Genomic DNA, 280982 nt, shown 5'->3' with positions numbered 1-280982 from the left:
GACCTTGGACAAGTTCCTCAATCACCCCTGACTTCTCATCTGTAAACAGGGATGATAATAACGTCTACCTCTCAGCATTGTTGAGAGGTTTAAATGAGATGATAATGAACTTAGCACCATGCCTGGACATACAAATATCTGCTAACACTGTTTATTAATCAGAGCCCTGAGCTGGGGGCTGGGGAAGGTAAGGACAGGAAGCCAACTAACCACATCCCCAGGCAGAGGAGGCAGGTCGTGTGAAGCTTCCAGAAGGGAAAGAGTTCTCATTTTAGCCTCAAGGAGGTCTATGAGCCTTGGAGAGTGGCTGCAACCATGAACAGGAGGAGGGGTGGAAGTGGGGAGTGGGCACGGCCCCCTCCGAGGCCAGCATTTCTCATCTTAGTCCCCACGCCACTGCATCAGAACCACCTGAGAGTGACATATGCTGAACTGGAATCTGCAGGTGGCCCAGCAATCTGAATGGTATTTTAACCAGCTTCCAAGCTGATGGCCTCACACTGCAAATTTGGGAACGTCTCTCCCCTCCTGGCTGTGGGGTGTGTCCTGTGACAGCCCACGTCAGCCGGCTTAGTCAAGGTAGGTCCAGGAGGCCAGGGACAATCCACAGGCACAGGAAGTCAACCCCAAACCTCATCTGCCCATCATACTTCCAATCATTAGACAAAAACAAAAAACCATGGGGCATATGCAGGGGTGAGGAGTAACAAGTGGCACAGTGCAGACACTGACTGATTTCAGGAGATGACCAATGAGGGTGGCCACCAACCAATCAGAACAGAGGTCTGACCAATCAGAACAGCCAAATAGGGCCGTCGGCTGCATGCACCCCCGGAGAGAGTTCATACTGGACAGGGGCCACTGTTGGGGACGGGAATGCTTGGTGGGTAGGGCTCTGGCCCACCCTAGCCCTTACCACACTCAACCCCGCTCATCTGTCTTATCTGCTGAGTTCCCACAAGCCACATTATTTGAAAACAGGATCGCCTTACTTTAAAAACACCACTGGTGAAAAGTGTTGATCCGTGAGTGCTTCTCCACAGGGGCTCTGCCGGCCTTTGCGGCAGGACAACTCTTGGTCGTGCAGGGCTGGGCTGGACGATGCAGGAATTTAGTATCCTTGGCCCCTGCCCAGTAAATGCCAGCAGCAGCCCCAGTGGTCCTGATGACCAAACCCAGGCAGGGGCGGCCTATCCGTCCAGCTGAGAAGCACTTCTAGCCCAACTCCCCCTGCTTTACAGCTGAAACAATTGAGAGCCAAGACATCGAGTGACCATCCAAGGCCACAGCACAGCGGGTGAGTGGGGAACTGGAGAGCCAAAAGAAGTGGGCTGAGCCCAGGTCTCAGACAAACCTAACCGGGGCCTCAGTTTCCCAGAAGTGGGCAGGACGGAAGCAGGGGCCCCTTCCAGAGAGCCTTGTGTGGGCACCCATGCCCTGAACCGCCTCCAGCTAGAAGAAAAAGGACCAGGTAGCCCCACTAGAGCCGGAGCCCTCAGCGTCCGAGCACAGAAGACCCATTCTGGGGCCAGGCAAAGAAGCTGTGACCACCTCGGTGGCCCTCGGGGCAAGCGCCCAGCAGTTCCCAGGCCAAGGCCCCAGCTCCCTCACAGCAGAGGACAATTGCTCCATTGGCTAGAGTGGGGGAGAGGAGATTCACTGGCCGTGGCCCTGCCCGGCTTCTCCCCACCATTACCCTCTCCTTAATGAGGCCATTGTTTGCCCAGGGTTCCCCCAACAGCCGGCCCTCACCCCAACCACTCCTGCCCTGGGTTTCCCCTCCACAGCCTGCCCTCCAGGACCTCCTGGGGGCTTCCTGACTTCCTCCCTTGCACTTGGAACACAAAGGTCCCTGGGGCCTCTTTGACCTATAGTTCTCCTTACAGGGCCACTCACTTCCCTCTCCCAGCCTCTGGTTTTTAAATTAATCAAAGAGGCATGGACTGCCAATTGACTTCTGTTCAGCGTGAGAGGAGTTCCATCCTGAGAGTGTGTAATTCCAGTCAAAAGCAAAGAAATCTGCTCTTTTATTTATGGGCAAATGCACCATTCTATGTTGATTTGGGGAAACATGGCAAATAGCTTATGAAGCTTTAGTAACTCCTTCCCAGACCCTGGGTGGTCAGGAACCAGCAGAATAGAGAATAGCTTTCAGCTGAAACATTTTATAAATCTGGGGTCCCAAGGGCCCCATGCAGCCACAGCCAGGGTTGAGAGGGTGGGGGCCATGCACCACCTACCTCCTGTGATTGCACAAAACTCTTTCAGCACTTACACTAGAGCCGTTTTACGCATCTTCAGGTACTTATTTAATCTTACCAACAAATCTACAAAAGGAAAGTCCCCATTTTGCAGATGGGGAAACTGAGGCACCGGGAGTTGTGTCTTACCCAAGTTCCCACATAAGCAGTAAAGGAAAAAGCCTAATCATAGGTGCCTTTGACTCTGCGTCCAGTGCTCATTCTCTTCTCCACCGAGAGGCTTTGGGGCACCTCTCCACCCACCCCCCCCAACTAGGAACCCACTCTAGTTGTGATTAGAAGATACTTGTGTGTTTGTTCATCGGCTGGCTGCCCCTCTAGACCTCATACTCCCTGAGGGCAGTGGCCCAGCCAACCAGGGCCAAACCCGCTGCAGCCTCATTACCTGAGTCCCACTGAAGTTTCTGCTCTGGCCCCAGGGCTCCCCCTCCCCTGCAAGGCAGTTTGGGTCAGTGCTAGACAGGGTAGAACTCCCTCCAGACATTCTCACATGCGGACAGGAATCCACAAGCCACAGGGGGAAATCCTGGGTTCAAGTCCTGGCTCTGCTTTTTGGCTGTGTGACTCTGGGCAAGTTACTAAACTTCTCTGAGTCTCAATTTTCTCATATTAAATGAGGATGATAATGCCTCCCTCACAGTGCTATTGGAATAATTAAATGAGGTAACGTATGGGAAAGCACAGAGCATTATGCCAGGCACCTAGGATGCCCTAAACAAGCGTTCAAGAGAGTAGGGGGAAGGAGGGAGCAGGGGAAGTCTACATGAGCTTAGGGGGCTTGTCCATCACCCCAAGTCCCTCAGCAAGCATCTCATGCTACTCAACTTACTCCACTCAGTCCTCACCGGCTCTCCCCTCAGTCACCCTATAGCCCTCCTGATCTTCCCTGGGCCTCCCAAGAATTCCAACAGAGACCAAGAAAGGTTAAAGGAAGCTGGCTCCCACCTGAGCCCATCTGGCTCCTAAGACTCCTTTCTTCTGCCGCCTCCTTCCACCAAGCATTCATCTGTCCAGTCAGTCATTCACTCATGCAACATGTATTGTGCATCTACTACGTGACTGGCAGTATGCTAGGAGCCAGAGGAACGGAGATGCACAAGACAGGTCTTGCCTCTGTGGAACCCTCAGCCTACTGGGAAGCCAGAAATTGAAAAAAATCAACCTAGTGAGATGATGAGCAGGAGATGAGGGCTGCATAGGGAGGTCTGGGGTTCTACGAGGGCGCCCAGCCAGAAGGCCTGGCCTACCTGGAGCCTTGGGAGGAACTTTATGCTAAGAGCAATCAGAGCAACTGAGGGTCTCGAGCTGAAGGGTGAGGTTACCATGTTTGCAGTTTGAGATGATTCGCTCCTGCAGAGTGGAAAACAAGACCAGAGGGCAGCCCCAAGCAGTGAGGAAGGACAGTATTGAGGAGGAGCAGTGAGAAAGGGACAGCACAGGTGTATTTACGAGAAATTTAGGAGCAAGGAGCCACAGAATCTGGTGACAGTCTCTAAAGACCATTGTCATGCCAATGTTCCATAGTTTTAACTAACAATTATATAGAAAGCTCTCCTCTGTGCACCATTCTAAGCAATTTTTAAATGAACTCTAATCCTCCCAATAACCCTATAAGGCACTATTGTTATTATCCTCATTTTACAGATGAGGAAACTGAAGCACAGACAGGTTAAATAACTCGCCCAAGGTCAAGTAGCATTGATGAAATTAGAATCCAGTCTTGCTCCAGAGTTCGTGGTCTTTTTTTTCTTCTTCTTCCTCTTTTTTTTTAAATATTTGGCCATGCCGACAGCATCCGGGATCTTAGTTCCCCAACCAGGGATCGAACCTGTGTCCCCTGCGGTGGAAGCGCGACGTCTTAACCACTGGACTGCCAGAGAAGTCCCCAGAGTTTGTGGTCTTAACCCAAACATTTGGCTGCGTCTCTGATGTGCTTCTAGCTGGGCTGCCCACCAGCCACAGCTCGGGGCTCTCCCAGGTGTGCTGGGGACCCAGAGAGAAGAGGAGAGCATTACTCAGCCTTCTCTCCATCCCAGCCCTGTCCAGAGACTACCAGCCGTGCCCACCCTCCACCCCACTTCCTTTTGTACTTCAGACAGTCATTCTTAGACTAGACCAAGACCCAGGCCCAAGACAAGACTGGCCTCTGCTTTTTTTGCAGAGCCACATGAGATCCAGGACAAATGGAGAGCCTGCTGGTGTCCAGGCTCATAGAAGGGAGGACTACGTCACCTCCCTGGCCACTCGATTCAGTGACAGTGAGCCCAGCCCCTCCAGGACCAGGCCCCCACTGCCACCAGGGCACCCAGAGATCCTGAACAGGCCTTCTTGAACTGCTGCCCACAGCACAGGTTGTGCAGCAGGAAGGCTCGGCGCAGCTGGGGGCCTATGGGACAGATGCTGACTTTGCAATCGACAAAACTAAAATGCTGGAAAGTAAAGCAGTGCTGTAGGTGTGGTAGGAAGAGCACTGGACTGGAAGTCAGGAATGTCAAGTTCTAGTTTCCTCTTATAGAAAGTGGTGGGGGATGGGAGGATGCTGGGGGACAATAGAAATGGGTCCCTGCTAGCACTAATAGTTCTCTTAACTTCACAGACCACTCACCCTGGGCTTTTTGCTGAGCACTCAGCAGCAGCTGCTACGAAAACAGGTGTCCCAGCAGAGGAACACTGAGACTGTAAAAGGCAGATAACTCCAGGAGGCTCTGGAATAAGGACAAGATTCTTTCTCACCTCTTCGGGCATCCCAGCCCTCCAGGAGGCAGGCAAGCCTGTGCTAGCAGGACCTCCTCACAACCAGGGATAGAAGAGGTCCCACCTCAAGCCAAGGCTTCTCACAGCCTCACCTCCATCATCATCCCAGCTCCCTTCCTTTTCATTATCCTCAAGACAGCCCCATGGAGAATGCAGGGCAGAGATGCATTCCTCCTCGTGTCCGCAGATGAGTAAACTGAGACTCAGGGTGTGGGAAGGACTTGCTATTAAGTTGAAAACATACAACTCAGATCTTCAGAATCCAAGCATGGTGCACTCCCCACTGCTACACACTGCCTCTCCCAGAGGCTTTGTAGAGGCACGAATGGGGCAGATCTCTTGGCTCCTGGCTCTGTTATAGCTCTGATCACAGAGCTACTGGACGCCAGGCACTCTGCCAGGTGCTTCTCTCATCCTTTATCTAGTAAATCTTCACTACCACCCAGTAAATAAACGTTACTAACCACATTTTACAAATGAATAAACACAGGTCTAAAGTTCAATAGACATATGTCCAAAGACACACAACTAGGATGTGGTCAGAATTCACCACCAGTCAGTCTGACTCAAAGCCCTGGCTCCTCCTGCTACACTTCACTGCCTTCGTGTGTCTACATCCTCCACATGGGCTGGGACTGAGACTCTTACTTGTGTATGCCTGGCCCATAGCAGGCATTAGCTAAATGTTAGTTCATGGAATCATTTTTCCCAAGACTAAAGATTAAAAGGAACAAGGAAGGCTATTTCATACGGATAAAAATTACAATCCAACCAGAACATACAATAATCACAAAACTTCATGCTCCAGGGACTTCCCTGGTAGAGCAGTGGTTAAGAATCTGCCTGCCAATGTAGGGGACACGGGTTTGATCTCTGGTCCGAGAAGATCCCACATGCTGCGGAACAACTAAGTCCGTGTGCCACAACTACTGAAGCCCACACACCTAGAGCCTGTGCTCTGCAACAAGAGAAGCCACCGCAGTGAGAAGCCTGCGCACCACAACAAAGCGTAGCCAAGTAGCGCCCGTTCACGGCAACTAGAGAAAGCCCACAAGCAGCAACGAAGACCCAATGCAGCCAAAAATAAATAAATAAATAAATAATTTTTTTTAAAAAAAAAGAAACTTTATGCTCCTAACAACACAGCTTCAAAGTATATAAAGCAAAATTGAATCAAAAGAAAAAAAAAAAAAAAGGAAAAGTTAGCAAACCTCACAAAGTAGATTTTATACACCTCTATCAGAAATGAACAGAGGAAGTAAGCCAGTGGTTCTTAAACTTTTTGGTCTCAGGACCTCTATACACCCTTAAAAATTATTGAGGTTTTAGATTAAATCAAAGAACTTTTGTTTATATAGATATCTACCATTTATATCAACATCTACAATGGTTAAAATGAAAACTGAGAAAAAATTTATATATTAATTCATTTCAAATAACTGTAATAATCCCATTATATGTCAACATAAATAACAAATTTTTGTGAAAAGTAATTACATTTTACAAAACAAAAAAATTTAGTGAAAAAAAAAATTTAGTGAGAAGAGTGGCACTGTTTCACCTTTTTTTTTTGGCTGCGTTGGATCTTCATTGCTGCACAGGCTTTCTCTAGTTGCGGTGTGCGGGCTTCTCACTGTGGTGGCTTCTCTTGCTGTGGAGCACAGGCTCTAGGCACGCGGGCTTCAGTAGTTGTGGCACATGGGCTCAGTAGTTGTGGCTCACAGGCTCTAGAGCGCAGGCTCAGTAGTTGTGGCGCACGGATTTAGATGCTCTGCAGCATGTGGGATCTTCCCGGACCAGGGCTCGAACCCATGTCCCCTGCACTGGCAGGTGGATTCTTAACCACTGCGCCACCAGGGAAGCCCTGTTTTACACTTTTGCAATCTCTTTCATGTCTAGTTTAATAGAAGACAGTCAGATTCTTATATCTCCTGCATTCCATCTGTTGTTACATGTTGTTCTGGTTGACATGTATGGAGAAAATTTGGCTTTACAGAGAAATGTAATTGGAAAAGAGAGTATTTTAATAGCCTTTTTAGATATTATGGCTATCAAACTGATACTACAAAAAAATTGACAGGTGACAATTCCTTAAATGTTGGTTGTAATGTAGAATCTGAATCCACATCAATAAACTTTTCTTACTCAACAGAGTAAAATCCTTAAAATCCATTGGTCTATCTTGTACCTTGAGTGGATCTTCAAATTACGTACAATTTTGACCTTGTGGACTCCCTGAAAGCCACTTGGGGACCCTCAAGGGAACACTGACCACAAGGAGAACCACTGAAGTAGGCACTAAAGAAGTAGAAAAATGTAGGATTTGATAACATAATTAGCAATTTTTTTTTTTTTTTGGCCGCACCGCATGGCTTGCGGGATCTTAGCACGGAGTCCTAACCACTGGACTGCCAGGGAATTCCCAATAAGTAGCAAGTTTAATCTAAGAGTTCTCTGTGTAGAACTTTGCTCACAACAAACCATGAATACACATTTTGAACAAGTGGTTCCCTCCATCAGCTGGGGGAAACGTGTGCCTGGACAGACAGCAGACGCTCCAAGATGGACAGATGCCCAGCATGTCAGGTGTCCCACCCAGCTGCCTAGGCCCTGGGACAGCCTCATCAGAAAGGGATACGACATCAGAGCGCAGCTTCCTCCTTTCTCTGGCCACAGGGGGAGAGCGTCCCTGAACAGCTACCCCAGGGTGCAGCCCCCCCACCTGGGTTCCTTTCCTGTGAAGGGCTTCCCTCCTCAATCTCATCATGGGCCCCATGTCAGGGCGCCTCGTGGGTCCCCAAGGCAGAGTTGCCGGGTAAAGCCTACCCATCCTCCTCTTCCAGGAAGTTTCTAGCCTGGCCCCTCTGCTCTTCGGAGCCCCTGGAACTGCCAGGTACAGACTCCCCCAGCTCTCAGACCATGTGTAGTTCTTACATAAGCAGCAGCAGGAACAATGCCTCACTCTGTCCAGGCCAGGCACTGGGATGCCAAGAACAGCACAGGAGACCAGCTACGCAGGGAGCCAGCACCTTGTACAACCATCTGGGAGCTCCAACACCCCCTGCCAGGGACCGAAACCACACCTCCCCTGGAGTGCAGAAGCCCTGCCAAGCGCAGAGGGGGTGGTGAGGGGTAGGCTGGAGTGCAGGGAACGGAACTGCTGCTCTGAGTCCCAAACCAGAGCCAGGGCCAAGGTGTCCGAGGGAGCTTTCAGAACACACACATTTATACCCTAAAGTCACACATCCCTTGGCAATCTAACATTCCTAGGTATCTACTATGTGCTGGCATTGTGCAGGAGGCTTTCTTTCCATGCACCATCTTGTTTGCCCCTCACAATAACTGCTGAGGCGGTTCTATTTTACAAACAAAGAAATGAAGGGTCAGAATGGCTAAGTATTTGCCCAAGGTCACTCAGAGAGTATACACTTGGATTTGAACCTGGCTCTTTCCGTCTGCAGAGTCCAGGCTCTTGCACCATTACTACACTGTCTGGCCCTGCAGGGAGTGGTCCTTCACCTTCTGAGTGGTCATCCCCAGAACCTCTTCACGCTGGGGTTGGGAGAGGGAGAAGGGGCAGGAAAGCTTGTTCTCCCCAGACCCAACTAGGTCATCCTGGACATCAAAAGAACATCCTGTCCCACCCTAGGGCTCTGTCTGCTTAATTTTCTTCTGCCTCCTCTGCCTTGCCTTGTGTCTTTTTCTCACAACTGGATCAGATGAAGCAGGGACTATGTCTTTTGTATTTCTGTAGCCCCATCTGTGGGATACACACCTCGAGCCTTGCACACAGTAAGTGCTTCCCGTGTGTCTGCTGAATATTAAGAGAAGTGATCCTTCACCCCTCTCCACTACCACTGCAAGGATAGATCCATGGGAAGATGGGAGCCTTGGAAACATTCAGGAGGATGGGGATGGGGAGGATGTTAGGGCAAGAGTGGAGGGGGCAAGTGCCCCAGAACTCCTGCCCCCCATAGCGCCCCAAACCCTCCTACAAGATACCTCCCCAGGGTAACCTCCCCACCAAAGGCTGGGGGGTCAGTTCTCCAGCTAGGTTCTCAGGAAGGAGCCCCCCACCCCACCCCCAAGCCTCTTGTCCAAAGCTCCTCCCACAGGAAAGCCAATGAAAGGCAGGGTCCAGACAAGGAAAAGACCCCAGACATGGGGTTCCTGAAAGCTGCCTCCTCTCTGATGTCCCCCTGGATATCCTCCTCAATTCCTTCCTTCTCTGGGCTCCCAGAGGAGGTACAGTCTCCTCCCTTAGCGCTTCCTACCCTAGGCTGGAATTTATCTTAGGGCAGAGTAGTTAAACCCTGGCCTTTGGAACCCAACACCTGGACTCAAATCATGGCTCCTTCATCTATTAGCAATGTGACCAAGGGCCAGTTACTTCACCTCTCTGAGCACCCCACCACCATAGTCATTAAGCCTGCAGACTCAGAATCCAGACCTCCTGGTCATATCTGGGCTCTGACTCTGGAATCAGACTTCCTGGGTTCAAGTCCTGGCACCAATCGTTACTTAACCTTTTTGTCTCAGTGCCTTTATCTGTAAAGTGAGGATAGTAATAGTATCTGCCCACCTTATAGCATTATTATGAGAATTAAATGAGGTAGTTTATGCAATATGCTCAGAACAGACTTGACACATAGGAAGCACCCAATAAGTGTTAGCTATCACTGGAAATGGTTGATAAGGTTGTGAAGTGCTGTGCAGCGTCTGAAGCACTTAATAAGCGCTCACTAAATAGTAGGTATGATTATCTTTGCCCCCACTAAGCTGTGATGTCCCAGAGGTGGGTTCTGGATCATATCCCTCCCTGATTCCCCAGCAGTCAGCACGCTGCCCGGCACCAAGCAGGAGCTCAATAAATGCGTGAGGACTGGGAGTGAAGAACTTGCCTGCCTGGACCAGGAGGGTGTGGGAAGCCAGGAGCCTCCTGCCGAGAGAAGGGAGAACCGAGGTGTCAGGCAAGAGAAAACAGAGCAGAGTGGTAAGGGCCGAGACGGAGAGATAACCAAGTGAAGTGAGTGAGAAAAGGAACAGGAGAGGCTGTGGCGGAGAGAGATAAGGAGGAAGGATGGAGAAGGCGAGGGGCGAGGAAAAAGCCTAGGGAAGTGAGGGAGCCCCGGGGAGAGGCGCAAGGCGAGGCTGGGTCAGTGGCAGGGGAGTGGGCGAGCGGGAGAGGGGCGCACGAGCCGGCGCTGAGCGGGACGCGCAGGCCCCGGGGCAGGAGGGGCAGGGGGGGCGCCACCCTGCCTCCCCGCCTTGGGGCGGGGGCCGGGCGGCCGGAGATTGGCTGGGGCGCGCGGCGAGGCCAGGGCTGGAGCTTCAAGGTGGGAGGCGCCAGGATCACTCTGTGCGCGCGGGCGCGGGACGAGGCTGCCACCCACTTGGGCGACCTCAGCGGCAGGGGAGCATCGGGGACCTGTGCAGCCATGCGGGCGGCGGCGGGGGGCGCGCGGGCGGCCGCGCTGGCGCTGCTGCTGGGGGCGCTGCACGGGGCGCCGGGGCGCGGCGAAGAGTACGACTACTATGGCTGGCAGACCGAGCCGCTGCACGGGCGCTCGTACTCCAAGCCGCCCCAGTGCCTCGACATCCCCGCCGACCTGCCGCTCTGCCACACCGTGGGCTACAAGCGCATGCGGCTGCCCAACCTGCTGGAGCACGAGAGCCTGGCCGAGGTGAAGCAGCAGGCGAGCAGCTGGCTGCCGCTGCTGGCCAAGCGCTGCCACTCGGACACGCAGGTCTTCCTCTGCTCGCTCTTCGCGCCCGTCTGCCTCGACCGGCCCATCTACCCTTGCCGCTCGCTGTGCGAGGCCGTGCGCGCCGGCTGTGCGCCGCTCATGGAGGCCTATGGCTTTCCCTGGCCCGAGATGCTGCACTGCCACAAGTTCCCCCTGGACAACGACCTCTGCATCGCTGTGCAGTTCGGGCACTTGCCCGCCACCGCGCCTCCAGGTAGCGCTGCCGCCGCCGCCATCGCCTCCCTACCCCCAGCCCCCAGCGCCCCGCGCGCTCCGACGGGATAGATGCTGCTTAGCAACCCCTTAGCACAGCTCTTCAAGCCCCCAGAGGTGCCACACACACGTCTTTGCTCAGCCCTGCATGTCGCCCCGAAGCCTACCAGCCTTCCCACCTGCGGCTGTGGACATTCCCACTGGTTCTCCCCCATTCCAACTCCGTTCCTGAAACCTCCCCCACTTCCCTCGCAGCTCCCACCTTCCCAAGCTTCTGGAATCCCTGGGGGAGCCCAATGCTATCCCCCCATCCTGAGGCCTCCAATAAATGCCTTATCACCTCTCTCAGCCCACAAATGCCCAGGATTGCTAAGCACACTCTGGGCTATGATTTCCACCCTGTCCCCATTTTCTGTACCTGGGAACCCTAAATTCTCCCACTCTTTCCCCAGTCCCCCAGGTTGGGAGAACTTTGGGTAAGGCTCAGTGCAGAAGAGTGAGCAGATTGCCAGGCTCGGCCCCTGACAAGGAGCCCTTGGGCAAGTTGCTCAACTTTGAGCCTTGGTTTCCTCATCTGTAAAATAGGAAGCAAACCCAGGTTCCCAAAATGTATGAGATCCTAAGTGCCACCTCCCACCCACCGCCCCCAATCCCATTACCCCTAATTCCTCTCTGGTCTCAGCCTCCCCTTCACTGTGCACCCCCTCACCCTTCCCCCCACTGTCTGCCAAACTCCTTCCAGGCAGAGTAAGCCCAGGCTGGGCACCAGACAAGAGGATAAACAGTGGCACCAAGCAGGGCAGCTTTGCCTGGGTGGCTAATACCCAGAATCTAGGGAGCCCCTGGCTCTGGGACTCTCCCAAGGGGCAGCACCACTCCCCCATTTTCCATTTGACCCGGCCCCCCAGAAACAACTGGACTCCACCACACCCCACCCACCCCTCAAAGCTAACCTCACCCATGCAGTCCCCAGTCCTACACGCCCACACAGGACCTGACAGTTGCGGCTGGGTGGGGGTCCTGTGACCAAAGAGTGTTGAGAGAAGAGAAACCCCCTATTCTCAGGTTAGTAATGGAACCAGGAAGCAGGGGAGAAAGACCCAGCTCAAGCAGAGACAGCATAGTCCCCAGCAGGGATCCTAGCATGGCTCCTTTATTCTGGTTTTCTTGGAGCCTGAACATTAACAGCCTGGAAAGCAGGGAAATCCCAGGCTTGGATTCCCACCTGGCTCTGCCCTCCCACTCTCACCCGCTTTGGGCCCCTCTCTCCCCCATGATGGGGCGCCCACCAGGAGGCAGAGACAGAGAGCGAGGTCAGGTGCTGTGTGGTAGGACCAGAGGCAGCCCGAGGTATCTGTGTGGCCAACAGACAAAACTGAGAATATTTCATACGAAAAGAGTTTTGGCTTCCCTTGAAAAATCGGAAGTTCTGGTAATGCTAAACTGGGTGCTCCTCAGTTTATCTCAGTCCCTGCCCTGCCGGCGTCACTCATTTACCCACCTGTCTGGAGCCTGGGTTCCTAGAAAGACCCCGCAAACATCCCCACCCTAGCACTAATCTAGGAGTCACAAATCCTGAGTTCTAAGCTCAGTTCTCACTAGCTTTGTAGACTTGGGTAGCCACTTTGGACCTCGGTTTCCTTTTCTTTAAAAGAGGAATAATGATACCTACTTCATAGGCTGAGGACTAAATGAGACAAAATTTAGAAAAAGACAGTGCACATCATGGTCACAGCTGCCAGGGTCATGGGGCAATCGTGCCCACCTGGTCAGTTTTGTCCCTTCACGACCTTTTGAACTTCACAGCCACTCAGTGAGCATTATCATTATCATCATCCTGTTTCCTGATGAGGAAGTGGAGGCTTGGCAGGGGGAGGTGGTGGGTCAGTGGGGGAGCCTGAAACCTAAGTGGCTCTATGGACTCTGATCCCCTCTCCCCACCCCTGCTTCTCTCTTCAGTGACCAAGATCTGCGCCCAGTGTGAGATGGAGCACAGCGCTGATGGCCTCATGGAGCAGATGTGTTCCAGTGACTTCGGTGAGTGTAGAGTCCACGTGGCCACTGCCCTCTCCCCAGAGAAATGTACCTCTTTTTTGCAGGTCATCCCAGGGACTTCAAAAGCCCCTCAAGGCCATGGTCCATCCCTGGCCAGGGCTCTGGCAGCCATCCCTTGACACTGTCTACAGAGGGGCCTCCAGGGCTGGATTCTCTTTAGGGGAAGCAGGCTTGGCCCAGAGATGGATGAGGGCAGCAGAGGGGAGAGATGGGCTCCAGGATGGAAGTGCAGCCCCCTCGTCCCTGGGCACCTCTGCCTAGTACCTGATGCACCTTTGGCCAGGGGAGCTGTGGTCACCCGTCCCACAGCTTCATCCTGGAGCCTCCCCATTCCTGGGGCAGTCAGGACTTGGCTCCTGTGCGGACCACGCAGCCCAGCATGTGGTCTTGGCCAGGTCGGCTCCCCTTTTGTGTCTTAGCCTCCTCTGTCTATGAAAAAGAGAAAGCAATGAAATCCTTCCTGCAGCAGGTCTTTGATGTCATCAGTCTGTTTGGAAAGAGGACACTACTACTGCAAGGTGTGTGCGTGTCCGAGAGAGAAAGAGGGGGTGGGGGAGAAGGAAAGAGATTTTATAACACTGTCCTTCCCTGGGCGGCCAAAGTTATTCTCTGGCTTCTCCCTGGCTGCTCCCGGAGATGGGGACCCAGAGGCCTGCAGAAGGAGGACGCTGGCCTAAGTGACCGCCACCAACTCCATTAGGCTCTCTGGCCTTCAACCACCTCCTCCACTACCCCACATACTCACACTCCTACACACACCACAGACATTCTCTCACACACAAAAACACCCAGCACCACACTCCCCACTCCCACCCACACTACACAGTCGCACACAGATTACAGCGGTGGGTTCGCTCAGCAAGAGCTGGTTGTATGCGGCACTTCCCAACCCTGTGCTCCGTGACTCAGGGGTCACGGTGGGAGTGCTTACCCATGGAAATCAACACATGCGACAGAGAAGGGCACCCCGCCCAGAGCCGGCTGTCTAGCATTTAGACCCACCACTGCTCCAAACACCACCCCCTGCTCCAAACACCACCCCCTGCAACACACACACACACACACACACACACACACACACACACGCACACACGCACGCACGCAGCCAGAAATCCCGTTTGGAAGCATCCCCAGAGATCATGAAATCCAGCCTTCCTCCGTCACAAGGACCACCCCTCCACCAAACCCTCCCTCCAACTGGTCAGCTCCACCCCCAATATTTCCCTTCCCCGGGGAGCCCACACCCAGCTCCACTCGCCACGGAGAGCTCTCCACCCTGCACCTGGTGTCATGGAAAGGCACAGGCCAGACCTCAGTTCAACCCAGGCTCTAGAATTCAGGCACATCACCACCTCTCCAAACCTCATTTCCCCACCATACCTCAAGGATGAAACATGATAATGCCCGTGCAAGTCCAGCACATGATGGGAGCTTCATAAATATTAGCGTGTACACGCAGAAGCTCCATCTCCCCAAGCCCCAGGCCTGGAGCTTCAGGCAGAGCACCAAGCATGGGGCCACCAGCGTCCTGAGCAAACGTGACGGTTCTCAGGCCATCCCTCTGTCCACCCCGACACACAGTGGTCAAAATGCGCATCAGAGAGATCAAGATAGAGAACGCGGACCGGAAGCTGATTGGAGCCCAGAAAAAGAAGAAGCTGCTCAAGCCGGGCCCCCTGAAGCGCAAGGACACCAAGAGGCTGGTGCTGCACATGAAGAACGGCGCTGGCTGCCCCTGCCCACAGCTGGAGAGCCTGGCTGGCAGCTTCCTGGTCATGGGCCGCAAAGTGGACGGACAGCTGCTGCTCATGGCCGTCTACCGCTGGGACAAGAAGAACAAGGAGATGAAGTTCGCGGTCAAGTTCATGTTCTCCTACCCCTGCTCCCTCTACTACCCCTTCTTCTATGGGGCCGCGGAGCCCCACTGAAGGGCACTCCTCCCTGCCCCACCCAGCCAGCTGTGCCTTGTCTTCTGTCTCCGCCCCTGGGGCGTACTCTCTCCTCCTGCCCACCTGGCCTCCCCTTACTCCCAGGCTGACCCAGCCCCTGCCGGAGGGTGGTTCATGCAGAGCTGCTACCAGCCCAGGCACTAAGGGATGGACATGGAGCCAGGCTGTCCTTGACCGAGGGGTTCTGGGGTCCTTGAAGGTTTCCTCCCATAGGAGCAGAGGTTTCTCAGTTGGGAGAAAGTAGGCAGAGAGAAGACAGAGCTCTAAGCAGCCTGAGGAGGTGGTTTCCAGAATAGCCGGTGGTGTCAGCTCCCCTCTGTTGGCGGTGGGGCCTCGCCTGGGAGAGGGAAGTCTTGGTATTAGGCTGAGCTACTTGAGGGACAGTTCTTGGCCCCCAGGGCCCCTTCACGTGTCCTCACTGTAGCCCTCCCGAAAGGAAAGGGTCACAGTGCCCTCCAGCCACGCCTCCCCACCTTCCCAGTCTCTGCCTGTTTCCCTTCCCGCTGGGCCGGAGAGAAGCCCAGCCCAGCCCCGCTCCCAGACGCTCACTCCTCAGCCTCCGCATGTCCCTTTTATCCTGATGACTGCTACTGCGGCGAGGCCATAGATACTAGACTGATGCAGGTAGGGTTTGGTTTTCTATTTTTTTTTAAGTTTTTAATTAAATCAAAGAAAACAAACTGGTTTTAACCAGGTGATTTCTTTATCAGCTGGTTCCTCGGTGGGGTGTTCAGAAAGGACTTCGCGAAAGAGGCCTTTTTGTAACCCACGGACTGTCCACACAGACATACTTGGAATGCCTAAAAAGAGCGATTCCCACGTTTTCACATGATCCCCCGAGAACACATAGAGAGGGTCACCCTTCTCATCCTCACGACGAGACTAACTCAGCAATGGAGATGACTGTCCTTTTGTCTCAGAGGAAGGACAGAGACGCCAAGTTCCCCAGCCTTCTCCCACCATCAGAAGGCTCCCACAGTCCTGCAGCATCTCCCTGACATGGGCAGTGCCTGCTCTGAGGAGCCCCCAAAAGGCCGGGCCACAGGGAACTACTCTGAAGAGCCAGAGTCCTAAATGTGTCACTCCTACCCCTAGAGCTCAAACACCCCTGGGCACTGGACGTGTAGGAGATGACGGTGTGGACAGGTGCTACTCCAAGCTGGTCCCTGGACCAGAGCATCAGTATCACCTCAGAGCTGGTGAGAACCACAGAAGCTCAGGCCCCACCCCAGACCTGCATTTTAATACATAAACCTTCGAATCATCTAGGGAGCTTTTACAAAATACTGGGCTCTACTCTAAATCAATTAAATCTGAACCTCTGGAGGGTGGTCCAAAATCAGCATTTCTAGATGCCCACTGGGGCAGTGTGCAGCCAGGGCTGAGAACCTCCATCCGGATAAGCCAACAGCTACGGCAGGAGGGCGAGGGGCTGAGGTTACCTCAGGCTGGAAGGGTCCTGGTCCTGCATGCGGGGAGGGGACCAGCTATAATGCCTCAGGGGGCTTCTTCAGCGAGCTCAGTGCAGATGGAGGCTGCTACCTTGAGCTGGACGGGGAAGCGAGGGGAGAAGGCTTGAAACGGAGGCGACAGGCTGCTGTCAGTAACACGTCCAGAATTTGGGAGGGGTGGTGCCTGGAAAGAGTCCTGAGGGGACTGTCAGCAGATGCTGAGGGACAGGGCAGACGTACCCAGAGCAGGGGGCTGGGGACACCCCCAGGAGGCTTTCCTCACCAACTGGGGTACAGCTGGGATGCCGAGTCCAGTCAAGGCCTGCTGATCCTCCAAAACAATGGAGCCACGTTCTCTTGAGGTGAGGAAAACCCTGGCTTGCTTCCGCAGCTCTCAGAGGAGCACGCTGCCACAGAGAAACAAGGGGCCAGTGTGGGCTAACAGGTGGTCTGACAGCCTGCCCATAAATCACCTCCCTGGCAGTCAGGTGCCCCACACAGGTCAGGGGCGGCCGAGGCCTGCTTGTTTCTCCTCACCTCTGAGGAAGCCGCTGCCTCCCACGCTCGCCCAAAGCCTGCCCAGCCCACCTGGCTCCCTGAAACCGCCCCTTGTCTCCCAGCCTCCTACCCTGACCAAATATTTACGGGCACTTCTAGGGTCAACCAAGACCAGGGATTATTTCTTCACTGAATACACAGGACTCAGGCTGCTTCTGGCCGGAGCACAATACTGACCTCTGTCAGGTGCTGGCAGCCCATGAGAGGGAGCGGGCGGGGAGGGGCTCCCTTAGCCCATCCTGCGAGGCCCCAGCAAGGCGCTCCTCACCCACCGCCACGAAGGAGTCAGGCCCTGCTCTGCACCTTGGCTCTGTCCCCAGCACCTGCCGTCAGAGCCCCCGGCAGTCTCTTCCCTGGGACCAAAGACCAGGGAGGCCCTGCAAGGCCTGAGCGCTCCCTGCATTCAGTTCAGTCACAGAACACTGTCTCCTGGCCAGCCTGAGACAGGCGGCGGGTGTTGCCCAGCGAGCATCTGCGCTGCGCATCAGTGAATGATGGCATCCGACTGCGTGGAGCAGAAACCTCCAGAAACAGCGGGACTTCCCCCCTCAGGAGGTCTGGAGGTGGGAGGTCCATGTCCCAGGCTCATTCTGCCTTCCTGCTCTGCCAGGGGGTGGTGCCTCCTTCTCCCAACTTCTCAGCCACATTCCAGGGAGCAAGGCGGGAAAGGGCTAAGAGCAAAAGCGGCGCATCAGCTGCCTCTGGCCCTTTTGATCAGGAAAATAGTAATTTCCCAACAAGTCCCACCTGGTAGATTTCCACTTCTCGCTCACCAGCCAGAACTAAGTCACATGGCCGGTCCTAGTTGCAAGGGGGCAGAGGAAGTGTTTCAGCTGGGTACAAAATGAGAGTTCTGATAGAGAACAGAAGGGATTTGTGGTAGGCCCATGACACTCAGGATCGGGTGAGAAGAGGCCAGTTCTGGGTTCCAATGCTGTGACTTAATGACCATGTGACATTGGGGACATGTCCTAGCTGGAAAATGGAGTGATCATGTCTACTTCACAGGGTGGCTGAGTGTTAAGCAGGGAAATGTATGAAAAATACCTGGAAACAATGCCCAGCATTTAGAAGATGCTCATTAAATTGTAATTAGTATTTTTATTAACCAAAGGCCTTGACCTAGCACAGTGCCTGCACAAAATAAGTGCTTATTAAATTCCTAATTGATTTGTTAATCAACTAAGAAATGCTACTGGCAGGAAGGCAAGGAAAAGACAGGAACATCTTATCTAAAGGCCACAATTGTTACTTCCAGAAGAGGGAGAGAATTCACATTTGTGGTTTTGCATCAGAAAATACATTCCCAGGTAGTATGTAGGGCAATAGAAGAGAGAAGACATATAATACCATAGTAGCATTCAGTATATATCAAGCCCATTAATATATAAATATTCAAGCACTTTGGCATTTTAATTTAAGCCTCCTGAGGTAGGTACTATTATTATGCCCATTTTAATGGTGAGGAGACTGAGGTTCAGAAAGGTTAATGAACTCGTTGAAGGACATACAGCTGTACTTACTGGTGCGGTTAGGATTTGACCCCGTGCTCTTAACCCCTGTACTACTGCCTGCAGGGGGCAAAGCCGAGGACAGGTGGGCAGGATTGTGTACAAGCAGCCACGCATCTGCTACCCTGCCTCACAGGAAGATTTCTGGGGACCCTGCTCAGATCTCACTCCAAGGGCCCTGAGAGCAGCAGAAGAGCCATCCTTGAACCACGGCTTTTCTCCCGAATCCCAGGGCAGCCCACCCCTTCGCCCCTCCTCCTCTCTCAGCCCCATCAGCATCCAGCCTCTCGGGTCCCACAAAGGAAGCTCACATCCCACAACTGTTTAGTCGGCTGTAATCCTGGCTAAAGTTCACTCCTTGGGAAATCCAACGTGGGGGGTGGTTGCTGCTGGAATGTGTGTGGCTGGGACCCAGTGTCCCAGCCCAGACAGCAGGCTCTGCTGGGGCCAGGGGAATCCAGAACCTCCAGCCCCAAGCTGTGCCAGAGAATGGAATGTGCTACTCTAGGGTGTTGAAACAGACCCAGCCAAGGAGATGGGGCTGTGCTGGGAGCTGGGGGAGCTCCTGCCACAAGGCTGCCTCTGTTCCCCTGGAGGCTGAGCCCACTTCACTAGGGCTGGTGGTGGGCAGGCCCTCCTGTTAGCTCAATGGCTCAGAACCTCCTGGAGCTAGTGGGAACAAGGCAGAACAGAAGGGAGGTGACAGCCAGGACGGCTATGGTGACCAGTTTCTCTGAGGCATCGACAAGCACCTGTGGCACAGCTCACGTTGCGGCTCCATGGCTTACTAGCTGTGTGACCTGGGGCAGGTTACTTAACCTCCCTAGGCCTCCACTTACTCATCGGTGAAATGGAGTTAATAATAGAACCTAGCTTTGGGGACTGTCACGAGGTTTAAATGAGATGACACACTCGGCATACTGCCCAGTACAAGTGCTCAATAAACGTAGGTATTATGATCTTAGAGCCACCAGCTGCAGGATAGATGCTGGAGCCAGGGCCTCGAAGGTTCCATGGAGACAAAGGGATGAAAACGGCACTTCATTTGGCTTCAGCTCTGAGAGCCAGGTGACCAACGACCTCAAATCCCGAAGACCCCACAAACCACGGCCAGTTCAAGGTCTGCCAAGGCTCACTGGAGGCTGCTCCCCACCACTAGCAACCCATAAAAAGATGGCCAGAACCCTCAACCCAAGCCAGGCTGTGGGAGCTGGCCATCCATCCAGGTCTGCCCAGCAGGTCCCAGGGCTGTCGCAGACCTGGCTACTGTCCCCTCACTGGGTCCCTGAGAACAAACTGGAAAGCATCTTTTAAACCAGGCATCCAATTCTACAATGGACAATCTGCTTTCCAGGCCATCCCACCTTTGGTCCTCTCCAGGCTGTGGACCCCAGGCAGCGGGAAGGCACAATCTACTCCTAGTAAAACCCTCCATGGCTCCATTTTCCCAGTGGCACCTGCACTTTGAAGATGTCCATCACTGGCATGCTCTGAGGCCCTCACACGCACCTCAAGGGGACAAGGAGGTGGCTTTCCTTCTATGAGGCCACTGACTCCAGATGATGAAAACCATGTTTCTCACACCCTGAATCCCATGTCCTAAAAGCTACTCGTGCTATAGTCTGTATTTCACCATTAGACATTGTTTTCATTTTCCCAACATAAAATATTGACTCTGCTTTTTCAAACTATACTCTGGCTTCATTCTTTCCTGAAAATAATCTATGATTATTCTCTAGTTTAAAAAAAAATTGCTGTTCTAAGCCATGCAGGGCAGAGTTGTTTTGATATTCCTAAAGATGGCCAGAATGAGAGAAATGAGTTAGTGTTTATTGAGCATTCACTATGTGCCAGGCACCTCGCTTCCCACCTGGAGTGGACTATCTCATTTAATCCTCACAGCAGCCACACGAGATAGAAATCACTATCTACCCACTTTACAGACGAGGAAAGTAGCACAGAAAGGCTTGGGGGCAAGGCCCCTGCAGCAACTCCAGTGTGGCTGCAGCCAATGGTAGAACAGGGCCAAGTGTGGAGCCGGTCCATCGCAGCACCCGCCTCTACTGTCACCGGGATGCTCTCTGGCTAGTGCAGGCTGCTCCTGCTCTAAGGGAAGTCCCTTCTGGTTCCATCCTCACATGCTGTGGGGAACCCGCATCTTCAAATGGGTATGGTGTGGCTCCCACAGTGAGGGGCTGGACTGGATTATCTCTGAGCATCCCTCCAACTGACCTACTGTGACACAGGCCCTCCACGAGAAGAACAGCCTTCCTGGGCCTGTGCTACCACTGCTGTCCCCTTTTGCTCAAAGGCCCTATTTTCCACTCCTCCAGCATCTCTACTGTTCCTCTGGACTACCCGGCTACTGAGGTCGCTTTGGTACTTTTATTTGCCACTTTGGTACTTTTTAAAGTGAACATGCTCTTCTGTAAAAACTGCTAGGACAAGGTTCTGGCTGCGTCCCTGTCTCTTGGGGCCCCCTGCTGGGGCTCCCTCGTCCTAGGGGAAGTTACCAGACCGAGGCCTCAGTGTGCTGTGAGGACCCCTCAGGCACCGCAGTCTGAGTTGCACGTGCATGGGGTCATGAGGATGTGGCTGCAACCTGACCTCGACTCCAAGGCAGAGTCTCTCCACCCGCCTTTACTGCCTCAGGCCCAAGGTCTTGAAGACACCGCTCAAGTCCAGCTGTGTGTGGTCTGCAAAGTGCCATGCCAAGCCTCTTGCAGCCACTGCTCAACTTCCCTGGGCCTCAATTTCCTCCCCTGTAAAATGGGAAGAAAAAGTGCCTACCTCTTAGGGCCGTCTTGAGGATTAAATGAAATAATGTGTGTAAAGCACGTATCACAGCGCCTGGCACCCAGTAAACACGCCCCAAACCCCAGCTCCCAGAGAACTGCTTCTACTTCCCATCTCACAGCCAATCCTGTTTCCGGCTGGTTCTCAGCCTCCCCCAGGGCTGATCCTTTTCTGCTTTCTCAGAGGGATTAGCTAAAATCTTTCCATTCTAAAGCCTGCATTGCTTAGTATTTACCAAGTTCTGGTCCCCAGCCCAACCCCCAGCCCTCACAATGTGGTCACAGTCACAAGACGCCGCCTCAAGTCAATCCAACAGGCATCTCGCTGAGCCCCTCCTGCACAAGGCACAGCTTTCCTCCCCCAACCCCAGGTCACACCCCAACTTCAGCCTCCGCAGCCCCTCCGCCCCGTCTTGCAGACACAGCCCAGGCCTGCAAACTCAGCCAGTGCTGGGGGGCACCTGGCTCTCCAGCCTCAGGGAGAGGGGGCATGCAAGGACCAGGACGAAAACATAGGAAGCTTGAGGCCTTTTTATTGACAATTCTCCATATACACAGACATCCTTTTAGTTCCTCTCCAGTGTAAATAAAGCACAAGCACTTAACTCTCATATCTCCACAGGACAAAGGAGCCCAAGGAAGGGGGTCTACCAAGGCCTGCCTGGTTCCCCAGGGACTTGCCCCCACTTGGCCTGGAGAAGTCCCCTGGCTCCTAGACTGGTTGGCATGGAGAGAAAGCTGGCCTAGGATGATCCTTGTCTCCCCAGCCTGCCACCTTGTGTCCCTGCTTAGGGTATAGAAACGTCTCCGCCTCCCAGGGTTCTGAGTCCCTGGCAGCCCATGAGTTCAGGGAAGCATCCTAGGGTAGGAGAAGCCCCCATCCTCTTTATCCCATTCCTTGTGCCACATGTTCCCGGGAACCATGCAATAAATAAATAAATACTTCAAAAAGGCAGGGAAGCTCCTGGGGAAGGAAGGGTGCCCGAGCCTGCTCATGGCTTAGGGAGAGACACTGTGCCCCTAAGAGCCCAGAGTGAACATGAAATTGTTGGAGAGGGGATAGGGACCCCAAGTGGCCTTATCCCATAACTGCTGTCCTGCTGGAGAACAGCCCTGGAATCTGAGACCCAGCCCAGCGAGATCCTACACTTCTCAGGCCCCCAGAGGTTGAGGGCTTCAGGACCTCTGCTCTGCTTCCTGGTCTCACACTCCAAGGGACAAGGGGCCAGGGAGGGGAACTGTAGCTCTAGGCCAGAGAAGCGGTGCCCAAGGCTCTGAACACGGGAAGCAGGAGTGATCTGAGTGCCCAGCATCTACCCGGCAGAGCTGAAAACACCAGAATAATATGTGGGCTGAGATTCTGTAAGTCAAGGTCCCTGCAAGGTGGGGCTGAGGCCCTCTGAGCTGCTGGGGTGCCCGTTTTGCTCTGCTTAACACTGAAGGATTCTGCCAGGCCCTCCCAGACATGTCCTCCTCTGGGGGAATTTGGGAACTTCAACCCTGTTTCTAGAAGTACTTTTGGTCTTGACAGCCCTCGCCACACCCTCTGGTGGGGAAAGGATGAGGTCCTGATGCCTGAAGGGACATTAGAACAGAATTGGGACACGTGCAAGCCCTTCTGCAGGCTCTCAAAGGGCAAGGGCTTGGCCCAATACCCAGCAGGGGAAGAATCTCTTTTCCCAATCTCTGACCTCCAGGCTTCTAGAATTCCCAGGCCTGCAGGGACACCCTGATCCCAGGCGAGACCAGGCCTGGCTCACTGCTGCCCTCTAACTTATATTCCCTGCCCAGCCCTGAGTCCACTAACAGCCCAGAGCAGAGCAGGGCAAACACTCCAGTCCTTGTTTGAGAGCAACCACTACTGGCCATCCGTAGGAGTAGAGAACAGCTCCAGAACCCGGCTGGAGTCAGCGAGGGCAGGAAGGGGAAGCCTACGTAGCATTCAGGCCACATTTGCCCAGCACATGCCACATGGGGCTAAGGGTGGGGAGAGCGGGGTCTACTGCTGGCCCCAGGGACAGGCGCCCGCTTGGACCCTGGGCCCTCTTCTCACTTGCTCAAAGTCTGGTTACACGAGGCACACACAAACACAGTCTCTCTCTGGGCTTCAGGGGCTGAAAAGGAGGAAGAACTTGGTGAGATGCTTCCTCGTGCCCTCTGGCTCATGGCCCCAAATACTAGAACCGCCTCCCCACCCCCCGAAGCCCCACACAGACCACCCATCACCCAGCCTACAAGCTCGCTGTCCCAGCTCACTAGCCTGCCCTCAGAGAATTCTCTTTCCATGGGAACTGGGGGCTTTGGGGGTGACCATACCAACAGCAGGCCTCACCCAGATGTTCTATGCATTAGAAATTATTTTAGCACCGAAAGAATACCTTTAAAAATGTTTTTTAAATAAAATACCAGAAGAAAATTTTCCAGAATGTTTTAACAGTGGTTATTATCTCTGGGTGGTAAGACTACAAGATTATTTTTCTCTTCCTTCTTCTTCTGTAATTTCCAAATCTTCTAGAATAAGCATATGTTACTAGCATGACCAGAAGAATGAAAAAAAGACACTCAATTTAACATTGTAACGTAGTACAAAGCAGTATGTAATACATGCTCCCATTTTTTTCTAGAACATGCATATGTATTTATCCCATGTGCGACGGCATTAATGACCGGGAAGGGTCCACGCCTAACAGTTCTCTCTGGGAGAGATTAGGAATGTTTTCCTTTCTTTGGCTTTTTGTTTTGTTTTGTTTACAATGAGTAGGTATAGCTTTTATAGAAGGAAAAGAAATTATTTTTTTTATTTAGTTAAAAGCATTACCAAGGCAATGAGAAAGAGAATGGAATTTAGGACAGTGGTCTCCCTGGGGACGGCAGGCGTGGCACTGGGGAGCCTTGGTGGTGCCGCTCATGCTCTATTTTCTAGCTTTAGTGAGCGCTCAGAGGTATTCATTACTGCGCTTCACGATTCAGATGCGTTATATATATACTCCTGTCCGTGCATCAAATGTTTTCGTTTTTCTTTTGTTAAAGGGAGATGGAGGACATCCCCAGTTCCCTGGACCTCTCGCTGACCCCTGGCTCCCTGCCCACACACAGCAGCCCCCAGAGGAGGTGGGAGGCAGGCGCGCCCTCCCGCTGCCCGGACCCCCAGCCTGCACCACTCACCTGTGGCCCCCATGGAGGACCTGGGTACCTTGAAGGAGCAGCACCGAGAGCAGAAGCTGTTTCCACAGTTACTGCAGTTCCGCTGCAGACAAGAGCCAGGGTCAGTCTTGGATCGCCTGCCCCCGGGCACCTGGAGCTCCTTTCCACCAGCTGGCCCCACCCAGAGAACCTGGGACAACTATGGGAGTGGGGAGGTGCCCTAGCGGGGCAGGACTGAGACCAGATGGGACATCCCACGAGAAGGCTGGTGAAGCCATGGGCACAGGGGCAAGCGGAGACCCACTCATTTGAGCAAACCTCAGACCAGACCCCAGGCCCAATGTGGCCCAAGCAGTCAGACTTCATCTGTGACCTCGAGCTACTCCCCTACATCTCGTCCCAAGTCCCCAGCAAACACACCCTCGAGAAGACTTACCCTCTTCTTCAGCACTGAGAAGGTGGCCGAGCAGCCCGTACAGCTCCCTGAGAAACAGAGGCAGCAGCTCAGCTTTGACCCAGCCCAGGTCTTGCAACTCTCGCCTTCTCCTGACTCTTCTAAATGGGGACACTCAGGGCACCAGCCCAGCCCAGACTCCTTGGCTGGGAGCAGAGTGCAAAGTCCAGATCCAGAGCCAGAAGGAGGGATTCAAACTAAGAAGGAAAAACCGATGGCCACCGAGAATCGATGTCCCGGACTATACACAGCTGCTGTCCCTGCTCCCACCTGGGGCTTAGAGACCCTCCACCTGTAGGTCCAGCCCAAATCGAAGAGCATCCAGCAGAATCTACCCCCTGGAAATCACACCAAGTTGGCAGGGACTTGACAACAGGCATCCCTCAGAGAAGGTGGCTCCAACGATCTCTAATGAAACCTGCCTGACACAACCCCTTCCAAAGTGTCTCCTTACAAGTACTCTGCCCACAGCTAAAGAGAGAAATGCCTCCTAAAACACCAGACTCCTGCTTTCTGTCATCTGAAGATTCCAGGAGAGAAGCTCAGAGCCAGGCACCTTCCAAAAAGACGCACAGGGCAAGAGGTGCAGGCACTAAGAGTGGTGGGCGGACGGCGCGACATACAGCCGGGAAAGAGATCCTGCCTAAACCACCAGACACAATGAGTCAACAAGGTTTCAGACACGGTTTCAAGCAGAGAAGTCAGTAGCAGCTTAGAAAACAGCTGGGAGGAGGCAAGGGAGGTGTAAGAAGAGATGAAAGATGGGGAAGAGAGGACCGATCTTTTTTTTTTTTTTTTCTTTTCTGGCCACGCCACGCAGCATGCAGGATCCTAGTTCCCCGAACAGGGATCAAACCTGTGCCCCCTGCAGTGGAAGTGCGGAACCCTAACCACTGAACCACCAAGGAATTCCCCCGACCATTCTTTTCGAGGCGACATCAAGGCAAAGGGGCTTAATAGAAGCTGTGCTCACCACCCACCCATGCTTCCAGGAAAATTAAAGAAGGAAAAGGTGGGCTGCAACAAGGACACAGTCTGATGAAGGGGGCACATGCAGGTGAGTGAAAAAAATCAAAAGGATGGAGAAGGAGAGGAAAAGCCACACTGGGCCCTTATGACTTCAGTGAGCTCCAGAAGCAGAAGCAAAAACTTATGAGAACAAGGAAAGTTGCAAGGGCTGCCGCCAAGAATACTGACTATAATTCAACACAGAAATCTCCATGCAGATGGGGGGTACTGAGCCAGGGGAGAAAAGGCAGGGGTCCATACTAGGCAGGAGGGTGGCTCACAAAAGGGGACCAGAGAGGCCAACCAAGGGCTGTGGGCCCAGAAGAGAGCCGGCTAGGGTCCCAGAAAAACCTGAGAGGGGACAAGATTACTGAAGGAGGTTTCCAGACTTGGGGCCCAAAGGCCTCCTGTGATCTAACCAGAGGAATTATCAGCTTCAGGGCGCACTGCTGGGCCTCTTGGACCACCTGTCTGGCCACGTACACAGCACCAGGCCTCACCTTCACACAAAGGCCCAAAACGATGTGGTCCCTTTCTCTGTCCACCCAGAATCCCCTGCAGCTCTTGCTAAAGGACACGCCCTGCATTCAAGGAGAGGGGACCCTAGCTAGAGCAGGAGAAATCTGACACCAATGGGCTTAAGGTAGACGCTGTTGCTGTTGCTGTCTGTCAGCCCGTGACCCTGGCAGAGGAAAAGAGAGAAGAGCATAGCGCCCCGCTGGCTGGTAATGCCAACCCAGGAAACAGGCTGCTCCAAGACTCTGTCCCCCACACTACGAATTAGGTCAAGGCCGCCCACCTCTGGCTCTCCTTAGCAAGGGGCACGGGACAGGGGAAAGGAGCTGCTCAAAGACTGACACTCTGGCCCCTCTCAACTGGATGGAGTACCAGGGCCAACCGCCCCAAGGCAGCCACGTGGTCTAGTGAAACAGCCCCGTACCACGCACAGATCTGGAGCCAGGGAGGGCTCTGTGTGCCGACGCCAGCTCAGGCAGGCATGTGGAGGAGGAGGGCACCCCGATCCCTTCCGACACCGACCAACTCTTCTTGCCCCTATTTTCAGCCAAGGTCCTGACTCACCATGTGAGGATGCCACGGGGGCAGAGAGAACAGGAAGGAGCCTAAGACCACACAGACCTGCCAAGGCAATGGTCACGGAGCCTCCAGGATAGAGGGGGCCCTTCCCACTAGGACTCCCCCACTCGGAGTTCACGGAGAAGCTCGTGCGCAGCCTGCCCTCATTCCTCCCGTGCATCCCCTTCATCCACTCGCAGCCAGAATGGAATGGCCCCCAAAGCAGCTCACTCACCCCGGCCTGTGGGAGGCAGACCCAAGACAGAGCTGCTACACTTGCCCTCACGGCCCAGAGCTTAAGAATATCTCAAGGGAGGGACAGCAAGCAGTCTTGAAGAATGGAGGGCTAAGGGGGACTTAGGAAAAGAAGCATTTTCTGCCTTTGCCATCCTCGTGGGAACCTGACAAGCCTTCACCCATCCTGGTTGGGATTATCTGAACCAAAAGCCAAATATAGAAACCGGATAGGCATAAAACCAGGGCACTTCAGACACCAGGGCAAAGGGAGGATGATGAGTTAGAAAGAACATGGGGACTTCCTTGGTGGCCCAGTGGCTAAGAATCTGCCTGCCAATGCACAGGACACGGGTTCGAGCCCTGGTCTGGGAAGATCCCACATGCCGCGGAGCAACTAAGCCCGTGCGCCACAACTACTAAAGCCCATGCGCCTAGAGCCCATGCTCCGCAACAAGAGAAGCCACCGCAATGAGAAGCACGTGCACTGCAATGAAGAGTAGCCCCCGCTCGCCGCAACTAGAGAAAGCCCGCGTGCAGCAACGAAGACCCAACGCAGCCAAAAATAAATAAATAAAATAAATTAAAAAAAGAAAGAACATGGGAGTCAAATCAGATGACCTGGATTTGAGTCACAGCTCGACCATGTACTGGCTGAAGACTCTGGGCAAATCACTCTTTTCAACCTCAGGTTACTCACCCACCAAATGGGAATATCTAAGGGGCTTTACTTAAAATTCATAGATATAAAAGTATAATTTGCCAGAACAAGAGTATTAAGTCTTGTGTAATGTCACTTGGGACTTCCGGAACCTGGCTGCTTCTAAGGACTAAATAGACAGTGTACAAGAAAGCGCACTGAACACAGAGCGCTCGGCAGCAGTCAGCGATCATCACAAATAAAAGGAAGGGATCTTGAATGACTGGGGACATTCACAGAGCAGAAAGAAACAGCATGTCCAGGAGGTCTAACGCTCAGGAAACAAGTGCCCTGGTTGCTGCAGGGGCAGGAAGGTAGGCCCTGAGCGCCCGGGGTCAAATACCTCAAGATAAACCCCAGGGGCTTCTCCCAGGGCACAGCACCCTGAACTCACTCCCACCAGAGCTGTCAGAGCAGCCAGCCCATCCTCCTCCTGTCAGCTGACAGCAAGCAGAAGCAAGGTTCTGCTTCAGGACCAGGGTGACTCCCAAGTCACCGGCTCTCCAGGCTTCAGCTATAACTTCATCAAAATGGCTCGGCTCGACTCCCACTCTCCTGATCGGAGCCAGGTCTCCGAGCTGTGCTAACAGTCAAGTCCACCCTTCTCCAAAGCTACCTTCCTGGGTGCACCTCCGTGCCCAGTAAAATAAGGACTAGCCAATCTACCAGCTTGGCTGGGGAGAAGAAACAGCAGGGCTCCATCATCCCCAGGGGAAGACACTGTTTCCTTCAACTTGCTTCCAATCGGACTGGAAAGATCCAGACAGGCTCCTAGGCACCTGCGGGATGGACCAGGGCCTTTCATGTTAACAGCGCCCCTTACAAAGCACTTACTGTGAACGTGCCAGCACTTAATGAGCATTATCTCGTTTGAGACCTACAACAACCCTGTGAGGTAAGAACTTGTATTATCCACCTTTTACAAAGGGGAAACTGAGGCACGGGGAAGTTAAATAATTTGCTCAAGGACATCCAGCAGCGCTGGAGTTTGCACCAGGCGCTCAGACTCCACACTCAGTTCCCAGCCATAATGCTCCACTGCCCACCGCAGCTCTGCCTGCCTCAGGACCACACCTCTCTGCAGTCCCGGAGTGGCGCTTCTGGAACTGAATTCCTCATCTTCCCGCAAGATTTAATAAGGACAGAGACACAAGAAGGAACCCACGTTCCCTCCCTCTCAGTCCCTCTGTGCATGTGCTACCTCCCCAGGGTCCTGTGGACACAGCTTTACTCCTTGCTCTCCTCATAACCCAGCACCTCTGGCCCCATGGCCGGGGCGCCCCCCAGCCAGCCCTCCCCTGGGCCGTACCGAAGTTGTTGGTCGGGTACCGCTTGCGGAGCCGCTCTGTGAGCCTCGACACCTTGTTGCGCAGCACCTCGTTCTTGCTCAGGAACCCGTTGTCCTGCAGGACCAGCTCATCCTCTGCCGGGCACGGGGCCCCCTCGTCATCCTCCTGTGGGAAAAGCTGCTTCCAGTTCTGCCCACCTCGTGGCAGGGCTCCGGGATCTGCGTGCATGGCGGACCCTGAGAGGCGTGGCGACCACCGGCTCGGCCACCCTTCCCCCCATCCCGCCAGCCCCTGCCCACCTCACCAAGGCTGCTACTTACCAGCACCACCAAGTGGGTCTCCTGCCTCCCAAGGTGCGGGGGAGAAGGAGAGAAAACAGAGAGAAGATAGCAAGAAGGAAGCTGCAGGGAGGGGGGCCCCCAAAGGAAAGGAAGCACAGAAGTGCTACGCTGAGTTCATCTGAGCACGTCCCAAAGGGTGACGCTAACAGAGGCCCCTGTAAAAGGACCCCAACATCAAATAAGCTTGGGGGAAGCTGTGTATTACTGTTTTTCAAACTGGGTGAAATTAATTTGGTCATTATCTTAATAGAACAGAATTGAACAGGAAAGAAAATATCCCTTACAATGTATTTTTCAGGAAACTTTTGTTTCATTTAAGTTTTTCATATTTCACAGACGTAAGTGTGAACTGGGTCAAGATGTAAAATGTGTTCCTTACTGTAGGTCATGAACAAACCTGCTTGAAAGCCCCTGCTATATATATTCCCTACCATCACCACCAAGACTCAGAGTCCACAGCCGCTTCAAGTCTTAGAGAAATCTCAGCAGTTGAAAATGTAAATGCCCACATGGACGAGGCTAATGTAATAGTAAAGCGGGCTGGGTGTAAATCATAGGCCTGGTGAAAACTCACAAAACCGCCATTTCTTGTATCCCCCACTTTACAGAGAGACATAAAGAGAAGTGATTTCCTACTATAAGAAAAGCCATAGGGCTTCCCTGGTGTCACAGTGGTTGGGAGTCCGCCTGCCAACGCAGGGGACACGGGTTCAAGCCCTGGTCCGGGAGGATCCCACATGCCGCGGAGCAACTGAGCCCGTGCGCCACAACTACTGAGCCTGCGCACCTAGAGCCCGCGAGCCACAACTGCTGAGCCCACGTGCCGCAACTGCTGGGGGCCGCGCGCCTAGAGCCAATGCTCCGCAACGGGAGAGGCCACCGCAGTGAGAGGTCCGTGCACCGTGGTGAGGAATGGCCCCCGCTTGCCTCGGCTGGAGAGGGCCCACGCGCAGCGGCGAGGACCCAATACAGCCAAAAAAAAAAAAAAGAATAAAATAAAATTTTTTAAATATATATTTAAAAAAAAAAGAAACGCCATAGTGCAAACGTGACAAAAATGGCAACTGCCACTAGGACTCCGTGACCAGGGACGACAGGAAGTGGTGAGGACTATGTGACTTCTCTAAAGGAGACAGTCACTCCTCGGCTACATTGACTGCTACAGACTCAGGGCTCCCAGAGCTTCTGAGTTTTTAGAAAAACTGAATATCTAGAGTTTCCACTGCAATCTCTCCATTTTTAAATATTGGCTCAAAAAATTAATTTAAAGCTTTGCATGCCAAATAAAACACTTCTGCAAACTATCAGTGTGAACCACTATCCTAAAACCAGGAAGACTGTCTAACTCTCTCTGACTTAGCACTTGGCCATGCAACTGCTTTCTCCAACCTCCCATCCTCACCCGTCAAAGGGACATCTTACGGACCTCATCCTTCAGAAGAGCAGGCAGAGACCCCAGCAGTGCCCTCCTCCAAATCTGCCTTCCCCACATCTAAGGCACCAAGCCCACAGTCTCCAGCCAAGGCAGTAAATGACCCACCTCCCCCAGCAGGGCGTTTTCCAGAGGCTTCCAGAGCCATTCCTGCCCTGGGCACCCAGGACAGATGCCTAGGTCAGCAAAAGGATGGGTGGAGGTTCAGTGGCACCCTTTGAACCAGTGAGTTTTAGCTCAGAGCAAGTTTCAGCTTCTCACTTGGACATAAGAGAACTTTAAAAACCCAGACTTGGAATGTGAGAAGCCACATGGCTCCAGGACCACCCGACTTCTGACCTGGTCAGCTGAGGGTGCCGGGGAAGGCCACCCACCTCGATTGCATCTTTAAACTCCTCATCAGGCTCGGCCTCCTCAGCCTCCTCCACACTGCCTGGCGTGAGGTCCTGGGGAGAGAGACTCTATTACAGTCAGAGAGATGGTAGCCCTGCCCCCAAGGTAGAGGCCACCTCCCCGGAGCCAGCATCCAGATTTCTCAAAACAATGGTTCAAGGAACTTCCCTGATGGCGTAGTGGTTAAGAATCCACCTGCCAATGCAGGGCCACAACTACTGAGCCTGCGCTCTAGAGCCCGCGAGCCACAACTACTCAGCCTGCGCGCCTAGAGCCCGTGCTCTGCAACAAGAAGCCACCGCAATGAGAAGCCCGCACACCGCAACAAAGAGTAGCCCCTGCTCACCGCAAGTAGAGAAAGCCTGCGCACAGCAACGAAGACCCAACACAGCCAAAAATTAAAAAAAAAAAAAAAATTATTAAAAAAAAAAAAAGAGGGACTTCCCTGGTGGCGCAGTGGTTAGGAATCCGCCTGCCAATTCAGGGAACACGGGTTCGAGCCCTGGTCCGGGAAGATCCCACATGCCGTGGAGCAACTAAGCCCGTGTGCCACAACTGCTGAGCCTGCACTCTAGAGCCCGTGTGCCATAACTACTGAGCCTGCATGCCACAACTACTGCAGCCCGTGTGCCTGGAGCCTGTGCTTTGCTACAAAGAGAAGCCACCGCGATGAGAAGCCCACGCACCGCAACGGAGAGTGGCCCCTGCTCGCCGCAACTAGAGAAAGCCCGCGCACAGCAATGAAGACCCAACGCAGCCAGAAAATAAATTACCTAATTAATTTTTAAAAAAAAAGAAGAAAAGAAAAACAACGGTTCACGCCTCAGAGGAAATGGCACAACTGCCAGAACGGAAGAAGTCAGGGGAAAGAGAGCAGTCTCTAACCTAGCAGGACAGGGAGATGAGACCAAGGCCACAAAAGGACATACAGTGGCTGGAGAGCACTGTGGTTGAGAGCACAGGCTCTAGAACCACAGGGCATGGATCTGAGTCCTGGGCCCACTGCCCCTGGACAACCACTCTGTGCCTCAGCCTTCTCTTCTACAAAGGAGAATAATCTCATTCTCAGAAATAACCTACACCTCCTGGGGTTAACGTCTATAAAGTACTTGGAACAGCAGAGTAAACACTCAATAAAGCACAGCGTAGCTCTTGCTACTAGTTAACTGTAGTCATTACCATTAAGCACTTCAGAGGAGATGGGCCTGGGAAGGCGCAGGAACTACAGAGGCCAGCCCAGGAGTTATTTGGTATGAACAAGCTGGTAACAGGGTGGCTGGGCAGCCTGCCCGCAGCAGGCTCTGCCCGGGTGGTTAGGGGCGCTCACCTCTGTGGGCGTGGGTGCAGGTGCAGGTGTGCAGTCCGGCAGAGCGCCCTTCCCCCCGGCATCAGACGGTGGCGGGCTCTCAAAGGCACTCTCTTCCTGCTTGGGGTTCATCCGCCGCTGCAGAGATGCCCTATACTCAGACACCACTACCCAGAGCAAGAAGAACAGGGTGGGAGGCAGAATCAGGATGGAATGAGCAGTGCTCTGGGGGTACCCACTACTGCAGCCAGCTGGCCGCCTCCTCCAGCACCCACTCTCGGCAGCAGGAAACAGTCGCCCTCCTAACTCTGAACAAGTCACCTAACTCAAGCTTCATAAACAAGACAGATGTACCAATACCTACCCCATGAGATTGTTAAAAAGAGATTAAATGTAGTAAGTGCCCGATAAATCATGGCTTCTATAATTAATTTCCAACCACAGGGAGGAAAACAAGTATAGCAATCACCCCAACATATGTACAGGCCCAGGCTTCTACGGCTCAAGGCCTCTCCAGACTGTTTCAGTGCTTTAGAAGCCAGACGGCAGACAGGTACTCTGGGATCACACAGAGATGAGGCAGCAATTCCTGGGGGGCTGCATCCTGGGAGGCGGATGGCAACACTGGGAAAACATCCCTCCCTCATCTCCCAGAAGCCACCATATCATGTGAGCAGTGATTCATCTGTCTGGGGAAGGGAAAGGGACCCCTAGTAGCAGCCTCCCCTGTATCCCACTGAACATCTGAGAGGCAGAGCCCACCACTCTCCAAGGGAGGACCCTAGTGTGGTGCTGCCCCCTTGTGGAAGGCACAGAAAACAGACGATCAGCCGTAGAGATACCGGGGAGCCCAACCAGCCCTCAGAGCCAGGTCCCATCTCTGTCAGGCTGTCTGGGGCTTACCTCGGAAGAACTCCACATTTCCCAGAAAGAGTGTGCTGTTTAAAAGGGCAAGGACCCAGCACAGCGGCAGCAGATACAGCATGCAAACCGTGCCCAGAAGAGCCCCATAGAACCTGGATCGACAGAGAGGAACCACAGGATCAGAAATTCGTAAGATCAGAAGGAAACTGGTTTAGGGCACACCCACATGGGGGTCTGGGCAAGAAACAGCTATGGGAACAGTTAATAAGCTGACAAGATCTGCTAATCAAACAAGTGGAAAGTAAAGTGAGGAGGAAGGATTTACAACCACCAACAGGTCACAACGGACACGGGCGGGGCCGCCTAAACTGGTCCAACACACATCTCTCCTCAGGACCTAGACTCTGAAGTCCAGAATAAGACAGACTTGGATCTGAATCCCACGCTGCCACTTCTTGCTGTGTGACCTTATGCAAGTCCCTTGGCTCTCTGAGTGTTACTTCCTTCACATGTAAAATGAGGACTAAGTCTTCCCTGGTGATCCAGTAGTTGAGAATACGCGCTTCCAACGCAGGGGGCATGGGTTCGATTCCTGGTCGGGAAACTAAGATCCCCCATGTGGAGTGGTGCGGCCAAAAAAAAAAAAAAAAAAAAAAAAATGAGGACTGAAATAGCACCTTCCTCATAGGGTTACTACCAAGAGTGAGACAGTACCATGGAAAGCCTTGAGCACAGTGCCTGGCACCAGGGGAAGGCTAAAGAAGTATTAGTTGTCATTATTATTCACATACAAAGAACCTTAAAAACATTCATTTCATTTGATTCAATAGTTCCATCCTAGTAGTCTAAGAAAAAAAAAAATTTCAAAAGATTAAAGCTATACCCATAAAAATGTGCACTACAGGGTTAGTAATAAAAGTAGAAACTGACTAAATATATCACAGAATGGTTCCATAAATTATAGTACAATCACCATCTATATTAATATGGTATTACAAGTAATTCCAAAAGCTATGTAGCAACATGGAAAACCAGTTACATGATAACAATAAGTGAAAAAAAAAGGGTTCTCACATACACTATGAGCTATAGAGAGCATGTGCATGTGACAAACTCTACAAGGCAATCCAAACATGAGACTGGCTGCTATATCAGGGTGGGAGATTACATGGTGAGTTATTTTTCTATTTTTAAAATATTATGACCACACCTAAAAGAACGTGTCTAAACAAAAGCAGCGCATTCAAGCCCACAAGCCTACGTACAGGTCTGCACACAAGAGCCTAGTGGGCCCTTTTCCCCTGAGCTAGGGCAACAGGAGCCCTCTCGAGGCAGCTGGCTTTGCCTGGGGTCCTCAGGGCAGCGGTGGTGGGAGCGGACGGGCACTCACTGTGAGGAGACGGTGGGGTTCTCCCAGTGCAGCACGCGGTAGGCAGCTTCACAAGTGCAGCACAGGCGGCTCAGGAAGGCCTCCAGCTGGATCAAGCTGCAGACACAACATAGGGGGCTTGTGCAAGCTATACGCCCTGCCTCACCGGGAGGGGTCGGAGAGTTTGGGGAAACTTCGTACACTTCAGCCCCCTTTTTTGAACCCTTGCCAAGGTCCCTGCTTTGGTCTCTTCCTAGATGTTGATGTTGGGCTGGCTACTTAACTTTTCCAAGGATGCAGTTTTCCTCTATAATATGAGGAGCAGGGTACCCACCTCCCAGATGCACTGGAGCTGTGAGGATAAATGTCAGGATGTAGAGCAATGTGTCTCCACCTGGGATGTAAGGTAGACTGACCTGAAGAGTTCTTTTAAATGGATGCCCCCCAAAAGCAAAGAGCACATGCTTGTGAAATGAGAACCCAGATCTTGGCTTCTGAAGCGCTCCTCGGAGAAATGGCTGATTCTAGAACAGGGCAGGGAATGTGCAAGATGAATTTAAACATTCTGTTATACCACAGAATAAGGAAGCACTCAAAAATGATGGGGACATATTGAAAGAACACAGGGGCCAGTTCAAAAGAGCTCCATTGCCAAATCTAGGACTGAGATCAAAATTAACAATGACAATAATAAATTATAACCCATTGAATAAAATTTAAAACTCCTACGTTCATACTGATAATAAGGAAAAGCTCTTTCTTATAGAATGTCAGGTAATAATGACAATTAGAAAATCACCTTTGCAAAAAAAAAAAAAAAAAGGAAAACAAAAAGAAAATCACCTTTGCAACCATCATAGTAATAAATTGATGAAAGTAAGACCTATCAATGGATTTCAGTGTAGTGGGTGTATATTTGATGAGGAACAAGATATTTACAAAGTCTCAAAGTATCCCCCCTCAGATTACTAACTCCAGAGGGTAAAATGAATGGTCACTGTACAGTGGAGAAACCTGCACCAAGGTGACCAAAGTTAGTATCTCCCATAACAGACAGTGACATCATGTACCTCTTGATATGATACAATGACGTCACTTGTCACATTCCTGCCAAAAATGCAAAACCTGAATCTAATCATGAGGAACCAAACTACCACAAATGCAGAGAAATTCTACAAAATAATAAACATGTTCTATTTTAAAATGTCAAGTCATGAGAAACAAAGACCAAGGAACTATTCCAGGTCACAGGAGACTAAAGAGACATAAAAACTGAATGTCATGCACGAGTCTGGATTGGAGCCTAGATCAGGAGAAATTTATATAATAGACCTTATTAATACAAATGGCAAAATTTGATCATGAACAATTATTAGATAATAGTACTAATGCTAATGTTATCAATGTTAAATTTCCTAATTTTGATTACAGGACTTTGGAAATAGAAGAGAATGTCCTTGTTCTTAGAAAATGCATGCTGAAGTATTTGGGGTAAATAGGCAAGATGTTTGTAACTTACTTTCAAATGGTTCAGAAAGAAAAAAAATAATGTCTTAGTGTAGAGGGATAGATGAAGCCAACGTGGCAAAATGTTAATAATTGTTCTATCTGGGTAAAGGGCATGTGGGAGTTCTTTGTAATACTCTTGGAAATCTTCTGTAAGTTTAAAATCATCTCAAAGTGAAAAGGTTTTCTGAAAAACTGCAGATACCCAGGCCCCACTCCAGATAACTGACTCAGAATTTCTGGGGTGGGGCCCAGCCCTCCACTGGTTTATAAGTTTCCTTTGGAGCTCCACAGAGGCCTTTGCTGCCCAGGAAGGGATGAGAACCGCTGCTGTACGTCAAGAGAGCCACTGAAGTTGTTACGGTTAATGTTATCCAACAGTCTTAAGATGCTTCCTCAGAAGTACCAGCTCTGTCACATTTAGGGAAGTTCCTCCACAGCGTAGTGATGATGACTAATACTTACTGAACACTTCCTGGGTACCAGACACTCATGTAATTTTCACAACCACCTGTGAGGGAGGCCTATAATTATCCCATTTAACAGATGAGGAACCTGAGTAACTTGCCCAATGTCACAGCGATTAAATGGCAGAACTGAGATTTGAACCCAGGCAGTGGCTCGTGTGTGTGTGTGTGTCTGTGTGTGTGTGCTCAGTCAAGACCCTAAACTAGAAATCAGCTAGATCTGGATTCCCATCCCAGCTTGGTCAATTGCCTTTTTCCTCATCCATAAATGGAGGACAATCATAGTAGCTACCTCCCAGAACTGTTAAAAAGATGAAAGGAAATAACATCCATGGTTTGCCCACTACGATGTCTGGTGCTCAGCAAGCACTCGGTGTGGTGGCAGCTGGTACTGTCCCTGTCCCTCATCTCCCCGGCCCCTTCCATACTCACAAGCTCTTCACCTCAGCTACGGCCTCAGGGCGAGACAGGCGAACTCTCTGCAGGTCCTCCTGCCTCACGCTGTGATACTTCCTCCGCATCAGCTCAGACTCGGGCAGCCGTGCCCGGCAGACCTCCTGAAGGTAGCCCAGCAGGGCGGGCACTGAAATCATCAGGGCACCCACTGAGTACCATGCACCTATGGGAGCAACAAGACTGCAGATAAGCAGAGAGCAGGACCAGGAGCCTCTGCCTGCCCAGATGTCCACGTGCTCGCTCCCTCACCTGCTCCGGGTCTCTGCCCAAAAGACCTCCCCCAACCACTCGGTATGAAACAGAACCTCCCCACCCGGCCTCCAGCCCCTTAACCCAGCTTTGGTTTTCCTCATAGAACTTATCACCGCATGGCAGATTACAGATACGGTCGTTGGCTTCTCCGTGAATGTAGGCTCCTAAGAGCTGGGACTTTCCCCCATCTGGTCACTGCTGTAGCCCCAGACCCTTTTTTTAAAATATTAAAAATCTCTACACTAGCACACAGCACACAGCAGGTGGCTCGTGCCCTCCCTTCAGAGATGAGGAAAATTAGGCCTTAATGGACAGGTTAAAGAACTTCCGAGGTCACACCAGTGGCCCAGCCAGGATTCTAGCCCAGGGTGGGTCTCTCAGGAGCCTGTGTTCTGACATCGAGCAGACACAGAGGGAGGCCAACTCCATGGCGAGACAGGCGGCTCCCTCACATGGGCCGCTTCTCAGAACTCCTCCCCACATTCATTCACAAAAAACCCCCGGCCCCTGGTTCTTACCCTCATTCAAGGTGAGGAACAAGATGTTGAGGCCCAGGCAGGTCAACAAGGAACACAATGGTGTCTGCCACCTACAACACAGAGAGTCCTGGTTACTGAAGACAGCTGCCCTTCCAGCCGGGAAGGGGAGATGGGCACACAGGTGGGTCTTCAAAACCAGGAGCAAGAGGAGGCCCTGGAGCTCAGAGGGTCAGGGAAAAATGAAAAGTGGGTCTCTCACTTGGACAGGCGACCGGGAGAGGAGCTGAGGTCACAGCTTAGGCCCCGGGGTGAGAAAGGGCATCCTCTCAGAACCAGAGGACCCGTAGAACCTTTTCCCAGGAGGAGGAAGAATTTATGAAATTATCTGTTAATGTTATAACCCTGTTTAACCTGTGTTTTGTAAGGTTCTATTCTCTTTAAGAAGTGCCGATGACATTCTTCTTTAAGAGTTTTCCTTTATTCTTTGTATTTATTGAGACAGAGTTGATATGTAACATATTCTTTTTTTACAATTTCGTAAGAACACATGCTTACTGCACAAGACCCATCTAATACGGAAATTGAGAGAACAAAATGTAAAGGATTTCTTTGACCTTATTTGCGACTTTCTCTTATTTCTGTGACTTTGAGAGTTTGTTTTAAACATACATTAATTCCAAAGGAAAGAAAATAATAAAGATTTCATTTCAACATATAAAAAATGAAGACAAAACCAGGGTTGGCATTCCCTCAGCAAACACGCCCAAAGTGAACTGGAACTTTTAGAAGAAAACACAGACCCAGCTCCGACCACCACCAAATGGCAACGCAGAAGCCCCCAAAGACGGAGGAAAGAAAATCAGAGACAGGTTGCTGAGGACGAGCAACGCTGCTGGCTTAGTCCTTAATAAAGGACATTTAACAGGGCAAAGGGAGCACAGACGTAATCACGAAGCCACTGACACCTACATTCTAAAGAGCAGTGTCAGTGGATATAAGGTGGGCCCTCAGAGGAGAGAGTCAAATAGAAAAATCAACAGGTAAGTTGAAATGTATTCAGAACTTCAATGCATTTTCTTTTGCTCTAATTGGGATATTTCACAGTTACTAAATGAGGTTAACTAACTTATGGGGTGCTTTTTTTTAAGAAGAGTTATGAGTAAGGGAGTGAAATGACCTCTCTCTGCCTTTGTCTTAAAATTCCATACACTCCAACTACACCACCCTAATTAGGCCTCAGACCCATCTAGTGGCTGCTACCAGGGTAAAAGCAAATTAAAAGTCAGGTCTAAGGCCAATCCCATCTCAGAAATAAAAATATCACACAGCCACTGAGATGGCTTTCATTTTAAAGCCTCTCTCTCTCTCTTTTTTTTTTTTAAAGATCTGTTTATTTTTTGGCCATGCCACGTGGCATGCGGGATCTTAGTTCCCTGACCGGGGATCGAACCTGCACCTCCTACAGTAGAAGCGCAGAGTCCTAACCACTGGACCGCGAGGGAATTCCCAGCCTCTCCCATTCTATCTGATGTCTTTACCGACACCTTGGTCATGGAGGCCCACCTACTGGAGTAGCTGATCCCAAAAGAGAGAAGTCTTTCAAAAATCTACCGTAGCTCCAGGCTTCAGACCTCATAGGAGCTCAAGATTAGGGGCTTCCCTGGTGGCACAGTGGTTAAGAATCTGCCTGCCAATGCAGGGGACACGGGTTCGAGCCCTGGTCTGGGAAGATCCCACATGCCGCGGAGCAACTAAGCCTGTGCGCCACAACTACTGAGCCTGTGCTCTACAGCCCGCGAGCCACAACTGCTGAACCCCGTGAGCCTGTAGCCTGAGGACGAAGAGCAGACCCGCTCACCGCAACTAGAGAAAGCCCGCACGCGGCAACAAAGACCCAACGCGGCCAAAAATAAATAAAAATTTAAAAAAAAAAAAAAGAAGCTCAAGATTAGATCCCTCTGCAAAGTCAAATCCTCTTTACTAAGAAAAGAACAACCAAACACACAAACTAATCTGACAGCCGCTTTCACAGACCAGTGCTCCATCTCCCAGCGGCTCAGAGACCATGAGCTCCTGGGGGCTTTTGAGTCCCGATGCTCCTCCTCCGTCCAGCTTCCTCAATCCCACCACATCCTCAGATTTCTAATTTCATAAAATGGAAAAATCCTAATACATTAGTGCAAGAAGCACTAAGAGACCAGTGCTGGAAAAGGAGAAGGGCAGGATATATTTAACTTTTGTGCTTTGCCACGAAAAGGCAAAACACACATACATACATACACACGTATATACATACACACATACATCTGCACGCACAGGTGCATGCGTGCGTGCGCGCACACACACGCACACACAGTAGAAAACGCCAGAGAGCACAGCCCCATGCTTTCCAGAGCCCACACGCTCCCCTAAGGAAGACCACAATTCATTTCAGCTAGTTGGTCTGGTGGGATTACAAAGCGAGCCCCTCCTTACACCATCTCCCTACCCCTTACATCAACAGCATAGTCATCTAAATGTAGAGAACACTGCTCTGGAGCACAGACCAGCTCACCTCTCGGGATAATGCCATCAATTAAAGGGGTTCTGGGGTGAACAAGAAAAACTCAGGGCCTTCGTCAGAGTTAAAAATAAACCTCCCACTATTTCCAGACTGAGGTAAGAATGAATACTCCAGAGCACCCTGAGAGGTTAACCCAACCCTACCCGCCCTCGTCTCCTATCTGTGTCTCTCAGGCATCTGAGATGGTTGAAGGCCTTTAAAAGAATCTGATGAAAACTAGAAGCTTCTCCCTAAAAATACACACACGTGTGCCCACACAGCTTTACATGCAGGTTCAGGAGATTCACTGACCCCGAGAGCCCCACCCACAGGCTCTAGATGAAGAACATCTGCTCTTTAGGACAAGCTGGTTTTATGTGACTCCCGTTACAATGCAGTATTAGGAACACATAACCTTTGCACAAAAAAAAAAAAAAAATTTTTTTTTTACTCAAATCAAATCCAACCTTTAAGTTTAACTTCCAGTCTGTACCAGGAAGAAGCAGCTACCAGACAAATCTAGGTAGGAAATTCTCCAGCAAGTCAGTGTCGTGAAAGAGACCATTTGATTGAGAAAGACCTAAGAGACATAATAACCACACAGAATGCGTGGTGCTGGATAGGAGCCTGATTTGACCAAAACAATGGTAAATGACATTCTTGGGACAACTGAGAAAATCTGAGTATGAACTGGGTATAGGGTGACATCAAGGAATCATTGTTAATTGTGTTAGGTATGATGTTACCTTATTTTTTTTAAAAAAGTCATTATTATATAGAGACAAACTAAATAAATAATGTGTTTAGGGAGCAGAATGGTATGTATCTATAATTTTAAATACTTTAGCATAAGAAATAAAGTGAGCTGAAAGGAGAAAAAAGAAAATTACCAAGGATGAAAATCAAAGCAGAACAGGAACAAAAAAATTTGAGAGCCATAATCCTAAAGGATTAGTGAAAATAGTACCTGCTTATTCATAGTTATTTGCATCCTAATTTTAATATGAATTATGCTAATGTTGGGAGAGAAGGTAAAAAAAGCCTGCTCCGGATATAGAAGGCCCAATGGTCAAGGCTAGCTAGCAGTCCTGAGGTATGAGCTTATTCAGCCACAAAGAAGAAACCCTGGTGAAAGGCCAGATGGTTCCCAGTGCCTGCCTCTCCTGGGCTGGGCCTGAGACACAGGGTCTAGAATAAGCCCAGAGGCCCAAAGGACCTCCCAGAATTGCTCCTCACCAGCGCAGAAAGGATAACCCAGCCACTGCCTAAGTGGCCAGCGCAACTACAAAGCAGGAAGGCAGAAGGCCCAGCAGGTTAGAGCAAACCTAAATAAAATCTGTACCTGAGCAAATACCGGACACCATCACCTGCATCCTTCAGAGGTTCCAGGTAGATCTCCAGCCTCTTGTAGGAAAGAACCAAGTTGAAAAGATCAAACGCCGGGGACTTGGCAGGAGCAGTTGGAGACTCCAGGGGAGCTTCGGGGACCATGCTGGGGCTCACCTCTGGCCCACACCCCTCTCGCTCTGAGGTCTGCATCCTGTAACCATAAGAATTCCTGACATTTGCATTGCACTTCCAATGCCCAACACACTTCTACTTGCATTACTTCATGTGGTGCCATAATAAACCTGTGAGGTAGGCAGGGTTACAGGTGGAAAGCCTATTTCACAGAGGAAGACACATTCAGCAAGGTGAAGTGAATGACCCAGATAGAGCTGACCCTTGAACAACATGGGTTTGAACTTCACAGTCCCACTTATATGCAGATTTTTTCCAACAGTAAATACTACAGTTCTACACAATCTGCAGTTGGTTGAATCCTCGGATGCCCAACGGCGGATACGGAGGAACCGCGTGGAGGGAGGGTGTACTCTAAGTCATACTCTAATTTTTGACTTCACAGAGAGCGCTCCTAACCCCTGCGCTGTTCAAGGGTCAACTGTATAAAATCCTGCTCTTCTGACTCACCATCTAATGTTCTTTTCCCCACAGACCCATCAAGAGTATAAACCATAAAAACCAAGCACACATGGTTGCTGGTGAGAGGCAGCCTGGGGTCTCAAGTAAAACGATGTCCTGAAATATTTTTCTCCCACTCTTTACTTAGTTAATTCCTACTCATCATTCAGGTATCGGCTTAAACACCACTCCTTTGCTCTGAGAAGTCTTTGCCAACACCTCCAGTCTGGACTGGGAGAGCCTCCCAATGCTCCCAAAGGATCATGTACTCACCCTAACAGCATTTATCACACCAAAGCAAAACCCCCTTCTTTCTTGCCAGTCTGCCCCTCTTAACTTTGAGTTCCAGCAGGTCAAAGACTACATCTTCCATTCACCACTGTTTCCGCACACAATGGGAATGTAATAAATGCTCGCTGAGTGAGTGAATTAATTGCCCACCCTCCAGGACCTCAGAGCTTTCTTCCACCCTGCTGCATCCTCTAACCTTTCCTTCTCCCTTCTGTTCTCAACAACCTCCTGAAGCATGCCTGCCCATTACCCGCCCCTTTTCCCCCTTGAACCCAACGGGGCAGTCACCACCTTCCATAAAACCCCATTCCCTTCTCTCTTCTCTGATGGGGATAGACACAGAACTCTCACCGTCTCTCCTAATTTCAAAGTCTGACCCAAACGCTAAGCAGTAAATAAAGAGGCAGACCCTTGGCCCACAGCAACAAAAGCCAGTTCCAGGCAAGGGGCTGCGATCTGGGACGACGGGGGCAGGAGGGTGTTTGAAGGGGAGGGTAACAAAGGGGCCACCAGGAACCAGAGACCCCCTCAGGCGGAGCTAGGACTTAAGGACCCAAGGCGGGCGCGAGGTAAGAGCCCAGGAAGGGGTGAAGCAGGTCTGCGCCGGCAGAGGCCGGACCATCACCTCTGCAGCCCAGGGAGCCGGACGGGGCCCTGAGACCCAAACCACAGAAGGCCACACCCAAGGTCGCTGGGCCAGCAGGTGGCGGCCCCCGCGGCGTTCTGGCGCCCAACTCCGCACAGTCGGCAGACACACCAGGGTGGTGGGGGCGTGGGGGGGTGGCACCTCACCTACGCTGTCGCTGCGATGGTGGGGAAGGGGCGGGGACGGCCAGGAGGCACTGATAGGGCCACTGGACCCCGGCGCGTTTCCTCAGGCCCGCCCCACCACGACGTGCCTCTTCCCAAGGCCGCTCTGAAGTCGCAGTACTGAGAACCTCCGCCGCCTCCCCGGCCGCCGCTTCCGGGACGCGACTGCTCGGCGGCGGCGTGCCGTTGACGTCATCGCTCCCGCCCCGCCTCCGGCCGGACTCCCGGGTTTAGCTCCGCCCGCTCTAGGACAGGTGAGCGCCCTCGTCCGCACTGCGCCTGCGCGCCTTTTCTTTCTCAGCCAGGATCCTGGGCTCAACTGTAGTCCTGCCCGACGGCGGTTCGCTAAACCCTGGGAGCTCAGGGAACCCCACCCCTCGCTGCCCCCGCGTCGTTTTGGATTCCGGCAGGGAACAGTTGGAGAGAAGCTAATCTGAAGAATTTACGTCTGCATCCTCCCCCCACCAAATTTGGCACTTACCTCACCCCCTGGGGACCATGAGCTTACAAAAGGCAGAAACCATATCCCTGCATGCCCGATGCCTAGCAGAGAATGCAATTCCGTTCAGCGTTTCCTGAGTAGCTACTGTGTACAGGGTCCTGGGCAAGCCCTTCCCAATTCAACCCACTTCTCACTGTGTTGCCCGGTTAATCGCCCTTAAAGCATGCATCCGATGCCTTTGCATTAATAATAATAACACTAACATTTATTTACGGAGGGCTTACCAGGCGCCAGACACTGGACTAAGCTCTCTGTAGGCATTATCTTAGCTAGTCCTCCTCCAACAACGCTATCAGGGTTATCGCCATTTCACAGATGAGGAATCTGAGATTTGTCAGGGAACTTCAGTGTCTGTCAGCTAGTATGCAACTGTGAGCTGGGATTTTAACCTCGTGTGTCATCCGACCCTGGTTCCCCCAACCATACCATCACCACCTTAGTCTGCATTTACTGGCCTCATCCCCTGCTACTCCCCTACAGGAGCCTCTTAACTTCAGCCAACTGAACTCCTCCATTGTTACCTTCAAGTGCCCCTTGCATTCTGGTCTCCTTACATTGCTTGTGCTGTGAGCTCCGGGAGGAATGCCCTTCTCCCACTTGTGCTTGGGTCCAAATCCAACCCATTCATCTAGGCAGGAGTCAAATGTCTGCACTTCTTCCCTGATTGCCCCAGCCAGAAGTAATCACTTCCCCCTCCAAACAGCCAGAAGGTAGACAGATACAAATCAGCCACTCACCACTAAACCATATTCAGAAATCCCCTTGCTTTTTAGAGGAATAGGCCTGGCTTTGTGGCTGGGCCAGGCTTGTCTGATGGACTCTGCCTCTCCTTTAAGATGAGGCTAGGAGAAGCAGAGAAAGAAGAATGTTTTTTCTTCAGTATCTTTACCTGTAATTCCACCTTCAGTAATTTACTCCAAAGGTAGATTTCACTTTCTTTGCAATCCCTCCTTCTTAGGTCTGCCTGGACCATTGGCCTCAGGCTGACTGTAGCTAGTAGTTTTATTGGTTCTCTTTCCTGGCAGCTATAGAATTGAGGGATATCATTCCAGAACTCCTAGACATTATTTGAGGAAAACACTGGAGGATACAAAAAGGCTCTAAAGACCAGAAAGGGACAACAGTCATGGCCCATCGATGAACAAAGGCTTCTCCTGGTAACTAGAGACTGGTCAACTGGAGTCTGCTTTCTGGGACCTGACTCTGATTTTTCATAATCAAGTTCTCCTGGTTCCTCCTTTCCCTTCTCCAGCATTCTGAGTCTTCACTTCTTGCCTCAGATCCTGGTGCCACTGATGTTTTCCCCTGGATAGCTGATAGGTGGGAGAGACAAGGGAGAAAATAAAATAGAAAAAGAGGATAATTAATACCTTAACATGACATTTTTCGGAGGTTAGTCTTTGAATCTATAAGCAAGGGTGTATATGGCCCACATAATTGAATTTCACTGGGGCTCTTGGAGAAATATTAGCAAGAAATGTTAGGTAGAACAAGCTGGAAAAATATGAGCAGGAAGAGAAGGGAATGTCTAAGCACAGCTTTCTCCACCAGATGGCGCTCTCACCCACTCTTACACAGACTTGTTCAGAAGCCTCTCTAAACTTGGGGTTTCCGGCGGTGGTCTCTCATGCCACCATTTCTTGCATATACCAGCTCTTCTCATGCTTCCAGCTGCATTAGTTATCTCTTGCTGTGTAACAATTATTTCAAAACTTAGTGGCTTATCAGAACTGCAAAAAAACAAAAACAAAAAACTTAGTGGCTGAAAACAATAATAAATATGTATTATTTGGCTTTTGGGTGGTTTTTGCAGGAAACTGCAAGCAGCTTGGTGGGTGGTTTTGGCCCAGGGGCTTTTGTGAGGTTGTCCTCAGATGCTGGCCAGGGCTGCTGTCATCTGAAGGCTTGATGGGGCTGGAGGACTGGCTTCCTCACATAGCAGACCGGTTGGTGCTGGCTCTTGTGCTGACAGGCTGGCAAGGGGTTTCGGTTCCTCTCCACCTGGGACTCTCCAGAAGGCATCTTGAGTGTCCTCGCGACATGGAGGCTGACTTCCCCAGAGCGGGAGATCCAAGAGGGAGCAAGGCAGGAAGCTACAAGGTCTTCTATGCCATATCCGCAGAAGTCACACACTGTCACTTTCACAATATCCTGTTGGTTTTACGGGTCCGAACTAGTCAACATTCCAACGCATAATGGGAAGATTATACAACAGCATAACTACCAGGAGGTGAGAATTACCGGGGCCATCCTGGAAGCTATCTTGGAGGCTGGCTGCTATGTGCTGCTCTGTCGGCTTAGATTACCCTTCCTTCCACCTCATCTCCCCCTGCTCACCTTTTAACATCCAGCTTGAATATCAGGTTCTTTGTAAAGACTTCCCCAAATAATTCCTCACTTCCTCCTCCGTGTTTACACAGAACTCTTTCATCTCTATTAAGCACCTATCACCTTGCATTTCTTTTTACTTTCTTTCTTTCTTTCTTTCTTTCTTTTTTTTTTTTTGCCTCGCAGCATGCAGGATCTTAGTTCCTATGCCCCCCTGCAGTGGAAACCCGGAGTCTTAACCACTGGACCGCCAGGGAAGTCCCTCACCTTGCATTTCAATCTTTCTCTTTTTTTTTTTAAATTGAAGTGAAGTATAGTGATTTTTTTTTTAATTTATTTATTTATTTTTGGCTATGTTGGGTCTTCGTTTCTGTGCGAGGGCTTTCTCTAGTTGCGGCAAGCGGGGGCCACTCTTCATCGCGGTGTGCGGGCCTCTCACTATCGCGGCCTCTCTTGTTGTGGAGCACAGGCTCCAGACGCGTAGGCTCAGTAGTTGTGGCTCACGGGCCTAGTTGCTCCGCAGCATGTGGGATCTTCCCAGACCAGGGCTCGAACCCGTGTCCCCTGCATTGGCAGGCAGATTCTCAACCACTGCGCCACCAGGGAAGCCCCTCAATCTTTCTCTTGAACATGACTATTTCCCTCATTGTGTCCTGAATTCCTGAGAGCGGGGGACTGTGACTTAACATCTTGCCAGTCCCAGTTTCTGCCAAGTATATAGCACAGCGCTGGCATAGTAGGTACTCAATGAATGCTTGTTTTAAAATAAATGAGTAAAACAGAAAATAACAAGTGTTGGTGAGGATGTGGAGAAACAAGAACCTTGTGTGCTGTTGGTGGGAATGTAAATGGTGCACACTCTATGGAAAACAATATGGCAGTTCCTAAAAAAATTAAACAGAATCACCATATGATCCAGCAATGCCACTTCTGGGCATATACCCAAAAGACTTGAAAGCAGGGTCTCGAAGAGATATTTGTATACCCATGTTCACAGCAGTTTTAATCACAAAAGGTGGAAGCAACCCAAGTGTCCATTAATGATGATGAATGGATAAACAAAATGTGGTGTATACATACACAATGGGCTATTTTTACTTAAAAAATAAGGAAATTCTGGCACATGCTACAACATGAATGAACCTTGAGGACATTGATGCTGAGTGAAATAAGCCAGTCACAAAAAGACAAATACTGTATGATTACACTTATATGAGGTATCTAGAGCAGTCAAATTCATAGAGACAGAAAGTATTGAATAGTGGTTGTCAGGGGCTGGAGGGAGGGGGAATGGGGATTTATCATTTAATGAGTACAGACTTTCAGTTTTGCAAGATGAGAAGAGTTCTGAAGATGGTTGCCCAACAGCGTGAACATATTTAATACCAATGAACTGTACATTTAAAAAATGGTTAAGATGGGGACTTACCTGGTGGTGCAGTGGTTAAGAATCTGCCTGCCAATGCAGGGGACACAGGTTTGATCCCTGGTCCAGGAAGATCCCACATGCTGTGGAGCAATGAAGCCCGTGCGCCACAACTACTGAGCCTGAGCTCTAGAGCCTACGAGCCACAACTACTGAGCCCGCGAGCCACAACTACCGAAGGCCACGCGCCTAGAGCCCATGCTCCACAACAAGAGAAGCCACCACAATGAGAAGCCAGGGCACTGCAACGGAGAGTAGCCTCTGCTTGCTGCAACTAGAGAAAGCCTGCGTGCAGCAACGAAGACTCAATGCAGCCTAAATAAATAACTAAATAAACTTATTTTTTTAAATGGTTAAGATGGTAAATTTTATGTTATGTGTATTTTGCCACAATTTTTAAAAATTTTAAACGGAGGAATGATGGATAAAGAAAGTGTGATATATCCATTCAGTGGAATATTAATTTTTATCATAAAAAGGAACGAAGTATTGATACATGCTACAACATAGATGAACCTTGAAAACATTATGCTATGTAGACACAAAAGACCACATATTGTATGATTCCATTTACACTAAATGTCCAGAATAGGCGAGTCCATAGAGACAGAAAGTAGATTGATTAGTGGCTGCCAGGGACTGTGGGGAGGAAGGAATTGGGAGTGACTAATAGGTACAGCGTTTCTTTTTGGGGTGATGGAAACATTCTGGAATTGGATAGTGGTGATAGTTGCACAACTCTGTGAATATACTAAAACCACTGAATTGTATACTCTAAAACGGAGAATTTCTGCGTGAAATTTTATCTTACAGGAACTGTTTCAATTTTTTTAAATGAATGAATAAATGAAAGAAACATTTGACTGATATGTATTTTTAGATTCTCTTTAATATTTGGGTTTACTCTAGTATTTAAACTTAATATTTGGGTATATTTTTGGATTAATAACTCACTGCCATTGGTCTGAAAAGTGTTCAGTAAATAACATCTTTATGTTTTTGTACCTGGGAAAGAAGTCCTCATGAGTAATGAGTTTTCCAGCTGTGACACAGTGAGCTGTTGGACAAACACAGCAAGGAAATGAATGTCTGCTGTTATACTCTTACTCAACAGCTCTTGGCAGCCATGAAAACAACCATTCATCAAACACAGGGGCAAAAAATGTCTCAAAGAGCAAGGCAATGAAAACCTCAGCAATAAAACCTGTGGCCTCCCAGGAAAGAAGCAGTTAACTGTCCACCCAAAAGTCCTTTTCCCTCTTCCAGGGTATAGAGTTGTAGCCGGGCAGCCATTGCCCCACCATGGACTACACCTTCCAGCCTCCTTGCATGTAGATTTTTCGGTCATGTGACTCCCCAAAAGAAGTGAGTGACGACAGTCACTTCTAGTCCAAGGCATTTAAATGTTGGAAATCTACTCCTCCCGCTTTTCTCCCAAATGCCAGCTCAAAGCAGAGGGGATGGCCGGGCCACAAAGTGGGAGGAGCCTAAGTCCCTGAATCATCACATCGTGGAAACCTCCCACTGACCTGGAATATCCACAATGGACAACTATGTGAGGCAGAAATAGATTTGTATGTGAACAATAGACTTTTGTTATATTAAGCCGCTGAAATGTTGAGGTGTGTTTGTTACAGCAGCTAAACCCCAATATTCATTCATTCCACCAAATAACTACTTATTATGTGCCTTTCATGGAAATATAGAGAAGAATAGCCTGGAATTCTTCCCTCAAAAAGTTCTCATTCTAAATTGGAGAATTAGATGAGAGAATTAATGGGAGACACAACTTGAATAAAAATGCCACAAATGGAAAGGCAGTAGGTGAGCCACAAAAAACCCTGCATAGACCAATTACCATTAACGAAACTGAGAGAATTAACCAAAAAACTTCCTAAAAGGGAGTTCCCTTGTGGCCTAGTGGTTAGGACTCCAGGCTTTCACTTCCATGGCCCCGGTTCAATCCCTCATCGGGGAACTGAGATCCCACAAGGTGCACAGCTTGCCTAAAAACAAACCAATAAAACAAAGAAAGCTTCCTAAAAGGCATCAGGACCAGGTTATTTTGTAGACAATTTTATTAAACCCATCAGTAAAATGATATAGTTAAACTATTCCAGAGAACAGAACAAGATGGAAAACTTTCCAATTTATTCTGAGTCCAAAATTACCATCCATGATACAAATGTCAGGCAAGAGCACACACACAAATAAACAAATTTCATCTGGAACATAGCCAATAAAACTAGCAAAAGAATACACCTACCACACAGCTAAGCCACTCCACTGCTAGGTATTTAACAAAGAGAAATGAAAGTGTATGTCCACACAAATATTTGTGCATGAATGTTCACAGCAGCTTTATTTGCAGGAACCAAAAAGTTGAAACAACACAAATGTCCATCAACAGGTGAATGGATAAACAAATTATAGTATATCCATACTATGGAATAATACTCAGCGATAGATAAAAATGAATGAACTATTGGTACAACAACAACATGAGTGACTCTCAAAATTATTGAGTAAAAGAGGCCAGACACTGCCCCCTCTGATGGGGGTGAAAAAAAACCCACATACTGTACATTCCACTTACATAAACTAATCTATAGTCATGGGAAGCATCAGTAGTTGCCTGGGGTGGGGAGATGGAAAAGGGAAAAAGAGATTACAAGGGGGCACAAAAAAGCATTGGGGCACAATGGATATGTCCACAGTCTTAATTGTGATGGCTTCACAAGTGTACACATACGTCAAAACTCATCAAAGTGTACATTTTTTTTTTTTTTTTTTGGTTGTGTCCTGTGGCATGCGGGACCTTTGTTCCCCGACCAGGAATCGAACCCATCCCCCCTGCAGTGGGAGCACAGAGCCTTAACCAATGGACCGCCAGGGAAGTCCCCAAAGTGTACATTTAAACCATGTGTGGTTTAACATAGAAGTATACCCTAATAAATCTTTGTGTGTGTATATGTATAAATATAGATAGATAGATAGATACATAGATAGATAGGCAAACACTTCACCTCTCTGAGCCTCATCTACAAAATGTGGTTATTATCTATGCTGTTTATCTTTTCATATAAGGATGAGATGAAATAAGGAATGTAAAAATATTTTTGCAAGCTGTGAGTACAAGAGATTGGGACATGTGTAATCTTTATTAGTATTAATGCCATTATCAACAATAATATCATCATTTTTATCATCACTATCACAGTCGCTACACAAAGACCCCATCACCTCAGCCTTCTGGCCCACTAGGTTAAGCTCACTGAGGTAGTTCACCAATTTAACTTAAAAGGAAAAACAAACTCAGCAAGTTCACTAGTTCCTAGGGATGGCTGGGAGAAGATGCTGAGAAGCTGAAAAATACAACAGAGTTTACCAGGATGTGAGGAAAGACATGTTGTGAAATGCCCAGATATGAAACAGCTAGGGAAGCCGAGCAAGTAACTGTTCCTGGCAACGCCCCGTGTTCCTGGAATAATTTTGACTTGAATGAAATCATGGAAGATCTTGCAAACACATAAAGAGGGGAGTCTGTGAACGTCCCACTACTGACACCTGAAAACTCATGGTCAGTTCGTCTCTCCAGATGGACTGGAACCCCAGGAAACAAGATGAGAACAGTGAGTCCTTTCAGGTTGAAAGGAGGCAGAACTTCTTGGAGCACAGAGGCACAGCCCGGGAACTGCCACAGGGAATAAAAAGGAGAGCAAAGATGGACCTCAGATTCCGTAGGGAAGAAGGAGGTCCTGACCTTCAGGAAAGTGACAATAATTTTTAACACCTCTGTGCATCTTTTCAAGAAAACTCAAATGTGGACACAAGAAAGACCAATAGAGGCTTCATTCCATGGCTGGTGAGATTGTCATTCCAACACAGAATCAGGGCAAGATTGCAAAAGACAGAGTTCAGTATCCAAAAGTTCAGAGTCAGATCAGACGGCCACACCTATGGCACTGGGTCTCAAGAGGGAGAAGGGCAGGGTGGAGGAGCAGTTTCACAAATGCTTCTTACATCCGGCAGACAGAGGGACTGTCTCTAGGGAGCAGGAGAGTGACCTCAGCACAGTGAGCTGATCAAACCTGAAGGTAATTATCCAACTTCTTTTTAAACCAGGAAGAAAGAAGCTGAGATAATTCAGATCTGTAATAATATAATAAACTTTCCTTCCTGCCTTAGCTTAAGATATAATTATTACAAAATCTAGCGTAGATCTGGCTGAAGTCTTTGGATGGCTGGAAGAAACAGTCTTCTGGGAAATCCTCTGAAACAGCAGAGCATGGTAGCTTAGACCTGAGTTTGAATCTTGTTTCTGCTACTTAGTCAAGTGCCCTGGGGAAATCAGTTTACCCTTCTGAACCTGTCTCCATGTCTGTTAAATAGGGGTTTATGCACGGGCTTGTGAGAATGATAAGGACGTTACATAAGGCATCCATCATATTCTTGGCTCATTACCAACACTTCCAAATATTTGTTCCCTTTCCCCCCTCTTCCCAACTTTGTCTCAGAAGTACTTTACCTGTGGCAGCAGAGAGCCCCCTTCAGGACTCCTGGAGATGGCAGCAAGGACAGCCTGCCTCCCACCCCCAGGGAGATGCAGCTATCAAGCTGCAGAGGGACTGCCTCTGGGAGCTGGACCTCACCTCAGTGCTGGGGAAGGAACACCACAGCCTTGGTGCCTACCAGATCCCAAATAGCCACCCAGTTCAAAAGGAATGGGGTCATACATATATACACTAATATGTATAAAATGATGAGAACCTGCTGTATAGCACAGGGAACTCCACTTCGCTGTACAGTAGAAACTGACACAACATTGTAAAACAATGACACCCCGATAAAAATAAATATATAAATAAATAAATAATGGGGAAAACCCAAAAAGGAATGGGGTCATGGAACAGGGAGGGCAAAAGGGCTTTCAGATTAAGAGCCCAGCTGGAATTTCCACAGGCTGATGAGGTTGGTGTGGTGGCCCTTGCCCTCCTGCTGGCTATGCCCAGGTGCCCTCTTTGGGTTCTGGCCACCTCCCCAGCATACCTCTCCTTTGCTCCACAGGGTCCAGAGAGTGTCAGGCTCTCCTCACCTCTCTCCAGCTGCCCCCACTAACCCTAGTCCCTGGTGCTCCTCTCCCCAAGACTGGCTGTGATGCCAGATACAGCCGCCCCTCTGCTCCCTCCCCTCCTTGCTACTCTTGGCACTCTGTGGGTAGAAGGAGCACAGACCCCGGAGCACCACTCCCCATCCTAAGCCTCTATTCCTCATCTGTAAAAAAAGGGCCAGTTTTTACTATGATCTCTATAGAAAGCAAGCAAGGGAGTTAGCCAAAGTGAGAAAGTTATAAAGGCTCCAGAAGGCCCACAAAATTCTTGCAGTCTCTGACTGTTTATATGAACATTTAAACAGGGCTAGAGGGACTTCCCTGGTGGTGCAGTGGTTAAGCATCCACCTGCCAATGCAGGGGACATGGGTTCGATCCCTGGTCCGGGAAGATCCCACATGCCGTGGAGAAACTAAGCCCGTGCGCCACAACTACTGAAGCCCACACGCCTAAAGCCCGTGTAAGCCACCGCAATGAGAAGCTGGCGCACCGCGACAAAGAGAAGAGTAGCCCCTGCTCTCTGCAACTAGAGAAAGCCCGCGAGCAGCAGCAAAGACCCAACGCAGCCAAAAATAAATAAATAAAATACATAAATTTTTTAAAAATAATAAAATAAAATAAAAATTCCCACTGTGGTAGTGGAACTCTTTCTCCAAAAAAATAAAAAAATAATAAAATAAAATAAAAAGGACTAGAGCTATATTATTATATTATAGAACATTAGAAAGTGTTTAGAACTATATTATTGCTAAATTCTAAAAGAAAGTTGTAGAAGAGTCTGAATGTATATGTGTGTATGTGGGTGAGCATCCAGATATTTCATTAGTTATAAAAACTAAGGAAGAAGGCTTAATAGTGAACAATGGCTTATTGCTCAGGTGTGAGGTTAGGATGATCGAATGACTTCTCTTTTTACTTTGTACACTTCTGTACAGGTAAAAAATTTTAATGGGTATATGTTGCTATTTTATTCTACAAATAACAATTGTAACAAACAAAAACAATAAAAATATAAATAGTGCTAACGAGACCTTTCTCCCATATCCCTGCCCTTTCCTTTTTATGCCTGAAAAGGAATTCTTAATTCTCCTTCCTCACCATTGACCATCCCACTCCCATCCCTAGAAAAGCAGGAAAAGTAATAGATAGAAATGAACAAATCCCTCGGATTCCCCAGACCCAAATGGGCTCAGTTATGTCCCCAAGGAGCAGTGTCTTATTTCAAAGTGCCCCCAGCATTAAACAGGAAATGTCAGATTAGACCATTCCTGAACACCTGGTCTCTAGGAGGGAAAACCAAACTCCACCTCTACCTCAGAGCCTGCCCAGAGGCCCACAGGGCTTAGCAACTGGCTGCTGAGGATAGTAAGAGAACATCTACTTTCCAGGCCCAGTCCTGCCACTTGCCAGCTCTGTGACCATGGATAAGGCCTTCTCCTCTCTGGGGCTCTATTTCTTCTATTGAATGGGGGTGACAATGCCAACCTCTAAGACTGGTGACAAGATCAAATAAGATAATGCAAGTAAAAGCACATTTTCAATTGCAAATGTTCCACCGAGCTAAAGTAGAGCAGGTGACTTATCAGCCTTTGCATAAAGACCACTTTTTATTTCGTGTGATATTCACTAATTGACACAGAGGGAAGAGGGGAGAAAGGGAGGATCTTGGGCAGCTGGTGGCATTCTCCTCCACCCTGGAAATGCAAACCATGAAGAGGAGGTTGAGAGAGAGAGAGTTTGTGCTGTATTTGAGGAGGCTGCTTTGAAGAGAGTGGGTGTGGAGCACATACAGCATCAGATCCCTGCCTGGAGCCGTTCTAGGTGGGTTTTGAGATCTGCCAGTAGAAATCTATGTCCTGGCTGTGGACTTCAGGCCCAGGTCACAGGAGGGAGGAGCCGACAAGAAGCCTGTTAACTGCCCTCCAGCCCTTTCCAGGGTACCTCAGTCAGCAGGCTGAGGCTGGAAGGCAGAGAGGGGGGGACCAGATTGGGTGTGTCTAGAAGGCAACACCAGAACAATGATCTGCAGGAAAGAACCAGAGCCTGGGCTCCAGGAGACCCCACTCTGGCCCCAGTCAGCTCTGTGACATTAAGCAAGTTGCCACTCCACCCTGGTGTTCATTACCCCTTCTGTAATATGATGGGCTTGGACCAGAACAGGACCCTCTGGCTCCGTGACCACAGTCATTCTGTGCCTGCCCATCAGGCAGTGGAACTTCCCAAACAGAGGGCCCATTGAGAGCCGGGGTGGGAGCTTCTGGAATTCCCTCCAGCCTCAGTCAGGGACAGACACAGGCAGTTTTCTTCCTGATTCCTGTGTCCTGCCCTAACTGTACTGGAAATCTATGACCTCATTTTTCTTTCCCTCCCAGAAAGAAGGGGAAGCCGGGGAGGCATACAAGTGTGGCAAAATGAGAAGATGGAGGGAGGCTAGGGGACCTGACACAGAGGGTTACTGCAGGGGGCAGGAGAGAAGACACATGCACCGAGATCAGACAAACAAACTTTATTCAGAAAAGCATATTAGTAATCACCACTAAACTACTGAATGAGGCACATCGGTCCCCTCTCCCTACCCTCCCTCACCCTCCCATGCACACTCTCTCTTTGGCCTTTGTAGAATACTGGAGAAGTCCTCTCCTGGGCCCACAAGTGGTCCCAGACTTTTGGGCTGGGGGCAGCCCACAGCAGTGTCAGGTTGGATCGAGTCCTGGAGTCCAAAGAGGGAGGCCAAGGAGACTGCCTCCAGTATCCAAAAGTTCCGGGCCAGCTCAGGTAGCCACTCCCATGGCACAGAGCCCCGAGGGGGAGGAGAGGATGGGTGTGGGAGCCATCTTCATGTCCTTCTCACATCTGGAGAAGCCGCGGGAGGCCAAGTGGGAAGGCACATCTAGACGAGCCAGTGAGCTCTGGAATGTTTCAGGCACATGTGGCTGTATAAGGTACCATGAAGGCCAAGGAGACGTCTGCTCCTGAGTAAGGTCAGCTAACCACAGACAAAGCACTGTGGGCTGGGGGCTAAGAAGAGGTCCTCAAAGGGCTGGATCTGAGCTGAGGATGCAGCTTATGTGATGATCTAAAAAAGAGAAAAGAAGACATGCTGGAGCTCAAAAGCCATTGTTTAGGGTTCAGGGGTGCACGGCTCAGTTCCAGGTATCTGGAAGCTTGTGCCCAAGTCATAACGCAAGCAGAATAGGAACTTCTCTATGTCAAGGCAAAATGAACCTTCACCATCTTGGCTCTTCCACTGAATGATGTGGAAAAGGAGCTGCTGGGCAAAGATTGTTCCCTCTCCCCACCTCCCTGTATGGCCAGTGAAGACACTGAAACCCTCTGCTGGCCCAGGGAAGTGGGCCCTGGGAGAGGTCAGAATGACTGGCTCTGGGAGTCTCCATGGCCTCAGCAGCATGGAAACCTGCAACAGAAGAACCAAAGTTGCTGGGCTTCCAAGACACCCCCAGTATCCCAGCAAAGACCACCCCCAGGCTCTGGCTGGCACCAGCGGTGGGCGCTGAGGAAACAGGTACCCTGCCTGGAGCATGGCAGCAGGACCCCAGCCTAACTGAGACGCTGAAGGGCTCAGTGTTCTAGGATTTCCCGGAGGACAGAAAACAATAGCAACAACAATAACACAAATAACCACAATTTTAATGGATACAGAGTTTCAGTTTTGCAAGATGAAAAAGTTCTGGAGATGGATGGTGCTGATCGCTGTACAGCAATGTGAATGTATTTAATGCCATTGAACTGTGCGCTTTAAAGACAGTTTCGATGGTCAATTGTATGTTATGAATATTTTACCACAATTAAAAAAATTTTTTTTTCCAAAGATAACCATGGGGATTCCCTGGCGGTCCAGTGGTTAGGACTCCATGCTTTCACTGCCAAGGGTGTGGGTTCGATCCCTGGTCGGGGAACTAAGATCCCACAAGCCACGTGGTGTGGCCAAAAATATGAAAATAAATAAATAAATAAAGATAACCATGTTAACAGTATCTAACATGTATTGACCCCCTACTGTATATAGCACAGCCTGGTTCTGAAGAGGTCAGACTGCCAGGGTTCAAATCCGAGCTCCACCACTCACCACTCACCAGCTGGGAGACTCTAGGTAAGTCACTTAACCTCTCTGTGACTCATTTTCCTCATACAGAATATGGAAATAATATAGAACCCAGCTCAATAGGGTTGTTGAGAGAATGAAATGAATACATAAGTGCTTTGAGCAGTGCCGCGCACAAAGATGCAAAGATGGTGACTATGTAAAACTCACAAAAGCGCTCCACATCCCCACCCAGATCTTCACCACTACAACAGAGAAACCTAAGACTTTTCCTACTAAACTCTACAAACACGCTCACAAAAACGTATTCTGGCCTCCCCTATTCTAGTTTCTAATCCAGAGAGGGTTGAACTTTTTCAAAGAGCAGACTTGTGAAGGATTTAGCAAAAAGGTTGAATTGTTGTCATAACCCTTTGGACAGTGTGGTTATTACTGTCACCCCTTCAACTTGCTCCTGAATAAAAACCTTTAACTTTTAGAAAAGGAGCGGGCTCTGGGTTTTTTTATTCAAAGGCCTATGACCTCTCCAGAAAGCCAAGAGGCATCTTACCTTACCGAGGCTGGGCCAGCTGTTCATCCCAGATCCCGAGTTTTCTTCTCTGTTTGGTGCGACCCACCCCTGCCAGTAGCTCATGGTCAATGCCAGCATCTCTTACAGGTGATGTTCCTTTTGACTGGGAAACCAGGAAACCATCAGGATAACCTTGGCTTCATTTCCCAAACAATGTAAAGGAATGTTCAATCCACAGTTTCCCCAGGCTCTCGCTGGCCTGGCAGGGCCGGCTATCTTCTCTTTAATGAAGGGGGTGCGGGGCCTCCTTCTGCTATAGAAATTCCCTGGGAAAGAGAAGGAGTGCCCCTTGTCTTCAAACAGACCACAGCCAATGGGTCGGGACCCTTGGTGATAAATGAGAGCCAGGACGACACACGGCTGCTTGGAACCTTAGGTGGAAAAAACTGGTCCAGGTCCAGAGGCAGTTAACACTGTAAACTGAGTTACTTGGCCTTCTTTTAGAGCAGGACTTCTCAGAGCCTTTCATATGCTAATGACCATTGTGAATCTTCAAGAAGGGGAGAAAGCACCTTAGACAAACCCTTTTGGCCTTGAAACCCTCTATTAGAGGGTAGCTCCAGAGTCCGGATTCCTGGGAACAACCAATGCTTTAAAGTAAACAACGCTAGACTGGGAGTCCAAAGACCGGGTTCTAATCTTTTTCTGGCTGTTCGCAAGAGCAAGCTCTGAGTCTCCATCTGCAAAAAGAAGGGGGTGGGGTTCGCCTAACATTCCTTGACGCTGGTGTGGTATCCCTAATGCAAAAAAGATATTGGGAGGTGGGGACGGAACAGAAACCTGTGAGAGGAAGGCTGGGAAGGCGAGGCTAGGGAAGCTAGTGGGCGTTAGGAACTGGCCTCCGTGAACCGCGAGGACAAAGGCGGAACAGGAGGAGGAGAAAGAAGACTCCAAAGGTGCAAGGGTACAGCCCCCATCCCTCATCTTTGCAGGTGGGCCCCAGCGCAAGACATCAAAGCACCGAGGGATGGCCCGGAAGGACTGCGCAGGATGCCCGCACAATCCCGAACTAAAACCACACCCGTCGCTCATCCCAGGACCAGTGGAGGCCCGTCCCCAGCTACGCCCGCGGCGTCATGCCTGCCTTTTTCAGCACTCGGGGCTGGAAGAGGGGCCAGGGCAAGGGGGTGCTCTTCCGAACGCGGAGCGGGAGGGAGGGGGCAGTGGCGCCGCCAGTAGACTGGTTCCAATTTGGGAGCCTCCCCCGGATCTACGCGGCGCCTGTCCACGTCTCGCTCTCGGCCGGGAAGGGGAAGAGGAACAGCGAGGCTTCGCCTCGGGGCGGCCCGACTGAAAGAGTGCGTCCGCCCCTCGGATGCGGCCCTGCTCTGGTCCCAGGAGACGGCGCAGCTGTCCGGACTCTGGACGGCGGCGAAGCCGTCGGACGGGAACTGCGATCCGGGCGCCGGGGCTCTGGCGGCGGCGGGAACGCAGGGCGAGGGGAGGGAGCCGGGGCGCACGGGCGCGGGGCGGCGGCGGCAGGAAGGACGGGTCCCCCGCCCCGCGGCGCAGCGACCTCACGCCACCTCCTGCTCGCCCTGGTAGTGGCGGCAGCAGCCGTAGAGCGCCGAGAGCAGGTAGAGGCCGAGGCAGAGGCCGCCGCAGACGGCGGCCGCCAGGAAGGCGTGGTAGGCGCAGGACATCTGGTAATCCTTGAGGTTGCAGTAGCTGTGGCTCTGCGTCTGGCTGATCATGATGCCCATCGCGGCGCCGTAGAGCGCGGCCGCCAGCAGGTCGTGCGCCACGTTGACAACCAGCCAGCGCGAGCCCAGCACGGGCACCAGCTCGTGCTTGCCCAGCAGCGTGAGGAAGTAGAGGCCCAGGGTCAGCAGCCAGAAGAGCACGGACACGAAGAGCGCGAAGTGCACCGGGCCCTGGTACCTGCTTGTGGCGATAGTGATCCAGAAGGCGGCGCCGGCCAGCAGCTGCAGCAGCCGCAGCACGCCCAGCGGGCCGCGCAGAAAGGCCCGCTGCAGGCTCACCGCGCCGCGGGCCGCCCGCGCTTGGGGCGGCGGCTGGCGCGGGGGCGGCGGGAGCATGGCCCCCGGGCGCGGTGGCGGCGGCGGCGGCGCCCCGAGCAGCGGAATGGCGACGTCTGGCTCGCTGGGGTGGCCCGGCCGACGTGCCCCTGAGCCCCCCGCGGCCTCCTCGCTCCCCTCCGAGTCCTCCTCTCTTCCTCTCCCCTTCTCCCCACTCTACTTCCCCTCTCTCCTCCCCTCTCTCCTCCCCGCAGCCCTCCTCTCTTTCTCCGTTTCTCTCTCTCCACCCCTCCTGCCCGCCCTCTCCCTTCCCCTCCTCCTTCTCCACCCCCACTCGCTCCTCCAGGCTTCCTGCCTTCTCTCTTTGGGCCTCGCTCACCACCCTGGTGCCCCCCTTCCCGTCGGCGCCAAACTCCCAGCTCAGATTCCTTCCCCCTCGGGGCAGGGCGGAGGGCACCCCAGCCGGCCGCGGGTCTTCCGCTCCGTCCGACTGGGCCAAGTTTACCACATCTGCCCGCCCTGCCTGCCCTGGCTCCCTGGCTCCGGTCCAGCCTCGAAGCTGAGAGCGGTCTTCTGGAGGTGGAGCGTCCCCTCAGTCTTAGGCTGGGCCTTTTTCTTTCTCCTCCCTCCTGTCCTAATAGTTCTCTGGGGCCTCCCGGCCCTTCCTTGGCCCTGGAGGAGAGCAGTGCCAGGCTTAAGCTGCCATCTCTTCTCACCTGGACATCCGAATATCATATCCTGCCAGGGCCCACCCCAAACTTATTCTGTCCAAAGCTGGGCTCAGACTTTGTCTCAGCCATCTGAGTTCTCCTGTCAGTGAAAGGGACCATCACCTGCTCCAGGCCCCACTGCCCCTCCCGTGCCACAAAGTGAAGTCCTATTAGTTCAATCTCTTTTTCCCAAACTTCTTTGCCATCGAGCATACTAAAAATAGGCTTCCCAGCATGACCAGGACACAAACCCAGCTCTAAGAGACAGCAAAGCCCAACAGTGCTTTACATTATTGCTATTACTGTGCTTTGCAGGAATTCTCATTAAAGCCTCAAAGAACCCCCGAGATACATACAATTATTTTCCTCATCTTGCGGAGGAGAAAAACGGAGCCTAGAGAGGTTAAGACCACGAAACTGGTAACTGCTGCTGGTCTCTCTTCCCTCCCCTTCTGATCCAACCTTTGTGCACTGTGGCATCTTTCTAAAACACAGACCTGGTTGTATATACACTGCTTCCCCTACTGACCACAGAATAGGGTTCTATCTCTTCTATGGGGATGTTTCACAATCTGGCCCCAACCGACTTCCAATTTCCTGGTTTTCCACTTCCTTTTCTTACCCATGCTTGCACCCAGCATGCCAACCCCACCAAACCTCTTAAGGTTGCCAAATAGGCTCAGAATGCCCTTCATTCCCAGACCCCATTCGTCTGGCAAATTCCTACTTATCCTTCAATGCCCAGTTTAAATGCTCCTCCCCCTTGGTTTAGCCTCCCAGGCTGTTGACTGCTGGCTCTTCTAGGCCCCCCTTGGAGGTTCCCTCTGTAGTAGTTGAGTCAGCTACATCATAACCATTGGTTATCAAGTCTTATCCATCTTTGCCTGTGCCTGGCACGTAAGAGACTCAGTAAATGTCTGTGGAGTGGAAGACTGGGTGGCTGCAGGGACAGCAGCGGAAGTGAGAGGACCCCTCTTGTCCTGGGGACTGTGCATGCATCAGACCCCCAGCTTATCCTACCCTACGGAGCTCCTTTCTCGTATCTTGGTCATGGGATGAGGCAGCTGGCCCCTGGCTCCCCTTGAGGGAGGAAAAACTACGTGGCTTCTCAGGGAGCTAATGCCTCCCACTGCCAACTCAGCCCCACCTATGGGTACCCGAGAAAACTCTGAATGCATATTTTAAGTGAACAAATGGTGGTGTATACCACCCGCATTTTTTGGTAAGACAGCACGGCGTAAAGGCTCAGGGTGTAAACCCTGGAGGCAGACTGCCTGGCTACTTCTCACTGCTTCGCCACTCCCTGGTGCTGGGACCTGGGGGGGTCTGTACCTCAGTTTCCTCGTCTGTGAAATCTTTTCATTCAGCAAATAGATATTAAGCACCTAGGAAGTGCTAGGCACCATTTGAGGGGCTAAGAATACATAATATATATGTGATTATTATGAATTGAATGCTTACTATACACTTTATATAAAGTGAGCACTTTATTGTTCTACCTAATCCTTATACCAACTCTTTAAAATAACTGGTATTAACTCTGATTCACTGATGGGGAAACCAAGGCTTAGAGGGGTAAGGAAGTGGACCATGCTCACAGAGCTGGTGGGTGACAGTTTAAATAGGAGCCTGGGTGTGGCTGACTCCAGGTCCACATTCAATACGCTTCTATATACTTTCGCATATTGAATTCTCAGCTACTCTCACAGGGACCCAGAAAGGTTACATGACTTGCCCAAAGAAGCACAGCTACTAAGTGTCAGTGTGGGGACTCAAACCTAGGTCTTCCGATCCCAATTTCAGGGCTGTTCCTTCAGCATCCCTGAGCAACCCCTGGAGAGACATCCTCAATGTCTTCAGGGTGCCAGTCTCGAGTGTGGTTGGGGCTAGGATGCGCAGCTGGGCGCTGAATCTGGGTGCTGCACTGATGACAGGGAATTATGCCACACAAACTACCTCTGTAGGTGGGGGACCTAAGCCAACAAACATTTAGAGGCAGACAAAAGAATCCTTCCCCCTTCTAAAAAGGCACCTGGGGCTTCCCTGGTGGCACAGTGGTTAAGAATCTGCCTGCCAATGCAGGGGACACGGGTTCGAGCCCTGATCCGGGAAGATCCCACATGCCGCGGAGCAGCTAAGCCCGTGTGCCACAACTACTGAGCCTGTGCTCTACAGCCCGCCAGCCGCAACTACTGAGCCCATGTGCCACAACTACTGAAGCCCGCACACCTAGAGCCCGTGCTCCGCAGCAAGAGAAGCCACCGCAATGAGAACCCCGCACACCGCAACGAAGAGTAGCCCCTGCTCGCCGCAACTAGAGAAAGCCCGTGCAGCAACGAAAGCCCAACGCAGCCAAAAATAAATAAATTAAATAAATAAAGAATAAAGAATAAATAAATAAATAAGGCATCAGGAGAGTTGGGGTGGGGCGCCACCTGGTGGACACAAACTTTTGGCTTCACAAGGCAAATCCTACTCCTTATAAGGAAGCGCCCTTGGCGGCTTTGAGGAGATATTTTTAGCCTCTGGAATCTTGAAGACATTCCAAAAGATGGTCCACAGACTCCGCAAAAGCATAACCATGCACAAAGATCTTGATACCTCCAACTCAACAAGTATGGTCTAAGCACCTGCTGGATGCAATCTGGGTGTGGAATGCAGGAATGAAGAGGACCAGTGCTTGCCCTCAAAGTGTTTGCACTCTGCTGGTAGGGGAGGGACAGTTGTGGACACAAAAAAGAGGCATGGATGAGAATTATAAGGAAAATACAAAAGGGAAAGAGTATTGTGATAGGAGGGCTGAGGAAAGATTCAAAAACGAAGTGTCATTTGAGGATGGATAGGGTTTTGACAAGCAGAGGTGGGGGATAGGTGTCTTGGACGAGGCAGTCCCCCATCAGGCAGGTCCTGAGCATCCCTGGATGTTATCACTGAGTATGCCAAGAATGCAAGGCCATGACCGTTCTTTCCGCAACCATTTCTCAGTGTTCTGTTTGCAGCCAGCAACTTTGAGGGATGAGGGAACATCTTCTCCCAGACACAGAGCAGACTCACTTATTGCTTATGATAAAAGTGGTGAGGTAGGAGGGGACTGTGGTGGGTTTTCCAAGGTCAGTGCTCCGCAGCTGTGACGCAAACCTGCTGCATGTGTAACATCCACCTGGGCCCCTCTGTGGTGTCCCCGTGAAACTTGAGAACAAGGGAGAGAGGTGTAACAATGGTGCTAATGCTGCTTGCTGAGCCAACAGCGGTCAATCCTTTGTCTCTGACTCAGGAATCCTGTGTCTTCTGCCAGCATTTATGAAACGACAGCTGGCTAGCTTTTTAGCTTATAAGTGGGGTAAATCCCAGCCCCTGACAGGTGTTCTAGGCAGAGGGAACAGTGTGAGCAAAAACGGGGTTAGATTGTTTAGGGAACAAGTAGTGGCACTAGATAGATACTGTGAGCCCCAATGCAATGACATTCGATATGCCCAGAGGGGGAGGCAACCTGTAATGAGGAGGAAGGTGTAGCCCACCCTGAGATCCCACGATCAGCTCTTACTGTTCACAGTCAGATTCTATTCTGTTCTCAGTGTCTGGGCTACTGTAAACATACTGCATATATAGACTCAACTCACAGTGGTTTAACACCTTTTATGTCCCAAGCCCTGAGCTGGCACTTGACCCAAATCAGCTAACAGCAAAGGCAAAATGCACAGTAAGAAAATAGATGGGTACGGGGACCTGGAGAATCCTGCCTTGAATCTTATAGTTAAATTACTAGAAAACATTTCCTGAACACCTACTATGTACCTGGCATTATGCTACAAAAGCATGCCTAAGCTGGAAGAGGCCTTAACGAGTATTCGCTTGAGGCTTCTCATTTTATGGAGGGGGTAACAGAGGCCCAGAGAGGGTATGTGACTTGCCTTAGGTCACACAGCTGGTTGACGATATGATTGCCAAGTTTAGAACTTAGGTGTCCTGACTCACAATCCAGTCAGTGTTCACTTTGTGACACCATTGGGATGGCACCCAGACTCCTGTCCCCTGCAGCTGCAGGGCAGGGGGCTCTACAGGAGCTCTGTGAGCCAGGCCAGGACACGCACTCTCACCCGTGGGCCTCCAGGCTTGCTCCCAATGTGGCTCCTGCCAGACTGTGGGAACAGGGGCTACCGGAGTAGTGGGTGGGGTCCCCTCTGAATGGAGCTAGGCGGGACGCTGGGGGGCTTTGAACTTGTTAATCCAGCTCCCAAGGAGTGCCTAGGCCTTTGCAGGAGACATGAGGCAGTGAGGCAGCCTGAGCTCTGGGCACCTTTGGGCAGAGGCAGAGGCAAGGGGCCACGGGCGGCGCCTGGACCAGTAGTGAAGGCGTTTGACTCTGACGAAGCTCAGCCCTCCTCCCCAGTGGAAGCTGGCCAGGACCAGATCCGGAATCAGAGGTACCCCTGAGGCCAATCTTTGTGTGAAGCCACCCAGGACGCTGACTGGCAAGGCTGCGCCCCTAAGGCTAAGTGACTGTGGGTGCCCAAGGGAGGTGGCCCTGAGACCACACCCTCGAGGGGCTGCCTCCTGCTGGGACCTGTGGTGGGGATGTGCAGACCCCAGCGGACCACGTTCCCAGGGGAAAGAAGGGGCCTCACCTGTGAGGATGGACACCCGAGCCAGGATGGCTTGAGTCAGTTCCACCACTGCCTGTCAGCCTCGGATAAAAGTGGAAGTGGCCCAACAGGAATCACACCTGGAGAGCACTCCCCATGGGCCAGGCGCGCTACTCGTCTCATTTACTCTTCCCCAACAGCCCTGTGAGGTCGGAGCTGTTAAACCACCTCTGCTTGAAAATGAGGAAACGGAGGTACAGGGAGGTTATGTGACTTATCCAGTGTCAAGCAACTAGTGGACAATGGAATTCAGATATTTGATTTCTAGATCCAGGCTTTTACCTACTATGTAAATCTGGACTTCAGTCTTGGTCTGGGAGGCGGCAGGACCTCAGAAGACTGCCCCTGAATGGCGGCAAAGAGAATGGTCCCAATCTGGTGGCAATGGTCAGAGGTTGGGGCCAGGCAAGAGGTCCCGAGAGTGGGGGGGTTGTCACAGGCCCCCAGTTCTGAACTTGGGGAGCCTGTGTACGTTGTTTCCATTTCTCACCCAGCTATGCAAAGAGGCCCCAGGAAAGGGCCCCCACCATCTCTCCACTCCACCCACAGCGGGAGCTTTAAAGCAAGAGGAGTAGACGCCAAGGGCTGGCCTGGGCACTGGGTCCCCATCAGATGATGTTCTGTGCTGAGTGTCCAACCTGAATCATCTCCTTAGCCCTCAAAACCTTGTGAGACAAGTCATTTATTAGCTCCACTTGACAGTTGAAGAAAATGAGATTCAGACACATTAAGCTAGGAACTAAATTTAGATTTCCAGACCGTTAGAAATGCTACAGCTGCCTTAAAGTCCCCGAATCCACTTTAACTGTGAACTTTCCCCTTAGGTCTCTACTTTAACCGTGAACTTTCCCCAGTGTCACAAAAGACTCTTTACAAGACCTGACCCACTCAAACCGCACAGCAAAAAAAGCAAATGTGGTCTCCCCTCCACTACTATTTGGGTCTCTAACCTCCCATTACCACTGGGGCCTCTTAAGGATGTGGTGAATCATGGAGATTTTCCCCAACTCTGGTTCTTTCTCTGCTGCCATGGCCCAGAAAGATCAAAGTTCACAGGAGCCACTAGAGAGCCAAGAGGACCTTCCCCTGACCCATCAGGAAAGATGCCAAAATAGCCAACATCATGGTATCCGGAGATCAAGAGGAGCAACAAGAATCTTCAGTGGAGTTGAAATGCTTTGGGAGCCTGCCTCTCCGGCGGCAGTCTTCTCTTACAACAGCACCGTAACTAAGCAAGTCGGGTTTGAGCCTAACTGCCGGGCTCTGAGTCCTAAGTTCTCTTCTATGGTGGTTTTTAAAAAACGGCTGCAAATTCTTTGATTCTCCTGTCATCAAGAGAGTCCCCTTCCCTTGACTCCGGGCAGGCTTGTGAGCTGATCGTAACTAAGGGAGTGGCAGAAATGATACTGTGACTTCTAAGTTATGTCAACAAAGACAATGCAGCTTCTTCCTTGTTCACCAGAACTCAGGCAGCCCTGAGCCATCAGGAAAGAAGGCTGGCTGTTCTGAGGCCACCATGCTCCAGGTCATTTTGGGAAGCCACTGAAGCACTCCAATCAGCAGTTCTAGCCTTACAGTTTTCCCAGCCTAGGCGCCAGACATATCGGAAACAAAAATCTAAGAAATATAACAGTTGGACTTCCCTGGTGGCACAGTGATTAAGAATCTGCCTGCCAACACAGGGGACACAGGTTCGAGCTCTGGTCTGGGAAGATCCCACATGCCACAGAGCAACTAAGCCCATGCGCCACAACTCCTGAGCCTGTGCTCTAGAGCCCACAAGCCACAACTGCTGAGCCCACATGGCACAACTACTAAAGCCCATGCGCCTAGAGCCCGTGCTCTGCAACAAGAGAAGCCACTGCAATGAGAAGCCCATGCACCACCACGAAGTGTAGCCCCCGCTCGCTGCAACTAGAGAAAGCCCACACGCAGCAACGAAGACCCAATGCAGTCAAAAATAAATTAATTAATTAATTTAAAAAATAAAAAATATAATAGGGACTTCCCTGGTGGCACAGTAGTTAAGACTCCAATGCAGGGGGCCCGGGTTAGATCCTACATGCATGCTGCAACTTAAAGTTCGCATGCCACAACTAAGAAGCCCACGTGCCGCAACTAAGACCCAGAGCAACCAAATAAATAAATAAAAATATTAATAAATAAATACTTCTCAGATTTTGCAGTAGTCCAAAAAATATACTGCTACATAAAGACTAAATTGTAAGATTAACTTCCGACAACTTAAATAAAAGCTTACCTATAAAATGAAAATGGAAAGAGGAAAAAAAAAGGTTAGTATGTACAGACACCATATATACACAACAGAGGGAAAATATGCAAAACTACTACAGTCCTTGTTTTTGTAACTGCCACAGGGCTGTTTTAGTAGCCATTAGTGATTTTCTAACTGCATCGTTCCTTCTACATTTATTAGCTGGCATCCTAATATAAGGAAGGGTTTTCTCTTCTCCTCTGTTTATTTATTAATTCATTTATTTATATTACTATAAACTTATATATCTTATTTTACTCATTGGGTTATAATCTGTTACTGTCCTATTTTATTTTCATGCTCCACATTTGGCTAATGGGAGCCCTTACAAACTGACTTCTAGTCCTTTTGACACATCTCCATCATTCTTTGAGTACTTACTTACTTTCTTGCACAAGATGTTCTAGGATCATCTTGAACTTTCTCAGCCCCAGTGGTAGAATTAATCATTTCTCCAAGGAGCCGTGGTTCCCTTTGTACAGCATGGTATTGAGAAATCAATAACTGGTGCTAAGTGTGCTTATTCCTCTTGGAGTGTCATTGCTTCTAGGCCCTCTCAGCAGACATGGCTGGGGAATGTGTATGTTTGCATGTGTTCATGGGTATACATACACATGCATACATGTACACATATATTTATAGCAATATTTATTTCTGTATCTACTTATCTGTATTTTTTAAACCATGAGTTCATACTTACTATGGACTGAATTGTGTCCCCCGAAATTCATATGTTGAAGCTCTAACCTCCGATGTGACTGCGTTTGGAGAAAGGACGTCATTAAGGTTAAATGAGAGTGTCCGTAAGAGTGGAGCCTGATCTGATAAGATTAGAGTCCTTATAAGAAGAGACACCAGAGAGGTCTCTTTCTCTCTCTCTCTCTCCACCAGGTGAGGACACAGTGAGCAGGCACTGTCTGCAAGCCAGGAAGAGAGCTCTCACCAGAAACCGAGTCAGCCAGAACCTTGATCTTGGACTTCCCAGCCTCCAGAATTATGAGAAAATAAATTTCTGTTGTTAAGCCACCCAGACTGTGGTATTTTGTTATGGCAGCCCAAACAGACTAATACAATACTGACCTTGAATTCTAATCTACATGAACGGTGTATTTTTTTTTTTATATAAATTTATTTATTTATTTTTCACTGTGTTGGGTCTTTGCTACTGTGCGCGGGGGTTACTCTTCATTGCGGTGCACGGGCTTCTCGTTGCGGTGGCTTCTCTTGTTGCAGAGCACAGGCTCTAGAGCGCAGGCTCAGTAGTTGTGGCGCGCAGGCTCAGTAGTTGTGGCTCGTGGGCTCTAGAGTGCAGGCTCAGTAGTTGTGGTGCACAGGCTTAGTTGTTTGGCGGCACGTGGGATCTTCCCGGGCCAGGGCTCGAACCCGTGTCCTCTGCATTGGCAGGCGGATTCTTAACCACTGCGCCAACAGGGAAGCCCCTGAACGGTGTATTTTTTTTAAGTGTTTCTATAATGCACCATTGCCTGTAGGACTTTGTTTTCAGCCTGTTCAATTTGTAAGTTCACAGAAGAGGGTTGTTGTAAGTTGCTTTTTGTAACGTCCTAAGCAGAAGGGTGCTTTTTAAAAAGTTTAGAATGATCAGATCATTTATCAAGAAAAACGGAGTTGACTCAAGAGTCTCACTGTTGCTTGTCGGGTGAGTGTGGAAGTTCTCTCTGTTCTCCCCAGAACAGAACATTCAGCAAAAACAAACCCATGGGAACAAGTCTCAGCCTCACTAGGGGACCATTTGTGACTGTCCAGCTGCTTGAACAATTCCTGCAGCATAGAGAGGGAAGGAGTCGAATGCTGCTTTAGTGTCTGTAGCAAGGTTTATATTATGCACTGTGCCTATAGCACCTTACTTCATCCTCACAGCAACGCTCAGAGGTGGGTATGATTATTCCCATTTTATAAATGAGAAAATAGAGAAGCAGAGAGGTTAAGTCATTTGCCTAAGGTTAAATAGCTAGAACCCTTTTCCTAGACTCTACTCCCCTAAAAACTAGCACCTTGCTGAGCCATATTGGAACCTAGGGCGAAAGGAAAAATGTGCGCCCCTATGTGCACTTATCAAAACATCCTCTCATATTTTGAACCAAATGGAAAAAGTGGATAAAAGCTCTACGATCAAAAAACGCAACCATATATAAAGCCCTGTGTCGCCCAATCTGTTCGCACAATATTGTCAACACTCACAAAGCCAACTGGCAGGAGACACAATGGCGGCCTTCCTGGGAACCGCGAGCTGATTGGAAATGACTGTTCCCATTGCAAAATGATACAGTGTCATAAAACAAACAACAGCCTGTCTTTATGTTAAATGTCAATACTTTGTTCATGGATATTTTGCATTAATTTTGATTTTTAAAGATATTGCATTAAAATATTTATCCTAATTATGGAGTTTTTTGTTGGCCCCTCAAATATTGCACCCAAGGAGTGTTCCACTTGCCTCACCTTAATCTGATCCCTGGTAAAGCCAGGTCTTGGCCTGAATTACCCCAGGGCTCCATTCCCCAGGGTAGGCCTTCACTAAACAGGGCCCTGTTGGGGAGTGGATCCCAGATCCCCCACTCCTGCATGGCCTCACGGAAGTGCCTCATCTTCTCATCAGAAATATTGAATCACAAAGCTGTAGCAATAGAAATGGTTCCATTGTGTGGTGAGCACATAATGGTCACATGCCTGCAAAGATGTCTGGAGACACCAGATATTCTCCACCCAGCCTTAGTCACATCTGACCCAGAAGCCACAAGTCCCCAGTTCCTACCCTGGTATGCTCAGCGGAGCTCATGGCATCAGAATTCTTAGCCTCTCCAAGCACTGGTATCCCAAGAGTTTGGCTTTCCTATTGTGGAGAATGGAGTAGAAGGAGTTCCTGATTCAGAAGCCCAGATTCCTGGTTTAACTGTCTGCACAGTACCCTCCTTAGCCAAGCAGTTGGATGAAAGGCTTTGCAGCAATACTTTCTATTGGAGATGAACATTGCTGATTTCTTCATTCTTTTCAGTATTTCCACAGGGCTTCAGGAGAGCAAAGAGAAGCCACTGTTAAAACCCTTTAAGCTACAATAAAGCACTTGCTGATATTATTTTGTGCAGGACACAGAGAGGAATTAGAGACCGTGGGATAAGGAAAAACAGCTCCCAAACATACCCTCCACCTTGCCAAAAGGGACCCACAATCCCAGTGTGCTGGCTCTTACTCTTCCCCCCTGGGAACTTTTACAGAAGAGAACTCAAATGACCACAAAGGTCAGCTTTGAAGTGAAAAAGAAGTCAGGGAGACTCAGCTGCCTATTCCCAGGTGCCCTTTGTGACCATTTTTAAACCAGTGCACAAACAACCCCTCATCTTCCAACGAAGCAAACGAGCACTTATCAAGGGCCTACTGGACACGCTGCATCCACTCCTGTCCCCTTAAGTTTCAAGCTGCAGCCAAAGTGAATTTCTAAAAACACAAATTTGTCATGAGGATGAAATGAGCTACTATTTGTAAAGTGCTGACTGGCATTACTGGCACATAGTAAGTGCTATAATGTATCTATTAAATAAACACATACAATGCTATTCCCCTCAGAGGACCAAATGGAAACTTCTTCACTACCTGCCTCTGCCTTCTGCTTCCCCACCTCTCTCTCCCTTGCTGACCTTACTCCAGGCCTCATTTCAAGTCCTCCTGAGTCAAGCTGCCTCCTGGCCTTAGCATGTGCCTTTCTCTCTGCCCAGACCCACTCCTCTTAATTTGATCAATTTCAACTCCTCGTTCACAACTCAACTGAAATGTTACCTCTGCCTTCTAGGACCTCCCCAAGGGAGCTTAGGTTCCTTCATGTTTATCACAATTGTAATCACAACTAAATGTTTTAAGTTTTTAAATATCTGCCTCCCTTACTAAGCTGTAAATTCCCCCAGGGCAAGGCTTATTAAAGGTGTCTCCAGTTCGATGCTGGTCAAGGAACTCGGACAGGGTGAGTCCCTAATGGACCATTGTCGAAGGAATGAATGAAACCTTTTTAATAGTGTCTCATTAGGAGGTTGGCCCAAGATTGCACAGCTGATTCAAGATTCGAACCCACGACATTCTGGCTCTGAAACCAAAGGTCTGACCACCACCCGGACTGTCCCTTCCTCACCCGCAAAGCTGCAGCCAGAAGACAAGTGGTCTGGGAGTTGAGTTTAAGGAGCTGTCTAAGTCTATTTGCAGAGGGCCACATGCTGCAAGGAACTCGGCGCCGTGCGCAAAGGCCTCGGGCCCAGGGGAGGGGGGCATCCGTCACGTGTAACCAGCAGGGCCAGCCGTCGCCGCACCCCGGGGCAGGAATGCGGCCCCGCCCCCGCTCCCGAGCCAGCAAAACCGCGCTCTCCCCGAGGACTGACGTCAATGAAGGGGGCACCTCCGGGCGCGGCGCGAGGGCTGCCTGGGGCGGAGGTAAAGGGCCAGGGAGGACACGCCCCCCTCTGCTGCTCCGCCGCTGATTGGACCTGGGGCCTCTTCGCACTCGGATTTCGAGGCCTTCGGAGAGAAGGGGTCTAGGCGGGACACGCCCCTCGCCCCTGTGCCGCCGCCGATTGGTTCACGGAGTCTCCGCGTTCGGTTTTGGAAGGCTCGCGGGGCGCTCACACCAAAGGTCGGCAGAGGATTGGCTGTTCCCGGGCCAGGGAGCGTTTTCTCCGGGGAGCCGCGGCTGTGACCGAGGTGGCCTGCCTCAGGCGGCCAGGTACGTAGGTTCGGCATCTTGGCTTGAGCTGCGGTGGAAGCGAGTGGGCGGGCCGTCAGAGCAGGGGTGTCGCCGGGACCCGAACTCCCAGGTCCACTTAGAGCCCGTCGTTGTGCGAAGCGGCCACGTCTGAGCCCCGGGGGCGGACCCGTGCTGGGGATATCGCCGTGTGACCTCGACCAGGATACCCGCTCCCAAGGTCTTGTCCTGTTGATGAACGCCGTCCGGTCCCTGTAAGCACCGTCGAGGCAGGAAGCCCAGAGCTGCGCCCGCCCTTTCGAAAGCCGTGGAAGGGGTTGGGGTGGGTGCATCTTAGCTGACCCCATCCCGATTTGAGGTCTGTCGGCTCTGCCCTTCAGCGTGGTGAGTAATCACTCTAACTCCCCGCGGGGTGGTGGAGTGTCGAGGGCACAGAGGCTGGCTTGGGAGACCCGACTTCCGATCCCTGCGCCTTCCAAAACCCGCAGAAGCAGATAGCCCGTTTCAGAGCCTCCTGGATCCTTCCTCCCCCAGACGACCTCGTCAGCCATCTGGCAGGAACAAAAATAGCAGTGGTTGAGCGCGTGGGCGCTGGGATCAGACTAGGGTTCCTATCCCAGCGTCGTCACCTACCACCTGTGTGACTTTGGGAAGTTACTTAACCTTTCTGGGCTCAGCTTTCTCATCTGTAAAATGGGTGTAACAATAATAGTGCCTCCTCATAGGGGTGTTGTGAGGATTAAAGATATTACTCCTCAGAAAGTGCTCTTCTGCACTTGACAGGGAGCAAGCTGCCTCAATGGCAGCTATGATTTAAAAGTCCCCAGATGAATCCATCTCCCTTTACTCTCTTCTCCCAAGAGTGAAGGTCCCTTTTGAGGGAGTTTCATGACAGTAGTGAGGATGAAAATGGCAATGATTCTATAGTCCCTGGTGGTTAAACAGCCTCTCTCCCTTGCATCATTCATTCACGATGTAATGTACTAGGATAGATGCTTTCGCATACTTTATCTCCCTATCCCCTAAGGGTTATTTATTCTCACCATTTTGATGATGAGCAAATTGAGGCAGGGGAAAACCGAGGCCTGCCAAGGTACCCAGTTATCAGGGGCAGAGCCAGAATTCAGGGTTCTTGAACTCTTGAAAAGAGTTATTCCTAGATCTAGCAGGGTTTACTTCCAGGTCATATCTGAGAATTGATCTGGGGGAAGGATCCATTTCCTTTCTTTACCTCCTGGGACACAGAACTGGAGACCAACCTGTGTCCAGTTCTCTCCTGGCTGAGCTAGGCCCACAAGGCCATTTGGACTGAGCCTCCTGCTTGAAGGAGCCACTGATTTTGGCTGCTGTCCAGTGGCATGTCTGTGCAGGGAAGCAGGCCAAGGCCACAGGTGTTGATTTGGGCCCTCGGCCAGAGCCTCCAGTTCTTTTTCTGAAGAGGCCCTTGGCCTCTGATTACAGATTATTACCATCACCAGCATTATCTGAAGGGGGTGAGTGAGGGCCCAGTTGCCACCCAGGTCATACAAGTGTGTTGTGCCTGTCATAGTTCCCTGTACCTCCCTGAGACTACAGAGGGAATGGCTGTCTGAACTGAGCTTCATACATGACAAAGAACGCTCAGTTGGGCACCGTATTTATGTACTGCAAATTCAGTGCATGGTGAGTCACTTTTTAAATATATTTCTTTGTAAGAGCCCTACAGTCCATTTATTGCCTGTTTCAAAACAAGTTGAACTTCATTTTCAACATTTGATATTTACTTTGGGAGTTCACTTCTAAGCTAGTTTGGATCAAATTGAAGTATTTCACAATTAGTCTTTACGCATTTGCTCACAGACCCATACCTATTTTTTATGTCAGCTCTGAAATGAAAGATCCATTTATAATCTTTTAATAGACCCGTGGTTTCATTTCCCGGTTTAAAAAACTGCCATTGTTCAAGTACACACTGACTTCCCTGGATTCAGGTCTTGTCCAGGAAATTCGTGGGAAAGTAACACATTGAATAAGACAGGAAATTTTGTTCTGATAATAAAAGTGTTCCGATTCAGTTTTCTCAAAGTTTACCAGATAGTCCTACATGAAATCCACTGATTTTTATTCCCAGCCTCACTCTGCTTTCTGAATCCCAGAGTGGGAGGCAGACCAGGAGTGAGGGGCCTCAAAATCTGGAGGTGCCAAGGCCTCTCGAGGTTCATGGAGGCTGTGGTTGAGGCTGGAGGCTCAGACTCTCCCAGGTGGTTCCTTGTTGGTGTGTTTGTAACTCACTGTAACTCTGTAACTGGCCTCTGGAGGCTAGAGGCTGGAGGCTAGAGGCTAGAGGCAGGAGGCCGGGCCTTGCAGGGCCTTGCAGCCCTGGCAGAGGTGGCTGGACCATCTGGGAGGTCAGGCTCCGAGCCACATCCTCCCTGAGGCAGACGCTGCTACTTGATCCCATTGCCATTCTCTCTGAAGGGAGGGTGAGATTGCCTGAGTCTAAGAGAAGGACTGTCACCCCTTCTCCCACCACCGAGGTCAGTCTGGGAGTCTGCTCCAGGCTTGGCCATAGCCAGCCTAGGTCACTAGAATGCTTTAGAGCAGTGAGTTCTCTGTCTTCTACCAGACCCTAACCCCACAGCCCACAGCAGCACAGCAGGGTCTGGCCTCCAGGGAAGACTGAGGAGGGAAGAAAAGGGGAGCTACTGGTGGGGAGTTCCCTGGCATTTAATGAGCCAGACCTGTCCACACGTGTTGCTCCTGGACCCTGGCAGACAAGCAAACCCACCTCTGCTTCCCTATGGACCTAGCCTTGTCATGGAATCATTGACTCTCAACACCAGCACATACCCTTGGAGACCACAAGCATCAGCCTGTCCTTTCAGATGTAAGAGGGAAACAGGCCCACAGAGGCCACGTGAAGTGCCTGAGGCCTTTGAGCCCGTGAGTGGCAGAACTAGGGCTCGAACCTCGTCCTCTGACTCATAAGCCAGTGCTCTGTGCACTGGACCGCGTTGCAGTTCCAGATTTCTTTTGTGGAGGCTGGGGATCTTCCTCTTCAGAGTGCCACAGGTTCATGGCTTCAAGGCTGGGGCAGCCTGTCACCTGGTAAAGAGCTCTGGTGCTAGTGAAGATTAAAATAAATTCTACAACCCCACTCCTGCCTGGCATGTGGGACATTCACTGTTCTTCCCTTTCCACTGGCAAGTTTCCCCGCTTTGTGAATTGGATAAGAATAGTGAAATAGTCCTCACAGAAATGATGGGAAGAACTGTGCTTTGAGCTGCCTGGCTATGAGGGCAACTTGGTGGTTTAAAAGCTCGGGCTGCAGTCATTAAGATGAGGTTCTGGCCTCGGCTGAGCCAAAGATATGTATTTCAGCTACTCTTTAGTCCCCTTTGAATGGCGATGAGGATAACAGTGCCTGATTCCTAAGAACTGTTTTGAGGATGAAATGATATCATGCATGTCACTGATTCGGAATAAACACCCCAAAGTTAGCTTTTATTTCTCTTTATCAGCCTGAAAGTGTTACTTGGTGACTGTTGTTGTCTGGTCACAGTATATTTATATCATCCAGCGCTGGGGGTTTAATTACCACACATATTAGGTCCTAACTGGATTCCCATAATTGTGCCTATGGAGAGGCAGATTTTAAAATTCCCATTTTCCAGATAACAAGTACATATTTTTTTTAACTTTTTTTTTTTGGCCACACCGCGCAGCATGCGAGATCTTAGTTCCCTGACCAGGGATCGAACCCACGCCCCCTGCAGTGGAAGCGCAGAGTCTTAACCTCTGGACCACCAGGGAAGTCCCCCAAAAGGCACAATTTTTTTTTTTTTTAAGAGCTATTCTTTTTTTTTTTTTTTAATTAATTTATTTATTTTTTGGTTGAGTTGGGTCTTCGTTTCTGTGCGAGGGCTTTCTCTAGTTGTGGCGAGCGGGGGCCACTCTTCATCGCGGTGCGTGGGCCTCTATCGTGGCCTCTCTTGTTGCGGAGCACAGGCTCCAGACGCGCAGGCTCAGTTGTTGTGGCTCATGGGCCCAGTTGCTCCGCGGCATGTGGGATCTTCCCAGACCAGGGCTCGAACCCGTGTCCCCTGCATTAGCAGGCAGATTCTCAACCACTGCACCACCAGGGAAGCCCAGCACAATTTTTATGAAGTTAATTTATCAGTCTTCTGAAGGTTTATTTTAGTTATTAAATCTTTTTAAAAGAGAGTGGGGTTCTTATGATAGAAGGCCTAGAAACTGGGACAGGGTGAGTGTGGAAATTACTGGAAGGAGGATGGCTACTGGGATGAGGAGGAGGGATGGCCAGGGCAAGGAGGGGGACAGTCATATCTGAGGAGTGTGAATGAGAGAGAGAGAGATGGCTCAAATTCTCAAGAGCATAAAAAGCAGGTGGGAGTAAGGGTTACTTTGGCAGGTGGGCTGAGGATGGATAGGAAACTGGTAATGCTCTTATTTATATGATTCTGTTTTGTTTTTTTTTAATAAATTTATTTTATTTATTTATTTTTGGCTGCGTTGGGTCTTTGTTGCTGTGTGCGGGCTTTCTCTAGTTGCGGCGAGCAGGGGCCACTCTTCGTTGCGGTGCCCGGGCTTCTCATTGTGGTGGCTTCTCTCGTTGCGGAGCACAGGCTCTAGGTGCGTGGGCTTAGTTGCTCTGCGGCATGTGGGATCTTCCCGGACCAGGGCTTGAACACGTGTCCTCTGCATTGGCAGGCGGATTCTTAACCACTGCGCCACCAGGGAAGTCCCTGATTCTGTTCTTTTGCACTTTTTACAGTGGGCGTGTACATTTTTAATTTAAATATATTTTAAATTTGTAAGCCGGTTGCTGTTTGACAGGTATCTCTATAGCTGGCTGTGGAATGAGGTCGACTTAGCAACCAGGCCTTCCTTGTTAGGCCCGGGACTGTGAAGGGTGAAGGGAGCACAGGCAGGCCTTCTGCTGGCTCAGGCCAGGCTGCTCAGAGGAAAAGGAGCGTCTACATTACACCCCTGACCCAAGTAACAAAGTCAAGGAAGCCAAGAAGAGGGGCATTTGCATTTATTTAGCTCCCACTGGGGACCTGATACCACACTAGACCCATTTAATCCTCACAATAATCCTGAAAATTGATTATTAGCCCCATTTTACAGTTAAGCAAACAGGCTCAGAGAGGTTGAGTAACTTGCCTAAGGTCACAGCCAGGAAGGTGGCAGAGCTGGGATTCAAACCCAATTCTGTGTAATGCCAAAGTCCTTGGTGTTCCTGGTCTCCAGTCTATTTTCCAATCCCATAGCTTTTTCAGGCTGTAGTGAAGATAAGGATAAGGTGGGTGAGCCTCTTATCCCTTTATCATTCAAAAACAACTATCTAGAACTGAGGGAATTCAAGTTTCATTTCTTGCATATGAGGAGGCAGGGGCATTGACCGGAGCCTAACTTTTATTGAACTTAGTATCAATTTCTGCCTCTGCCCTGACAGGATATTCTAACCCTGTAGCCCCTTCTTCTGCCCCTACCTTTGTCTCTGTGGTCCTTTGGACTGTGGTTAGATATGATTGGTCTATTTCATACCGTGTTTACTAAATTATATGGACTAGGTTCATCCCCAGGGTCTTGAAAATAGAAAATGGGATGGCTGTTCTCAGTGTTGTAGATGGAAAAGCAAATGAGTGGTCTTAATGCTTTATGTGTCTTCACTCAGTCCTCACAGGAGCTCTACGAAGTAGGTACTAGTATGGCTAAGTTACACAGGAAGCAGATGAGGTGTGGAGGGTCACCCAGCCAGTAAGTGGTGCAGGCGGCCAGAAGCCGGATTCCCACCTGGGGAGCCCAAGTCCACAGCCCCTCTCTTACTTCTGTGCCACAGAGCTTAGGTCTCAGCATCAGAGTATTCTGGATTGTTCTTCAGTTTCCTCATCTGTGACATGAGGAGGTTAAAAAGTACCTACCTCATAGGCTGTTATGTTCATATTTCAACGATGTTATGTGAATACAGACAGCCCTTACAGTGATGCCTGATACCTAAGTGCTTAACACGTTTCAGCTGCCGCTGCTACGGGCGTTATCACTAGGACCCGGGGTCTGCGTGGACTCCAGAGCCAGACAGACTTGGGTTCTACTTCTGGCTCTGCACTTACACATGGCTTTGTGCCTGCAAGAAAGTCATTTAACATCTGGGGTGCGCTTCTTCATCTGTGAAGTGGAGATAAACAATCCTCACCTTCTGTGACCCTTAAGTTAATACATACGTCAGGCACATAAGCACTTTATAGTAAAGTTTGACTGCCATCATCATTATTATTTCCTCAAGGTGCCCTGGGAAATTAGAGTGATTTTAAGTCAAGACTTCCTCCACTTCGGCTCCTGGAGAATAGAAACACCAGAAGCCCTTGCGTTAGTCAGGACCCCAGGGCTTGGGAAGGGCCCGCTGAGCTGCTGACGACCCTCCCTGTTCCTTCCTCGGCACCCAGGATGGGTACCCCCGCCTCTGTGGTGAGCGAGCCACCCCCCTGGCAGGCCCCGACGGAAGCCCGGGGCCGCAAGCAGGCCTCGGCCAACATCTTCCAGGACGCTGAGCTGCTGCAGATCCAGGGCCTGTTTCACCGCAGCGGGGACCAGCTGGCCGAGGAACGAGCGCAGGTCGTCTGGGAGTATGCAGGGGACCACCGTGTGGCGGAGGCCTTGAAGAGGCTGCGCAGGAAGAGGCCGCCTCGGCAGAAGCCCCTGGGCCCCTCGCTACACCACTGCAGCCGGCTCAGGTAGGCCCGTGGGGCTGGAGGGCCGCGGGGAGGAGAGCTCTAACACGCCCACTCTACCCTTTCCCGGCTCTGGGGCCTGGAGCTGCTAACCTGGCCTCACCTCGAAGTACCTACCTTTGGGGTTGTTGTGAGGTCTACACAGCGCTTACTTACCACATGGTTGACACTTAGAGGTTGCTGTTACTACTGGAATCGTCTATGACCCTAACCCTACTCCCATGGGAGGGGGTGCCTGGGTCCTCTCAGTGCCACCTCATTTCGCAGTGATTCTCCACCAGGTGCGAGGGACTATGGTCTGGAAGAAAAAAACAATCCTGTTTACCTGTTGCTGAACAGGTAACATTCAAAAGTAAGCCTGGTGAAAACCTTGGCTGTGGGATTACTAAGAAACTAGCGTAAGAGAGTACTGTAGAGACATCAAGGGTTAAAAACGGTTGAGAAACTTTACCTTAAACTTTCCCTAGTCCTCCACCTCTTTGCTTATTAGGTCACTGCCAGCTCAGGAACAGCAAGCCCCAAGAGATCGAGTTGAACCACACGGCCTAACCAATCACTATGGGTTACACGCTGGGCCCACAGTCAGAATATCAGATCTGAGCAGGCCTTCTGAGATCATCAGGTCCAGGGGCAGCAAATCAGCTTCATTGCTCATATTAGTTCCAACTGATTAGTAATCCCTACTGAAATCATCTTAAGATGGATACTTGCCCTCTGGTCTTGCATCAGGACAGATTAATGATGTCTGCCATGAGTACAGGATGAGGAAGATGAAGAAATGCTGAGTGTCACACCCCCTGATCTAGCCCCACTCTCTTTACAGAAGAGCAGTCTGAAAGCTTTGCCTTGTCATGCAGCTCTTTGGGCAGAGATGAGACCAGAGCCCTGGTCTCATTTGGCCCTGAACAATGTTTTTTGTTTGTTTTGTTTTTTAATATTTATTTATTTGGCTGCGTCGGGTCTTAGTTGCGGCATGTGGGATATCTTTTAGTTGCGGTATGCGGGATCTTTTTTAGTTGCGGCATGCGGGACCTTTAGTTGTGGCATGTGGGATCTAGTTCCCTGACCAGGGATCGAACCCAGACCCCCTGCATTGGGAGTGTGGAGTCTTAGCCACTGGACCACCAGGGAAGTCCCCCTGAACAATGTGTTTTAATAGTTCACCATGACCAAAATCTCTTCAGTCCCTGTACTGTCCTTCCTATTGATGTTGGCTTAAAACACACTTGTTCCCTGCAGAATCACAGAGCCCCGCGCTCCACCGGCCGACCCACAGAGCAGTGCCACGGAGATGGCTTCCAGCGAGCAGTATCTGAACTCCAGGAGGACCAATGCCAGGATCCGCCGGAACTGGAGGAAGCCAGGTCCCACAAGCTACCTTCATCAGATCAGACACTGATCCGGGGAAGGGGCTGGGAACAGCTGTATCTTCCCCAGGATTCATAGGGACTTTTGCCAAAGGGTCTGGGGAGGCGAAGAAGGAAGAGAGCTGAGGCAGACAGCCCCACTGCTGCCACTGGCCTGCTCGAGTCAGAACAGGCCCGAAGGCTTCCACTGAGCTGTTATATGGGACCCATTCCTCACCAGATTGAGGAGAAACAGTGACCGTTCCTGCCTCAGCCCTTCTCAATTTAACACTATACCTGGGCTGCATGATATTCCCCTGGGAGTCAAGGACAGGCACTCAGACTCAGCATCTCACCACTCCTGCTACTGACCCTCCTACTACTACTGTAACCCGTGGTCCAGCAGCTTGTCCCACACCCCTGCCCCTTCAGGCCAGCACAAGGAAACCATAGTTTAAGTGGCAAAATAAGACCGTTCGCATCAAGAGCTTTGTGAGTCTGTCACAGAAGGGGAAGATCCAGACTGGACACTCTGGAGCTGGGGGTGAGGCACTGGGCTCGCTGCAGGGAGGGAAGGAAGGAGAAAATAGGGCTGGCCTCCTTTACCAGAGGCTGTCAGAGTGGGAGGCGAGATGGAAGCCTCTCCATAGGCAGTCCTGGTCCAAGGGGAGGAGAGAGGGTCCTTGGCCCCTAGCCAGCTCTGGAACGGGAGACTATTACAGTCAGCCCTGCATAGTGGGCAGTGACCCTAGGCCAGATGAGTCTGCCGTCAGTGTAGTGGGCACCAGCTCCTCAGCTGGCTTCTGCATCCCTGTGGACCAACCATCCTGAGGCAGCTCGACAGCTGCACCGATCATGCCTTTTGCGTTACTGAGGTTTCCTGTAGCCTGAAAACCCTTGAGGTGAGGATTTTTGACTACTGTTCTGGCTTTGGCTCAAAAGAAGCCTACTACATGTTCATTAGCATTCAGCTCCCCTCACGCCCATCCTATCTGCTTGATAATCAACGTCACTTAAAGGAGCCAGGGTTCACATTGCTCCAAGTGGGCAGTGATGCACACAGAGAGCAGAGCTGCCCTCTTACGGCCAAAAAGAGAAGCCAGTCCACATTCCTTACCCCAAACCTTTGGGAGAGATGATTTTGTGATTTAGAATTTTTTTGGCTTTTAGAAAGGAGTCATTGCAAAAACTGTATAATCCCTATTGGGGGAACATCTCGTAACAGAACACTAATATTTCTGCAACAAATATTCACAGTAAAAGGGATACATGATGATTACAAATAGCTTTGCATCTGTGTCGGTGCAGGTCAGGTGTTGGTGTCAAATGAGTTATGAAAATATTTTGGGAAATGAGGACCTGTACCTTGCTCTGCTAGAGGAAAAGAGACTCAGGAGCCATATCTCAGTAACTCCATGGCAACACAGGGTTCTTTGTCCTTAAAATTGCATCCTACCTTGTCTTCCTTCCACCAAAGAAAACTAGACAAAAAAGGTCAGAATTGGACTTGTTATTCTTACATCTGCATTGATTTAAATACATTACATACAATTTCTACAGTGCATTAGAACAATACAGAGGCAGCAGCACTCTACAGCCCAGCCTCTACTCCCTGACGCTGGGAGACAGGGCCTGTGGCTGGCAGAGGGCCGGGCGGTTCCACGAGTGCCGCCCAGAAACCTGCCTCGGCACTCTGGGCCCTAGCTCTCCCAAAGTCCACATTCAAGGCAACCTGAGTACAGGCTTCAAGGAGAACGGATGTGGGCCAGGAAAGGATGCCCCATACTCTTTGGCCTGCCAGGACCGGGACCAGCTCCCTCTTAACGTAGGACCCAATTTCCTTCTCATCCCAGAGCTGGTCTGCCTGAGGACAATGTGCAGATCTGCTCAGTGAGGGAAGCAGCCGGGCTCTTTAGACTGCTCGGGCCCTCTCAGGACCCAGGTGGGGCGCTTCACCAACACGTTTGTACACAGATGTCTGGAGAGCTACACACATCTGGGTCCCCTCCGGCCTCTGGGAGCCCTGCTGCTCCCATGTTCTCACAAACGTGGTCCCCAAGGCCAGAGTCGGGGTCGGCTCAATGGGATTGTCAGGGCTGGGGCCGGCGGGGAGCTGTGCCTTGTCCACAGGGCATGCGTACCCAGATCCAGAGACTCTTCCTGTCAGCGGGGTGGAAGCCCAGGATAAGCTGGCTCCTGGGGGCCGGACTGGAAGGGGCCCAGCCTGGCGCAGCTGACGAGAGAGCTGCACACCTCCTGCATGGCGGGAGCTAGGCAAGCAGAGGGAACACAGCCATAGTCCTTGCTCTCTTTCTTTGGTTGTTCTTCAAACCTTCAAGATAGTCTCTTTCCAAGGCTGATTGACCAATCGCAGGACGCCGGAAACTTGAAACGTCCAGTAGCACAGGGCTGCCCCATAGCCACAGGTGGCACCCTCTTTACTCCCCACTGAGGCCATTCTTTGCTTTGGTGTAGAAAGGGCTCGGACAGCTGGTAAGGGGGACGGACAGCTGAGGGAAGAGAGACATGGAAGCAGGAAGATGCACACTGGGCTGGGCAGCCACCGGGGGGCAGTGTGAAGGCCTCTCTCCTTAGGGCCCTGCCTTTCTCAAGAAGCCGTGGAAAAACTGGCCTGGAACAAGAAGTCGGGGAGCAAAGGGAAGCTGCCAACCAGGAGGCGGAACACAAGTCCTGTTACCTCCAGCAAGCAGAAGTGGTAGCAGAAAAAGAAGTCCAAGGACCTAATATCCTGTCCTCTTATGTGCTGAGACCTCCCCCAGAACCCTCACCAAGAGCCACTCCAGAACCGAGAACTGAAGCACTAACTCAAGAGTTGAGAACAAAACATCTAAAACAACAGGAACAAATTAGCAGACTGGGAGAGTTTGTTACCTTTGGCTACGGCCAAGGACTAAGGAAGCAAGGCTCGGATAACTTCACCCATAGACCATTACAGTTCCCAGCATATACCTAGGTGGTATGGATCACATTTGCATGCTGGGGAGTCAACTTACTCCCTCCTGCCTTTGCCTGAGTGACAAGCAACCTACAGGCCTGGACTAGAGGGGTTGGGTCCCCAGCAGGGGAGGGAGCAGAGGTGATCTATACCATCACTGTAAAACTGCTGGGAGTTCTAGAGCAAACATCTCCCCACTGTGAGAATCGTGTCTGGAGTCAGCCTATTGCACCGGTGGGAGGAGAAGGGGAAGAAGACTTGGCAGAAAACCAAAAGGAAGTGTGGCTTCTGTCTGTCCCAGCACTGCGAGTCACCTAGCTGCCTTGGTCCGTGGGGGTAAAGAACTGTGAGACACCTGGATGTCTGGGCCCATGCAAATTTAGGTCTGGATCAGAGGTTTTCTGCTGCAAGAGGTTCTGGGATTCTGCCTGGGTTTTATATTTAAATTTGTATTTGTTTTTTTCTGATGCAGAATATAATGAGGAATAGCTACAGAGCAGGGTGTCAGGAAGGGAAGGGAGTTTCCCAGCCTTCCCCCAGGAGATGCTGGAAGGGAGATGCTCCTTCCCGGGCATCTGGACTACTTGGCACGGAGCGCCAGCCACACCCCGCCCTCCCCCCCCCCCCCCCCACGCCAGCTCTCAGAAGGGCCCAACAGCACACACTGTCCTTCTGATTGTGCTTCTCCCTGTGCTTGGGAAAGCTCTGAGGGGGTGGTGAGCAGAGAGGGAGGGCTCTTAAGGGCACTGATCTCCGCCGGCTTCTCTGGCTCTTCCTGCAACCTGCTCCCCAGGCTTTCTCCCAAGCCAAGTCTCAGACAATGTGCCTTTGTCTGCCTCTGGGGCTACCACCATGAAAAGAAGGGCTTCCGACTCTGAAAGCTCTGTGTGTAGGACTCGCTAGCAGATCGCTGGTGGGAACGGGCCGTCTCGACAATCACGGGTGGCATCTGGACGAGGTGCAGGGGACTCTTGTTGTCTTTCAGGGCCTGGGTCAGATTTAGGATCTGCAGTGGGGAAAATGAGATCAGTGAGGGCAAGGCCTAGGCATTCTGGTCTGCCTCTGAAGGGAGACCTGCAGATAGAGTGCTCCTATAAATCAAAACAAAAATAAACAATCCACTAATGGAAAATTGTACCAACAGGCTATTTACTAAAGTAAGAATATAAGTGGGCAATATACAGAAAATGGAAACCTCTCTACTCGTTGAAAAAATACAAATGAAAACAAATACCTCCTATTGTTTTGCCCTTCTAGCTAGTAAAGATACAGAAGACTACGATGACGACTCAGCTGGGGAAGAGTTCAGAGACGTGGCTGTGGGACTGGATCGTGGGACAGTTTTCCAGAAAGGCAAGTGGAACATAAAGGCTTAAAAGTGAACAGGCCCTCTGACTCAGCAACTCCATTTTTAAGGACTAAGGGAACAATCACTGACATGCACAAAACACTTAGTTTCAATCAATACAGTGCAGTATTGTTTGTAACAGTGAAAATGATACAAATACCTGAGAGTATGGGATCAGCTAATAACTTAAGGGATTAGAAACAAGCAGTTAAAAAATGTATTCTCTTGGCATGGAAAACTGATCACAATGTCTTAGATGGAAAAGAAAGGAGATAAGGAACCAGTATTATAGTGTGGCCCCTCCTTTATTTTCTTATCTACTTATCTACAGAGAAAAAAAGTCTAGAAGTGATTGGCAGTAATTATCTCTGGGTCAAGGAAGGTGACCTAGAGATAGGGTGATTTTTGTTTATCCTTATTTTCTGATTTTCCTACAAAGACCATGTATTAAACAAAAAAAAGCCATTTCAGTTGAATTGTCCCTCTCATGCTGTCTTTTCATCATCTTTTTTTTAAATAAAATTTTTACTTTGGAATAATTTTATACTTACAGAAAAGTTACAAAGATAGTACAGGCAGTTTCTATGCACCATTTACCCAATTTCTCCTAATTTTATCATCTTATATAACCGTGGTACATTTACCAAAACTAGGAAATCAACATTGGAACATTAGTATTAACCACACTCCAGGCTTAATTCAGATTTCATTAGCTTTTCCAGTACTGTTCTTTTTCTGTTCCAAGATGCCACAGTGCATTCAGCTCCTTTCCAATTTTTGTCTGTATTTCACATATATTTCAGATATGTGTCCGAAGGAACACATTTTCTTCCCCTTGTCAAAATCATAGTCACCACCATTTATCTTCTCTGGTAGGACAGTACAAAAGCTGAAGTTGTCCTATGACAGCCTTCTTTAAACCACTGGATGTTGAAGATTTTCACAGCCAGGCCAGACACATGGGACGGGAAGCTAGGCGGCACCCCCAAATCACACAGGCCTCAAGCCATAAATATCCTTGGCCTACAAGTGCTGCCCCAAAAGAGGCAGAGATTCAACCTGGAACAGAGGTCAGAAGAGAGAAGTCGATCCTACCAGTAATTAATTTCTTTTTTACTTCATTGTTTTGGTATTGCCAGCACCCTACACTGCTTCGAAGAGTCTTGAGTACAAGATCAGGCCAGAGAACTAAAAGGAGGTCCAAATGGAATTAGAGTGAATTGTGCAGGAGACCGCCCAACTTAAGAGACGGGAGTTTACACCTGCCCCGGCTGGGCCTCCCTGTGCTTTCTTTGGTTCTCCGGGTTAGAAGCCACCTTTCCAGCATGTTTAAGTCTTTGGGGTAAAATGTCAAACTGTCTACAACTTACTTTCAAAAGATTTGGCCAAAAACAAACAAACAAAATCTATCTATCTAGGGAGAGAGACAAATTATATAGATATATTAAAGAGAGGAATTATATAGATATATAGAGATAGATACTATTCAGATAGATAATATTTAGAGAAATAAGATAAAGCAAATGTGGCTAACTAAATGTAACAATTGGTGAGTCTAGAAGACCCCACTCACTCTTTCAGTTTTACTGAGGTTTGAAATGTTTCAAATTAAAAAGTTGAAGAAAAATTTATAGCAGGCACATAATGCCAAAAAAGAAATACTGTCTTTGAAAATGTTATCTGAAGAAGCTTTCCCTCAGACCCTGCATTCTTTATCTAACTCCTGGTTAGAAGCCTTTATGGTGAGGAACAACTTCTATCACCCAACTCCATCTCTCTAGGGGCTCCTCATTCTTCACCTTTGACTCTGGGCCATTGTACAGCCCACTCTGTGATTACAGCTCAGGTAGGTAGAAGGTGGTGCCTTCCTTTCACCTGCATGCTAGGAGGAGGAGCTGGACTCTCATGGAACCTTATGGTTTCAGAGGGAGGCACTCTAGGTTGTAAGATGCCACAGGCCCTCAAAGGACATTAAGAGCACCAAGTTGGAAAGAAAGCTAAGATTGCACTCTCTCAATCCACCCCCCCAACCCTGCCTTTTGCTACTCTAGATAATGGTCCTAACTAAATATCATGAGAGGAAGATTGCTATGATGTTGGCAAGAGACTGGAGCTGGGAAGGGATTAGAGAAGAAACTACAATAGGGACAGAGGTACAGCCTACATAAACTTGAGAAGTTTGTGCCTTTATGCCGAGTTCCATAATACCAGACTACATCACGTGGCTTTTAAGGTTTCTAAAAATTCTGCCAGCCTAACTGGGCCCTTACATTATTTAGGAAATGTAGGAAGACCATGTTACAGTATTCAGGCAGCTATAATAACTGCAGCTCTTAAAACCTGTCTGTCCCATTTCTAGAGAAGATGGGCTCGGTAAGCTCAAGAGTTGCTCTCACCAGAAGCCTTTTGCTAAATGGAAGAAAGAGGTAAATGTATAATTATGACTGAGAAAACCCTCTTGTCCTTCAAAGATGTGAGAAGCTGTATACAAAATCATAATCAAAAGAGCTAACCCATATTGAGTACTTCAGTACACCAGCACTACTCCAACTGTTTTCAATGATTTATCTCATAATAATCCTGCGAGGTAGGTGCTGTTATTAATCCCATGTTACAGATGGAGAAACTAAAAGAAGGAGAGATTAAGTAACTCGACCAAGACCTCATAGCTAGTAAATGGCAGAGCCAGGATTCAAACCAGGCACTCTGACCAGTTTGTGCCCTAACCACTAAGCCATCCCAGCTATCTTTAAGACTTCAAAGTGATAAGCAGAATGTCAGTGTCCTACAGAGTTTTTAGACAATTTTCAAGCTATTCTTTACTATGCTTTGGAAGGTCAACAACACCCTGGGGGTTTCCTTGGTTCTCTTTGAAGGTGAAGTGGAGAAAAAAGAAATAATATGGCTTGTAACTATAACAACAAAAATTATAACCATGACCAGCATCTGAGTGCTTACCATGTGCCAGGCATTGTTTTTACTAAACACTTGATACACATTATCTTATGTAATCCTCGGGCCAACTATGCAAACTATGATTACTGTCCCATTTTATAAACAAGGAAGCAGAGACTCCTGCCCAAGGCCATAGTGCTGGGAATGGTGAAGCAGCAGGCTGACTCCGGAGCCTAGCTCTTAACCACCACGGCATGTGGCTGCCTTGCGCAACTTGAGGACACAGACCACCAGGTAAATTTACCAGTGAACTATCCAGCAAGTGGCACAGAGCTAAGCACATAGTAAGTGCTTCACCAAGCACCAGATACCATGGAAGAGGTGGGAGATTTGGGACGGCTACTTTTCCTCTCAGGTGTTAACGGAGAGTTACAAATATGTATGGCATAGACTAAAATGGGTTTAAAATACAAGCTTTACACATTTACTCAACATGAGCATAAAACCCTGTCAGAGAGATCCCAGGGATGACACCAGGAGGATGTTCCAGGCTTACCTGTCCCCGCATGACAGCGATCTGCTTATGGAACTGGCCCCTATCGAAACCAGGATCTTTCTGCAAAAGAAGGGCAGAAGGAGATGGAACCTGCATGAATCCCTCAGAAGAACCTGTTTTCCTCCCCCAGTTAGAAACTTCCTAATAAAGACAACCTACATGAAGCTTCGGAGACTTAGTGAAATTAACCACCACCCCAGGAACTCCCTGTTTCACACATGGGGAAATAGAGAACAAGTAACTATTTTGTCCTCAGTCTCATCATTAAGTCTAGAGAACTCCAGGTGCTAGTGCTCCATTTGAAAAGGAAAGCTCTGCAGAGACACTGCAGCCTCATGACACACGGGACACAAACCAGTGTGATTCATCACAGCTGCCAATCTGTTTCAGACCAACTCAAACCAGGTCTTGCTGTCCGCAGGGGGGAATCTTGCTCTTCATTGGCTAACACAAGCCAGAAGGGTGTTGCCATTCTCTTTTGGCTTGTGTCAGGACCAATTAGAAAAACCACTGGAATTCTTGCTTCTATATGGTTATAAGGCTGAGGTTCCCAGGGCTAACCTTGAAGAGTTCATATAGGTCCTCCTCCAAGTCCTTGACGAAGTTAGGGTCTGATATCTTTGGAAGAATCAGATCTTTGATCTCCTGAGAGAATGGGACTTTTGCCTGGGGCAACCAGGCCCAGTAAAAAGGATCTGAAAAGAGGAGAAGTCAAAAGAAAGCTGGTGTTGAAAAAATCCCTGCCCATCTATGTCCTCCACCTGTCAGAGCACTGGCGAAGGTAGGATACCGCTCTTATTTGAAACACAACAGAAAATAAAAGTTATAGGGGCTGTTAACCCTAAAGGTTACACAGTAAGTGGAGAAACTGGGCTTCAAACCCAGGTCTGCCCAATACCTTAGCCTGTGCTCTTTCCCAGACATTATATGACTCTCCAAGATGTACGCCTATCTACAAGCAGTTACTTGTCACCGAAACATTGAGATGCTCCTTCTGAAAAGACAGACAAGTACTGCAAAGGGACTAGTGACCCTCTACTTGTATCTTTCCCTTTCCAAAAGTTTCTCAGTTATAATGGGGCAGGGGCTGGCTTCTAGAATGTCAACATGGAAGACAGAACACTGACAGCAGCTTGTATTTAGAAACACAAATAGAATAAATTATGATAAGACAGTCCTCAGAAAGAATAAGAAAAATGCAAAGCAGAGATGCGAAAACTCAACTCTGTGCTTCAAATGGGAATAATGTAAGGTAAAAATTATAATAATAGCTTACATTATGGAGTAGTTGCCATGTGCCAGCCATTGTGCTCAAGTGCATGAGCTGCATTATTTCATTAATTCTTAGAACAATCCTGTGATAGAGGAATTATTATCTTCATTGCACACATAAGAAAACTGAGACTGAGCAAGAAAAGAGCCAGACCACAGCCGTCTTGAGACTTACACGCCCTCCAGGAGTCAGGATGTTTCAGGGGGAAAGCCAGCCCATTGTCTATGGCAGCCACCTTGATAACAGGCTCCTTCACCACCACCCAGTCTGTGTCCTGAAGAGCAAGAGAAGACTAAATATTTATAGAGTCCCATCTGCCCCAGGCCCTTTAAAGTAGTAGCAAAGCATCCCATCTCAACCTCCTCAGGCATCAGTCCTTACTCAACCTCTGAACTGGTTTCCATATTGTTACCTGACTTAATACATTCATGGCACTTTGATTTGGCTAATTCAAGGTCCTCAGAGTCCCTTTCTTATCTTAGAAAAGGTGCCCTTCCCCAAGAGTTGCCACAGTCCTTGGTAACATGGGAAATGACAATAACAAAAGATAACTATAAGCCATTCCTCCTAGGGAAAGGCAGTGAGAATCCTGCGAGTATAAAAAAAAAAGAAAAGTCAATTATCACTCAGCCAAGGTTCTTTCGTGTGGACCTTGACTCAGATGCCACTTCAGTGGTGGTGACCACATTTTCCAGTGAGATAACGGATCCGTGGAAGATAACAGCTGGCTGCTCTTGCATAAGGGAGTCTGTTCCCCTGCTTCCGTGATACATTAAAAGGAAAAGGACGAGAGCTGAGTGCAGAGAGAGTGGAGCAGACTGCCTGTGACAGCAGCCCATGTCAGACATTCCCATGACTGTCTACTTGGCTCCATGTTCAGGTTAACTAGTGCCACCACAGGAACAGGGCATGTGGGTCCAGGATACCTGCATCAGAATCCTCTGGGACACCTTATTTAAGGTGTGAAATCCTCAGTTTACCCCAGACCTAATGGAGGAAAGGCTTGTACTGATCTTACGGAAAAACCCGAGTGAACTTTTTGGCCAATCCAATAAAATCTGTACTTTTTTTTTTTGGGCCACTCTGCACAGTGTGTAGTATCTTAGTTCCCCAACCAGGGAGTGAACCCGCACCCCCTGCACTGGAAGCACAGAGTCCTAACCACTGGACCGCCAGGGAAGTCCCCCGAATCTGTACTATTTTTAGTAAGCTCTTCAGGTGATTCTGATGTACAGAATTTGAGAACCACTATTACAAAAGGAGGTAAAAACACTATGAGGATGTGTTAACTAACCTTATTGTGGTAAACATTTTGCAATATATACATCAAATCATCACATTGTACATCTTAAACTTGCACAATATTATATGTCAATCATATCTCAATAAAGCTGGAAGAAAAAAAAACACTATAAAGAATAAAAGCCAACCTCACTCTCCTTCTCCAGGTAGCCTTCCTGCTAATTTTGTTAAATGTGCAGATTGAACAGGGATGGGGAAGTGTGGTGGAGTATAAAAGCAATGAGAGGGTAAAGAAAGTTGCAGGAAGCAGCTTTTTCTAAACTGATGTTCTGTGGAATTGTATTCTTGTGAGAAAAGTATTCCATGGTCAAAAGGTTTAGAAATCACCGAGCCAAACAAAATCACACAGGTGCACTAATGCACTATTTCTCAGACCTCTACTGTGCTACTATGCAATGTGAATCTCAAAAAAAGGCACAAAGTATGTAATATGTTCCAAACTTATTTGTACTTTTCTTCATTCTATCCCTATCATTAGCAGGATATTCCTTAAAAGACAAATTGAGAAAAGCTCTTCCAAATATTAACCTATCAATTTTAAAGACATGTGCTGTCCTGATTCCTCTGAACTTATGTGACCTAAATATCACCCCACTACATGCTTTCATATTATGCATATACTACACCTCATCCTCTCCTTCAAGATATAGATCAACCGCTTACCCGAGAGCTAGCACTATCCATTGGACAGTCATATTTAATCAGCCAGTTGTCATTGCCTCGATCTGTGAACAGAAATATGAAGTTAGTAGAAAAAACTGGGGTGATTTTCACTTTCAGCAATGATGAACTAGATATTCTGGACACTTGGGGACCAATCATCCTACTAAGAACAACTACAAAAAACAGATAAAATATTTTTATTCTTATTTATTTATTTATTTATTGGCCACACCGCACGGGATCTTAGTTCCCTGACCAGGGATTGAACCCACTCCCCCTGCAGTGGAAGCGTGGTCTTAACCACTGGACCGCCAGGGAAGTCCCTGGATAAAATATTTTTAAATCTCTTGAAGGCACTGGAGATTTTACAAGACCCTTAAGAGTTAAAGTGTCATGATCTGGGAGAAACAGGTAATCCAGAGAGGGGAGTCCAGCATTCGTGACTTCTTTTCTCTTACAGCACCTGCTGATTTGGGAGGAGGTGGCTACGAGGTGGCTAGAGGTAGAGCAGTGTTCTAATAGCGCTGGGGACCTAGGGAGACAAAGTTGTAGCCTGGTGACGGATAAGGTGGGGGAACCCTGGTAAATCATCCAAGCTTTTGGTTGAAACCTGAAAGGCTACAACCCTGGAAGTAAGCAGAATTTCCCCGCAATACCTGAAGTTAAAGTGATCCTGGGTTGCTGATGACCCTAGCTGCTTGCCAAAAGCAAACATCTCCTTCCAGACAAGATTTATACCAACATCCTAGGCCTCCAAATGTTTCTATAATTTCTGATATACGATATCTGACAATTAAAAATAACGAGGTATACAAAGAGACAACATGACACAAATAAAAACAAGAAAAACAAAAGAAAATTAAAACAAATCTACAGGGGCCCCAAATAATGAACATATAGACTCTGAAATGTTCAAGGTAAAATCATTAATATGTTTAAGAAGATAAAAGGCAAGATTAAGAACATCAGCAGAAAACAGGAATCTATAAAAAGAATCAAAAATTCAAAAAATTAAAAACACAGTTACCAAAATTAAGAACTCAATAGATAAGTTCAATAGCAGATTGTGCTAAAGAAAGTAGTGATTTGAAAGACAGACCACAAGAAATAAACCAGAATAAAGCACCCAGGAAAAAAAGATATATACATGAATGTACATCTAACAACATATAATTTGGAGTCCCAGAAGGAACAGAGAGAAAAATGAGCAGAAGTAATATTTAAAGAGACAATAGCTGAGAATTTTCCAAAAGTGACAAAACATATCAAACTATAGATTCAAGGAAGCCTGTATATACAAAGGAAAATATACCTAGGTATATCACGGTAAAAATGTTGAAAACCAAACACAGAGTAAATCTCAAAAGAATCTAGAGAAAAAGACAGATTACATTCGAAAAGGCAACAATAATATGGACGACTTACTTCTCCACAGAAACCATGGGAGCAAGAAGATAACGGAATGTTTTTTAAATACTGCTAAAAGGAAATAATTGCCAATCCCAAATTCTATACCCAGCAAAAATATTCCTCAAAAATGAAGCTGAAATAAAGATATTTTCAGACAAAAATAGGAACTTAATCACCAGCAGACTAGTACCTCAAAATAATAAAAGTCATACATGAAAAACCCACAGCAAACATCATACTCAGTGGTGAAAAGACCAAAAGCTCTTCTTCTAAGATCCTGAACAAAGCAAAAATGCCCACTTTTACCATTTCTATTCAACATAGTACTGAAAAACCAGAGCATTATGCAAGAAAAAGAAATAAAAGGCATCCAAACCGGAAATAAAAAGGTAAAGTTATCTGTTTGTAGATGATATGATCTTATATGTAGAAAACCCTAAAGATTCCACAAAAAACTGTTAGAACCAATAAATAAACTCAGCAAATGTATCAGGATACCAAGTAGACCACAAAAATCAGTTGCATTTCTATTCAATAACAATGAACAATCCAAAAAAGGAAATTAAGAAACAAATCCAGGGACTTCCCTGGTAGCGCAGTGGTTAAGAATCCACCTGCCAATGCAGGGAACACAGGTTCAAGTCCGGGTCCGGGAAGATCCCACATGCCACAGAGCAACTAAGCCCGTGCGCCACAACTACTGAGCCTGCGCTCTAGAGCCCGCGAGCCACAACTACCAAGCCCACGCACCGCAACTACTGAAGCCTGCATGCCTAGAGCCTGTGCTCCGCAACAAGAGGAGCCGCTGCAATGAAAAGGACGCATACCGCAATGAAGAATAGCCGCCACTCGCCGCAACTAGAGAAAGCCTGTGTGCAGCAATGAAGACCCAATGCAGCCAAAAACAAAAAAAGAAAAAAAGACTCTGTGCTCCCAACGCAGGGGGCCCAGGTTCGATCTCTGGTCAGGGAACTAGATCCCGCACGCTGCAACTAAAAGATCCCACATGCCGCAACAAAGATCCCATGTGCCACAACTAAGAGCAACAAAGATCCCATGTGCCACAACTAAGACCCAGAGCAGCCAAAAAATAAATATTTTTAAAAAAGAAAGAAAGAAATCCATTTACAATAGCATCAAAAAGAATAAAATACTTAGAAATTAGTTTACCAAGGAGGTGAAAGACTTGCATAATGAACACTACAAAACATTGCTGAAAGAAATTAAAGAAGACATAAATAAATGGAAAGACACCCCATGTTCATAGAATGGAAGACTTAATATTGTTAAGATATCAATACCACTTGAAGTGAAGCAACCTAGAAATTTAATGCAAGTCTATAAAAATCCCAATGATCTTTTTTGCAGAAATAGAAAAACTCACCCTAAAATTCATATTGAATCTCAAGGGACCCTGAATAGCCAAAACAATCCAGAAAAGGAACAAAGTTGGAGGATTCACATTTCCTCCAAAACTTTCAAACTTACTACAAAACTTACTACGAAGCTATAGTAATCAAAACAGTGTGGTACTGGCATAAAGACAGACCAATGGACTAGAATAGAGACTCTAGAAATAAACCTTTGCATTTATGATCAAACAATTTTTGACAAGGGTAGGAAGACCATTCAATAGGGAAAAGACTGTGTTTTCAACAAATGGTGCTGGGAAAACTGGATATCTACATATACAAGAATGAAGTTGGATCCTTACCTAACACCATAAACAAAAATTAACTCAAAATGGATCCATGACCTAAATCTAAGACCTAAAACTATAAAATTCATAGAAGAAAACATAGGGCAAAGCTTCACGACATTGGATTTGGCAGTGATTTCTTAGATATGACACGAAAGGTATAGATTAAAAAAAGGAAAAAAAATACTTCATGAAAAATTTTAAATTAATTGCATCAAAAGACACTATCAACAGAATAAAAAGGCAACCCACAGAATGGGAGGAAATAGTTGCAAGTCATGTATCTGATAAGGGATTAATATCCAAAATATATAAAGAACTCCTACAACTCAACAAAAATAAAACAACCCAATTCAAAGATGGGCAAAAGACTTGAACAGACATTTCTCCGAAGAAGAAATGCAAATGGCCAAAAAGCACATGAAAAGATGTTCAAGATCACTATCATTAGGGAAATGCAAATCAAAACTACAATGAGATACCACCTCATACCTATTAGGATGGCTACTATCAAAAAATCAGAAAATAACAAGTGATGGTGAAGATGTGGACAAATTGGAACTCTTGTGCACTGCTGATGGGAATGTAAAATGGTGCACCTGCTATGGAAAACAGTATGGCGGTTCCTAAAAAAATTCTCAACATAGAATTACCATATGATACAGCAATTCCACTTCTGGGTATACACTCAAAAGAACAGAAAGCAGGGTTTCAAAGATATTTGTACACCCACGTTCATAGCAGAATTATTCACAATAGCTAAAACGTGGAAGCAACCATGAAGCAAGTTTCTGTAGACAGATTAATGGATGAGTGAAATGTGGTATATACACACAATGGACTACTATTCAGCCTTAAACAGGAAAGAAATTCTGACACAGCCTACAATATGAATGAACTTTGAGGACATTATGCTAAGTGAATAAGCCAGTCAGAGAATGAAAATGCTGTATAAGTCCACTTAGATGAGGTATTTAAAGACAAAACTGTCCTGTGATAGGCCGGGCTACCATGAATGACTAGAGATCAAGGATAAGAGGACTCTTTGCGTTGCTTTGGAAGAGCCAAAGTGTCTTCTGTCTGGGACCGGGAAAGAGGCAAAGATAAAACGTAAATACTCACCACTTCTGATAACTACACATGATGTGCCTGAACAAGGCTTGTCTAGGAAAAGTATTTTCAAGACCCTCTCCAAATGTGCATAACCCTTATGTATTAGACTAAACTCATCCTGATAGGGTACTCTGATACTAAGCTCTGCAAGCCTCCAGGTCTCCCCCGTGCCTCATCACAGTCTGGCACAGGGCACAGGACCACCCACAGCTGCTCACCAGTGTTGCGGATGATGTAATCCAGCACCACCAACCGTTCAAACTGCAGCAGTAGTTGCCGGTTAGTGTTCTCGGGGAGAGGTTCTGCTTCAAAACGACGTAGCCAGTAGTCTGCATCTTTGTACCCTTCAACAAAGAGCTGGAATGAACCAACCTGCAACCAAAAAGGAAGAATAAAGGTATTTCCCTACAGCCCAAGTGCAAAGATCCCAGGAGTAAGCCAGGTACCCACTAAGGCCCTGTGGAGTTTATATCAGGAAAGGGTTGTGACAGTAATTGCTCATCCAAATTCAGGAAGCCCAGCTAAATGGTCCAGAGGAGTAAAGTGAGAAAGTTAGGGTCTCTTTGGAGAATTATTCCTCAAACCTTAGGCCCTTAACAGAAATGAGCAAGACAGAAGCCTCCGGGCAGGCTATTCAAGTGTCCATAGGTAAGTCTGTAGACACCTTGCTTCATCACTTGGATGATTATGCCACTATAAATCATCACCTTTGGTAAGCCACCGAGGCGCAGTCTATACCTTTGGCGGTAGCCCGATGCGGTTAAACCGCTGCCCAACTTTTGGCACTTTTTCCAGCGCAAGCCGCTTGCCCCTGGACTTCACGCGGTCAATGGCACTATAGTTGAAGGTCTCACTGGCCAGGTATACTACCTACAGTGGAAACAGAAGAGACACCTAGGTTAAAGTCAAATTTAAGGAACTATACCACTATGGCAGAGAATAGCTAGATGCTCACCAATACTGTTCCTCTTCCGCACGTAGAAGGAATGCATTTCTCAGCCTTTCTAGCTTCCAGGATAGAGTATATGACTAGTTCAGGTCAACAGAATGTTGACAAAGTGATGTATGCCCGTTACTTCCAGGCCTGGCCCCTAAAATCTCCCATGATCTTTAGTTCACGTTCCCCAATCTGTGCAGCTGGAAATGAAGGGCTCTGAGATGGCAAAACCACATCATGGAAGGATCCTAGATCTCTTGCCGCTACCTGGAGTGACATGGGATCTAGGAGAGCTGCCTAACTGGCATGGGTCTTGATGTGAGCAAGAACTCCTACTGTGTTAAACCACTGCAATGCAGGGGTTGTTACAGCAGCTAGCATGAATTACCCTGACCACTACAGCTACCTCCTGGGTTAGGAGAAGATGGCCCAGTGCCTATTTTCTCTCCAAATAAAAACAAATTGCAATTTACTCTATACTCTTTTATTTCCTGTTGAATTCTGTACTATGTACAATTATTTACATTCAAAAATTAAACAAATATTAAAATTGGTTTTAATTTTTAGTGAGTTGCTATATATTTACATAGACTGTATCTAGAATATTACACAAGAAACTAGTAATAACAGCTGCCTCTGAGGAAGGAAACCAAGTGGCTGGAAGACAGGGGTGGGAGAGAGACTGAATTACTCTTCTTTGTTTACTCTACTGTGCCTTCTAATTTTTGCACTAGATGCATGCATTACCTATTCAAAAAAAATTTTTAATAGGCCACCAATATTACACTTGATTGTCAAACTGCAGTGATATCACTGTAATCCATAATCCATATGTGTGTCCATTATCACACTTATCACATTGTCTCGTGATTATCCATTTGTATATCTAACTTGTTTCTTAAGAATAAAGAAATGTGGGGTGGATGAGAACATCTTATTTACATTAGCATCCCTAGTACCTAACACAGTGCCTGGCCCATGCTCATTTATTAAGTGAATGAATGAATGAGTTACGAGCTTCTTTCAGAGATAGCTATAAGTGAGTTTTACCATATAAATACCTAAAATCAAATTTATAAGAAAATTCTTTTTCTAAGCCTTGCAAAATTCATTACAAATAACTAATTATTTTGCCCCCGAAATCTCAAAGACAGCGTAAAATAATTCCCTTCCTCCCATCCATCCATCCATCCAGTTTTAACAGAGTACCTAAAACGGATGTGCAAAGTACTGTAGGTTAGCACTCTCTGCCTTACAAATCTGGAAACACAGGCACAGGAATAAAGGGGAAAAAAGGCTTTCCTAAGACTACCTTGCCAGTTTCCATGGTGAAAACACTGGCTCTCAAGCCATAAACCACCCTTTCCCCCCATCAGATTTATTTTTGATCAATTTTTGTAACAAACCACTCTTTCCCTATGACTAATGAAACTATCACAACCTGAAACCTTGCAGGAACAGAGAGCAGAGATAGCGATCGAGTGAGAATTACAGCCTTACTGTTTGAAGCTCCATCTCAAGTGAGCCCCGTTTCCATAGTGACAGATGCTCTGATCAACTGGATAGAATCCTGTCACAAGGGTGGGGAGGGAGGGAGGGGAGAGATTTCCTCTTACTATTGTCCAACAGCTGTAATGTAAAGCTTGCAAATATATGTGGGGTTTTTTTGGCTTGTTTGTTTTGTTTTAGCATTATTTATTTATTTATTTTTGGCTGCGTTGGGTCTTCGTTGCTGTGCATGGACTTGCTCTAGTTGCGGTGAGCGGGGGCTACTCTTCATCGTGGTGCATGGGCTTCTCTTGTTGCGGCTTCTCTTGCTGCGGAGCACAGGCTCTAGGAGCGCAGGCTTCAGTAGCTGTGGTGCACAGGCTCAGTAGTTGTAGCTCGCGGGCTCTAGAGCGCAGGCTCAGTAGTTGTGGCGCACGGGCTTAGCTGCTCCACAGCATGTGGGATCTTCCTGGACCAGGGCTCGAACCTGTGTCCCCTGCATTGGCAGGCAGATTCTTAACCACTGCGCCACCAGGCACAAGTCCCACAAATGTATGTTAAGCTTGCAAAGTTCTGTCTCATCTCAGTCTCATGGAAGACAAGTGTTTTTGTTGTTGATTTTTTGATGTAAAAGATCCTCAGGCCTTATTAAAGTTCTCTAACAGGGAAAGAGAAAGCCCAGAGATAGGGAAGAAAGGGATTGTGTGACATTAATTATTAGAATAGTCATAAAAATACCACAGGTGAAGATGTATGGAGTGTTTACACTGTGCCAGCTGCTGGGCTACATGTTCAACATGGATTAACTTGTGCAATCTTCATAGCCACTCTCTAAAGTAGGACCTCTTTATGTCCCTATTTTTATAGTGAGGAGACTGAATGGGCAGGGGATATGGGGGTGACTTGCCCAAGGGTCACCCAGTAAAGAGCTGCAGCACCAGAATTTGGACTCAAGCCCTCTGATTCTTAGGCACTGCACTTGAGAAGCACAGGCAAAGCAGACAGGCACAGGGCATGGGTGGTCTGCTATTTACCTAGCAAAGAAAGGAAATTACAGTGATGAGCACGGAGTACTTAGAAGCATTTCTAGAGTCTAGGAGGGGCCTAGCAGGAGGATTTCAGGTTAGGCAGGAGATCTTAGGATCTTTAATTATCATACAAGATGTTCAATGTGCCGTTTAACTATACGCACACAGAGAGAACTAAGTATAAAGGGAAGGAATGAGCTGCACAAGGCAAGGCAGTGACTTAGGTGTCAGATGGGAGCTACAAGCCCGGAACTACAATCAAACATTCTCTCCATTGGCCTGAGGTTGGGGGATCTCTGTTACTGTTTTTTCATGGTTTGGTATCTATCCACTGATTCAGCTGGTACTTAAGAAATGCTTACTATAAGTATAGTACTTTGCTAGGTGCTGAGAATGAGAGAAGGAAATTTCAAGAAGTGGTCCCTGACTTCTACAACCTTAACAAATTAGTTGGCTTATTTGAAGTTTGGTGGCAAAGGAGCAGACACAGTTAAACATCCACAACAATCACATTTTCTTCTAACATACCCTGGGAAAACAGAAAAAACAGATTTGAAGGGAAGCTCCTGTCTGCTGATCAGGCTCTTTGCCCCCAGCCTGCTATCTAAACCGGCAAAGAAAACCTCAAGCAGGGGTTTTTAATCTAGATCCTATGGGTCAAAGGGTGGACTTCAACTTGTCTATGAACCATCCTCCTGAAATTATATGCAATAATTGCAAATATATGTATTTTTTGTGGGAACAAGATTTATAGCTTTTATCAGATTTTCAAAGAGGATTAAGACCCAGAGATACAAAGATGCCCCTGCAGCCTTAAAGCATCAGATCAGAGTTTCACCTTAAGTTATTACTAAATCTCAGGGAGCCACATACTAAATGAGTGACGACGTGTCCTTAGATGTTCATATGCTGACCAGCAGATTTCTTCCCCTCAGAACCCTTGGAAGGTCTCATGAGACACCCTGTAGTACAGGGGTTCTTAACCTAGTGTCAGTAAACTTCCTGAAACTGTATGCAATAAATTCTATATTAAAGCATGTTTTTGCAAGGGGCAAGGGGGCGGGGGCCGCGTATGGTCCAGACCCTTCAATAGAACCTCAGCTAAGTCTGTAACACATACAAGGTATGTACAAATCCATTCTAAGTGTGGAATTGCCTGGATCTGGGAACCCGATTTTGTTATGTTCAGACAAGTACCAGAATTCCATAGCATAAAGATGGGTGAGGAGAATTCCATGTCAGTTCCCTGTAGGTGTTCAGGCCAGACCTTTACTCTAACCCTCAGCCAATCCTAGAGTCCTCCTTGGCAGACCTTGCATTAGTGCTTAGCTGACATCAGCTAGTCCATTCTAGACTGTATCTAAATCCTGGAATAGCTCAGAAATCTAACAGAGTAAGCTACAAAAGTAGCTAGGTTTCTAACCAGCTTGGGGTTACCTGGGATCCAAAGACCCAGGGAGCCCATACATGTGCATCAGGTCAGTGAACTTCCTGAAACTGTGTGCAGAAAATTTATGTGTATCCTTCTCAGGATAGCTTTCATCACATGATCAAACCATGAGCTTAAACCTACCACCCCCACCAAAAAAAAGGGCTGAGAACCCTAGACTCAGGGCACAAATAGCCCTCACTGGATCTAGCAGTCCCACTAACACGTAGCAGGGCTTAGGTCCAGGAAAACTCTGGCCAGGCAGTAAGGCTTCCTGGAGACTAACCTTTGTACGGGGTACAATGTTCAGTTCCAGTTTTTGGTCCACCAGGCTGGCCCCTGCCTCTGAGAGATAGCCCTGGTTGAGGACAAGGCAGTCACGGCCAAAGCAGCAGGGACAGCACAGCTTTTGTAGCCACTTGGTCCACTTAGGATTAAGATGCCCATATGGCTCTTCATTCTTGGGTTTGAAAACAGCAATGATTTTCTACAGAGACAAAAGAAAAAGAGGATGTTAAAGGCAAGTTGATTAAAGTAGCTCACAGACCAAGTCAGCAGGAATCTAGAAAGAAATGAGAGGGCATAGGCAGACAATCCCTACGTACAGTTAGACACTGGCTTCTCCCCCAGCTTGTAAGGGGAAGACACCAGCTCACATGAGCAGCTGAGAGACCCCCTGCCAGAAAGGGCTGTGGCCAGAGAAGGTGCCAAGGCTGATATATACGGTACAACAGATTCTAACACCATCAAACCCCAACTTCTAAGGTACACTCATACATGCTGTTGCTCTGCATCAATTATGGAAAGACTCAAAAAAGTATTAACTGAAAGGAAATTAGTAAGGTCTTATAGAATGAGGTTAAGAAAATTCTTTCATCAATGGTAGTTTCCTCTATTGGCCTTACTATTCCACACCCACCCCCTCCGCGTGTTAACAAACCTTAAAAAAGTTTAGGAATGACAAACTAAGAAAGCAATGGAAGAGAAAAATCACAGCAGGAAAAAGGATCTGCTATCTGGTTAGAATGGGGTTCTTTGAAGTAATTCTGATAGGCAAGCGATCAGGACATGAGAGGCCACAAAGATTAAGATCCATCTTCTCTAGCAGACAGTAACTTAATCCTCAAAGATCCTTGGACATATGGGCTGCTGCTGCAATCTAGAAACTAAGGCCTTCCCTCCTGAAGGTTTCTTCCCCAAGCCAGTCAGCCCTCTGAGGTTGTTTTATATTTATGTCATTCCTTCCAGTCCCCAAGCTGGTACTTTCAAAGGAAGAAAAGTAAAGTAAATATGCTATTCAAGTGATTCATCTTTATATCATATGACTCTCCCTCTCCCCTCACCCCACAGCCAACTCAAGATAGTCTAGGTCATAAGACATTTTCCTGTGGGTGTCACTTCCTGAATAGCTGGTCACAGCAAAAAACACAAATCCACCTGCCTGCGTTAAGTACTCATATTAGGAACTGGCTAGGCACATGTCTAAAACAATAACTGGTCAATCTTGAGGACAGTCCCTTCAAGAAGCCTTGCAAGGATTTGAGAGGGCAAGAGAAATACAGAACTTTCCTCCTCCAAAAGAATCAATTTATTCTTAACGATAAACAAACTTACTTATTCACCGGAAAAAGTCAAATGCATATATTCATATTATAAGTCTTCAGAATTACATTCTTATCTAAAGTGGCTAGGAAGAGGCCTATTTTAGCAATCTTCCTCTCTGTCTCTGTACCCCTGGAACCCTGGGCTCTGAATCACACAGCAGCAGTAGTAAGTGGCTTACCATACAGAGAATGACTGATGACTCCACTGTAACTCTCTGGAACCTGGGCAGTGAAACCACAGTACAACTTGAGGCCCATCCCAGAACCCACCAGTCAGTTCAACTGAGGCATAATGTGGAGTTCTGCAAGCTGGTCCCCAGTGAAAGGGAAACCAAGACATTCCTACTATTAGTAAGGCTGAAAAATAACAGGGCTGAGGCTTAAATACTTCCACTTAAAGAAAGCAGAACTTGGGAATTCCCTGGCAATCCAGTGGTTAGGACTCTGCACTTCCACTGCAGGGGGCACAGGTCTGATCCCTGGTCGGGGAACTAAGATCCCGAAAGCCACACGGTGCAGCCGGAAAAAAAAAAAGAAAAGAAAAGAAAGCAGAACCTGAAGGCCAACATTGCAGCCAAGCATCTTTTATAGACTGACCTCTCAAACTTCTCAATTTCCTTCCACCATAAGGAGAATCAGAAAGCATTTTGTTGACTCTAAAAGCATTAGTAATCGTGGTTCTCTCAGTATTACAAGGGTTTCATTAAATAATAATGCCTGGAATGGACAAACAGGGGAATGGTAGGGTGGGAAGGATGGAGGAACAGAAGGACATTAAGACAGAAGGGGAGACAAGTGCCTTTCAGGACTAAGTGTTGCCTCAGTTCAATTCAATTCTGCCAACATTTGCTCAGTACCTAGTTCTTATAAGACAGTGCATCAGCACTCTGTGGTTTTCCTAGATAGACACATAAAGCAGCCTCTGGCCTACTTTCCAAAGCTAGTGTTAACGTCACATAATCAACTGTGTTACAGAATACTCAAGAATATTCTTCTAATTCATAGAAAACAAACTCTAAAGCCACCCACCAATATTTGGTTGAGAAAGAAAATAACTACTGCCTAATTTGTTTCACCAACCTTTCTCTTCTTTAATATACTTTCAATTCCTTTATTACATTTAGGAGAAAGCTTCAGGTTGATGTCAATATTTTAAAAACACCCTCCCTTAACACCCACTTACTAAAACCCCTTTTAATAAAGGGGTTAAGGTGCAGGTAGCTCAAGCAGCAGCAATCCATGAACTTGGGGATAAAAACAGCACTGCACAAGGAAGCAAGGGGCCACTCACTGGCTGGTGCCAGACCCACAACCAGTTACTGAAACCTGGAACCCAAAGGGTTTCCTGTATCTATGCGGCAGCCCCACGGAGGAGGGTACTATGCTGTGCTAAAATCTAACACAGTTCAAGCACATCACTCATACTATGCAGTGAAATATGCAAAAATAACGCATAATAAACAGGGGTTTTTTTAAGTTTGGTCAACACAAAGTGGACGGTTCTCAAACTTTTTGGTTTCAAGGTCCCTTTAAACTCTTAAAAACTATTGAAGACCCCAAAAGCTTTTATATACATGGGTAAAATCTATATTTGCTGTACTAGAAATTAAAACTAAAATGTTAAAACTATTTATTAATTCACCTAATCATAAAAATAAGCCTATTACATGTTAACATAAGTGACATGTTTTTATGAAAAATAACTATATTTTAAAAAACATTTAGTGAGAAGACTGGCATTGTTTTACATTTTGCAAATCTCTAATGTTTGGCTCAATAAAAGACAACTGTATTCTCACATCTTCTTTAAAATTCAATCTGTTTCAATATCATACATCATGCAACCTCTGGAAATCTCTGCTGTACACTCATAAGGAAATGAGAGTGAAAAAGGCAAGTCTGTATTCTGTTGGAGGTTGGATGGAAACAGCATTCTTTGACTTAGCTATTTAGGTAGAGAAGCCTTATTTACATATAACTTTTACAAAAGAGAGGGATGGACTACTCCAAATATATGAGACCCTGAAAGAATATGGGATCTAAGTAGAATGTAATAAAAAAGATTCAGCCTGTATTTATTTTCCTATCCACTGCTGTCGACCCAACCTGCCTCATCCATTACAACTTGTGGCCTGGGACAGCTCCCTGTAACAGATGGTAGATGATGCTTAAAAATCTCCAGAACTACACCTATATATGGTATACAAACATGAATGTGTCTTAACATTTTAGTAATAAAAAAGTTACTCTGTTTGAGATCTCTATTCTTTATTTGGCTATTAGTGTCATTCTCAACCAAATGTTAGGACATCAAAATTTCCTGGAGGGCACAGGTGGTTAGAAGAAACACATTCAATATTACAACATAATTTTATATTTGAAAAATGGAAAATAATACTGTACTGTTTTCATGACAAACTCTCGGTGAATAAAGTATTTTTAAAAGGTTGAAAATTACTGATACAAGGCCAAGCTCCTAGAACATGTGAGCAGTATCTGTAGAATTGTGTCGCAAACACCAATGAGCATTATCTAATGAATTACTGTTCTCAATATGAAAGGATCATCTCAGAATTATACTACTTTTGCTTTATTCAGTGCCACGTATCCAAGAAAGCCTAATCCAGAGGTCAGTGGGCATGTAACTTAAAAACGAAACAAAACACTCTGAACTCCTGCTAAGCACCAGGAATTAGGCCAGGGGCTTTCATGTGTGGTATCTCATTTACTCCTCCCAATAAACTAGTCAGTCACATGCTGTTCTATGTTTTGGCAACATGAACACCTAGAATTACTAGCCTCTCAAAACAGAAAATGCTCAGAAAATACTTTCGTAGATGACTGAGCATGAGACCTGAAGCACAAGGATGTATGCAGGTGAGGAGGGTAATATGAACACGCTACCATGACTCCTGATCTAGCATTTTCCATCTTACTGTTCCAGGTCCCTACTTGCTCATCCCGAGAAAGAAACCACCCTAAAATGGGAAATGGAATCAGGGCTGTTATCTTTAAGAACCTTTCAGACTGTCCAGCTCCAAAGTACCTGTGGCAGAAACTGCTGATTCCCCCAATCTCTGTTCCCTCTTCTTCCTTGGACACAGGTCCCTGATTTTTAGCTGGGCAAAATAAAGACTACAGTTCCCAGCCACTACTGCAGCTAAGTTCTGGACGATGGGATGTAAGCAGAAGAGTCTGGTGCAACTTCTAGGAAACGTCCTACAGGGAAAGGGCATCCTCTCCCTCTTCCTCTCCCTCTCCTTCTTCCAACTGGCTGAAAAGCAGGCAAGATGTCTGCAGTTTGAGCAGCCATCTTGGATCACGAAGTGGAAGCCACGTGCTAGGGATGGCTGACCAGCCGGGCGGTCGGATGCATATTGTTCATACTGCATCCATGATAAAGGAAAATGCCATCCCAGCTCTGAGCAGTCTGCAGACTTCTTTTATGAGAGTCAAATGTAGTTTTATTCAAGTTATTATTATTTTAAATTTTCTGTCACACACAGCCAAATTTAGTCTTAACCAATATGGTAGCTGAAAAGAGAAACCAGAGATTCAGATGACTAACTCTGAGGCAGCAGGACATAGTAGTTAGGAGCATGAACTCTGGAGCCAGTCTGCCTGGGTCCGAATCCTGCCTCCTACTTAATAGCTGTGAGACCCTGGGCAAATTAGGTATACTGTGTGCCTCGGTGTCATCGTCTGTGGGGGCAATAATAGTACCTACCTCTGAAGGTGTTATGAGTATTAAGTGAATTATTATTTGTAAAGCATTTTAAATAGTACCTGGCATACAGTAAATGCTATCTACGTATTTTTAAATAAAATAGTTAAACACATTTGCAGCAGGGCCAAAGATGACAAAACTAACTACAGTGAGTCTGTGGTCCAGTATAACCCACCATAGCAGTTAGGAAGTGATCCTCTGCCCTGAACCACATTTTCCTCAGTGTGAACAGGATGGTTACACTAATAAGTTTTATCCAGTCATATGTGTCTTGACTTCCCCTCTAAGAAAGGACAGTGGCCAGGAAATTTGAGAGACTAAGATCCTGCAAATCACCAAGAAGCATACCCATAGTCTGTCATTCTCTGTGCCCTATGTACTGAGGTGGTAGTACTTTACCTGCCAGGTAGAATTGAGAGATCATATTACTTCCACCTGTCAGAGCACCAGAACACTTCTCTGCTGACCTGACACACTTCCAGTGTTACAGTGGAGCTCTAACAGTGTCATGAAAGAAAAACAAGAACCTTCCTCCTGCTTCTGTACCTAACAAAGATAATCTTAGCCCCTTCTTACATCAGCCAACAAGCAAACAACTACAAAATAAAATAAAATCCATTCATGTCTTAGATCTCACTCTGGTTCCTAAATAAAAAAGATGAAAACATCTTGCTAACCTTTAAACCTCAGGACACCCACCTTTCTTTCTTTTCTTCTAGAAGTGATGGTTCCTGTTTGAGCTTTCGATTTAACTCACTGCTCCCTTATTTGAAAGACTTACTACTCTCGAAGCTTTCCCCCGTCTCAGTTTATGTTAACTGATTTGATGGCAGAATTGCTCTCTGGTTCTTGGTGATAATTCAGGGACAACAACGTCCTCCCAAAAGAACACACCACCCATCTCAAGAGTTCACACAAGAGAGATGCAGAGAAAATGTGAGGGAGCTCTGATACCCATCATTTTAATAAGCATAACAATAATACATTTTTCCAACAAACCATTCTAGTCCATCTGAGAACTTTAACAGGGAAGATTTGATTTTTTTTTTTGACTCATTGATATTCCAAAGATACCTCTAGTTTGATCTAAATGCCTTAAATCCTCCTATGGTTATCAAAAGAATAAAGGTCACTTTACAGCCGCCCTGGTCACTCCATGCCCCATCCCATCCCCCTTTAAACACATACAAGGGACAAAATAAAGGTCAAACAAACACTCCGCCTTTGTTAAAAAAGCAAACTGCTGACAGTCCTGGGAGAGAAATGAAAGGAAAAGGTAGCTGACAGTCCCATGTTTCTCAAACTTCACATTCTAAACTGAGGAGCCACAAGAAGGATTTGAAGAATTTCCCAAAAGTGAGCAATAACCAGGACAAATGAAACTGATGAGTCCACCCACTCTTACAACAAACGTCTGCCAATAAGGGGCCTGGGTCGGTGGCAGGAGACGTCCCCACAACAGAGAAGGCTGGGAATGAACCCTCAGAGCCTCTGATGGGTCACCCGTCCTCCTCAATGAACAGCGACAACACTGGTTCGGTCCAAAAAGAGAGGACGGGCTCAAAGCTCAAAACAGTACGTCAGTGGCCGAATAAAGAATCTACTAGAAAGCAGCATCTCCCCGCGCGTCTCTGTCCAGAGGCCGATTGGCCCATCACACCGCTGGGGCCCTCGCCTGTATCTGGTCAATTTCCTCTTTTCATTCTCCGCTCACGCCTCCCCTACCAAATAACTTCTGAGTTATTTCTTCATTCCGGACAGCTTCTCCGTCTCCAGTCCTCAGTGGAATTCCAAAGTCCTGCCAAGGGGCTCTGCACTATGAAGTTTCTCCCTTTCTCAGCCTTTCAAACCCCCGTTCTCCCTCTGGCTGTGCGAACCCTCAAACTTCCCCGGACAGGCCCACCCTCCCCGATGCCGGCGGCCGCGGTCCCCAGCCCGCTCTCACCCCCTGAGGGTCCTTGACGAAGTAGCTTCCGCTGGAGCCCTGGTAGATGCGCTCGGGGAAGATGCAACGCTCGATGGCCACCTCGGCCTGCCGCACCACCGCCTCGAACTCGGGGTCCTCCGGGAACTCGTTCCGCTCGCGGTGGGCCTGCGCGGCGTGCGCAGCCGCCGCGGCCTGGGCGGCCAGGGCTTGGGCCTGCGCCGCCATGGTTTGGGTTTGACACTGGGCCACCGCGCCCCGGGCCCGATCCAGCAGTGGCTGCCGCTCCCGGTCGTGGCCTGGCGAGCCCTGCGGAGAGGGGGCCGGGCCGGCCACCGCCGCCACGCGGACCGCGCCTCCCGGCACCTGCGGAAAGTGAACGGCCGAGGCGGACGGAAAGGTGTAGTCCGGAGGTTGGGCCCGCTCAGGGGACACGAGTGGGCTAGTCTCGTCCATCCCTCAGGTCGCGGGCTCCAGGACCCGGTGCGCTTCACACAGCTGAGATCCCGGCTGGGACCAATCCGCGAAACCCCCAACCCTCCCCGGGCCAACCAGGTCCCGACGCCTCTTTGGCCCCGCCCCTACCTTCCCTGTTTACTTGGCGAAGAGTAGACACGACCCCTCGCGGGTGAACGGTAGCCAATCAGAAACAATGCCTACGCAATCGCGTCCTCTACACTTTTCGCCGGTCACTTTCTGTGAAGACTGCGCATGCTCCAGGAGCCAGCCCCCGGTCAGACACGCCTTCTGCTCTTACCAGCCCCGCCCCGCCCTTAGATTCCGATTGCTGGCCCTTGTTTGGAAGTTTACAATAAAGCAGCCTAGCTCCTCAGTCACACATTCTAGTCGTGTATATATGTCATTCCTAATCTCCCAATCGTCCCACCGTCTCCTTCTCCCCCTGTGTCCTCATGTCCATTCTCTACGTCTGCGTCTCTGTTCCTGCCCTGCAAATAGGTTTATCTGTACCATTTTTCTAGATTCCACATATACGCGTTAATATATGATATTTGTTTTTCTCTTTCTGGCTTACGAAAGCACGGAGTCTTAAACTCTGGACCGCCAGAGAGGTCCTACATCATTGATCTTATAGGACTATATATTTGGTCAATCATTTCAAGTCAGCTAATCATCATTAATTTTATCAGAGGCTCAGTCACACATTTGGTAATGTGAGAAACAATAATCCTGTAAAACAGGCAGAATACAAGTAATATGGCTAGTAACATTAATAAAGTCATAAGTATTTATGCTAAGAACTTCTCTTATGTGCAGGCTAGTATCTCCCCAGGTCGTCTAATCAGTCTGTTCTTCACTAATCGCTATCTTTAAGGGAAATGATATATTGGAATTGTACATAAAGTTCACCAAATATGTCTGTACACACAAGGATTGAGAAAGGAATGTTATTTTCTAAGGAGTTATATGGTTGGCACCAGAAGAAAAATTGATCTTTATGGTTGAGCAGGTGTTTCTGCCATTGGGGAGGTCTGGTTAATGCATAATGCAGATGCACAATGCACACTAGAGAGGAAGAAAGCCCAAACTGGCAGAGAAATTTTTTAAGTTTTTCTTGTCTTGCCTTAAAATGTGAATGTTTATTTCATCATTGGGAAAAGAGTGAATCAAAGACATTTGAGTTTGAACTCCAGCTCCACACTTATTATTTTGTATGTTACTTAACTCTCTAAGCCTCAGTGTCTTCCTCTATAAAATGAGAATAATCATCCCTTCCTCAACTGGTTAAATAAGAATCAAGATAATGTACATTAAAAACTTAGCATAGTGTTTAGTACATTAAAAGCACTCAGTGAATGGTAGCTTTTTATCACTGCTCAGGTTATTGGGTTTTTTTTTAATATTTATTTATTTATTTTTGACTGCGTTGGGTCTTAGTTGCGGCACGTGGGATCCTTCATTGGGGCGTGTGGCCTTCTCTCTAGTTGTGGCACGCGGGCTCCAGAGCACGTGGGCTCTGTAGTTGCAGCACTCAGGCTTAGTTGCCCCTCAGCATGTGGGATCTTAGTTCCTCGACCAGGGATCGAACCCGAGTCCCCTGCATTGGAAGGCTGATTCTTAACCATTGGACCTGAGGTTATTGTTGATGTTGTTTTTGTTTTTATGTTTAAAGTAACCAACAGACTAGAGGCATGGGTTTTCTCAAAAGATGACCAGACCCCTAGTAACCAATATTTAAAAATCATTCTTTCTTGAATCTAATTATTGCCACAACTAAGTAGAAGTACTAAACTGAAAGAATTGTTTAATTGTACGTATGGTGTTAAAAAACAAAATTCAACTGGATAAATTTTAAAGATCTTACGGGCTTTATTCAATGATTCATGAATTGGGCAGCATCCCACGTAGCAGATAGAAAGGAGCTCTGAGGAGCTGTACAATGTGAAAGACCTCTATAGGCAGCGGGCCAAGGAAGTTATAGCTGAAAGCAGATTGGTTGTGGCAACGTTCACCTTCCTTTCGGGCCGGGATGCAGGGGTCTATCAGAAAGATTACCTCACTAGTGCTGACCAGGTGAGTCCAGATTGCCTCGTTTAAGAATCCATGTCTGGGAGAGGCTGAAACTGTAATTAAGTAAAGTGTTAAGTTTGGGTTTAGTGACATAGGGCTTAGCATAAGTGACTCCCTTTGGGGCCTGTTGTCTTGTTTTTAACAATGGGAATATCTTTAACTTTTTTTTACCAAATAAACCATTCTAGGCGAAGGTCCATACAGATGGTTCAATTTCCCCTTTCAGTTACAAGACATGTTATTTCCTTTTCCTAACAAGACATCAAATAATTAACTAATACTTGCCTCTTATGTCCCAGGGGCCATAGCCACAGAGATGACCTCTTAGTATTATTCGTCTCATTTAGCCCTTAAGCTTCAAATTGTGGTCAAGGAAAGCTCCAAGATTCAGAGTTCTCCCTTGAATTCTGAGTTTTCTCTAAGGAAAACCCTCAGAAATTATTTCTGTATTTACTTCTTAGAACTTGATTTTCCTTTTACTGAAAAGTGTCAATACATTCTCTATTGCCTTTTTTTTAAGTTTTTAAAATTAATTATTTATTTATTTTTGGCTGTGTTGGGTCTTCGTTTCTGTGCGAGGGCTTCCTCCAGCTGCGGCAAGCGGGGGCCACTCTTCATCGCGGTGGTACGCGGGCCTCTCACTATCGCGGCCTCTCTTGTTGCGGAACACAGGCTCCGGACGCGTAGGCTCAGTAGTTGTGGCTCACGGGCCCAGTTGCTCCGCGGTATGTGGGATCCTCCCAGACCAGGGCTCGAACCCGTGTCTCCTGCATTGGCAGGCAGATTCTCAACCACTGCGCCACCAAGGAAGCCCCTCTCTATTGCCTTTTAAGAGCTAGCACCTACCAAATGCTAAGCATGTGGCAAATATTGTTTTTTGTCCACTACACAGATTAAGCCCCGTAACCGGCATTACAGACCCTATGATGTTGGAAACTGAGTAAAGTAACTTGCTTGTGGTCATGCAGCTGGTAAGTGGCAGAACTGGATCAAAATCCAGGCAGACTAGCTCCATGCTTTTAACACTATATTGCTTCTTATTAATTTTTTCTGCGAAATGTGTCTCATGTTTACCCCTTTCTTTCCATCCTCACTGATACCGCATTAGTTCTGAGACTCTCAGGATGTCTTAGCTACATTATTGCAATAGCTTCTGAGTTTCTCTGCTTCCAATCTCTCTGATCATCTCTGGGTATCACTGCCAGGTTAATTTTCTTAAAACACTGGTTTTATTGTGTCACTGCTCTGATCAAGAAACTACATTTTTTTATTGTGGTAAAATATATGTAGTATTTATCATTTTAACCATTCATAAGTGTCCAATTCAGTGACATTAAATACATTCACAATGTTGTGTAACCATCACCACTATCTATACCCAAAGCTTTTTCATCATCCCAACAAAAACTCTGTACCTGTTAAACAATAACATCCTCTTCCCCTGGCTCTTGGTAACCTCTAGTCTACTTTCTGTGTGTACAAATTTACAGATTCAAGAAACTACATTTTGCAAACCGTTATCTTCTACTTTTTCAGGTCTATCCATAATTTGACCACAATCTATTTAACCTTATTTCTTCATATTTTCTAAATACACATTCTCCAATCTAATATCTGTTTTCTTGACACTCCGTTCTCTCAACTATTGTAATTATATCCGTAGTTAACACCACACAGTTTAGCATGTTGAACCAGTGAGTTAGAGCTGGATTGACTCTTATAGGTTTGCTAGTGCAATCTCATTTCACAGGCTAGAGAGCTTACCAACTTGCTTGAAGTCACACACAGTTGGTGGCAGAGATGGGATTTGAACACAGAATCCAAATCTTTTAAAACTACAGTTTATTGAGCACTTACAATGTCAGACACAGTACTGAGCATTTTACATTGTATTTTCATACAAGTCTTGGGGAGACTTTATCATTATTACTATTATCATCCTTTTCTACAGATTAGGAAATCCAAATTCAGAGAAGAAATTTGCTTACTCTCGTCATTCTCCTGCCTTCTCTTAATAATTAAGTATATAATAATTAAATATAGACTTGGATTTTTCCATGTACATGAACCTTTTCTTCTCCACAACGAGGCCGTAAATCCTATGAGAGCAGTGATCATGTCTATTCTAGCCTGGCAGAACCTAGCATCATGCTGTATTCACATTGTTCGGTAAATAAACATATGGATAAACCAGTTGGTGTGCATGGTATTTGGGAGGATTTGTTCCAATCTTGGCACTATATTTTAAATACAAAGGATATGAGTCATGACAACGGCAACGCAAATCCGTATAATGAATGCAAAAGTGTCCTGATATCATCACAATGCTGGCACAGGGCTGACACTCATGAAACTGCAGTTGCCCCATCCTGCGCTTCACAATTTACAAAGCCGCACCTCAAAAGTCAGTTTTGGGTTCTGTCCTTCAGCTCCGCGTCGGTGCCATTGACAACTGCGGAGATCGGAGCAGGATCGGAGCCGCTTGTGTAGGTGGTGACTGTTGCTTCTGACGCAGGTTTGGGTTTTGTTTGGTTTGGAGTTGACATTTCAGCTAGGCTACCTCTTGGTAGGCGAGACCTGAGTTCTCTGGGTGGCTGAGGTGGCACCGTGGGTCAGCCCCACCCCTCTTTCTGGTATTTGGCCCAGGGTTCCCGCAACACTCAGCCCCGCACAAAGATGGCGTAGAGACCAGGCTGGGCCAATGGGGAGTGGCGTTGCTCCCGGTTGCCTACGTAACAGCCAATGGGCTGCGGGAATTGTGCCCAGCGCGGCTGCCCGGGATGGCGGCGTCAAGTGCGGCAGGCACTGGAGGTGGTGGCGGAGAGGCAGGTGGCAGGGGCGAGCCCGGCGGAGCGGAGGTCCGCCCCGCGTCAGGGCGAGACGGTCATCCCGGAAGGCCGAGCCCAGGTTGGCTGGCAGCGCGGGTGGGAGGGGGCCGGGAGAGTGTGGTCTGGGAGGAAGGGACTGAGGAGCCCAGCCCGAAATGACAGGGACTGCGGGAGCGCGGCTCCATACCGAAGGTTGCTGCCCCGGAGGTCCTAAACCCGGGCCTCCCGTCTCTACCGCGGGGTCCAAGGCCCGAGCCCATGGCCTCCGGGATAGAGATCGGGGTACGTGGGCGCTGTGTGCAGAGGAGATCGCAGATCAGTGTGAGCAGAAGACCCCTCCCGCCCGGGAGAGCGGACCCGGGGTGAGGGAAGTAGCGGTGCTGGAAAGCCAGAACCGGGTGGGAGAAGGAATGGGGAGGTCGACGAGTAAGTGTTGCCTTGTTGCTGTCTAGGGCTTTGTTTGCTCTGCGTCCGCCTCTATCATACTCTGGTGGAGAGACGTCCCCCACATACATCCTTGGGAAGTAGGATGCTTAAATTAGTTGATGGTGGCATCCCTACTGTCTAGCATCTCCAAACTGCTTAGGTACCGCCGGGAGTCACTCGGTTGTAATAGAACCCAGTCCAGGACTTTTACTTTCTCATGAAATAGAATAGTATCCTGGCAGTCCCCATCACCCCAAGGCGTCTGGGGTTTTTCTGTTTGTTTTGTTTTGTTTTGACCTTCTTTCTGGTGTCAGGATTTTCTTCCCACTTTCTTCAATCTAGCTGTCCCACAGTCTTCCTAAATAAGACCTTTATCTAGTAGTGGTATATTTGTTTACTTTTCCAGTGGAAGGAAGAATTATAGTGAAAGAGACTTACAGACTTAAAACAAAGACAGTTATTTTAAGCTCACTTAAAATACTTTGAAAAGAACATTTGACTTTTTGTTCTAGGTCCATTACAAGCCTGATTTTTGTTCATCAAAGCCTTCATTTTCTTCTCTTTAGGATTCTAAATGCCTAAGAGCTGCTTTCTTTATAACTGAAAGAACTTTGACAAGACTGTCATACCCTGGGGAGGGTGGCTTTAGGGGGACAATGTGAAGCTATATGTAGATAGTTAAGGTGGATGCCTCCAAAAAATATTCTTAAACTGAAAATCTATTCTCTTTTATGTTAGTGGTTTTTTTTTTTAATCTTCTGGATTTGGACACAGGTTACTGTGGATGCATAAATATTTTTTAACCAGTTTGATTTCTGAAATTAAAAAAAAAAAGGACAAATGGAATGGAAACAAAAGTTCTCATTCCTGTCTTCGAGTTCTATTTGGAAATGGCTGGGGCAGGAGAAAATAAAGATAGCAAGGATATAGTCTATTGTGCAGACTAATAGTGTGTTGGTTTATAGGCACAAAATAGTCATTTTCTTTTAGATAAATGTTTAGATTGATCCTTTGCAACCCATCCATCAAGAGAGAGAAAGGGTGGGCATCTGTTAAGAAGCATGAATCATCTTGGCTTTGTAACTACATTCCACATGTAAATCTGAAGCCTAAACTCCTAGGCCATCTGTTCTCTTTAAAAAGATTTTTTGAATAGCTGATACAAATACTGATTTGCATTCCTTTAAAGTATTGGTTTTTTTAGTCTGCATCAGCACTGGCTATACTTTATTAAACTAGATTTGTCTCAAGGACCATGGTTACTGATAGAGTTCTTTTTGGGGTCAGTGGCTATACAGCTATTAATTAGCATGGCTAACTACAGAAGTCATGAATGAAAACCCTGATTCTGCCTCAGGCAGTGACAATATCAATTATCTGGACACATGTAGAAGTTTCAAGTCAAGTGTGTTCAACCATGGCCTGAGACACATGGAGTGTACATGTGTTTCCTTTAATTAGCACTTCTAATTGTGTTCTTGGGAATGGACATCATTTTGACAAGCAGCTATTGAAGTTTGCTATATCTCCCTAGAACAAAAAGGAATGGGAATTTCTAATATGTGCTTTTGAAAACAAATGGGAGAGGATGGTGGCAGGGATAGGTTGAGGGACGATGTTCCCATTACAATTGCTGTATAACCAATTACCCCAAACTTAGCTGCTTAAAACAACCATAGGATGCTCACAGATTCTGTGAGTCAGGAATTGGGAGATGATCTCTCTCTGCTCCATGATACATCAGCTGGGATGTGGGCTCAGTGGCTGGGGACTGGAATCATCCTGAAGGCTCCTTCACTCACTCCTGGTGCCTGGGCTAGGATGATTCAGAGATGAGGACTGCCAACTGGAAGCACCAGCATATGTGACTTTTTATGTGGCTCGGCCTCCGCTGAGCATGGTAGCCTCAGGATAATCAGACTACTTATGTGGTGGCTCAGGTCTCCAAGCTCAAGTTTACCAGTTAGCAAGATGGAAATTGCATTACCGTGTATGATCTAACCTCAGAACACACCATCGCTTCCATCACGTTCTATTGGTTGAAGCAATCACATGCCTAGCCAGATTCATAAATGAGGAGTTAGACACTACTTTTTGATGGGGCACTGGCAAGGTCAAATTGTAGAAGAATGTATAAGACAGGAGATATGATCGTGAATATCTTTGGAAAATACAGTCCACTCTATTTGGTAATGAGAAGCTACTCTTTCAAGTTTCATTGGCTTCTTTGCAATATTTAGGATATATTGCCCAAGAGCTAACAGCATACCAAAAGAGTGGCTAGGTTTACAGTTGGAGGGGCTGGGTAGTACTTGGTCCCTAGATAATCCTCAAACTGGAGAAGAACTGTTCCCTTCCTTTCAAGTTCCTTCTACTGGTGGGATGCCACTGTTTGGAAGTTTCACATAGCCTTGAGAAAAAGTAAACACACAAGAGGCTGAGCCCCTGTGTAGTCAGTCTGGCTCCTCAAATTGCACTGAAATAACTCCTTCCAAAACTTCGAGTACTGCTGAACATTGAAAGGAAATGTCCTTAGCTTATCATCTTCCTGTAGAAATAATGATTTTGCGTTTATGTGTCAGAACGGTTGTTTAGTTTTAAGATTTAGTAGAAGATGTAACCATTCATATTCTGACTTGTTTTGAAGGAATTAAACAGCTCAGATTTGTGCCATAAGCTGACTTTTAGTTCTCTGATGTAGTTAGTTCTCAGAAGAGCTGATGGTGACCTCTAGCTATCAACATGCCTATCTGGACTGGAAAGCGTTTTTCTCTGTACTTTCGATGGAAAACTGCTTCTCTTCCTCTCATTAATGTTGTATTTGCAATGCAGTCATGTTGACCTCTACCCCAGGCATACTCTGATGCTGGGCTGATGATAAGAGGCTCGTGAGCCTGAAATTAGATGCTGACCTTGTGGAACATTGATGGGACAGAGATGGCACACCAGGTGCCAGCCACTGAGAAAATAGCCCCCCAGAGGTACTGAGGGGCATTAAGACTAGAAAATGATCCTTGTCTTGGGATACCTTCTACAATGTGAGGGACCCTGAACATGGAGCTTTTGAGTAACTAGAAAAGTGATAAAATCCCAGTTGTACCTATGGGAGTGACTCCAAACATCACCAAAAGAGCTTCCACAAAGCTGGCCTTCATTATGGGGGTAGAAATGAATGTCTCTCCATATTTTGGTGAGAGCACAGGGCTTCTGCTCTGTTCAGGCCAGGCTGTCTTCACATCAGACCATTTCTGAGCTTTCAGCATCTGCATCAAAATCATTATGACATAGACCAAAATTAGAATATCCCATAGGGTGCTGATAAAGAACAGATGAGTGGCTATAATTTACTTTTCCCCTACTTAGTACTTACCTCATTAGTCAAAATTGCTGATATTTTTTCAAAATGTCATTTGAATTTGTAAGGAAACACAAAAGATCCTGAATAGCCAAAGCAACCTTGAGAAAGAACAACAAAGCTGGAAGTATCACGCTCCCTGATTTCAAACTATACTACAAAGCTCCAGAAATCAAAATAGTATGGTACTGGCACAAAAACAGGCACATAGATCAATGGAATAGAATAGAGAGCCCAGAAATGAACCCACACTTATATGGGCAATTAGTCTACCACAGAGGAGGCAAGAATATACAGTAAGGAAAACACACTCTCCAATAAATGGTGTTGGGAAAACTAGACAGCTACACGCAAAAGAATCAAATTTGACTACTTTCTCACACCATACACAAACAAACAAACCAACCCTCAAAATGGAGTAAAGATTTAAATGTAAGTCATGACACCATAAAACTCCTAGAAGAAAACGTAGGCAGTATGCTCTTTGACATCGGTCTTAGCAATATTTTTATGGATATGTCTCCTCAGGCAATGGAAACAAAAATAAAAATAAACAAATGGGACTTAGTCAAACTAAAAAGCTTTTGCACAGTGGAGGAAACTATCAACAAAATGAAAAGGCCATCTACTAAATGGAAGAAGATATTTGCAAACAGTGTATTTGATAAGGGGTTAATATCCAAAATATACAAAGAACTCGTAAAACTCAACATCAAAGAATCAAACAGCCTGATTTAAAAATGGGCAGAGGTCCTGAATAGACATTTTTCCAAAGAAGACATACAGATGGCCAAGAGGCACATGAAAAGATGTTCAACATCACTAACCATCAGGGAAATGCAAATCAAAACCACAATGAGATATCACCTCACACCTCTCAGAATGGCTGTTATCAAAAAGACAACAAATTACAGGTGTTGGGGAGGATGTGGAGAAAAGGGAACCCTCGTGCACTGTTGGTGGGGATGTAAATTGGTGCAGCCACTGTGGAAAATAGTATGGTGGTTCCTCAAAAAATTAAAAACAGAACTACCATATGAGTGGAAGTGGAGCACTTCCACTCCTGGGTATTTATCTGAAAAAAATGAAAACAGTACTTAGAAAAGATACATGCACCCCTATATTCATTGCAGCATTGTTTACAGTAGCCAAAATATGGAAGCAATCTAAGTGCCCATCAATAAATGAATGGGTAAAGAAGATACGGTATGTGTGTATATATTCCATATATATATATATACACACACACACACACACAATGGATATACATATATATATATATATATATGAATACTACTCAGCCATAAAAAAGAAAAAGAATGAAATCTTGCCATTTGTGACAATATGGGTGGACATAGAGGGTACTATGCTAAATGAAATAAATCAGAGAAAGACAAATGCCATATGATTTCACCTATACGTGGAATCTAAAAAACAAAAAAAATGAATAAACATAACAAAACAAACAGAGTCATAGATACAGAGAACAAACAGGTGTTTGCCAGAGGGGAGGGGGTGGAGAGATCAGAGAAATAAGTGAGGGAGATTAGGAGGTACAAACTTCCAATTACCAAAAAAAAAAATGGAAAGACAGAGAAATAGGGATTGCATTTTAAAAAATACGTCAAATGATTCTGTTTGTCTCTGTTTATATTTATTGGTGTTTTGGGTATCTTAACTCCCTTCTTATAGAATATCCTTGAGTATAAATATTCTTTTACCACTCATATGAAGCTATACCTAGCCAGTCTCCAAATGTTACCGGGTTGTTTTTGTTTATCCTATGATATATCTGTGATAATCATTCCTGCTCCCATTACCCTGTTATCTCCCTAGTTCAGGCTTTATGATCTCATACCTGGGTATATCAGTTAGCTTTTGCTAGGTGTGTTATTACACACCATCCCCAAAACATAGTGGCTACAACAACCATTTCTTTAGTCCGTGATTCTGTGGGTCGGTAATTTCGGGCTGGGCTCAGGAGGGCAGCTCTTCTAGTCTTGCCTGAGCTCACCCATGCATCTGTGGTCAGCTGGGACAGCTGCTCCCCGTGGCCTCTCACCATCTGGCAGACTAGCCTGGGCTCATTCATGTGGAGGCAGAACAGTTCCAAGTGCAGTAAGAGAGCAAGCCCAACAAACAAGTGCTTTTCAAAACTCTGCTACATCACCTTTGCTAATGTTCCATTAGCGAAAGCAAGTCAGATAACCCACCCAAATCCAACAGGCAGAGGAATAAATAAGCTGCCTCTTAATGGAGGATCTGCAATGTCTGCAAGGGCATGGATGGAGGGAGAACACTTTGTGCCCATTTGTACAATCGACTAAATGATCACATCTCCTGCCTTGCAGCTTTTCTGGCTGTAGGCTTTTGCTGTTCCAACCCATCCTGCTTCCTTCTGCCACATTCATTTTCCTTAGACTCTGCTTTCATATTTCGTATTATAACCCCCAGAGGTTTCTTCTTTTCCATACCTTATCAGCTATCAACCCTTCTGCCTAGCTTTCAAAGGTCTCCTTAAGCTGGCCTGACCCTAAAAGCAGAGCACATGGTACAGGGGAAAAAGAACTAGCAGCAGTCAGGGGAGGCATGGGCACCAGTTCCATCATCATCATTGTTCACTAACTAGTTTTTAACCTCTTGGGGTCTTCTGTTTTCTCCGAATGTTTCTCCCTCCAAAATGAGGGAGTTTGGATTAAATCTGAGAGGTTCTTTTCAGATTTAAGATTTAGGTTGGGTGTACGTAGGTGAATTTGTTTCCTGTTACTCCCTAAATAAACCTTCAACTCGAATAAGACCCAGCTTCTTAATTCCCACCGCACATGTCGTGTTTACATTGCTTTGTGCTTTCATTCCCCATGTTTTCTCAGTCTGGCATTGCCCTTTGCGTTCTTCACTGCTTGTTTTAAATTCTGCCCATCCCTTGTCTTTGTAATCTCTGCCATCCAGTTTGGCACTTAATTATATTATCTCTCGTATTATTCAGTGTTTCAGTTGTTAGTCTTATCAGCTAGATTATAAACTCATCGAGGAACGAGACTATATTTTATACATTGACTAAGCACATGGTAGGTATCAAGCAAATATTTACAGATTAATCCTAAATTTCCATCCCAGGTCTTAGAAAATTGGAACCGGCTGAAGACCTTTAAGACAAGTAGGAGGATAAGACTGCTTGGGCAGAGGTGGCGATGATGGTGGTGGTGGTTGGAGAGGGGGGGATTTTTGTTAAATGTACTCAAGGTAGTTTACACTTACCAGGCTGGTAGCCTTTAGAAGGTATCTATAAAATTGCTTTACAGACCTTTCCTCCAGCCATCCTATGACACTGGTTCTCCTCTGCTTATTTCTTGCAGTTTTCATCCTTCTGTAAGCTGTCACCATGACCCTGACAAAAGGTTCCTTCACCTACTCCAGTGGGGAGGAATATCGTGGCGAGTGGAAGGAGGGTGAGAGGACCCGTGGGGAACATCCAGTGATGAACACTTCATTTGGCTGAAGGACAAATACATCAGGATATATAAGACAACTTTATGAGTCTTCATTTCTAACTTCTAAAGCCAAATAGTGCCTTTCCTTTATTTGATTTTAGGATTATAAATAAAGGAATTGGAAAATGCTATTGTTACTCCAATCCCCAGAAATAAGTTAAATCTTCCCACTTCTAAATTTAAAGTGTTTTAACACTCTTTTTTTTTTTTTTTTTTTGCCATGCCTCGTGGCTTGCAGGATCTTAGTTCCCCGACCAGGGATTGAACCTGGGCCTATGTCAGTGAAAGTGCCGAGTCCTAACCACTGGCCTGCCAGGAAACCCCCCAACACTCTTTTATCCTTTAGTGGTATTACTTGGGAATTGTTTTTATAAATGCTAACGTACTCAGCAGAGCAAAATGAATTATTTTTAGGGCCCATAAATTGCAAAGTACAGATTCATTGTAATGACTTGATTCTAGTGAATCTTAAGGAAGAAATTAGGGCAGACACTCAAGAGCAGATGACATTCATTGCCTTGAATTTCCTGTGACAGCTCATTACATTTGGAAGTATCTATTCACAGGAAGGGCAGAATTCCTCCGAGCCTGAGGCTATACAGGAAGCACTTTAATGATGTTCAGTTTGGAAACAGTCTGGCCACTTAAAAGTCTCATGGGTCCAATCCTAGCAAACCCGGAACTGCCCCGAGGAGACTTGACTCTTTATAGTTGTGCCAACGAAGAGCAGTTCACACTGTTTCCAGATGTGTCATTCTTTTCATTGTAGATCCCTGCAGCTGATGAATTTTTGAGCCTTGAGAGGAGAAATTGTGCACATGGGATATGACCTTGCCTCCGTACATCCCCAGCCTTTTCTCCTGCCTCCCAAATACCTACTGTCCCCTTTAACGTGACCTTTTAGAGGAGAGTCTTCTTGAGGCTCTGCCGGGCAGTCTCTATCCACCAAAAGAACGCCCTTGTACTGGAATGGCATTGCTGCTTCTCCAGTATCTTGCTCTGTTCTCTGGTCAGTTCAGTGGGTAAGCACAGCCCTATTGATGGAGCAAAGCTCAAACTAGTGTTGCCAGTCAGGCTGTTAGGTTTGCCCAGCAGCTTCATGGTGTCGGAGGGTACTTTAATTTTTTCTCAGAGTGTCAAGGCAGTTAAGTGTTGAGGGCTCCAGAGTCAGTCTGCCAGCTGCATTTGCTGTCTTGCTGTACCACTTAGTTGCTCTGTGATCTTGAGTAAGTTTTTTTATCTTCTCCTTGCCTTGGTTTCTGCATCTGTTAATGGGAATAATAATAGTATTGGGCCTACCTCCTAAGGTTGTTGTGAGGATTAAATAAGATGATAAATACAAAGTGCTTAGAAGAGTGACTGGCACATAGTGAAGGCCCTGTAAAGTTAGCTACTGTGATTTTTATTTAAATTTTTTTTAAGCTACTGTGATTTTTCAGTGCTCTCTTATCTTCATACTTGGAGAGACCTGCTCCAAATCTGTTGGTTGTGACTTAAGAAGGGAAGATCTTAGTAGCCAGGTTATTACTCTGGGTAACAGTTCTCTGCCCTGCTAATGTCACTCCTTCTCGTCTTTCCTTTGTGGATGGGGTGATGCAAGGCAAGGGATGTTGGACTGTGAGAGGGGACCCTGAAGCTGCCCCATCCCAACCTGACACCTGTCTTCTCTTTGCTCAGGCCGCAGACATGGTTTTGGTCAACTGATGTTTGCAGATGGTGGCACCTACCTGGGCCATTTTGAGAATGGGCTCTTTAATGGCTTCGGGGTACTAACCTTCTCAGATGGCTCGAGGTGGGTACTGGGTCATCATTCCTTTCTCAGCCTTAAACTAGGGGAGGGAAGTTCTGTTCTAAAAGGGATAGTGAGAAACATCTGGTCAAACCTGAGCTTGTCCCGGGCCCTCTGAAAACAGGCAAGGAGTAGCGTTCGTTCTTTTATTGGTTACTTTATAAATGCATCTGAAATTTGAAATGGCAAGGAGGTCAGTGACCTCCCACCCCACCACTGCCCTCTTAGGTTATTTCCTTGTGATTAGAGCCTCGTATCATACACACTGTCTGACCCTTCTCTGCTGGGTGGGTGGGTGGGAGCTCTGGAAGAGTGGAATCAGCTTTGCTCCTTGGCGTTGATAAACCCCACATTTGGTGTCGGCAGCTGCCTGACTCAGTTATCCTGAAGGCTGACATCTCGTGTTTCTGCAGGTATGAGGGGGAGTTTGCCCAGGGCAAGTTCAACGGCGTCGGAGTCTTCATTCGACATGACAACATGACCTTTGAGGGGGAATTTAAAAACGGCAGAGTGGATGGTTTGGGTAAGTTGCGGCCCAGCAGGACAGGTGACTGAGGCGAGCATAAATGGGTGGAAGGGCACCTTTGCAGCTTTAATCCTCCTGTGGATGCCCAGCAATGCATAGTGACCAGGCGCCGATGCCGGGTCATTGGACTCACCAACAGAGTACCCAAGGGCTGCAAACTTTTCTCTCCCTCGGCCTCTACGTAGCAAGCAGACCTCCCAGCCACTAATGCCACCGTCACACCCATATTTTCTCTGTCCCCCTCAAAGGCCTGCTGACTTTCCCTGATGGTTCTCACGGAATACCCCGCAACGAAGGTCTGTTCGAGAACAACAAGCTTCTGCGGCGCGAGAAGTGCTCGGCGGTGGTTCAGCGGGCCCAGAGCGCCTCCAAGTCAGCCCGGAGCCTCACCGCCTGACGCGGCGCTGCGCCCAGCTGACAGCAACGCCCCGCCACCCGCTGGGGGTGAACAAAAGAATCCGATGCGAGAGGAGATGAGAACGACCATGGAGCAGAAGTCCCGGGAGGGGACCCTCCCCTGCCAGGCAGGGCTTCGGTCACGAAAGGTCTGAGGCTCGGGCCGCTGGCCTTGCAGCAGTGGTACCCGGTGTGCCCTGCCCTTCTCTCACTCATTGGTACTCTCTGTCCCTAACACCGTGGGTCACCCGGTGCAGACCTGCTGCTGCCTTCTACTTCATTTTCTGCCAAGTGATACAGAGTCTCTTCCTTCTGCCTCTATTTGGGGCAGATGATCCCCGCCCCAGATTAGGGCCAGTGCTCTGTGCTGCCCTGGAGAAATAAGGAAAACGATAGGAGTGGCTTAGACAGTACAGCGGTCCTGTGAAAGTCAAGGCCAGAGCTTTTCTGTATGTTACCCCTGCATTCGCTTCTGGTTGGCATCATGGCCCCAGGCCTTCCACTGTGTCTGACCAGACTGGTCCTAGTGTCTGCTTATTGCTCCTGTGAAGGGTTCAGTGAATGCTATTTCCCTCTCCCTTGACTTTACAAGCAGATAATTTGTGCTCCTCTCTCCTTCCTTAGACATGGGAAAGGATCGCTTTAGTCAGAAAGAAACCGATATAAACAGTCATCTTATAACTTGTATTTATAACTTAGTCCAGGGCAAGGGCAGATATCTGTGGGTCCCATCCGGCCCTGTCATGGAGTGAACTAAATCCTTAAGGATGGCTTGGGCTGACACAGCTTCTTCCCAGTGGACCAGTAGGTCAGACCCACCTCAACCCCTTGGGGTTCAGGTAGAATTGGACCCATCTTGGGATGGCAGTGAGCTAAAAGAGCATTTGTTTCACTGTAACTCTTCCACCATGAGCCTTGGCCATCAGGCCTAGGGATCAGATCTTGATCGACTGGATCCCTGCACAGTTCATCACAGAGGCCTCCAGTTACCCTGTGACCCAAACATGCACCCCCCAGCCCCTTATCCTCACACTGAATGTCTCCTCAACAGCAGATTGTGGTGGAAATTAGAGCCGTGTGCCTCTATTTATTCTCTGAATTGTACTGTAGAAACAAGTGTTTATGAGGAATAAACAAATCACCAGAACTGCCTATACTTAGTTTTCTTGACTCTCTTGCTGTACACCCTTATGAATATTGACCCATTTGCTGTTTCTAAAAGTTAATTATAGATGGGGGCTTGAAACTGACACTGCACACTTTACTACATAATATCATCTAATTCTGCAAGGTAGGAACATTAAAAAAAACACACACAAAACAAAGCCAGGCAGGCTCAGGTTGCCCAAACTAGTAAGTGGCAGAGCTGGGTGGGATTTGTATCTGGGACTTTTTGACTCCAAAGCACTTTCCACTGAACTCCTCATCACCTTGAACATCAGGGTGCCCAAGTCCTGAGACCATTTATTGTCACACCTGCTGGATTACCTCAGGCAAGTCTTTCTCTGAACATTCACCTTCCATGCTAACCCATTCACTTGCATGATCTTATAAGCCCTGAGAGGAAGGTACCGTTATTATCCCTGTATTATGCCCTGAGGTTCAGGGCAGTTAAATAGTTTTCCAAGGTCTTGCAGACACTAAGGCACAAATCCAAGAATGGAAACCCCAGAGACTGAGCTCTTCACCGGTATACTAGGCTGCCTCCCTAGCCCTAACTTTTTGCCCCATCCCTAAACCTGATTCTCCTCTGAGCCCAGATCTTCCAGAAGTTGCCTGTGAGAAGAGCCCAGGTGCTAAGCCCCAAACTTCAGTGCCAACCAGATGCCCAGTTTCTGCTGAAGACTGATACCTTTTATGTTCTCTCCTTTAGCCCTTGCCCTAAACAACAATATGTTTACCTTTCTTTTAAACGAGAGTAGTTTTTTAAAAATTCATCTCAGGTTTTCTGCCACTAGTCATATCACTGAAAAAGGTTAAATTTTTTTTTTTTTTTTTTTGCTGCGTTGCTTGTGGGATCTTAATTCCCTGACTAGGGATTGAACGCAGGCCCTCGGAAGTGAGAGCGTGGATTGCTACCACTGGACCACCAGGGAATTCCCAAGGTTGAACATTTTAGAGAAAGCAGCCTTTTAAATGAATGTGCTATGTGTTTCTAAATATCTCACTTGAACCTTTTTGCCTCTTACCTCTCCCATTTAAAACTTCAATAACTTTTTCCCTAGGCCTCCAATAATCTAATGGTTATGTTTGCTCGGTATTCTTAGGGCCTCTCTCAGAGCTGGGAAAACGCAGACCTTGGGAGCTAAATTGCCTCTGGGAAGGTTCTTGACATCTGGGCCGGAAACCTAAGATCTGCATAGCAGTGGAGTGTTAATCTGTACATAGCCACACTAATTTAACTTATTCAACTTTATTGCAGTAACAAAGTAATTGTTCCTAACAATAAAAGCAGAGTGTGTATAGGCAAGAGGATGGTCCTATCTCAGGCCAAGTCCCCTTTCCTAATGTTTCAGACCTGGGTTGGCTAGAATAGCCTTCTAGAATGTAACATTTATCCACCAGGTGTCATTATTTACCAGTTCTGGCAAGCCACTGGACTGTCTCACTGGTGCACATGATGGTTGGGATCAAGGCTAGAGACAATATGAGATCAATCAAAATAGATTTAGGAAAGGATTAGAATGCAGCTTGGGGGGGGGGGCGGTGGGGGCGGCGGGGAGGGTGTCTTTGAAAGACCAGTGACACATTTCTGATCAGGTTTCCCAACCTATTGCTTCCCCTGGAAGGAGTCAGAACTTGGGTTCTCAGGAGTCACCCTGGCTTCCTGCTGCACTGTGCTGGACTCAGGTTTGTACCCCCAAGTCTAAGCAGTCTTCCTTTCAGTAAAACATGGCCTTTCTGTGCCCAACTGCCCCCCTGGCTTTCCCCTCTGGCTCCTGGTTCACGTGTCTCAGGGGATAGAAAAGCACAGTAGAGAGACAAGTAAGTCATTGCTCCTTCCCAGACTGAAGGTCTCTAGAGACCCAGAGTTCAGGATACAAATGCGAGGTCATGGGGCCGGGAGAACAGGAAACGAGCGTGCATGGCAGCGCCTGGAGAGAGGCTACCTGGAGGACTGAAGTAAGAAGAGGTGCCTTGAACCCTCGTACCCCGCGTTCCTCTTTAGGCTGCTGCCGCAAGGCAGGAGGCTGAGATGGGCGCGGTCCGGCGGTCCCCTCCTCACGCTCAGAGCCAGCCGTTGCTGGTGAAATCCAGGCGCAGCGCCTCCTCCTGGTCGGCGCTCAGCTCCCGCAAGGGGGCGCGGCAGGGGCCTCCGTAGTAGCCAAACCAGTCCATGGTTTTCTTCAGCCCCGGGATCCCGAAGCGCCGGGTCACCTGAGGAGCAGGGCCTGTTAGAAGAGACTGGGGAGTCCCCTGCACACACACATCTGGGACCCAGACATGTGTCACTTTCAGAAAGTTAGGGTTCCCACCCTTCCCTCCCGGTAAACTAACTACCAAATCTATGACACCCAGGGTAGACTGGGAATCCAGAAGGCAGGTCCGCAGTAGAGAACACAATGCCAAAACCTAGAATGAAGGAAGGCACCTGCTTTGGTTTTAGGAGAGAAATCTGCCCCATCGGGGAGGAGAGTGGCATTCGGTCCTCAAACTGGGATGGGAGAAGGCAGCAGCGCTGTGGGTCTGGGCGCTAGAGCCTCACTGGTCTGCAGCCCAGTCCTCTGGAACCTGACCCAGGGCACACCAGGAGTGGGGAGTCGGAACAGCCCAGACCTCTACTGCCCCCGCAGCAGGGTCTCTCCCCATGCACCCATAGCTCCTCCCTGACCCCAGCTCCAAATGCTCTCACAGGGAAAACAATGCATCGTTGTCCGAAGAAGTTTCACTCTGTAACCTTGTATCATTAACTTATCTCTGAGCAAGTTCACTTGCCTAAAACACGAGGGGGCCAGATAACATGATCTGTAAAGTCTTCTCCATTGTAGTGGGAGATCTAATTTAAAATCATGCACGGAGTTTTACAGAAAATGAAGAATCAAGTTTCTTTGTGTTTAGCATAGCAACGGGTTGTTTCATGCTGATGGGAAGTGTTAGATTAATCTTTGACTACCTAAAAACTAAGAAAGTAATTATTACTTAATAAAGTTTCATTTTGAGGGAAGTAAAACCTTAGAAATATGGGCTTCAAGAAGGGTAAAACTAATAAAAGAGGTTGTTTGGGGTAAAAAGGTTGAGAACCACTGATGAATGACTGACTAATAACTATTCACCACTAGAGGCCAGTAGACTTTAGCAAGCCTCCTCCCAGGCCTGGCCCCCGTCATGTTCTAATAACCTGAGCATTTCACCCAAAACCTGAGTAGGGTGGGAAAGACGATGGAAACAAGAAGTACCTAGAGGAAAGCTTTCTTCCACATAAGGGTCTGAAGATCTCTGATTTGCCCCTCTTCAGATGCTGAGAAAGGGTTGAACGCTTTGGAGGGAAAAACCAGGGAAAATCCTAAATATAGCCGGGGCAGGAGGCCGGCTGGGTGGGAGGGCAGTGGACGCACATTGTGTTCAAGCAGTGCAGGGCAATAAGGTGACATCAAGCTGCTCTTGGGGTGGCTGAGCCTACAGCCCGGGCAGCAGAAAGGTGTTCCAGGCATTCCTGAGTGTGTGCCCAGAGTTGGCACAGGACGGGGTGCAGAGTGAAGGGTAAGGCAGGATGGCATGCCAAGGACTAGGAAGGCAGCAAGTATCCTCTCTTCCCAAGGGACAGCCCAAGCTGCTTCATCTATCAAATTAGGAGGTAACAACATCTACCCCATGTCACAAGAATTGGATGAGAAAAATACCACTATTAGGCCAGACCTCAAGCGGCCTGGAAGTTCCTCCTCTTCCTATCCGGGTGGTATGCAGGTTCTGGGACCTGCTCTCTCACAGGCGGATGGCAGTGGGAGAGCAGAGGTCCCGCCCCAGTGGAATGTCAGAATGTATAGTACAGCCTGGGCCCTGATGGGGCTCAGCTGAAAGGCCCTCATTTCTGCAATTCTTACACTCTACCTGTAGCCCATCCTATCCCAGGAGAACCTTCACATCCAGGGAAACTCGTGCTTGCCTCCTCAGCTGTCCTTTCTCTAAATCTGAGTTAATCTGTCCTTTTGAGGTAAAGATATAACCTGTGAGGGAAATCGAGAGCCTGCCCACCACTTTACCAAAGAAAACATTGCCAAGATCGGTCTGGGACTATTGCCTCAGAGGCAAAACTCAGTCACAAGACAAATATTTAATGCAATATTAAAAAAAAAAAATCCATGATGAACAAAGTGTCAAAGCTTTAAATAAAGACAAGATCCAACAGAGCCATGCCCTGTCATATTGTAGCCTGAGGCAGACTAATTATGTGTGCCCCTATATACATGTCTTGCATATTTTGAATGGTTAATTTTTTTCTAGAAGTAGATTTGGGAAAAAAATTATGTTGATGTGTTTGCTTCCATTCAAGCCAGGGAAGAAAAATTCTAATAAGTTATGTTTTTGGTATAGATAAAATATATATATTTTTTTTTTAAAGAATTTTTTTTTTTAACAAATTTATTTATTTATTTATTTTTGGCTGTGTTGGGTCTTTAGTTGTGGTGCACGGGCTTCGTTGCTCCGTGGCATGTGGGATCTTCCCGGCCCAGGGCTCGAACTCTTGTCCCCTGCATTGGCAGGCAGATTCTTAAACACTGCACCACCAGGGAAGCCTTAGATAAAATATTTTAAATGAAAAAATATGCTGTGAATTTTAATGTGCCTACTTTTAAATTTTTCAATATTTTTTCCAACTACTTTAATGTTCTAGGAGGGAAAAAAAAAATCACCATTTAGAAAACTGCTTAGAGCTTCCACTTCCAGGAAGATGGAATAGGTGTACTTTTCCTTATTCCTCCCAGTAAGTAGAACTAAAAAAACCCAGGACATTATATAAAAACCAATGTAAAATTCTGAAAGGCAGAGAGAAGGAAGACCAACTAGGAACCCTGGGACCCAAGGAACAACACGGTGCTGAGTTCCCCGGTCCAGACTTGGAGCTAAAGGAACAGTGACCCTGAAATGCCAATGAGCAGAGACAAGAAAAGCCCCACAAACGTCTGTTCTCTCCGGCAGCTGAGCAAGATGGAGAACTTGTAGACAGTATTCACTCTACACCAGCCAAACCCCACAGGAGAAAACTGTGGCTCCACCCCACCCAGGCCAGCAAAGGCTGAATTGGAAGCCAGAACTTCTACCCCACACTCAGCCATAAAGAGTGCTCCTCCGCATCCGTGAGGGATGTCTCAGAAGAGGCCTAATGAGGAGAGACAGAACTTTGACCACTGCCCACCCTTAAGGAGGCCACCCCACCAGACACACTCAAGATGTCAGTGGAGGCCACACGGGTAGCAATAAGAAGGCACTTCTACCCCTTCCAGCTAGGGAGGTATCCATAGAGGCCTAGTGTGGAGCCATTATTATTTCTAAACTCCCAAAAAAGAAATCTCCAGGCCCAGATGGTTTCACTGGAGAATTGTTTTTTAATGTTTAAAGAAGACTTAACACCAATTCTCACAGTCTCTTCCAGAAAACAGAAGAGGAGGGAACACTTCCCAAACAATTAACGAAGCTATTTTTATCCTGATACCAAAATCAGACAAAGACAGGAAAGAAAAGAAAGAAAGAAAGAAAGAAAGGGAGGAAGGAAGGAAGGGAGAAAGAAAGGGGTGGGGGGAGGAAGGAAGGAAGGAAGGAAGAAAGAAAAAGGACTACATACCAATATCTCTCATGAATATAGGCAGGAAAAACCCTTAATAAAATATTAGCAAATGGAATTCGGCAATATATAAAAAGAGTTATACACCATGTGCAAGTGGGGTTTATCCCAGGGATACAAGTCTGGTTCAATATTTGAAAATTATTAATGTAACTCACCATATTAACAGGCTAAAGAGGAAAAAAAAATCACATGATCAAATCAATCAATGCAGAAAAAAATCTGACAAAAATTCAACATCCATTCATGATTTTTAAATACTCTCTGAAAACTAGAATGAGGGAGAACTTCCTCAACTTGAAAAAGAGCATCTACAGAAACCTACAGCTAACATTGTACTTAATGGTGAAAGGCTGAATGCTTTTCTTTAAGATCAGAAACAAGGCAAGGATGTCCACTCTCCCTACGCTTATTCAACATAGTGCAGGAAGTTCTAGCCAGTGCAGTAAGGCAAGAAAGGAAATAAAAGGTATGCAGATCAGAAAGGAAGAAATAAAACATTCCCTATGTGTAGATGATATGATTGTCTATGTAGAAAATCCCAAGGAATATAGAAAAAATCTCATAGAACCCATAAGTGAGTTCAGCAAAGTCATATGATACAACATAAAGAAGCAAAAATCAACTGTGTTCCTATACATACTAGCAATGAACATATGAATAGTGAAATTAAAAATACAATATCATTTATAATCACTCAAAAAATATGAGCCACTTAGGTGTAAATCTCTCAAAACTTGTATAGGACTGGTTTGCCAAAAACTGCAAAATGCTGATGAAATAAATCAAAGAAGGTCTACATAAATGGAGACATACCATATTCAAGGATTTGAAGACAACACAGTAAAAATGTCAATTGTTCCCAAATTGGTGTACAGGTTTAACACAATTCCTATCAAAATTCCAGCAAGTATTTGTAGACATACACAATATTTTTCTAAAATTTATATGGAAAGACAAAGGATTTAGATTAGTTAAAACAATTTTTGGGGGAAAAAAAGAACAAAGTGGGAGGAATCAGTCTAGCTTAAAATCTTAAAATCTGATTTTAAGATTTATTACACACCTACAATAATCAAGTCTGTATGGTACTGCAGAGGGATAGATCAATGGAGAGAATAGAGAATCCAGAAATAGACCCACACAAATACACCCAACTGATTTTTGACAAAAGTGCAAAAGTAATTCAGTAAAGGAAAGATCCATCTTTTCAGCAGATGGTGCTGGAGCAAGTGGATATCTACAGGCCAAAAAAGAACAGAAAAAAAATGAACCTTGATCTAAGTCTCATACGTTTTACAAAAATTAACTCAAAATGGGTCACAGGCTTGTAAAATATAAAACTTTTAGGAAAAAAATAGAAAAACTTTACAATCTAGTGCTAGGCAAAGAGTTCTTAGACTTGCGTCAAAAGCATAAACATAAAAGAAAATATTGATAAATTGGACTTCCTCAAAATTAAAAACTTTTGCTCTGCAAAAGATCTGTTAAGAGAATGACGAGACAAGCTACAGACTGGGAGAAAATATTTGCAAACCACATTTTTGACAAAAGACTAGTATCTAAAAGGTATAAAGAACTTCCAAAACTCAACAGTAAAAAAAAAAAAAAAAAATCCAGTTGGAAAATGGGCAAGAGACATAAACAGACATTTCTTCTAAGAGGATATATAGATGGCAAATAAATACATGACAAGATGTTCAATAGCATTAGCCATCAGAAAAATGTAAATTAAAACCGCTATGAGATGTCACAACATGCCTATCAGAATGGCAAAAAAAAAAAAAAAAAGTCACAACACCAAATGCTGATGAGGATGCAGAGAAACTGGGTCACGCATACATTTACATTGATGTAAATACAATATGGTACACTCACTCTGGAAAACAGTTTCTTAAAACACTAAACTTGCAAACAACATACGACCCACCAATTGTGTATTTATCCCAGAAAAATGAAAACTTATGGTCACACAAAAACCTGTTCATAAATGTACATAGCAGCTTTACAACCAGCTTTCCTTCACCAAGTGAATGGTTAAACAAGCTGTTTATGGCCACACCGTGAACTACTATTCAGCAATAAAAAGGAACTATTGCTTACATGTGCCTGAATGAATCTCCAGAAAATTATGCTGAGTGAAAAAAGCAAATCTCAAAAGTTTACAGACTAAAAAAAAAAAGATTTGTTCATAGAGGAAATAAAAAGGTTATAGGCTATCTGATTCCATTTATATAACAGTCTTGAACTGATAAAATTATAAAAATGAACATATTTGTGATTGCCAGGGGTTAAGGAGGGGGTGGGGGCAGGAGGTGAGTAGGTGTGGCTCTAAAAGGATAACACGAGGGATCCTCACAGTGCTGGAAATAGTCTGTATCTTGACTGTATACATGTCAAAATCCTGGCTGTAATTTCATGCTATAGTTTTTTAAGATGTTACCGTTGGGGGAAACAGGGTAATGGGTACATGGGATCTCCCTGTATTGTTTCTTATAATTTCATGTGAATCTACAATTATCCTAAAATTAAAAGTTTAATTTAAAATATGAATAAAAACATGTCTCCAGGGACACACGTTTTTCTTTTTGCCTCAGACTCCAATATGGCTCAGCACAACACTGCCTGCAATTGACAAGCATTCCATCTTGCCTCTTCTCCTTGACTTACCCAGCACAGAGTTGAGGTACACAGTCTGACTACAGAATGGATTATTTGAAGACAGGACTTTCCTGGGAAAGCTGCACTCTGAATACCTCCAGCCTTCCCACTCCTTTATTACTCTCAATCATTCTATTTTTCAGGATCTGGCCCCTTATAAAGCTGACATAAAGGCCCATGGTTCCCCCTCTTTAGGCAGTGCATCTCTAAGTAAGGTTCCAGGATTCCTGATGTCACAATCACCGAGGATGCTTGTCTCAATGACTGTTCCTGAGCCTAAAGGAGCAGAATTTTAACCAGCTCCCTAAATGAATTCTAATGCACACGTAAGTTTGAGAACCAATGTGGCTCGACTTTGTTCCTGAAGTCAAGATTTTCTGGGGAGGCACAAAGAGTTCCCACCCTGATGGATGTTCTCTAAAAGGACTTTCTGAAAGGGAAGAGACCAAGTGGGGACCCCTGTGCCAGCACTGGCTCCTGTTCCAATGAGGACACAGACCACCCCCACTCTGGGTCCACTGGCTGGGAACTCACCGCCGTGTTTGGCTCGATGAGGCGGTGCTGCAGCTTCTGGGCGTCTTCCCATTGCCCTGTGAGGCAGAGTCGCTCCAGCTGGCACACCTGAGCCCCCAGGACATTGGCCAGGGCACACACGCCCCCCACAGCCCCTGCCACAGAGTAAGATGCAGAATACCAACCAGAGCCTCTGCCTGCAGAGAATTCCAAATCCTGGTCCCCAGCACCTCTTTGTTCTGGGCAGACAGGCTGTGCATTTCTAGGCCACTGGCTAGCCACATCTGAGACATGCTCTGTGAGTTCACAGAGTACAGATTTCCAGAGAGAACATTTCCAGCATATTCAAAATAGACTCCCACAGGCTGAGGGGCAGGGAGCAGAGCCTGAAGGCTAACTCAAGGACAGTTCCTTCCCTGCACACCCCTCCCCCCCCTCCCCCCACAGAGTAAAGTCCCACCTGCCAGTTGACACCTCCACGATCCTCCAATAGCCCCTTGACTCATCAGCCCTGGAAGGGGATGGAGTGGATGGGAAGCCTTTGCTCTACTGAAATTTTATTCCCCCCAGTGAATTCAGCCTGGGACAGCAGTGAGGGAGAGGTTAGGGGAGGGGAAAGAGCACTAGACATAGTCAGGAGACCCGGCATTTCCTCCCACTGGCTGCATGAACTTGGACAAGTCTTCAACCCTCTCTGGTTCTCTTTGTTCTCATATGGGCAATGAAAACGGGCTGGCTGTGATCTCAGAGGTTCCTGCCACTTCTGCAAGCCTGTGAGTGTGACTCCAAAGCTAGTTAGGAGTGACTCAAAGCAGAGTGGCCTCAAGACTGGAGAGAGAGTAGGCATTTCAAGCCAATGCTAATATAGCTCGAATGAGCTAATACAGATGCCATTTATTGAAAACCTACTATGTGCCGAGCACTATGGCAGACATAGGGCCAATGCTCTCTAATCCTCATAACACCTCCCTGCTTTGCAGAGTAGAAACTCAGGCCCAGAAAGGTCATGTACCTTGCCCTGTTGGTTCTCAGTGAATAAATGGCAGAGCTCAGATTCTAGCTCAGATCCCCAACTTCCAGAGCCTGTGATATTTCCATCTACCACACTTTCAGGAATGAAGCATAAATGGGTCCCTTCTACTCTCCCCTTTAGAGACTGTGACAAGGCAGAGGGGAGCTACGCAGGACCTATACTACAAGTCAAAGTCTGCAGAGACAAGAGAGAATAGGAACCAGCATTTTCCCCTGAATTGTTGGAAAAGTAACTCAAATCTACACTCACTGGGGCTTCAGCTGAAGGGAGCAGATGCTTCCCTCCCCTCCATGGCTCAAATCCAGTCTGAACCCAAGGACATTGACCCCAAGCAGATAAGAGCAGTTGGTCTAATGGTGACATTCCTAGGATCCTGGACTGGAACAGAGTCTGATCAGGCAGCTGAAGATCCCCAGCCCAACCCCGCAGGCCTGACAATTCATTCTGGCCTGGAGCCACAGAGAGAGGAAAATGCACTCCCAGACTAGTGCGAAGGGCCCCAAGGCCTCTTCCCTCAGAGAATGATTTACAAGGTGAGATTAAAGGAGCTAAATTTGTCACCTAAGCAGGGAGCTTGGGACTTAGAGCAAACTGTAGGCATCCCCCCTACAGGCCAGGGATTGTACTCGGCCACCCTCCTCTGCCCAACAAGGTCACTCACAAGCACCCACTATTCAGATAAGTAAGCAGTGTGCCAGACCTCTGAGGTTTCCAAGCAGGCAGGCTGGCAAAGGCCCTCTCTACACCCAGTCCTGGCCCTCACCATCTCTCCCAGCAGAACCCAGCTGCCTGTGTATATCTTGGTCACTCATCACAGTTTGAGAGCAGTGAGAGGCCTACCCACGGCATAGCTGGCCAGCAGGAAGCCGGCTGATCCAGCCAACACCTGGAAATCCTGCCTCCTGGTCTTGTGAACAATCAGCCCGATCCTGGTCACCTGTAACGGCAAACCTGGTGTGAGAGCTGGGCCCACAGGCTCTGCCACCAGCCTGGATGGGGGCTGGGCAAGTGTGGGAGAATGAGAGCCTAGGTCTCAGAGAGATGCCTCAGAGTTCAGACGAACCCCAGAGAGCCCACAGGACAGAGGGAACCCACACAGGAGCCCGGGACTGAAGCGGGTCCCAGAGCTGCCCAGAAGTTGATAGCAAAAGAGAAGAGGAGGAGGGCGCCCCAGCCGAGAGCTGCTGCCACTCACATCACCACCGCTGTCCTTGATGCCCACGATATTCGGGTGCTGGGAAAGCGTGACCACCGCATCCACAGGCAGGTCCAGCCCCGTGTTGGCTGGGACACTGTAGAGCACCACAGGAATTGGAGACAGGTCAGCAACCTGAGGGGCACAGGGAAGAGAGGAGAGGGCAGCTGCCCCAGGCCTGAGGCAGTCCGGGCTCGGGTCTCTGCAGGGCTACCTGGACTGGCCCACCTGCTGGGCTAGAAGTCACAGTGCTATGCACCCTGATTGCAAGCACTAGTCCTGGCTAATACTTAGGAGTGCTTTCTGTGCGCCAGGCACAGTTCTAAGTCCTTTATCCTTTATGTTTTGATTGAATTTAGTCCTCACAACCACGCTGGAGGAAGGTTCCATTATTCCTCCTGTTTGGGAGGGGAGGAAACAGCAATACAGCTTGGTTAGGTCAGTCACCCACTGTCACACAGCTGGTACCTGGTGGCATCCCTCTCCTTTCCCAAAGCCGCCATTCATGGGAAGTAGGCTCATCACTCTGCTCCCAGCTTCTCTCATCTCCCCTCCCCTCCCCAGGCAGCATCTCTGCCTCACCCAGCTTCCTCTTGGCCCCAGACCTCAAGCCCACACCCACCCCTCACACCCACCTTGGTGTAGTGGTGAATGAGGGCGGCACTGTTCATGCGGCCGTGATAGTAGCAAGGGGTCACCACCATGGCGGCGTCAGCCCCGACCTGGGCCATGCTCACCGTCATCTCCACCGTGGCCTGAGTGGCTGCAGGAGGAAGGAGGAAGTCTTCCTTACAGGCCCCGGTGGGCGAGGGCAGGAGGCAGAGGACTGGGCTAGGACCCTGGGGCAAGCAAGGGGCATAGCGCAGAAGAGACAGAGCAAGCGCTAGACCGGACCCAGCCCCAGGTCAGGGAGCTTGCCCCCGCCCCCAGCAGCTACCGCCAGGGCCGGGGCATTAAGGCCTCACACTCGCAGCCCGAGCCGGCTAGCAGGAGCTTGTCCCTGGGCAGGGCCTGGCGCACGCGGGTCACCACCTCCAGGCGCTCACTGCTGGTCAGGAAGGGGAACTCGCCGTTGGAGCCCTGGACCACGAAGCCTGCAAGAGAGGCGACACTTTCCCACGTGCTCGTGAAAAAGCGGATGTTGGACTTATGCTCACCCAGACTCCTACCTCCCCGACACCACAGTTTATCACACATTTCCTTCCCATCTTTGTCCTGATGCAGGCAGAGTGTGCTACCCAGTCGCGGTGACAGTGTTCACACCATTTTTCTTTCTTTTAATGAGATATTTTAGGCATGCCAAAAAGAATAGTTAATAATAGAATCCACAGCCGTGTACCCAGCACCCACGACACCCACCCCCCACCCCGTCACCCTCCTCTTCCTCATCTCTGGCGTGTCTCAAGTGGTTATTGTTCCCATTCATGTCTTTATACCCTTAAAACATACATCTGGACCCATAAACAATATATAAGATGGGTTTTGCCATTTAAACCTTTATAGAAATGGAATCACACTTACATAACATTCTGCAGTTTGCCATTTTTGCTCACCATTGTGTTTTGCACCTTGGCCACAGCAGTACAGGGAGCTCTGATTCATTCATTTTCATTGCTGTATAATATTCCCTTGTGAAGTTAGACCACAATTTACTTTTCATTCTCCCTTTGATGACATTTAGAATACATCCTAATTTTGCTATTACAGACAATGCTGAAACAAACACGTTTAAAAGTTTCTCTCAGTTTAGATACTTAGGTGTGTAAAGGCTGAGTCGCATGTAAATGCATCTTCACGTGCCAAAATTCCAATTAGCCAGTTCATAGCCCAGCAGCACACAGAAAAAACTGTTAGTGCTCAGCCATGCCAATACTGAGTATTGTCAGAACTAATTTTTGCCAATTTTCTGGGTGGAAAATGACATCTCATTATTTTATTTTGCATTTTCCTTTTTTAGCCATCATCTGTGAGATTTCTAACTTTACCAGTTAAAGGTGTCAACGCTTTCATATCCATGAGAGACCAGTAGAATTGATGCTCTTCAACTGAATCTAAACGGAATGTTAAACCATTTTCCTCTCAGCTTTTTTTGTTTTACTTTCTCTTTCCTGTTCTTTCTCCTCTCCATTCCATTCCAAATTTTTTTTCTTAAATACAGCATACAGTAAACAAAGATTATTAATAAATAGAAGACCGTTTGGGAGGAAGGAAAGAAAAGAAAGCCAGGGGCAATGTTAGTATACAAAATCCCTGCCATACAGTTCTGATGGGCCAGAAATTTGATTTGGAGCTTCCCGACAGTCAAAGCTAAAAGGGAAACGTGGTCAGCTGACAGGTATGTAGAAATCAAGATAAAGCAAAGCAGCTGCCCTGGAGAAACACAGAGTTTCCTGGCACTGGGACAAAGAGAGATTGTTCCTGTGAGTCATCCTTAAGGGGACACAGTGTGATGGGGAGACAGCTTTACACCACAAACCTTTCTCTGTGCTGTTCACTATACCGTTAAAGTCCACTGAGTGGGTTGCCGGAAGAGCTCACAGGATACTTAGCATATTTCCCCCAGTTTTTTGCCTTGGTGACACTGCAGGGAACATCTTGAGGCAAATAGATTTTGGCTTCTGTTGGATTGCCTCCTCAGGATCAATTCCTCCGTGTCAGGCTAGGGGCCTATGGTGGGAGCCTCCTTCTGTCTTGCTCCGTAAGGCCACAGTGATTTCCCAGTGCATCATCCCACTTGCAGAGTTGCCAACCCCAGAGAGGGCTCCAATCCAGCCACGATTGGACCAGCACCCTTTGGCTAAGAATTTAGAGATCAAGCTTTTGCCACGGCCTCCGCAACATTTCCTGCCAGCCCCCTTGAAGGGGGCTTCTTGCTTCAGACATGTCTCTAGACACAGTCACTCACTCCCAAGTCCCCTTTCATTCTGGTGGTCAGTTCCAGAAGCCTCCAGTCCCCACAGTTGGACTTGGCCTAAACAGCAGGACAGCTGGGTCTTGAGCTGTCCTGGGTGGGTGAAGCAGGCCCCTGTGCTCAAGACTCCTAGTGGGGGGCTTCCCTGGTGGCGCAGTGGTTAGGAATCCACCTGCCAGTGCAGGGGACACGGGTTCGAGCCCTGGTCCGGGAAGATCCCACATGCCGCCGAGCAACTAAGCCTGTGCACCACAACTACTGAGCCTGCATGCCACAAATACTGAGCCTGCATGCTGCTCAACTGCTGAAGCCCAAGCGCCTGGAGCCCATGCTCCGCAACGAGAGGTCACTGCAGTGAGAGGCCCACGCACCACAATGAAGAGTAGCCCCCGCTCACCACAACTAGAGAAAGCCCGCGCACAGCAATGAAGACCCAACGCAGCCAAAAATAAATAAATTAAGAAAAAAAAAAAAAAAAAAAGACTCCTAGTGGCTTCTCCTCATTTCATTTAAGGGAGCATCCGACCCGGGCCTGACTCCCAAGAAGGAAGAGATGCCAGGCTGGGGAAGAGGAAGTGTGATAGAGTCAGGCAAGCGCTGGACTCCAGTCCCTCTGGCTACGGGGCAAGTCACATCGCTGAGACCCCATTTCCTTTTCTTTGGGACGACAATAAAGTCACTTCAATCCTACCTGATAGGGCTGTCTTAAAGGCTCAAATGAGAAAATGTACGAGAAAGAAAGCACTTTGAAGTCTGTGAACTGATACTGCCAAGAGCCCCCTCCTTCTCCTTGACCAGATGTCCAGTTTCAGGCCTAATGTGCCACTGTGGTGTAGAGGTGGGGCTAAAGGAGAGGAAAAGGCCAGGGTTCCAGATGGGTGGGGAGTGAGGAAAGTGAGCGGTGGGGAAGCAGGGAGCAGCACAGTCGGGTTGTCAGAGCCGGGGTTTTACTCCCAATGTGGCCCCTCGCCAGCTCTGAGCCCGTGGGCAAATGGTTTAACCAAACCTCAGCTTCCCCAACTGAAAAATGGGGGTAATATTGGTGCCCTTTTTCAAGACTTGTGAAGTTTCAATGAGATACTATTTGTAAAGTGCTTGGAATAGCTAGAACCTGGCATTCAATATGTTAGCTGTAATCATTATATTAGTCAGAGAAGTGCTCAAGCCTTAAATCAGGAGGGTGGCCACTTTCAGTCTGAGGAGGGGGAGGATGGCTGGTGTGGGATGGGAGGCTGCACTCAGGAACCTCTCAGGCCCCCTCCAGTTCTAAGAGGAAATAGGCTCATTTCAGAAGCTTCTCTCCCTTGCCCCCACGGTTATTCTGGCTGCTCCGGGGAGCCAGAAAGGCTTGGTAAGGGGAGTAGGTGGGGGCTGAGGACACACAACCAACAGGGTGATTTACTGTAGCCAAAAGGAATCACAGTCTCTTTGATGTAAGGAGTATCCCCAGTCAGTGTTATGCCCCTTGGCCCATCATCATTGCCACCTCCTCCGAGAAGTCTTCCTGGGATCAAGCCTTCACTGGACATCTCTCCTCTGAACTTCCATTACCTATTCCTTGTCCTTCCCTACTGCCTACTCAAAAATGCACAGAGATCCTCAGAACCCTTCAATCTGCCCAACCCCCACCTGTTGGGACTTGGCAAAATTTCTCAAACTGGCCTCTGCTGTGAAATGAGGAAATTGGATGGGACAGTCTCCTAAGTTCTCCTTGCCTTGAGGCTTTGGAGTCACTTTTCGGGCTTTTCCTCCTCCCTTTTGCCTACCTCTAAATGTTCCCCTCCAGCCAAACTGACTGTCAGAGTCCCCAGACACACTGCCATCATCCTGCCTCTACACGTTTGCTCCTGCACCTTTCTCTCTGCCCAGAACACCTCCCTAGTTGCAGCCCCTCAAATTCTGCAAGAACCACGAAGCCTTTCCTTAATCCCCCTCTCCCTTGTGCTCCATAGCATTTTGTCCTTGCCCAGCACTTGCCCTATCTTGTCTAGAAGCATCAAGATCAAAGATGGTGTCCTCCTCATTTTGGCCTCCTTCGTGACACCCAGCACACTGCCTGTTGACATGTGCGTTGATAATTTGTTGTATAAAAGAAAAATTGTCCCAAACCTGGTCTAGGGCAGAACTTTTTTGCATGATGTAATTCATAACCTCTCACTAAGAAGAAATGAAAGTTCCTGATGAAATGTTTAAGCAATTTCCTAATGAGCTTTAATGGAATTAAGCCTTGATCTGGGAAACCAGCCACTCTCCCACTGGACTCTCAGACAAGAGTCTAGTGACTGTTAACCTCTCTTCTTTCTATCTAGTCTAACAATGATTTAACCATTCTCTTTTCTTATAAAAATATCCTTACCAAGAGTATATACTTGAGTTGGCTGCTTAGAAGCTATTTTCCCTGCAGCACAACTGTAATAAAACTTTGATATCACTCTTAACTAAATTATCTGAAAACTTTTTTGACTTTTAATTTGAACTACTTTCCAATTTACAGGAAAGTTGCAAAAATGGTACAGGGCATTTCCATACATCCCTCCCCCAGCCCCCACTAATGACAACATCTTACCTAACTAGAGTACAATGATCAGAACCAGAGACTTAAACATTGGTACAATACTAACTACAGACTTTATTTGAATTTTGCCAGTTTGAAACTTTTTAAAAGTTAAGATTCCAAAGTCATAATTAGCTAATCTGAAATTTTATGTAATAAGTTTTTAATAAGGGATTTAAGGTCTTCCAGATAAATGCACGCATTTTATGCATTTTAACAATCACTTGCAGAAGCCAAACCTCACTGCTCTTGCTTTCCGTCTAATTAGCAGCTTCCAACATTTTCCAGTGTGATTGACCCCATTTTTTTCCAATTTAGATTTTTATTATGAAGTACTTTATTTTTCCTTTTTTTTGGCTGCGCTCTGCGGCATGGGGTATCCTAGTTCCCCAACCAGGGATCTTACCTGCGCCCCCTGCAGTAGAAGCGTGGAGTCTCAACCACTGGACCGCCAGGGAAGTCCCTATTGTGAAGTACTTTAAATACACACACACACACACACACACACACACACACACACTCACAGACACACGTATCAACATTTATATAAAGTCACTTATTAGTAATGTCAAAAATATTCAAATACTCCCAACTATGCTCCATAAAATCAATTGACAACATTTAGGGTGTTTATAGATTTACCCATCCTTTGCAATGATTCTGGGCACCTTCTCCCTGGAGTTGGAGGCCCACAGGTTGGGAACCACTGGTAAATCCATAATAGATGCAAATGGTAAGAAATTTCTATGTAAAGGAGACACTGGAGGTTAGACAGTACCATGTAGCTGACTTCTCTCAAGTTTCATGGGGGAGACAGCTGCCTCCCGTTAACTGCCTAACTGGGGATCACTGCTTGCCCCAGAAATGGCTTCGTGAAACCCAGGAAGAGGAGGCAAGGAGAGTCCCAGGCTTGCTGGATGACACAGCAAGTGTCGGGACGTGTGGGAAGAGGACAGGGATAAGTATAAGAGAGATAGACCTATTGGGGGATGGTGGCCATCGGACTCAGGGGCAGCACAGGGTAGGGATTCGGGGTACGGGCTTTGGAGTCAGGCCAAGCTGGGCTCTGACCCCAGCAACATCACTTACTGTCTAGGCCGTCTGAGGAAAATTACATCTTTGAGCCTCACCAACAAAATGGAGATAACATAATACCTTCCTCATGGGGCTGTGCCGTAACACAACACAGAGCATGGCATATACTAAACACTCAAATAAAGGCGGGCGGAGCTACTGGTAGTACTAATCCTACTACAGTTTAGCAGTACTGCAGCAGAGGCAGCCCCAGCAAGAGTAGCATGAACAAGAAGAGAGAGCATATCGCACAGTAGCTCTGAAGGTAGGTGGTGGGGAGGCACCAACACGGATCCCAGTGCGGGCAGGGAGAGAGCGGCAGTGCACAGGGTGACCTACATCCCACCCCTGCTTACTTCCTGGCTTCTCAAAGCCTGTCTCTCCCCACTCCCCCCAACACCCGGTTGCTCCCTCCTTCCTTGGCAGCAGCAGGTCGGTGGCGGTTGAGCCCCCTGGAGATTCCCCACGCCCAGAAACTGAGACCCGGGAGGCCGATTTATGGAGTCTCGAATCAGTCCACACGAAGAGGACTGTGGGAGGAGGAACCCTCTCCCCAGAGGCCCGCCCAGACCTGGGGCTGGCCACAAAGCCCTCAGATTCAGAGTGAGGGTATACAAGGCTTTATTGGCTCACTTCCAGGCAGCTGGCATCAGCGTGGTGCTCTCGGCTACTCCTGGGATCTGCCTCGTGCATCTTCTCTTGGTGGGTCTTCCGTGGCCTGTGAGTCTGTCTCAGCTGCTTCAATTCCCCCCAGCTCTCCCTCCGTCAGAGGCCATCAGTGGCAGACCCTGCTCACAGAATCCAAGGGGCCCGGGACCCCTGTGAGGGCCTGACAAAGAAGGGGTTTGAGCAGCATCTGGACCACATAGTTTGCCCCATCGGAGAGATGGACCACATAGGATGCCTGTGATTTTGTGCCAGCCCTGTGGGGGGAAGGGGCATCTCCATCTGTGGTTAGGTGGCTTTAAAGTGCTGGTAGGCCTGGTGGCTGCGGTTCGGCAGGCTGTGGCACGGGTGGCTCGGGTGGCTTGGATAACCCTCGTGGCCATGGTGGCAATGGCTATGGAAGGTGTGCGTGTGGTTGGCACCAGCTGTGGTGGTTTCCTGCTGGGTGAGGAAATTCCCTTTCAGCTTCATCTCCACCTCCTCGAGGGCCTTCAGCTCCTCCTGGCTGATGTCCTTGGACTCCAGGTGGCCTGAGTTCTGGCAAGCCGTGGCACGCTGCAACATGGAGGCAGCCAGCTGCTGCCCCTTGGTGTCAATCTCCTTGGTACAGGCAGCCACGGCGGCCCACGTGGCCTCATCCGTGGACGAGGATTTCCCAGACTCCTTGTGGGTCTCTTTGGTCACTGAGGTCCCAGACATCCTCTGCTTGCTGGTCAAGGGCTCCTGGTGAAGAGCCATGCCCTCTTCTCCTTGCCTCGTGGTGAAGGTCTCCACGCGAATCGTGGTGCTGGCCTCCCTGCTGCCACTCTCAGGCTGGGGAGTGGCCCTGGCGCTGTGGCTGCAGGTGGAGTTGCTGCCGGCAGCCAGCTTCTCTTCGGAAAGACAGCTAAAGTGCGATTTGATCCAGCTCTCATTCCTGGCTTTTTCGCTTTCTGGTGGCTCTTGCTCGTCTTCTGCAGTCTCAGAATCTGTCTTCCTTCTCCTCTTCCTCTGCATCCACAACATGAGGCCTCCACCTCCGAGTAAGAGGGCGGTCCCCAGCACCACCCTGCATGATGGTTGCTGGATGAGCTCCAAGAAGGTCTCCAGGACCCCACGCCAGGCGGGCAGAGCTAAGAGCACACTGAGAGTGGGGGAGCCCAGATGGTATGGCTCATGCTTGAAAGGACAGGCTCCCTGAGGTTGTCTGGCAGGCAGGCCCCCCGCTGTGCCCTCCCTAGAATGCCCCTCCCACCTCAGCAATGAACCCCATTGTGAGGAAGCTGGTTGAGGGGCGGGGCGGGGAAAGGCCACAGGATCTTTTATGTCTAGTCTGACAGGCATGGGCTGAGGCCTGGGACCTTTCTCCCACCCTGACAGCTGTCCCCAAGGTCAGTGGAAGGGTAGCTTCCCCAGTTCTGAGTCCCTTCTGCCTCCTGCTTGTGACCTATTCTGCAACTCAGGCCTTCTTATCCTCCAGTCTTTGGTTTCTCTTCCTCCCCATCTGATGGTGCCCAAGGGGCAGAGGCTGCTGGGTCAAGCTGGCCATGGTTGAAAGACCCCCTTGGCTGGGCTGGCATCCATTCCTGGCTGCCTAAGGCTAGTGTCTCCCTCCGTGAAGGGCCTAGCCCCACTGCCAGCTCAGTGCATTCCATCCCCACTTACAGCCCCCAGCCCCATAACAGAGAGGGTCCAGAAGCCAAAGGGGTCCAGAAAGGAGCTCATTCTGGAATAACATGAGGTCACAATTGGGAGGAAGACAAGCAGTAGGCTGAGAAGGCAGAATACACAGGACAGGAGGCTTCAGCCCGTCCCAGATCCCTGGGGCCATTTCAGGATGGGGGCTGCTACCTCTTGCCTTAGTGATGCACCTGCAAACCCAGAATTTGCCCCCAACTCCCCTGTAAGTGGGCACAGTTCAGGTTATGAGTGGGTGGGCCAGCTGGCCAGGCTCTCTGTAGGTACAGACGGCTGAGAGTCTGACTGTCAAACCCAAGTTATACCCAGGACCTCTCAGGGTAGAAACAGGCCTGGGCCACTCCCAGAGGCATATAACACATTTTTCAATGCCAAATAGGGTTATAAAAATTGTGATATTTTAAACAAAATATTTTATTTAACAAACTAATGGCTTTAATATACACAAAATATTATACCTTATCACAAGAAACCATAGTCTTTCCTTCATAATAAGGGGATAAGACAGAAGCTTAAGGTTTTCTGGGAATCATCATCTCCCTGATCCTGCTGGAGTAACTCTGGGGTCATCCACTAACCTCATTTGGAAATAACAGTTCAAAGTTCATCTCTGAGGTTGTTTGTGGGTGTGAGTTCAGGGAGCAATGGCCCTTCTGCAAAAACCCTTCCCTCTGGTCTCCGGTCATAAGTTTTATTTTAAAAGAATACTCTTTATTCAAATAATTAGTACAAATTAACTATGCTGAAAAAAATAAGTAAATAGAGCTGCACAGTTTCAGGCAATGCCTTTCCGAAGAATCTCTTAACTCTTCACTGATTCATCAAGGGCAGGTTCCCATCTCCTCTTTGGAGGACCTTTAACTCATTGCAGGAGGCCCTGGCAATGTGATATGTGATGGTTCCCTCCCCTGCCCCTGAGTTTGGGCTGCAAAAGGGAGTGAGGATCCAGCAAGAGAGACACAGATTTTCGCGCTAGAGTGGCTCACTGCTCCCTTCCCGGGCATCCTGGCTGCATCCTGCGAGCTGTGACTGGGCCCTATGGCCCGATGTTGTCTGTGCCGGGGCCTCGGGTTTGGGTTCCTTGGGAGGACTATGTTGAATGCTGTGGCCCAGTTCCCATTCTAAAATGAGGAAGCCGGATCAGAGAGGTTCAGTGATTTTTCCAAGGTCGCCGTAACTGGCAGAACTAGAACTCCGACAGGTCTTCTAACTCCGGGTGTTGGGCTCTTCTACACAGTGCCCCGCTCCCCCACGTGCGGGGGTAAGAGAGAGCTGAGGTGGGAGCTGCTGCCTTGTAGTTTACCAGTGGCCAGCCTGCCAAACCCTCTGCAGCCTGTGCTCCTAGGCACCCCTGTCCCCACTGCAGCAGTGAGTTGGGGGGAGGGGGAAGGAAGGGTCCAGAGAAGAGCCTGGGGCGCAGGCAGACACTGGATGCAAAGTCTACCCTCCCCACGCCCTGCACTAGGGTGTCCTTGAACCTGGGAGGTGAAGCAGAGTCTTCGCTTAGAGATTCAAGGAGCTTCTCACTTTGCTTCAAGAGATCTGGGCCTCAGCCCAAACCTTCAGGCTCCGATGAGCTGAGCCCCAGCAGAAGTGTACTTAGAGTTTGTGTCACTGCTCAGTGTGGACATCCACAGGGCATTCACTGTCCGCTAGGGAAGGGTCACATCGCCGCAGCACTGAGATACGAATGGGGTCTCAGTCAGGCCAGCGGGCACTGTCACAACGCGGCTCTGCCCGCTGTGGTAATCGTCCTGTCATTCTAATCATCGTTATCATTGGAATCCACACCTTCTAATGTACATCGCCCTTCACAATTTACAGCATGTTTTCACTTGCATTCTCTCAGATTCTTCTCCCAACCCTCCTGTGATGTGGCCATTATTACTCCCACGTGTCAGATGGGGAAACTGAGGTTCAGAGAGATTTATCTCACAGCTAAGTCAGTGGCCGAGCTGTGGTTTGAATCGAGAGTGCGTGTTCCGAACTGCTCCACTGCATCACCCCAGTCGGAACCACTCCATTCCCAAGTTGGTGCCCATCAGGGTCTATTTATTAGAATCTGGCCTAGCGACTCATCAGTCAGTGCAGTGGAGTGAAAACGAGCATGGCTGTGCAGTCAGACCTGAGTTCAAATCCCAGCTCAGCCATTTATTAGCTGAGTGACCTTGGGCAAGTGATCTCGTCACTCTGAGCCCCAGCTTCCCGTCTGTGAAATGGGGCTATTGAGAGCACTGCCTCAGGGAACTGTCACGGGTGATGGATGAGGGTGGGCAGGGCAGGATGGGCGGAATTTGCCGCTTCTTTTATCTTCATTTATCGTGCCTGTGGCTGTGTTGTATGTTGAGTGTCACAAATATGATCTGGTCCCTGATCTCAGAGAGGGGAGGCCCATGTGTAACGGGGGAAATGAGTCAGAAGATCCAGGACAGGAATTAATTTGGCCGAGGGAGGCTTTGCCCAGAAGAGAGTGTGCAAACAAGGCTTTGAGGGAGATGAGCCCGCTGGCGGCGCTGCCACATGACACCCCGCTACCCTCACACCTGCACAGAGTGGCTGGTTGACAAAGGCTTTCACACCCATTATCTAGTTTGATCCTCACAATAACGCTGGGCTAAGAACTTCAACAGTTTACAGCTGGAGAAACTGAGGCAGACGAGATTCAATCCAAGATCACAGGTCAGCAGTTAGCTTCCTGCCTGTCTCCTGACTCCAGACCAACGCCCCCTGTTCCTCTCCCGTAATAAATGACTCCCAGGGTACCCGACTGACCAAGAGCAGCTCGAAAGAGCCTGTGTACCCTCCTCTGGTTGCTGGCTGAGGAGACCAGGGTCATTCACATCTCCCCAACTCCCACAGCGGACAGACCCCACTTACCTCGGAAGGGAAAGGTGCCCAGTTTGTGCAGATTCTCCTCCAGTTTCCCATAGTCCACCTCGGCCGTGGCAGTGAAGGGGGTGGTCACAGGGGGGTAGATGCCTGAGATGTCCACCTTCCTCCCCTCCCTTGAGGCCCAGCCCCCCACGGTGCTGGACAAGGCCCTGCTCAGCCCCTGCCTCACAGAGGACCAGACTCGGGGGCCCAGCATCTCCACAGGAGGCTCAAAGCCCAGCTGGCCTCTGCCCCCGAGGGATGCTGAGTTTGGACTCCTTCCTACCCCAGTTAATGATCAACGTGTCTTGTTAAAAATTTGCTGCACCCTGACTTGTTGGCCCTCAGGCAGGCCTGGGCTGGGTGTTTCCAGGGTCAGAGGCTAGGCCTGTTGGTTCCAGGGAGATCTTCCCTCCCCCTGGGGAGCAGCTGGAGAAATGCCACAACCCAGTGTCCCTGTGGCCAGACAGAGGACTGGTTCCTGGGGTCCTTACACAAAAGGGTGCCTCCAGTGGGGCCCGGCCTGCCTCCCACAATTCCCAGCCCCAAAGCCAGGAGCCAGGCTGGCTTCCCGGCTTCCGCGTTGCGAGCTGGGCGGAGCCGATTGGCTGAGCCGGCCCTTCCCTGTGGGAGGCGAGGCTGGCTGGATGAGGAGCTGCCTGTGATCTGCCGCCCCTCAACTGCCCCACTCCCCTGCCAAGCTCCTCCCACCAAGCCTGCCACGTGACAGGCCCGTGCTGGTCACACACAGCCCCACAGGTCAGCTGTCACCAGGAGGGGACCCCAGGACAAGTGCCCTGGGAAGCTGATCCACGCTGGGACTTGGGAAGTGGGGTGGCAGGAAAGAAGCAAAAAGAGGCCTTGTTAGGAAAAGCAGCAGGGCTGGCTCAGGGGGGCCAAAGGGCTCCAAGTTCCCCTCTTGCCTGAGCCCACCCTTGCTCCCAGTCTTCCTTCATTCCTAAATATTTCAGGCACAAATAGAAATGAACATCACACACAGCAAAAATGACTTTTTTTTTAATTGCGGTAGTTTGTGGGTGCTCCCGGGGCGTACACAGAGGAATGGTGTGGTCCTCAGCTCTGGGGGCCATTCTTATGACCCTCCGGCTGTACGCAGGGGACAGGCCAGGTGCCTGGCTGGGCTGGGAGAGTCGTTTACTGGGCTGGCACAGGCTGCGGGGTCTCCCGCCCACTCTTGGCAGACCCCTCCAGCCCGTTCTGCTCTGACCCCGGCTCCGGGTGCTCCAGAGCGTGCCGGGTGTCAGCCTGCCACAGCTGCACCAGGTCCGTGGGGGTCTTTCCTTTCTGGGGGAAACAAGAGGATATCTAGTCACCATTCAGAAGTCTGTACGAAGAGATGCCCTCATCTACGCCAGTCGTTCCCAACTGGGAGCAACTGGCAATGTCTGGAGACATTTTTGGTTATGACACCGGAGGAGGGGTTGCTACTGGCATCTTGAGTAGAGGCCAGGGATGCCGCTCAAACATCCGATAATGCACAGGACAGTCCCCCCCCACGACAAAGAATTATCCCGCCCAAAACGTGTGAGGTTGAGAAGCCCTCATTTACACCTTCCCCTTACCTTCCTAACTTTCCCATTATCTCCTCAGCCTCTCTTTTTCCTTTCATATAGCTAGCTTTTTTTAAAAAATTGAAGTATAGTTGATGTACAATATTATATAAGTTACAGGTGCACAATACAGTGATTCACAATTTTTAAAGGTTATACTCCACTTATAGTTATTATACAATATTTGCTATATTCCGTGTTGTACAATATATCCTTGTAGCTTATATCATACATAACAGTTTGTACCTCTTAATCCCCTACCCCTATATTGCACCCCCCAGCCTTTCTTGAGTCAAGGTCCTCCCTTACCCAATTCTCCTCTCTTCTGTGATTGCTCTGGGCCCCAAAGAAGAGCTTGGACGGGGGGACATAGGTTCCTAAAGGAACTGGAGGATCACAGGAGCCAACACAGGGTGCTGGGAACAATCGTGCTGACTGAGTGCTTAGCTTCCTTCTGGCTCTGTCCCTCCACGATTTTGGCCTCCCTGAGCCTGGACATTAGGACCCCCTGTGGTCTACTTGGGGGCCTTTGGGAAATCCTCCTCCTGTCCCTCCTGGCTGTTTTCTCCACTTAGATTTTCTGGATGTAGAGAAGCATAGAGAGAGTTGGGAAGCTCGGTGGGCCCCCAATCTCCTGGGGCCCAGAGAAACCCTCCACTGTGAGACTGCCCCAAGGGCAGGCCGGCCGAGTCTTGCTCAGTTCTGTATGTCTTCCAAGTGCCCAGCACAGGGCCTAGGAGAGCAGTGCACATTGTTTACTGAATCAGGAAAGGAGTGAACTTACCAGGTTCTTGCTCATCATGTCAGCCCCGTGCAGGAGCAGCAGTTTGATGATTTTGTAGCGATTGAGCCTCACGGCGTCATGCAGGGCGCTGTCCCCTTCCTAGAGCCAGTGAGACATTCAGCATGGCCCACGGGGGCATGTGGGAGCCCGCAGGGGGCATAGGGAGCCCCCTATGGTGGGGCTGGCCATGAAGGAACCCAGACACTCACTCTGTCTTTGGCATTGATGTCCAGGCCCAGGGATAGAAAGTGTTCCACGATCTCCACGTGCCCCGTCCGGACTGCCACATGCAGGGGGGTGCTCAGCAGCTGGGTGGGGAGGAATCAGGAAATGCTGGCTGAAGGGACCCGGACTGTGATGCTTCTGGGAGGGGGGGCTGTCTTAACTCTAGCCTAATCCTTCTCCCAAGGAGGGGCAGGGAACGCTGTAATTTCCCATCATCCTATCTGATGATCAGCTCTAAGGCATTACATGCCACCTCCTCGGGGAAGTCTTCTATGATTCCCCTCTCACCCGGATGTGAGCAACTGCTCACTCCTCTGCCCTTTTAAAATAATTATAATAGATGCCATTTATTGAGAGATGACTATGCGATGAGCACAGCAAAAGCTTACAAAACATTAGCCTTATGTTGAATAAATAATTAATTTATATACATTTTCCCATCCAATCTATACAAGAACTCTGCAAGGCATTTTATAGATGAGCAACAGAGGCTCACAGGCTGTCACTTGTTCAAGGTTATATACAAAGGATTGGGTGAATTAAAAATGGTGGATGAATAAATAAGTGAACAGATGAATAAATGAATGGATGGATGGATAGACAGAAGGATGATGAACGATTGCATGGGTGAACAAATCCATCTTTGGGGGGGTCCCAAAGCCACCCAGATAGTGGATCTCTTCTCCTCCCCTCTCCTCTGATCTTCCTGCTCCCATTCCCAGATGGTGGTCTCCAAGGGGCTGCAGTTGATGGCAAGGACCCATCCCTGGGCTCTGCAGCCACTCCAGAAACCAGACTAGCTCACTACCTTCCTGCTCTCTGCTTTTCTACCCTCTGCTTCTCTCCCCGCCACCCCTCCACCCTGCTACCCCAACATCTGTGAGAATTAAGGCCTCACCTTATCCCTCACATTGGTGTCTGCTCCCCGGCTTTGCAGAAGCTTCACCACCTCCAAGTGGCCCCCACGGCAGGCCCAATGCATGGCTGTGCAGTCCAGCTAGAAAGGAAGGGTGGAGCCTAATTGCAGAGCTTCAGGGAAGAAAGTGCCCTGGGGGAAAGGACCCCAGCCAAGAGGGCAGGGAGATATCCAGGGCAAAGGTCCAGGGACGGATAGGACCACTCCAGTGACTGAGCAATGGATGGAGTGGAGCCGAAGAACCCTCGGGGTCCATCTCGTCCAAGCCAGATTTACAGAGGAGGCTCAGGGAGGAGATGGGGCCCCACCAAAGTCATACAACATACTAGAGGTGGAGCCTGGCCCCCAAGGCAGCTTGTTTATGTCCCAGGTTGGAGGTTTGCAGGGACAGGGAGTCTATGAGTGCTGGACCCACCTCCTGCCCCTCACCCAATACCTGCCCTCTTGCTCACCCGATCCTGGAAGTCCACAGTGACCCCACTCTCTAGAAGCTTCTCCAGGATCTCCATGTGGCCCTCCAGGGAAGCTCGGTGCAGTGCTGTCCGGTGGAACTGTCCCCAGAGAAACTGTCAGGGCCTAGACTCTGGCCCCAGGCCTGAGCCCATCGTCCACCCAAGTTGAGCCCAGGCCTTATCCCAGCCCGATTCTGACCCCTGTGCCAGGTCCCCATATCTTCCATGTTCTGCCAGCTCCCTCATGCTCTATCTGGACCAGCCTTGGAGGCCTCCTATGCACTGGGGACTCTGACCTTCTCACTGCCCCCTAAACACACAAGCTGTTGCCTGTGCCCAAATGCCCATTTTGCCCATACTCCCTGTGAGTGCTTGATGAATTCTTGTAACTCCATGAAGATGCAGCTCAAGTGTCATCGACTTCTTGAAACCTCTAGGCCATAGCTGTCCCAGGGGTCCAGACAACCCTCCACTGTGATAGACAGTCAAAGGCAAGCTGAGTCTTACTTGACTATTTCCCCTGAGTGCCTTGCCCAGGGCCAGGATGGGCAGGTGCACCCTGATTACTGATTCAAGGAGGGAATGAACTTCCTTTCCAATGCAGTCAGCTTTCTGCTTTGGTCTCTTGAAACACTCAGGCCAGAGGGCATATCTTTCCATATTCTAATGATCCAGTTGTGCATCAGTCTCCCAGCTACTGTCAACCCTGGTCTTTTTGGTTTTCTGCTCCTAACACCTAGCACAACGCGCAGAGGTAGGAGATGCTTAGATAGACCAAGAGGATTAAAACTCTGGAATCTAAAAAGTGGAAAGGACGTGTAGGCTAAGCCTGCAATAATGCAGGCTGAAGGGGGTGACCATTAATTTGCTCAATCCCAGGATATGATCTCGAGAGAGCATCCTACAAAGTATGAAAGAGGCAGTTTCAGGGAAAACAAAAAGAAGTATGACGGGTGATGGAAACGTTTGGAAAATCGTGGGGATGGGTGCACAACATTATAAATGTAATTAATGTTACTGAGTTGTACACTTAAAATTTATTTGGCATGTCTCATGTTTTATATATATATATTTTAACCATAAGATAAAAATAATTGTTAAAAGTATGATGATATACAATGCAACACAAAATATCATATCCAAGCATGTGCTTTAATAGTTTTTTCATTCGATAAATATGTATTGAAGCACTAATATTCTATTTGATCCCCATAACATGCTCTGAGGGGAGGAGCCAGTTTTACAAAGGAGGAAACAGGCACAGAGAGGTGACAGGCCCAGCCACAGGTCACAGAACTAGGGAGCGGTACAGGTGGGATTTGAGTCCAAATCTCCTGGTCTTGGACTCTGTATTTGATTCCATTCCATTTTTTCCCCTAAAAATCCAGGTGTTTATTACTCTGGAGGTGGTTCAAGTTGGAAAGGGTCTAAGGATTTAGAAAAACTCCTGTGTGGGGAAGAGGACATCCCACATCTTCTGAGGGGCCCCCTCCCAAAGGACACCCACGCTTGTTCTCAAAGAATCCACAAGCGGGCGGGGTGGGTGTGTCAGCTCTGAAAGGGAGGCCGGCACAGGTGCAGGGCCCGATGGGAACATCACCTGATCGCAGGTGTTGGGGGAACCCCCGTCTGCCAGGAACTTCTCAATGACCTTCATTTGCCCCTGCACTGCCGCTTTCAGGAATGTCTCCGCGTCCACAGGGCCGGTCTGGAGAGAGCGAATGCAGTCCTTGGAGGCCGCTCCGCTGTGATCTGAGCCATTCCCCCCTCCCCCGGCTCCCCCTGCCCACACAGGTGTCCTCCCCAGGACCCTTACGATCTCCTCCGGCTCTGGAGGTGGCTCCTGGGAGGCTGCCAGGGCTTCCCGCTTCTTCTGCTTGCGTTTTTTCCGCAGGTGGATGAGGTTCTGGATCCCACCCACGTCGATGATCTCCCTCCGCAGGTCTAGGGATGTTTTACGCACGCGCTCTTGACCCTGCGTGGTGATAGCCAATCAAGCCCCGCACAGAATGTGGGGCTTGGGGACCTCTGAGCTAGGCTGGAGGTGGAGGACAGGGAGAGCCTCTCAAGGGAGAAAGAATCCAGGTCTAGCTCTGCCGCCTAGGACTAGGTGAAGCCAAAGAGACTGAGACACAGAGGCACGGGGGGCTTGAGGGGGCTGCCTGGGAGCTGCCCAGCTTCAACGCTCCACATAGGGTGGGGAGTTGATGAGGAATTCTCAAGGGCAGTTCTTAGCCCAGGCCTCCAGAACAGGGTACGAATTCTCATCTCTCCATTCAATTCTCTCTCTGTCCCTCCCTCCGTCCCTCCCTGCCTCTCTCTCTCTCTCTCTCTCTCTCTCTCTCTCTCTCTCTCTCTGGCCATAAATGTAATACAGAAACATAAAAGCTCTGAAGAGAAAGCCCTTCTCTCCCAGAGGAACTTCTATCATAGCTCCGTTGATGCCCTTTCAGACATGCATCCACGCAGTGGTCTGGAAACTCTGCTTTTCTCTTATCAGCGTGGAGATGTCTCCTGTCAGCACACACAGCCTCCCCCAGCCTATTAACACCTGCATCATGCCCTGTTGTATGGCTGCCCCATCACTGTCGCTTCCAAAATGAGTCCCCTGGGATCTTGTACACATGCAGATTCTGACTTAGCCGGCGTGGGGAGGAAAACTTCCCCCCTCTTCACTTCTAAGTTCTTTGGCTGGTCTAATAATTAAATTGATGTAAGACTGATTAATAGGAGAAAACCAAATTTAATTTCATATGTATGGTAGTCCATAAAAATATGAGACTCAAAGAAGTGACCAAAGCAGGCAGCTTTTACACATTTTAGACAAAGAAACAATAAATTTGTGTCGTATTGAAAAGGCAAAGGAGTTTGTTTTTGGAGGAACTAATTAGTGAAGAAACAAGTTTTGTTTATGTAGCCTTCTCAGCCCTGAATTCCTGATACCTAGTGATAAGGAAGCATTCTACTTTCCTGATATAAGGAGGGTAACTTCCCATGGCAGATTTATTTCCTACTTTCAGGGGAACAAAGGAGGGTCAGAGTGTCCTTCTTGCACTGGCTTTTTCTCAGGTAACTTTAATTAAAAATAATCAGTATGCCAAAGTGGTATATTTGGGGGTGGCATATTCTGCTCTCCTTCACAAGTATGGGGTGGGGCCGAGATGCTGCATCGCTACAATCTCCCAGGGGGCGCTGAGCTGCCGCAGGAGCGAGGCCGTAACTGCCCGGTCTGTCTCCTGAGAGCGCAGATACTGGGTTCTCCTAGCACTTACCTTAACCTTTTGTAAGGATGGACTCTGAGGCCTGTGCTGCTTCTCATCCTCCAACACCAGCATCTCCATGGGCAGCTTCTGATGGGTGGTTCCTCGGAGTTTCTGGTGAGCCAAGGACAAGACGGGTTCCGGGCCTGCCTGCAGTGCCTGGGGGGCCAGAGAGCCTCGCCCACAACGAATTCAAGGACCCCAAGGACCTCCTCCTGTGTGACCTCCCAGCCCTTCATCTGCCCCACTCCTGTCTGGTCCAGGAGGCCCCAGGTCAGAGCCGGGCTCCCCGGCCCCAACCCCAGTTCAAACACCTGTGTACTGACTGCCCTGGGTCCCCAGCAAAACAGGATCAAGGGCTACTGGAATGAGTTTTCATGAAATTAAACATACTAACTTTTTTCAAGCACTGAGGTTTTGCTTTGTTTTTCTTTTTGGCGTTTAAAATTCACTTTGATGAAATACTTGAGGTGAGATGATAGTTCGTTTTTTGTTGTTTTTTTTTTTTTAGTGGGCTTACTTGACAATACAAAAATCTGGCAACTCTGTCAGTTACCAACTTCTTTCCCTCAGATTTTATTGATCCGTGAAATCCTAGAGCATGGGAACTGTTGCTCTCAGGGAACCTGAGGGGTGGGACCCGCAGCTCCCCAGCTCTCAGCTTGGTGTGAACTCTAAGTATTAACCTTATTCTCGTTTTAATAATATGGGGGAAACTCTGTCCAAGTCTCCTCCCCACTTGTAGCTCCAACTTGGCTGGACTACTTCCTCATGGCCGCCTCCTCTCTTCTAAAGGAAAACACTCTTTGTTAAGTGCTGGCGCCCCTATCTCTGAAGTCCCCATGTACCGGGAACATTCGTCCAGGCTGGAGGGTGCTGAGTCCAGGTGGCAGCTGGGGAGGAATGATCTCCCTTACAGAGCTCTCAGCTGCCTTTGTCATTCGCCACCAAGCTCCAGTGTTATACTCTTCAAGTGTCAGTTGAGAGCTGATTTTCCAGGCCTTTATTTCGAATGTTCTGTTGTCCACTGGCATCTCCCTTCCATGTCAGGCTTACATCATTTGAGGTCTCCCCAGTGCCGGCCTCGCCTGAAACGCTGCATCCTCACCCCGGGACAAGATCACCTAGGGCCTCAGCTACTACTGCATGTGGGACCCTGGCTGGGCTCCTGGAGCATCTAGAGTGGGCTTGGTCTTGATCATCTTGGCATCCCCAGCACCGATGACAAGAGCTAGCACATAGTAGGTGCTCAGCAAATGTTTGGAGAATAAATGAATGAATGAGTTTGCGGATGGTGGCAGGCGGGCTCAGCAGCTCTGCACACCTCCAAGTCCTCAGTGATGACCTAGCCCAGTAAGGCCCCTGCAAGAGAGCCTCAGCCCCTGGGCTGGTCTCCAAGACCCTCCTTCCCCACCCACCCCATGAAGGGGGTGCAGGCTGAACAGAGGTTCTCCTCTAAGAATGCTGCTGGGCTGGGGCCTGGTGGGAACAACTGGGGACTCTAACGCCTGCCCACGCCTTACCCAGACTCCATAGCCCCTCGCTTCAGATTTGTCTCTGTAGGTTGGCATACAGTAGGTGCTCAAGAAATGTTTATTGAATTGGGTGTTTGTCGGTGAAACACAACCCAACAAAACTTCCACCTTACTTCATAGATGGTTGCACAGAGGAAATGAGAGCATGCCTGTCCAATGCGTAGCACAGTGCCTGGCATGCAGGAGGCACCAGTGGTGAGGCTGGCTCTGTGGGCACCTGGGGCCTTGACAGCCCTGCCTCTATATTTGTTGGATGAATGAATGGATAAGGACTGCTCCGTGTCCCCTTGCTGAAGGTCTCTGTGTCCAGTGGCAGCACTCCAGAAATGGCCCAGCAACATGACTCACCTGCCTGGCCCTGGTGCACATGCCCTGGGGGGAGTGAGAAATGGCATTCCTGGAGATCCAGGGATGCGCTGGCGGGGACGCAGCAGGCTCAGTCCAGGTCCTTCCCAGCCAAACCTCCCCTCCCTTCCCTAGTCCTCATCTCTTCTTCCACCAGAGTCCTGATCCTTCCCTCTTCCTCACCTCCATTCAGTCACTCTTCCTTTTTTGAATGGAGTCTACTTCTACACTGATTTATCTCCTCCCTCCCATTCCTGTTAGGGCCAGTCTTTCCCCCTCCAAGTCCTTCTCAGGGCTGTCAGAGCTGCCTTCCCGAAACAGGTCAGGTGGCACCACTGTGCCTCACTCAACAACATGCAGTGGCTCCCCACTGCCCACAGAATAAGTATCTTTCACGTGGCCCTCACTGTCTGGTTTGTGCCCTGCCTCCCTTCCCAGCCTCAGCCCCTCCTGCCAGACTTTCTCCGACAGTCATGCATCCACTCACCCCAACGACAGGCACCTGTTGTTTCCTTAGCCTGGAATACTCTCCCCCCTCCTGGCCTCCATCATTCAAGGGCCATCCTTGAAGGCCTGGCTCAAATGCCCTCCTGTCCACAGAGAGGTCCTCGAGGGCCCACAGTCGGCATGCCTCACCCTCCCTTCGTGCTCCCTCACTTCTGAGTTACACCTCTATTTCACCCTTTTCCACTCTGCCTTGTTTCTTAGTTGACCGTGCACCTGACAGATGTCGGCTAAAATGAACGCAGAGCTGGTAAAGAGGAGGCAGGGGCTGACCTTCCCGAGCCTCTCATTCCTCCCAGCACTGGGCTCTTGGAAGAGTAGACTCTAGGTCAAGTATTCGTTTCCATAAAATGAAGAGTAGGACCAGCCCGCACCCTCCTCCCCGACTTCTTTATTCCAGAGAAAATGCAATTGCCCAGAGCCCCACGCTCAGATGCTTCCCCGGGTGTGGCTGGTGGTCCTAGAGAACCCATGCTTCCTTTGCCAGCATCCCTTTCTCACTCTGCTCCCGGTCTTTCTCCTTCCTCAGGGACCAGACACTGGAGTTTCTCCTGTCCCAGCCTTCCAGCCGGCAGCTGGGGGACCTCAGGGCCCCAACCCGCAGGCAGCATCCCAGCTGTCTGCTCTGTGCAGCTCAGCCTGTCTCCTTGAGGCCCAGGTGGGGGGACAGGGTCTCGGGGAACCCAGCTTGGCTCGTCCACTCCACTGTCTCTCAGATTTGGGGGCTGAAGCCTCGGTCTCCCACTGCCAGCAGCCCCCTCTCAGGAGCACCCTGCAGGAGAGCCAGCTGGGCCCCTGGGGACACCTGTCCTCCTTCCTGCCAGGTACGGCGGCCAGGCTCTTCCTTCCCTTGACAGCAGAGCTGGGTCTCCTCAGAGCCCCCTTGGGCCCCACACCCCGCCCTACCTCATTCTCCTCCTCCTGCGCCAGCCGCTCCTCGATGAGTGCTGTGGCCTTCTGCACCTCCTCGGAGCCCGCCATGGTACCGTGCGCAACCCGCCCCTGCAGGCCCCGGGGCCCCACGGGCTTTATATGCCAGGGCACCCACCCCCGCCCCGCTAGGTGCCTTTGCCATGAGCTCACCGGCCCAATTCTCCAGCTGCCTCCCTGACCTGTCACCTTCACCCCAGGCAGCCCCAAGGAGCAGGAGGAGGCAGGGACAGTTGCCGCCCCGCAACCCCTGGCCTATTGGAGCCGGAGGGCCCAGTGCCCCGAGAGCAGGGACTGCGGGAAGGAGCCTGCCCAGCCTCTGTCCTGAGCGCTGAGGCCCAGATGGGCCGGGCAGCCGCGCTGCACACAGGATCGCCGGCTGCTCTTAGCCCTGATGGCAGTGCCACCTGCTGGACGCCTGGAAACCCTGCCCAGCCAGTGCCAGTGAGGGAGCCTAAAGGCCAAATGTGGGGACCCAGGATAAGCCCGCATCCCCAGGCTGTCCCGTGAACAGGCCCTGTGTGCTCTGGGAAGGGGCAAGACTCTGTCTCATCTGGGCTGGAGTGCCAGGCGGTGGGTGGAGGTAAGGGCAGCCGCCTCCCTCTTTGACCGCAGCTCGCGCAGGCCTTTGCCTCTCTGGGGTCCCACAGTGCCCCCTAGTGAAGCACCGCTGCATTTGGCTGCAAGTCCACTTGTCCCTGACAAACCTCACCCATCAGTCTGTCGCAGGGGGCCTCTGTGGGACTTACAGGGTCTTGCTTCAAGGAGCCACTGGAAGGGCTGGAACGCAGTGCCAAACCCCGCTGATGAAGACACCAGCTCTGACTGATCACCCTTCCCTCCCCGGATTCCCAGTCAGGCCACCCTGGCCGGTGGTCGTGCTCACTGAGAAACGAAAATACTCTCAACTGGAGAAGCAGCAGAACTGTACTGCTCAGTTCCACACCTGGAACTGTGGGAGCGAGCCCTGGGTCACCACGACCCACGCTGAACCTGCCAGGGAACCACAGACACCACAGCCCTGTGGTTCTGTGACACTCACGTGGCCTGCCCTTAGCTAAACCACCTTATCTAAGGTCCCCCTCTCTGCTTACGTGCACATTTTCCCCTAAGGAAGCACAAGACCCGGCTCCTTCTTCCCTCTGGTTCCCTTGCTGGCAAGCCGACACAGGCTCATCATCGAAATTCATCAGAGATTTTGCTTTCACGTCACCAGGGGTGCATGCAGCATCTGCAGGACATCCGCACACATCTCAGTCCTGAGGGTCCGGCTCGAGGGGCTGGAGCGGGAAGCCAGCACCCTCGTGCCGCAGGAGCAGAGCAGCAGGTAACTAACGCCGCCTACCCGAGGTGCTGCCATCGCTTTCAAAGCGAGTTCACATCTATTATCCCATTTAATCCTGCCAGCAACTGAGAGGGGAGGCAGGGCAGGCGGCATCACCTCCACTTTAAAGACAAGCAACGCGGGTTCAGAGGTTAAGGGGCTTTTCCGGAGGACCCACGAGAACACAGGCCCGCATACTGGCAGTTCACGGCTCGCTCCACCGTACTCCCTGCGGTGGAGGGTACGGAGCAGTAACTGCTCTACCCAGAGCAGCTGGGGAGGCCGTGCACCTACCTGCTCCCACCCCAGAACTGGCTCCAGGGCTCCAGAGAGCTACAGGAGAACCCAAAGTCAAAGCCAGGCAAGAGAGAAGGAAGGAGCAAAAGGCTTTATTGATAAATATGCAGACGTGTCTGCACACAGGGACCTGCTGCGGGGCCGTGAGCGGGCTGCAGAACCCCCACTGCCGGGGTTACAGCCAGGAGATGGCCCTGTGCAGGCCTCTGCCACGACAGCCCAGCCATCGGCCACCACCTCATCTCTGCCAGCTGTGCTGGGGGCTGGGAGAGGCAGAGGCCGGCCTCGGGCTCCCCACCCCCGGGGCTCACGAGTGGTCCCCTCCCCTCTGGGGGGCTGGCACTGGGCCCAGGGCAGAGTCAGGGGGTAGGGGCAAGGGAGGGAGACAGCAGCTGCTTCAGACCCTGAGCAGAAAACCGGAGTGAGCACAGCCGGCAGCACCAGATGACAGATCTGGGCTCCAGGGGCCTCCGGGCTGGCCCTCGTGGCTTGAACCTGCCGCGGGAGAGAGGCAGGGTGGAGGACCCTGGTTTGCCTTTACTCTGACAAGGTTGGCAAGGCCTGTGTGTGGCAGCACACTGTTTCCTGGGTGCTGGGCACTGGTGGCCCATGGAGTCCCTGGGAAGCAGGGTCCCCTCAGGGCTCGCCCGGCAGCCATACACGGGAGGCTCCCCTGGAGAAAAGAACGGCTCTCAAAGGCAGCGGCAGGGTGGGGGTGACTAGTGCTCCAGCCGGGAGGCCTCTCAGCCCTGCAGAGGCCTTCCCTGGTCTCTCTGCCCAGGGGTCCGTGGGCTCCTCAGTCCTGGGGCAGCGGGGGCTGGTTAATGATGACCTGGATGACAAAATCTTTCTGGATCTTGGTTTCCTGGAGCCGCGTGCGATCCGTGAGCAGCTTTCCAGAGAAGAACCATCGCTGCCAGGATGGCTCGATGCCCTCCTGGGTGTGCAGCTGCCTCTTGAGCTGCCCCACTGTGTCAGGCAGGCTGGCGCTGAGCCTCACGTCCTTGCCCGTGGAGAGGCGTACCTTCAGCGGGAACTCTCGGCGCACACTGGGGGTGGGCTCGGGGGGCTCCAGGCTCTCCTCCTCAGTGTGCTCAAGAAGCAGGTTCACGGGTGGCGACAGGCAGTAGATGGGCAGCTGGTAGCGATTGCCCAGCTCATCGTAGCATTCACAGAGGGTGCCTGCGGGAAAGGCAGGGTGGTCAGAGTCAGCTTGGGGACCAACTGATATGGATTAACTTGTGTCCCCTCCACCAATTTCATGTATTGAAGCCCTAACCCCACCCACCCCAGTGTCACTGTATTTGGAGATAGGGGCCTATATGGGAGTAATTAAGGTTAAATGAGGTCATATAGGTGGGGCCCTGATCCGGTAAGGGTTAGTGCCCTTACAAGAAGAGACACCAGAAAGCTCAAGCTCTCTCTCTTCTCCCACAATGAGGACATAGAGAGAAGGTGGCCATCTACAAGCCAGGAAGAGAGCTCTCACCAAAAACCAAATCAGCTGCCAACTTGATTTTGGGCTTCTCAGACTCCAGAACTAAATTTCTGTTGTTTAATAAGCTACCCAGTCTGCAGTATTTTGCTATAGCAGCCTGAGCAGACTGATACACCTGTCATGGTCATCCCACAGTCCTCAAACCCACCCTACAGGCAGGTCTTCCTGGGACAGCTGGTGGGAGCTCGAGGTAGAGGCAGGAAGACCTGGGCTGACGTTCTGGCTCCACCAGGTACTGGCTCATTCAACCCTAGAAAATTACTTAACTTTTCATTTGTTCATTCAACAACTCCTTCCTGAGCATATGTGCTGGGTGCTGGGGTTACAAGGATGAATGAAATAGCATAGGCCCTGCTTTTCATGACTTATACCCAGTGGGCCTCAACCTTCTTACTTGTACAATGTATTACATGTAGTAATATATTGATATCTACTGTATCTTGAGCACCTACTAAGTGCTGGGACTGGACTAAATGATGTTATGTGTATCTTGTTAAATCCTAACAGCCATCCTATGAGGTTGGTATCACCACTTTATAATTGTTTAGTCACTGAGGCTTTAAATTCAAGACGCTCACGGTCACATAGCTAGGAAAGAGACACTCGGTTAAAACCCAGTCTCTGACTCTATAGAGTTTCCACTGTTGCCCTCTGCTTTACATAGTCCCAGGGGCCATTATGAAATTAAATGAGATAATGCAGTAGAAGCTTCTAGCTCGGTGCCCAGCACATAATAATACTCAACAGAAGGTTGTTACCTGAGATGTGCTGGGATCTCAAAGGGCCCTGAGCAATCTTTAGCTTGCTCTCATCACACTGCCTTGAGGTTTGCTGGTGTCTTTCCACGCCCTCGTTAGGCAAACGGGGACTGTGTCTCATTTTTCTTGGTGTCCCACTCCTGGACCATGTTCATGAGGGCTGCTTGAATGAACAAGCGACTAGCCACACCTGTCACCCACCAGCCTGGATGGAAGCTCCTGACATGGGGCTGGCCACTGGCTCTCCTCCACCCTGACGGCCCCCTCGCTCCGGTGAGCAAAGCCCCCGCCCTGCCCGCTCACCATGAGGCAAGGTGATGCTGGCTCCGTCCAGGATGGCCTGAGCCAGCTCGTGGTCGTTGGCCTCGGCTGCGTAGGCGGCAGCCTTGAGGGCGTCCCAGATCTCCTTGCGGCCCTCGAAGGCGGGCGCTGTGTCCCAGAACTCATCCCTCTTGCTCCGCAGCTGCCCGTCGGTCATTGGGTAGTCGCTCTTCCACTTCAGCCGCTCCTTCTTCAGGGGCTCGTTGCGTCCTGGGCAGGACAGAAGGGAGAAGCTCAGCATCTAGAAAGCCAGGGCTGTGGTCCACCCTCTCCCAGCCCTGCCTCCCTGGCCCTCACTGCAGTGGCTCCTGAGCATTCGGGTCTCCAGGCCCTTTCCTGGAGTCAGAGAAGAGTCTGGAAATTGCACACACCCAACCTGGGGGTGTAAACCACTTCTGTTAGCAAACGCAGCATATACTGCCTTTGTTGTTGTTGCTGCTGCTGTTTAAGTCTTAATTTTACTCTCTTTCTTTGATAATAAAGTAGGACGTGTTCAGTATTTTTAAAATCTGTAAAGAATATAAAAAATTAAAAATCTGAAAAAAATAACTGCCACTGTTTACGGAGCCAGCTTGTGCCAGATCACAGACTAGGCATTTTAGCCTCAAAATGACCCGGCAGATGGGGAAACTAAGACCCAAAGAGCTTGTCATTGGTCTAAAGCCACACAGGTACCAATTTAATGCTGGGCTTTCTGACTCAGAAGGTCACCCTCTGACCACTGTCTGTACCGTGCTGCCATTGGGGAAAACTTACTTAAGAATTCCACCATTCAGAAGTAACCACTGCTGACACTTAGACATATTTCCTTCCAGCTTTCTTTCCCCCATTTTTCTCAGTAGAGTTGGGCTCATATCATACAATTTATTTTTAAAATATTCCTTGTTATAAAGAGGATTTAAAATGTTTTCATGCCAATATACAACTTTCTGTTTATTTCACACTTATATTACTGTCCATGTATATTCCCATGACTAAAACTTATAAACATTTTTAATGTCTTGTTATTAATGTTCCACTATAAAGTTACAAAGAATATTTTTAGAACCATAACCAACCAACCAAAAAATCCCTGCAGCCTCTGAGGAAGAAAAGAATTCTGTTAAATGTCATCATTCTTGTTACCCAGCTCCAAGACAACTCCAGACCTCAGTCAAGATTGAGGGAAGAAGCATCTCTCAAAGGCTTTAGGAAGCTCAGTCACCTCAAAGCTGAAGGCAGAAGGAGCCACAGGAGTGAGGTCTAAAGTACTTGGCTCCCGCTATAGCTCAGATCCCGGGTGAGATGAGGAACTAAAGCTGAGGACTGCCCCCATGGGCTGGGGCAGGAGTGGCGGCTCCTCAGGGGAAGAGAAGGACATTCACTGTCTACCAACTGTGTGAAAGAAAACTGTGTAAGCACTTTATACTTATATATATCATCCCATTTCACCCTTCCAATGGCTTTAGGTGGTAGGTGTTATTATTACTACTTCACAGATGATGGGACAGGCAAAGAGATTAAATGACTTGCCCGAGGTCACACAGTAAGTGACAGAGTGAGAGTTCCACCTCAGGTCAGACTGAATCCACAAACGGCCCTCCTGTGGGTTTGCCGTTACCAGTGCAGACAGAAAACTCTCAAGCCAGACATTTAATCTGAAGTGTTCCTGGGTTAGCCGAAGGAAATGCAAATCCTCTTTGTAGGAAAATAACTTCAAACCAGGCCTCAAAGAATTCCTGAAATGAAGTTCCAAGAAAAATAAATAATAAGGTCATAGTTTTTTTGTTTTTGTTTTTTAATCACAGCATACAAAGAAACAAGGCAAGATGAGTCTGAGCCAGCAAAAACAACAGGCAAAAGAATCAGACTCACAAAGACTTCAGATATGGGATTTATCAGACACAGATTACAAAATAACTGAGTTTAAGAAATGAGAGCCTTGGGCTTCCCTGGTGGCGCAGTGGTTGGGAGTCCGCCTGCCAATGCAGGGGACACGGGTTCGAGCCCTGGTCTGGGAGGATCCCACAGGCCGCGGAGCAACTAGGCCCGTGAGCCACAACTACTGAGCCTGCGCGTCTGGAGCCTGTGCTCCGCAATAAGAGAGGCCGCGATAGTGAGAGGCCCGCGCACCGCAATGAAGAGTGGCCCCTGCTTGCCGCAACTAGAGAAAGCCCTCGCACAGAAACAAAGACCCAACGTAGCCAAAAATAAATAAATAAATATTAAAAAATAATAATAATAATAATCTGCCTGCCAATGCAGGGGACATGGGTTCGAGGCCTGGTCCGGGAAGATCCCACATGCCGTGGAGCAACTAAGCCCGTGCGCCACAACTACTGAGCCTGTGCTCTAGAGCCCACGAGCCACAACTACTGAGCCCGCGTGCTGCAACTCCTGAAGCCCGCGTGCCTAGAGCCCATGCTATGCAACAAGAGAAGCCACCGCAATGAGAAGCCCGCGCACCTCAACGAAGAGTAGCCCCAGTTCACCGCAACCAGAGAAAGCCCGCACGCGGCAATGAAGACCCAACACAGCCAAAAATAAATTTAAAAAAAGAAAAAGAAAAAGAAAAAAAAGCCAGATGGCTCAAAGGCTTAAGTGTGAACGACAGAAAGGAGGCAGAAAGGCAGCACAGAAAATGACAGTATTGTCCACGTGCTTTTTTGAAAAGGTTTGGCCTGGAGGTGTTTCTGCCTGGATCAATCAAGTAGCTCTGCATCATGATTTCTGACCCCCTTTCTCTTTGGTCCTTTAGCATTGATGACTCCCTGACAAGAGCTCTGATCCATCAGGACTCACAGGCATTATGCAGTGACACCCTCGGGACCTCTGGGGTGCGGCATTTCTGCCCCTCCACTCAAGGACCCAGACCTGGTCAGGGCTTTTTAACTTCTTGAGCTGTTTTCTAAAGTTTTCCTTTCTCCTTCCTCTTTGCCAGATGTCACTTCTTACTGGTCTCCATCCAACTGCTGCTCCTATTGGGTAGAGGTCAGGCCCAGCTAATGGGCCACTCCTAATCTGCTGAGAGTTGAGAAAGCCTTGTCAGCACTGTCAAAATTGAGAGCATACGGCTCTAGGAAAGAGGCTTCCTAAAGAAGAAAGAGACTAGGCTTCGGGACATGTGTTGTTCCTGCTCAGATGCCCCACCACCCCCTTACTTAAATGGTCAGGTTTTGGTTCTGTCCCTGACAATCAAGGTTGCTGGACTGGTGACCTCAGGACACCTGACGTGTAACTGTGTATGCATGCATCTCACTCTTTCTTTCATGTGAACACAGCCCCATGGTGTCACATTTCAAAGCTGTCACCTCAGGAGGCCCCCAGTACCTGAGGGATGCTTTGCTCGAATACCTGGCCTTCAGAGTCCCCCCCCCCTCCACATGGAGAACAGCATGCTTTCCTGTCTGCACTGTCAGAGACACACTTCTCACCCCAGGATGGACACGATGCCGGAGAGCCTCCCCAAGTATTAACTGCATCTCCATCACCCAAGACACAAGGGCTTAAAAGTTCTTCGCCCTGCACGCTGGTCCTTTCAGGATGAAAATATGAGAAAATATTAGAATGGGGTGGGGGTGGGGGTGGGAAGGGGGACGGTTGATGTAAGAAAAGGGCAGCAGGAGCCCAGCCGTCTCAGCTGTCACTGCACCTCTTCGCCAGCAGGGGGCAGGCGCAGCACCTCTGGGCCAGGGGCTGGCTCCTTTCACAGGGAGTCAAACACAGCATAAAAATATCCAGCAAAGTTCCCCAGGGCCAAGGCAAGCATGCAAAAGAGACATGCCAAAATGTCCAGATCCCTACGCACTAATGCTTACAATTTTAGGCACAGATATAGACAAAACAGAAAAGGAAGTTTTTACTCCAAACATAAAAAAAAGCAAATTGATGATGAGTATTTTAAATTTCATTTACTTAAAAAAAAGTGATGTTTTATAGTTAGTTGAGTCAAAAAATATTGGGCAGTGGAAGGGGTGTGAACACTTTTATATGCTGTACAGATTGCTACAAACTTTCTGGAGGGTATTTGCTATGATACCAAAAAACTTAAAAGTGTGCATCCCTTTGGCTCACCGATTTGGTTTCTAAGAAAGTATTCTGAGAAAATAATCACAAGCGTGTGGGGAAAGTTCATCTACAAAGCTATTTAGCTCAGCCAGGTTTTCTAGAAATAAACAAACGCACAGGAGAAAGGCTACATTAACATCTGTGCATCCCTAGCAGCCATTCTGTGATGGGGCAGAAGGAGGCTGAGTAACATGGGGAAATGTCCATTATACAGTGAAAAAAAAGGTTAGAGAACAGCCAGTGCACTGTGCTCCAGTTTTTATTTCTAAAAAACGTATGTAATATTATATATATTAAAAAGACTGGAAGGATTTACACCAAGATGTTAACAGTGGTTATATCTGATTGGCAGTTACCAATGATTTTATTTTGCTTTTATTTTCCACGTTTCCAACAATAAGCATTAATTACTTTAGTAATAAGAATAATACAATGAAAGTTGTTGACAAGTAAAAAGGGTACATAAAGTTCTGAGGAGCAATCACAGAAAAGGAGGAAGAGTCTGGGGAGCTGAGGGGTGGGGTTTGAGGGTGGTGGTGAACTGAGAGCCCAAGGCCCACAGCCTCTAGGATTTCAGTTGCTGGCAGCTCTGGGTGACTCTGTTCAGGGCCAGGCAGGCTCTGTTGGTTTCAGCAGCAGCAGTAGCAGCATCTAGTGGCCTCTACTTATGTCTCCACCTGTCCTAGATAAGCTCCAGGTCAAAAACAGAGAAACAGAAATGGTCCTTATCCCCAGTGAAGTTGACAAAAGAGAGATTTGAAAAACAAAATAAAAGATCAAGGTACACACCTGTATGGGGAGGGACAAAACGCCCATGACAATCATGGGTCTCTGTGATTGTGGTGGGAAGGGAACTGAGCAGAGAATGTATGTTTCTGAGTAGACGCAAAAGCTGGGGTCTTGAGGGTTGCCTGAAACACCACTTGTGTTAGGACCTGCTGAGGTGCTGGTTAAAAAGGCAGCTTTGGACTTCCCTGGTAGAGCAGTGGTTAAGAATCCGCCTGCCAATGCAGGGGAAATGGGTTCGATCCCTGGTCCGGGAAGATCCCACGTGCCGCGGAGCAACTAAGCCTGTGCGCCGCAACTACTGAGCCTGCGCTCTAGAGCCCACGAGCCACAACTACTGAGCCCATGTGCTGCAACTACTGAAGCCCGTGCGCTCTAGGGCCCGTGTGCCGCAACTACTGAGCCTGCATGCCACAACTACTGAAGCCCATGCGCCTAGAGCCCGTGCTCCGCAACAAGAGATGCCACCGCAATGAGAAGCCTGTGTACCACAATGAAGAGTAGCCCCCGCTTGCTGCAACTAGAGAAAGCCTGCGTGCAGCAACAAAGACCCAACGCAGCCAAAAAAAACCAAAAAACAAAAACAGAAAGGCAGCTTCCCAGGGCCCACCTCAGACCCACTGAGCCTGAGTTGCAGGGCTAGGCTGGAGTACGTACTCGATTCTGACTGAAGAACGCCACTTGTGAGCACAGCAAACTAAGTGGAAATGGCCCGCTCATCCACATGTTAACATCAGCTAGTTCAATGGATTGCCTCCAAAGTTGCTGCTGAGAGCAGATTCGGAGGGTAAAGGGGGAAGAGAGCGAGAGGGCACGATGTCTGGGCTGGGGGAGGATAATGATGGTGGACGCTGTGGTTTGGCCTGGATAATGAATGCTGTCTGGCAATACCACCCCCAAGGGACGGTGGTGAAAGGAGAGTGAGAGAGAGAACACTAAAGATCCTTTCCAATTTTTATAGAGCTGGGGTGCATCTATGAGCGTGTGTGCATATGTGTGTGATTCACACTGCTTAACTCAGAATAACTACACAAGAGGGGATTCTCAAGAACGCACGAAAGGACAGCGGGCCTGGCTGCTTCCCTCTGAATATCCCTGGCCCAGTGCAGGTCCTCAGCAAGTGTCTGCTGAGTTGAAAATGGAACTGACAAATGCACAGTGAACGGTGTGGGAGCATGGTGGAGGAATCACAGCTGAGAGCAGCAGTGGGCAGGCAGGGGAAAGCGGGAGAAGGGTCTGCCGTGAGGGAAAAGTCAGGCAGTCCCTTTGCTTGTTGATCTCAGACCCCAAGAGATCCTTATTGTGGCACATCTGAGTCACTGGGAAGTGACACCAAGTCTGAGACCAGCCAAGGGAACCAGAGATTTCCCAGGAGAGTCAGTCCACCCAAGCCAGGAGACGGCCCTATTTATACCTGTGGCAATCCCCAAGCTCTATTTCCACACTCGGTTACCAAGTTGCATACCCAGGTCCCTGCTCCAGGGATGGGGCCAGCCATGTTCTCCCCAGAAGTACTGATTATGTGACAAGCCTGGGCTTGCTCTGGCTGGTGGGAGAGATGAGGCTTCAGGCAGAAGAAGGGACAAGGGCCTCCCCATCCCAACAGCCTGGGCTGCAATGGCCCTTTGACCAGGATGCAGACTCCAATCTCTCCTCCCCTCCCCTTCCGCTCTGGCAGTCACAGCTGGGCTGCAGGGGGCTGGAGAGATGCGGCTGAAGTATGGCACCTGGCAGAGGGGATAAGAGATTCAAGAGAACAGCAGGCCCAGAAAAGGATCAGCCCAGCCAAGGAGGGTGCAGGCAGGGGAAGCAGTGCCCAGGTAATCCCTTCAGGAAGCACAGTATTTATAGTTAGACTTAGCCCAGGATGACCCTCAGAGCCTGGGTAACCTTCGAAAGGAAAGTGCTGGCCCAGCTCTGCTCAGCTGGGGCCTCCCCACCTGGCCTCTTTACAGCCTGGGCCCATCTTCCCCATTCATTCCCTCGGGCCCAGCTCTAGGGTTCAGGGAGGGAAAGGGGTGGAGTCAGTTGCTAAGTGACAGCCCAGGTTTCCTAAACTGCATCCCTTCCTAGGGCACTTTGGGTCCCAGGGGTCCTGGGCAGGGTTGAAGGACTCGAGGCTCCTCTGGGAGCCCTGAACTCAGCTCTGTGATGGCGTCCAGCCTGGGGCAACTGCAGTTCCCTGAAATGGTCCAGTTTGTCCCCCTGAGGCTGGGACCACCTCCAGTTCATCACTCGCATCCTGGGGACAGGCCCCAGTCTGGCACACAGCAGGTCTCAACCACCGTTTGCCCAATGAATGAGTGAATGAAGTGAACGAGCCATCTGGGGAAAGTGGGAGGAGCTGGAGAGGGCAGAGGCCAGATCAGAGACGGGGAGCAGAAGAAATCTGCTGGAAGAAATCCCAGCAAGGGAGAGAGGCAAAAGACAGGGGGTGGCAGAAGTGGCAGTCCAGGACGGACAAAACCAGTTCCGGAGGTGTACAGTGAGTGAGGAAACCTGCCGGAGAATGAGGGCCTGGGTGTCAGAAACCACGCCCAGGGAGGGCCTGGAAGCTTCGTGGCAACGGGAGAGACGAAAGTGCAGCCAAGAAAAATAACCCTACCCAGAGCCCCCCTGCTTGGGCGGCTGTGAGTGTGGACAAGGGGGCACACAGAACCGTGGAGACAGTGTGTGCTTTCACTGTGCTTGCACACAACGCACACATTTACTGGGGCGGACTCGGCGGAGCAGGCCTTTTATCTGCTCTCTGCTCTGTGCCCCCAGCCCGGGGCCCCCGGCTGAGAGGCCAGGCAGGGCGAAAGGTGGCATCCCAGGCTGGGCTCTGACCAACTCTCCTGGTTAACCCAAGCTGACTTCCCCCAGCCGTCCCCCATGTCCCATTTCCTGAGGGAAAACTGGAAAACTGGCCTTTCTGATCTCTACAAACAGAACCCCCAAATCCCCAGGGCCTACTCTGGGATCCAGCCTGCTATACAATCAACAGCTCCTTTTCTGGGGCTGGCTGGGAAAGAATGATGTATTTCATAAGCAGAGTTATAAAACATCAGGTGTTTGGGAAATGACAGTGATTCTTCTTGTTTTAAGTTCATATGAATTTAAAAAAAACCCAAAAACCCAGCCTGTTCCTTTCTTGTAGTGAATATATTCCCATCTTCTTCATGTGCTGATTTTTGTTTCCAGGTGTAACAAAGTCCTGGCCTGAATGTGAACAGTTCCAGGACTACCAGCTCTAGAAAGAACCTAGATTACAGATTACTATGACTTGAGACACATTAGCATAGGCTCTCTCTCCAATCTGGCTACTCACTTATGCATGGGCTTCAGAGATGGATGGGTTGGGCGTGGGGGCTGCTTTGGCTACTGACCACCTGTGTGAGTGCAGGGGCCCAACTCATCATTCCAAGCCTCAGTGTTCCCATCTGTAAAGAGGACGTAACTCCCACCTCATGGGACTGCTGTAAGGATTACAGAGACCACTCTAGCCAGTACTTAAAAGACGGCAGCTATTATAATTAGTGATCAAGCCAAGTCAATCGTGCTCATTATCATTACGCAATTAACAGAATGAAAGTTTACCATCTTTTTTTCCTTTTCCATAAAGTTGCTGTGATTTTGAAAACTGTGAAAACCCCTGCTGTAGTGAACTCTTGATCTCTACCTCCCCCAGTGCAGTAGGATGCAGGGGTTAAATGAGGTTAAGTTTGACAGGGACAAAGAGCGGGCTTGATGGTTGCCCGCTTCCCTGTTCGGCTGCACAGCGTAGGGTCAGCACTTTTCCTGGGCCAGAAGAGTGAGGATGGCGGCTAATAAGTAAAACAGGAACTCCCCAGAGGTTGCTAGAAAGGTCTCCGCTATCTAGCCAGCTCCCCTTGCTACCTCAGGACTCTAGGGAGGAGAGACAGATCATCTCTACCACTGCTTTCTACAGCCCTGCTGTCAAGGAGGGCCCCCGCAGGGAGGATCCAGACCAGCACCAACTTGGCAGCCAGGTGCCTACAGGCCTGACTTCTGACACCGAAGACTCTGTCCCCCTGGGTGTCAAGTGCCACCTGTGCTTCACTCAGACATGCGTCACTTCATCAGGGCAGGTCCCCAAGAGCATGGCAGAATCCTGAAGCCAGGAGTGACCTTAAAGTCATTTACTCTAGCCCCTTCATTTTACAGATGAGGAAACCGAGGCTCTGAGAAGTGATGTGACCTGTCCCAAAACCCACAGCTTTTGCCCGTGTGTGTGTCGGGGTGGGGCGATGGTAAATTGTTTCTATCAAACCACTCCACTGCCAGTGAAAGCTCAATTATAACTAGAACATTAAAACGATAGGCCTTTGACCCGAAGATGATGAATACACCAACAGGAAAAGCAGTAAGCAGAACACGCTTCAGGAGCAAGAGTGGAAGAGTTACAAGTCAGTCTGTTCCCACTAGGAAAGAACGAAATCTAAGAGCGGGGACTGCCCAGGACTCCAGGGCCTGACTGTGCATCCAGGTCTCCTGTGGCCTAGACAGAAACAGAGACCCAGGCACTAGCCCAAGACTCTACTTCCGCATGGCTGGTTTGGGGCTCAGCGATGGAGACCAACCTCCCACCTGTATGACACTCCTGCAGGGGGCAATTCAGCCTCTGTGGGCACTTCTGGAGACACTCACTATGCCAGGAGAAAACCTATCCCATTGTTGGATGGATCAAATGGTTAGAAAGTTAAGTGTTATAGTCACCCTTCACTGAGCACTAACTATGTAGCAGGCAGTAGGACAGAGAAACACAGAGACCAAAGGTCCAGATTTTGGAGTCAGACAGACCAGGGTTTTAACATCAGCCCCATCATAAATTAGCTAAGTGACCTTGGGTAAATGTCTTAAGCTTTCTAGTCTCCTCTTCTGAGAAGCAGGGAGTTAGTAACGGCCCACTTCTTAGGGAGGTTGGGAGGATTGAAAATCTACACATATATATTACATTAGCTAATAGGATCAAGAAGATTATATATAATAAATCAACTCACCTAACACCCCACACCCTATGTGCAGTCTCCCTAGCACCATAGCTCTTGTTTCCTCAACCTGAAGACAGACAGACAGACACACACACACACACACACACACCCCAGCACCGTACTTGCTACAGAGGAGGCACTATTATTGTCACTGAAATTGTTTTTGCCATTATTAAGATTATTATTTTGACCTGGAATCCACTGGCTCTGCTCTCTGGAATGACGCAGAACAAGTCACCACGACTGTCACAGGGTGACATCTTGCTCTTCTCCAGACTGAAGATCCCTGTTCCCTCTACTGTTACTCCAGCTTCTTTACCATCCCGTCCACCCTCCTCTCAACTAACCAACTCACCTAACAGCCCACGTGAGATCTGCCCAGTACCAAGCCTCCCTGGGCTCTGGCTTCCTCTGCCTGAGCGCCAGCCCCTCTGCCTCCACAGCAAACACGACAGCGAGTCTGCCCAGCACTGCTGGGGCTAGAAAAGACCCCACAACTCTTCCCCTGGCTGTGCCTCTATACTCTCTCTGGCCTGGTGTTAATTTACAGTCCACACCTTGTCTTTCTTTCTGGCCTGTCTTAAGTGGGTGAACTTGGAGTGAGAAGGCCTGAGTCTGTTTCCATCGCGGCCTGTGCCAGGTGACCTGGGGCATGGCCCTTCACTCTCCAAACACATCTGCCCAATTCTGTGTACCTCAGGGACGCTGAAATACTCCAGGGAGCTTCTGTGAGAAGTGCCTTGGTCAAGTGTGAGGTGTACACAGATGCCTGACATCCCTGAGATCTGGAACCCCACCTTTTTTAGGCTCACCCACTTCTTCACATGCCACAGCTCAGAGCCTGCAACATTCTGTTTGTGGATCAACAGAGGACTCCTCGCCTGAGCACGTTCATTCTCCTCCAAAGCCAGGCTCGGGCCTTGCAGGCAGCTAGCTGTGCCTGACTCATTCTTTCCCCTTCTTCCTCCACAGCCCGTGAATCACTGGCCCTGTCAGGCCAGCATCCTCCTTGTTTCCTTCCCATGCTTTGCCTGGTCCTGACCTCCATCCATCAGGATGCAGGCCAGAAGCCTCCTCCCTCCGGGACCCACATGTATCTCACCCCTGGCCCTGTGGGGTGTGACTGTCCCACACTGCCCTGAGTCACATGCTGACGTGTGTGCATGTCCCCTGCGCATTGTGCTGTCCCTTCAACTTGACCGTCAGCTCTCGAGAGGCAATACAGTGTGTTGCATCAAAAACACGGCTGCCTGGGACCCAGCCCCAGGGATTCCGATTTAATTGCTCTGGGGTATGGCCTGAGCATCAGAGGGGTTTAAAAGCTCTCCAGATGATTCTAATATGTGGCCAGGACTGACAAGCACTGATCTGGAACTAGGCTGGCTGCTTTGACTGTTTAATGAGGCCTCTGAGAGGGCCTGGCAGTGGGGTACTCAGGGAGAACCCCAGGCATGCGTGAGGCTGACCATCTGGACAGTCCTCTCAAGGCTCGCAGCCAGACTGGTCATAAGGCAAGGAGTGGATAGCTCAGGGGACCCTGTGCCTTGGGAAACCCGGCTGCACTGTCCAGAGGATACAGGGCTAGGGCCCTCTTTGCAGATAGCAGTGGGTAAGCCAAAACGAGAGGCCAAGAGCAGAGCTTTGGAGTCAGACAGCCCTGGACTAGCTACCTTACTCTCCTTACTAACAAGGAGGGCCCCTTCTCTCTCCACTCTTCTCAGCCCGGGGCCTGCTCTCTCGAGCCTGTGCGGCCAGCACCCAGATACCCTTTTCTGTAGGGACACAGGCTGAGCCACAGACTTTTGGAGAGAAAATATGTAGCTCCAAGGCATTGGGGGACAGTGGAGAGCAGAGGGAGGGAGGTCCTGTTTCCTAACAAAACCCCCACCCTCTCCCCAGCTGCTCTGGGCAAGGAGAAGGGAAAAACCTGACTCATCAGTGCTGTGTGACTCATAGGCCAACAAAACTTACTTGCCAGACCGGCAGGGAGGACAGCCTACTGCTCCCACCACAACCGGGGGCCGTGGGCAGGTAAAGCCCATCCCTCCATCCCTGCCCACCACCAGCTGCCAGCCCTGAGTGGCGGCCTGGCAGGAGTGCCTTGCTCAGCTTGGCCCCCTGGACAGCCACACCCTCCCGTGGCTGGTTCAGTAACTTACCAGCAACGGGTGGCGCGGGGCTGGGAAGGAGAGAGAACTCAGAAGGTCTGGAACATAGAGAGGTGGCTTAGGGATCAGAGAGGACCTGGGTCTGATTCTCATGTCCACCCCCCTCACAGGTGTGAGCCCAGGCAGCTGAGCCTCTGGACCTCAGTTTCCACATCCATAAAATGGGAGCAATGATATCCACCTTAAAGAACTAGTGTAAGGATTAAACAAGGTACTGGCGCTTCCCTGGTGGCGCAGTGGTTAAGAATCCGCCTGCCAATGCAGGGGACACGGATTCGAGCCCTGGTCCGGGAAGATCCCACATGCTGCGGAACAGCTAAGCCCGTGCGCCACAACTACTGAAGCCCTCATGCCTGGAGCCCGTGCTCTGCAACAAGAGAAGCCACCGCAATAAGAAGCCCGCACACCGCAACGAAGAGTAGCCCCCGCTCGCCACAACTAGAGAAAGCCCATGTGTAGCGACGAAGACCCAACACAGCCAAAAAAAATAAAAAAATAAAATAAAGTAAATTAATTAAAAAAAAAACAAAAACAAGGTACTGTGTGTAGTCTAGTATTGTGTGAGGCACCAAGCAGGGGCTCAAAAACGGTAGTGATTATTATTAGTCATGTAAGTACTAGACTTAGAATTATAGAGAGGTTTTTTTACATCATTTCACTTAATCCTTACAACAACCCTGTTTGGCAAATAATGTTACTCCCATCTTACAGATGAGGACGCTGAGGTTCAGGGACCCTGGAACAGTGGCAGGAATCCAGTGAGTGGTTTCAGATCCTCTCACTCTCAGCCCTCTCAGTGCTTGTCCCAGACCCTGTCCTGCATGACACCTCCCCAGGGCAGTGAGAAGAACGCCCTGGCTGGGGCTGGGAGGGGGTGGGAGAGGAGGTGACCCCCTCTCCCCTCCGACACACACAGGTTTTTTTTTTGTTTTTTTTTTAACATCTTTATTGGAGTATAATTGCTTTACAATGGCGTGTTAGTTTCTGCTTTATGACACACACAGTTGACAGGCACAGAAGCAGTTCTGCCTCTAGCCCAAAAGGGGAGGCCTAGCTGGAGGCACCACTGACCAGTCCTGTGTGTAGTGCAGCATTGCTGTGAGTCCTGCCCTGCCTCTCACTCAGCCTGGCTTGCCTCTAACCCATGTGGTGCCTCCGGAAATTCACTCAGTGATGCCTATGTGTGTGTTGGCCTCCACGCCAGGCGATGAGCTCTTCAAGGCAGCACCTGGTCTCGTTAGTGTTGGCACCTGAATGCCTAGCCCCTAGCCTGGGGCCAGCTAAGCAGCTCAGTCGGGCTGCCAAAAGCCTCAGACTCCAGGACTGAGATGGAACCCTGGCTCTGCCACTTACTTGCATGACTTGGGCATGTTATTTAACCTTTGAGAATCTCAGTTTCCTCATCTGGAAAATGGGAATAATAACCGTCACTACCTTACAGGGTTACGATGAGCACTATGGCAAATACCAGGACATTAATAATCATGGCTAACATGTATTAAGTTCTTATATGTCAGACACTGTTCTAAGCCCTTTACATGTATTAAGTCACCTAATCCAAAGGTCACACAACTAGGTGGAGGGCTGGCTCTGAAACCCCCATAAGATACGGCCTCTTGGACTTCCCTAGTGGTCCGGTGGTTAAGACTCTGCACTCCCAATGCGGGGGGGCCTGGGTTGGATCCCTGGTCAGGGAACTGCGTTCCGGCATGCCGCAACTAAGACCTGGTGCAGCCAAATAATAAATGTTAAAAAAAAAAAAAAAAAAGATATGGCCTCTCCTGAGTGTCAAGTGCTTGGAAGGTCATGAATGCTCATCACATGGGAGCTAGTCTAGCAAATACTCGGAAAGCATTTCTGAGCCGAATCAATGCATGAACCTCCTTGGGTCTAATTTCCTTTCCACCAGCAAGCATTTATCACTGAGTCCTATTTTGTGTACAGGCGAACTGAGTTATTTGAAGTTCCTGTGAAATATAAAGCAAAAAAAGAAAAACAAGTTTTTTAAAAAGCAAGGCCTCCTCACCCCTCTCAGGAGGGTAATGGGATCCAGATTGCTGGAGCGAGAGGCAGGGATCCCAACCCGGGAAGTTCCCCAGGTCCCTCCCCCTGCCTCAGAGAACATTCCAGATGGAAGTCGCCAGCCCCTCAGGAGGAGAGGGGACAGAAATGCCCAAAGGTGCTGGCTGTGGTGGCCCTCCAGGGTGCCTCTGAGGAAGGGCCTCTGGGCGCCCAGGCACCTCGTGCTGTTTGTTTGGGCAACGCCTGAGGAGGCGGTGGGTTGGGAGGGCAGGGAGCTCACAGGGGCTGAGTGGCCTCCAGGAGTGGGCCTGGCGTCTGTATGGAGCGCAGGGCCCCGTCCTGCCACCAGCCAGGCCGCAAGGGCAGGTCCCCAAGCTAAACAAGGGGAGGTCTCCCCAGCCAGCCCCAGGGCAGCTCTTCACCAAGCAGCAAAACCCTTGTTTCAGAGAAAAGAGGGAACGGTTTTCAGAGAAGCCCACTTACCATGGGAGGCAGGTAAAGTGGACCCGATCAGGGAAGGCAGGGAGAACACAGACACAACACACTGCCCACCCCTCCTGACACCTCCCCAGTGGCCCCCAGAAACCCCAGGCTCCTGAGGCACAAGTGAGCTTCAGCTCCCCCCAGCACTGCCCACCGGGCCTCTCGGGGACACACCCCTTCTTCACCTCCAGGGCAGCTCCCGACTCAGCTCTGAAGGCTGCACACTTCAGCCCCAGGACCACCTGGTTCATTCAGCCCCTGTGACCTGGGGCAGGTCATCTCCCTGCATGCCCTCTTCTGGGCCCCCATCTGGTAAACGAGGTGGTTGGACTAAGAGATCCAGGGCCCCTTCTGGCTCTAAGACTCAACTCAAATCTACTTGTGGAGAGAACTGTGCGGGGCCAGTGAGGGGCACAAAGACAACTAAAGCAAGATCTCTTCCTTCAAAAACTCAGGGGTCCCGCCCAAAACCACAAGGCAAACCATACATGTGATCTTGCGTGCACGCAAAGAGCTACGACATTCTGTGCACAAAAATGCTGCAAGACTGGCAAGAGAGAGAGACTCTCAAGCACCCATGGGATCCCTGCTGAAGTGGAAATGGCTCGGATCTCACACAGCCATCCACCAGCACCAGGCACTGTGCAACCCAGGAGAACATGACACGTCCCAACCAGATGAGCTTCTAACGTCGCCCGGGCCGGGGCTGAATCGCGCAAGTGATGCATGGTGATCCTTTCTGGTTTTGTGATACATTATGTTCATGCTCCCTATACTTGAATGCATAATTTAGGAAACCCTTGTAGTGTGTTACTCTGCAGCACATTTTAAAAAAATAAACAAATGCATAATAAGTAAATGATACGCCCCCCACACAAGCAGGCAAACTGCCGCGTGCTAGAGCAGAGGTACCTGGAAAGCATATCGGGAACCACACCCTGACAACCAGGCCTCATTTACGCATCTGTCAAGGGTGTGGGCAGGAGCTGGGTTAGAGCATCTCCACAGCCGGCAGCTTCCACCTACGACCCTGTGTGACAAGGACTCTGGAAATAAGCAGGCTCCAGTGGGCTGGGAGGGCAGGCTGGAGGAAGCCTCCCCCTCATCCTTGCATTTCAGACTTCCCATTTCTCCTTCCCCAGCACAGTGACCCACTCTGGCCTCTGCTGCTGCTAGAGGAAGAGGCAGCTTCCGAGCTCTGGGCCTCAGTTTCCCTCTGGGGTTAGGGGGGTGGCAGAGGAGGGGAAGCGACCCTGAGGGAGGATCCAGATGCAAGAGACCCAGTCACATGTAGAGCCTCCAGGCTGTCTGGAAGTCGTCAGCCCCTGTTCATGCTCTCCCTCTCTCTCCTGCCCCTGATGCTGCCGGGCTTGGCCTGGGAGCAGCCTTGCTGGCCCACACCCAAGTTCACAGGACCCTGCCACCCCACCCCCAAAGTAACCCAATTCTTCTTGGTCAAATGACAGCTGGAGGTGGGGCCAGGGAGCCCTATGGCAGGAGAGGGCTACGGTTACTGGCTCCCAGGGTGCTGACGCCCAGACAAAAGGGTCATGGCCTAGATTCATTTCAACACAATTCTGAACACCCACTGTGTTCAAGATCTTACCAGGCACTCAAGGGGCCTGAGACTGTGAGGATGTCATTTTAATTACCTTAAGGTTTAAACAGCACCTGCTCAGAGAGGCTTTCCCTGCTGACCTAACTAAGGTGGGCTTCCCGTTCCCCATCCCAGCCCCTTTCCTCCTAGGTAGTGTCGATCCCAATTCTGCTGTGGTTAGTTTACTCATTTTTCTGTCTGTCTCCCCATCAGAATGCCAGCTGCTCATAGGCAGGGCCCTGGTGTCTCCTTCACAGTGGCACCTGGCACCCTACACAGAGTAGGCCCTCAGTATTAGTTGAATGAATGAATGAATGAATGGACAAATGAATGAATGACTACAGCACCAGACAAGCCAGAAGTGACACAAAAGAGATTCAGAAGGCTGTGGGGGAACAAATGAGGGAGTGAGCACATCTGTGAGGCTCCACGGAGGAGGTATAACATTGTGAACTTGGCCTTGAAGTGGGTGACGGAGGAGGCGTTCCAGGTGGAAGGTACAGAAGCAGCAAAGGCCTGGAGTCAGGCTGGGACAGTGAGTGCCGGGCAGCAAGATGGGCTGAAGTTTGATGAGTCCGCCCGGGCCCTGACGGGTGCCCTTTCTCCGGCCCACTGGCCTCCTACTCAACATTGCTCTTCACTCTTCGTTGACAAGGTCAGGACTACAGAACTATCTGAACAAAAGTCTGCAGTGTGGTGAGCAGGGGTCATTTCTAAATCAAACTCTCGCTGTGGCATCCAGGCTGTGCCCCGCTTTCTTCTTTTCTAGTGTCCATCCCTGGCTGACTGGCTCTGGTTCTACACAGCTATGCCACCACTGGCGGACGGCGGGGCAACACCCAACCTGGTCGTGACAAAGACCTTTTATTACCCTCCCCCCACAAGTCTCGAAAGAATTTCTCTCCAACTACATTTAGATTATAATTTTTCTAATGGAAATGCTAAGACATCTGTCAACTAAAGCTTCTGATCAGCATATGGAAACCAGTGGCTCACAGAGCTCATAGAATTCCAGCCCAGAAAAGATGCTTTGGTCAATTCTGGAAGGTTGTGATGCTTCTGTGACTCAAATGCTTGAGGTCAGGAGATGGGGGAAGCACAAAGGAGGTGAGAGACATGGTCAGAAGGAGGAGGAATGGGCAGACAAACCCAGAGGTCCCACTTCTAGATCCAGGTGGGATCTCCCCACTGCCCACACACTCCTCTTCAAGGGAAGAGGAGTCTGGGGTGCAAGCGGGGAAGGGGAGGTTGGCAAATGAAATTCTAGCCAATCAAAGGCTTTCACCACAGAGCTTTAGATCCTGACTTGGTGCAAACTGGGGAGGGTGGGGGGAGGGAGCAAGGAGGACTGTGCGCTTGACGCCATTTTTCTGGGTAGAGGTCTAGGGCTGGAGTAACTGCCAGGGGTAGGTGGTGGCCCTTGGAGGCTGTGTGCTTCCCAAGAAAACAGGCAGCTCCAAATGAGCCCAAGTTTATAAAGACAGCGTTAGCATCATCGAGCAAAAAAATCTGGGGGATACACACCAGTCTTTCCACTGGAGGGGTGTAGTGATGGGCCTTTAACTTTCTAGAATATATATTTGTGTATGTATTGACTTCTTAAAAAAATAAGGTCTCGTGTGTGTGTGTGTGTGTGTGTGTGTGTGTTAAGCTTTTGTTTAAGTGTGGTTTGGTAGAAAACTTTATAAGCCTTACGGGGAAAGGCAATAAAAGATCCTTGTCATGACAAGGTGTAAACAGCTCAGTCAGGACTTTGGGTGCCTTCTGCCCACAAGGCACCTCTAAGGAAAGATTCTCTCTCACTGTCCTGGATCTGATAAAACTCCCATTTAAGCCACTCTGTAGGAGCTGCAGCGCAAACAAACTGTAAGGGCAGGGCTGGGCCTTACCCATCTCAGGAGCTCCAGGGCTCAGGCCAGTGCCTGGCACACAACAGGTGCTCAATAAAGGCTGAGAGAAGGATCGAGGGAGAGGATCACATGGTGGGGTGGTGAGAGCCCAGGTCTCCTGGGCAGAGATGAGGGTGAGAGTGGGAAAGGGGACAACGGAGGGGAAAACACCTGACCTCCTGGTGGAGCCGCCCTCAGGCCTTTGTCTCAGGGGAAGGCAGCCGGCTGTGTGGCTAGGAAAGGCGCAGCTGGCCCTGCCTGTGGGGCTTCCCAGGGTAGAAGGCTGCAGGGCCCGGCCCGTCTCGGGCAGCTGGGCCGTGGCCCACATCACCTGCCCTCCCTGAGACGGTCTGACGAGGACTGAAGATCCGTGTCGAGCAAGAGCTGAGTCAGACTTGAGGGGACGGGTCAGGCGTCGTCCTCTCCGGTGTGCCCCACCAGCCCGAGGCCAGGCAGAAGCAGCCTCCCCAGCCGCCCCTCAATCCACCTCGGGGGCAGAGGAGAAAGGCGGGCTGCCGGGGTGCTAAAACCCAGGAGAACGCAAGGCCCTGGGAAGGCACCCTGGCAGACAGGATGCAGCCGGTAGCTGTGTGCTAGGAGACCACCTGTTTTGCCCCAACCCTCCTCCCCGCCACGGACTGTGTAGACAGGCTCTGGCAGTGGGGAGAAGGAGGCGGCAAATGGCAAACCCCGGGCAGCAGGAGGTATCTGTTTTCAGCACAGCCACTAAAGGGACAGGGAGGGAGCCCTGTGGGCTGGGCTCTCGGCTGCTGGAAAAGGCATCCTCTCAGTTTCAACTCAGCTGGGGTCAAGAACTGCTGAGGCCGGCAGCCCTGCATGGGGGATGCTATTTGCTTGCGCGTGAGCACCCTGTCGCCGTGGCGACCCTGTGAAGCACCAGGCAGGAGCCAGCCACAAGGCCAGGAGCAGAGCCCTCCCTGCCGTAGCCCCGGCCTTGACCTATCCAGCTATGAAAGCAGGTTCGAAGCACTCCTCCACCTTCCCTGGACCCGACCACGGCCTGTGTGGACCGCAAAGATTCATGAGACTTCATCCTGCCCTCAGGAGGGCCCAAGACACGCCCAGAAACAAGAACATAAAATCAGAAAGTGACGAAGGCCGTAAGAGGCATGAACAAGGACCATCGGGTCTTTAAAGGAAAGAAAGAGCTCACCTTGATGGGGGACATAAAGGGAAAAAGACTCAAAAAGGCTGCTGGGAGGAAGACGGCATTAGCTAACAAGAAAACACACCCCACCCCCACCCCGTGGACCATCCCAGCTGCCTGGTTAGCTCCAGAGCCAAGAGACTACACACCAAGAGCCCCTTGGTTCAGGGCTGCTCCCTCCAGTGGGCTGCTTTCCTCGACCCAGTCAGTCCCCTGCTACCTGCTCCCCAACCGTCCCACTTTTCCAACCCTCAGTGTCCCACTTGGCTGCCCCTGCCCTTCCTCATACCTGTCAGGTGGCTCTCTACCCAGCCCCCAGTATCACAGTGAACCTACTGGTCTTGGCCCCCAGATCCGGGCCCCACCCCCATCCCATCCCAGCTCAGCTTTTCTGTTCTGGACCCATTTGGAGACTACCTTGGGGTGGCAAATTCTTACCAAATTCCCACCACATTCCTCACCTGGAGACCTGAAATGACAAGGCAGCCTGCTTCGGACCTAGGAATCATCTACGGCAGTTTCCAAGGTCCCTGGTCACCGGGCAGTTTCTCGGAGTACCAGGATGCTGGCGCTCAGAAAGGGTAAATAAAGGGTCGGGTTCTAGACCCAATGCCGGAATCAGTCGCAGGAGCCAGTGAAAGGCTGTGGCCCAGGGCTGATCCCAGGACCCGCCATGCCAAGCACGATCAGGACTCCTCTGTCTGACTGCCCTTCTTTTCGTTTTTTTGTGTTGTTTAAAAGGTGACATATACTAAATAGAGAAAAAGTACACAATAAAACACAAAAAGAAAAAAAATTAAAGTCACCCAAATCCTGACACCCAACAATAACCAGCAATAACATGTTGAGCAATTGTCTTTCTGTTCCTCTCAAGGCATGCATGTATTGCTGGGATCACACAGTGTGTACAATCCAAACTCCCACTGTTAGTATGTCCTCAATCCTGCTTTTATTTTAATCTGCTAAGCCAGTGATTTGCAGCCCTTGCTGCGCATCAGATTCACCTGTGGGAGCTCTGTAAAAATGCAGATGCCCAGGTTGCACCCCAAAAGGTCAACTCAGGAAATAAAGGAAATCCAGAATAAATAAGACACTTCCAAAAAATCCTGTTGTTTTTTGCCTCACATAGAATCATTCAATAAATATTTACTGGGTACTTACTACATGTTTAGCACTGTACAGGATGTACTTTTTCATAACAAAAAGCTTACATCATTCTCCATTCATTCATTCACTCATTCAAGAAAATGTATTGAGCTTCTCCTATGTACCAGACCCCATGCTGGGGAACAGAGACACAAAGCCAGTAAGACAGGCTCTCAAGGTCAGAGCTGGTAAGGGAGACAGACACATAAGGAGATGGTAGAAAACAACGTACAAACGCAAGGACTGCGATCACACAGGATCACGGGAACACAGGAGACGGGGTCTCACTCAGTCTGTGAGAGGTCCTGAAGTCTGCTCCGAGTCTAGGGATGAGCAGGGGTTAGCCAGGCAGTGGAAAGAAGGGGAGCAAGGGCCTGGAGGTGAGCAGGGGAAGCACAAGCAGTGCTGCCAGAGTGTGACATGCAAGGCAGGAGGCGGCTGGAAACTAAGCCAAAGCAGAGGTGAGAGCAGGCTATGGAAGGTGTGAGGTCAGTGTGGACATTACTCCCAAGAGCTGGAAGAACCCAGAATAGATGCTGCAGAAGAGGGACATGTTTTTTTTTTTAATAAATTTATTTATTTTTTATTTATTTTTGGCTGCGTTCGGTCTTCGTGGCTGCGCACGGGCTTTCTCGAGTTGCAGCGAGCGGGGGCTACTCTTCATTGCGGTGCACGGGCTTCTCATTGCGGTGGCTTCTCTTATTGCGGAGCACGGGTTCTAGGCGCGTGGGCTTCAGTAGTTGTGGCACACAGGCTCAGTAGTCGTGGCTCGTGGGCTCTAGAGCACAGGCTCAGTAGCTGTGGCACATGGGCTTAGTTGCTCCACGGCATGTGGGATCTTCCCGGACCAGGGCTCAAACCCGAAGGACACGCATTTTTGATCATTCATTCTGGAATCCATGCATAGGGTGGGTTTGAGGGGACTAGACTGGCACAAGGAAGAGCAGTTAGGAGGCTGCTGCGTTAGCTCAGGAGAGGAAACAAGGGCCCGGACTCCAACTGTATTGAGCGCCTATCATGTGGCAGGCAGAGTTTTAGTGGGATGGAGATGAGAGATACTTGAGTCACACATTTAGGTAATTTCTAATTTTTCACACTGCACATACTTTGGCTTACTTTCCTATGACAGAGTCCTCGTGGAATTTCCAGGTTAAAGGTATCTTTAACAATATCTTTAAGGTACTTGGTTACCTTTTGCCAAACTGCTTTCCAGAAAGACTGTATCAATTTTCACTTTCAACAGTGAAGTGCACAAGAGCGGCTGTAAGACCTTCTTTGGCCTCCAAAAAGAAAAGCAGAGGTCAGCTTACATCCACCCCACTGCTAGGAATGAAGACTTGCCAGAGACTGAATCTCTGCTCGGCCCCGAACAAAATGACCGTGCCCACGAAAAGGTTTCCAGGCTGCACAAACGGGGCACTAGGCTGAAGGGTATATTGCTGCGGAGATGGGGTAGGACCAGGGAAGGGGCACTTTCTCGCTGCTCCAACCCATCTTCCTGCTGCCAATAACCTTCCCTACAGTGATTGTGTCACTCTCCTGCTCAAAAACTTTCCGTGGCTTCCCACTGCCTACAAAATAAAAGCCCAACTTTTTTTTTTTTTTTTTAATTTATTTTTGGCTGTGTTGGGTCTTTGGTGCTGTGCGCAGGCTTTCTCTAGTTGCGGCAAGCGGGAGCTACTCTTTGTTGTGGTGCGCAGGTTTCTCGTTGCGGTGGCTTCTCTTGTTGCGGAGCACGGGCTCTTGGTGCACAGGCTTCAGTAGTTGTGGCACGTGGGCTCAGCAGTTGTGGCTTGCGGGCTCTAGAGCACAGGCTCAGTAGTTGCGGCGCACAGGCTTAGTTGCTCTGCGGCATGTGGGATCTTCCCGGGCCAGGGCTTGAACCCATGTCCCTTGCATTGGCAGGCAGATTCTTAACCACTGCGCCACCAGGGAAGCCCAAAGCCCAACTCTTTAGCATGGAAATCAAGGTTTTCCAAGAACATGATCTTCAACACACATTTCTATTCATTCATTTATTCATTCAACAAACATCTGAGTACCTGCTATTTGCCAGGTACTGTACAAAACAATCCTTGCTCTCATGGAACTTACACTCTAATGGGAGAGACAGATGATGCACAGGTCAATATAGATGTGCCAGGTATTTATAGGTGTTATGCTCAAAATAAAGCAGAAAAATAAAGTCATGAGAGGGGGCACAATTGTAGAAAAGGTGGCCAGGGAAGGCAGGTGCAAGGAGCAGGTGCAGAGGCCAGAATGGAGCAAGGAATGAGCCACACAGACATCTGGACTCCCTCCCACTATGCTCAGACCACACCTGGGCCGGCAACCCTGCACGGGTTTGCAAGTCTGCACGCCTTCGCTGTTGGTCTTCTCTCCTGAAGATTCCCTCCTCCACCTGTTGAAACTGAACGCTTCTGTGCCCGGCTCCAATGTCACCTCTTCTGTGAAGCCTTCCTCATTCCCCAAGCCAGCCCTGCTCCCAGCACTTCACTTCCATCTCCTAGTCCACACGACTGCGCGCATATGGAGGCCATGTGAGGTCCTTTAGTTCTGTATCTGCAGTGCCTCGCACACAAGAACAAGAGAATCTCTGTGTTGGCACTTACAGACTCTCTGGCCTCCACACTTGCCCTCTCCAGACCACACTGAGTTGCTAAAAGGCAGGAATTGCCTTACTCAGCTTCTGGTTCACCCAGTTTGTGCAGCATTGAGTCTGATGCACAGATGTTTGCCAAGGAGGGAGGCATGTGTGCAAGTTATCAAAGAGAGCGGGCACATTACAGGCAGGGAAACATTCTTCATATCAGCACATGCAAAGGAAAATACTCTCCATCTTTTGTGCTAAGACTGGCAGTTGTCTACCCATCTCCATTCTCCCTTCCTTCTTGGCAAGCGGCAGCCCAGCTGGACCACATTTCCCAGCCTCCCTTGCAGTCAGCGAAGTCCCTGTAATTACATTCTTGCCAATGGAATGTGAGCTGTAGGGACGTGAGTCACAGAGGACCTGGGCCTAAGGACAACAGGCTTGCCCCCTCCACCTCCTCTTTTCCCTTCCCCTGGTTGGAATCCAAGCTTCAGCCATGTGGACAATGATGTCCCATGAGGGAGCAGCACTTCCAAAGGAAGTGGATCCCAGAATGACCACAAGCAGCAGAGGTGCCCCTCTCACCCGGTCTGTTCACATCAGGGAGAATCAGGGCCACTACATGAGACAGAAAAATAAATTTCTCGCTCTTCAAGCCATTGTATCATTAGGCCCCTTTCATATGGCAGAATAGCTTTAACGTGAATAAATGCACTTGCCTTCACAGGGTGAGCCAAGCACCAATGGGACATAAATCTTCATCATCGTCAAATACCTTTCTCAGTGCCTACTGGGGAAGGGTGAGTCCTAACCCCCAGACAAGCCTCTAAGATCTAGGAGTGTCAGGAGAGGAGGCAAGGTGAAAAGGGTGTACAAGTGAGAGCAAACACTCTGTGAGGAACCCATAAGGAGGCACGAACAGGGGTGAAGAGCACTGTGGTGAGAGCAGGAAAAAGGCAGCATCAGAGCCAGTGGAGGGGACCAGAAAAACAAATCTGGTCCCCAAAGGTCTGAAAGCCTGACTCCCGCTGTTAAGAAAGGGTTAAGGGATGCAAAACCAAACGCACACCAACATTTATTCTAGCCCCTCGATGGGTCTCCTCACACTCAACCTGCTGGCTTTCATGGGGCAGAAGGTGGGGAGAACCAGAGAAACGGGGAAGAAGTTGGCCCAGGAGGTGGTGGACATAATCTCACCAATACCACTTCTCACAGAGGTACCAGGAAGCTGGTCTTCGTCAGCCTTGGGAGCCAGCCGAGATCAATGGTCCTGCCATAACTCTGGGTCTGCTACACCCAGCACCACCGCTCCTCATTCCACTTCCGGACGCTCTCAACCGTGAGCTTGGGTGCCCACCAAGTCACACCCAAACAGAAGGTACACGGACCGAGGACAGCCACTGCCTTCCCCCAGCCCTCAGGTGCCTCAGGCATCTGCCCAACCATCCCAGGTCTACCCAGCTCACCAGGCCCCTACCTGACAGCCCCATCCCACCTTCTACGACCACCATCACATGTTCATGTTCACGCCAGGTGCTGGGCTCGGTGCTAGTAGGAAACACTGAAGACAGAGGCCCTGTGGAGAGGCAGCACAGACCAGAGGAAGGAGCTTGGGCTCTGGAGTCAAGCAGAAGAGGATTCACACTCTGACCCCACCCATTAACTGGCCCTGGGACCCTAAGCAAGCTTGAGTTCTCGAATGTGTAAAATAGAGATAATGGTGCCACCTCACAGGCTCACTGGAAGGAGAAGCTCGCCCTGTTCCTGGCACGTGGAAGGTACTCCACAAATTACTCATTTCCTTCTATTGCCCCCAAACGTCCTCTTGTTGGCATGCCACGATACATCAAATTCCTACCACTGGACCTGTCCTTCAGCATTAAGGCACTGTCGTGAAATGTCGCTGTGGAATAAGATGTCACCTGCAAGAGGCAATTAAATGTTCTGGGCAGGCTGGCAGCCAAGCATCCAGACTGTCTGGTTGGGGCTCAGTGTTAAAGTTCCCAGTACAGACAGGAGTTGCTCTGAAGTGGCAGGTACGGCTGCAGAGCCCTGAAGGAGAAGACGCTAGAAAGAAATATGATGTGTCAAGGATGCTAAATCTTAAGATTGGGAATCTCCAGATAGACAGAAGAGAAGCTGCTAAAGAGCTGGAAGGCAGAGCAGCTCAGGGCTGCCTCACAAGAAGAGAAAAAGGAGAAAAGCCGAAGGAAAAAGCAGGCAGGGAGATGAAAGACCTCTGAAGGAGAAAAGGAGGGAGTTACCAGGGTGGCCCCAGCCTCCCGTGGCGGCGGCCCTTCTCTGAGGCACTCAGCCATCACACCCTGGCCCCCCTCCAGATCCCTCCTCCTTGCTGCTATGTCCTGTTCCTGGTACCACGTGGCTCCTACGTGTCCATCCCCACGCTCACCCCACCAGCCAGGTACATTCTAAAGAAGGAAGCCAAAAGCTTTAACCTTGCTGTTTGGAAAGGGCTTTCTGAATCTTGCCCATAAAACAAGCCAGAGATCAGGAAGGAGGCAGACAGTGCCTGAGCAGCAAAGGACAAGACTGAGCATCTCGGGGGTTGTGGTCCTTGCCTGGCCACACGTGTGAGATGACTTGGGCAAGGCCTATGCCTTATCTTTGATCCTCACCACGCTGTAAGACAGGTCACCAATGCTTACCCTGGATTCGTATCCCAGAAGTGGTAACAGGAAAACTTCACCAAAGGGAAGTAGACGTGCTCATGCAGAACCAGTGGGTGGGAGACACAAAGAAGGCCTGCCCAGGATCACTCAAGCTCACTGAATACAGACCCCCTCACAAGGCCACGGTGAGAGGCAATAAGGCAGTGCATAGGAACACACTCTGCGGAGGGCCAGGAAGGAGTTCCTCCTCATTAGCGCCATCCAAAATTAGCCTTGTTGAAGGAAAGCCTGGCCGACTGCCTGGCAGGGGTGCTGAGTGGAGCAACTCCACGCTGGGTATGTAGCTGGACAATATCACCTTTAGGGCCTTTCCAACTCTAATTTCTGGTCAAAATGCTCTGGAGTTGAAAAGGCGATCTCATCCATGTCTTGCAATTCCAATTGGATGTCCCCTGCTCCTGCAGCCTCCTGTGTAAACCACTGATATCAACTCACTCGATGTGTGGCAGGGGCTCAAGAGCCACCCCATACCCTTCTGCATCCTGGAGCCAGCCACATGGCCACCAGAAGTCAGTGAGGCAAAGTGAAAGGCACAGGACAATCAATGCGTCCATGTAAACATCTGTAGCCCTAAAGAGCCCAGAATAGGTGCGCCCACTCCAATGTGCCCTCCCCTGAAGCCCAAACAAGTGCCAGCTTCCATGCCAGGGTCCAGAGACCTGGCCATGTGGTTGTGTGGCCCATTCCAAAGGGCGTCAGGCGCACATTCCTGCCCAGCTCCTTTTGGAAGAAACCTGAACCCAGCCCTATAGCTTGGGCTTCAGGAAGAACAGGGACCAGAACACACAGTCCAGGCTGGGTTGACCCAGGAAGTCTGGGTACTGCTGCTCATGTCAGCTCAGTTCAGAAAAAGCCCCTACCAGGCTAAGGCAGGAGAGCTTCAGCTTTTGTAGAACCAGATTCCATTGAAGTTGAAGATCCTGGGAGGTCCTGCAGTGATAGCTGGGCTCCAGAAGGCAGCCCATTCTAATTTCAGACTGTTCTCCTTTAGGAAGAGAAATCACCCTACGGGGAACAGGAAACTACCTTCCTGGAGCTCCTACCCACGAGTGCCAGCTCTAGTTTCTGAAACCACATGACAAAATCTCTAGGCAGTGCTGTTGTGTTGGTTAAAATCTCTCAGCAATTATGAGTCTGGGAGTCAGAGAGACCCATTCTAAATCTCAGGTAGACAATCTTGGGTGGGTCATTTAATCTAAGCCCCAGTTCCCTCCCTTATCAAATATAGATAATAATATTCTCCTTTTTGGATTATTGTGAGGATTAAACGAGATTGCGTATGTGAAGCCCCTAGCACAGTGCCTGGCACATAGGAAGGGCTCAGTAACTGGTAACAATATCATGACAACAGTTCTTGGAGGATTTAAAGACCACGTTCCTGATCTCCCTGTGCCTTTGTGCTTTCTTGCCAAGCAGTCCCAGTTCCCCAAGACATGATTTCAAGTTCCTCAAATATCCCTTAGTTTTTCTGTCACTAGGTAGCTGTGGCCCAATGGCAGGCCTCGGGGAAAGGGACAGAAACCTGGGTTCGAATTTGGACAGCTTTCCTGGAGAGATGTTGAATCTCCAAATAAATCTCTATATCATACTGAGCACCTGTGATGAGCCAGGCATCACGCTAAGCACTGCAGATTCACCATCAACAACAGGATCCCTCCCTCCAAGAGCTTAGAGTTTAGTCCACTCCATACATTAATGGTCCATGTGCATCCATGCACCTAGGACTGAACTCAAATGCCACTTCCTTCCCCAAGGCGAGCAGAGCTCTCCACCCAGCAGCCATCATTCGCATTTGAGTCCATCATCCCTACCTGTGGAATGAAAGGTTGTGTGTCCCAGGTAAGACAAAGAAAAAGGTTAAAGGTTCATGATATTCCAAATTGGCAAGATTAGCACAGAGCTTGGCACAGAGTAGGTACTTGTCCTGGGGTGGCTGAATGGAAGCTGGCAGGCCCTGGGCTTTGGTGTCTGTCCTGGCTTCCCCAGAACTCCCTCCTAAGGGTCCTTCTCTCTTCCTAGGACACTGTGGAAGGGACATCTGCTGTGGGAAGAAGGTCGGAGCAGACGTTCACCAACTAACTATGGCCCCACGGAAGCCAGAATCCAAGTACTTGTTGGACAGCCTCGCAGCTCTGGACAGTGACCCGGACTCGGCCTCTCTCTCCTTTCTCCTTGAAAGGGAAAATACCTCCTTACCAGGGGAGAAAAACTGAGGTGGCAACTTGCTTCTTCCAATGGCTTCCTTCGCTTCTTGGAAGGCATCAAGCTGTTTGCTGTCCAAGGGCCTTCACTCATGCAGTTCCTTCTATCTGGCTTGGGTAATCCTCCCCGCACACCTCCCCGCCTTGGATTGTACCCAGCACATAAACACCAGGACCAGGGGCCAGCTCATGTTCACTCATCAGCAATGGGCCCTAGCAGGACTGCCTCTGCCCAAAAGCATCTTCTTCTAATTTATCTAGAGGTGTCTCATGGGCCAGCAAGTAGCCCTGGCCAAAGTAGAGTGTGGTCACATGAGACAAACGTGGCTCCCTCAGTCTCAGCCTTCAGGTGTCAGCTTAGGTATCTTTGTCAGGGAAGTGTTTCTGATCGCCCACCCCAAAATAATTCATTCCCCCTACCCCATAATTCTCTCCCAACACCCTCTTCTCCCCTTTGTCGTATGCATTTTGATTATTTGGGCATAATCTGTTTCCCCACTACTCTGTGGGTTCTATGAGGGCAGGACCATACCTGTTTTGTTCAGTTGCATACCCAGGACCAAGCATGGGGCCAGGCATATACAAACTCAATGCACGCCTGAGCTTTATGAAGGTATATACTTCAGATTAGCTTTGAACTCTCCAGGACCGGGCCTCCACACTAGATATCACCTTCATTTGGCATACAACAAAGCCATCGGGTAGGCCACCCAGAGCCCCAAGAGGGTTTGGTCCAACCGAGACAAGGCAGGCAGGATGCCCCCATACAGTGTGAGCCATCCTGAGGCACCCCCAGTAAATACTTGTAGGGCCGCAGGACACAGAACGACAAGACAATACAGTCTCCTGTTGGAAAACCTCGTTCCCCTGCCTTTTTAAGCACACACCCTTTTGATAAATACAGACTTCACACACACACCCCCACCCAAAACTGTGCCATGCCCGACTTGGGAATTACTGTAACATCAGGCAAGATTTTTGCCAAACTCTACCTTTGATAGTTTATATTTTAAAAATGGTTTATTTTCCAAACCTAAGATGTGATTACGATACTGAATATGCTCTTTCAAACTTCCTATATGCCCCAATCCCCAGAGATTTCGATTCAATCTCTCTCCCATTGATGATCACCACTCACAGACAAGAATAGAACACAGAGGGCCGACTGCAAAGAGCAGAAGTGTTCTAAACAGAATGTGTGGAAGAGGCAACCTCTGGGGCACATTTCTAGCACACTCAGAACAGAACGGCAACATGATCTCAGTGGGAAGAGTATCGAGTGGAAGTCAAGAGATTAGACTATTATTTCTAGTTCTGAAGTTCCTTTGTCAGGATAATGTCAAATTAAGTTCTTAAGACTAGGAGGATGCAGAAAACAAACTGATGGTTACTGGGGTTAAGGGTGGTGGGGGGGAGAGGGATAAATTGGAAGATTGGGATTGACATATACACACTACTATATATAAAATAGATAACTAATAAGAACCTACTGTATAGCACAGGGAACTCTACTCAATACTCTCTAATGGCCTATACGGGAAAAGAATCTAAAAAAGAGTGGATATATGTATATATATAACAGATTCACTTTGCTGTACACCTGAAACTAACACAACACTGTAAATCAATTATACTCCAATAAGAATTAAAAAAAAAAAAAAAAGACTAGGAGGCATTTTCCCATCTGTAAAATGGGACACTGGTATGGGGGAGTCCACAGCAAAGAGAAATACTATGAGCCCTGCCACCTGAAGGTCTTTCCATTGTTTGGGGTATGGAGAAAAGAGAAACAAAGCACAGCTCTGAGAAGGACACCATAAGGGTTCCTTATCTGGGCTACTTACTAGTTGCAACAGGCAACTGGGTGAAAGGTGAACTTGGAAGTTTAAGTGGGCTGAGGGGATGCCTGGCCCTGTGGCAACTCTCCTCCTCCAGTGGAAGGCAGATAGGTCGCCAAAGTTAGGAGATGGGCATGGGAGTCAAACCCACACGAGTTCTAGTCTCATTCTGCCGCTTACTCGCAGGTAATGTCAGACAAATTACATAACCTCTGGAGCCTCAGTTTCCCTCAGCTGTGAGAGGATGACTATACAACTTATGTCTCTGGGTTATTATGAAGATTAAATGTAATAAGGCATGTAAAATATTTAGCACAGCATCTGGAAAATGATAAGTGAAAATGCAGAGTATAAGCATTAGCTTTATTATTTTTATTACTATTACTGTTTCCCAGTAGGATTGCAGGCAGCTGGAAGGGGAGCCCAGAGGCATCGGGCAACCCTCTCATTCTCATTTTCTATTTATTGTCACAAATGACATGACCTCTGTGGTCAAGGACAAGAACAGCTGGGTAGGCCAGCAAAATGCACAGCTGCTGCGATTTAGGAAAAGTAATACTCCAAGGGGCCCGAGTTTGGAAAGGAGCTGGCAGGAGAATACAAAGTCTGGCTTGGGCTGGGAGGAGCAGAGGCTCTGTAGGAGGGAAACAGACAGAAACAGCCAAAGGGGCTGGAGGGGGAAAAAGAGAAAGCACCGGGGAAAGACCCAAACCAAAGACAGGAGGGCACAGGAAGCCGGCCTTCCCAGAGACAGGAAGCTGCAGGTGAGCCAGAAGGAAGCCAGGAAGCACAGGATGTGGGCAGCAGGGGAAAGCCGGGCCAAATCCTGAGGGAGGGGTGGCTGGGGAAAACGAAGCAGGCTATCAGGCTGCCGGATGCTACTAAATGGAGCAAGGTGGGGACAGAACGGGAAGGAGGGCCACACGCTCTCCCCTCACTGACCTTGGGTCCCCTCCTCAAGCCTCTGTTCCCCCAACTCTGCAGGCCCCGGGATTTCACCAGTACTCCTGTCACTGCCACCATCTATTGTCCCCACCTGGGTCCTCCTCCCTAGGCCGGTGGCAAAACAGGATGCAGGTTTCATCATTTCCCCTTTTCCTGGGAACTTTGAAACAAGTGCTCCGTGGTTTTCTCTGTGGGGAACAGGCCAAGGAGGCCCACGCAGGGGAGAAATCACCTTCCAGCTCCACTCTGAAATGTACATGGTTCAGCCTGCCCACATCCGGCCCTTCCCCAACTGCCTCTTCTCCTTCTCCCGGAGGAAGAGCTCAGCCTCAGTCGGCCCACTGGCCTCCACACACACACAGCACCCATCAGGAGAATGCTGGAAGTTGGTGAGGGGTGACTAATCTTAGACCTAATCGGCCATCCAGGTACCCCCAGGCTCAAGTTCCAGAAGGGTGCTGATCTCAACATGACCCCAGGTAACATGGAGTTGGCAGCGACGTCATCCGGGAGTCGGGGGTGGCTACGGGAAGGAAGGCTCCCTGACCCTGCAGAGGGGGTCACCATGCAGGCCGGCACACCAGCAGCCACAGTAACAAGGCTGCCCGCATCTGTACAAGCTTTTCCTGTGCACAAAGCACCGTCATGTATGTGACCTTTGACCTTCCTCACATCGCTAGGAGGAAGACTGGGCAGATATTGTTCCCATTTTGAAGATGAGGAAGCTGAGCGACTTGGGCAGGATCACAGTTCCTGAGAAGCAGAGCTGGTGGGCCCAGGACCCATTCTCCAGAAGTCTCCTTCCTTTAGCCTGGGACTTCCCTTTCCCTGTTAACTACGCTCAGTTCTCCCAACATAAAACAACAAGCACTCCAGCAGCCCGCTGCTCTGTAAGGCTAACGACGTCTCTCCTTAGACGAGCCTCCCTTCCCCAAGTTCCCAGTGTCGCCAGGCCCTCCCCAATGCTCCCACCCTTCCCCCCACGCCTCTGGCCCTCCTTCCGCTTCCGCCAACCTGTCACCCAATCCTGTGGATTCTTTCTTCAAAGGGACTTCCACTCCCAACATGTCAGGGCAGACCTTTCCGCTCCTCCCCCTAATTGGCCTGGCTGTCTTCAGCCCTGCTCCATCCCTTCCCTAGCCATCCTTCTCAGCCTCTGAGTCCAGGGTACCCTTTCAAGTCCCCGGCAGCGCCCTGGCCACACGTTCCCAGTGGCTCCCCATCGCCTCCACACCCCTGGCCCACAGCTCAGCTCTCAAGGTGCCTTTCAGGCCTTGCCTCTTACTGTCCCTTCCCCGAAGCACGCACCGGCCCCCCAGCTCCTCCCTGCACCCTTGCTTCAGTTCAGGCTGGTCCCCCTTCCTGAGCCCCCTCCTCTCTTCCATCTTCAAGGCTCCCCTCTCCTCTGTCCACAAGCATTCCCCCTGACTGCAGGAGGAATGAGGAGACCATTTCTTAACACCTGCCCTGCCCAGAGTCCTGAAAGGGGAAGCCCAGCATCCTGCAGGATCAGGCGCCCACCTGCTGCCTGTACCTGGGTGGTCCCTGGCCACAGAGTAGCCAATCTACTCGCTGCCAGAACTTGGCACTGGTGTGCTCAGTCACGGAACAGCCGATGAGTAAGAAGAGAAGGCTGAGTCTACAGAGGGGGAAGCCAGGAGCAGACGCTCAGACACAAGCAGAGAGGCCAAAAGCCCCCAAAAGACAGAGCCGCCTCCATTCCTGACTGCTCTTCAGGCCCAGCTCCCATGAGGCCGGCTGCCTCGCTGTAATCCTGCCAACAAACCCTTTCCCCCTGAGCTAACGCGGAGGGGCCCCTGCTCTGTGGGGAACACTGCCAACACCAGCCCGGGGAGCCCCGTCGCCTCCATCTGACAGCCCCAATTGGAGGGGCCGTGTACTCGGCAACAAGCAGGCTCTGCCAAGGCTCAGTTCTTTTCTTGTCTCCCTGTGTGCCTAGTAAGCGCTCCTCTTACACCTGCTCCTGCCCTGGGACTGGAGCTCCTCACTGAGGGCTGGAGGAGCAGACAGCTTTGGAGCTGTCTGTGCGGCTCACAAGTGCCCCTCTTCTGGAGCTGCCCCCCATCCGCACGGGGTCAGAAGTGGCCCCCACGAGACAGGTTTTGCTGCATGTGACCCCATCCCCTGGCTGGAGCTGAGTGGACCAAGCTGGGCCAATTGGACACACTGCTCTGGGAGTCTGGACTTTGGGCTGGGAGAGCTAAGCCCCCCTGAGTGTGGCTGGAGCTGCAGCAGGAACACTTGGGCCGTGTGGGCTGAAGGAGGAGGAAGCCCGGCTGCAGAGACAGGAGGAAGCCCGAGGAGAAGCCGAGTTGAGGGAAAGAGGGAGAATCTAACAAGGTTTTTCCAATCCCTGCTTAAGGCCAGGCAGCAATCTTGCCATGGGGTCCTGCGCACCCCCTGAAACCCTGTAATTAATCACCTTTTGTGCTTAAGCTAGATTCAGCTGGTTTCTGTTAACTCGAAATCAAGGGGTCCTAACAAAGCTGGGATCTCCCTTATGCTTCTCCAGGAATACAAAGCAGGTGCCTGACAAACAAACTTGCTGAATGAAGAAAACTGGCCCCAGATCCTGGCTTTCTGATTTCTGCCAAAGGTACCACCATGCTCTACAAATACTCCACATATCAAGTATGTAACTCAGCCCCAGGCAACTTAAGTTAAATGCACTTTCCTTGCCTGAAGTGCATTATATCCTCATTTTCATCTCATCTTTGGGACAAACCAGCACTCAAAGGAAAGGCAAGCGGGAGCAGGCCAGAGAAAAACAGCCCATGGCAGTGCGGGCCAGCATGTCCAACTGGATCTGCAAACTGTGCTCCCCTGGGCTGCCCCCACTACAGAAACCTCTGCCCCGAGATTTCTGTCCCTGTACCATTCTCCCCTCCCCCAAGATGACCATCAAAGTCTCCAAGAGATCACAAAGTTTCCACCCCTATTGATGGGTCATTTATGCCAGAGGCCATCGCAAGGCCAGACCATGAATCCTAAGGCTAGAAGAAGAAACCTCAGAGGTTGTCTCACCTAGTGGTTTTCAAATTGTGCACTCTGTGGGACCCTGAGACTTCAATGGAACCTCTTGGGGCTCCAGTCTCCCCAGCCTCGACCAGTGGCGCGCCCATTTGGTTGTATATATCAGGCTACCTTGTGAGCTTGCATCTGAAAGGGTTCCAGTGGCTTAAAACAATAGTACAAAACTCCTGTTCCAGACCAACTCCTTTATCATTCAGATGAGGAGCCAGAGATTCATAGGCATAAGGCCACACAGGTGCCAAGTGGCTGAGCTGGAAGAGAACTCTGGGCTCTGAACTCTCCCTGCTGCCCCTTTCCCTAGGCAGCTCCTTTAAAGGCTCTCTTGGAACTGGGAGGGGTCAGAACCCGGGTCCTGTGTGGGTGAGCACCGGCTGGGGAACACAGAGAGAGCGCTGAAGATACAACGAAGAGCCCACCTGACGGGCGCTGAGTCCCAGGTGACCCTGTCTGCATCGGCTGAAGGGCAATGCTAAATGGTCCGAACAACATGGAGATGTCCTGATGCTAGTCCTCCGCTATATATAGTTTCTCCCCTGCAATGACCTCAGGCAGCAGCACAGCTCTGTGGTGTGGCAAAATCGGCTGTGTGGCCCCAACTCCAGGGGAGGAGAACTCTGCTGGAGAAACCGGATGGTAAGTAAGAAAGAGAGGAGTCCGTGGGATGGGGGTGTGTCGGGGGGAGCGAGCTTTTGAGACGACTCAGGACAAATTCTTTCCCTTGACCCCCTGGGCAGCAGCAGTGAGGAGTAAACCTGAGACTCTTCTGCAGTGGGCGATGAAATCTGAGTCCCAGCTCTGGGTGGAGGAGCCCCTGCTTCCTCACAGGCTCTGGTCCCATCTGCTCACGGATGTTGGGTGCCTCTTCCTGAAGCACTTCATTCATTGCACTCCATGTGTAAGGAACCAGCAGAGGCTCGCTCTGACCTACGCTCCCCATTTGCTATTCGAGACCTTCCCTTAACCTTGGTGTACACAGCCAATTTGATTCTACTGCCTAAAAAATAAAAAAAAAAGAAAGGCTAGAAGAACAAACACCAAACGGGAATGGAGACTCTCTCTGGGTGGTGGGAATATGAAGGAGACTTTCTTCTTTGGGCTTTCTGGTATTGCTCACATTTTTTACATAAACACAGACTGCTTTTACAATAAAGAAAATCGTATTACTTGCTTCTCTCCAACCTGCACCCCTTACTCAAATCACTAACCCTTCTGTAAACTCTCCTCACTTACCCTTAATATCTGCCCTATCCAACCTCAATTCTTTCTCAAGTGTCTACACGTTGCCTTTGTCTCTACCTGTCTACACCGCATGATTCAGCACTTGTCTACACATTATCTTGCTTGAAACTGTATCACACCTCTATTTGTCTTTGCTCCTTCCCCCAGATAGACTGTAAGCCATCATGGATGATGAGACATACATGTATAATATGCGTACACAGGAATGAGGCAGGATGTATAGAAAAGACACAGGAAATGGAGTCAGATTCCCTGGGTCAGGTACCAGCTCCACTTCTGACTGCACAGGACAGACCACAGACCAGGGGCTTGACCTTTCTGAACCAGTTCCTCCAGCCGAATTCCTTATTAATGCCAATTCTCTTCTAAAAGGTAAGGGTGGATTCTGAGCAGCCCCACAGCTTTTGGATCATTTCACCTCTAAAAACTGAGGCCCCAGGCCCAGCCTACAAAAGGGGTCCCCATCAATCCATACCCAAACCAGCATCGGGTGGTGAGCCAGACACATGCAGAACAGGGACCATAGGCTGAAGTCTCTCCTTAGGTATTTCCCCTGGGCCTAGGCCCCTGGCATAGATGAATGCCCAAGGAGTGGTGCTGTCAACAGTAGCAGACTGAGCATCTCTGTCCGGGGCTGCAGGAAAACGTGCTTAATGGCCAAGAATGGACCAGACATCCAGGCCCTGGATCTTCCATGGGACATATGTCAAAGCAGGGCAGAGCTAGGCTCAGCTTCAGGTAGGAGGGGTCAGCTACAGATTAAAGGGTCCAGTGTAGCTTTCCTTCTGCCTATGGACTCCAAAGACTAGCCCATTCTGCTCCTCAGGGAGCGGGACCAAATAACAGCGCATACAGCATGTTTCAAAAAATAATTTGGGGCCTTATAAAAAGCCATAATAGCAGCAAGTTTCCAGTCAAATAAGGCCTCCCTTGTCCTCGCCAGCCAGCCCTGCATTGGGCCACAAACAGGAATATCACACTGGGCCAGACCCAGATGACCTCTGGGTTCCATGAACTTGATGTGAGAGCCCAGAGGGAAGAAGGGCAAATAGCAAACGGAGAAGTAAACCTGGGGCATAAACACAGCCGTACAGAGCACTGCCAGCTCGCCGGGGACTGTCCCCTCAGCTCACCCTGCAACCTTGGAGCTGTATGTCATGAATCTGCACACCTGGGTGTGCCCACATGGAAATGGGTTTGGAATAAATAAAAACAGATCACAGAAGCTCAGTATTATTCAGCCCACCACACCGTGAGCTCCTTGAGGAAAGGAACTGACTCTTCACGCTGCGCCCTGTGCTAACACCATGGCCGGGACAAGGCAGTTACGGTGAATATTTAGAGGCAGTTTCCCATAGCGGTTAAGATACAGGCCCCTGGGGTACAACTACTAGGATTCAAACAGCAGTTCCCCCACTTTCGTGGACAAGGGTCTTAACCTCCCTGAGCCTCAGCTTCCTCATCTGTAAAGTGGAGGTAATTATGCCTACCTCCTGGGGCTGACGTGAACACTGAAGACAGTGATGTCAAACACGTAGCAGGGTGCCTAATGCACGTGGTAATCACCACGTAAACGGGACTGATTCAGGGGTGATGATTCCTGGAGCTGCTGTGAGGGTTCGTGAAAGGAAATGCTCCGGCCACATGACAGTCTATTTTGGGGGAACAGAGCGCATTGCATAAGTGAAAAAAATCAATGCCACGTGTGATATCCCATGTTACAGAGGACAGTGTGGTCTGTTTAGCAGACACTGCAGTAGGGGTATGTGGGGAGAGGTGGAAGGAGGGACAAACCCATGAAGGCTGTCGCAAAGTGCACTTTCTAACATACTCGGGATACATAGTGCAAGAACTGGCAGAAGCAGACTATTTGATAGTCATGGGTGGCAATGACGTCAGTAAACCAGCTATACCTGTTTAGGGCCCGGTGAGCCCTCAGTTGAAACTGACAGTGAGGCAGGTGTTTCATGGAAGGAATGCAGGGCTGAGAATTGAAAACAGTAATCTGGGATCCGAAATCTTCCATTTCTCACCATGTGACCCTGGGCGCAATAGTTAGTATCACGGAGCCTCTCCCCTAATATGAAGACAACATCATTTGCAGTGAATTAACAGGAGGATTAGAGGAGATGAGTATGAAGTACCTACTGCAGGGCCTGCCACACAGTTGGTACTCAATGAACAGCAGTATATAATAACTATAAAACAACTGTTTTTGAATCCAGTTGCAGGGGGTTGTGTATCAAGTGTGGAAAACTGGCCCTGCTGTGGATGTTTATCACTGCTTTCTTGGAAGTTCATGGAGGAGGTGCCAGGTTCCAGGAAGGAAGCCCCAGCAGACCCAGACACGTTCTGCCAAGCTGAAGATGAGCACACTGAGGGCACTGCCAAGCCCTGACCTACCAGGCAAGAAGTGTTTGCATCTGTTCCAAGAGAGCCCAGAAAAGTAGCTACTAGTTGTTGCTGGAATCGGCAAGAATATGCGGGACATTGCAAGAGATCTGTAACTAACAAGAGTTGAAGTTCTCAAGTTTTTGTGAATGACTCACATTTTTTAAAAAATGAAGCTAGATTCAAGGCTATCTCTGCAATAATATCACTCTTGTGCAACTTGCTTCCCGTTTGCTTTCCTGAATGAGTGGAGTTACAAGAATGGTAAATAGCCAGGGTACAGAGCAGAATCTAGGTCTTGTATATGAACTTCACTGGCCATATATCTCAACTTGGGGGGAAGAAGAAGGCTGGGGACAGCTGGCTTAAATACAGTGCCAAGCATGCTGATAATAATGAAAAAAAATAACTACTATTTACTGAATATTTTAATATGCCCCAGGCACCAATCTAAGGATTTACGTGCTTTGACTCAGTTCATCCTCAAGACAACCCTATGAGTAGATACTGTTCTCTCCATTTTACAGGTGAGGAAGGTGAGGCCCCCAAATCCAAAACAACTTGCCCAGATTACACAGCTAATGAGCTGGAGGAGCAAGGATAAAAAAATGCAAATGGATACTAAGTGAATAAAATATTTGTCATAATTGTCATAATTACCTGTTACCAAAAGAAAAACTCTACCTTATAAAGCTCCTCTTTGAAAGACCTCAGATTTTGCAAATCAAAAGAAATTCAGGGTCAGCCCTTGCTATACACTCTGAGTGCAGGGGAAGGGCCAGAGGGTGGCCAGAGTCGGACTTTCCAGGTCAAGGTAAGGGAGGCTACACTCTGCTCTTCCCAATACTCTGAGCTGAACAAGAGTCAGTAGAATACAAGTCCCCAAAGAAACAACGAACTTAGCCTAGGTTATTGTCATTAATGGCCCACTGCCATCATTTGTTAAGCATCTGCCGTGTGTGAGCACTGCACTGATCACTTCACACAAATCATCACATTTAATCCCTGAGTACCTGAAGTGGTCTACTCTTGTCCCTATTTCACAGATGCAGAAACTGAGGCTCTGACCTGAGGCTTTCTCACCACAATGAGAAAGCAGAGGAGCCATTGCCTCCCATGGTTTCTGCCTAACTTACTTGTCAACAACCTTGGGCAGCTCTTAACATCCTAAGTCTCAGTATCCTCATCGGTAAAACAGGAAAAATGATTCTTGCCCTGATCACCTAACAGGATGGTTGTGGGGATCAAATGATACATAATATTTGAGAAAGCACTTTGAAAATGGCAAAATGAACATAGCAAGGGATCGTTAGTCTTATTAATTACAAAGAATGACACCTGATCCTGCAAGCACTTTGCTAATGTGACTCTGTTGCCTTTTTTCCCTTGGGAATTTGGGGATAATTCAAAGTCTGCAGAGCCAAGGCACTCTTTTCTTCAAGTCCCTGGCATCTGGGCATTGGGAAGTGGAGGTTCCTTCCGGGAGAAGAGGGAGGAAACAACGCTGTTTGCATTCTGCTGGTGTTCCTCTTCAGGAACAATTTGGCTGAGATTCTAGTGCTTCCACCACACTCAGCCCTCAAACATGCAATGCACATTTACTGAGCACCTACTATGTGCCAAAGTGCCAAGTACTAGATGCATAATGATGGACTCATGGGACCCCGAGATATAGTCTGGGGGCGAGGAAATGAGAGGAGGAGGAGACAGCACAGGGAAGGGAGCGGAGTGACTCCAGTCCTTGCAGCTTTGCAGACTTCACAGCCACCTCCCGATTCTTCTCATGGGGATGGGGGGAGGCAGCACAATGGAATGAGCTCAGAGCGCTGAAATTCGAGTCGAAGTATTAAAGTGAGTCCCAGATCTGCCTCTGCTCAGCCTGTGACCACCAGAAATCAATTTACTTTCCCCTATGTAAATTGGGTAGGAATGTTCCCATAAGGCAAAATGAGGAGAATCAAAAGAGATGATTGACTGAACAAGGTGAGCAGGGTGCCTGAAGGTACTCAATAATAAACTCTCGTTTAAACAAAACAAAAAAACCCTGTGCTCTCTTCCTCCCATTCCTGGGAAGGTAAACTATACAGGGGCCAAAAGCTCAGGCTCTGAGATCAGGCCCTGCTGTTTACAAGCTGCATGGCCTTAGAGAGGAGACATTACCTTTCTAAGGCTCAATTTCTTCCTCTGTGAAAAGGTGATAATAGTATCCACCCATAGGATGTATGTGAAGATTAACCAAGAGACTGCACAGGAGGCTCCTGGCACATGGTACACACCCAGCAAAGGTGAGCTGTTGCTAATTGCATCCCTACAAGCCCTTAAAAACAACAAAATTCCAAGTCCACAGGCTCGCCTCTAAGATCCAGGCTGCCTGGTAACTGGCTGGCTGCCTAGGTTTGGGCTCTGGTGCCAGCCTCCTAGAGGAGACAGGTACAAATGAGGAGCCATTCCCGTCCCCCTACTCCTCCCCACCCCATACCCTGCAGAAGGTGCGCCAGCCCTTTTCCTGACAGGTTCCCCTTTCCGAGGGCAATAAGGGACACAAGTTGAGGGCCTGGGGCTGGTCAGAGGTGTGAGGGCACACTAAGCTTGGTCCCCCTTCCCTGTGGGCTCAGAAAGCAGGGAGATCTTGTCCCCAACAGCTTAGAGAGAAGCACATGGCCTGGAGCAGCGGACAAGCTCACCAGGATGCCATGTCGTTATAATACTCCCTGCCTTTTACCCATCCCAAGTGCTCCCACCTGAACCATAGTCCTGCATCTCTCGTGCAAAAGGGAGCGCTCAATATGAGTAAGACAGCATTAACGTTCTTTGGGAGCCACATGAATTGTAACAACAAAGAACTGCTTTGCTTAACTGGAAGCCACTGTCCATCCATCCCAGCCATCGACCACATTATTAGAAACCCAGAAGCAAGCCAGATTCTGACTGACCAGAAAAGATGTCACAGAATCTACCTGCCCAAACTCCTGTACTTCCCTCTCTGGAGGGCCCCTCGGGCTTCACTTTGAGCCCATCTACTCTCTCTCCAGGTACAAGTCTAACAATCTCAGCCATATGTTCCCCCAGGAAACTGGAGGGGCTGCTATTTGAGCCTGGTAGTCAGGATCTCAAGAAGTGACCACTATGATGAGATGCCACTGCACACCCACTGGGATGGCTATTATCAAGAAGACAGAAAATAACAAATATTGGTTAGGATGTGGAGAAATGGGAACCCTTGTGCATTGTTGGTGGGAATGTAAAATGGTGCAGCCGCTGAGGAAAACAGTACGGCGGTTCCTCAAAAAATTAAACACAGAATTAACATATCATCCAGCAATCCCACTTCTAGACATACACATAAAAGAACTGAAAGCAGGGACTCGAACAGATATTTGTACACCCATGTTCACAGGAGCATTATTCACAAAAACCAAAAGGTGGAAGCAACCCAAGTGTCCATCAACAGACGAATGGATAAGCAAAACGTGGTATAGACATACAATAGAATTCACCCCTAAAAAGCAAGGCAAGTGACACATGTACAACGTGGATGAACCTTGAAGATATTATGCTAAGTGAAATAAACCTGACACAAAACGACTAATATTGCCTGATTCCACTTCTATGTGGTACTCAGAGTAGTCAAATTCATAGAGACAGAAAGTAGAATGGTGGTTGCCAGGGGCTGGGGAAGGGGAGAATGGGGAGTCTGTGTTTAATAGGTACAGATTTTTAGCTGGAAAGATGAAAAAGTTGTGAAGATGAATGGTGGTGATGGCTGCACAACAATGTGAATATACTTAATGCTACAGAACTGTACACTTTAAAGTTGTTAAAATGGTATATTTTATCTTGTGTATATTTAACCACAAGTTTTTTAATGAGGAAAAAAAAAGTGACACTGACTACCAGGGAGAAGACAGAGCAACATTTATAGGTGGAAACGTGAACCCCAGAAGCACAGCAGCTGGGAACCATTTAGTTTGGGACCCAATGCCCTACATTCTGAAAAGCCTGGGGGCCTCACACTGTCGTGAGTACAGTAACTGATCAGGCAGGACCCGCTATTCTCATTCAGAGCCCAGAACAGGGTTCAAGAGCCTACCCATACCAATACTGCTTGGGACCTCGAGGCAGGCCACTGTGTTATGGGCTCTTCCTCAGCAATTTACCTGCCACCTGCCACCAGTTCACCCCCACCTTCTTTCAGAAATAAAGGCTTTTGAGAGAAAGAGGCTTTTGTGGTCCCCATCTCCGCCAAGCAGGGCTTTGTACATACAGGTCCAAACTCAACACCCCCCAAGTTGCAAAGAGGAGGTTATTCATGCTCAGTATACTTTGCTGGGAAGCATATCATCCGTTTCAGAAAGATTCCCATCCAAAAATAGTTTTTAAACATTTCTTTTATAGTTTTGCTCTTTAAAAAAGAGTAAGCTTCAATGATCTGGGGAAAATCACTGGCTATGGTTTTTGTGTGTAAAAATCCTCTACCTTTGAATAATGGGAACTTCATAAGTTCACAAAGTCTCTTTTCATCCAGGATCGCACTTGATTCTTACAATCTCTCTGGGAGGTGAGCAGGGCAGCAGTCATCCCATTGTACAAATGGGGAAACTGAGGCTCAAAGAGATCAAGAGGTCTGTCCAAAGTTGCACACACAACTAGGAAGGAGCAGAGAACCAAGGCCTTATTCCCCATCAATGGCAGATGACACTCTGGATTGGGACCTCATATTTGAGCAGACCATTAAGCCATGAAAGTAATTTTAAAAACAATGTTAGTTTATTTTATCCCTACAACATCTCTCTGAAGTACACTGGAAATATCATCTTTTTTTTTTTTTTTAAGAGATGATTAACTGAGCAAACAAATGACTTGCCCAAGATCACCATTCAAGAAAGTGGCAAAGAGACCACACCCCCTCCCTTTTGAATACGCTCAACCTTGACCACAATTTCTTGACCTTAGCATACTCAAAACTTAAAGGAGCTTATGCAGTTTTTATATAGGTTGCACCATATTTCTGTGAACTTGGCAGGGAGTAGACATACCTTTATTCTCTTTTTAATAGCTGGAAAAGAAAAAGAGGTTAAAGAAATCTTTAAGTTCCTTTTCAGCTCTAAAATTCTATGATTCTAAAAATTCCCCAGCAAGTCAATTCGATGGGTAGAGAGGCCTGGAATCCACATCACCCGCCTTCCTGCCTCACACTCTATCAAACCACCCCACACCCACCTCTTGAGTTAATGACCACAAATACCATGTGTGCCTGGGAGAAGGGTCCACTCTTACATAGTTGCACACGTAAAATAACAAGAAAGTGCTAACTGCTTGGTTGGGACCCTAGTAAGGGGCTTCACTCTGTCCTCCTGCTTCAGCCCCAGCATCTCCTAGCAAGAGGCTCCCAAACCACGGGAAATTACATCCCAGGTATTTGAGACCTTACCCAGGCCTGGGGCGAGAGAGAAGCCAGTCCCAGGAACAGAACACCACTTTGAGGTTGCAGTTAAATCCGTCCATTAGGATACATCCACCCACCTAAGACGAGACAGCAATCAGGGCTGCTCATTCCTGCTCTTCTACAGACTTTACCCACTCTGTTCTACACACTAGCTTCATCCACAAATATTTATTATGCATTTACTACATGCCAGGTGCTGCTCTAGGTGCCATGGAACGAACAAATAAAAATCTCAGGTCACACGTAGTAGGGGAGATAGCCAATGTCAGGTGGTGGTGAGTGCCAGGGAGAAAAATAAAATAGGGAAAAGGTGGTAGATAATGCTGAGAGCAGGTAGTGGAAGGAAGAGGATCAGTTTTAAAAAGGATGGCCTGGGAGGCCTTGACTGACAAGAAGGGAGGAGCCTTGGAGGAGGAGAGAGAGGGACCCATTCAGATTTCAGGGGGTGGAACAGGGGATGAAGAACAACAGATGGCTGAGGAAAGGCAAGGTGGTGAAAATCCTATCGCGTCTTGTAGGCCAACACAAAGACTCTGAATGAGACGGGGAGCAAAGGAGTAACAAAGTCTGACTTACAGTTTACAGCATCTCTCTGGCTGCTGTGATGAAAATAGTCTGTCGGGAGACAAGGGAGGAAGCAGGAAGGTCAGTTAAAAGGCCGATAGTAGCTTAAACCAGGGTGAAAGTGGTGAAGATGGTGAGAGTCAGGTTCTGGATACATTTAAGGCAAAGACAACAGGATCTATTGATTAAGCGGAGGTGGGATTGAAAGGGAGGAGTCAGGGATGATATTAGAGTTTTGGGGGCCTGAGCAACTGGAAGGATGAAATCACCATTAGCTGACTTTGAGAGGACAGGGGGTGGGGTGGGCCTTCATTCTGTTTTGGAAATGTTAAACTGAGAAGCCTTTTAGACATCAGGTGTGTTGAGCAGGCAGCAAAATATACAAGGCTGGAGTTGGAGAAACTGGGCTGAAATTATACATGTGGGAGTCACCAGCATATATAATAATACAAAATTGTATGTATTATCATACAAGATTTCTATGTATGATCACACACACTTTGTATGTTTACTGTCTGTGCCCCCCGCAAAACTATAAGCTCCATGTGGCTAAGGACCCTGTCTGTTCACAGCCAGCAACGTGCCTGGCGCTCAGTAAATATTTACTGAGCAAATGGAGAAGTTGCCCAATTACTCCCTCAAGAATAGCCACAGCAGCCCACACAATGAGAAGTAGGCTCTCTTGCAACCACAGGGCCAAGCCCAGCCAGCCCAAAGCAGGGCCCTGGGTCTGTCCACCCCGAGCTTGAGATTCCAGAACGTAAGTGGATATGCTTGGCACATCACAGCTGGGTTTCAGCCCTGCCACATTCTCAAAGGGTGGAACTGGGCAAGACACCTGCCTGTTCTACCACCTCTATTTCTCCCTGGGATGGGCAGGGGAGGGGCTGCCTCACCCACTTCATGGGCAGAGATATCAGATCTATCCAGGGTATATGCATGGGTTGGTGGGAGCCCCCCAAAGGAGTAATTCCCCACGTATTCTCTGGAGCATGCAAAGACCACCCAGCACCTGAAGGGGAGAACTCAGACCTACTGAGAATGTATTAAGAGTAATAGGTTAAAAAAAAAAGAGTGACAACCACAAATCTTGATGAGATGAGAGTACCGCCTAATCCTTCTAGCTCTTGGAAGACTCCCTGACCGGTAGGCCTTGTGTCTCTGCTTCACCCATCAAGTGAGTAGGAAGACAGAACTAAGGCCAAAGAGTGACATAAGAATGCATAAGATTTCAGCTCATTAACTTTCCAGGGTAGAACAGCTGCCTTTGTGAAGATGATAAAAACAGCTCTAATGATCTGGTACAGCCCCCTCCTTTTCTGAGATATTGCAAGTGTGACCCAGAGAGGGTTAATGACTTGCCCAGGGTTACCCAGCTGCAGGCCTAGACCTAGAAGTCAGGTTTTAGCTCTCTGTTGAGGGTTTCTTCCCACTATGGCGGTGGCGAAGGAAAGATAAGAGTTACGAAGGATAGATAAGAGTTATGGTGGGAGGCAGGGGGAGTTTTAGGCATTAGTCTTACAACATGAAACTATGTCCTTGTCAAAGGGTAAATTGCAGATGTCACAGGAATGCCAGGTGCACGCTGTGAAGTTAAGAAAGAGTCCGTCCCGGGCTTCGCTGGTGGCGCAGTGGTTAAGAATCCGCCTGCCAATGCAGGGGACATGGGTTCGAGTCCTGGTCCAGGAAGATCCCACATGCTGTGGAGCAACTAAGCCCGAGCGCCACAACTACTAAGCCTGTGCTCTAGAGCCCGTGAGACACAACTACTGAGCCTGCGTGCTGCAACTACTGAAGCCCGTGTGCCTAGAGCCTGTGCTCTGCAACAAGAGAAGCCACCGCAATGGGAAGCCTGTGCACTGCAATGAAGAGCAGCCCCCGCTCGCTGCAACCAGAGAAAGCCCGCGTGCAGCCATGAAGACCCAACGCAGCCAAAAATAAATAAATAAATAAATAAATAAATAAATAACTTAAAAGGTAAAAAAAAAAAAAAAGAAAGAGTCCGTCCCTTATACCAAACTTGTCATCCTCCAGAGTTCCCCTTGGCTTTGGACTGTATGAATAAAGCTATTCATAGTAGGACCCACAGAAGTGAAATAGAGATACACTAGCAGATTTTTTTTAAATGCAGATATATACCTCAGTAAAACATTTAGGTGAAAATTTTATTTATTTATTTAATTTATTTTTAAATTTATTTATTTATTTTTTGGCTGCGCCACATGGCTTGTGGAATCTTAGTTCCCCAACCAGGGACTGAACCCAGGCCACGGTAGCGAAAGAGCCAAGTCCTAATCACTGGACTGCCAGGGAATTCCCGTGTAAGCCTTTTAAAATCAACAAATATTGAGTGCTTCCTCTGTACAAGTCATTGTGCTAAGCGCCTAGTGTGTGTGTGTGTGTGTATGACTATATGAGTGAGTGAGACAGAGAGACAGACACACACACAAGGTCTTCAAGGCTTACAATGCAGTTGCTGATATGACTGTAACATCAAAGAAATGATTAATAATATGGAGTAGATAATTGTTAAGTAAGTGGTATAATGGGACTGCAGGAGTTCTCAGAAAGAGCAATCATGTTTGCTGGGGGGTTGGGGGGTACTTGTCAGGCAAGGTGCTTCCAGAAAGATAAGGGATTTGAGGTGGACCTTGAAGAGAAGAAAGGCTCTTGATAAGAAGGGGGAAAGGGCATGAGCAAACACAGGTGACATTAATATCAAAGAAGAGAAAGAAATCACGCCTTAAAAGGTAGGACTGGACCAGACTTGAACAACCTTGAAAGTAAAAGTTCTTGTAGGAGTGGGAGGGGCAGAAAGATTTCTGAACATAGAACTTACAGGGTTCAGAACAGGTTAATTTAACAAATGCCTTCTGGGACACTACCATGTGCAGGCACTGGATGAATAACTGAAGAGGTACTTGCCTTTGGTGGGGAACTAACTTCAGTCTGGGAGATGAGTTGGCCTTGAGGTGACAAGGGGCAGGTTTGTAAGACCTGCTGAAGGAAGAACCAGCAGGGCCCAGTGAATGACTCCTCCAGGACATGGAGACAAAGACAGCAGAGAGAATTCTTCAAAGTATAAATTTAGGCAGCTGGAAGAATGGAAGAGTAAAAGGAAGCTAGTTGAGGGGGAGAGATGCAGAGCTGGTTTCAGAACTGTTGAACCTGAGGTTAACTACATCTGTGTCCAGTGGGCATTTATATGAGTCTGGGGTTGGAGAGGCAATAGTTGAAGATACAGCGTAGGGGCCTTCCCAGTGGACAAGTTGGGGGGCTGAGTAAGATTCCTCTGGGAGGGAGCATGATGAGAGAAACAAATGGAATGTCAAACTGACCATGGGCGTCCCACACTAGGAGGTGATGGCGGGCGGGAGTGATCAAAGAAAACAACAATGCCAAGGAGGGAAAAGTTGGGGGAAGTGTTGGAGCTTCAAATGGGAGAGGGTTGTCAACAATAAAAAATGCTACAAATCAACTATGTGGGCTGAGCACATAAATAATATTTGTTGAATAAGTGAATGAATGAAAGGAAGAAAGCCTTTGGATTTGAGAATCAACTTTCCTCAGTCAGAAGAATGGCCAGGGTTGCCCTCAGACAAGAGGACTTAATGCTAAATTTTACGTCGTCCTCCCTATAAACACATGTTGCTTCTTGCACAAGTCATCCTGTCCACCACACAGACATCCTTCCCTGCTTCCCCCATGTTTCCCCTCATCTTCCGTCCCAGTTTCCGGCACTCAAGCAACACAAACCTTCAGTGTCAAAGGAGACAGGAAACTCCAACTAGAGTTTCTACTTCATTAACAACTCTGCCTGTGGCTCCTCTTACATAAAGGGATATGTGGCAACTGAGTGGAACAGGAGACTGCATTCTAGCCCCAGCTGTACTACTGACTAGCTGTGTGGCTGGGGACAAGCTGCTCAACCTCTCTGGATCTGGGCTTTTCATAGACAAGAGAAGGTAGGTCTATCTGGACTCTAGACAAGTTTCGAAGGTCTCTTTCAGCTCTAAAGTCTAAGATTTTATCATTCTCAGAAGGCCCTCGCAACACCCTCAGAGAAGGAAGTGAAGTGAGTACAAGACCCGGGGAAACGACCGCCAGACCTCTTACACCCAGGCGAAGCGCCAGGATAGGAGAGTGTACCCAGAAAGTGAGAAGGAGCTGCCGGCCCTCGCGGATCACCAGGGAGCAGATCCCATTCCCAAGGCTGGGAAGGATCCCAACAACCCGAGTGCGATTCCCACCCCGCACCCCACCTTTCCTAGACTCTCAGACGACCGGGAGGCTCTAAAAAGCCCTGCGGGAAAAATAAAGATTTCTTTCCCAGAGTCCTGCGCTGCTTTTGCAAGTCGGATTCCGGCAGACACGATCTGCAGCCCGATAATGACACAGTCTTTGGAAGGAGCGACTGTTCTCGTTTCGCTCGCTCCGAGTTCTGGGGACGCCTGGCCGCCGGCGCCGTGCCCCGACGGGCGGGCGTCCGACCCCGGCACCGCTGACGGGCCAGCGGCGCCCCCGCCCGGGGCTCTCCTCCCCGCCGCCGGCCCAGCTGCGGTCTGCAAACATTTCCTGCCCCCGCCCCCACCCCCACCCCCACCCCCACCCCCACCCGTAGCTTCCCAGTTGGAGCGAGTTGGGCTCGCAGCCGGGTCAGCGCTCGCGGTTGCCCCAACTCGGCTCCCCCGGCCCGCGGGGCTGGGCAGGGGGACCCCGTCTGGCTCCGGAGCAGCCATCGGGGAAACCCAGGCTCCAGGAGCCGTGGGAGGTCGCTCGGGAAGCCCAAGTCTCGGGCAAGAAGGAGGACAACTGGCGGGGCGCCGACGACCCTGCTCCCTTCCCTGTCGTTACCTGCTCGCTTGCGGGGGTGTCCTGGGGCGGTCGGCCTCTCCCGGCGCTGTCTCCCCACGCAGTTGCCCATGCTGGCTCCTCAGCCGGGCCCCATGCACCGGAGGCGGCGTGGTGGTCGGCTGCTCCGCGCTCCTGCCCCGGACGGCGGCGTCCCGGGTCAACGGCTCCTGCCGCCCGGCATCCGGAGCTCCCCGATCTCCCCCGGGGGCGTGCTCTACCCCTGCACCGGCTTCGCCACAAACTTTGCGGGCGAGGGGAGAGAGGGAGGTGGCCGACTACCCAGCACAGTCCCAGGTGGCCGGGCCAGGGGGGCCCGCGACGGTGCCCGGCCGGAGACCAGCTCCGCTGGAGGGGCGGAGAGAGGGGGCGGGCACCGCCGCAGCTACTCCCGGTTCGCTCGGGGCTCCCAGCTGGGGCCGGCCCCCCGGAGCCTGTCACTCACCTGCCTAACCCCGCCCCAGCCCGGCCCCGCTCCCTGCCATCGGCTCTCGTTGCCCGCGCGGGCGGCAACGCCCCCCCCAGGTGCGCATGTGACCGACGACACCGCCCCCTTGGGCCGGCCTGGTTTTCTCATTGGTTTCCCCCAGGGTGCGTACCGCCCCTCGACCCCACCCAGCCAGGTTGCCCGCCCCACCGCCAGTCTCCCAGGGAGCTGGGCTGGGAATTATTCTCCCTCAAAGGCCCCCGTCTGCGTGCCCAGCAGCCGCCCTCCCTCCCTGAGCCACCGCCCCGACTCCAGGCCCCGCCCCTTGGGGAGGGACCGTCCCATCCCTCCCTGGAACTGCCTGGCCTGGAGCCGGCAGGCACGTAATCCAAAGAGCGCCCCGCCCCCTCAGCTTTCGCCAGGCAATTGGCTCAGGAGGCGCGTGCGCGGAGAGGCCCGTCCCGTGCCACCTCCCACTTTCCCTCCCACGGTCTCCAGTTCGCGTCATGGCCGCCGCCGCCGCTCTGGGGGCGGTGGCGCCTACGGGCGCCCTGTGGGGCCTCGTGCAAGACTTCGTCATGGGTCAGCAGGAGGGCCCCGCTGACCAAGTGACTGCAGGTACGGCCGACGGCGCCGCACGGCTTCCGCTTGGGGGCCTCCAGGAGGGAGCGGCCTCAGCACAGGCGCCGGGCGGGAAGGGAGTGAGGGACAGCGGTGACTTTGAGAGATTGGTCCGGGGCTGGTTGTGAGCACCGCGTGCTTAAGAGCCATAACAAATTGCGAGTCGCTTGCAGTCTTCCTTAAAGCGCCCTTACGCCCCTTGTCTCGGTTTATAGCCATTCTGTGCGCCGGCCGGGGTTAGGAGATTAATTACCATTTCACAGATGAGGAAACAGGCCCAGCGAGGGCAAGAGACTCTCAGATCAGGCCGGTGGGGGAGCTGGGACTCGGACCCAGGTCCTGCAGTTCAGAATCACGGGCTCACGCCGCAAAAGCACGTTGTTTGTAGGAAGTTGATGTGACAAGAAGCATCTTCAGCGGCATCAGCTCCAGTCGCGTGGCATGCTGGGAGTGGCCGGGCGGCCGGATATCTGACTGGCTGTAGTTGGAGAGAGGAGGAGAGAAACCAGTCTAGGGGGAGTTTGAGAAGTTCTGCGTATCTTCCTTAAGGCTTTCCCTCCGTTTCTTGGTAAAGTTCTTGATTAATTTGCTTTGTGCCTTTTTAACGTGGAGTTTGTTTTTATCTTTTCCCCAGAACTCCACTTTCCTGCTTTTGATCAGCTTAGGGATCTCTTAGTTCTGACAGCTTATCTAAGATTTGAATAAAACAAATTACAGATTTCCTTGGAATTCTGAGACTTCATTCTTTTAGAAAAAAAAAAATCTAAAAAGTTATTGAATGTTAGGAGGCCTTCAGACCTTGTGTTTAAGTAATAGAATACAAAATAATCTTGTCAGTACAGATGATTTTTGTCTCTATTTTTGGAAATGTTGCGTGTTTGGGGAGAAGTAAAGGATACATTTCCCTTGAAAACTGAACATATTCACTTTTATAATATGTGAGAAATGAATAATGTGAATCTGCCAGAAGTATAATACTTTGATCCTTAGCAAGATTTCAATTTAATTCAATCCTTCCACCATTATTGAACACATTATTCTTCAAACATGATGCAAAGTAATACGGATATAAATACAAATTACGCTAGATCTGTGCCTGCCAGGGACTTATAATGTAGTGGGAGAGACTGCCATGCAAACGGATAGTACACCATGAAAAGGGCTGTAAGAGGTATGTGCAGGGTGACATGGAAGCATCAAGGAGCAAGTAAATGCCTGATGTAGCCTTTCCACTAAGTTAACTTCTTAACAGCTTTGTGCAGTATAGTGTGTCGTCAGTGCTTATGATTAACAACTACAATGTATTATCAATGTCATTTTCCCCAATGTTTTATTATGAAAATTTTCAAACATACAGCAAAGTCTAAGTAATTTTTTCATAAGAAAAACACACATACACCCACCACTTAGATTCTACCATTAACATTTTAATATAATTTGCTTTATCATGTATCTATCCGTCATTTAAATTGCAGATAGCAGTACACTTCCCTCTAACTGCTTTGGTATGCATATCATTAACTAGGGTTTGTTTATAGTTTATTTTGGTGTAAAATTTGTATTCAATGAAGTGTACAAATCTTAAGCATACATTCACTGATTTTGAAAAATGCTTACACCTACCCGCTATCAAGGTAAAGAACATTACTATAAAAAGTGTTATTTGTAACTATTTTTTCACATTTATACATTATGAACACAGTAATTTAGGGTTCTTCAAATTCAGAACACACTTGAGAAGTCAGCATGAATAAAGACTGCCAAGTTCTTATAAATATTTTTGTAGAATTTATATTTTTTATGCCTGAAAAAAAAGTGGCCTAAACTGTTGTCTAGTTTAAATTTAGCTCAGCTAAGACTGTAACACTAGCCCTGTTGTAATTTAGCTCTCCTGATTAGGAAAGGAGGTTGGTAATAACAGATAACTAACAGAGGGGTAATAACAGATAAGGTTGAAAAGGTTTGGTGGGGTTAGATGATGCCTAAGCTTGGATTCTAAACAGAGGGATTTAAACGACCTATTGTAGGTAATTGGAATCAATGTAGATCCTTGAGCAAGGGAGTCATATAGTGAAGGTGAATTTGAGAAGGATTAAATCAGTATTCTCAATCTTAGATCACAGCCTTAGTTAGGGTTGTTGAAGGCTGACAGAGTTTTGAAGCATCCCCAGAATAAGATGTGCTTTCTAATCCTCCAGCCTAAGTCAAGCTTTGTTAGTGCTGAAGGGACCAGCTTTCTATTCACCCACTCATAGCAGCAGCCTCTCCTACAAATTGTAACTGCAGAAGGAACGTCCTGTGATCACAAAGGCAGCTACCACCAACTTTGTTTTGCACCTGGGTTCCTGATGACAGTAGGTGTCAGATGTAAAGGTGCAAATGATGGAAGAGAAATGACCTGGCAGCCTAAGAGTTAAAGGCTACTCAGCCAGGCATTCAATGTCTACCACTCCCCTCCTGGATCTTTAGTTCCAGGCAGCCACGTTGATTTGCTGTTCCCTTGAGTGCTTTGCTTCCCAGATCCCTCCACTGGCTCCATCTAATTAAAGTTAGGCCTGGGATTAAAGGCCCAGCTTGAGTGCTCACTGCCTGCCCCCAAGTGTCTCCTGATTACTCCAGCCAGACATCATCTCACAGTTCAGAATCTTTGTGGTACTTATTTCTCAACCACTCATACTTATTCTCAGACTGTTTAGTAGCTACTTCTGTACAAATCTCCACATCCTACCTGCTTGTTTCTACCACCATAGTCTCCTGGAGACTAGCATAAGTAGGTGGTATAAATGAATGGAATAAAAGATGCTGAAGGAAGAATCTGGAATTTGAGGGCTAATTAGTTATAGGGCTTGGAGGAGAGGGAGGACTCTAAGATGACCTCAAGCTTTTGAGCCTGAAGATGAGCAAAAGAAAAGTACTAGGTCCAAAAATTGGGAAGGGAGCTGATTTTGAACATGTTGGATTTATAGGTGATGGATATAAATTTTCTTCCTCTTGGTTATTTGGATTTGCCTTCATTTCAGTCTTTATTGTATTTTCCTACATTTGTAATTCCATGAGGAGACCACTATTCTTGAAACCAGAAAACTGTTAAAGAAAAGTAAAATATAGTTCTGAGAAATGTCTGTGGCATTCTCAGCAGAAAGGGCATTTTGAGAGCTTGATTGGAACTTAGCCCTGATTGGGATTTTTCTCTCTCCTGTTCCTTCACATCCTCCCCCCTCTCCCCTTCCCCCTTGGCTGCTACTCCAGATTCTCAAGAGGCTGCAATTCCATCAGACAGAGGTCTGATTGTGCATTCTGTGTCAGTGCTCATATAAATACTCCTTTGACGACTCCTCAGTGCCCCACACGGACTGGTGCCCTGCTGAGGAAAGAGTGGGTATTTAGCAGGTGCTAGTAGGTCCATTTTTAGAGAACAAATCTTGGACACATTGGAAAAACTTAGACCAACCTATATAGGGAAAGGAACTTACATTTATTTTTCTTATGCCAGTGAGACTACTCCTAGGAAAATTAACTTTTTATTAGCTTCTTTCATCCCTAGAGTCCAATTGCATAATTAACAGTACTTCCGGGTATTTTTCATTTGGAAGAACTTGTATTGTTAAGAGAACTAATCACTTAAAGTTAGTGATGGATGGTCCCATACACCCAAGAATTTTACTCCTTTCCTATGTTACCCCAGGCTCTGTTTATGTCACTGTGGTAACACTGAACTTGTTGTTCTTTGATTGTTTTAAGTGTCTTTCTGCCCCAACAGACTGGGCTCCTTAAAAGCTCCCTGCCTATATTTCTCTCTCCAGTCCTAACACAGTAATTGATTTGTAATAGGTATTCAATAAATGTTGAATGGATAAATGAAACCAAACGTACATGACAATTTTTTTTAAGACACCAATTGTACTTGAACATTTGGGTTTTGTTTTTTTGTTTTTTTAATTTTTGGCTGTGTTGGGTCTTCGTTTCTGTGCGAGGGCTTTCTCTAGTTGTGGCAAGCGGGGGCCAATCTTCATCGCGGTGCGCGGGCCTCTCAATATTGCGGCCTCTCTTGTTGTGGAGCACAGGCTCCAGACGCGCAGGCTCAATAGTTGTGGCTCACGGGCCTAGTTGCTCCGCCGGCTGTGGGATCTTCCCAGATCAGGGCTCGAACCCATGTCCCCTGCATTAGCAGGCAGATTCTTAACCACTGCGCCGCCAGGGAAGCCCGACAGTTTTTTTAAAGAATGATTCAGGAACGTGTAAGAGGGAGTAATTCTGTTTTGGGAATCAAGGAAGGCTTCACAGAAGAGTTGCCATTTGAGCTGGGTCTTGAGGAGTTGAAGTTCCTCAGACTGACAAGGGCAGGAAAGAGGCATTCCAAACCAAGGGAATGTGTTTCCAGACTTAAGGATATGGAAGAGCTTGACATGTTGAGATTTCATGCGACTGAATGATAGGAGTTATGATCAAAGGTGAGGCTGGAGGGGATTGAGGGCTAAATCGTGAATGACATCAAGCCAAGGAGTCAGGTCTTAGGCAATGAGGGGCAAAGGGAGATTGGTGAGCAGGGAAGTAATTGTGCATTTTCAATAGATTAGGGATGGATCAGAAGGCTTTTTTTTTTTTTAATTGAGATAAAATTCACCACTGTAACCATTTAAATGTACAAATAAGTGGCTTTTAGTATATTCACAATGTTCTACAACTACCACCACTATCTAAAAATTACAGAACATTTTCATTACACTAAAAAGTTGAAGGCTATTTTGACAGCTGTCCCTATATAGTCTGGTTATAAGGGATGAAAAGGAAAAGACGAAAATTTGAAAGACATTTCTAAGATAGGCTCAACAGAACTAGAATAAGATGTTAGATTTAGTCACCTTTGTGAAAACATCTTCAAAATACTGATTCTAGTTCTTTGCCACCTTATTTGCCATTTTCCTTACTCTTATTTACTGTTGCAATAGCTTTAATATTTCTTCATTTTTTCCTAATTTTGTATGACTTTTGTACTTCACTTTTATGTTTGTGCTGCATTAATTCAAGATGGATTCTTTGTGAAAGTATGAAGACTAAAGGGCTTTGCCAGGAGAATTCACCCATATAGTGGGATTCAAGAAATCACATGCAAATGGATGTTTCTTTGTAATTGTAAAGCAGCCAGTTTCATAATGATGTATACTGAATGCTGAAGAACTCTTTTTCATTTATAAAATTTGAGGCAACCTATAGGAGTGAGACTGACTAGTAGAGAGTATGAGGGAAACTTTCTCTGGTGGTAGAAATATTCTATATCTTGATTGGGCTGTTGGTTACTCTGGGTATACTTTTGTTAAAACTAATCAAATTATACGTTCACTGTGCATTCCACTGTATGTAAATTATACCTCAATTTTTTTTTTTTAATGAGAAAATTAGAGGTGACTGAGTGAGGCCTAATAGTCAGGTACTTTGTCTTAACAGCACTTGAGGTACTTCCAAAGAGAGTCCCTAGCCCAGCATCCACAGAGGACTTTGATGGTGTTGCTGAAGAAGGATGGTTCAGTTCAGTTCAGTAACAGTTATCAGTCCCCTATGGCTTCCTATGTGCTAACACCCTTGTGGCCGCTACTGAAATTATTTTTTAGATGGGTTTTTCAGCAGAATTTCCTGGGTTCTGTCCAGGAGGTTCCAGAAAAGTACCCTTTTCCACCCTCCCAAATGGTGCAACTTTGTAACCCAGAAATGGGTGTCTCTCTTCAGTACTGACGTTAAGGAATTGGGTGTAGAACAACTGTCAGTGCCTTGGTTTGTCCTTTTAGTCTAGCTGCTGCCCCTTCCCCCACCCCACAGCTTGCGCATTTTTTCTCTTGGCTCTTTCTCAGGAGCAGGGGCAGCACTGGGCCTTCCACATCCTGGCACGAGTAAGGCTAAGAGTGCCTGATGTCTAAATTGGTGCCAGTCACGAGCTATGAATCCCAACTAGAGCACTCCCTTCCTCAGTCAGATTGGACTTCTTACTCTAGTACCAGATTGCTCCTCAGCTCAGTTCACAGCTATTGTTCAGAGACCACAGACTTCAGGGGGCCTGGAAGTTTAGGAGTTTTCTCAAGCCTGTTTTTCACCTAGCCAAAGTCTGGTGTTGGCGAGAGCTGACTAATTAGGTCTTGCATTTAGAGGTAGGTGGGTTGGGGACCCAGAACAGGCTGCGAAAGTAATTCCCTGATTGCCACACCTTATTGATCTAAAACTCCTCTACGTTAATCAAACGCTGAGGAAGATCGCTAACCTTTTGCTCTTTGTTTCTCCTTTGAAAATGTATCCGAAGATGATTCTGTTAGATCTATGTGAATTACCATTGTGCTGTTAAAATTGCATTTTCAAAAATAAGTAATACACTCACATGGTGCAACATTCAAAAGGTGCAAAAGGATCCACAGTGAGAAGTCTCCCTTCCATCCCAAGATGGCATGGAGACTGTGACAAATGAATTTACTATATTACTAGTGTATGATATATCCTTGCTAAAGGGGGTGGGGGGAAAAGCTAATCTAAGTGACTTTGGAAAACAATATTTTGTCTGGAGACTATAAGGCTAAAGACAAAACTGTACATAAGTACTGTACTCTGCTTATAAATTTGTTTCTCACAGAGGCTGACAATTCTGAAAGTAGTTTATTAGCTACACTGGTGTTGAAAAGAATAATAAGTGGTATAATAGATAATGGGAACCAGGTTTCTCACTGTCAGAGAAATAAATTACAAATAAGCAAGGGGAAAGGCTAGAATGAACCCTGTGGCACTAGATTAGAGAAGAGACTAATATGATCTTATGTTTAGTTTAATATATATGGGTAGATACAGACATAATGATAATATGTGTGTATACATGGGTTAGAATACGTACATATATTTCCCAGCTCTCTCTGCTGAAGAGGGCCTAGAAGCAGTGACACCCCAATAGCAATGAGCACAGTTTCACCCAGATCTTGGTTTTTAATACCATTCTCCAATAAAAGGAACCAGGGCTTCTTGGAGAAAAGGCTGATTCACGGGTTGGGGCAGGGAAATTACAAGATGAGCCTGTAGTATTTTGTAGTGCCAGAAAGTAAGAAAGCACTTAAAAAAATAAAAGGATGGGGCATGTCAAAGGGACACTGGTGCCAACCTAAAAAAGCTCCCCATGGCCAAAGATAGAAAATTTGAGCAACAAAATAACCTAGTATTGGATTATAACCCAAGGCATAACATAAATATACATGAGCTTATGCTGATGTAAACAGCTGAATAAATGAAGGAAAGAGAAGAGATGAATCTTCCTTAGAATAACTCCAAATAACATAGATAGATAAATACTCTCCTTCTAGGAAATGAAGCTTAATCTCCCCTTTCCCCTTGACTGTGGACTGGACTTAGTGACTCCCTTCCAAAGGAAAGAGTGTGGGAAAAGAAAAAATAGTAACAGTATGTATAGTGCAGAGACCTGCTGACACTACCTTAACCAACTGATCAAAATTAAAATCACCAGTGATAAGTCATGTTGATATACTGTACCAATGATATGATGTGATGAGAAAGGCACTTCACCTCTATGCTATTCTTTCTCCAAATCCATAACCCCAGGCTAAACATGAGGAAAACATCAAAGAAACCCGTATCAAGGGACATTCTATAAACTACTTCTTAATTTTTTTTAAAAAATTAATTTATTTACTTATTTTTGGCTGTGTTGGGTCTTCGTTTCTGTGCGAGGGCTTTCTCTAGTTTTGGCAAGCGGGGGCCACTCTTTATCGCGGTGCGCGGGCCTCTCACTCTCGCGGCCTCTCTTGTTGCGGAGCACAGGCTCCAGACGCCCAGGCTCAGTAGTTGTGGCTCACGGGCCCAGTTGCTCCACGGCATGTGGGATCTTCCCAGACTAGGGCTCGAACCCGTGTCCTCTGCATTGGCAGGCAGATTCTCAACCGCTGCGCCACCAGGGAAGCCCAGTGCTTCTTTAAAATACCAAGGTCATGAAAAGCAAGGAAGACTGAGAAACTTTCACAGACTAGAGGAGACTAAGGATTCATGATGGCTAGTTGCAATGCGGTGTCCTTAATTGGATCCTGAAACAGGAAAATTACATTAGTGGAAAAACTGGTAAAATCTGAATAAAGTCTGGAGTTTAATTAAAAGTAATATACAAATGCTGATCTCTATTAGTTTCGACAGATGTACTATGTAAGATGGTAACATTCAGGGAAACTGGGTGAGGGGTATACAGGAACTCTATACTGTCTTTACAACCTTTTTTTAAATCTAAAATTATTCCAAAGTGTGAAACATTTTTTTAAGTCTACCTCTCAACCCCCAGCTAACCGTCTCCCTCCCTAGAGACAACCAGTGTTACTAATTCCTTTCATCTTCTAGAGATAGAAATAAATACAAATAGAAATAATTCTCCCTCCCTTTAAAAACAATGCTATGCACATACTATATACTATTTATGTACACTCTATTTATGTTCTGCTTTTAAATCTTGTCCCATTATCAGTATAAATATATAGGTTCCTTAGTCTTTTTTCAATTTTTTTCCTAAGTAGTTACAGAGAATTCCATTATGGATGTACTATAACTTATTTAACTTGTTTCTTTCTTTTTTTTTTTTTTTGAATTTTATTTATTTATTGTTTATACAGCAGGTTCTTATTAGTTATCTATTTTATACATATTAGTGTATATATGTCAATCCCAGTCTCCCAATTCATCCCACCACCACCACCACCCTCCCCACCACTTTCCCCCCTTGGTGTCCATAGGTTTGTTCTCTACATCTGTGTCTATTTCTGCCTTGCAAACCGGTTCATCTGTACCATTTTTCTAGATTCCACATATATGCGTCAATATATGATATTTGTTTTTCTCTTTCTGACTTACTTCACTCTGTATGACAGTCTCTAGGTCCATCCACCTCTCTACAGATGACCCAGTTTCGTTCCTTTCTATGGCTGAGTAATATTCCATTGTATATATGTGCCACGTCTTTATCCATTCGTCTGTCGATGGACACTTAGGTTGCTTCCGTGTCCCGGCCATTTGTTGTTTGCAGTCATTTGCTATTATAAATCATTCTGAAATGAAAAAACTTGTACATGCATTATTTTGCACTTTTACAAGTATATAGGATAAATTCTGAGAATATTCCCTGGGTTAAAGCCTACGTACATTTGTAATTTAGAAAGTATTTTCAAATTGCCCTCCATAGGGACTTCTCTGGTGGTCCAGTGGTTAAAACTCTGCGCTTCCACTGCAGGGGGCGCAGGTTCAATCCCTGGTCAAGCAGTTAAAATCCTCCATGCCCCACAGGCGCGGCCAAAAAAGGGGGGGGGGGGTGCTCCATAAAAGGGTTTTACCAATTTTTACTCCACCTACAGTGTTTAAGAGTACCTTAATTCCATGCACCATCACCAAACATAAGCGTGATACAAAATGTTTGATCTTCACCAATCTAGTAGGTTAAAAACCAACGTTTTGGGGAGTTGAATTTGCATTCCTGTTGTTAATATGGTTGAGCATCTTCTGTTTTTGCCCATTTTTAAATTGGTTGTTGGTCTTTTTTCTCAATGACTTGTGGAAGTGCTTTTTATATTGGTAAAATAGCCCTTTGTTATAAGAATTGCAAATATTTTTTCCCAGTTTGTCTTATGATGTTTGTTTGTTTTTGCCTTGCAGAAAATCCAATTTTTTTTTTAATGTAGCTGATTTTAACCAATCTTTTCTTTTATGGCTAAATATAACTATGTTATACTTAGAAATGTTCTCTTGTGTTTTTTTCTTTAATCCATTTGAAATTTACTTTGGTGAAAGATTCAGAGCCATTGGTATTTTTGTTTGTTTGTTTCAAATATTTACCCAATCATGCCAACACCATTTATTGAATAGTCTGTTTTTCATTAATTGAAATATGATTTTTAAAATCATATTCTTATGTATTTGTGTCTCTTTCTGGATTTTCTATTCTATTTCTGTACCATTGATTTCCTTGAATATGAACTCATACTACACTGGTTATTTTTTGTTTTTTACTTTTATTATGGAAAACAGAAAGTATATTCAAAACTATACAGTATTTTAATTACTGTGACTTTATAACAATCTTTTACTATCTGGAAGAACTGCCTTCCCTCCCTCCCTCATTACTCTTTTTCAGAGTTTGCCTGTCTAATTATGTACTATTTTTTACACAGTAACTTTCTCACTGGTTCTTTAAAGTTTTCACCATTCAGATATTCACATTTTTTATATATATATATATATTTTTTTTTTTTTGACTGCGTTGGGTCTTTGTCGCTGCGCGCGGGCTTTCTCTAGTTGTGGCGAGCAGGGGCTACTCTTCGTTGCAGTGCGTGGGCTTCTCATTGCGGTGGCTTCTCTTGTTGTGGAGCACAGGCTCTAGGCGCGTGGGCTACAGTAGTTGCAGCACGTGGGCTCAGTAGTTGTGGCACGCAGGCCGTAGAGCGCACGGGCTTCAGTAGTTTTGGCGCATGGGCTCAGTAGTTGTGGCTCTCAGGCTCCAGAGTGCAGGCTCAGTAGTTGTGGCACACGGGTTCAGTTGCTCCACGGCATGTGGGATCTTCCCGGAGCAGGGATTGAACCCGTGTCCCCTGCACTGGCAGGCAGATTCTTAACCACTGAGCCACCAGGGAAGTCCCCAGATATTCACATTTTTTGTTAAGTTTATATCTAGGTATTTTTCTCTCTCTTTCTCTCTTTTTAAATTTTTATTTGTCGCTATTGTAAATAGGCTCCTTTTTCCTTTATATAATTTTTCAGGCTATTGTATGTGTGTATGTGAAAGTTCTTAATTTCATATTAATTTCGTACCTAGCCACCCTAATGAATTATTTCGTTTGTAGTATTTTTTCATTTATTTCTCTTGGATTTTCTAAATAAACAGGTTACCTGCAAATGATATATTGACTTTCTTTTCAGTTTTTATACTTGGAGCTGCATATTTGAAGTGTTACAGAAATGCCTCTCATGTAGGAGAGGCTCTTGGCAAGCACGGCGGGCCCCATGGTGTAAGCCCTAGGGTAGGCAAAAACATTGGTAATTAGAGCCATTGAACCCTGGGATGGAGTTTTATTTTTGTTTTCTCAGATTTCTTTTTCTTCTTTCCTTTAGATGTGAAATCTGGAAACTATACGGTGTTACAAGTGGTGGAAGCCCTTGGGTAAGAGCCTCTGCTCTAGAATACCCGTCTCCAGCCCTGGCGCTGCACTCTGAAAAAGTTATTTTGTCCTGAATTTCTCCTACTGTAGCCCAACACCCTCCTCCCCCTCCCATATCAGTACCTCAGGCTAAGCCAGTGTTTCTCCTGAAAAATGATTCTTGCCACCTGACTGAGGCCCCTAAGGAAGTGTTGGGAACACCGCCTGTGGGTCACATTAGCTCCTGGGTCAGCCCACCGGTTTAGGCTGAGATGGGTGGTTGAAAGCCATCAACTGTTAGTTAATTAGAGCTGGGATTCCTCTTCTGCTTCTTTAGACCCACCCTCCCCAATAGGATTCTAGTCAGCCTGCATCTGACTCAGACCTGCTGTGAGCCCAGCCTGGGGAGTGGTCAAGAGGCTGACCTTGCACCAGGTTCCCCACTATAGGAAAAGGCTTGGAAAAACAGCTGGAAGACCACTGTTACCACCAGATATTCCAAGCTCCAGAGGAACTATATGCTTGTAGTCTACTGTCTGCTTTCCTCATATTTCGTACTTGGTAGACCATTTAAATTGACAAGTCTTAGTAGCGAAGGTTGTTAACTGTCATGGCTAGCATGTCTTCTAAAACAGAAAAAACTAGAAAATTGGGGAGAGGGTGGGGGAGTAGGTCACCATTATGCATTTTTCCCACATAAGAGACCTTTTGGCCTTTCTACTCATGTTGTTGTGGCCTTGGTCCATTTTTTTTTAAATAACAGCTTTATCAAGATACAATTTATCTATCATAAAGTTCACCATTTTAAAGTGTGTATTCACAGATTTGTACGACCCTTATCACAGTCAATTTTAAGACATTTTCATCACCCCAAAAAGAAACCCCACGCCCATTAGCAATCACTCCCCATTTCTCTCTCTTCCTAGCCCCTGGCAACCACTAATCTACTCTGTCTCTGTGGATTTGCCTATGCTGAAAATTTCGTATAAATGGAATTATACAGTAATATGTAACCTTTGTGATTGGCTTCTTTCACTTAGCATAATGTTTTCAAAGTTCATCCCTGTTGTAGCATGTATCAGTACTTCATTTCTTGCTGAACAATATTCTGTCATATGGATATACCACATTTTGTTTAACCATTCATCAGTTGAGGGATATCTGAGTTGTTTCCACATTTTGGCTTTTCTGAGTAATGCTGCTATGAGAATTTGTGTGCCTTGGTCCATTTTTAAATGCACAGTTTTTTACTTCTACCTTTCTGTAAGTTCCTATCCTAAGGATCCCGTCAAGAGTGAGCTTCTTTTTGCCCCATTACCCCTAGCTATAGATACTCTTAACCTTGAGGTTACATTCATGTATCCTGGCCAGTTCTCCTTCAGAAGTCTTCTACCTCCTGCATTTACTTAGATTCCTTCTGGTATGTCTAAATGTAATCCCTGTGATTTGTTTTGAAGATAAATCACCTCCTTGTTGCTTCAGCCTAGGTCCTCCCATATCAATAATCCTAAATAGTTAAAACCTTTACTCTGACCATCTTACTTTGTAAACTTCCAATTATAAAGACCATAATGGTCTTCCAGTTAGAAAGACGATATGGTCCCTAAGACTATAGTGGTTGCTTTAACAGTGAATATTTATTCTCCTCCTGTTTTGGTAGAAGCTGCAGCTGCCAATCATCTCTTGAGCCCTGTGGTTAGCTGCTAAGCTGTGTTTCAGAGGAATGTCACAGTTGTATGAGAAGGAGTAAGCCCCATGCCCAGTCAGTGCCTGGAGATGGACACTTCTGTTGGCTGTGGTGTCACATATGCCTCTAATGATGCCAGGTCATTCTGGGGATTGGCCTTAGTGTTGTCTGTAATGCTAAGCACCTCCAGAATACTTTCCTGGGCTGGCTTCCATGCCCAGGGGGTGAGTGTGACTAATTGCAAAATATTTACTTCAAAAGTTTGAACTGGGTAATGTCAGGCTGTCCCTATCTTACTTTACCCCAGGTCCTCTCTAGAGAATCCAGAACCCCGAACTCGGGCACGAGGAATCCAGCTTTTGTCACAGGTGCTGCTGCAGTGTCACTCCTTGCTCCTGGAGAAGGAAGGTACTGGCATCGCTAGTAGGAGTGCTGAGCCAAGGCCTTGCTTGTCTATTCAAGCCAGCTTTACAGGGAGGGAGGGAGGACATAAGGTATCTATGAACTCCTAATTCAGGGTCTTCATTCCTCACTCGTATATGTGGCAGAGAAGATAAGAATTGAGACACAAGACACATGGATTTCAAATGTAGCCTTAGACAGTTTTTTTCAGTATATCTTCCCCTCTTTGTAAAATGGACAAAATAGTGTTTCATAGATGGAGTGGAAAAGTAATGAAATATCAAAGTGTTTTGAAGTCCTGAGGAAAAAAGCCAACAACTTATTTATCTTCTATAAAGCTTTATTAGCATCTAGCCATGCCCATTTATTTACCTATTGTGTATGCTGCTTTTATGTTACAGTGGCCCAGTTGAGTAGTTTTGACATACTATGTCCTACAAGCCTAAAATATTTACTATCTGGCCCTTTGAGAAAATTTGCCAACCCAAGTTCTGTAGAAAGGCAGTTCTCGGCTTGAGAATGGGTTTGATTGTGACCTAGTGAGAATGGATAATAAAAGATGTTCACCTATTTTCCTGACAGATCAAGGAAGGCACCCTCAAATGGGAGGGCTTGGGACATATCTCTCGGTGAAGGAGAAAATTTGTAGTGAAGCCCAAGCAGGAACAGCCCTTATAAACTTTGGGAAGGAGCAAAGCCAGTGGGCCCTCCTCCAGCCTGTGTAAACTAATGGCTGAATTTCTGGTCTGTGCAGTGGTACACTTGATCCTATTCTACGAGAACCGGCTGAAGGACCATCATCTTGTGATCCCGTCTGTCCTGCAGGGTTTGAGGGCACTTGTGAGTTCTTTTTTGTATTACATACCGTGTTTGCAGGAACCTATTTCTAGTGAATTCTCTCCTTCCCCTTAGAGGGTAAGACTTCAAGTGCTGACTAAACTAGTCTCAGCCAGCTCCACTTCTGTTTTTAGTTTGTAGAGTAAAAGTATCCTTTGGGGACTGGAATTCAAAGCCAAACTGGAAGGAGCTGCAGAGACCTAATCAACTTGAGAAAAGGGACCATGTTTCTCACTGTTAGCACTTCTTCCCAAACTTGGATGTTGTGATTCCCACTGTAGCTAAATAGCCCTGTTTTAGGCTTGTGTCTTGAAGGCTGTGCTACAATTCCCAGAATTCCCTCTGTGCTCACACTTCTCTTCTCCCCCAGAGCCTGTGTGTGGCCCTGCCCCCAGGGCTGGCTGTCTCTGTGCTTAAAGCCATCTTCCAGGAGGTCCACGTACAGGTGAGTGATAACAGTCACCTTGGTATTCTCCTCTATCTCCCAGCCATTGACATAACTAGAATTAGATGGCAAAAAAAATTGCCTTCTAAGTTCTGAACTCTTTCAGGTCTTTGACCATGTTCACATGCTATCCCTTGCTACTGTATAAGGAGAGCGAGGCATGCCATTATGTCTGACCTGTGTCCTCTTACACTTAAAGTAAGGCATACAGCAGACAGGTTTTGGTTATCGGTTCCACTGCTGGACTGCTGGGCAACAGCCATATCCTTTCTCTACATTTCCTCTGAGGTTCATCTTATACTGCTCTAAAGAGAACTGTCCACTTAGAGATTGTGAAGCAGGAAGTAGTTTTGTCAGCTGAGGTATTCTTTGGGCACTTTCTTTACTTACTTCCTGTCTCTCCTACCAAGTCCCTGCCACAGGTGGACCGACACACAGTCTACAGTATCATCACCAACTTCATGCGAACCCGGGAAGAAGGTAAGAGGCAGGGCTCTCTGAAAATCTGAAAAGTGAGCACATCTTTTTTTCCCCCCATTACCAGGACTCATTTTAGCCCAGGGGTGATATAGAAGAGCCAGTACTTTGAGAGGATGATAAAGGGAAACTGGGAGCCACTCACTCCCCAGGAAAGTAAAGAAAGGGTGGAGTTTGAGCTGATGTTTTAAATTCTTACCTCTGTAACAGTTATGTATTGTCGCACATCTTCTCTTCACTGAGAACTCTCTTGGAATAGGAAAACAGAAAGGGCCTGCTCTGGGAGGCAGGAAAGGCAGTGATAGCAGAGGGAAAACACAGGCCAGAAGAAAGCCCAGCTTTCTATCCCATGGGACAGTAATGATCTTGTTCTCTCCTCCGCAGAGCTGAAGGGCCTAGGAGCTGATTTCACCTTTGGCTTCATCCAGGTGATGGATGGCGAAAAGGATCCCCGTAATCTTCTGGTGGCCTTCCGCATCGTCCATGACCTCATCTCCAGAGACTATAGCCTGGGTACACCCTTGTAGCCTTGAATTAGCTGGTTGGGGCTTGTCAGATGAGAGGCTTATAAGTCCTCATTCTTTCTCTGTTGCCTTAGGACCCTTTGTGGAGGAGTTGTTTGAAGTGACATCCTGTTACTTCCCTATTGATTTTACCCCTGTAAGTAGTACCTTTCATTCATTCACTCATTGAAATTTGTTGAGTGTCTGTTATGTGCCAAGCCCAGTTCTAGGCCCTGAGGGTGCAGCGGTGAACAAAAGAAACAATCCCTGCCCTCAAGAACTTAACGTTTTAGTAAACTGGGAAATGGAAAAACATTTGCCATGGGAGGAAGGGTTCAATTCAGCAGGGATTTGGGAGACTCCTTGACACTGTATGTAGTGCTTAGAACTGCAGGATTGTATAACAGGATTCATGTCCTTGAAAGTTGAAACATTTAAGTAACAGTAAGAGATTGTGGACCAAAACAAGTGGTGTTATAATTGTTCAAAGAAGACAGAGTTTAGTGTGAGCTAGAGTAGGCAGGAACTGACTTCACAGATAAGATAAGGTTTCAGTTGGTTTCTGAGGGATTAGTAGGATATGATCCTGGATTCTGAGGGTGCATCTCAGGCAGTAGAAACAAATTGACTAAACAAAGATGACACAGTTGAGCATAGTATGTACAGGAGGTGTTTGCTCTGATGCCCTCAGACTTTCCTCCCACTCTGCATCTTGATTTTCCTTCTTTTTCCAAATACTCAGTGTCTCATCACTATACGGGTATGCGTGGGTATGTGTACTGCAAGCATTAGTGATTTGGAAAAAATGAAAGGAGTTGTACCACAGCATACCAAACTACATTGGAGCATTGACTCTCACTGCCTTTAAAGATACACAGCCATTTTTGCCATAGGGAATTTCTTACCAGCTTATTCTAGTTGACATCAATTGCTTGGGACCACCTCTCTGATATTCTTTTCATCTCTTTTGTAATCAGTATCACTGTTTCTTCTCAGAAGAACTTAAGCCTTTTAAATAGGGACACCTGGCTTTTAGTGTAACAATTTATGTTAGAAATATTCTTTATGGTCTTACCTATCTGTTTTGGCCATTTGCCATCCTCATAGTGGATCACATCAGTATAAGTGATGGTTCCTATTCTGTGTGTAGGGGTCAGCAAACTTTTTCTGTTAGGGCCAGATAGTTACTATTTTAGACTTTGCAGGCCATATGGTCTCTGTTGAAACTCCTCACCTCTGGTGTTCTAGCACAAAAATGGCCATAGACACTGGAATGTGGTACAGTGGCTATATTGCAATAAAACTTTATTTATGGACGCGGAAATTTAAATTTCATATAATTTTCATGTCACAAGATACTATTCTTTTGATTTTTTTTTTTTTTTTTTTATGGCTGTGTTGGGTCTTCATTTCTGTGCAAGGGCTTTCTCTAGTTGGGGCAAGTGGGGGCCACCTTTCATTGCGGTGCGCGGGCCTCTCATTATCGCGGCCTCCCTTGTTGCGGAGCACAGGCTCCAGACGCGCAGGCTCAGTAATTGTGGCTCACGGGCCTAGTTGCTCCGTGGCATGTGGGATCTTCCCAGACCAGGTCTCGAACCCGTTTCCCCTGCATTAGCAGGCAGATTCTCAACCACTGCGCCACCAGGGAAGCCCTGATTTTTTTTCAACGACTTAAAAATGTAAAAATTCTTAACTTGGCCATACAGTCTTAACTGGTTGCTTCCTACTCTTAATGCAGAGTAGACAATCTTCCTTTACCATCATCTAGGGATTCCTTTGTCTTTTCTCTTGGATTGGTTCTCTTATCTCCTGGGTTTATGTACTTCTTATTTTATAGTTTACTCCCTCATTTTGGTGGTGCACATCCCTTATTAGCTTCCCCAGTGTGTACAAAGAGTGAAAATTTTTAGATTTTTGTAAATCTAGAATGTCTTCATTCTTTCCTCCCACTTATTGACAATATGGGTATGAAATTGAAGGCATTGCTACATTTACCTCTAATTTTCAGTTGCTGTGAAGAATCTAAATTCTTTTTGATTTGCAAAACTTTATGTCACTTTTTTTCCTCTTTTCTGGAAGCTTTTAAGTTTTGATTATTTTCCCCTGATATATTGAAAATTCACAATTATGTGCCTTAGTACGGGTCTATTTTCATGCATTGTATTGGGTACTTGGTAGGTCCCATCAATCTGGAAACTCATGTCCTTCAGTCCTGGGAAATTTTCTTGCATTCTTTCATTGATGACTTCTTTCCCTCTGTTTTCTCTGTTCCTTCCTTTTGGAACTCCTATCAATCTTCTGTTAGACCTCTGAATCTCTTATTTTTCTTTCATATTTCTTACCTCTACCTTTTTGTTAGTTTATAAGAAAATTCTACAGTTTTATCTTTTCTATCACTCAAAGTCCAGGCATGAAAGCAGAAATCACTTTGGTATTTAAAACAGAAATAATTTAATGCAGGAAATGGTTTATACAAGTTGTGGGAAAGCTGAGAAGCCAAACAGGATAGTGAGGCAACCTATCAATAGCAGGAAGCCATTACCACCCCTAGGCTGGAGGGACAAAGGGAAGAGTTGATGTTACTGGACCTCAGGGGCTGACAGTATGACAGAAACATAGGCCTATCAGTAGGAGCTGGAGCCATGGAGGAGATGCTGCCAGTGCTGAAAGCGCCCACTAAATTGGAGAAATGGCAAGAAATGCCCTGGGTTTTCCTTTCCTTCTGACCTTCATTCTTCTACAAGTGCTTCCCATTGGCTGAACCCAGGCCATTATGGGAGCCTGGGAAATGTAGCCTGCAGTGGTCAGCCCAAGGAATGGCTCTGAGGGCAGAAAGGCCCAGGACTAGCACATCTCCTATTAACCCCTTCTATTGCTTTTGTTTCTCATTTCTGCACTCATGCTTTGAACTTCCCAGCACCGTTTTTTTTTTAATTAATTTTTATTGCAGTATGGTTGTTTTACAATGTTGTGTTAGCCTCCACTGCACAACAAAATGAATCAGCCATACACATACAGATATCCCCTTCCCTTTTGGACTTCCCTCCCATTTAGGTTACCACAATGCATTAGGTAGAGTTCCCTGTGCTATACAGTATGTTCCCATCAGTTGTCTATTTTATACATAGTATCAATAATATATATGTGTCAATCCAGTCTCCCAATTCCTCCCACCCCACCCCTTTCCCCCTTTGTATCCATACATTTGTTCTCTACATCTGTGTCTCTGTATCTGCTTTGCAAATAAGATCATCTATACCATTTTTCTAAATTCCACATATATGCATTATTATACGATATTTACTTTTCTCTTTCTGACTTACTTCACTCTGTATGACACTCTCTAGGTCCATCCACATCTCTACAAATGACCCAATTTCATTCCTTTTTATGGCTGAGTAATATTCCTTTGTATATATGTACCACATCTTCTTTATCCATTCCTCTGTTGATGGATATTTTCCCAGGGCCTTTTATTGTCATTTTTGATGATCTCTTGAATGTCTTTTGTTTTGTTTTTTTAAATATTTATTTATTTGGCTGTACTGGGTCTTAGTCATGGCACACAGGATCTTTGTTGCCGCACGCGGGATCTTTAGTTGCACCATGCAGGATCTTTTAGTTGCGGCATGCAGGCTCTTAGTTGCGGCATGCAGGATCTCGTTCCCTGACCAGGGATTGAACCCGGGCCCCCTGCATTGGGAGCTCAGAGTCTTAACTGCTGGACCACCAGGTTAAGACTGGTGGTCTTTTTTTCTTTAGCATTCTGTTCTTATTTAATCCATGAATGAATTACTTTCTTACTGTTTTTGAAAACTCTCCCCATATATGTGGTCTTTGTTTCCTCCGAGTTTTTTTTGTTTTGTTTTTTTGTTTTTGGTCTCTATTTCCAGGTTAGAGGCTTTCTTCAGATATCTGATAATCCTTGGGAGTTTGCACGTGTTTTACAGTGAGAATTATAAAGTTGAGTGGGAGCTCTGAGCACAGGGAATGGGCTGGCTGAGGATGAACTTCCCTGTATAGTGGCTTACATGGACAGTTTGGGAACCCCCAGTGTATTCTTCCTCTTGGGCTAGTCAGGTTCTTCTAGAAAAAGACCTTAGATCTGCCTAGAGGGAGAAGTCTGGCTACAAGCAAATAGGGCTGGAAGGGGTTGGAAAATCTCAGTACTCAATACTGTATCACTTAGACCTCCTTTTTTTTTTTTTTTTTCCTGCCGTGCTATTCCCCAATCAGGGATTGAACCCGGGCCCTGGTAGTGAAAGCACTGAGTCCTAACTACTGGACCACCAGGGAATTCCCACTTAGACCTCTTTTGATTCAGCACCCAGGCCCTCAGCTGCACCTACATCTCTAAGACTAGACCTCTGTCTTACCCTCTCTAAAGAATTAAACCTCCAGATCCTACTGCAGCTAAGGAGGACTTGAGAGGCAATCTCGGAGGTCAGATTGCTTCTCCAACCCCACTCCCAATTCCAGAGGTACCTGGTACTGCTGGTTGCGAAGCTTTTTGAGGAGACTGTGGTGTATATGGGGAGTTACTCAGCATTCCCCAAGCCTACTGAGGATTCTGTTGTCTTGGCTCTGCTAAGTCATTTTCTTCTTATCCATCTGCTTTTCACCTTCTGCAGTTTTGTTGCTAACATCCCTTATCCTGTTCTCTTCAACCTTTAGCTTTATAGCTTTAAAAAAAAAGAAAAGAAAGAAAGAAAGAAAAGAAAGGAAAATCCCTTTACTGTATTTTTGGTGGGGTTTCTAAAGAGAAAAGGAAAATCTGATGTATGTTTTCAGTGTGCCTTCTTGACATACACGTGGCCAAGGCACATGAAAAGATGCAAATCAAAACTACAATGAGGTATCACCTCACACCTGTCAGAATGGCCATCATCAAAAAGTCTACAAATAATAAATGCTGGAGAAGTTGTGGAGAAAAGGGAACTCTCCTGCACTGTTGGTGGGAATGTAAATTGGTGCAGCCACTATGGAAAACAGTATGGAGTTTCCTTAAAAAACTGAAAATAGAGCTACCATATGATCCAGCAATCCTACTCCTGGGCATATATCCCGAAAAGATGAAAACTCTAATTTGAAAAGATACATGCACCCCAGCGTTCATAGCAGCACTATTTACGAGAGCCAAGACATGGAAGCAACCTAAACGTTCATCAACAGATGAATGGATAAAGATGGGGGGGGGGTGCGTGTGTGTACACACACACACACACACACACACACACACACACACGTGCAATGGAATACTACTCAGCCATAAAAAAAGAATGAAATAATGCCATTTGCAGCAACATGGATCTACCTAGAGATATCATACTGAGTAAAGTAAGACAGAGAAAGACAAATATTATATGATATCACTTATATGTGGAATCTAAAAAGTAATATAAATGAATTTATTTACAAAACAGAAACAGACTCAAAGATATAGAAAACAAACTTTATGGTTACCAAAGGGGAAAGAAGGTGAGGAGGAATAAATTAGGAGTACGGGATTAACAGATACATACCACTATATATACAATAGATAAACAACAAGGATTTACTGTATAACACAGGGAACTATGTTCAGTATCTTATAATAACCTATAATGGAAAAGAATCTGAAATATATATATATATATATGTATATAAGTGAATCACTTTGCTGTACACCTAAAACTAACACAATATTGTAAGTCAACTATATACTTCAATTAAAAAAGGTCTGCCTTCTTGATGCAGAAATCATGAATGTTTTTATAATGCCAGAATTACAGCTTTTTATAAGGGTGAAAGAATAGAAATGTCCATCAAAGGGTGATTATCCAAATAAACTGTGACTCAACCACACAATGAAATAGTATCAGCCACTAAAACTAATGCTATGAAAAAATAACATGAAAAAAGGTACCTAGTATTAAGTGAAAAAATAGATTGCAGAAAATATATTCAAAAGATCACAGTTTTAAAAAGTATATATATTTTAAAGGGAAACAGTGTCTACCAATCACATTGTCATAATACTATATATACAGAGAAGAAAGTTGCACCAGAAAGTTAAGGCTGCTTATCTCTGAGTGGTGAGATGATAGATCAGATGGAAACTGTGTGATCAGATAGAAGATAAATGCCCAACAGACAAAAATTCGCAAGGAACATGTAAGAGCAAGCAGTCTTCCTGCTGGGGCCTCATACCATACTTCTGCCAGATTGGGTGTAAATCTCACCCTATTCTGCAGGGTTGCCAGGTTCACTCCTGTGTCCAGGGGTGGTCTGAAGAGTTATACAAACCCACGCCCCCTTCTCCCTTTTCCAGCCACCTAATGATCCCCATGGTATCCAGAGAGAAGATCTCATCCTGAGTCTTCGAGCTGTGCTGGCTTCTACACCGCGATTTGCTGAGGTGGGTCTAGCCAATGTTAGGATATGTAGCCTCAACCCACAGAAGGGTCTGAAGAAAGAACAGTAAAAGCATGGGGGAAAAGAAAGTTGCAGTATACATTTTAGGGTATGGCATCCTGCAAGTGTCTTCAGACCTTCGAAGTAAAGAACTTCACCATCTCTTCATTTAAAATAGTAAACCAATCCCTATTTGGTGCTATCTTTTGAAATTCTTTAGCTTTGCCAGCTAGCCCACTTTTCAGGTCACTGGGAGTCTGGCCATGGATTGAGAGGGAGGTTGGTTTACAGTCACAACTCTCGACTCGAGTATAGCTCCTTGATGTAACACCTACCCCTGGGAACTGGTGGCAGTGAGGACACGGTTGGCCTTGGTGTGGCTGCAACACTACCCATATCTCACTCTTTAGTTCTTCCTTCTCTCCCACAGTTCCTGCTCCCCCTGCTGATTGAGAAAGTGGATTCCGAGATTCTGAGTGCCAAGCTGGATTCTCTGCAGACTCTAGTGAGTGATTGTTCTCTTTTGAGGATCCAGCTGTCTTTAGACAATTTAGGGGTGCTAAAGGATTATGAATTGATTGAGAGCCAGGAAATAGTTCATTGGCCTCAAGAGAGGGATACCCAGAATCCAGGCCTATATGTTGACCTAAAGCCCCCGGTTACATTTTGTCTTGTTCTGTAGTAACTGAGTGGCAGCTGAGGAAAGGCTGACCAGGGCTCCCTCTTCATGCTTGTTTTCCATCAGTCAGGACAAGCTCCTATTTTTCAGTGACCTGGGTAGGATGGTTATGAAATCCTGCTGGTTTTACTGCTGAGAGCCGGGTCTTTCAGGTGCCATTATGCTGAGGGGCCTGCATATCCTAGGAAGTCTGAGTGTGTAGATAGCCATTACCTGTGCTTTCCTTGGCAGAATGCTTGCTGTGCTGTGTACGGACAGAAAGAACTAAAGGACTTCCTCCCCAGCCTTTGGGCTTCTATCCGCAGAGAGGTGAGTGTTACTTAGATAAACTCACTACCATTAACTCCTGGTTGTCAGGCACGAGGGGAAATAACACACCGTATCCTTTTCCCTCTATTGCTGTGCTTGGTTATTCAGCAAGAGAGCAAGGGGGCATACTTCTAGTTGAATGACAAGGGTAGGGTCAGCTGTTTGGTGGTGGCACATGATCAGTCTTGCCCAGTGCCCAATTCCTGTCTTTCCATGGTAAGGAGCATAGGTCATGCTGAGTAGAGGGAGAGAGGAAGAGACTAGGAAAGGGGTTCCCAACAACCACTGCTCAAAGTCAGTATTCAGTTTCTCAAAAAGTATGTGTATCAATCCTAGTGGGACTGAGGACTTAGTGAGAATACACCAATTGAGAAGAAACTCATTTGGGGGGTTAATTTCCATTGCTGTGCCCCAGAGGTTCTCACCACCCCCTTCCTGCAAAGGAAATAGGCAGTAGGTGGGTGGGGTTTCAGCTGGTGCAGGCTCACCTCAGTAGCCATGGGATCCCTCCCTGACAGGTGTTCCAGACGGCAAGTGAGCGGGTAGAGGCCGAGGGCCTGGCGGCCCTTAACTCCCTGACTGCGTGTTTGTCTCGCTCTGTGCTGAGGGCTGATGCTGAGGACCTCCTTGACTCCTTCCTTAGCAACATTCTACAGGGTAATGGGGCCATGGCAGCTAGAAAGGGGAGTGAGCACAGAGAGAAATTCCTTAAGGCCAGTGACCTTTCATGAGTGGCCCCCATGTTCAGTGATTTGGGTGCTGGAGCCCTGCTTTGAATTGAAAGCAATTTAAGTGGTAACTGCTAGCCAACTGTCCCGGGGCTCAGCCTCCAACTTCTATGGCCTGCAGGGGAACCAGGCAACATTCAGCCTACTCCCTAGGTCTGTGATGCGCTGCCTCTCTAGACTGCAGGCACCATCTGTGTGAACCAGACATGAAACTGGTGTGGCCTAGTGCCAAACTGTTGCAGGCGGCTGCAGGTGCGTCTGCCCGGGCCTGTGACCACATCACCAGCAACGTGCTGCCCCTACTGCTGGAACAGTTCCACAAGCACAGTCAGGTAAGAAAGCAGAATCTGTTGGGGAAATGATGGGACCCCTTGCCAGGATCGCTCTCTCACAGAGAGAGCGCTAAGCCTTGAGCTTGGGCCTAGATATAGTAGATCTCGGGTTTTGCTCCCATTAGCTGCTGCTGGTTCCCTTGTTCACTCTTTTCCTGACACTTATGTACAAGGATAATTCTCCCCAATTCTGCAGTAGCAGGACTGAAATCCTTTAAAAATAAAGTATTTTTTGACTTGAATACCCCTTAAAACATTACAGAGCAACCAGCGGCGGACAATCCTTGAAATGATCCTGGGTTTCTTGAAGCTGCAACAGAAATGGAGCTATGAAGACAAGGGTGAGGCCATCTTCTAGATGTGGTATCCTGGGGGCTGCTGAGCACTATAGCCCTATAAAGGATGGCAGGCAAAGAGCGCTACAGAGAAGTAGTCTAGAACAGTGGACCTGTTGTTCTGAGGTTGTAGCCCAAGAGAACACTTAACAGATGAGACCTGTCGATTTCTTTCCTAGTGTACTTCCCAGATACCCAATGGATTAAATTATTTAAATCTGCCCCGGGAATTCCATGGCGGTCCAGTGCTTAAGACTCTGCGCTTCTACCGCAGGAGGCACGGGTTCGATCCCTGGTCAGGGAATTAAGATCCCACATGCCACGCAGCGCGGCAAAAAAAAAAAAAAAAATCTGTCCCAGGTTATCTTTGCATCACTTCTGAATAGGGTTTCCCTCTAACCTGGACTCTGTCTCTTCCTAGATGAAAGGCCTCTGAGTGGCTTCAAGGACCAGCTGTGCTCACTGGTATTCATGGCTCTGACGGACCCCAGCACCCAGCTTCAGCTTGTTGGCATCCGTACACTCACAGTCTTAGGTGCCCAGCCAGGTACGCTTAAGGGAAAGAGAAAAGATAGGAGTATTGGTCCCTTTCTTGTGATTTTCTGTCTTAAGTGAAGAGCAATCTTAATTCCCTGGTTCTCACTACAACTCTGGATGATTTGGGACTTCTTATAGGACTTTAGGAAGGGTTGTGATGGCTGCAGGGGAAGAAAGGTGAGGCCCGTGTTTCCTTCCTGCACAGATCTCCTGTCTTCTGGGGACTTGGAGCTGGCAGTGGGTCACCTATACAGACTGAGCTTCCTGGAGGAGGATTCCCAGAGTTGGTGAGAATATAAGGCAGTGAGATCGAGCAAGCTGTTCCAGGGCTCTGTGCTTCTGACCCTTGGCTTTCTGTAGGGGAGGTGGGCCCTGTGCTTGGCTCTGGCTGCTACCCGGTTGGAGGTGTGGGAATGCTCTCTTTTCTTGGGCATTAAGAAGCCCAGTCCAACTTAGTGGTGTAAGCACTGGAATCCTACTCTTCAGCAAGGTGGCCTCAGAAGCCCACGCTCCTGAATCTGCCGAATGGCAGGCCTAGGCAAGAGAGCCATGGATCAAGGCTCAGCTAGTGCTCATTTGCCTTGTGCCCCAGCAGGGTGGCAGCACTGGAAGCATCAGGAACCCTGGCCACTCTCTACCCTGCGGCCTTCAGCAGCCACCTAGTGCCCAAGCTTGTTGAGGAGCTGTGTATAGGTATGTGTCTCTGATCTTCCGTGGCTTGCCCCTTCCCAGGGAGGCTTGGGGGCCTTCATGCTTGCCATCACACAGTGAAATCTTGTCTCCTGGGTTGCTTTCAGAGGAGTCAGATTTGGCTAGAGGGGATGGACCCACCAAATGCTCCCGGCATCGGCGCTGTCTGCAGGCCTTGTCAGCTATATCCACACATGCCAGTATTGTCAAGGAGACCCTGCCTCTTCTGCTGCAGCATCTCTGCCAGATGAACAAAGGTAACTACCAGGAACAGTCATCAAGGAACTGGGCTGAAGGGGGAACCATAGGTTTGGAGTTGATGCCTCTAAAGCAGTGGTTCCAGTGGTGGCTATAGTAAGAGTCACATGGGAACTTTTAAAAAGTGCTGAATGCGTGGTTCTTAGTCCAACTGATTCAGCCTCTGAGGAGGGATGAGACTTGGGCAACAGTTATTAAGAATGCCCACGGAGTCCATTGACAAGCACCACTGGGGACTTCCCTGGTAGAGCAGTGGTTAAGAATCCGCCTGCCAATGCAGGGGACACGGGTTCGAGCCCTGGTCCGGTAAGATCCCACATGCCGCGGAGCAACTAAGCCTGTGCGCCACAACTACTGAGCCTGCATTCTAGAGCCTGTGAGCCACAGCTGCTGAGCCCATGCGCCACAACTACTGAAGCCCACACACCTAGAGTCTGTGCTCTGCAACAAGAGAAGCCACCGCAATGAGAAGCCCGTGCACTGCAACGAAGAGCAGCCCCCGCTCGCCACAACTAGAGAAAGCCTGCGTGCAGCAACGAAGACCCAACGCAGCCAAAAATAAAAAAATAAATAAAATTTTTTAAAAAAAGAAAAGAAAAGCACCACTGTAAGGCCATGCTACTCAAAATAGGGTTCATCATCCAGTAGCACGGGTATTATCTGGGAGTTTATTAGAAATGCAGAATCTCAGGCACCACTGATCAGAATCTGCATTTTAACTGGATCTCCAAGTAACCTGTACATACCCTGGAGTTTGAGAAGCACTGCTCCTCATAAGTGACGTAAGTGACAGCAGCTATTGCTATTGTGAACCTGTGCATGCACACCATGGGCCCTCACTAATTCCCTAAGTGCCCCACTCTGCACTGCCCGGCCCTTTGTGGATGATCCAGCACCTGATGTAAAGTAGAAAGAACACTGGACTCAGAGCGTAGCCTGGGTTTGATTCCTGACTTTTTCACTGTTACCCTGGAAAAACCACTGGTAATTTATTGAGACTCCACATCCTCCTCTATAAAATGGGGGAAATGATATTTCTAAGAGAGTTGTTATGAAAACTAAATGAGAATGTACAGCTGACCCTTGAACAAAACAAGTCTGAACAGCACAGGTCCACGTATACAGATTTTTTTCAGTAGTAAAAACTATAGTACAACATGCTTGTGGTTGGTTGAGTCCACAGATGCAGAACTGCAGATATGGAGGAACTGTGTAAAGAGGGACCATTATAACTTGCACGTGGATTTTCGACTGTACAGGAGGGTTGGCTCCCCTCACCCCCGCCTTGTTCAACGATCAGCTGTGTATGAATGCTTCTGTTGCAGAGCTGGCTGGGCAGGTCTCAGCTCCTGGATAAAATGACTTGGCTCTTTATAAGACACTCTTGGTCTCTTCAGTTATTCCCACATTCTGTATGTGACAGACCTGGAAGCGCTTTTAAGAAAACCTTACAGAGAACTTTCTCACCACACAGGGAATACGGTTGCAGGAACAAGTGAAGTTATTGCTGTCTGTCAGAGTCTCCAGCAGGTGGCAGAAAAATGCCAGCAAGACCCCGAGAGCTGCTGGTATTTCCATCAGACAGCTATACCTTGCCTGCTTGCCTTGGCTGTGCAGGCTTCCATGCCAGGTAACTTCCTCCACCTCACCCCTCCTTCCTCCCTCCTCCCGACTCGGCCTTCCACTAGTGTTGAACAGCACTGCCACCCTCGGGGTATCACTGGTATTGCATTTGGTACCAGCAGAGGCTTCTTTTGAATCCTGTGTCCACATAATGAGATTTCACTTCAAGCAGAGGGTGCCAAGCTGACCTTCGGCAGGAACCAAAATCTACTAGTGTTAGCAACACTCAAAAGGATGCACACTTTTTCCCCCTTTAATTGCTGTGTAATTAGATTAGTTAGAATTAGGCTCTGGAGTCAAGCAGACCTGGTTGGGTTTCATGGTCAACTCTACCACTTGCCAACTTAGATGAAGATAGCCTTTCTAAGCTTCTGTCTTCTCACTTTATGGGGTTGATAGAGAGTAATATCTATGTCACAGGGTAGTTGGTAAGGATTAAATAAGTTAATGTGCAGTGCTTGGCAACAGTAATGTATGTATGTGTGGTAGCTGCTGTATAAAAGGACCCATGAAGATAAATCTGTGTTACCTTTAAGTTTTTGAAAACACTAACATTTCTGATGTTAAGAATGTTCATATTAGCTAGCCTTATTTCCCACTGTTGCCCAGTCAAAGGACTGCACAGAGTTCTCGGGAGCTCCCTGTGGCCTGCATTACACACTCCTGCTTCTGGTGCCTTGCTGCTTCTCAGGGCGACAGCACTACTAGAGGACAGTTTAAAAACTGCTCCTCTTGAAACTAGAGTCAAGGCCCAGAGTCATGATGATGACAGGACCTAATCGTCTGAGCCATAGTCATGGCCTGTGGTTGTGTGTGTTTTGATTTTGCAGAGAAGGAGCACTCAGTTCTGAAAAAAGTGCTGTTGCAGGATGAGGTCTTGGCCGCCATGGTGTCTGTCATTGGCACTGCCACCACCCACTTGAGCCCTGAGTGAGTATAATCATGGATGTGACTTGATCCCAGGGAGGATAGAATTCTTGGGAAGAAGCAGCAAATAACTTCCTTTTGAGCTGTCCTTTTACCCAGATTGAAACATGGAGGCAGCTTTTGTTTTGTAAGTCTTGCTGGCAAAGTAAGAAGGGGCCTTTTAGCATCATGGACTGGGGGCCACAGACTAACGGTTCTTAGCTGCAGATGTGCATGAGAGTCACCTGTGGAGCACTTCTGAAATACACATTGAGTTCTCGCGCTAGATCATAAGGTCCAGGAGAACAGGGATTTGATCTGTCTGGTTCACTGCTGTAGCACCAAGGCCTAGAACAGGAATGGTTCCTGGCATATAACATGTGCTGAATTAGTATTTGTTGAAGGTGTGAACGATCATGCTCTGGCCCACGGACTCAGTGACTACCAGGAACCCCAGGGCTGCTGTAGAACCCTGGCTCCTCGGTGACACCTAGTGCTCTACCCCCAGCTTGGCTGCCCAGAGTGTCGCCCACATTGTGCCCCTCTTCTTGGATGGCAACATCTCCTTCCTGCCTGAAAACAGCTTCCCTGGAAGATTCCAACCATTCCAGGTAAGGGTCTGATGGATCAGATGGGGGAGAATCTTGGGACTTCTGTCCTTCAAATTTTTAGGGCTAACCTGGGATGGGTATCATCAGGGCAGACAAGCCTCTTGCTAGCAGGACAGGCTTGATAGGGCTCTTCTTCCTCTGTAGGATGGCTCCTCAGGGCAGAGGCGGCTGGTTGCACTGCTTATGGCCTTTGTCTGCTCCCTGCCTCGAAATGTAAGTGACCACAACATTTGGGGAGTACCCTAGTTTAACCCGGACCAGGGGAGGTGGATCCTGGGTGACTTCTGGGCTGAAATTTGTCACAAGCTAAGCTGATTTTCTGCTTTTCCCACTGGAGAATTTATTTCCCATCCACCCTGGCCCGTGCTGCCACTCTCTCCTGGGTGTCTCTTAGAGTTCAAGTGTTCTCTGGGTCCATGACATGGCCAGGTTTTCTATAGGTGGAAATCCCTCAGCTGAACCAACTCATGCGGGAACTTTTAGAGCTGAGCTGCTGCCACGGCTGCCCCTTCTCCTCCACTGCTGCTGCCAAGTGCTTTGCAGGACTTCTGAACAAGCATCCTGCAGGTACTGGAGTGAGGCTGTGGGTTGGGAGCCTCCCTGAATCAACTTCTGATGAAATCTTGACGTTTAGTTCTCATTCTCTTTTTAAAGGAAGTTAGCTAATATATCAATAATAGGGCTTTCCAAGGGACAGCCCGTGGGACAAGAGTCAAGACCAGAGTTGGGCAGAGCTTTATAGGACATAAGATAAGGGCTTCAAGCAGAGTGCTCTATCTAGTTCTGTCATCCTATTCCCTACAAAGAGCTATTAGGGGTAATTCTTTATTAGAAGTAGACAACTCTTTTTCGAATGCCAGCACCCCTACATTATGAGAATACCAGGCTCTCATGCTGGCGTCCTAGAGCTGAGTGGGCCAAATCCACAGCCAAAACAATATTTTTTCTAATGGCTTCTACATTTAAATGATTTACACCTTTGTTGGTAAAACGGACATATGTAGCCTCTGCATCAGCATTTCCTCCCTCCTTTTTAGGGCAACAGCTGGATGAATTCCTACAGCTGGCTGTGGACAAAGTGGAGGCTGGCCTGAGCTCTGGGCCCTATCGTAGTCAGGCCTTCACACTGCTTCTCTGGGTAAGGAGTCGGAATGGATTCCGGTTAGACAGAGAACAGTTGGTCTGGTTAAATAGCATTTCTCCATTTAACCCTGAAGCATATGCATGCTTCTCAGGGTTTGAGTGTCATGCCCTAACTGTTCTCTTTCTCTCTGATAACAGGTCACAAAGGCCCTAGTGCTTAGATATCATCCTCTCAGCTCCTGCCTTACAGACCGGGTAAGTCCTTGCTGAAGACAGCAGAACCTAGGACCTAAACAGGAACTTTGCTGTCGATCGTCTTCCCAAAAGTGACTACTGTCCTCCTCTTGGGTATTTAAGATTCTTCCCCGCTGAGGAACCTCAAAGGCTCTCTTTTCTCCAGCTCATGGGCCTCCTGAGTGATCCAGAACTAGGCCCAGCAGCAGCTGATGGCTTCTCTCTGCTCATGTCTGACTGCACTGATGTGCTGACTCGTGCCGGCCATGCTGAAGTGCGGATCATGTTTCGCCAGCGGTTCTTCACGGATAACGTGCCTGCTTTGGTCCGGGGCTTCCATGCTGCTCCTCGAGGTGAGGAGAGTCTAAAGGAAAGCCCTCAAATATACAGACCTCTCCTTTGGTCAGGCCGCAGTCTCCAAAATAATTTAGGACCTGAGTGCTTCTTTTTAAAAATTTTTTTTTTTTAAAGAATTTCACATTTATTTATTTATTATTTATTTATTTTTGGCTGTGTTGGGTCTTCGGTTCTGTGCGAGAGCTTTCTCTAGTTGCGGCAAGCGGGGCCCACTCTTCATCGCGGTGCGCGGGCCTCTCACTATCGCGGCCTCTCTCGTTGCGGAGCACAGGCTCCAGACGCGCAGGCTCAGTAGTTGTGGCTCACGGGCTTAGTTGCTCCGCGGCATGTGGGATCCTCCCAGACCAGGGCTCGAACCCGTGTCCCCTGCATTGGCAGGCGGATTCTCAACCACTGCGCCACCAGGGAAGCCCCTGAGTGCTTCTTTAGAGCTGCAGTGTGACCTGTACCTGAAGGGCTGAACGTCTAGATTCTTGACCCACTCTTTTCCTTTGATTGGCATATCTTGGCTATTCTGAGCTTGAGGGGCTTTTTAAAAAAAAAAAAAGAACTTTTTGTAGGCTAATGTCCCAGCTTCACCAGAGATTAGAATTGAACTCTTAAGCTCTATGTCTGAGCCCAGTTTCTCCCCTAAGCTTTTCCATTTTTTCCAGATGTGAAGCCAAATTACCTGAAGGGTCTGTCTCATGTACTTAACAGGCTACCAAAGCCTGTGCTCTTGCCGGAGCTGCCCACGGTAAGCCTCGCAGTCACGGCCTCTAAGCAGGGACCGAGCCATTGTCCCGCAGCTGGGGCCAGAAAGGGGAGGGGAAGCAGGCTCATCAAAGATGTGGTCATCCCACCTTCCCTGTGGCCCCTTAGCTGCTTTCCTTGCTGCTGGAGGCCCTGTCCTGCCCCGACTCTGTGGTACAGCTCTCCACCCTCAGCTGCCTTCAGCCTCTTCTACTGGAAGCACCCCAAGTCATGAGTCTCCACGTTGACACCCTCGTCACCAAGTTCCTAAACCTCAGCTCCAGCCCTTCCATGGTGCGTTGAGCCTCAACAACTCTTTGGCCTGTACGTCTCCCCTTCGTGGGTCTCCCCTCACCTCCTTATGGTTGTGTTCCAGGCTGTCCGGATTGCGGCACTGCAGTGTATGCACGCTGTTACTCACCTGCCCACCCCCGTGGTGAGTACCGCAGATGTCCCTCTCCGGCTTGGAAGCTTCTTAGAGGAGCCAGAGGGACCTTTTTGCCTTAGTCAAGAGGGACTGGCCACCCTGCTGTGTGACTGAGGTATGCACTGTAGGGTACAGATAGGCAAGGATTTCCTGACTACCCTAAAACAGAATGGCCGGCCTGCCACACAGCATTCTCTGGAATCACTAAAGAAGAATAGGAAGAGTATTAGTTGTAGAGTCAGAGCAGCTTTTTTGGTTGTCTTGGTTGAACAAGGCTAAGATTAGCTCCTCTAACTCCACAGCTGCTGCCGTACAAACTGCAGGTGATCCGGGCCTTAGCCAAACCCCTGGATGACAAGAAGAGACTGGTGCGTAAGGAAGCAGTGTCAGCCAGGGGAGAATGGTGAGTTTTTAGGCCATGGGGAGAGATGGGATTGAAATGAGCCTCACCACTAATGCTGTCAACATTCTTTTTGCCTACAGGTTTCTGCTGGGGAGCCCTGGCAGCTGAGCCCTCCATCCTGGCCTACACTGTTCTGACAGACAATCTAACCTGAAATTACTAACTATCAAGCCATCTTGCCCAAAGCAGGGAGATGACTGGCTTCTGACTGCCTTTCCCACAGACACCGCACAAATGCTGGGCCTCTGTCGCATGGCTGTACAAGAAACATAGGAATCCTGACTTCTAATGGATTTGTGAAGTAACTGAGTGTGAGACTACTTGTGTTTGAAGAATGATCTTGGTTTTGGGGCTCTTCCATTTATATGTCAGAAAAAGTGAGATATGCTGCTGAGGGTGAATACAGATGAGTGTGGCCCTGAGGACCAGGGATGGTGGCGTGTGTGTACCTGCTGGAGAATAAAGATTCTTTTGGTAATGGGGCCGTCAGTTATTTCCCTCTCTCCACTTTTGCCTCAGCAGTACATAACCAGAAGCAACACTGCATAAGCTAGAGGAACAGTAGTGATAGGAACTGGCCAGGAATTCTTCAGGACATCCAACCCCTCCAAGTGGGGCAGAGGTGGCAGGACCAGAACACCCACTCGCTAGGCCTTGACCCTGACTTTCCCCTTCCCCGCCCCACAAGAAAGGCAAAGAGTGAAAAGCTACATATCTTTAAAAACTCAAATACCTTTATTTTTGCTCCCTTCAGCACGTGAGAAGTGGCAGTGACCTCAACAGTAGGCCTGGTATCTTTGCCCTGTTGAGGAGCCAGGATCTCAGCTCTACCATTCAGGTGTTTTCTCAGACGGCAAGTGGAAGAGGTGGTAGCCAACCCCAGTGCTGTAAGCTGGAGGAGGTCGGGGTCAGTACCCGGCAAGGTTGCTAGCTGCCTGATCTCCAGTCTGGGGCTGGAACTTCTGTTTGCCTGAGTAAAGGGACATCAGTCCTAGGATTTTGCCACATCATGCCTTGCTTCCGCCATGGCCGGGAGACTGGTCCTTGAGCTGTCCCTGCATGGTACCGTGAGGCAGGCCCACTGGCTCTTTTTTTGCTCAAGGATTCCAAGAAGCTATCCTTGAAGGCCCTTGAGGCAGTGGAGGAAGCAGGGTGGTGCTCAAGTTGTGGCTGACACACTCCAGCTCACACTGCCATCACAGAGGCTGAGTGAGCGGTCACCCAGGGAGGGGGATCCCAGCTCATTCCGTTCCCATGGGGCAGGTGACTGGAAGGTAACAACACCCGAGTCAGCCAATGCCTATAAGAGAAGACAGAAATACTTGTGAGAGCTAAGATTTCCTAGTCTTCCTTCCTGAGCCTCATTCCTCAGCAAAGATACGTCAAGGTAGTCTGAAGCTACCCTGGCGTTCATCGCAAAAGCAATAAAAGTTCCAATTTTGTCCAATAAATGTGCCCTCTGGTGCCTTGAAGGCCTTTAGAGGTTTTGAGCTAAACTTGTAAGGGGCCACTGTAAGCACAGTGACAGGCAGGAATAATAGGATGGGAAAAGGAAGAGGGCAGGTACTTACGGTCACCTACTTATTACTGCCTCAGTAGTTGCAATTTGAAGAATGATTTACCTTTGCCTCTTGTTCTGAGGGAGCTAGCTTCATTTATTGTCTTAGGCCCTCTGTCACAAATAGATGACTTCAATCCCACAAATTATGTGCTTGAAATCCAGACACTGCCATACAAATGAGACGTGACTGGTGGCCAGCATACCCTAACTAGAGGTCCCTTCTCGAGAACAGCTTTCTAAGGATTCTGTCGTCGTCACCTGCTACCATACCAATATGGGGGCCCCTAGCCACACATGCCTATTTAAGTTGGTGAAGATGAAATTAAATTTAAAATTCAATTCACTGATACATTAGCCACATTCCAAGCGCTCAAAAGCCGTATGTGACTAGTGGCTAATGTTTTAAGACAGCAGAGGTATAGAATATTTTCCTCATCACAGAAAGTTCAATGAACAGCGCTGGTCTAAATATTTTACTTTACCTTCCTGTGTCCACACCCAGGAATACCTTCCAGTTGTCCAAGCAGCCATAGTTGTAATGATTCCTAAAAACCTAGAGCAAAGAAAAACATGTTTCTATGAACCCTTTTCCTTAAACCAATTTTGAGCCTAAATTGGCCAGGCAAGTTCTGGATTTCATGATGCCTGCCTTAGTTGGCCCTGACCATGGCCTCTGTTTACAGGATGGCAGGTTCAGTTACCTACCCATCCCTCCACCCCAATCCCGGCCCTACTCACTCTGCCCTTGGCCTGCAGCCGACGTCGCTCCTTCTTGTTGATGTGCCTTTCGATACTAGTCTCACCTCGACTGATGAGAACAGCGTGCCATACAGTTAGGGCACCCAGGGCAAGTGCCACGGAACTGAGAAAAGAGGGGCAAAGATTGTGGGGTAGTGTGGAGGGAGTTAGAGGCCATGCGTAGGTCTGAAATTGAGCTGAGCAACAGTGACTGCCTAGGGACTTATGTCTAAGTCTGCCTTAACTCCCAGCGTACGTGTCCTAGATGAACTTTTACTTCACTGCATCCATGAAAAAGCGTCAACGTGGGCTAAGAATAAATGACGTGGAAAGGAAGATGGGGAAATAAGTCTATTACTAATGAAAATGTTACATATTTCCTAAAATACCCATGCTTGGGAGACAGAAGAGGTAGTAAAAGCACTAACGATTAGAATAAAATGGCACAACATTCAGATTCTAGCTCTACCATTCCTAGCTGTGTATCATGGAACAAATCACCTCACCCCTCAGATCTGCAATTTTCCTCATCTATGAAATGCACCTACCCTTTAAGTAGGAGTTTAACTTCCCTTGGCACATACCAAACACTCAATGCCAAATCTTTAATGTTCCCTGCCCCCAAATGCTGAAGAAAATTAAGCCCTACTCTTTGCCAACCTAAGTGAGAATAAGAACAGCAGCAGTTTACACAGGGATGGGTTCCTGCCTGGGTGTGGGCACCGAAAAAGGTTTTTCTGAAGCTGCCCCTTCCTTAAACTGTCAAAAATGAGAGTTAAGATACCTGCACAGGAACCAGAGGTAGACAAGACTCTTGTGAGTCACTCTTTCTCGGAAGGAGAAGGTGGGTGGTGGGGTCTGGTGATAAGTCTAGAAAAAGAAAAGAGCAAAGTCTGGATCATTTGCTCCACTGGTCTCCACCAGAGCCCAACACCTGCAGGCAGGGAAGTGCTCCAAGCCCATGATGAGAAAATAGGGGGTTAAGCCACAGAGGAGTCAGGGCAGCAGCCAGATGGGTGGACCAAGCTGGCGGCATCATCATGGACAAACACTGGGCAGAGCAGGTCTGGACGGGATGGTAAAGCACAGGAGGGACCAACCCTGGGCCTTTAGCTCTGACAACACAAATGGGGCTCCAGGGGAAGCCACTCCACTCCCCAGCTAGAACTGTGTGGCCGTAATCCCCAAGACGGCACGAGACCCATGCCCAGAATGGAATAACTGGAGGGGGAGAACTGTGAGCCCAACTAAGGGCCGAAAGGGCACAATCACAAGCCCAAGATCTGCTCAGAATAAGGAGTCCTAAAAGGCCAGGGGAGAACAGACGATCCTGCTGCGGACGCAGACAGACCAGGAACAAAGGATGGTCAGACTGGCCCAGCCCAACCTCTGTCCCCTGGAACCCCATTACACAGACTAACATAGACTCCTTGCTGCTCAGGCCATCACCAAGGCAGAGCCCTTGCTCAGCCCAAAGAAGGTGATAATGGAATAGAGAGCCAAAAACTGTCATGTACCAGGGACTCCCAGCTTGCCCCTAGGCCACTTAGTCTGCTCACGGCCGACAGTGCCCAGAAACACCCCGATCCAGTCTCGACTGGCCCCTTACCCCAGCCTCTACAACTCGACTAACAGGTGGGCCCCAGTTGCCTCAGCAACTCTATACCCCTGGCCTGAGCAGCAGGAGGCAGTGGGGTGGGGACAGCCCACCTGGTTGGCAACCGCCTGTAGTTTGTTCTTGTCGAGCTGTTTCATTTTCTAAGGGGATGGAAAACAGTGCTGGTTACACTCTCAGGCCTCTGGGATAGGGGGTGCTACCAGCCCCACTCCTTAGGGACGGATTCCACACCCCAAAGTGCTCTCTATTGAGCTGCCCTGCTCCTAACTACAGGCTCACCTCGATGGCAGCATAAGCCTCCCGGAAAAGGTCCCAACTTCCGTAGCTGCAGTAGACACAGCCCAGAGTCATGAAAAAGCAGAAAGAGAAGAAGTACCGATGGTTATAGTGGCCTACACAGTTGTTTAGCCAGGCTGTGGGGGCAGGGTTAAGGACAAGACCAAACACGCAACTTCAGGGGGTGTCCAGGCTTCTCTGGTTCATCCTTGGTTCCTGACAACATCAACCAAGCCCAGGGCTTCCTGTCACCAAAGGCAGGAAAATATGGGACTTCCTTGAAGTTGAGGTGAAAGTGTTAAAGCTTTTCAAAGCCCTCACAAGTCCCATCAGGAGATCATGAAAACTGAAATCCTTCAGTAAAATGAGTCTGTCAATCCTTCGACCTACCGGGTTAACCAGACATCTGTGTGGGACAGCAGCAAGGGACCAATGGTTCTATCTGGACACCCACTGGACAACCCACTGAAGCAAACATCTCTTTCCATCCAATAGATGTTAGCACAACAGTCTACAAAAGAAAGAGCTGTTAGGGGTGGGTGCCTTGCTCCAAGAAGATCCATCCCAGAGAGCATGTAAGCCTCCTGCTTTTCCCAGGAGATGTCAGCCCCGAAAACTGCTCTTCTACAGGCTTCTCATGAGCCCCAGTGTTCTCTGCAGGGTGATGCTAGAAGCCTTGGGTTTGTGGCCCTTACACCTCTGCAGTGCTCTGGAGCTAAAGAAGGAGGCCTCAGGCAGAAGAGGTAATAAAAGGATACGGCAGTGATGATCCATCTTCAGCACACACCTGTGAGGGAGGGACACAGGCTCTGTTACGGTGGCCAAGGATCTTGAGGTGTCAGTGCCAATCCTTTCCTATAAGGACCAGCATCCTGCTGAGGTGGAAAGGGCACAGACTTTGAGGAGAGCCAGGCCTTGCTTCAACTCCTGCTTCACTGGCTACATGACACTGGACAAGCTAACTCGGGGTCTCTTGCCTACCCTGGCCCATCTCTCTGAATCTCACTTTCCACAAGCGGTGATAACGTGGAACTTGCAGGACCATCCTGAGGACCAGGTGTCCCGATATAGAGGGCACACTGCCTGGCACATGACGGGTGCCTCATAAACGTCCTGTCAAATTCCAGGTCTAGGTTCTGCCCTAGAGCTACAGCAAAAGGGCCACAGCTGGGGTTCCCAGAGACCCACCTATTGCAGATGCTGCAGTGGTGTGTTCGGGCTGGCTTGGGGTTAATGCACTTCTTACAGATGGAGACTGTTGTGATATCATTCCTGCCCTGTGCAGAAGGAGAAAAGCACCATGACAACTGTGGCAGCACCGGTTTCGCACCTCCAAAATACCAAGGCACTCTCCCTCCGCACTCCTGGGACTGGCTCCAATAGGCTGCAGTTCTCTCCCTCCCCCATGCCCCTGAGGGGGGACCCACCGGGGGTGGGTATCCAGGTGGAGTGGTGATAGCCTGGTAGTAATGGAAGACGATGAGGATCAGATTCCAGTGACTATAGAAGAAATGCCAGCAGAGTCGTGGCACTGAGTAGGTTTGAAGGATGAGGGGCAGGACACACAGGTAGGCGATGGCCACGATGGAGCTGGTCAGCACGATCACCAGCACCACGAACACCTGCCGACACCAGGGAGGTCAAGAAGACGCAGTGAGAGAGCTCGCCAACACCCAGAGTAGACTCGGGGGTTTCCCCAGGGTAGGAGGCCAGTGTGGGTCCAAACCCAGTGTAGGTCCATCAGACCCATGTCCCTCTGCTACCCCCAAACATCCCTTCTCCTGTCCCCAGGCATCACTCACCACCCCACACCAGCGGATCACGTTGTCCACCAGCCAGTAGATAGGCTCAAAGGCAGCATCCACAGCGGCGTCACTGCCCCCAAAGGAGTTGTAGAGCAGGGAGCGCAGGCAGACCTTGCCATAGCGCCAGCGCTGAACCAGGCCGCGGAGCAGAGGTGGGCAGCGGCGCCTGTAGCCCAGGAGCAGAAGCAGGCGTAGGCAGAGGCGGGCGGGGCCCAGCAGCAGGCTCCGCTGGCCCCGCATGGCTCCTAGGAGAGCACCCAACTGTGAGGGGCCAGCCTGGGTCCTGTCCCTCCCTGCCCCACCAGTGGGGAGCTTAGAGGCAAAGACCTAAGACTGAGGCCCGCTGGGCCAGTCAGTAGGTGTGGGAAGTACGGAGGTGACCCAAGCCAAAGCAGGGTCTCTGGAGTTATCTGCGTAGATAGACCACTGGGTGGAGCCCGACCAACGTGCACAAAGCCATCCATGTGCCTCTGAGGGCCTGGCCACGGTAGCAGAGGTGTCCCGGCGTCTCCTGCCTGCCCTGGACCATTGGCCTACCTCCTAACAATTGTCTTCACCAGGAACAGCCAGTGGGGGAGTGAGTTCACAGCATGTGGATCCGGCACCTAGATCTTCCCTGGTGCTACCTGAGTCTTGGCAAAAGATACTCAACCTTCCTGCTGACGTTACAGGCCTGGTGGCATGAGAGTCCCTGTGTCCTGTCAGGACAGCTCAGCTACCCCTTGCATGACATAAGATGCTTTGTCTCCAATTCTAGTCCCAGCCCCACCCCAAGCTTACTGAAGCCAAGACAATTTCTGGTGTTCAGAGCAGAACACCACCACAGGCAGGAGACACTGGCAGTGGGAGGAGGGCTGGTGGCTCCTGAAGACCACAGGGCCTGCCCTCTGAGTGATGAGTCTCCCCTGCCCTGTTCTAGTTGGACACTCGAGAGCTTTCTCTGCGGCTGCTGCCATTGGCCCCAAGCTTCCCAGCCAACCTTCCCGGCTCTTTAGCCCTGTGCATGGCTCCTCTGCAAGTGCCTCCACCTCCTCCATGTGGTTTTTACCTCATCTAATAGCCACAGGAGGTCAGCTGCCCAGGCAATGCCCAGAAGAGAAGACACAGATTCCTTCGATGACAGTCTCATCAGTTCTGCAGATTAAAGGCTTTACCAGAAAGGAAATTATCTGATTTTCTCCTACGGCTACTTTGTCCTCAGCAACTCCGCTGACTTATTTAACAGGCAGCTCAAGACCCAGCAGAAACTGGAGGAGGCTGCTCTGTTGTAGGGGTGGTTTCATTTCAGTAACGGGAGCAAGGTACTCGCCTTGCACCCTGGCTCATCCCCACAAGAGGCCTTTCAAAGAAAACGTAGTTACCTCCTTCCACAAGCCCTCTAAAGACCTAAAGCAAAAAGAAATCCAGCAGACAAGGCCAGCAAAGAGAAGACAGACAATTCAGTAGGGACCTACTCTCTGTTCCAGGATAAAGTAAGTGGCCATTCCCGCCACCTCCGAGGGTCTAAGAGAATTAAGGGGCAGTGTAGAAAAAAGAAAAAGGAACAGCTCAAACTTCTTCCTGCCTCCTTTGAGTTGGACTCCTATTGTGTGGAATCATGATTTGGCTTGAAGCATGAATTTTCCAATAGTATACAGCTAAAATCTAACGTAAGAGTGGGACAAAACATTTTACCCCATGGCAAATCCAGGTGACTTAGGTCATCCGCACCATTGTTCATTCCCTTTCTATGGCTAATGGAGAGTTTCCTATTTACTGAAATACTTTTTATAACAATAGCTTGCAAATAAGATGCATTCCTCATCTGTAATAAACATGAATTATATGCCATCTCTCCTGTCTACAAAAAAAAATCTTCCTTCTCTGATTCTCCACTTTTCAGCTTGTTCTCAACGACTTCCAGACTTACTAAGCTCTACAGGAAATGCCTGCCTCAAGGACTAGACTGACCAACTCTCACCCGCCCCATAACTCGACTACTTAGGGTTCAATTCTGCCCTTAAGTAGTTCTGTGACCTTGGGCAAATCACCAAACCCTGTTGGGACTCAATTTTCTTGTGTTCCCATTCAGTGAGAGGGTAGGATTAAATACTAAGGTCCCTTCCTGCTCTACCCCTTTATGATTCTATATATACACTTGGTAAGATGTAAACGAAATGTTTATAAAGTGCTTAGCGCAATACCTGGATCATGGAAGTGCTCAATAAATACTTGTTGAATGAATGAACTGGAGGGATGCTGAAGTGGAAAGGCTGGTCAGATGTCTAATCTGTCCTACAAATAACAGCAAGGACACTCCTGCCAACACGATAACACTAAGTAAGTGTCCGCTGAGAAATGAAAACCATTGTTAGAATCATAGCACTTAAGAGCTAGAAGTCATTTTTAAAAACTAGTCCAACCAGAAATCAACCCACACATGTAAGCTAAAAGCTTGTAGGTGCAGAGCTAAAGATCAGATTTGTGTAAAAGAGCCTGAAGCCAAGCCCACCACACCCCTTATTTTAGCTAGTGGGGTTTGGGGGGTATGGGAATGCCAGGGAAGTGATATGTAGTCCATGGGGCCACAACTGAACATTTCATCTCAGGAAATTGAGGTAAAGCAGAGCTCAAAAAATTGTGTGTGCTAGGGGCGAGGGGTGGTGATGGAAGTGAACAGGGCAGGAAATAGAGCACGCACAGTTTCGCCATCACCCCCAGCACAAGCTCTGAGCGCTCTGATCCCTCAATAGTAGCCACTTAGTGACATCTGCCACCAGATCAGAGAGGACTGCAGGCCACAGCACCCCCCCCCCTTCCCAAGGGTCTAAGTCACCATCTCTTTCCCAAGGGGAAACCGTATATGAGGGACATAGGGGTGGGGGTGGGAGTACACACACAGATTCCAAAGCCACCAGAAGGCAGAGGAAACTGAGAAGAAGGTCGACAAATCTCATTTGGACAAAGGCTGTTCTCAGGATGTTTACAGCCTCAAGCAGCAGATGTCAATCATCAGTAAGAGCAGCATTTTATTCATGTGCAGACTTCCCTTCCAGACTAACATGCTCCGCTTGACAGGATCCGACAGCAAGATCGGAAAGCTGCAGTTACAGAAACCAGGGAAAGGTTTTATTTCTCAAAAAGGCTGGCGTGGCCAAAGTATGATGGGCAGGAAGTAAAATAACTTGGGTACCGGTTTGGTCTCTAGAGACACTGTACAAGTCAAATCCTATCTCTGGGGCTGAGTTTCCAAATCCGTGAAATGGGCGAGCTGGGTGGGCTGACCTTCCAGTTCCGCGCCTTAAGGCTGCCCGGAGGGTGCGCTCCGCCCGGTTCGAGGGCAAGGCCGTGCAGAGCAGGAACTCACAAGGCCCCAGAACAGGGCCCGACCCTAGAAAAAGGGAAAGGACCGGGCAGCAAAGGCCGCGGCTTCGCTCTTACCTGCCACCGGCCGACTCCCCAGTCAGCCAAATCGAACCCTGCAGCCTCCGCCGCCGCTCACTGCCACCCGCTCCAGCTCGGCGCCCCGGCCCGGCCTGGCTCAATCCAACCAACCATGGCCCACAGCCCACAGCTCCAGCCTCCAGACCCGGACCCACCGCCCGCCCATCCTTGTCCGCAAGCGCAAGCGCATGCGGGCCGCAGCTCCGCCCCCGGGCTCGTCCCGGGGCAACCTGGGAAATGGAGTTTACATCTCATAGAGGCGCTCCCGGTGATCACGTGATAAAGCTCACCAATTGGCACGTTTCTTACTGCGGAACTGCACCTGGATGTTGGCCAATGAGAGGTCGGCTTCATTTTCCTCCGGACTTGGGACAGGGGCAGTCATGGCGCCACCCGTGAGGTACTGCATCCCCGGTAAGTCAGCGGTACCCAGAGCGAATCCTGGGCAGGGACGGAGGCAGGAAGGCCCGACGACCAACAGCTTCTGCGGACTCGTGGCTGATGCAGCGTTTTTTCCGCAGGCGAACGTCTGTGTAACTTGGAAGAGGGCAGCCCGGGCAGCGGCACCTACACCCGGCACGGCTACATCTTTTCGTCGCTTGCTGGCTGCCTGATAAAGAGCAGCGAGAACGGCGCGGTAAAGGAGGCGGCTTCCCCTCTTCTCCGTCTCTGCCTTTCTCTTAGGCTGCCTTTGATTTCGCAGTTCTTAGGCAGGGGACCTGCGGGCGCGTCTTCAGTGCCTCGTTCAGTAGAAGAAGTTGGTCTCTTAAGTTTTAACAGCTGTAGTCCCCGCTGCCGGGCACATAGCCATCACAGAACCGTTTTGTTGGTCCGGCTTGGTTGTGTTGCTGACACTCGGAGAAGCAAGTTGGGGGAAGAGTGGAGGCGAGCTCAGCCCTGCAGTGAGCTGAATCCTGTCCGAATGTCGCCTACCTCTCCGGCTTTATCTCGCTCCGCTACCCGAGCCTCACTCTCTGCTATCTAGTACTACTGGCTTCTTTCAGTGTCGCCAGTGCGCCACAGAGCCTTTGTACACACGCTCCTCTCTTCCTTAGCCTATTCAATTCCTACCTACCCTTCAGATAGCCTCACTAGTATCACTTTCTCAGAGAAGTTCTCCTAGACACCACTAGTCGAAAAAAAGTTTTGTTTTTGTTTGTTTTGTTGAACACTCACAAAGAGCTGTAGTCTTCCCTTTCTAAGCACTTAGCTCAGCACGTAATTAAACACTCAGTTATTTCAATAAGTTTCCCATTAGACCCTTCTCCCGTAGACTTCAAAAAAGCAGGCCTCACTCCCATAACCTCCGCGCCTAGCGCAAGATACATGCTCAGTAGATGTTTGTTGAATGCCTGAGTAATATTATTCTCCCTGGTTCCAGAGGCTGATCCACGATTAGCTCAGGATCAGATAAGCCGTTCTTGAAAGAGCAGCTTAAAGACAGGGAGCGTAGTAGAAAGAGGATTCAGAGTTAGAACACTTCAGTATTGACTAAACCTTGATAATGCTTTAGATAAGAAACTTAAACCCTCTGGTTTTAGGTTCTTCCTCATCTATAAAATGAGAGACTTTTTATTCGATCAATTTGGGAATTTCCTTAGGATTTGAAAGTTTGTTCATTTCATAGCTATACATATAGCTATCTGTGGAGCATTTTCATCTGCCAGGCACAGTGCTGACCTCTAGGGATGTCGTAATGAGCCAGATACACATGGTCTCTTATCAGGGGGCACAAACACAAACTGTAAGCAAATATATGTTCAAATGAATGTATGCTTACAAATGTGAGTCCTGCTCTGAAAGAATATTACGGGGTACCATGAGAACATGTAACAGGCAAACCCACCCTAGTCAGAAGTGACATTTAACCTGAATCTAAAGGATAAATAAGAGTTGAGTGGGGGAGCATAAAGAACAAGTTGAATAGAGATCCTGAGATGGGAAGAAATTTAGTGAATTCGTGAAACTGAAAAAAGGCCAGGAGAGCTGAGGCATGGTGAACAAGGGAGAGATTAATAAAAAATGAGGCTCAAAAATACCTTGCCTACATCAATAGCCAATACCATGCTCAAGAGGAAACTCTGTTAAGTAGTCCCTTAAAATAGAAGTAAACAAGTATGGCCACTATTATATAACATTTATTTGGAAATTCTAGCCTGTCCAATAAAACGACAAACAGAAAGAAAGGTATAACTTTGGAGGAAAGAGTCACATTATCCGTGATTACAGGCAATATAGTTGTATGCCAAAAAACTCTAAGAAAATCACCAGAAAACTTAGAACTCATCTGAAATGGTTAGATTATGTCTTCTAGCAGCTTTCTTCCTGTGGCCCCTTGGCCATCCTATAGCCTAAAATTTCTAAGGCTTTCTGCTCTGGGCTGCAAATGAATCTGTAGTCCACCTGCCCTTGTGACCTCAGCTGTGGCCCAAGGCATTCCTATATTATTCTCAAGCCACAGACAGTTTTACCCAAGACTTAGCGAGGATATTCATGTTTTATGGTTCTCTTTGTAGCTTCCTGTCATATCTGTGATGAGAGAAACAGAGTCCCAATTACTGCCAGATGTGGGAGCTATTGTAACCTGTAAGGTAAGTTGGTCCTAACCTCCCTGCTTAGGATACTGTCCAATGCTGAAATAATGATCATTGTAGAGCTGCACTGTCCAATATGGTAACCAGTAGCCACATATGGCCATTTAAATTTAAATAAGTTAAAATTAAACAAAATTTAAAATTTATTTTCTCAGTTCCACTAGGTACATTTCAAGTGCTCAATAGCCACAGGTGGTTGGTGGCTGCCATATTGGTCAACACAGAATATTTCTATCATCACAGAAAGTTTTACTGGACTATGCTGGTCTAGAGATTTCTAGGATAATGATCAATGAGGTCAAGTTCAAGCTTGCATAGTTCTTTCACAGAGCTGATTCCCTGAGTTTGTAATTTTTTACTTTTGTCTGGGAGACAGGGGCACCAAAGGGTGATAAGGAAGCCCTTTTTTTTTTTTTTTTTTTTTTTTTTTTAATATTTATTTATTTGGTTGTGCCGGGTCTTAGTTGCAGCAGGTGGGCTCCTTAGTTGCAGCATGTGGACTCCTTAGTTGCAGCTCGAGGACTCCTTTAGTCGTGGCTTACCAGCTCCTTAGTTGTGGCAGGCGGCCTCCTTAGTTGCAGCACGCGGGCTTCTTAGTTGTGGCATGCAAACTCTTAGTTGCGGCATGCATGTGGGATCTAGTTCCCCAACCAGGGATTGAACCCGGGCCCCCTGCACTGGGAGCACGGAGTCTCAACCACTGCGCCACCAGGGAAGTCCCAGAGGGCCCTTTTTTGAACATCTGAAGCAAAACTCTTTCTGCAGAGAAACAAAAGATTTGATAAAGTCTTTGAGGGGAAGTACAGATTAATGTGGTACTGGTCAGTAATTATAATATATCAGTACTCCCTGCCCATCCCCACTCTCTGCCAGTTAAATTAACTTGCAACTCTTAGTTTTTCTCTATAAATTTCTCCAGCAGAAAATCTATGTGGGGATTCCCTGGCGATCCAGTGGTTAGTACTCCGAGCTTTCACTGCTGAGGGCGTGGGTTCAATCCCTGGTCAGGGAGCTAAGATCCCGCAAGCTGCGAAGTGTGGCCAAATTTAAAAAAAAACAGCAAGGAAGAGAGAATGTATGTGTTATTTTGAAAATAACTGGAGAGGCAGTGATCTAAATATTATGCAGCAGCTGAAATGGAGACTTAAATTCTGTTCACACTACAGGGCTCATAGTAAGATCTGTTAAAGGTCTAGCTAGATTTGCTATATACTATAAATACCCTTGTGTATTTATGTTAGACTTGTATATTTTTCAGAATCGATTCCATATTATTTGATTTCCACAGTAACTCTATTAAGTGGCCAGAGTGGCTCTTATTCCACTTTACGAATATGACTTATACAGGGATAAGTAGGAGTTAACTTGTCTTAAATTCTATACTTAGTAGGGTTGCTTGGACCAAAATCCTAGTCTTTCCTAGTTTATTCCTGCCTCCTTCAGCTGCCAACAACTAATACTCACTCTCATGCTGCTCTTTTCTCTATTCCACAGGTCTCTAGCATCAATTCACGCTTTGCCAAAGTACACATCCTATATGTGGGGTCCACGCCACTTAAGAACTCTTTTCGAGGAACTATCCGGTAAGAAGTATTTTTGTCTTCATATTTGCCTCAGCACCTGGAATGAGATTAGGATAGAATGGGAGCCTAGAATTTTTAGGAACAATTACATTCTCTATTCCTGCCCATTTCTCTCTTCTTTTGTGCTTTGATTCTCCCCAGGTAGTAGCCAAAGAAAACGTTAAAACATGTGAGTTAGGACAGAAGGAAAATATTAATGAGATAGGGCTTTAAATAAAACAAAATGGGGGGCCTCCCTGGTGGCGCAGTGGTTGAGAATCTGCCTGCCAATGCAGGGGACACGGGTTCGAGCCCTGGTCTGGGAAGATCCCACATGCCGCGGAGCAACTAGGCCCGTGAGCCACAATTACTGAGCCTGCGCATCTGGAGCCTGTGCTCTGTAACGAGAGGCCGCGATGGTGAGAGGCCCGCGCACCGTGATGAAGAGTGGCCCCCGCTCGCCGCAACTAGAGAAAGCCCTCGCACAGAAACGAAGACCCAACACAGCCAAAAAATAAATAAATAAATAAATAAATTTATTTAAAAAAAAAAAAAAGGGTTGAGCTGAGCTGGAGATTAGCATTGTAGGGATGACTCATATCAAACAAAGTAGAAAGCATTTTAGGAAGTACCTTTCTTTCTTGAATTTAATATCAATTAAACCCAAGGACTGTAAAACAATAAAAAGGGTAGTGGGTGAAATGGTAAATTTTTTTCCTATGGGTTCTTGAGAAGGGACAAACAATTCTTGTGAGCTAGATAATTTAACGTCTGAGGCTCTTTCCACCCTCAGGATTCTGTGTTGTTCTGTGGTGCTTCTGTTCAAGCTCTCCTAAGGCAGCGAAGTTCCTTATCCTTCCCTGCTAAATCTGATCCACTTTTCTCTAGTGGGAGGTATTGATACTGCTGCTCTGTGTGATCCAGGAATGGGAAATGTGGTTTTCTCCTCCAGGAGAGGACTAGGGATACTTCTTCACCCTGCTCCTCTGGGTGGCAGCTGGGTCCCCATTAGGACTTGTTCTCTCTGGTCTTGTAGCTCTTTGTCTGCCAGGAGTCTGCAGGATAATTCTTTCTCACAGATAATTAACCTTTCTATTAACTCTTTTTTCTTTACAGCAAGGAAGACGTCCGAGCTACTGAAAAAGACAAGGTTGTTGGTTGGTTCTTTTTTTTTTTCATGGCTTTAGGAATCTCAGTCCTTTTAAATTATTCCAGTGAATTTGAAAGGTCTTTGGAAATGTGGAGTCCAAGGAATTTTAAGGTGTTCCCTTCTGGAAGGTGTGGAATTCACTTCACTGTCCCTTTCCTCTTCATATCATTTTTGTTCACTTTGTTGACCAGAGAGGGGCTAGTTTACTCTTTGCCTTTGAAGCCATGGATTTATTCATTGCTGTTTCCTCAGACTTACTCTGGAGCCTTTCAGAGCAACTATAGTACTTTTGTCCAAGGCAGATTCCTGATCTGGTCACTGAGTTCAAAATCTTTCATTTATGTGATGATGCCACAGAAACAATGAAAGTTGTTGATTGACCTGAGTCGTGATGACTTCTACCCTCTGAGATTAGAAGTAGACTGGTTCTGCCAGGGGTGTTAATAGTTTCATGTAGACCTGATTCGGAGCTTTCACTTAACACTCCTGTTCTTTCTTTACAGGTTGAAATTTATAAGAGTTTCCACCCAGGGGACATTGTCTTGGCCAAAGTGGTATCCTTTATTCCCCTCAGACTTGTGGTCCTTTGTCAAAAGAAGAAATGGAAGTAGAGAAATCACTCAAGTGGCTATGGGAGGGAAGGCTTATAACTCTGTTTTCCTTTACCAATGTGATGTGACTAGATCTCCCTAGGTGATGCGCAGTCCAACTACCTCCTAACCACTGCCGAAAATGAGCTGGGAGTGGTGGTGGCCCACAGTGAATCGGGTGAGTTTGTCCATGCTTCCACATGCTTACCTTTGCCTGGGAGCTAGGGTTTGGGATTAGTCCATTGTTTTCCTTCATTTCCCTTGTTTTTTAATTATCTAAAAAGCAATACTAGTATAGATACTTACTACTGAGATTAGAATGATTCTCCTTATATAATCTAAGGAAAAGAGGCACGCACTCCATAAATCAGTGGAATAAACAAGGTTTTTTTCTGTATGAGGTGAGGTTCACTAGGCAGCTTGGTGACACTTGAGTTCATACCCAGCTGAAAAGAGAAGGGTCTCAAGTAAATATTTGGGGTTCCATCTCCAACTCCACCTTTCTCCTTCCAGGTGTCCAGATGGTTCCCGTCAGCTGGTGTGAGATGCAGTGCCCTAAGACCCACACTAAAGAATTCCGGAAAGTGGCCCGAGTACAGCCTGAATTCTTACAGACCTAAGAAGCCACACTTTACCCCATGCATGGGAGTAAGCTCTTTCCAAGAGTACATGTGTGAAAGTGACATCAGGATGCCGTTGTCTTCATTCAGGCACCTGGGGCTGGCCAGCAGCCACCTCTAGAAAAATCTTACTCTGTAGGCAGAACATTTTTCCTGTGAATCATTCAGTGGATTTCATTCTCTTGAGTGATAAATTTTCTCTTTTGGAGGCACCAGCAAACCAACTGTATGATGGTGGAAATAGCCTGTTGTTTGTGAGTCTTATAAATACGTGTTTTTTGCTGTGACAAAGAAAACATTTTTACGAAAAGAATTTTATGGCTTCTGTTATATTGAGTAGGGAAGAGAATCTAAACAGTGTCATGACATTTAGAGCAGGGTCTTGCCTGGTGGCACCGATTAACAGACATGTGTTATGTGCTTTCTTGCTCTAGACAATGCCTAATTGCCAATCTTTTTTGTATATTCTGTTGTACATACTTTTGCTTATTGAGTACTTGCTATGTGGCAGGCACTAGGTTAAGTACTTTATATACATTCCCTCATTTAGAGAGATTATGGTTTAGTGAAAATTATGGGACACATCTGGTGATTCAGGGAGCATGTGAGTAATTCTGAAAGTAATTTGGTAACGTATTACTGATACAGTAGACACTCCAGGAAATGTTAAATCTGAATTGAAAAGAGGTACAGAACACTATCATGTGAAGTGGCCAGGAAAGGATTTGTAACATGACGTGAAAGGAATTAAAGAACTAAGATAAGTGAGGTGAAGATATTCAGAGCAGAGAGAGAAGCCCAGGCAAAGTGCAGAATCAGGAATGTACACACAAGCTTGAGGACAAGCAAAGGATGAGGATTAAGCATGGGGAGGTTGCAGAGAGAATGAAAGGAAAGATGAATTATGTCACTTCTTGAGATGTTATTAGGGAGCCCATGTCTTCTCTGTGAAGTGAGAATTGTTGGGGTAAGCTTTGGAGTCATCCCACCTGGGTTTGTGTCCTCTAGTTGCCTTAAGCCGGGTTATACGTTGTTTTGTTTTTTTTAATTGAAATTTTTATTGACATAATTTTAAGTAATAGCAGTTTTAAGAAATAATACAGAGACCCCTTCTGTACTTTTCCCAGTTTCCCCCAGTGGTGACATTTTGCAAAATAATAATATGCTGTACTCTAACAATCAGGATGTTGAACTGATACTTGAGCAAATTATTTTTATTTCTTTAAGTCTGTTTCCTCATCTGGAATAGTATGACCTCATAGGATTATTATGAGGAAGAAATGTATAAAAGTGGTTAGTACACACCAATATTACTGTTATATATTATTGTTGTTATTATATAACTAATTGTCTTCTATCAGGTATCTACTAAATGCCAGGACTTAATGCTAGATACTTCAGTGTAGCTTGTATTGATATAATCAGTCTCCTATTGATAGATATTTTTAAACTTTTTTTCTTTTACAGACAGTGCTGCATAGAAAATCCCTATACCATATATCTTTGTGCATGCCTATGATTCTTTTGCAAAACAGATTCCTAGCAGTGTAATGCTGAGTAAAAGAATATACATATTTAAATTTTTGGTTCGATTCTCCCTTATTGCCTTGCAGAAGGATGCTACCAATTGATTTTCTCAACAGTATTAGCCATTTTACTTATGTTATCTCTGAACTTCACAGTGACCCGGAAAAGTAGCAATTATTTCCACATGTTACAGATAAGTAAACCAAGGCTTAGAAAAATTAATAAATCTCACAGACATCAAGAAGCAGAACAGTGTTCAAACTCAGATCTGTTTTACTGTAAAGCCCGGGCCCTTCCTTCTGTGCCATGGTGCCTCATTTTTCCAAGTATTGAACAGAAACCTCAGGCATGAAATTAGAGGCTCTCCAAATTGACATTGGTTAATTAATTATAAGTGCTTGTTGGACATCATTCATTCATTATATAAATGTATTTGAGCAACTCCTCTGCCCACCACTGCTCCGGGAACTAGGGAGTCAAGCAGTGAACATGATAGAATCCTTTCCTTGTGGAGCTTACATTCTAGTGGGGGGGACCATTGGTGGGAGACAAATGAAAGTAAACAAATACGGAAATGTTATAATTTCAAACAGTAATTTTAAAAAGTGTCATAAAGAAGAACATTTGAAACAACTGGGTAATGGCCTTCTGATTTGCTGCGAACCAGGTTAGATTTTCTCACCCTTAACCATGCAATATTTTATTACATGTTAGTTGTGTGCCTGTCTTCCCTACTTACCTTAGCTTTTAGGGCAGCATGCTGTCTTCTCTATCTTCGAATCTCCAGTACATGGTACTGTGATTAACACGTAGCAAATGCTCAATAAAAATTTTTTGAGTGTACTCATAGTTGACTGAATAGCTATGCCCAAACAGTGATTGATATGTAGTAATGGTGATATTTGCTAATCTAGAGACAGGGAGAATATTCTTTCTGTGCCTTGGAAAAGTGGTTCTCAGCTTGGGTTAGGTGAACTTCAAAATTGCCTGTAAGTGGTAAAGGGGTAGCAGGGGGAGTGCGGGGAGAAAAAAGACTGCAGGTGCCCTAGCTCTGCTCACGAATCTCATGGGTGAACCTGCGGGTGTTTAGGGTTTGTTCAGCTCCACAGGTGATTCTGATGTGCTACCCTGGCTAAGAAAGTCTTGGAGGGATAGTAGTTGTTGGCCTCCTAGCCATAATGGTAAATGAGGCTGGCTTTCTGTTATTTTCCTGCCCATAAGGCAGGAGTTCTAGCCAGGAGTCTAACTTGCAAGGAATGGAGACTGCTGTAAACTCAAGTGATGTCAGGACATAGAGCAATATTAATCAAAGCTGATCCAGCCTGATTTGGGTGAAGAGCACTTGATCAAACAAAATTACCAACTTCTGGTCTAAGATTCAGTACAAGCTAAGTAAACTAACATCCCACCAGGCTACTGGAGACTTAAATTACTAAAGGTCTTCCTAGGATTAATGTGTAGATCAAATAAAAAACTAAACTTGAAAAGCAAGAGGCTTAAAAGTACTTAAATTTTAGAATAAGAATCTTGATTTAGTTGCAGTAACATTCATCTGGGTTCCAGTACTTAGTAGTGTACCTTCTGGCAAGTTTGTTATCGTTTTCAGCATGTTTCCTCTTCTGTAAACTGGGGATACCAGCCCTTTCAGAGGTTGTCAAGATTGGAGATTATGCAGGTAACGTGCCTCACCCAATGGCTAGCATAGAGGCACTTCGTAAGAGCTTTATGGATGGTGTTACTTGCTCCTACTAGAAGAGAAAGGCATTATGGGCTTTCTCACGTTCCAGTGATCTTTTCAAAGGCCTTAGAGAAAAGGTAAATGTTGAGTAGTGCCCCTTCCCTATTACATATATAATTAGTCGGCCCTCCCTATTTATGGATGTGAAACCTGTGAATACGGAGGGCCAACTGTACTACTCAGTTTTATATAAGGCACTTTAGCTTCTGTTAATTTTGGTATCCACAGGAGTCCTGGAACCCGTCCCCCGCTGCAGATACCAAGGGATGACTGTATATCCCTTTTCTCCTGCATGTGTAATTTTTGAGGATGTTAATTAGTTGACTGACAGGGTTAAAATTTTAGGGGCCAAAAAGAAGGTGTGTATCAAGTTTAAAAGTTACTAATAAAAAAAGGATTGGCTTTTTTAAGTCTAGTAAACAAGCATTTACCTTACATTAAAGAGGGCATAATAGAGTTTCAGAATTTGATTTTCCAGTGTTCGGTAACCAGCACCACTGAGCAAGAGCTGTAGAGAGGCAACAGGAATACAGAGTTCAGCTCTCCAACACTGAAACCCAGTGAGATACATGATACTTGGACCAGGCTATGTAAAGTTGTGACTGGTTGTCCTAAAAGCTCTTAATCTGTCATACAAGGACTTGGGTAATGAGAGACATTTCAAGTTGAATGTTCGAGTTGATTTCCTCAAATAAGACATACCACACATGACACAGAAAATATTGCACGTCACTCCTTTATCATACTGACCTGGAAAAAAGATTTACTACAGTTATGCTCAAATGAGTACTGGGCCTAAGTGGTGGGCCAAGCAACTGGAACGTGATTCAGAAATCAGGCACAGTGAAAGACACACTTGGACGTGATCAAGAGGCATTCCGTTGCCATAAAACAATAAGGCGGGGTATGGGGGGGATTCTAAAACACACAGCAGGATGAACTCCTACACCTTAGAAGTCAAGGACCTTATCCCATGACGGTGTAAGGAATGGCTCATTTTCTGATGACCACATGTGGGAATATTTCAACCGCCACTAGAAACCCCAGAAGGGTTTTTTTTTTAAATTTATTTATATATATATATAAATTTTTCTTTTGTAAAAGTAAATGCAACACATAAACATTCAGGATTGATCCCAATCTTTTGGAGTCAGGGAGAAAGTGTTTGATTGAATCACCATGCAGGTTACATTCATCTTCCACTGGAATGACTAGAGCCCCCAGTCACCTGAACAGAACAGTGCCCAGCTAGCCTCTGGGAACACAAATAGGCTCTCTTGCTTCTCCTCATTGGTCACACCTTGGCATGGTTCCTCCCTATCCCCTACTCAAGCAGGTCCTTAGTAATAAACAAACCACTAGCAACGCCCCGCCCCAGTTACTACCTCTCATCGCTCTTGGATAAGTCTTCCCTTGGCTTGGACTGAGAACCATGCCCCAGAGGTGCCATTCTGACTAGACTGTATGAAGGGAGTGGGTGCAAGAGATAAAATGGCTAAAATGGAATTGGGAGCCACTGCTCCCCATCTGCAGCTACAGCTTAAGATGCCTACAGATGTCATCAGTGTGACGTGTGCAGGGGAGAGGTGCAGAGGAATGGATGGGCTTGGGAGGAAGGGTAATCCTTGGGAAAGTAATCTGCTGCTCGACCTCACTTCTTGGCCTTGCCCTGGGCAGCCACAGCCTCCATGGCTTTACGCACGGTCTCTTCATCACCCAGGAACTGCATTGGCTTGATGGGCTTCAAGTTCTTGTCCAATTCATAGACAATGGGAATGCCAGTCGGCAGGTTCAGCTCCATGATAGCCTCCTCGGAGAGACCTGAAAATACACCCCCCTATGATCAGTCAAGCAAGATATGAATCCACAGACCTCTCCAGCGTTGCTATTCATCCTCCAGGTGGGGAAACAGGTCCTCCAAAGACTTTCGTAGGAATTAAAACAAGACACCCTTTCTGGTATTTGTCATAACAGTAATGATCTGTGTTATAGTAGATTGCTCACCCAAGGAATGCCCCCGTAACTTATTTCTCAGTCACTGAAAAGCAAGAAAAAAGGATGAAAGGTATCTCTCCCAAAGTGAGATGTGGAAGCCCATAGTAAAGCAGGACTATATATATCTCAAATGTCCTATGTAGTCCATCCAGGCTGCCAAAACTCAGCACATCTGGGCCTCTAGGCCCTTGGGTGAAACAATTTAAGATGCAAATTGAGATTCATCTGTGGAGTTGTACCAGGTTGTGATTAAGAAGGACTTTTATCGGCAGTTTCGACTGGTAATCCTAGTCTAGAGGTGGGCATCTCAAACTTCCATGTGTATCTGAATTACCTGGTGATAGATGCATCTTCTCAATCAGGTCTGAAGTGGGACCTGAGGTTCTGCATGTGTAACAAGCACCCAGTGGGGTCTGGCCGCCTCTGCTTCTGCAGAAGATGCTTTGAGAAACAAGGATAGAGAGTGTGTTTCTCCTAGGAGACAATCTGGACTGTCTCTAAGGCTATCAATATGTCCAGCCCTTTCCTGAAGGTCTCCTTCATACTAAATAAGTCCAGATTAGCGACAGTTCTGCTTTAGCCCTCTTTGAGGGCCCCTCTGAAAAACGTACATACCCTCCAGATGCTTGACAATGCCCCGAAGGCTGTTGCCATGGGCTGCAATCAGTACTCGTTTCCCCTCCTTGATCTGGGGAACTATTTCTTCATTCCAGAAGGGCAGAGCTCTGGCAATAGTGTCCTTCAGACTCTCACAGGAGGGCAGCTGATCTTCAGTGAGGTCTGCATACCTACGATCCTAAACAACAAAAAATCCAAGCTTATCAGTTATTACCGGTTGCATCTGTTCTGCCTATTTCTCATCCCCTAAGGGATCAAAGTGATGGGTGAAAGTCTCTCACCAGGGCACTGAGAGCTTGGGAAAGGGGATAATTATTATCCTGCCCCTCCCTCCCCCATAACCCTCTATAGGGAAGATGGACAGTTCAAAAGAAACATAACTTAGGAAAGGAGAAAAAAAAAGGTAGGCTACAAGGCTCTAACCAATTCACTTTATCTTGCAATTGGCTTAGGAAGGCCCTATCAGCTATGGATGGGTTTTTTTAAAACATGGCAGTAGATGTAAAAAAGATACATTCTTTTTAGATAAACAACATAAACTCTTAACTACATCTTTTAATAAGTGGAGGTCAATCCTTGGAGAAAGGGGATTACAATGAACTATTTTAGGGAATTCCCTGGTGGTCCAGTGGTTGGGACTCTGTGCTTTCACTGCCGAGGGCCCAGGTTTGATCCCTGGCTGGGGAACTAAGATCCCACAAGACCCACAGCCAAAAAAAAAAAAACAAAAAACCTATTTTATCATAAATTAGAAACTCAGTGGGTCTAGGCAGACCCTAATAAAAGCTAAAAGAGTGAAGCCCAGATTCTAATACCCTGGTCCTGGGTGGAGCGAGCCAAACCTCCGTTTGTCCATACCTTACTGATGTTGCTGTAGAAGGGATGGTCAGGCTCCATCGGAGGTGGTGGGACATCATAGGAGCGCCTCCAGATCTTTACCTGGGCCTCACCGTGCTTGGCAGCAGTTTCTGCCTTATTGAGGCCAGTCAGACCCCCATAGTGTCGCTCATTAAGGCGCCAAGTCCTCACCACTGGCAGCCACATTTGGTCAATGGCATCCAGCACTGTCCAGAGGGTCCGAATTGCTCTCTTCTGCACTGAGGTGAAGCAGATGTCAAACTCATAGCCAGCATCTGGAAATTATAAGTTCAAAGTGATAAGCTAATCAGGTCCACTCTAGAGCAAGAATTTTCTTTCTTTCTTTTTGGCCGCGCCATGTGGCTTGTGGGATCTTAGTTCCCCAACCAGGGATTGAACCCGGACCCTCGGCAGTGAGAGTTGTAACCAGTGGACCGCCAGGGAATTCCCTAGAGCCAGAATTTTCTTACATATAAATTGCATCACATACAGACAACCCAAATGAAAATTATTTGGCTAAATATTTTATTTTGTACACCCTAGCAGGAAAAACAATATTCTGCCTTCGGGGAAGATAAAATTTGTTGATTTATGTTGCAGTTGACAATATACTTCCCAGTGGTTCCCCAATAATTCATCTAACCCAAGGCCCAAATGTACTGTCAACCAGCTAACCTGAGATCTGGGCTACTTTTCCTAATCCCCAGAGTGCTGTGCTTAAGCACATTTTAAGAATTTATTTGCTTTAATTCTTTCAAGATAAGGATTCAGAAAACTTGGAATCTTTTAATAAATGTAATAGCTAATACTTATAGAGAGCTTACCATCTGTCAGGCACTGGACTGAGTACTTTGTACGTGTTTTATTTAGTCTTCATAACAATCCTATAAGGTTACATCATTACAACCCATCTTACCAGGTGAAAATAGAAACTAGAGGAGTTAAGCAAATTATCCGAGCTCACAGCTATTACACAAAAGAGATTAAAACCCAGGTTGTATGACTCTAAAATCTACCTCACAGGGGACTTCCCTGGTGGCGCGGTGGTTAAGAATCCGCCTGCCAAAGCAGGGGAAACGGGTTCAAGCCCTGGTCTGGGAACATCCCACATGCAGCGGAGCAGCTAAGCCCGCGAGCTACAACTACTAAGCCTGAGCTCTAAAGCCCGCAAGCCGCAACTGCAAAGCCCACGTGCTGCAACAACTGAAGCCCGTGCGCCTAGAGCCCGTGCTCCGCAACAAGAGAAGCCACCACAATGAGAAGGCTGTGCACCGCAGCAAAGAGTTAGCCCCCACTCGCCGCAACTAAATAAAGCCCAAGCCCAGCAACGAAGACTCAACGCAGCCAAAAATAAATAAATACATAAATTTATTAAAAACAAATCTAACCCATAACCACCACCTCTAGCTATCTCCATAGTTTGCTAATTTCTAAGGATCCTGATGTTTGTATTTTAGTTAGAACTGTCACTTCTGATTGATAGTTATTAACATACTTCAGTCCTCTCTAACCTCTGGTCTAGGAGAAATGGGATTTTGAACTCGCAATAATCAGGACACAGCAAGAGCTCTTAGAGGATGCTGATAAAACTAGTTTGTTGCATGAAATTATACCATCCCTAGAGTATGGAAATCACATCACAATCTCTTCATCCACAGTTCCTTTCTGCTATCGTCAAATTACCTCACTACCCTGAGAATATAATCTACCTACGTCAATTGTTAAACCAAGTTTAAGAGAAGCCACTCATTGGAGAAAGAGCAAATGCTGTGCACTGTCTGATGCATTTGCAAATGAACCTCTCCTCCATACACAGCAGTTACTGAGGGGTGGTATCAAGTTATGTTGGCCCAACCAGCAAGTTACAACTATTTGTCTTACTTCATGTTTCACAAACGATTATTCTCCCTCCCACTTTAATGGGGAGATGGCCCTTTCCTTACGTAGTGGGCCAGGAAAACACTCCTGTTTTCTTCCATGAGGCTACAAGGCCCTCTTTGAAATTCAGCACAAACCTTCCTGCGTATTGCCTCATATTGAGGTTGCCAACAGTAATTAATGAAACGTGAAGTGAATTTTCCTGCCAGCCGTTTAACTGAGAATAAGGCCAGTAAGAACTACACTGATGGGGGAAGGGAGAATTAATCACCAAGAAACTCACCACAACCCACAAGGGAAGAGACACAGATTTCATCACTGAGCCTCACTGACAAGTCCGAGTAGACTCACTTACCATCCCCTCCCTAATCTTTTTTTTTAAATTAATTTATTTATGGCTGTGTTGGGTCTTCGTTTCTGTGTGAGGGCTTTCTCTAGTTGCGGCAAGCGGGGGCCACTCTTCATCGCGGTGCGCGGGCCTCTCACTATCGCGGCCTCTCTTGTTGCGGAGCACAGGCTCCAGACGCGCAGGCTCAGTAATTGTGGCTCACGGGCCCAGTTGCTCCGCGGCATGTGGGATCTTCCCAGACCAGGGCTCGAACCCGTGTCCCCTGCATTGGCAGGCGGATTCTCAACCACTGCGCCACCAGGGAAGCCCTCCCCTCCCTAATCTTATGGGGAGGAATGGCTCCCCAATAAGAGGCTGAGTCACTGGGAAGTGACTATCCACAGGGCAAGCCTCAGCTCCCATGCTGAAAAGCTATTGGTTGTTTCACTACATTTTCCACTTGCAATGGAGTGCTGCACATTGGATACACAAGTCAGTCCCCGAGGAAAAGAGCAGTTCCCCTTACAACTCTTAACAGAGAACTCCAAAGCCTCTTCCTTCAACTTGGCCATCAAACAAAAGCACAGTCTAGGACACTCCCAGGGATGGGGTTAGCTGGTGTTGTGCAGTGTGGACTCCATCCGCCCCCAGGAGCAAGACAGCATGGGGAAACTCAGTTCTTGGTAGCTTCCTCCTGAAATCATTCAAGATTCTATAAACCCTGTAATACTTAAAGCCCTGATGAATTTAATATGTTATTTTAGGTCTTTTACAGTATTAGATTATTCATATGGTCTTCATCATTCGGTTTTTGCTTTTGGTCTTCCACTTTTTATTTAATCATCTGTGATGCCCCTAAACAGTTATTAAAATTTTAAACGGGATTTCTTTTGAAACTAATGCTACTAACATTTACTTAAAAACTGAAATAGGGTCTGTTATTTTAAGATATTACAAGTTAAGGCATTTGATCAGTCTTAGAGGACAGCTGCAATTTGCTTTCCCCTAGGCTAGTCATCAGCAAACCACCACAGACCCATACAGTTCTTCCTGCCAGACAGCAGGAGAGAAAATGGCCTCCTTTACCAGCACTTTCCCTATCCTGGCCTCTCCTAACCGGTATGAGGTCACACCAGGCCATCCCAAGGTATTCACACACATCCCCAGCAGGATTACATTTCCCAGACTTTCCGAACCTTTGCTTCATTTCTAAAAGATCTACAGTGAAGGCAAGAAGCTAGAGAGAGCAAACTGGGGCCAAGTACCTGATTCACATCAGCCAGGCATCAGTGACCCTTTTTAATGGCTGCTGCTCTGTCCAGAGGTTAAAAGGGAGCAGGGAAGGATCGGTGGAAGCACCTCCTCGGTCCAGAGATGCTTTGAATTGCTGGCAGCAGGGAATGCTTCCTTATTAGCGTTTCAAAATCACAAAGAGCTGCCTGCCAGCGGGGGCAGGCCTGGGTAAGCAAGCTTATCTCACTGCCACTTCCACCTTTGCCCGTAACAGCCTACCAGTTCCTCGCACCTACTCGGTACTCAACCCCAGAACAGAGACCAGGGTGGCAGACTAGGAATAAGATGTGACCTTGGACAAGTCATCTTTCCAATCCTCACTTTCCCAACTAGGAAAGAGGGCCAGGGAGGGATGGGAAGGAGGGGAATAAAACCTGTAAAATTTATAGGGCTGTGAAGAAGATCTACTCAAATCCTTCATTCATTCATTCACTCAATTACATTTGTGGACGCATTTTGGACACAGGATTTGCGGAATGCTGGTAAACAGCATTCTACACAAGCACGTGGATGTCTTTGTACCTAGAACCCTGTTGGTCGCCCCCCGCCCCTCCCCGGCCCCAGGCGCCGCGTCACTCCCCCACAGCGGGGAGAAGCATGTGGCCTGCCGCTTCACCAGGATCCCCAGCATCCTCTTGAGTAGGCTTGGTTATAGCTGCTGGAAAACACCGGGCATCCCATTTAGCAACCCGTCCCCGAGTTACTAAGTGCTCGGACTAGGAAGAGGGGGAATTTCGCAAGGCTGTGTCGTGGAGAGCGCAGTAAGCTGCGGGGCTACCGCCCGGGTCCTCTTCCTGGCACGGCCACTCACACTCCGCTGGGTGACCTTGAGCAAGTCGATCCCCCACCCTGGGCCCATTTTTTCAACTGCAAAATAAACTGTTGGAGAGAAGGCGCTCTCCGGGGGGGCGCGGGGGCGGCCAAGCGGCCCTCACCCAGCGGCGCCTGCCCGGGCCTTCGCAGCCCCCACCCACTGCCCCGGCCCGCTCCGCACCTCGCAGCGCCTGCCCACCGCGCTTCGCCTCCTCGTGCCCGGCCGGGCTCAGGTCGGCGTCGTACCAGCCGCTGAAGCGATTCTCCAAGTTCCACGCGCTCTCGCCGTGCCGGATCAGCACCAGCTTGTAGGCGGCCATGGCTGCGGCTCGGGGTGCGGCGCAGACTGGGGCTCACCGAGATTCCGGAGTCGCGGCCCTACCCCGGCCGCGCCTGCGCGCTCGCGCTCCACCGGCCGGCTCCCGCTCACTTGCTCGGCCAAATCTTTCCACTGGCTCGGGGCCGCCCTCCGCCCGCCGGGTGTACGCATGCGCCCCGTGCGGGCGCTGCAGCCGCCAGGGGGAGGGGGCGCCCTCCAGGACGCCAGGGCGCATGCGGCCTCCGTCGCCGGCCCCGCGTCCGCCGCGGTAGTCACGGAGCGCACGTAAGCGCCAAAGGGAGGTGGGAGCTTTGGGCTGTGCCCGGGTGTGCCTGCTGGCAGGAGTGTGGTCGTATTGCCGTTTTTCATAAGCCCTTCGTTGTAACAAAATGGTCTTTATCATTTGAATCGCGCTTGGCTAGGCCAGGTCACACTTTCCCATCCGTACGCAGGGTGTGATTCACACACCTGTGTTCCAATCTTCACTCTTCCATTTTATTCGCTTTGTATCTCGCTTAACCTCGCTCAGCCCCATCTGTAAATGGACGTAGTAAATACTTAGCTGGTGCCTATCTACCTGGAAGGTGCTCAGTAAATGGTGGTTGTTTCTATCTCATTTCCATGGACACTGATCTCCATAACGACACGGGTTCTGACTGCTGGTTCGAAAGCCATGCTCTTTATCTAACACAGGGCCTTTTGTCCCACCTTCTTCTAGTTTCTCACAGCCTCTGGCCAGTGCTTCCTGGACCAACCACAGTGAAGCAAATTCTAGGCCGATCAAACACTCCAGGAAGAGAAGAGTTACTGCCTGTGCCTGCCCTACACCCAATCAGCAGTTTCAGTATCTGCTTTATCTGGACAGCTCTCTGGTGCCCATGCCCCTTTTCCTGGTTTATTTCAATTTAGCCACTTTATTGAGCACCAAACATGAATCAGGCAGTGAGCTGGGTCAAAGATGGGTTGAATGTGTTTTCTACCCTTCATAGCAGGTAGAGTGCAAATAAGACCCACATGGAAACAGCTAACAATGAAATTGTGCCGTGTGCTATATTTTGACAGATTATAGAAAAATTTTTAGCATGCACTCATAAAGCACCTACTACATGCCAGGCAGTGTTATGAGTGCTTTACAAACATTAACTCATTTAATCCTCATATCCTCATGATGATCTTATGAGGCTAGTACTATTGTGTCCCTATTTACTGATGAAGAAACTGAGGGATGAAGTAATTTGTCTAAGGTTATAGGAACCAAGATTCACGCCTAGGATGGCTGGCTCCCAAGTCCACGCTTATCTGACCTACTACTCTCTGCGGCCTCCACATATTTGTTGCATTTTAGGCATTTATTGACTTTGAAGAGTGGGAAGGGTTTGAGAGGCAGAGAAAAGGCACTTTGGGAATGACATGAACCAAAATACATAAGACTGGCTTTTAGATATGTCATCTACTGTTTATGAAAGTTTAGCATGTCAAGTGTTTTAATGTATTATCTCAACCTTCCAGCAATTCATATAATATAGGTACTATTATAGCTCCATTCCACAGGTGAAGAAACTGAGGCCCGGGGAAATAATTCGTCCAAAGTCACAGCTCGGAGCAGAAGTGAAGAAGAAACCAAGACTCAAACCCAGGCAGTCCAGTGGCCTAGCGTGCACGCTAACCGCAGTGCTCCACTGCCTTCCTCCTCTGCAGCTGCGAGAAGATGGAATTCAGTGACCAGGGAGGTGACTGGGATGAGTTCCAGCACTAAAAGCTGCACTTGGAGCTTACAGTCTCCCAGGGCTGCAAAGCAAGAACTGTCCTGGAAGGCTTCCTTGTTCAAGCTCCTGGCATGGCCCACATGGGGGACCTTGGAAGAATCCCTCTTTGGAAGTTCTCCCTCTGGTCATTCCTTCTGCTTGGTCATCCCAGTACTGATGCCCAGGCCCTCCCAGGGCTTTTCACACCAGCAAATAGCCATAAATAATAATAATGTATTATTAACATATTAATAATAAATACTATTAGCAATGTGATCAAGAAGACAAAAAAGATTTAATGAGATACCGATTTAGAGCATAAGAATCTGAGGGTCTATGGACAGATTTCCTCTCCAGGAGGGTGCCTGGTAAGGGATCCCTTGCCCACTGGGATTGGAACTGAGCAGATAACTTGGATACTTTGGGCAGGAGGCCAAGGGCTTCTGTGCCACCAGCCTTGGGAAAGAGCCCGGGAAGTCCTACTTTATTGCTTTCACCAACCCCCTCTGCCTCCAGAAAGGATCTCTCATCTCCTTGGAATTCTGAGGAGCTCTGATTAACTCACAGCATATCTACCTTGGAGCATCAGAGACTTTTTATGTATGTGTCAGATCCACTCAACTAGAAACTCCTTGAGGGTGGGTACCGCATCTCTATTTTATACACCCATACACAAGCACTAAGCATGATGCCTTTGCCCATGGCCAACTCCCTGAGTGTCCTTGAGTGTCAGAGCTAGGAGAGACCTTGATAATTCTCCACTGCAAGTCCCCACCGCCAGCCACCTCCAGTCCACAGGTAGCAGATGAGGAAAGTGAGGTGAGCCTTTCAAAAGCACAGGAGATGAGCAGGGGACTGGGTTCATCAGTGAGAAGTCAGAGGTGATCCACGGAGAAGGGCCCCAAAGTTGGGGCTTGCTGTGTCAGGGAAAGGCAGGAGCCCGGAGAAATCCGGAAAAGAAGGGGGCTGGGGGGAACCATGTGAGGACTGTGAAGGCTTTGCAGCTGGAAGCCAGAATTCCTGGGCAGAGATTGGGATTCATTCAGCATCTACCACAGCATCACAAATCTGGGAAGAAGCTTAGAGCCTATCAAACCAAGATTTCTCAAATGACAGTAAAGGGTAAGGATAAACCAGTGTATGTTGCCCTCTACTACTTTTTTTTTTTAAATCTTAATTGTTATCTCTCCTGAACACAAGACACACAGACATTTGTCAGGGCTGATTCCTGGGCCCTTCTAAAGAAGTGGGTGGATACAGGAGCGCATTCACATAACCTGAGAACCGAGCAGTGTGAAGGCTCTGATCACAGCGGGGGGGCAGCTTGGGGAGCAGCCTGAGGGACCCACTGCACAGCTCCCAAACAGGTCACCTCCTTCCCTCCCTGCCCGGCAGGGAGCAACTATGGCCAAATAAGCCCTCCTTCCTACATGGCGCATGGGGGTGGGGACCTGTGCTCCAGAGCCTTCTTTACTCTCATCTCCTGGTCAGGGACATTCATCAGTGACAGCTCTCATCTCTTCCTGGGGCCCCCAGCCAGCCTCTAATCCCTGAACTCTTAGGGCAGACAGCCTCCCTTCTAGCTCAGTGCTCTAATTCCTCAGGCCTCAGGGAAATTCCCAGGACTCGAACAGCTTCCAACCACAAAGCTTGTTGGTTCAGCTGCTACAAAAACTCAGATAAAGATAATCAGTGATCACAGCCCTATTGCCCTCGCTTGTCCCTTAAAATAATAAAGGCCTCTCTCAAGCTTCCCTTCCCATTTATTTTTTTCTGCAGAAGGATAATGCCCTTATCAAGTACCAAACATTCAGTGAAGGACCCGATTTAGAATCCCAGTGGGGCGAACCACGTTTTCTGCTGGGTGGAAGGTGGGGCAGGCGGCTGCCGTTCAGCCCACAGGACTCCCCATCAGGACACCATGTCTTTATTTGTTCAACATCTTGCAAACTCATCGCGTGATGCTCAGATCTCCCCAGCTCAGCTGGTGCCTTAGGCGGAGAGGACTCCTGCCTCGGAAAGTGAGCCCAGATGACTGTGGCTCATGTCTCAAGACTCTGAGCTTCTAAGAGAGGAAGCAGGGCTTCAAGGAAGGGTAAAACACATGCTTCACAGCCTTCTACAGTTGCCATCTGAAGATAGAGCTGGAACTGGCTTCCTACAGCTCCCCTGACAAAACCCTTTCTTCTCCAACCTCAAAACCCAGCTTCAGACTTGAGTGTCCAGCCCAGCCATAGTAAAAAACCCTTCTCCCCGGATTATGGAACTCTCAGTCTCTGAAAAGAAACCACCAGAGGTGCACAAGGTCCTCTGCCTCTAGGCCCTGCGTGTGAGAACTATGATGATAAAAATGCTCAAAACAGGGCAATAAGCCAACCCGTCTATTCTCCTTCACATCAAGCTGTTTTCCTAGTCTATGTTTCTTTGGATTAAATTCTAAGTGTAAAACAGACATCTTATTAATTTGAGATGTCTGGTTTTTGTGATTAGCAGTAATCTTTTGATGTTTGCCTACATGGGGTTTTGGGGACTTTTTGTGTTTTTTTGTTTTGTCTTTTCAGCAAACACGATTATGTATCCTGGCTCCTCCCTTACCTTCCCAGAGCATTTCCTCAAAGCTATCTGAGAGGCTGTCTCCCTGGCTATAGTCCTCAGTAAGGTGCCCAGATAAAATTTCATTCACTCCTAGGTCCTATTTTTGATTTGATACGTGACCTTCCGCCAGGCCAGGACCTTCCCCTGCTATACATCTAATATCCCTTGTCCCTTATTGGGATCACCCCAGGCCCAGGATTTGGAAGGAGATGACAGAAACTGGACCTTATTGCCACTGCCTGGACCAGGCAGGTGTCTCGCCCCAAACAGCCCCTAAATCCCTCTGGACATTTAACCCCTTGAGAAACATGGTCCATCGTTAAAGTAAAACGCCCCTGTGGGGGAGGGGTGAATGGTTTAAGCCAGCTGTCACTTGAGGAAAAAAAGTTCTCACACCCCAAAGACTGTCCTGTTGCCATGGCAACAAGTAACCACCCCAAAGGGTTTTAAACCATTTAAGCAATGATAAGTCATCTCCCTTTAATTGAACAATGACAGTTTGCCTCGGTGACCACTCTTCTGTAAGCCAGCCGATCAGCAACAGCCACACTTCAGTTCACCAACCAATCCCTAAACTCTCCCTTCTCTAAGCATGCCCATCACTGACCTTCACACCTCCCAGCACCACATAGAGGGTCACTTCCCTGCTCCACTCAAGGAGATTGCCCCACAGACAGTGCTGTATCTTCCTGAAGTAAGTCAGAGATTCAGCTTTTTGTTTCAGCTATTGAGAGGTGGTGTCTTCCATAGACACCCTCCACTCATATTCTGGAATATCACCTCTCTGGGAGTAATTTTTCCTCCCTTCTAGGGCTATTGCTAGTCTCTATGATGTCTTGGTTAATTAGAAAAAGACCAACCCTTCTTCTAGACGAGGCTCCAATGAGGATGGGATTTCAGATCCCTCAGCTGGGAAACTGAGCAGTCCACAGCCTGCACAACTGCACACTGCAACCTTGCTCATCCCTCATAACTGGTCAGTCAGTGAGTGCTGCCCATTCCACCTCCTAAATATATTTTTCAATCTGTCCTCTCCTCTTTGCTCCCACTGCCACTGCTTTGGTGTCAGACCTCATTGTTTCTTGCCTGTTGTAGTCTCTAACTGGCACCCACCTCTAGAGCAAACATGTTATGCTACCCCTAGCCTCTGTGCCTTTGCAGCTGCTGTTCCCTCGGCCTGGCCCATACCTCTAACTTTCCTTTCAGGTCAACTTCAAGTCGCTGTGCAGCTCCAATGTCACTGCAATGGACTGAATGTTTATGTCCTCCCAAAATTCATCTGTTGAAATCCTAACCCTCAATGTGATGGCAGTAGGAGGTGGAGGCTATAGGAGGTGATTAGGTCATGAGGGCTCATGGGATTAGAACCTTATAAAAGAAAGCCCACAGTGTTCCCTTGCCCTTTTTGCCATGTGAGGACACAGCAAGAAGACAGCAGTCTATGGATCAGGAAGTGGCCCTCACCTGACACTGAATCTGCCTGTACGGCTTCCCAGCCTCCAGAACTGTGAAAAACAAATTTCTGCTGTTTATAAGCCACCAAGTTTATGGTATTCTGTTATAGCAGCCTGAATAGACCAAGACTGTCACCTTTTACCTGAAAGCTGTCCCTGACTCTCCTCTGAGGCCTGCCCACACCCAGCCAGGCTCGGGGCTCCCGTCCTCCTGGGCACCTGGCCAGGCTCGGGGCTCCTGTCCTCCTGGGTGTACCTGGATGATGGCACTGATCATCACCACCATGTTTTTTTGCTGCCGCCCCAACCAGCCTGTGAGTGCTGGACGTGAGAACTAGGCTACTTTCATCTCTTTGTAACCAGCTGGTCATGAGGAAAAGGACTTGAGAGAAAAGTAAGTTACAATTCCAACTCTACCATTTAATGCTGTTGGGAACTTAAGCAAGTTACTTGACTTTCCACAGCTTTGGTTTCTCCATCTGTAAAATGTGGATAATGATGTGAAAGGAATATCAAAATGGAGTCAGTGTTGCTAAGACAGTGCTCTGAAATGGAGCTGGGAGGCCTTTGAGGAAGCGTGACTTATGCTTGTCTCGGCCTGGATAGAAATCTGGCCTTCTGAGCACTTATTACCTTAATGCAGGCATCCAGGACATCTGCCCAATGTTCCAGAAACTCAAGATATTTATCAGACCCTTACCCTAAAACACTTGTGACAGCCTATCCCTTAAGGACAAACATTTCCTTTCTTGTGCCAGAGTGCAGCCTGTGGCTTTTGCCTTTAAAAGCCCCTGACTCCCTTCCCTGGAACACTCTTTAGGTTTCACCCAAATTTGTGTCTCCAGAATTGCAATTCTTAAGAACAAAATAAACTCTTCTCTTATTTGCAGCCTTGTGTGTGTGTGTGTGTGTGTGTGTTTATTGTTGTTATTGTTGTTTGGTTGACAATAATAACACCTCCTGCACAGCCTGGTTGTGAGAACTCAGCAGGATCATGAGTGTAAGATGCTTCCGAAACTTCCTATTAAAATTCAGACCCCTGGGGCTTCCCTGGTGGCGCACTGGTTAAGAATCCGCCTGCCAATGCAGGGGACACGGGTTCGAGCCCTGGTCCGGGAATATCCCACATGCCGCGGAGCAACTAAGCCCATGCGCCACAACTACTGAGCTTGTGCTCTAGAGCTCGTGAGCCACAACTACTGAAGCCCATGTGCCACAACTACTGAAGCCCACGCACCTAGAGCCCATGCTCTGCAACAAGAGAAGCCACTGCAATGAGAAGCCGTGCAAAAAAAAAAAAAAGAGTGGACCAGAATGGTCCCTGTCCTCAGGGGGTTCACAGTCAGTGGGAGGCAGAGAAGCAAAATGCAATTCTTTTTTTTTTAAATTAATTAATTAATTAATTTATTTATTTATTTATTTTTGGCTGTGTTGGTTCTTCGTTGCTACACGCGGGCTTTCTCTAGTTGCGGCGAGTGGGGGCTACTCTTCGTTGCGGTGCACAGGTTTCTCATTGCAGTGGCTTCTCTTGCTGCGGAGCACGGGCTCTAGGCATGCGGGCTTCAGTAGTTGTGGCTCGCAGGCTCTAGAGCTCAGGCTCAGTAGTTGTGACGCACGGGCTTAGTTGCTTCGCGGCGTGTGGGATCTTCCCAGACCAGGGATCGAACCCGTGTCCCCTGCATTGGCAGGAGGGTTCTTAACCACTGCACCACCAGGGAAGTCCAAGATTGACTTTATGGGAATCAGGATGCCAGGTAGTGGTGATCACACTGTCTCTCCTTACCCAGACTCCCTTCTGCCAGCCATGGACACCTGCTGTCAGGTGGGAAGAAATGGTGGACTCCACCTTGGAGACAGTTCTCCCTTTGAGCAAGAGTGCATCTGCCATGCCCAGATACCGGTCCTCTCTACACCAGAAGGGAAACACACTTCCTCTTTAGTACACCCAGCCATTCACTCATGCCCCTGTGCCAGGCACGGTGCTAAGCATTTGGCATGTGTGATCTCATTTCAGCCTCCAAACAGCAGCCCCATTTTCAGATGAGGAAACTGTGGCTTAGAAAGTTCAGCTGCCTGCCCGCAGGCACACCTAGGATGTGGCTCCAAATGCAAGCTTGCCTAAGCCCAAAGCCTGGTTGTTGACATAGTTCCAGCAGTTAGGAAAATGCTCTGGAGCAGTTGCAACTCCACTGCCTGGGTCATGATGGGCTGCCCAGGGTGACAAAGCCCTTCTCCCCCCACCAGAGCTTGAGCCTTAAGTCAAACATCCAAACCATCGCTTCCTCTTTGTTTAGGGCAAGAGGCTAAGCATCAACTTCCGTTTCCTCCTGCCTAGTGTCATAACAGATTACAGCCCCAATGACCTAAAAAAGGCCTTCCTGCTGGCCCTGGGCTCAGTGCTTTGGATGCAGAAGCCCTGTTCCTTCCACATGAGCCTCAAAGAGGCTTTTAAGAGCAGTGGCTACAGGCGGTGCTCCTTGGCTAAGAGTTGGATCTCCCAGCTTTTGCCCATTGATCGCCTGTGTGACCTTAGGGGTGTCACTCAGCTCCTTGGAACCATGTTTCCCCATCTGTGAAGTGAGGACATGTGCTCTGTCCTCCTCACTTAGATAGTAGCTGAGAAGCTGTTTTGTTACTGAAGAAGAGTGTTTTGGATTATAATAATGAGCTCACATTTATTGCCTTCTCATTATGTGCAAGGCAGTGTTAAGCACTTTTACATGTGTTATCTTATTTAGTTCTCATAAACCCTATGGGTAGGGTAGGCATTCTTATCTCCATTTTACAGATGAGGAAAACTGAGGCTCAGACAGTAAGGCGACTTGCTCAAGGTCAGACAGCAAGTGGTAGTACTTGAATTCTAACCCTGAGGGTCTGACTGCAGGACCCATCCTACAAACGTGAGTGGTCCTTATTAGCCATATATATGTGGCTAGTCGTGGAGATGGCTAATGCCTCTGGGTGGAAGACATTTCTGGAATTCAGGGTCGAGGTGGTTGTCCTTCACCAAAAAGGTGAACCCTGGGGTGCAGGGTGGGAAAGAGTGTGCTCAGGCCATCTGGATGCCTCTTGTCCCCTCTCCTGGCACCACATGTCTTCTTGAGGAGGCTCTGAGCAGATGCCTTAGGGTGGAGGGCCGGCAGGGAGGCTGTGGACCTCCAGTGCTCATTCTAGACTGATGGTTCATCCAGGGGCTGTATCCAGTCATGACGCAGACTCGGTTTGCAGGCCCGCAGTGTCTGCTGTCTAGGAAAAGGATAGGAAGGCTGCCACTACCCTGGGCCTCTTCATCTCCGCATCTGATTTGCAAAACCCCAGCCGCTCAGCCGTTGTTGCTGTTTGCAGCTGTCTCTGGCAGGGTTTTGGCTTTAACTGCTTGTTTGCAGAGCTCCCTCTGGTGGCAAAAGTGCACCATGGCACCCTTTACAAGGTATCACTAACATTTACGGAGCTGTACGCATTTTGACAAACATACCTTTCGCGTTGAAACCACAGAGAGAGTAGCCCAGTGGGTTCAGTAGTATTATTACCACTTTACGGAATATGAAATGCAGATTCAGAGAGGTTAAATCCTTGCTCCGTGTCATGTGGAACGTAAGTCCAGACTCAAACCCAACACTTAGGTCTGTCTTCTCTCAAGTAACTGTCTCCACATCTAGGCCTCTGGTTGCGAGCACCGGCTTGCTTACAGTAGTTTCCAGACTTGGCTTCCTCTTCCTCCTCAGGCCACCAGTTCCTTTTTCTCAGACTTACAACCCAGCTCTCAGCCTGTGTCCCAGGAATGGGGCCCGATGGGAGGAGTTGGTGGTGACTCGTGCAGCTGAGTCAACGCTCAGCTGCCTTAGCTGCCTTTGCTGCAGTGATGCTTTCTCACGTTAACAGTCTTGATGCTCCCTCTGCTCTGTGTGCAAGGACGACTTTTTATTTTTAGTAAACCAATGAAGACTAATATATACACAGAAAAGTGCACAAATTATAAGTGTACAGCTCAGTGAGTTATCACACAGTGAATACATCCATGTAAACTCCCTTCTGATAAAAAATTAGAATATTACCACTGTGCCCACTCTCAGCTGTTACCACCATGTAAAGTGCTATCCTGACTTCTAATACTGTAGATTAGTTATGGCTGGTTTCGAGCTTCAGGGGAGGCAGTGTGGCTGGTGAGGCCCCCGGTTCATAGCTAGTGCCTTCTTGCTTTGTCTTCACATGGTGGAAAGGGCTAGGCATCTCTTTTATAAGGCACCAATTCCTTTCATGAGGGTCCACCCTCACGACTTAAACACCTCTCAAAACTCCACCTCCTAATACCATCATCTATGGGGGTTAGGATTTTAACATTTGAATTTGCGGGGGACGCAAATTGTCATTTCATCATTTTGTAACAAGGGGGAAAATTCACACTGTATCAAGTGAAGGAAGCAGAATGCAAAATCTTTGTCAGCTTCTGGTTCATTTACAAGATTGGCTCATTGAAGTGTCTTACTCAGTGGGAGCTAAAAAAAAATGTTTGTAAAATGAATGTTTAAAGCCTAATCAGCCAAAAGCCCCAGGATCAAGCCTTAGTGTGACAAAATCATATTTACTGACTTGAATTGAGGGAGGGAATTCTGGAGGAATCTTGGAATGCTGCTCTGCAAGAGAGGGGAGGGAAGCTCTTATGTAAAGTTTGGGCTCTGGCTAAAGGATTCTGGGGAGGGTCTCAGGGGAGTGGGAATCAGTTCTGGATTGCTTTCTGGTTCTGAAATGGAATTAGGAGAAGAGGATATTAAGTAGGTGGGATTGAGTGCTGTCATGAGGCAAGGGTGGTTTAGCAAGTGGGTATCCACAGTAATAAATGAAAATAGCTAAGCGGGTTTAGACCATCACTGCCTGCTTTTTTCTCTTTCCAGCCCAAACCAGTTTTCACTCCTCAGATCTGGCCAGGTCTTAACTCTTTTTTTTTTTTAATTGAAGTATAGCTGATTTACAATGTTGTGCCAATCTTTCAAAGTGATTCAGTTATACACATATATACATTTTTTAAAAATTAATTAATTAATTAATTAATTAATTTGTCTGCGTTAGGTCTCCGTTGCTGCACGCGGGCTTTCTCTAGTTGCAGCGAGCAGGGGCTACTCTTTGTTGCAGAGCACGGGCTCTAGGCACGCAGCCTTCAGTAGCTGTGTCACACGGGCTCAGTAGTTGT

At 48.3% G+C, this 280982-nt stretch overlaps 14 protein-coding genes across 27 annotated transcripts; 5 read left to right on the top strand and 9 right to left on the bottom strand.

Moving 5' to 3' along the window:
- The first annotated feature begins 10453 nt into the window (after window positions 1-10453).
- SFRP5 (secreted frizzled related protein 5) lies at window positions 10454-14976 on the top strand. Its single transcript, XM_068548321.1, has 3 exons — window positions 10454-10976; window positions 12935-13012; window positions 14612-14976. The coding sequence occupies exons 1-3, from the start codon at window positions 10454-10456 to the stop codon at window positions 14956-14958; spliced, it is 948 nt and encodes a 315-aa protein (XP_068404422.1). The 3' UTR covers window positions 14959-14976.
- Window positions 14977-15033: 57 nt separating this feature from the next.
- ZFYVE27 (zinc finger FYVE-type containing 27) lies at window positions 15034-43827 on the bottom strand. Of its 2 annotated transcripts, none has more exons than XM_068548320.1 (12): window positions 43650-43827; window positions 41947-42144; window positions 38102-38172; window positions 37308-37494; window positions 34924-35019; window positions 33573-33685; window positions 32691-32836; window positions 31345-31416; window positions 29218-29362; window positions 24875-24921; window positions 24460-24541; window positions 15034-15316 (listed from the first exon to the last, which is right to left on the bottom strand). In XM_068548320.1, exons 2-12 carry the CDS (start codon window positions 42141-42143, stop codon window positions 15285-15287), a joined length of 1188 nt encoding a protein of 395 aa, XP_068404421.1. In that variant the 5' UTR covers window position 42144; window positions 43650-43827; the 3' UTR covers window positions 15034-15284. The 2 variants fall into 2 exon arrangements, with proteins under 2 accessions (XP_068404421.1, XP_068404420.1); XM_068548319.1 differs by lacking the exon at window positions 15034-15316 and adding an exon at window positions 21810-23408.
- An 11697-nt stretch (window positions 43828-55524) lies between these two features.
- On the bottom strand, window positions 55525-59866 carry MARVELD1 (MARVEL domain containing 1). Of its 2 annotated transcripts, none has more exons than XM_068548317.1 (2): window positions 57647-59866; window positions 55525-56109 (listed from the first exon to the last, which is right to left on the bottom strand). In XM_068548317.1, the coding sequence occupies exon 1, from the start codon at window positions 59704-59706 to the stop codon at window positions 59185-59187; it is 522 nt and encodes a 173-aa protein (XP_068404418.1). In that variant the 5' UTR covers window positions 59707-59866; the 3' UTR covers window positions 55525-56109; window positions 57647-59184. The 2 variants fall into 2 exon arrangements, with proteins under 2 accessions (XP_068404418.1, XP_068404419.1); XM_068548318.1 differs by having other exon boundaries at window positions 57652-59866.
- A 12139-nt stretch (window positions 59867-72005) lies between these two features.
- AVPI1 (arginine vasopressin induced 1) lies at window positions 72006-84845 on the top strand. 3 transcript variants are annotated; one of them, XM_068548313.1, is made up of 4 exons: window positions 72006-72230; window positions 78426-78713; window positions 79950-80074; window positions 84270-84845. In XM_068548313.1, the coding sequence occupies exons 1-4, from the start codon at window positions 72211-72213 to the stop codon at window positions 84386-84388; spliced, it is 552 nt and encodes a 183-aa protein (XP_068404414.1). In that variant the 5' UTR covers window positions 72006-72210; the 3' UTR covers window positions 84389-84845. The 3 variants fall into 3 exon arrangements, with proteins under 3 accessions (XP_068404414.1, XP_068404415.1, XP_068404416.1); XM_068548314.1 differs by having other exon boundaries at window positions 72006-72360; window positions 78266-78713; XM_068548315.1 differs by lacking the exon at window positions 84270-84845 and having other exon boundaries at window positions 79950-81557.
- On the bottom strand, window positions 83640-107961 carry PI4K2A (phosphatidylinositol 4-kinase type 2 alpha). 2 transcript variants are annotated; one of them, XM_068548309.1, is made up of 9 exons: window positions 107430-107961; window positions 100440-100640; window positions 96010-96141; window positions 95490-95643; window positions 91050-91111; window positions 89259-89358; window positions 88373-88506; window positions 87812-87871; window positions 83640-84018 (listed from the first exon to the last, which is right to left on the bottom strand). In XM_068548309.1, the coding sequence occupies exons 1-9, from the start codon at window positions 107862-107864 to the stop codon at window positions 83857-83859; spliced, it is 1440 nt and encodes a 479-aa protein (XP_068404410.1). In that variant the 5' UTR covers window positions 107865-107961; the 3' UTR covers window positions 83640-83856. The 2 variants fall into 2 exon arrangements, with proteins under 2 accessions (XP_068404410.1, XP_068404412.1); XM_068548311.1 differs by lacking the exon at window positions 83640-84018 and adding an exon at window positions 84976-85419.
- A 4751-nt stretch (window positions 107962-112712) lies between these two features.
- On the top strand, window positions 112713-123900 carry MORN4 (MORN repeat containing 4). The gene is made up of 5 exons (XM_068548316.1): window positions 112713-112844; window positions 119903-119995; window positions 121715-121829; window positions 122240-122349; window positions 122601-123900. Exons 2-5 carry the CDS (start codon window positions 119929-119931, stop codon window positions 122747-122749), a joined length of 441 nt encoding a protein of 146 aa, XP_068404417.1. The 5' UTR covers window positions 112713-112844; window positions 119903-119928; the 3' UTR covers window positions 122750-123900.
- Window positions 123901-125142: 1242 nt separating this feature from the next.
- HOGA1 (4-hydroxy-2-oxoglutarate aldolase 1) lies at window positions 125143-147274 on the bottom strand. Its single transcript, XM_068548312.1, has 7 exons — window positions 146691-147274; window positions 135897-136025; window positions 135567-135694; window positions 134932-135066; window positions 134577-134673; window positions 132725-132858; window positions 125143-126126 (listed from the first exon to the last, which is right to left on the bottom strand). The coding sequence occupies exons 1-7, from the start codon at window positions 146899-146901 to the stop codon at window positions 125977-125979; spliced, it is 984 nt and encodes a 327-aa protein (XP_068404413.1). The 5' UTR covers window positions 146902-147274; the 3' UTR covers window positions 125143-125976.
- On the bottom strand, window positions 142090-143459 carry C7H10orf62 (chromosome 7 C10orf62 homolog). The gene has a single exon (XM_068548999.1). It carries the CDS (start codon window positions 143457-143459, stop codon window positions 142425-142427), a length of 1035 nt encoding a protein of 344 aa, XP_068405100.1. The 3' UTR covers window positions 142090-142424.
- Window positions 147275-147763: 489 nt separating the features above from the next.
- ANKRD2 (ankyrin repeat domain 2) lies at window positions 147764-157366 on the bottom strand. The gene is given in 10 exon segments (XM_068548998.1): window positions 147764-147989; window positions 149040-149138; window positions 149249-149347; window positions 150163-150261; window positions 150633-150731; window positions 152233-152340; window positions 152449-152607; window positions 153905-154006; window positions 157183-157272; window positions 157274-157366. Coding segments are annotated over 10 exon segments (1083 nt in total). The 5' UTR covers window positions 157352-157366; the 3' UTR covers window positions 147764-147839.
- Window positions 157367-158903: 1537 nt separating this feature from the next.
- UBTD1 (ubiquitin domain containing 1) lies at window positions 158904-209947 on the bottom strand. Of its 2 annotated transcripts, XM_068548308.1 has the most exons (4): window positions 209517-209947; window positions 204675-204713; window positions 161387-161614; window positions 158904-160009 (listed from the first exon to the last, which is right to left on the bottom strand). In XM_068548308.1, the coding sequence occupies exons 3-4, from the start codon at window positions 161559-161561 to the stop codon at window positions 159624-159626; spliced, it is 561 nt and encodes a 186-aa protein (XP_068404409.1). In that variant the 5' UTR covers window positions 161562-161614; window positions 204675-204713; window positions 209517-209947; the 3' UTR covers window positions 158904-159623. The 2 variants fall into 2 exon arrangements, with proteins under 2 accessions (XP_068404409.1, XP_068404408.1); XM_068548307.1 differs by lacking the exon at window positions 204675-204713 and having other exon boundaries at window positions 209517-209937.
- A 469-nt stretch (window positions 209948-210416) lies between these two features.
- On the top strand, window positions 210417-243174 carry MMS19 (MMS19 homolog, cytosolic iron-sulfur assembly component). 3 transcript variants are annotated; one of them, XM_068548305.1, is made up of 31 exons: window positions 210417-210558; window positions 221683-221731; window positions 223703-223803; window positions 224552-224637; window positions 225005-225079; window positions 225490-225559; window positions 225941-226069; window positions 226155-226216; window positions 232370-232456; window positions 232883-232957; window positions 233363-233440; window positions 233959-234097; window positions 234346-234500; window positions 234763-234841; window positions 235257-235382; window positions 235578-235659; window positions 235968-236065; window positions 236170-236319; window positions 237795-237950; window positions 238774-238873; window positions 239358-239460; window positions 239605-239673; window positions 239901-240027; window positions 240498-240598; window positions 240742-240798; window positions 240944-241130; window positions 241788-241870; window positions 241996-242160; window positions 242243-242302; window positions 242596-242696; window positions 242777-243174. In XM_068548305.1, the coding sequence occupies exons 1-31, from the start codon at window positions 210447-210449 to the stop codon at window positions 242802-242804; spliced, it is 3090 nt and encodes a 1029-aa protein (XP_068404406.1). In that variant the 5' UTR covers window positions 210417-210446; the 3' UTR covers window positions 242805-243174. The 3 variants fall into 3 exon arrangements, with proteins under 3 accessions (XP_068404406.1, XP_068404405.1, XP_068404407.1); XM_068548304.1 differs by having other exon boundaries at window positions 235965-236065; XM_068548306.1 differs by lacking the exons at window positions 210417-210558; window positions 221683-221731; window positions 223703-223803; ... (6 more) ...; window positions 232883-232957; window positions 233959-234097 and having other exon boundaries at window positions 233381-233440; window positions 235965-236065.
- A 234-nt stretch (window positions 243175-243408) lies between these two features.
- Window positions 243409-252289, bottom strand: ZDHHC16 (zinc finger DHHC-type palmitoyltransferase 16). Of its 6 annotated transcripts, XM_068548297.1 has the most exons (12): window positions 252115-252289; window positions 248692-248939; window positions 248317-248511; window positions 248078-248166; window positions 247585-247676; window positions 247280-247400; window positions 246893-246938; window positions 246706-246753; window positions 245780-245865; window positions 244996-245119; window positions 244740-244810; window positions 243409-243996 (listed from the first exon to the last, which is right to left on the bottom strand). In XM_068548297.1, exons 2-12 carry the CDS (start codon window positions 248932-248934, stop codon window positions 243882-243884), a joined length of 1230 nt encoding a protein of 409 aa, XP_068404398.1. In that variant the 5' UTR covers window positions 248935-248939; window positions 252115-252289; the 3' UTR covers window positions 243409-243881. The 6 variants fall into 6 exon arrangements, with proteins under 6 accessions (XP_068404398.1, XP_068404399.1, XP_068404400.1 ...); XM_068548298.1 differs by lacking the exon at window positions 246706-246753; XM_068548299.1 differs by lacking the exon at window positions 247280-247400 and having other exon boundaries at window positions 246893-247026; window positions 247648-247676.
- A 177-nt stretch (window positions 252290-252466) lies between these two features.
- On the top strand, window positions 252467-260216 carry EXOSC1 (exosome component 1). The gene is made up of 8 exons (XM_068548296.1): window positions 252467-252531; window positions 252639-252754; window positions 254634-254708; window positions 256206-256294; window positions 257390-257423; window positions 257927-257977; window positions 258107-258191; window positions 258527-260216. Exons 1-8 carry the CDS (start codon window positions 252501-252503, stop codon window positions 258631-258633), a joined length of 588 nt encoding a protein of 195 aa, XP_068404397.1. The 5' UTR covers window positions 252467-252500; the 3' UTR covers window positions 258634-260216.
- Window positions 260217-262618: 2402 nt separating this feature from the next.
- On the bottom strand, window positions 262619-270123 carry PGAM1 (phosphoglycerate mutase 1). The gene is made up of 4 exons (XM_068548295.1): window positions 269863-270123; window positions 265370-265644; window positions 264509-264689; window positions 262619-263719 (listed from the first exon to the last, which is right to left on the bottom strand). The coding sequence occupies exons 1-4, from the start codon at window positions 269999-270001 to the stop codon at window positions 263550-263552; spliced, it is 765 nt and encodes a 254-aa protein (XP_068404396.1). The 5' UTR covers window positions 270002-270123; the 3' UTR covers window positions 262619-263549.
- Window positions 270124-280982: the final 10859 nt, after the last annotated feature.

Source organism: Eschrichtius robustus, chromosome 7 (assembly GCF_028021215.1).
Source record: "Eschrichtius robustus isolate mEscRob2 chromosome 7, mEscRob2.pri, whole genome shotgun sequence".
In the NCBI taxonomy this organism is placed as follows: Eukaryota; Metazoa; Chordata; class Mammalia; order Artiodactyla; family Eschrichtiidae; genus Eschrichtius; species Eschrichtius robustus.
Note: the sequence above shows the minus strand (reverse complement) of the source record. Positions and strands in the feature narration are given on the sequence as shown.

Coding starts and splice junctions, on each gene's coding strand:
- SFRP5 (XM_068548321.1), top strand. CDS start 10,454: ATGCGGGCGGCGGCGGGGGGCGCGCGGGCGGCCGCGCTGGCGCTGCTG. Junction 10,977..12,934: donor GCCCGCCACCGCGCCTCCAG/GTAGCGCTGCCG, acceptor TTCTCTCTTCAG/TGACCAAGATCTGCGCCCAG. Junction 13,013..14,611: donor GATGTGTTCCAGTGACTTCG/GTGAGTGTAGAG, acceptor CCCGACACACAG/TGGTCAAAATGCGCATCAGA.
- ZFYVE27 (XM_068548319.1), bottom strand. CDS start 42,143: ATGCAGACCTCAGAGCGAGAGGGGTGTGGGCCAGAGGTGAGCCCCAGC. Junction 35,020..37,307: donor GTAGCTGAGGTGAAGAGCTT/GTGAGTATGGAA, acceptor TTGTGTCTGCAG/CTTGATCCAGCTGGAGGCCT. Junction 24,542..24,874: donor TCTCAGTGCTGAAGAAGAGG/GTAAGTCTTCTC, acceptor TCTTGTCTGCAG/CGGAACTGCAGTAACTGTGG.
- MARVELD1 (XM_068548317.1), bottom strand. CDS start 59,706: ATGCTCCCGCCGCCCCCGCGCCAGCCGCCGCCCCAAGCGCGGGCGGCC.
- AVPI1 (XM_068548313.1), top strand. CDS start 72,211: ATGAACGCCGTCCGGTCCCT. Junction 72,231..78,425: donor ATGAACGCCGTCCGGTCCCT/GTAAGCACCGTC, acceptor CTCGGCACCCAG/GATGGGTACCCCCGCCTCTG. Junction 80,075..84,269: donor CCGGAACTGGAGGAAGCCAG/GTCCCACAAGCT, acceptor TTGCCCTTCTAG/CTAGTAAAGATACAGAAGAC.
- PI4K2A (XM_068548309.1), bottom strand. CDS start 107,864: ATGGACGAGACTAGCCCACTCGTGTCCCCTGAGCGGGCCCAACCTCCG. Junction 91,112..95,489: donor TTACATCATCCGCAACACTG/GTGAGCAGCTGT, acceptor TTCTGTTCACAG/ATCGAGGCAATGACAACTGG. Junction 88,507..89,258: donor TCCTGACTCCTGGAGGGCGT/GTAAGTCTCAAG, acceptor TCCTCTTTTCAG/ATCCTTTTTACTGGGCCTGG.
- MORN4 (XM_068548316.1), top strand. CDS start 119,929: ATGACCCTGACAAAAGGTTCCTTCACCTACTCCAGTGGGGAGGAATAT. Junction 119,996..121,714: donor TCGTGGCGAGTGGAAGGAGG/GTGAGAGGACCC, acceptor CTCTTTGCTCAG/GCCGCAGACATGGTTTTGGT. Junction 121,830..122,239: donor ACCTTCTCAGATGGCTCGAG/GTGGGTACTGGG, acceptor GTGTTTCTGCAG/GTATGAGGGGGAGTTTGCCC.
- C7H10orf62 (XM_068548999.1), bottom strand. CDS start 143,459: ATGCCTGTCAGACTAGACATAAAAGATCCTGTGGCCTTTCCCCGCCCC.
- HOGA1 (XM_068548312.1), bottom strand. CDS start 146,901: ATGCTGGGCCCCCGAGTCTGGTCCTCTGTGAGGCAGGGGCTGAGCAGG. Junction 136,026..146,690: donor GGGCACCTTTCCCTTCCGAG/GTAAGTGGGGTC, acceptor CCTCTCTTGCAG/GCTTCGTGGTCCAGGGCTCC. Junction 134,674..134,931: donor TCAAGGACAGCGGTGGTGAT/GTGAGTGGCAGC, acceptor TTGCCGTTACAG/GTGACCAGGATCGGGCTGAT.
- UBTD1 (XM_068548307.1), bottom strand. CDS start 209,586: ATGGGCAACTGCGTGGGGAGACAGCGCCGGGAGAGGCCGACCGCCCCA. Junction 161,615..209,516: donor ACACCCCCGCAAGCGAGCAG/GTAACGACAGGG, acceptor TGTCCTGCCCAG/GACGCAACGAGCCCCTGAAG. Junction 160,010..161,386: donor CAGCATCACCTTGCCTCATG/GTGAGCGGGCAG, acceptor CCTTTCCCGCAG/GCACCCTCTGTGAATGCTAC.
- MMS19 (XM_068548304.1), top strand. CDS start 210,447: ATGGCCGCCGCCGCCGCTCTGGGGGCGGTGGCGCCTACGGGCGCCCTG. Junction 226,217..232,369: donor TCCCTATTGATTTTACCCCT/GTAAGTAGTACC, acceptor TCCCTTTTCCAG/CCACCTAATGATCCCCATGG. Junction 235,660..235,964: donor GAGGAGGATTCCCAGAGTTG/GTGAGAATATAA, acceptor CTTGTGCCCCAG/CAGGGTGGCAGCACTGGAAG.
- ZDHHC16 (XM_068548297.1), bottom strand. CDS start 248,934: ATGCGGGGCCAGCGGAGCCTGCTGCTGGGCCCCGCCCGCCTCTGCCTA. Junction 248,167..248,316: donor CACCTGGATACCCACCCCCG/GTGGGTCCCCCC, acceptor CCTTCTGCACAG/GGCAGGAATGATATCACAAC. Junction 247,401..247,584: donor CTCCAGAGCACTGCAGAGGT/GTAAGGGCCACA, acceptor TTTCTTTTGTAG/ACTGTTGTGCTAACATCTAT.
- EXOSC1 (XM_068548296.1), top strand. CDS start 252,501: ATGGCGCCACCCGTGAGGTACTGCATCCCCG. Junction 254,709..256,205: donor GAGCTATTGTAACCTGTAAG/GTAAGTTGGTCC, acceptor TCTATTCCACAG/GTCTCTAGCATCAATTCACG. Junction 257,978..258,106: donor ACATTGTCTTGGCCAAAGTG/GTATCCTTTATT, acceptor TGATGTGACTAG/ATCTCCCTAGGTGATGCGCA.
- PGAM1 (XM_068548295.1), bottom strand. CDS start 270,001: ATGGCCGCCTACAAGCTGGTGCTGATCCGGCACGGCGAGAGCGCGTGG. Junction 265,645..269,862: donor CGGTGGGCAGGCGCTGCGAG/GTGCGGAGCGGG, acceptor TATAATTTCCAG/ATGCTGGCTATGAGTTTGAC. Junction 263,720..264,508: donor CATTGTCAAGCATCTGGAGG/GTATGTACGTTT, acceptor GTGTATTTTCAG/GTCTCTCCGAGGAGGCTATC.